The sequence below is a fragment of the Microtus oregoni genome, unplaced genomic scaffold (genome assembly GCF_018167655.1).
Source record: "Microtus oregoni isolate MIOR12 unplaced genomic scaffold, Mior012 000045F_ref0000178, whole genome shotgun sequence".
In the NCBI taxonomy this organism is placed as follows: Eukaryota; Metazoa; Chordata; class Mammalia; order Rodentia; family Cricetidae; genus Microtus; species Microtus oregoni.
The window spans coordinates 7,984,703-8,254,524 of NW_024543219.1; the positions used below are offsets into that span (position 1 = coordinate 7,984,703).

The window sequence follows — 269,822 nt, forward strand, 5'->3', positions numbered from 1 at the left end:
AACAGTTTGAGGGGTGTCTGCCATCCCTCTCTCTATACCTCCTTCCCCCCAGACCCAAGTGCCCTGAAACCAGAGCACTGGGACTCCAGAGTAGTGATGCAGCCAGCCCGTCTTCCCTGCACAGCAGCTTCTAGGCGGCTCCTGTCAGGCAACAAGAAACTGGAGACCTGAAGGACAAAATGGTCAGCACAGCCTCTCACCCCTTTGTGCCTCTGGCATCCGTGAGAAACAACAGCAGCATGGCGGTGCTCCAGGGCTCCGTGGTGGCACCCCAGTACTGGGGCATGCTGAGGAGCTCTGTCATCTCCAGAGGCACAGTTCCATTTACAGTCAATTAAAAGTGGGCTTAATTAATGTGTGTGTGTGTGTGTCTGGGTGTGGCTGTGTGTGTATGTGTCTCTCTGGGTGTGGCTGTGTGTATGTATGTGTGTGTCACACTAGGCTGTGGATTTTAGGGCCTAAGAACATTGTGCTGTTATCTTTATCTCTGAAAGCCTTCAGGATAGTATCACTTTACACAACTGTTCTATGGGTCTATTTACACATCTGTTCTATGGGTCAACAGACAAACCTCTTCTTCTCTAAGAGGGTTTCTATGGGGAAAAGGCTCTAGAAAGATCTGGACCAAGTGGCCACTCTTCTCTTCTCAAGGCCAATCCCTCCTAAGAGAACCCAGGAGGGCAGATCTTCTTTGATTTCAGAACCCGCTACGTTAATGTGAGTTTGAGCAGATTGCCTTCGCTTTCTGACCTGTGGGCAATTAGACTTTGAAAACTTCCCTGAAGACTGTTCTGTGGAACACTAATTCTGAGACATGCCCTAGAAGAGGTTTATACACAGGTAATTTTAGGGAAGGCTACCTCTTAGCCCCATCTCTTGCAGATTCACAAGCATGAAAGTATATTAACCCAAGAAGTCCTTGAGCAAACGCGGTTCAACAGAGTGTGCCAAATCTCCAACACTAAGGAACTCTCCCGTGTTCACCTCTAGCTAGTTTACCTCACTAGTTCACACGTCCCAGCATGGATGTTCCAGCTCTAGTTCAGCCCCCAATTCCCTAGGCCCAGAAGCGGAAGTGCTCAGAGTCTTATCTCCCAGGCTTGGGCTCTAGCTGCCTCTTGACTCCCTCTTTTCTTCAGCCACATCTCAGATTCCACACTGAGCAGAAAGGTGGACAAGGAGACAAGGCTTCTCTTCCTTTCCAGGGGAGAGCTGTCCTCTGCAGAACCACTCAACCATGAGAGAACAGGGGTGCTAGAAGGAGCTAGCCTTTGGCAAAAAGAAGATGGCACGACACTGATTGGGGTGTCCAGAGAGACAGGAGACATTAAACACTTAGCAGGGAAAGTTGCTTATCTTTCTGAGATGGCAGCAGCCAGAGCAGGAATGGGGCAGGGTACAGAGAGTGAGAACGTAAGATAGGACGGAGAGCAGCTGCAGGGGTCAGAGAAGGGGCTCTAGGGGGCAGGTCCAGGACCAGGTCACCAGACATACTCACTTTAGGAAGGGCAGAGATGACGTAGTTGGTGTCAGAATCAGAAAGGCACTGCTTTGCCAGAGACTAGAGGCTCCATAGAGCAGGGTCTGGCGCCCCTGTCTTCAGAACAAGGGGGCTATGGGTACAGAGCCCAAAGGGCACTCTTAAAGAGCTAGTTCTTTGAGATCATCTGTAGCCTTGGAGCCTCAGCCAATGAGATAAAGAGCTTATTTGCATATCTCATTGTCCTGGGGCAGAGATGCTGAGGACAGTGAAGGACAGGTACCACCAGTTCTCAAAAAAAAAGGAAAAGGGGCATCTGCCCCCAAGAAAGCTTCTTATTTGGTGGCCGCACATATATGTGGGTACCACCGTGCATATGACATAACCTCCGGTCAGTCAGCCTAGGACTGGTCAGAGTCCAGGCAAACTCCATCTTTTAGGACTCCGCACCTCCTGTCGACGTCTGTGGGACAGATACACCATCCCTGCCCATTCTCGGCTGGCTTGCTGGGTCCTGCTTCCTCTTTTCAAGCATCCTCTCATTCCAGCCCCCGCCCACCTTCAGCCTGGCTAACCTTATACCTCTTAGAGACACTGTATTAGAACGATAAGCAACTTTCTCCACGAAGAATCCCGCTCTGAACAACCCGACTCTAAGACGAGCTTGAAAGAAGGGACAGAAAAAAACAGGGCCGGACTCCTTGTCTTTTCTCAGGTCACCAAGAAGGGCTGAAATCTAATCACAACATGTTCATCAGGTATGCTTCTGTAACTAACGACCCTCAGGAGCCCTCTGCTTCCTCTCACCTTTTCCCTGTGTGGGTCTCAGTCCCCCCTCTCCTCCTTGCTCGCTCATTACGATTCCCAGACGGCTGGGATGTGACCTACATTTTCAGTCTAATCTCCTAACACCTCTTAGGGCTATCGCCCCCAGTGGGAGCTGGAGCAGGGATCCTAAGACTTAGCCAAGGAGATGTTTAAACCTGCCTGAAGCTGTTTAAATAGGGTCTGTACTAGAATAAACTCTAGATATTAAAGGGTATTCCCCCACATTCTGAGGACACCCAGAAAGTTAGTTAATAGATCTTCTTTCCCAGTGCAGAGTAAGGTCTTGGCTCTGTCAGTCCCAAGAGTCTTCATTTATAACAATTAACCTAGTCCCAGTCTTAGGTGTTACCAAAGAGCTAGGAGATGCAGATTACTTAAGACTGTGGCTCCCAAAGTGTGGTCCTCAGATCAGCAATAACAGCATCTCTTGGGGACTTGAAGAAACCAGTTCTCTGGCTTTACCTCAGACTCACAGAATCAGAAGCTCTGTAGTAGGATATAGACATCGGTGATTTAATAAGCCTTCCAGCAATTCTGACACACACTAACGTTTAAGAACCACTGGTCTACAGATGTCTACATTCAACCCATCTTCTCCCCACCCCCGTGTGTGTGTGTGTGTGTGTGTGTGTGTGTGTGTACCCGTACTACATCAGTTTTCCATCACTGCTTGGATATAAATACCCCCAAAGGCCCCTGTGTTGAAGGCTTGTTTCCAGAGAAGGGCACAACTGAGAAGCATTCAGATGAGGGTGTTAAACTTCTCAATGAGTTTATCAGTTGAGGAGTTCACACACAATCGGCTGGGAGGTGGGGCCTAGATGGAAGAAATATGCCTGTGAATGATATGAATGATATATCTTTTCCTTACTTCACTCGTGTATCTTCTCTCTCCCTCCCTCCCTCTTTCTCCTCACCCCCCCCCCATTGGCTTCACCAATATTCTCCATCATGATGTTATTAGATTTCTCCACCATGATGTTAGATTTTGGACCAAAGCAATAGTAACCATCCACTGAAACTGAAACCATTGGCCCACAGAAATTTCTCCTCCTTTCATTTTTCTTAGGCTTGTCACACACACAAAAAAAAAAAAAAACTAACAGACAGTTGCTCCAATAAATACCTAAAGTAATATACTTTAATTGGAAAGTGGTTTGTGCTGGGGTTGTGGGGGCACACGCCATTGATCCCAGTACTCTGGGGGAGGCAGAGGCAGGAGGATCTCTGTGAGTTGGAGGCCAGCCTGATCTACAGAGTGAGTTCCAGGACAGCAAGGACTGTTACACAAAGCAGGGGGGATTGTTTTGCTGACATAGAGATTCCAATCTGTGAGCACTTGGCCCCACTGTTTATTGTCTAGAGTGAGCATGACACACCTTAAAGCTACTCCTGCGAAAGAGGAAGGGGCTAGGGCCCTGTTTTCCTCACAGATATACCCCATGGCCAGAAGACTTCCCACGAGGCCCCACCACTTGAAATTTTCACCACCATCCAATAGTGACAAGTTTTGAACTCATGTGCCTTTGGAGGACTTTTGGGGGTTTGTTTGTTTTTAAAGATTGAGTTTCTCTGTGTTAACAGCCCTGACTGTCCTGGAACTTGCTTTGTGGACCAGGCTGGCCTTGATCTCACAGAGATCCACCTGCCTCTGCTTCCCAGTGCAGGGTATAAAGACACGTGTCACCAGGCCCAGCCTTGGAGGACATTGGAAATCCAAGTTTTCTCCACATAAACTAGAGACCCAGGTCATCTGTCATGACTTCCCCACGCTTGGGTCTCTATTATGTGCAGTCTGTTGTCATTGAGCAAGTAGGATTGCCACTCTTCACCTGGACCTGTTGCTTGTTTTCTCAGGAAAAAAACAGGAAGTTTACAGCCCAGAACCAACCACACAATGGGAATAGGGATGATGAAAGCAAGGAAGCCCACGTACATGCCCGTGGAATGTGGCTGTGCAGTGGACAGCCAAGAAAGAGCGCCTAAAATTTCCCTAAAGGAAAAGGGATTGGCAGCATCGAGTGCAGACCCTGTTCATGCCTGCCCTGAGCTAGCCAGACACTTGCTCCCACCAGGCAGCTGTCAGCTCTCTCCTGATCCTCTTGTTTACAGGAGGACTCAGAGAAGACGTAGGAGGGCTAAGCTGCTGAGGGGTGAAGGGAGTCAGGCCAAACAAGCTCAGGCAAACTGAGCCCCTCCAGCTTCAGACCCTCCCTGGGCAAAGGTGTTGGGATGTGATGGCCAGGCTCAGAGAAGCACCGTGCTCACTAGTGGAAACCTGGGAGGCAGAGAACAGCCCAAGCATACCAGGGAAGACTTGGAGGATAGGAAGTAGATAATGACCCTAAAAGACTCCTGGACATGTGAAGAAAGAGGACCAGGGATGAAGAAGACGGAGTTCTCTGTGCTCGGTGGTAGAGTGCATTCAATCCCCAACACTTACTACAGAAAAAAAAAATGGAGGCAAGTTAGGTTACACATGCCTGTAAACACAGAACTGGGGAAACCCAGACAGGAGCGTCGTGAGTTCAAGGCCAACTTGAGCTACAGTAGGCGAGGGGAGGAGAAGAGAAAGAACAAAAGAAAGAAAGGAAGGAAGAGAAAAAAGAGAAGGAAGGAAGGGAGGGAGGGAAGGAGGGAGGTAGGGAAGGAGGGAGGGAGGGAAGGAGGGAGGGAGGGAAGGAGGGAGGGAGGGAAGGAGGGAGGGAGGGAAGGAGGGAGGGAGGGAGGAAGGGAGGAAGGGATAACACAGAGACAACATTCTAGGATGTCACTCACCCCCGCCTCCTCTGCTCTGCACATTAATATTAGAATCCTGAAAGATCAGTTCTCACCCCTACTTTTGATTTTGACTTTGCTATGTAGCCCAGGCTTACTCAAGGTCACAGCCCTCTGCATCACCTTCTGGAGTGCTGGCGTTACAGGTATGCACACTGCCACTCCTGAGGTCACCTCTAGTTCTCTTCTCTTCTCTTCCCTTCCTCCTAATAAGCCCAAAGATCTCCCAGCATACCCCATACATATTTGACAGATATTTGCTAGACACCAGTTATTCTGCTAGGCATAACGGATACTCAGTGACCTAGGCTACTGCAGGCCTGCCCTTCATGGAGCCTAGAGACTGATGAAACTAAAATCACATCACTAACTTTATCCAGTGATTCTCAGCCTTCCTGATGCCACGACCCCTTTACTGTAGTTCCTCGTGAAGTGGTGACCCCCAGCCATAAAATTACCTTCGTTGTTACCTCATAACTATAATTTTTCTACTGTTATGAATCATAGTGTAAATATCTGTGTTTTCCAGGAGTATTAGGTGACCCTTGTGAAAGGGTTATTTGACCCCCAAAGAGGTCACAGCTCACAGGTTGAGAACCACTGCTTTAGTCCCAGGCAGGGGCAACTTCTGACCTGTATTCTCTGATTTGGAAGCTCCATCCTGGTCTTTCTAAGACTGAACCCACCCCATGGTGTAAAACATCCAACCTTTCTCTGGTTCCTCAGAATCACACTCCAGGTATCCATAAATTTCCTACCCAAAGAGTTCATTCCTGGTTCTAGAGTCACGTTGGCCTTTTTCCCGGGCTTACCCTTCCATGGCTGGACCCTGAGTCCAAAGGGTGACTTTCAGGAGGCTGTGGACAGAGATGGATATTTGTATGAACATAGTCCCTTACAGACCGAAATGGCGTCTGAAGTTGGAAGAGAGGCTGGTCCTCATGTGAAAACTGCCTTTCCCCACATCACCACATTCTGGACAGAGCCCTGAGGACTCGATGTAAACACCAAATCTGAACAAGTCTTTCTAGACTACTATGAAGTATATATATGTAAATGCAGAAAAATTAAGAACGTGTTTGATTTAATACTTATTTATATTCTTTTTTTTTGGTTTTTTGAGTCAGGGTTTCTCTGTGGTTTTGGAGCCTGTCCTGGAACTAGCTCTTGTAGACCAGGCTGGTCTCGAACTCACAGAGATCCGCCTGCCTCTGCCTCCCAAGTGCTGGGATTAAAGGCATGCGCCACCACCACCCGGCTGATTTAATACTTATTACCTTAAATTATTTATACTTCTTTCAATGGAAGTACTAGGGATTGGAGATTGAATCTAAGACCTTAGTGCATGACAGGGAAGTACTCTGCCCATGAATTCTTTTTGGGGTGGGGTGGGCAGTCTCACTAAACTGCCTGGACAAGCCTTAAACTTTGGATCCTTTTGTTTGACCCCTCAAGTAGCTGGGATTAAAGGCTCCTATCCCCTCAGACAGATGAATCATACATTTTACATATTTAAACACAAAACTTGCAGGCTACTATTTGTACTCTTGTCCCAGGCCAGAGATGCTTCTACATTAAAATACAGACAGGCTGGAGAGATGGCTCAGCAGTTAAGAACACTGGCTACTCTTCCAGAGGACCCAGGTTGGATTTCTAGAACCCACATGACCGCTCACAATCACCTGCAACTCCCATTGCAGTGATTTAACACCCCCTTCTGGCCTCTGAGGGAACTGCATACAAACATGCTGTCAAAAAAGATTTTTTTAAAAAAACATTCTCTTCCCACCCACAATTCATATCCGTTTGTTTATTTCCAATCATGGGTGCATTCCTGTCATATACAAGTTCTGGCTTTTCATACAGAATATCTATGCTCACTTGAAAACTTCCAAAAATTTAACTGTTTACAGCCTTAGAATTTATTTTTAAAATATGGTTGCTAGTGGAGAGACATCTCCAGGGACTCTGGCAATGCTTCACCTAAATGTTCCTTACTGACAGTGCCCTCTGCCCAAGCCCTGAGTGCAGGCTTAGCATCCTCTTGTCCCAGTGGGAATTTATTATGCAGAGCCATAAACTTCCCGTCTTGTTCCTATTGGCTAGGCCAGTAGGATGGGCGGCATCTCATTTGGTTCCTCAGATGCTGGCAGCTTTGTGTGGTGCCTCTTTACTGTTGCTGGAATTATTCTGGTTTTAACTCAATTCAGATCTGTGGGATCCTTCCTGCCTCCCAGAAAATAAAAACTAATGTTTTTTTTTTACATTGTTTCTAGAATTTAAAGTAGAAAATGATGATACAATCCAAAATTTTCTTATTTCAGAATGTGACAATAGATTGCTTTAACATAGATTCAAGATCAAACTATCTTAGTCGGGCGGTGGTGGTGCACGCCTTTAATCCCAGCACTCGGGAGGCAGAGGCAGAGGCAGGTGGATCTCTGTGAGTTTGAGGCCAGCCTGGTTTACAAAGGGAGTTCCAGGACAGGCTCCAAAGCTACAGAGAAACCCTGTCTCGAAAAAAAAAATCAAACTATCTTGCCCTCTAAGTTTAGATTGACTGTGACTCCGGGGGGTTTTGATCAATACCAGCAAAGCCTTTTCCACTAGGCATGCTCAGAACTTTGGAGCGTGCATTTGTGCACGAGCACGTGTGCTCCTGGGAGGGTGTGTGCATGCAAGTGTCCGTCAGCATCAGTTCCTGCCTGAGACAGAATTACATTCCTGGTTCTGTGTGAAGAGAAGGGTGGATAAAAGAACATAAAATAGCCCTCATTTTGTTTTAATTAAGATTAATGTTAATTGTTCTCAGAACTGGACTCTTTTTTTCCTCAAAATTAAAGATTTTTTTTCTTTAGGATTTAGTGTAGTATTGCTAGCGGAAGCCAGTTTGGCATGGTGAAAGATGTCAGACTTTTGAAAGGTGTGCAACCTAATTTAAAGCCAAACCCTGAACCCTTTTAAAGAACAATAAAACATTTTACATGCAAAAAAAAATGTGGGCCGGGCGGTGGTGGTGCATGCCTTTAATCCCAGCACTCGGGAGGCAGAGGCAGGTGGATCTCTGGGAGTTCGAGGCCAGCCTGGTCTACAAGAGCTAGTTCCGGGACAGGCTCCAAAGCCACAGAGAAACCCTGTCTGGAAAAAAAAAAATGTGGTTGCGAAAAAGTCAAACACCACTCTAGTATCTTAAAATGATTTGGCTCTGTATGTTCATTAACTTCATTCAAGACTCGTTCCATTTAGCTATGGAAAAATTTTTTGTTAATTCATGAAAATATGTACCAATCAAATACAGTTGTTTATCTGCTTAAACAAGCAAAAAATTCTCTCTCTCTCTCTCTCTCTCTCTCTCTCACACACACACACACACACACACACACACACACATTTTTTATTTTGAAACAGACAGATATCTGACTATATTACCTGGACTCACCTGGGACTTCTGTACATCAACCATCCTCACACATCAGCCTCCAAAGCAGCTGTGACTACAGGTGCAAACTAATCCTTTTAATTGAGATGAGTGTGCTAAAGAAGGGCAGGATGCTATGAGACTTTATTTCATAAAGATGTGATATTTATTTGTTCATTGATTTGCTTATTTGGAGAAAGAGAGTGGAGGTAAAAGAGCAAATTGCAGGCACCAGTCCTCTCCTGTTCTGTAGGTTCCAGCCGCTAAACCAAGGTGATAAGTCTTAGCAGCCAGATCCTTGGCTTGGTGGGCCATCTCTCTGGCGCCATGAAGATGTACTCTAATAGGAGCTGTGGCGGGAACCTTCCTGGAATAAGCATCCCAACACCAATATAGAAGAGAGCAGCTGTCACTGGTGGACCAAAGCTCTTGAAAGGCTTCGATACCAGATCTAGTTTGTATTCTCATTTTCTACTCGAAAACCACGAGGTGGGGTAGTCAACAAGCAAGATTTTGCAGGAGCGCACATGGCATTCAGCAGATGGCTCCAGGCAACGGCCCATGCTTTCAGCTGTTTCTCCAGGTCATTCTGTTCCCGGGAGCGAGTGAAGTCATGCACCAGGCTGTCCAAGCAGCGCTTTAAGCAAATCACTAAATGAATCAATAAATCATTGTCTCAGAATTGACCTTTTCTTTTTTTTTTTTTGTTTTTTTTGTTTTTTTTGGTTTTTCGAGACAGGGTTTCTCTGTGGTTTTGGAGCCTGTCCTGGAACTAGCTCTTGTAGACCAGGCTGGTCTCGAACTCACAGAGATCCGCCTGCCTCTGCCTCCCGAGTGCTGGGATTAAAGGCGTGCGCCACCACCGCCCGGCAGAATTGACCTTTTCTACCTTAGTCTGCTTCCAAGTAAGGGCCAGGCTGCCTAAGGAAGTCACATTAAACTAAGACTGATCAAATAATCAAACCTGAAAACATGAAGAGGGTGGAGATGCCAGGAGGCAGGGAGAACCTATGAAAGGCTCTGAGGTAGGAAGGAAGTAGACGGAATCGTCAAACCGAAGACTGACCAGCCAGAGGGAAGTGAAGAAGGGGAGCGAAAGGTGACAGGTAGGAAGGAACAAGGTAGAGCAGGGCCGGCCACTTCAAGGATAAGATGTAGGCTTTCTTTACGGGCAATGAGAAGCTGCTGCAGGTTTGTCCGTGGTGACAAGGCTGGGATCACATTTGTCCTTGAAAAGATCTATTCTGAACTTTTGTTTGTGCAAAAGCAGACTCAAAGGTGGAGCTGGAGCGCAGACACGTCTGAGCAGAGTTTGCAGATATTGAAAGCTGGTGCCGACACCAAAGTCCAGTGGTGTGTGGAGAGGCAGCTTCCGGTGGTGGACACTAATCCGGGACCATCCCGCCCTCTGCTGGATCACACTATGTCTGACTGCAAGGGACTCTGCATATAAACGGGTAGCCTCGAATCTACCTGTCCCCACTTGGATGGATACAAACGGCTTTGTGGGACAGACTTTCAGGGGGAGTGAGAGAAAGGGCTAGAGAGAGGGGAAAATGAATTATGTTGCCGTTGCAATCAATGTAATCCATAGGCGTAGGCGCTGAGGAGCTGCAACAGTCCTGTAAAGTTAGCTTGAACTGAGGCAAGGAGGTGAGCTTCTGTATTCTTTCAAGGACCAGTCACTAGACACATCGCCCCAGGAGGGGGCATTGCATTTGCCAGCACGGCCCCCTTTGGTCTCGGAGCATGTTTACGTATTCTCGGAGCATGTTTACGTATGTACAGCAGGTCCCTTTATCTTCAGCTCCCCTTCGCCACGGTGCTTAAGAGGCACAGCAGGACCTTTTTAGCCCGGTTCACCTGCCCTGATTTTAACTACCTGTGGCCAAACATGCTCCAAAATATTAAGTTTGTTTTAGGGATGGTTTGTGCAATTGTTTTTGAGGCAGAGTCTCACTCCGTACCCCAGGCTGACCTCCGAATTACGGTAATCTCTCCACCGCGGTTCCTGAGTACCAGGATTGCAGGTGTGAGCCATCCTCAGAAAATGCATAACTTTATAATGTATCGTTCACCTTTGAAGTGTTCCCCTGGGTCCATGTATTGACGGATAGGCTTTGAGGAATGATTGGATTCTGAAGGTTCTGATCTAATCAACAGATTGCTGTCTTTGACAGACTCTTAATCTGATAGCATTATTGGAAGGCTGTGAAAAGTGGGAGACGGAACGTCGTTGGAAGAAGTATGTCACTAGGGCTGTGTCCTCAGAGATCTATCTTGTCCTGATAGTGCCTGTCTTCTTGCTTTCTTACTCTCTGCTTCCTATGAGGTGAGCAGCTTTCCTTTCCTGTGCTCCCATCACCATGGCGACCTCTCTCTAAGGACCCAGAGACAACAGAGTTGGCCATGATTGACGAAAACCTCTGAGCCAATGAACTGTCCCACCCCCACCACCTTGTTTACTTCAGCTCTTTTACAGCCATAGGAAAAGTAGCTAACAAGAATGCCATTCTTGGTGCCATGATAAAATATCAGACCTTCTTGCCCTGTTCCACCCAGGAAATGAACCATCCCTGCTGCACAGCACCCTCCAGTGAAAAGTCAGTTGGAGTTGTCGTAGTTAGCGGATAGGCTGTGCTGGTATCATATTACTTGTGTTCATTCAGGCATTATTTTACTTACTAATTGCCACGAAGTTCAAGAGTCATGGCAATGGCAAACGATTTTCCTTCGGACATATCATCAGATCAATGGTAACCTAACCCTATGTCATATTTTCTCTCATCGGGTAGGCATTGGATCATCTCACGTCATAGAAAGAATGGTAAAATGAGGCTCTTAAGGCCAGGCATGGCCTTAATCCCAGCACTAGGAAGGCAGAGGCAGACGGATCTCTGTAAACTTGAGACCAGCCTTGTCTACATAGTGAGTTCCAGGCCAACCAGTGGTGCCTAGCAAGACCCTGACTCAAGAAAAAAGACTGTATATATGCACAACGTCCATCATAGTATGCTGTCATAATTAATCTCTTAGTATTCTATTTGTTTGTTTGTTTCTTTTTTTAATTAATTAATTTATTTATTTATTATGTATACAATGTTCTGTCTGTGTGTATTCCTGCAGGCCAGAAGAGGGCACCAGACCTCATTCAGTGGTTGTGAGCCACCATGTGGTTGCTGGGAATTGAACTCAGGACCTCTGGAAGAGCAGGCAATGCTCTTAACCGCTGAGCCATCTCTCCAGCCCCTGTTTGTTTGTTTGTTTCTTGAAACAGGATCTCTCTACATAGCCCTGGCTGTCCTGGAACTCACTCTGTAGATCAGCCTGACCTAGAAACGTGCAGCTACCAGCCTGCCTCTGCCTCTGCCTCCCAAGTGCTAGAAACTAAGGCACGCACCACTATGACTGGCTCGCTTTCATTATTTTTTAACCTGTTTATCTCTGTAGGCGTATGTAGTGTAAATATGCACATGCTCATGTGTGTACAGGTACATACCCACATATGTGCACACGTGGGGGTTAGAAGTCAATGTTAGATGTTTTGCTCTATTGTTTGCCTTATAGACAAGGTCTCTCACTGAACCTGGAACTCACAAATTCAGCTCGACTGACTGTACAATGAGCCCCAGAGAGCCTCTGTCTTTGTCTCTCCAGATCAGAGTCATGAACCACATAGACCAGCACTTTTTTAAACGTGTGTGTGTATGTGTGTGCGTGAGTGTGTGTGTGTGCGTGTGTGTGTGTGCACGTGTGTGTGTGCATGCACCCACGTGTTCACATGTGGAGTCCAGGGGTCAGCATAGGCATCTTCCTCTGTTGCTCTCCACCTTAATTTTTGAGAAAGGGTCTCTCACTGTACCTGGAGTTCATAAATTAGCAAGACTGACTGGTCAGTGGACCTGAGATCTTCCTCTCTCTGCCTCTCAGGACTGGATTGAAGATGTCTGCCACCAAACCCAGCTTTTTATCTGGGTCCTGGGGATCCAAATTCAGTTCCTCATGTTTGCTTGGAACTTTACCATCATCCCAGTCTCATCACTTTATTATCAATCACTAACTATGAGTATTTATAGATCAAATTTTATCATAGAAATGTATGTGTAAGAAAAATGAAGATGCCATGTGAAACTTGAGTATTAAGTCTGTTCTCTCTCTCTCTCTCTCTCTCTCTCTCTCTCGTTTAGTTTTACAAGACAGGTTTTCTCTGTGTAGTCCTGGCTGTCCTGGAACCCATTCTGTAGACCAGGCTGGCTTCGAACTCACAGAGATCTGCCTGCCTCTACGTACAGAGTGCTGGGGTTAAAGATATGTGCCACCATGCCCAGAGCCACTGTTGTTTTTTCAAGTATCTAACGTGGATTTGGGGTTAGTGTCTTTCTCAGATAAGTTGGAAGCGTTCTCAACACTAACCAATCTGTGAGACATCCAAGGGATAAATCAAGATTGTCCCCAACCTGTCAGAACGGCTAAAATAAAAAACACCAATGATAGCCTTTGCTGGAGAGGTTGTGGAGAAAGGGGTACACTCATCCATTGCTGGTGGGAATGCAAACTTGTACAACCACTTTGGAAAGCAGTGTGGCGGTTTCTCAGGAAATTCGGGATCAACCTACCCCTGGACCCAACAATACCACTCTTGGGAATATACCCAAGAGATGCCCTATCATGCAACAAAAGTATATGCTCAACTATGTTCATAGCAGCATTGTTGTAATAGCCAGAACCTGGAAACAACCAAGATGCCCTTCAATGGAAGACTGGATGAAGAAAGTGTGGAATATATACATATTAGAGTACTACTCAGCAGTAAAAACCAATGACTTCTTGAATTTTGCATACAAATGGACGGAAATAGAAAACACTATCCTGAGTGAGGTAAGCCAGACCCAAAAAGAGGAACATGGGATGTACTCACTCATATTTGGTTTCTAGCCATAAATAAAGGACATTGAGCCTATAATTCGTGATCCTAGAGAAGCTAAATAAGAAGGTGAACCCAAAGAAAAACATATAGGCATCCTCCTGAATATTAACCTTCATCAGGCGATGAAAGGAGACAGAGACAGAGACCCACATTGGAGCACTGGACTGAAATATCAAGGTCCAAATCAGGAGCAGATGGAGAGAGAACACGAGCAAGGAACTCAGAACCGTGAAGGGTGCACTCACACACTGAGACAATGGGGATGTTCTATAGGGAACTCACCAAGGCCAGCTGGCCCGGGTCTGAAAAAGCATGGGATAAAACCGGACTCGCTGAACATAGCAGACAATGAGGACTACTGAGAACTCAAGAACAATGGCAATGGGTTTTTGATCCTACTGCACGTACTGGCTTTGGGGGAACCTAGGCAGTTTGGATGCTCACCTTACTAGACCTGGTTGGAGGTGGGTGGTCCTTGGACTTCCCACAGGGCAGGGAACCCTGATTGCTCTTTGGGCTGATGAGGGAGAGGGACTTGATTGGGGGAGGGGGAGAGAAATGGGAGGCGGTGGTGGGAGGAGGCAGAAATCTTTAATTAATTAATTAATTAAAAAAAGAATATTGTCCCCAAGAAGGAGGAAAAAAACACACAGCGAGAGAACATGGCAAGGCTAGTCACGCCCTGCCCCCTGGTGGTGCTGTTTGGACAAAAGGCCGTCTAAGTGGAGCAGGCCAGGATTGGGGAGCAGCTGAAGAGTGAAACAAGCAACAGTAATGCAGGAAAATCCTCCAGCGTGCCTTTGTTTTGTCTCCCTGAAGCTGGTAAGGAAATGGTGGGAAAGAATTGAAGAAATGCAGGACTTGCTAGGCATAATGCTACATGCTTTTAATCCCAGCACTCAGGAGGCAAAGCTTACCTATTCTACACAACAAACCCAGACCAACCAGGGCCATGTAGTGGAAAACTGTCCCAAAAATAAAAAGCAACAAAGAATGAGGGAGCATCCATTCCTTCACTCAATCATCATTCTCCGAGTGATTTTTGTGAGAGGACAGTGGGAATGGACAGATAAAATCGAGACTAGGTTTATTTAGATTTGTCTCTCTACAAAGCAGAGAAAGGGCAGGCAAGAAGAGAGGTGAGGGTGATAACTAGAGACAGCCAGGGGCCAGACTAGGAATTTGAAGCCTATGCCTAGTCTAAGAGTCTTAGGAGTCCTCTTTTTCCCTCATTTGTTTTTTTTTTTTTTTTTTTTTTTTTTTTTGGTTTTTCGAGACAGGGTTTCTCTGTGGTTTTGGAGCCTGTCCTGGAACTAGCTCTTGTAGACCAGGCTGGTCTCGAACTCACAGAGATCCGCCTGCCTCTGCCTCCCGAGTGCTGGGATTAAAGGCGTGCGCCACCACCGCCCGGCTTGTTTTTTTTTTTTAATTCATGAATTTTATGTGTGTTGGTACTTTGTCTACTTGTACATCTGCTCACCAGAAGAAGGCATCAGACAGCTGTAAGCTGCCACATGGGTGCTGGAAATTGAACTCGGGACCTTCAGAAGAGCAGTGAGTGCCCTTAACCACTGAGCCATCTCTCCAACCCCCCACCATTTGATTTTTGAGATAGCTAACCATAAACTGAGGAAATAGTATATTATAGGATTGCATTGATGAAAAAAGCCTTGGTAATTAGAGTCAGAAAGACCTAGAGCCAAGTTCCATCTCTCCCGACAACCAGATGTGAGACCTTGAGCAACTGACTTAACCTTCAGTGTCTACATCTGCAAAGACAAAGTTATTGTGGGCTGAATGAGACTTGCACACAGAGCACAGAACCAACACCCACACCATCGATGTCAATTCTTTCTCTTAACTCTCCAAAGTGAAGCTATACACACAAAAGACACTCGGGCTGTTGAAAAGCACGGCACCAGGAAGTGCCTGGAAAGCTATCACATAAAGCCAGGTGAAAGGTAAACCCTACACTAAAGTGTGATAAAGTCAGATTTAAGAGCGAACTGGGTAGAACAATCCTGGTTCTGGTGTCTAATTAGCTATGGAAAATTAGGGGGGAAATGCTGTAGCCTGATTTTGGAGCTCTCTGGGGCAACTTGCTAGATGATGGTACCATTTGCTGAGACAGCGACCATGGGACCTGGAGGGATTGTGAACAAGATGATGACCTTCAGGAAGTCAACCAAACTAATGCCACTGTGAACACCTTGAAGCCTAAAATGCAGCCAAGGAGTAAACTGGTGGTGGCAGGTGAATATAAACAGGGTTTTGATGCAGGGACTATGGGGCGGGGCACAGGGGTGGGATGCTAGAAGTTTACGTACCTGAAATTAAGGCAAACTCAAGTCTGAATAGGAAGCACTGGGGACCAGCTAGAGACCACCATTAGAGGCCAGCTCTCCTTGGGCTACTACACTTCAGCACAAAACTCTGAAGAGTCAAAAAAATCAAGATTAATTTTATGGAAAGTGACAGAATCCACTTAAAATTAGCTTAAGTAAAAGAATAAATATATTCACTCTTGTCACAATAATATAGACTTTCTGCTCCACAGAGTTCCAGAAACAGCCACATCTCCTTGAAGGGCCAGCCTAATATCTGAGACTTGATAGCAAAGGTTAGAAAGAATGAATTTGACTGTACTGAGTGCTTAGTCAACAAGGCTGCCTTCAGCTCTAGCAGAGGGGATATTGTTGACATCAGTGACCCCTTCATTTACCTCAACTATGAGGTCTACATGTCCTAGTATACCCGTGGTACAGTACAGGATGAGAATGGGAAATTTGTCTTTAATCTTCAGGAAGTTAGATCCTGCCAACATCCAATAGGTTGATGCTGGTGCCAAGTATGTCATGGAGCCTTCACTACGATGAAGAAGAGTGTGGCCCACTTGAAGGATGGAGCCACAGTGGTTACCACCTCTGCTCTTTATGTTGATGCCTCCCTGTTTGGGATGGGTGTGAACCATGAGAGGTACAACAACTCAAGCTTGACAGCAAGGCCTCCTGTACCACACACCGCTCAGCAGCCCCCAGTCCCAAGCCAAGGGCACCCATGCAAACAGTTCAGCATCAGCAAGGGACTTATGACCACAGTTCATGCTACCACTGTAACCCAGAAGTCCTTGGTTGCCCCCCAGCCCCAGGAAACTGTGGTGTAATGACCATGGGGTTACCCAAAGCATCATTCCCACGTTCCTGATGCTTCTAAAGCTATGGGCAAAGATCACCCCAGAGCTAAACAGGAAGATCATCAACATGCCCTCTGTGTTCTTACTCCCCCATGCATCCTGGATCTCATGAGCTACCTGGATCTGAAAACTGCTGTTTTAGAGCACCAAGAAGATGGTGGAACACACCTTTAATCCTAGCACTTGGGAGGCAGAAGCAGGTGAATCTCTGTGCGTTCAAGGCCAGCTTGGTCTACATAGTGAGTTCCGGAATAGCTGGGACTATATAGAGAGATACTGTCTCAAAAATACATACATACATACATACATACATACATACATACATACACACACAAGAAGGTGTATTATGAAGCAGACATTGGAGGGCATTCTGGGCTTATCTGGGGACCAGGCTGTTTCCTGAGACTTTAACAGGAGCATCCATTCTACCTCTGATAGTGGGACCAGCATTGTTCTCAACAACCACTTTGTCAAGCTCATGTCTGGATATGACAAAGAATTTGGCTACAGCAACAGAGTGGTGGTCTTCATGGTCCACATGGCCTCCAAGGAGTAAGAAACCCTGGACTACCTTCCCCAGCAAGAACAGGATAAGAAGAGAAAAACCCTCAGCTGTTAAAGAAACCCTGGCCCAACTCAGTCCCCTACACACTGGGCATCTTCTCTAACAGTTTCCATCCCAGATCCCCAGAAGAAGGTGGGGGCTTAAGAAGCCTTGAGGGGGCCTAGAAAGATGGCTCAGCAGCTAAGAGCACTCACTGCTCTTCCAAAGGATCTGGGTTCAATTCCCAGCACCCACATGGCAGAGTTATTAGATAACTCTGGTTCCAGGGGTTTGGCATCCTCACACAGACATACATGCAGGCAAACTCAAATATAAATAATAAATAAATAATAAATCAGAAGAAGAAGAAGAAGAAGAAGAAGAAGAAGAAGAAGAAGAAGAAGAAGAAGAAGCCACCTCTAGGCTATCTCAATAGGGGTTAGGGGAAATCTATTGTCTTTATCTCTGGTCCCTGCTTCTGTCTCAGGCCGGTTCATGCTTTGCAGTACCAAGCTGACATCCAACAAAGACCAGTTTATAGTCTCCCAACTCAGCAATCCAGTTGAAAATGAGTTTATTTCCAAACTCTACAGAAAAGGTCTCAGACAGAGATCTCATTTCCCCATCTCTGAGCATCCTGATTGCTGTGGTCACAGTGTGGGCCGTACAAATTGACCCTAAGAGAAGCAAAGGCAGAGACCCACGTGGCCTTTTGGTTCTCCAAAGTTGAGTCAAAGTGCTGCAACTGGAAAGAGGATTCCGAGCAGATGCTCACCACAGATGGGTTGAGTTTGAACCGCTACAGCATTTGGATTGTAGATACCCTGTGTCCTCACGTTGGAACGACAAGTTGGGAAATTACCCAAGGTCTTCACGATAGTGACAAGATGATATGTCCCTTAGGATTAGAGGTGAGGCAGGGGGTGAGGGGTGAGTGGTTAGAGAACACAGTAAATGTCCCTAGTCCTGAAAGAGCTCACCAATTTCATGGTGTTAGAGAAAACTCCCTTGATAAGAAGCAAGACAAGGACAACAGTTATTTGCTTTCGTTTTTATTTGTGGACTAAGGAGACCTTGGAATTGGGACCCAGAAAAAGAAACGCCTAAAGCTAGGAGTGCCCTGAAAAGGAAAAGCCAGTCCCTGAGATTTTAGACATCGGGGCTCCCACTTCTGGTCTCATTCCTCATCCTTAGCTTGTCTGACATTCGGTGTCTCTTGGTTGCTATCTCTAAGGAGCAACAGCCTTCAAAGTTACATCAGTAGCCCTACAGCGTGGCGGGTCGTAGGGCGGAGCGTCGGAGTGGGCGGGACCCAAGGTGAACTCAAGTCTCCAATGGGGAGAGTAGTCTTGAGTGGTGACTGTGAGGCGGAGGCTTCACAGAGCTCACGGAGCTGATGCCTGGAGCCCCGGCCCGTGAGCCGGCCCACAGGCGAGAAAACCAGCTAGGTTCCGCCCCGGTGCCTGCCCGCCTCCTTTTTAAGCGCCTCCCGCCCAACCTCAGCTCCCTCTGGCTTTGCCACGCTCCTTCCTACCCCGCCTTCCTTGTCTCCCCCGACTGCTCTGGTTCCTGTGGCCGCCCCGCAGCGCCAGCCCAGGTGCCATGGCTGCTATGTACCTCCCCAGCCTGCGGTGAGTGACCCACAACCCTGGGCCCACTCCGTGCTCCACTAGCGGAGCTCCCTCCGCTTGTTTCCCATCCTAGGAAGAGACTGGCAGGGCGGCTGTTTACTAATCGGGGTCTCACGGTGGTGCCCCAGCCCCCATCCTCAGCCACGCGCTCTCCCAGCCTCTGTGCTCTCCTACCCCTCCCTGTCCGCTTGTGCTGTCTTCTATCTGCCACTCTCAACCTCCTCCCCCTTCTCCTTTGCCTTCCCGAGCCCTGTCTCTGCAAATCCTTTACTTACCAGATGTAATTCTTTCTGACTGGGGCTTCCAGTCCACCCCTCAGTGCTGTGCGGAGCCATAAGGCCCTGAGGCCAAAGGGCTTGAGCCTTTGGGAGCCCAAGCTCCGAGCTCCCTAAAGAAGGTAGAAGGTAAACATCATTCGCTGCCTCCCGAGAATGGAGCCTGGCATGAAGCCCAGAAGAGCCTCGGGGATCTGGGGACTAGGGAGGGAGGGAGGGAGGGAGGGAAGGAAGGAAGGAAGATGGGAGAAGGGAGACAAATTGCTTTCTTTTTAACTTGGCTGACATCTTCCCATAGCAGATCCTGGGTGCCAAGCTTGTCCTGGCAAGCCGCTCTGCCTACATGCAACCAGGTCTCTCCCGTGTGTCCCCTTCTCCAGGGTCTTTGACACTGAGTCTAAACTGACTCCTTATCTCTCCCACGCAGGTTTTATGTGGTCAGTTCATGTGTGCTATGAAAGATAGTGAGCCGTCCCTCCTAGAGGCATGCAGAAGGATGGGGGTGTTGGGGGAGCCAGATTCCAAGGGAGAGAAGCGTTCAAGACTGGGCCTTTAAAATTAATTCCTTGGGGAAACGTTCCAGGCAGGAAGCTGTATTGAAGCCCTGTTTTGCTGTGCGCCTAGGGCCACACTAAGTGTGCTGCCTTTTTTGTCTTCTGGAAAACAAACCACCCAGGCCCAAACCCCCACATCCAAGACCTTCGTTTTCTTCCTTCCCAGGCATCTAGCCTGTGATCTGAATTTCCTGTCCTCTAGTGTTCTGACCTACCACCAACCCCTAGAGTTCAGTAGGCAGTGGCTTCTAAGGCAAGCCAGGGAGTGCTTAGGCAGGCTCAAGCCATGTGGTCTGCTGTGAGTTTCTGGCAGGTGAGGCCTCGCCTGTGAGAAAGATTCTCTTGGCCTTTACTGTCTTGGGTCCAGACCAATCACAGCAGACCCTATTATCACCCAGGAGCCTAACAGAACAAACAATAAAGAGACACTGCTCTTCTGAGGATCTAGGTATGGACTCCTGGCAATGGCATTGGTTATTCTTAATCTGCCTTTCACTTAGTTAAAAAATACCTAACTAGCCAATCATTGTCGACCCAGGTGAACAAATGCACTGCCTGAACCCCCAGCATCCCTTGTCTTCATGTAAGAATCCTAATCTAAAACCCAGGCATTGGAAGAGGGCTCTACCATCGCACAAACTACGCCCTTTGGTGAGGCATCTACACCAAGGAAAAAGATAAAAATAACTGCCATTTTAACATAAAAATTGTGACTGAAAAGAACATTGGTGAGGTTTTTAAAAATAGCCTTATGAAGCTCTCATCTGGACAGTTCTTTGACTCTTGGGCCACAAGGCACCTGCTTTTTTCCTAATCCTACAGCGGACAAAGTAAAGCAGGGCACGAGCTACACTTGCAGTATTCGCATGCACACTCCCACAGCCAGATGTGTGCTTGAATGCTTACTTGGCCAGCTCCCCTTCCCTGACCAGGAGACACACACCTCATAAAGGCCACAAACGTAGCTAGTCTGAACTCCTTCCACATACCGGCCATAACCTGGTCTTCGTGGTGCCTGCTAACCAGATATGCCTTAGAACTTTCCCAAGGCACGAGCTTCCTGTCCTCCCTCCCCAGTAGCTATCTTCCATGATAGCCATCGGATGGTTGCCTCTCTATTTGGGCTCTTCTAGGCTTAGCTTGCATGGGCTGAGGCCCTGGCACTGGTCACCATGCCGTAACATCCAAACTCTGCGGGTACTCAGTGGAGACCTGGGCCAGCTGCCTGCTGGAGTCCGGGACTTCGTGGCACGCAGTGCCCGTCTGTGCCAACCAGAGAGCATTCACATTTGTGATGGGTCTGAGACTGAGAACGCTGCCACACTGGCCCTGCTGGAACAGCAGGGGCTTATCCGGAAGCTCCCCAAGTATGAGAACTGGTAAGTCTTGAAACCAACAGCCCCCCCAAAACAGGCAGCTGCTTAGACTGAAGTGTCTTGGGTTAACCAAGACAAAGATATTTCTGGACAATATCAGTAGAAGGAAACAGAATGGGAGCTTGAGGGGAAATCAACTAGGAAGTGATTGTTTTCACATTAAATAAAAAAGTTGATATGAATTTACGAATTGGAGCTCTTGCTTTTTCGGGGAGTGGGGGACTAACTGCCCCCCCCCCCATGAACCCATTTATGAGACATACTCTGTCAGGGGTAGAGGTTTCAAGACTGGGCCTTGCAGAAACCACCTCTTAATAAGACAAACCTAGAGGGGCTAAAATATAGTTGGATAAGAAAACAAAAGGCAAACAGACCTAGAGTCAAAGTTGGACTTAAAAAATGAGCCTGGCCAGGCTTAGTGGCGCACGCCTTTAATCCGAGCACTTAAAGGCAGAGGCAAGCGGATCTCTGTGAGTCTGAGGCCAGCCTGGTCTGCAGAGTTCCAGGACAGCTAGAGCTGTATGGTGAAACCGTCTTGAGAGAAACATAAGCAACAAAAGTGACTCTGAAGGTAAGTGAAGTCTACTAGCCACCATCTCCTGGCAATCCTCTCTCCCCAGCTGGCTGGCTCGCACAGACCCCAAGGATGTGGCGCGGGTAGAAAGCAAGACGGTGATTGTAACCCCTTCGCAGAGGGACACAGTGCCCCTCCTGGCTGATGGGGCCCGTGGGCAGCTGGGCAACTGGATGTCCCCAGATGAGTTCCAGCGAGCTGTGGATGAGAGATTTCCAGGATGCATGCAGGGTAACAAGTCAGGGGCACAGGAGCAGGGGCACTGAAGGTTTGACTGGGAATCATCATCCCAGTGACACCTTCCTCCACAGGCCGCACCATGTATGTGCTCCCGTTCAGCATGGGTCCCGTGGGCTCCCCACTGTCCCGCATTGGAGTGCAGCTCACTGACTCAGCTTATGTAGTGGCAAGCATGCGTATTATGACCCGCCTGGGAACACCTGTGCTTCAGGCCCTGGGAGATGGTGACTTCATCAAGTGTCTGCATTCAGTAGGCCAGCCCCTGACTGGGCATGGTGAGTACCTACCTTATCTAGAGTAGGACACTGAGACCTTCCTGTACTCAGAGGGAGCCCCAAATCTTACCCACCCACAGAGAAATTGTGGATGTGAATGATTACTCCCCAAAGCCCAGAGAAGCATTCTGAACTGGAGTAACACTGTTTCAAGAACAGTTTGCACAAGATTCAGAAGTCAGTCTCCATGTCTGACAGAGGCACAAGAGCTGATGGGTACTGGAAAAGGGGGCTTAGCGACCCCTGGGCACTGCCAATGTTTTCAAGTGTCTCTTGGGTCAATCCTTGATTCCACCAGTCCCTGACACCCTGGTTTCTGATGCCACTACCAGCAGCACTATGACCCCATTGTCTCCAGGGGATCCTGTGAGCCCGTGGCCATGCAATCCGGAAAAAACCCTGATTGGCCACGTGCCAGACCAGCGGGAGATCGTCTCCTTCGGCAGCGGCTATGGTGGTAACTCCTTGCTGGGCAAGAAGTGCTTTGCCCTGCGCATCGCCTCTCGCCTGGCCAGGGATGAGGGCTGGCTGGCAGAGCATATGCTGGTGAGGGCCTGGTGAGGAACTGAGCAGCTGTGGAGGAGGGGGTGGTTGGGGAAGCCTTGGCAATCTGCCTCAACCTTGCTCCTTCCTGCCAGGTGCCAGAATGGTGAGCCTGAAAGCCTGGCTGAACACTGCTACCCTTGCCCTGGTGGCAGGGCAGGACACTGGCTTAGTTAATATCCAATAGTCCATCCCCCGCTTCCTAGCCCATTACCACCAGCTAGCTGTCCTTATCCGTAGAGACTATGCCCTGACTTTGGGTGACTTCCTTCTGTTCCCTCTGTCTCCAACACAGATTTTGGGGATCACCAACCCTGCAGGGAAAAAGCGCTATGTGGCAGCTGCTTTCCCCAGTGCCTGTGGCAAAACCAATCTGGCTATGATGCAGCCTGCATTGCCAGGCTGGAAAGTAGAGTGTGTGGGGGATGACATCGCCTGGATGAGGTTTGACAGTGAAGGTAAGGGAGCCTTTTCCTAAACAGCTCATATGGTCCCCTGCCCCAGTTAGTCTAGCAGCCCCAGAAACAAAGCCTTTCTCGATCAGTCAGATCTAGAGCCCCTTCCCCCGCCCCCCCCCCCAAAAAAAAAGGGACAGAGAAGGCCCTCCTTTGGCCTCACATCTCAGCTTTTCCTAAGGCTCTTTCCTTGTTTCACTTCTGGCAGGTCAGCTCCGGGCCATCAACCCTGAGAATGGCTTCTTTGGGGTGGCCCCTGGTACATCTGCTACCACCAATCCCAATGCAATGGCCACAATCCAGAGTAACACTCTTTTCACCAATGTGGCCGAGACCAGTGACGGCGGTGTGTACTGGGAAGGCATTGACCAGCCTCTTCCACCTGGTGTCACTGTGACCTCCTGGCTGGGAAAGCCCTGGAAACCTGGTACGTGGGGTGAGGAGGTTGTGACGAAGGCCCCAGGGCTCAGCACTTTTTCTTTTTTCTTTTTTTTTTTTTTAATGTGAATGTGTGCTTTGCTGGCAAGTGTCTGCGTATCGTATGTATGCAGTGAACAGGGCATCAGATCCCCTGGAACTAGGATTACAGGAGGCCGTGAGCCACCATGTAGGCGTTGGGAATCGAACCTGTATCCTCTTGAAAAAGCAACCAGTCCCCAAACCATAGCAACTTTAGTGATGGAAAACCCTCTAAAACCTTAGCTTTTTGTAGTTTCCAGCACCAGGCAAGATCTCAGTTTACATCTCTGATGCCATTAATCATGGTTTGGGGATCTGAGTAATAACTTAACTTCCCTCAAGTTTTGCACAGTTTTTCCAACCAACTGAATGAGCTTTATCATAGTACTCACCTGTTAAGATTATGAGAGACTTAAATAACACCTAAAAGGAGCTTAACATACTGTCAAATACATAGCGCTTGTCAATAGAAAATATAAGCCAGAGTTGTGGGGGAAGAACTATTTGGAAAGTTATAAAAAGAATTGGGCTGGTAACATTTGACCTATTTGGAAAGAAGAAAGCCTGTCCTTTGACACTTGGCTCTGGCATTTCCCTGCTGATGCCAGTGTCTGAAGTTACCCTCCCCTTCCCATCCCTCACTATACTGCAATTCTTCGACGTGAACTCAGGTTAGCATGTTACGCTTTCTTGGAGGCTGATTTTCTTACCCTGTCATTTCCAGGGTGCCTTAGAGACCCATCCCTCCCCAAGCTTTGCACTCTAACAATTGGCCTTCTGAGGTCATGGGAAAAGAACACAGAAGAAGAAGGGCTTGTGGTCACTGAAGGCCGAACTTGAGTTTTCCAGACGGCCTAGCAGTTAACCTCCTTGTTTGATCAGCCTTTATTTTCTCTTAACACCATCATTAAGTCCCCCTCAGTCTCTCCGCCCAGCTGAGAAATCCACAGACGATAATCTTCCCTACAGGCTAGTTGCCCAACCCTTTCATCAACTCTGAATCCACTGATAGAACTAGACAGCCACATGCCCATCTTTAGTTCCTGTACCAGGGCCCTAGGCTGGGAGGTGACAGGGACAGTCTTGTTGGCCCATGGCTCCCTCACCCCTCCTTCCATTCTGGTCGTCATCTTCCAACGGAGAAGGTACTGTGCCTGTTCAGTCTCCCCAGTGGTGCTCACACATATGCCACTGACTTGTTCCAACTTCTCTCCAATACACCTGAAGGTGTCAAATGCTCTGGACTCCTCAGGTTATGTCCCTGACCGAGTTCATGCTCTAATCTACCACTGTCACGGTCTAGGCAGGCCAAGAGAAATAACCAGTTCCATCAATTACTAGGCTAGTGTGATGACTTGGCATGTTAAAGTGCCAGGTCTGATGACCTGAGATAGAGCCCCAGGACCCTCGTGGAGGAAGAAGACTGGACAAGTTGTCCTCTGATTTCCATAATGCATGCCATAGCAATCCCTAACCCCCATCACAATCAACAAATAAGTAAATGTGTAATAAAGGAATTCTTGTTTGCATTTTGATAGCTTTGGAAGATTTTCTTCCTTCATTTGTTAATGCAAAGCCAATTGCTTGAAATATTGACCTAACATTCTCAGCTTTTGCTTTAGGCTTAAAAAAATTAGTTTGGGAACTGATAATCCTTCAAATAAAGTTACTGGGAAGAAAATTATTTCTATAGTATTATTATTAAAGTTATTATTATGACGACATGCCAATATCTAACTATTCCCTTAAGTCTTGGTCAATGCCAAGTGCCCAAAGTGCCCTGTCATCAGATTTCCTCTCCACTATTGTTGAGCAGCACCATTATTGATTGATAATCAGCCTGATCTTTGTGGGAAGATGTCCTGGGCTCCTTCCCCCTCCTTCTTTACCACACAAGATTATAAGTAGGTGATGAAACCAAAAGAAATCTTGCAAGGGCTGGAGACGGAGCTCACTGATAGAGGAGTGGCCTAGCATGTATAAGACCCTGGGTTAAGCCTCAGCATCATGAAAATGTGTCATTGCTCATGTATGTATGAGTGTGTTAAGAGTGAACATGACCTTGGAAGATGGTCTTTGCGTTTCCTCTGCCAGGTGACAAGGAACCCTGTGCACATCCCAATTCACGTTTTTGTGTCCCGGCTCGCCAGTGTCCCATCATGGACCCAGCCTGGGAGGCACCAGAGGGTGTCCCCATTGATGCCATCATCTTTGGAGGCCGCAGGCCCAAAGGTAAGCAGCAGGTGGGCTCTGAGCCTTTGTAGTAGAAGGTGCAGCTCTGCAGTCAAGCTCCAGCCTTCCTGTATTTGAAACTACGGGACCTCTGGCTGCTGCTGTTCATCACCTTTTCCCATGGTGAATGCAAAATCCGTGGGAGGCATGGGTCTGAAAGTGGACAAGAAGGGTTGCCTCTAAGCCTGTTCATTGGTGTTTTAGGGGTACCTCTGGTGTATGAAGCCTTCAACTGGCGTCATGGGGTGTTTGTAGGCAGCTCCATGCGCTCAGAGTCCACTGCAGCTGCTGAACACAAAGGTGAGTTTACAACTTCCGTTGTCCCCTGTCACTGCTCCCACATAGGTCCCAGCTCTATCCTATCCCTTCCTCCTCCCTCCCGTTGTTTCTCTTCACTTTCCCTAAAGATATTTCAGAACTGTCAGATTTTACCCTGCCTCTGCCAGCAGGACACGGGGCTCCCTTCCCTTCCCTAGACAGGAAGAGGATTCCTTACCTACCCTCCTTCCTGTCCTAGGAAAGATCATTATGCATGATCCCTTTGCCATGCGGCCTTTTTTTGGCTATAACTTTGGACACTACCTCCAACACTGGCTGAGCATGGAGGGACACAAAGGAGCCCGGCTGCCTCGTATCTTCCACGTCAACTGGTTCCGGCGAGATGAAGCGGGCCGCTTCCTGTGGCCAGGTTTTGGGGAGAACGCTCGTGTGCTAGATTGGATCTGCAGACGGTTAGATGGGGAAGACAGTGCCCAAGAGACTCCCATCGGGCTGGTGCCAAAGGAAGGAGCCCTGAATCTCAGTGGCCTCAAAGCAATAGACAACATTCAGCTGTTCTCCATCCCCAAGGACTTCTGGGAACAGGAGGTTCGCGATATTAGGAGCTACCTGACCCAGCAAGTCAACCAGGATCTGCCTAAGGAGGTGTTGTCGGAGCTCGAGGCTCTGGAGGGGCGTGTGCGAAGAATGTGACCTGAGTCTCTAGGCTAGCAAGAGCACAACACCCCCATCTGGGTAGGGAATTCCCAGGCTCATAGAAAACATGGATGGTTTGATATTAAATGTGTGAGTGTTGGAAGGCCAGGCCACAGACCTTCTCCCTTGTCTGCTAAGATTCACAGTTATCTTATACGTCTGTGCTGTTTTCACTTCCCATTTGTCTCCGTAGGCTTCCTTCTACTGTCAGTCTCGATACTGGCTCACATAGTAAGAACTTGTAGAAGGAGGCAGATTCTTCTGAAGAATGTAGCCTGGTATGGTGATATACACCTTTAATCCTAGAGACAGCCCGACCTCGGGGAGTTTGAGACCAGTCTGCCTGGTCTACATAGCAAGTGCCCGGCCAGCTGGGGCTACATAGTAAAGATCAATTAAAGAAAAAAAGAAGAAGAAAAAGAAAGAAAAAGGGAGGCCACAGCAGGCTGCTCAGTGTCTAGCGTTAGGGTTCTTTGTCCCATGCAAACATGCATGTCTGCAGAAGTTTCATTCTGCAGTGACAGCTCCATTGATGGTTCTTCTGCTGGTTTCCCCCACCTGACTTGAACCAGGAACCATATTATCTTTTTTTTTTTTTTCACTTGGGACAAGGTCTCATGAAGCCCAGGCTGGATTCAAACTCACCGTTCAGCTAAAGATAACCCTGTCCTCCTGATCCTCCTCTCTCCCTCCTGGCAAGCGTGCCACCATCTGTATGCCAGGCGCTGTTCTAAGAGCCTTATGAAAGCCCCATTTTACAGCTCAAAAGCGAGAGTTGGATTGAGCAAAATGGCATGTCTTAAAATCCTGGCACTTGAAGGACCCTATCACCAAGGCAAGAGAATTGTGTACACAGTGACCCTGTCTACACAGAAAATCACAGACCAAAGATCATCCAGAGAATGGCCCCACACCTTTGTGCGTACGGGTGTTGAAGTTCAGAGGGGAACATGTTGGAAGGGGTGTGGGGAAAATTGGAAAGGGGAAGTGGACTTGATCAAAAGACATATACACATGAAATTCTCAAATAATAATAAATAATAAAATATGAGAAAAAACCTTCAAACAAAATGGGATTCCTGGAAAACCCCGCAGAAGAAATAACTAGATGAAGGAAGAAATAGTGAGTGTTCTCCAAGAAAAGGCCAGAACACTAGTCAAGGAAGAAAGGTCAGGGTGGCTACACAACAGAACGCAGCAGTGGAGTACACACAACACAAAAGCACAGCCGGGGAAGGCTGATCAGCTCCTGAGCTATAGCGGAAGGAAGGTCTAACATTCTGCTCCGCTGCACTTTAAGGAGGCTAAGGATAACAATACCAAAAAGGAGCTGAAGGGCCGGGTATGGTGGCACAGGCCTTTAATCCTACCGTACAGTGCTGGGTAACTGAGTCAGTGGAGGAAAGCACTTAATGAACAGTGACTATTGGCTGTCAGCTCCTCTCCACTCTGCAGTGATGAGAGCTGGCCCTAATTATGGAGCTGACTCTGCATTGAAGAGGAAAGAGGAGCTAGGCGGTGGTGGCGCACGCCTATAATCCCAGCAGAGGCAGGCAGAGCTCTGTGAGTTCGGGGCCAGTCTGGTCTACAAGAGCTAGTTCCAGGACAGCCAGGGCTGTTACACAGAGAAACCCTGTCTTGAAAAACCGAAAGAAAAAAAAAGCAGTGAAAAGAAAATTTAGGAGGAAAAGAAACCTTTCTATGTAGCCAAGAATAAGCTTGAATAGGAGGTCCTCCTGTCTCCTGCCTCCTATCTCTAGAGACAAGCACATACCACCAAACCAGGATGATGCGCTGGCAATAAATAGCACCCAAAGCCTTGTGTGATAGGCAAATGCTCTACCAACTTGGCTACATTCCCCCAGACGAAGGCCTTTCAAAAGAATAGTCAGTTAGTTAAAACAGCACACACAATGAATTTAAACACTGCACTAAATAAAGTATATTTACTAATGCTCATATCCTCCCACCTTCGCTTATAGAAACTTGGCTGAGTCATTTTAACAGGGTGCTGGCAGTCCCTGCCTATTTCTCTGCTGATAAGGATTGCTGTACAAACAACCTGTATATTTTATGCTCCAGCCCTGAAATCAACCAGCCCTCTAAGAAACTGGAGTCTTTCAGTAGGAAACAATATGAAAAACCTACAAGATCCCAAACATGGTAGCACACACTTGTAACCTCAGACAAGGACAATGGAGAGTTTGAGGCCAGCCTAACAATATAACCATGACATGGTGCCCAGGCTGACCTCAAATTTCCTGCATACTGGGATTACGGGAACTAGCCACCACACCCAACTTTGACTTGTCCCAGAAAACAGACAACAGGGCCGGCAAGACTGCTCGGTGGGTGAAGATGCCTGCTGCCAAGTCAGACGACCTGAGTTCAGTGTGAGAACCAACTCTCTTTTCCACATTCACAAGCTCACACACATCACAAACACACACACACACAGGTGCACATGAATAAAACTGGCAAAAATAGAAATAAAACATAACCTGTGCACTCTGTGTTTGTGAATCTGTCATTCTTTCTAGACCTTTCCAGTAATAAGAAGGATAAAACACCTGTGATAAAAACAATGACAAGGCAGCCTATACAAGAATTTATTTGGGCTTCCAGTTCCAGAAGGATAAGAGTCCATGATAGTGGGAGGGGGAGTCTGGAAAGATAGCTCAGAGAGCAAGTGTACTCGATGCTCTTGCAGAGGACCCAGATTCAAGTCCCATGGTTCACAATCATCCATAACTCAATTTCTCAAGATCCTATTGTCATTTGATCTCAGTGGACGTGAAGAATTACATGCTGTATATACATATATGCAGGCAAAATACTCAGACATAAAATTAAATACATACATTTTTTTTTTTTTGGTTTTTCGAGACAGGGTTTCTCTGTGGTTTTGGAGCCTGTCCTGGAACTAGCTCTTGTAGACCAGGCTGGTCTCGAACTCACAGAGATCCGCCTGCCTCTGCCTCCCGAGTGCTGGGATTAAAGGCGTGCGCCACCACCGCCCAGCTAATACATACATTTTTAGCCTGATGGTAGTAGTGGAGGCATTGGCGGTAGTGCATGTCTTTAATCGCAGCACTCAGGAGACAGCTGACAGATGGATCCCTAAATTCAAGGTCAACAAGGTCTACAGAGTGAATTACAGGACAGCCAGAGCTACATAATGAGACCGTCTTGAAAAAACAAAATAATTTTAAAAAAAAAGTCCATGTTGGTGGCATGGTAGTTGGAGCAAGAAGCTGAGAGTTCACATCTTGACTAGAAAGCAGGAAGCAGACCCTTAAGGAAATGTTCAACATCCTTAGTCATCAGAGAAATCAAATCAAAACAACACCTGTAAGAATGACCAAGATCAGAAACACTGAGGACAACTTATGCTGGAGAGGTTGTGGGGAAAAGGGAACACTTCTACATTGCTGGTGGGAGTGCAAGCTGGTACAACCCCTTTGGATGTCAGTGTGGCTATTTCTCAGGAAATTAGGAAACAACCTTCCTCAAGACCCAATAATACCACTTTTGGGTATATATCCAAAGGATGCTCAATTGTGCCATAAGGACATGTGCTCAACTATGTTCATAGCAGCATTGTTTGTCATAGCCAGAACCTGGAAACAACCTAAATGCCCCTTGATTGAAGAATGGATAAGGAAATGTGGTACATTTACACAATGGAGTACTACACAGCAGGAAAAAAAAATAACGACATCTTGAATTTTGCAGGAAAATGGATGGAACTAGAAAACATTATTTTGATTGAGGTAACCCAGACCCAGAAAGACAATTATCACAGGTGATTTTTAAACATAAAGAAAAGAAAGCCAGCCTAAAAACCACAATCCCAGAGAACTTAAACAACAATGAGGACACTAAGAGAGACTTACATAGATCTAATCTACGTGGGAAGTAAAAAGTAGAAAAAGACAAGATCTCCTGAGTAAATTGGGAGCAGGGGGACCTTAGGGGAGGGGGAGGGGAGAGCAGGGAGGTGAGCAGAGAAAAATGTAGAGCTCAATCAATAAAAAGAAAAAGAAACAGGACCAACACATCAACAATCAATGATGCTAATGGTTACTGCCATCAGTGTTGATAAGAGGGAGCTTGACTTAAAAGTATCTTACAGTACTCTGAGATCTACACTTTTGTTTACAGTGGACTTCACTGAGTTTCCATTTTGATGCTGTAGATGAACAGATCAGGTCTCAGAGAAACAGAGGAGTTAAATAGATTCAATTATTACCAAGTCAGCATCACTCTGACTCATGCAGTAACAGAACAACTATAGAGCTTTATGAAACCTATTACACAGTTTTGCATTTCAGCTTAATCCTTGTTTTATTGTTGTGCCAACATGACTTTCTACTCCTTAAGCTTTATGGCTAGTCAAGAATTAAGTCTGAATTAAATACAAAATTAATTTTAAAAAAAGACTTTCTACAGAAAAAAAAAAGAGAGAAAGCAGGAAGGAGAGACTGGGAATTAGGGACGGCACGAGCTTTGAAACCTCAAAATTTTGAAATCTCAGAACCAAGACCCAGTGACTCACCTCCTCCAACAAGGCTATATCTTCTAAATGTACCCAAACAGTTTCACCAAGTATTCACATAACAGAGACTACAGTGGGACATTTATCATTCAAACTACCACAACACTTCATAATTTTATATTACTGCTCAAAATCAGGGTTGCTAGCTCATCAGGTGGTGCACACCTGTAACTGAAGCACCTGGAAGGATGAGGATGGAGGGATGAAAGTACAGAGCCACCTTGGGCTATCCTCAATAAGACCTGGTCTCAAATTCAAAAGCAAAAAAAGAGAACTAGAGATGTAGTTGAGTTGTAGAACACTTACCTATGTTGGAGCCTAGAGTCCAATTCACCGAGGAGGAGTCACCCCAAGAGACCATCTCTCACACCACAGCTGATGTAAAGGCATGAGGATTTTATTTAATTCTGTCATGACTGGGTCTTTCAGCATTAGAGAGGCCAGAAAGACCCCGAATGGCTGGTATAGGCTAATTTTAAAGGAAAAAGCCACAGAAGGAAGGGGGGTGTCTGGGGGTTGTTCTTTAACTATTATGATTGGCTTATTCAAAAGGGCTATTACCAAAAATTGGCTGGAGAGCAACTGCAAGATCAGATGAGGTAAGGGAGAACATCTGAGGGTCAATTTGTCCCTTTCCCAGGGACTGAGTCAAAACATCAAGTAGTACGTGCATGTGTAGTTGTTAACTGAGTCAACACCTAAGGGTTATCTTGCCCCTAAGTACTCAGGGATATGATGGAAAGTTCCCAGGGGGGAGGGAAAAGCATTACTGCTAAGATTGAGGGGGCTCAGAATTGTCCTCAGAATTGTCTTAAAGTGCATGTGCAAAGCCCTGTGTTCAAACCCCAGAACCAGACACACATTAAAATGGCATTACAGGTTTTACTTCTATAAAACAAAACACAGAGAGAGAGATTTTTTTTTCTAGTTATATAGCTGGTCGGCCTACATACATATCTATGTATATATGTGTAATAACTGGAGTTACAGATGGTTGTGAGCTGCCATGTGGGTGCTAGGATCAAACTTGGGTCCTCTAAATGAACAGCCAGGGCTCTTAACTACTGAGCCAGCTTGGCTAGCCATTACCCCAAAAACTTAATTCTTAAGGACCTAAGATGACTGAGGATGTAACCCAATTAGTAGAATGCTTCCCTAGCATGCATGAAGCTCCAGGTTCAATCTAAATTCTATATAAAACTGGTTATGGCCAGGCAGTGGTGACTCATGCCTTTAATCCCAGCACTCAGCAGGCAGAGGCAAAATCCCAGCATTCTAGAGGCAGAGACAGGTGGATCTTTTTGAGTTCATGAGCAGCCTGGTCTACATAGTGAGTTCCAGGACAGGACTGTTTCACAGAGAAACACTGTCTCTGGGAGAAAAAAAGAAAAAGAGAGGGAGAGAGAGAGAGAGAGAGAGAGAGAGGAAAAAGAAAAAAAAACCTTTAAGCCAGTTAGCGGTGGCACTCGCCTTTAATCCCAGCACTCAGGAGGCAGAGGCAAACGGATCTCTGTGAGTTCGAGGCCAGCCTGGTTTCAGAATGAGTTCCAGGACAGGATCCAAAGCTACACAGAGAAACCCTGTCTCAAAAAGAAAAGAAAGAAAACAAAGGTTATAGTGGTACCCACTTATAGTTCCCAAGTTCCCAGGACTACAAGTGTGTCTACATGAGTCAGGGAGATTAATCAAGTTCAGAGTTATCCTCAGCTATATGACGAGTTCCAGATCAGCCTAGGCTACTTGACATCCTGTCTTTAAAAAAAAAAAAAAAAAAAGATCTAAGACATGAGAGTATTAGAATTCTATCCAATTACTCTCTAATAAACACATTTTAAAGTCCCTGGATAAAGTAGCCCATCTCCCCTTCTGAACTGGTCTCAGCCCAGACGTACTCATCCTGCAGGGCTCACTCTGAGACCAGAGAGGCAGCGCTTGTGGCCATCCCCAATGTGAAAACTTGCTGGCCTTTCCTCCACAGACCAGGTCGCCCTCTAGTGGGGCTGCTCAAGCACAAAAAGAAAAACCCAACAAAACAAACTGGCCAAACCTGGTGGAACGGGAAGTTAATCAACTGATATTTACTTAGTAATTAGTGGACTTGGTCTTAACCGGAAGAAGAAAACCTCTCTGTGGACTAAAGTGACTGAGCGTTGCTGGGGAAACCAGAAGCTGCTCAAATTCAAAGCACTTTACAAACTTACCATGCACTGCAAGGCCAAGAACATGTCAAAATGGCCCTTTTGTGTGGGGGTGTTACCACTCCCTGCCATATATAAATATGAATGAACATTTCCGTTTCTGGTTAGCTTTTGGTGCTTATGGCTCAGACCCTAATTTTTAGCCTTTTATTTTAAGTTTAAGCATTAACAAGATAAAACATAACATTAAACACTATGTAAAAATCTATCCCAATCCAAACTATCTTGGAGATTTGTTAGGCCCACTCCACATGGTCACCTGTAATCAAGATGGCGGTGAAATTATGTGGCATCATTTTTTTTTAATTGGTGACCTCTCTCATCTTCTTAGCACTTACAGATTTTGCTTAGACCTTGTCATAGTGCAACTCAGTCAATAAATTTTCAACAGGGGCACCTGAATTCAGATCCCCAGCACCCACCTAAAAAACCCAGCAATGCTCAGGTCCCAGGTCTGAAACCCTAGGGCTAAGGAAGCAGAAAGAAGAGCTCCTGTGGCGTGCTGGCCAGCAAACCAATCAGCCAGCTCCAGGTCAGTGATAGGTCCTGGCTCAAAAGGGAAGTTGGTTAAAAAAAATTTTTAGGCCTGGTGGTGGTGGTGGCACTCACCTTTAACTCAGCACTCGGGAGGGAGAGGCAGGTGGATGCCTGTAAGTTCAAGGCCAGCCTGGTCTACATTGTTAGTTCCAGGGCAGCTAGGGCTGTTACACAAAGAAACCCTGTCTTGAACGCCCCCCCCCCCAAAAAAAAACAAACAACAAAACCCTTTTAAAGACATAAAAGTAGAAATAAAAGTAGACAGGGGTGTGTAGGGGAATATCAGAGGGAGGGGGAGCAGTTCAAGTGACTGATCAACATACATTGCACACGTGTATGAATCTGTCACAAAAAAAAGATATTCTAAAATAAGTAAATTGGAAATTTTATGGAGGAAGACACCGGACATCCATTTCAGGCCTCTACACCAACTGGTACACATGTGCACATCCAGCAGAACACACCTGAACACACAAGCACACCACACCTACACCCACACTCATGCACACACACACACAGAAAGGCAGTAAGGAACTATTTTACAGACCCCATTTCTGGACCTTAGGCGCTATAGTCCTATTACTCATGCTTTGTTCATGTCTTACCTTGGTTACGATGTACAAGAGCCTGTCCATTTTACTATTTAAACACGTAGCTTCATTTTTTTTTTTTTATTTCTGGTGGGTGAGTAGGGAAGTAAACGTGGCATTCAGAGGACAATCAGTGGGAATCCATTCTCTCTCCTCCTACATGTGAGTTCCAGGGACTGAACTCAAGTCATAAGATTAGTAGCAAGCACCTTTACCTAGCAAGCTGAACCGTCTCACTGTCCCATACTTGGTTACTTTTATACTTTATTAAGAACTGCAGCAGGGCTGGTTTTGTTTTGTGTGTGTGTGTGTGTGTGTGTGTGCTGGCGATTGACCCCAGTGTACAGTCAATGCCAGGTAAGCACTCTCCCATAGACGTATTCTCAGCCCATTACAAAATTTATTTCAGGGGCTACCTGTATTTTCTTATCTGTACAATGCTGATCACAACTTATTTAATTAATCTTTTATTGTATATTTGAATTTCTTTTGTTTCCAGTGTTCCACTATTAGCAGAAACCGTTAAACAGAACGGAAAGCTTTCTGCAGGTCCCAGCCTGTTTACTGGCAGACAGTACTACTAGGCCAAAGTTTAGGGCTATCAGAGCCGGCTAGGACCGGTAAAGATAAAGCACCTCTCAGATAGGACCGTCTAGAAAGGTCCACAAGTAGAAAAAACACACACAGGCACATTTGCTTGGCAGGAAAAAAAAAATTAAACAAAGTTAGTAAAAGACAATCAGGCTTGAAAGTCTGTATTTGAAGTAATAAAAATTGGAAAAATCACTGATCAGCTCTTAAGAGCAAAAGACTGTTAAGAGGCTGTGAGCAGATCGACAAGTGGAAGAGGTTTGAAGTGGGGGAAATTTCGACTGTAAAAATAACCTCATACCGGGCGATGGTGGCGCACGCCTTTAATCCCAGCACTCGGGAGGCAGAGGCAGGCGGATCTCTGTGAGTTCAAGACCAGCCTGGTCTACAGAGCTAGTTCCAGGACAGGCTCCAAAGCCACAGAGAAACCCTGTCTCGAAAAACAAAAACTCAAACAAACAAACAAAAAAAAAAACCAAAAAAAATAATAATAACCTCAAGTAATGTAAAAATATCTACAGAACCTGCTAGGGTTTACGGAGTAATAAGGAAGGAAAAATACTTTTTTAAAATTATAGACTTTCCAGGCCGGATAACACAGATACTTGGAATCCTGAGAGCTCGATGTGTTAGAAATGTCCACATTAACTAATGAAAACCAGCCAAAGAACAAAATGCTGGACTCTTGGTTAAAGTTAAGAATTCTATGGCAGTGACAGCGGAATAGGAAACTAGGCGCAGTGAAACTAGGCACCAGTGTGGGTCCGGGAGAAAATGTTCGGGTCTCCGGCATAGAGGCCAGGGGGACACCCCCACAGGGCCGGCCACATGCTCGTCCAGGGAGCCGAGGTGTCCTCGCGGAGGCCTGGTTCTGGGCCAAGGCCGACTTCACCAGCACTCCGCCCTCGGCCTGGGGAACCGTCCAGAACAAGCAGGTAGGGCTCGGCCTTGGACGCGACCTTGTTACTCGCAAACCCGGAGGAGGCGGCGCCGCACGAGCAAAGCCTAGGGAAGGTCTGCAAAACTCAGCCGGAGGGGGCGCGTGCGCACTAACGCAACCGGAAAGGCTCCGGGGCAGGCTGCGGTACTTAGGGAGCGTCTGTAAAGACCGGGAAAGGAAGCTAGGGGTCGTCTGAGAAGAGCGCCGGGGGTAAGTGGGTACACAGCACGGGGAGGAGGCCTGGGTCCCCGCCGGTGAAGAAGCCTGCTTTCGGGCAGGCCTCTGGCGCTCCAGCCGCGGAAAAACGGTTGAGCTGGGGTTGCTGGGCACGGAGTGAAAAAAAGCGACTGGGCATGCAGTTAAAAAACTCGAGGCCAAGCGACCTTAAGGGGCCGCCTCACAGACGTTACGTCTCGTTTCGCCAACTCTAATGCACGCCACGGCCAATTCCCGTGCGCTACGAACGAACGCCCTTCTTGGGTCTCTCACTTTCTCCAGCCCACCTATCAATCAGCGGACTCAGCTGTCCAATCAGTGGGCAGAAGGGGGCGGAACTGCGAGGCGCGTCGAGTGACGTAAGCACCCGCGGGCCTGGCAGCCCGACGCCTGACCGGTGAGGCTCGCGACTTGAGCTGTTAGCGGGCAGCGCAGCGGTAATCGGTGTAAACAAGGGCCTCGCCCTTGCGGGTCCTGCGACGGCTCCTGGCTGGTGGGTGGTCTCGCGTGGGGCGGTAACCGCCGGCCGCCGGGGGAGGTGCTTCTCTGATTTCCCTCCCCCTGTTGGACACACCCCCAGCGCACCACGTGGGCGTGAAGCTAAACTGGAGGGGGCGGTGTTAGGCTGACTTCTAATTTCATTGGCTGTTGCTGCTGCCGGCACTTGCAAGAAATTGCTCTGATTGGTCAGCAGAGGGGCGTCGAGGTCTGAGTTCTAATGCTTCTGGTTGGTTGTCTGAGATAAGCTAGTGGGGTGCGTTCTTCCGCAGGGGGTTTTGATTGGTCGGCCGGAGAGGTTATTTGGGATTCGGCCACCCGGGGCCGGGGACTTTGATAGGTGAGTTTCGGTAGGAAAATGGGAAATTCCTCCTTTTGGACTCACACTAGTAAACTAGGGTCGCACCCTAGGTTTCATATGGCTTTCTTTGCTTCACAGGATTGAGGAAGGTTTATATTCCCGAAACCTCGGGAGCTGTCATAGCTAAAGAGAAGGAATTCTGTCTCCAGGAGGGGGCCACCCCTCTAAAGATAGCTACTGTCCCGTTTCTGGAAATCTAGTATTTCTAGAGCAGAAATTACTTTCACCAAACACAAGTTGGTGAGAGGAGGAGTCCCTGGACAGGACATAAGGATGCTGTAACCAGAAGATGGGATCGCGGAACAGCAGCAGCGCAGGATCCGGGTCTTTAGAGCCCTCCGAGGGCTTGTCCCGAAGAGCGGCTGGCTCGCGTCGGAGTGAGGAAGAAGAGGAAGAGGATGAAGATGTGGATCTGGCCCAGGTACTGGCCTATCTCCTCCGCAGGTAACTTACCCTCTGCTGTGACACTGCTAAGTTCATCTCAACTCCAGGCAGGAAAGGTGCAGAGGCTAGGGAATGATGTTAGCCCAGGACAACGGTCGTGTTTGAACAGGACCGGTTCCTGCTGGACACCCAGACTACCCAGCCCCATACCCGGGATGGTTCCACCTAGGGCAGATCACCGACACGCTCAGATCCTGTGTTTGATGGGCTTCTTAGGGCAGCCCCTTTGGCTATCACGACACAAATTTAGTCTGTTTTCTGAGAAAATAAAAGGAGGAGGATGTGGAGAAAAGGAGAGACGTGAGAAGCCAAGAGTTGGGAAGGGGGTGTTAAATCACTTGCCATTTGAGATGAAACCAGGTGGATTTACTTGAAGAACAAGTTTAAATCGACCTTATTAGCCCTGTTCTTAGGAAAAGAATATCCTGAAGGGGGGTGACCACCAGGAACTGATAAAAGGTGTGTACCTGGCTTTGTTTGCTTGCATTTGGTTCTTGGGAAAAGATAAGCCTGGTATTCCTGCGGAATGTTGTGTTCTACACTGTTTCCTACAGCAATGGCTGGGTTATCTTGTCACCTCGATGGGGTCGGGAATCACCCAGGAGACCGCACACCTCTGAGGGATTATTTAACCTCTCTGAGCAGGCCCAGGAGGGATTACAGTGATTAAGTTCATTGAAGCTGGGAGATCCAAACTAAACGTGGGTGGCACTGTTCCTAGGGTGTGGGTCTTAGACTGTAGGAAAGAAGCAAGCTAGCTAACCACGATCATTCATCCGCATCCACCTCTGCTTCCTGACTGCCAATGCTACTCAGCCACTGCTTCAGGGCCTTGACTTCCCTGCTTTGGACTCTACCCTGAACTGTGAGCTAACACAAACCTTTAACTCTTTAAAGTTGCTCTTGTCAGGGTGTTCCATCACAGCAGGAAAAGAGACTAAGAAGGGCAAGTGGATATGCTAAATTAGCTCTTGAACTAGCCATGTAGCTCAGTGGTAGAAGCTGGGGGTCATTCCACACCTGAGGGGAAATAATGTTTCTCTCTGCAAGAAATCAGTTTAGTGGGTCAGTCTTCATAAACTGTTAGAATTCTATGCTTTTATTTTTAAGAGTACAAATTAGGGCTGGATAGATGGCTCAGAGGTTAAGAGCACTGGCTGCTATTCCAGAGGTCCTGAGTTCAATTCCCAGCAACCACATGGTGGCTCACAACCATCTATATCCTCTTCTGGCATGCAGGGATATATACAGGCAAAACACCGTACACTAAATAAGTAAATAAATCTTTAAGAAGAAGAAGCTGGGTGGTGGCAGTGCACGCCTTTAATCCCAGCACTTGGGAGGCCGAGGTAAGCAATTGGATCTCTGCGAGTTCAAGGCCAGCCTCGTCTACAGTACTAGTTTCAGGACAGCTAGGGCTGTTACATAAAGAAACCCTGTCTCAAAAATAATAAAAGTACAAATTATATCTTTTTGGGGTTGGTTTGGTTTGTTTTTGTTTTTTTTTTTTTGTTTTTTTTTTTTGTCAAAACAGGGTTTCTCAACATCCTGGCTGCCCTGGAACTCACTAAGTTGATTAGGTTGGCCTTGAATTCACAGAGATCTACCGGTTTCTACCTCCCAAGTGCTGGAATTAAAGGCAAACACTACTATCACCTGACCCTATTGTGTCTTATAGGAGACTTAAAATAACAGCCAAAGTCTGGTCGTCCTCAGACTTCAAAATGAGAACCACATGTGCTAAGAGCTAGATAGCCATTGGCTGGATGGGACCCCACCCCCTTTATAATGGCGATCTCTCCACAGAGGCCAAGTGAGGCTGGTGCAAGGAGGAGGCGCAGCAAACTTACAACTCATCCAGGCCCTCTCAGACTCAGAGGAAGAGCATGACAGCGCCTGGGATGGTCGCCTCGGAGATCGATACAACCCACCTGGTAAGACCAAAGGCAATCTAATCTTTTTTGTTTTGTTTTGTTTTCTGTTTTTGAGCTAGGGTCTCTCTGTATCCCTGGCTGTTCTAGAACTCTCAGTGTAAGACAGGCTTCCCTCAAAATCAGAGATTGCCTACCTCTGCCTCCCGAGTGCTGGGATTAAAGGTGTGCATAACTGACAGTCTAATCTTAATGTTGGAAGATGTTCAGCAGACCCCTTTTACTTTTAAAAGTAATCAGTCTTCTAAAGCTTAATAGGTTAAATTGAAAAAAGGTAATTCAGGGAACGAAGGAGTCCTTGTTCCATATTGAATGGGTACAGTTCTGCTAGCTGTCTTCTGGGCTGGAAGACAAGAATGAAACTCCTCTTTTTGGTGCTCACAGTGGATGCAACCCCTGATACTGGGGAGCTGGAATACAATGAGATCAAGACGCAGGTGGAACTGGCCACAGGGCGGCTAGGCCTCAGGAGAACTGCTCAGGAGCACAGCTTCCCGCGAATGCTACACCAGGTAGGCTTTTCCATCTCTAGTCAGCTGGCAGCCGACCTGTTGAGGCCAGAAGCTCTACCAGCCCCAGACAAACAGAAGTGAACTTCCTAAGGAGACCTCAATTGTAGGGGCTGGTGTGTCTTAGCCAGCCTGCATCCTAGTGCTGCAAGGCATTGTTTCTGTAGCAAGAGAACTGTCCTTGGAGGCGGGGCTTGTGATTTCAGTGGCCCTCCTGTTCTGCTAGCAATATTCCCCCCAATCCCTTCCATTTAGAGAGAACGGGGCCTCTGCCACCGGGGAAGCTTCTCCCTTGGAGAACAGTCTCGAGTGATGTCTCAGTGAGTATGGGGCTTGGTGGAGAGACTCTGAGGGCCAGCAGACTTAGCTTCTACACTTGGAAGGGTTGAAGTTAAAGGATTCTCAGAAATATTAAGGCTAGGCTAAAGGGGGTTGAAGCTTTGCAAATAAACAAAATGGAAAAGTGTAAAAGCTGACAGAACGGATAAACAGGGAATGTGCTGCCATTCCGTTCTGCTAACTGGGTCTTCTCACTCAGGGCTTCCCTTATCCTCTCTCTAGCTTCTTGCCCAATGATCTAAGCTTCACTGATACCTACTCTCAGAAGGCATTCTGTGGCATCTACAGTAAAGATGGTCAAATCTTCATGTCTGCTTGCCAAGGTACTAGACCCCAGTCCTAGTAACTGCCTTAACCGAGGACAAAGAATAATCTCAACTGGACTAGGAAGCCTCAGACCCAGAGAACTCAAAACCTGGCTTAGAGATGCTTAGCCTAGAGCATGATTCCCCTTGGTAAAGCGAAACCAGGGGCTGCAGATATGGCTCCGAGGTTAAGAGCACTGGCTGCTCTTCCAGAGGTCCTGAGTTCAATTCCCAGCAACTACATAGTGGCTCACAGCCATCTGCAGTGGGATTGGATCCCATCTTCTGTTGTGCAGGCAGACATGCATATAGAGCACTCATATACATAAAATAAATAAATCTTTAAAAAGGGGGGGGGCACCATAGATACACCAAGAAAAAGAGATCTGATGAAGAAGGCTACAAGGAGAACAGTCCATAATTCTGCCTGAAATAAACTTTCCAGATCAGACAATCCGACTGTATGACTGTCGGTATGGCCGCTTCCATAAATTCAAAAGCATCAAGGCCCGGGACGTAGGCTGGAGTGTCTTGGACGTGGCCTTCACTCCTGACGGAAACCACTTTCTGTACTCCAGCTGGTCTGATTACAGTGAGTATGCACCAGGTTCCGCAGTGTCTCCAGCTTGGAACCTTAAGCTTCCAGGTCCACCCCTCAGAGAGGACGCCTTGCCTTGCCCTCGGGAAATCACTCCCAAAGTGCTCTGACATCCTTGCCATTTGCTCTTTCCCTTCTTAGTTTTACTTCTGTTCTCTTTCCCGCGATCCTAAGGAATTCTTGTTTCTCTTCTCTTAGTTCATATCTGCAATATCTATGGGGAAGGAGACACACACACTGCCCTGGACCTAAGGTATTGGCTTTTTCTTGTCAGACTTCTCAGAAGCTTCCCAAGGAAGGCTTTCAAGGAGCACCTCTCGATCAGGAGCTCCCTGCTAGATGGAAAAGTGCACTGGTTGCCAATTTCTCTGTGTGGCTTCCTGAGAGCATTGCCCATCCTGTGAGCCCTAGTTAAAGGACTGCTTCTGGGTTCTCTCAGGTGATCTGCATGCTGGCTTGAGTCGGCGGCCCTCCGTGTCCTCCTCTCTATAATTCTTGTATATTCTTTGTAGACTGACAAGAAGTGAAAGGACATCCCCTTAGTGTAGCTACTCCTTTGCTATCTCTAGGCCAGAAGAACGTCGTTTTGCTGTCTTCTCCATTGCTGTCTCCTCAGATGGACGAGAAGTACTAGGAGGGTAAGTGAGCCCTGTGGGAAATGTCTACCTTGTTAGTGAGGTGAGTGCTCTGCCAGAGAGGCAAGTTCTGCTGTTGCAGAAACTACACTAGCAGCTACGAAAACCCAACTGGCCTTCTCCAAGGTCAAGGTTTACAAATTGCTTCACTCCTGCTCATCATTTCCCTGTGTGAGGTGTCAGGTCTTGAGCCTCCTTAAAAACTAAGCTGCTGCTTCTCCCAGATGTGAACGAGCACACACAACCATAGTCTTGGCTCTAGGACCTCTTGTCTCATTTCTTACAGCGCCAATGATGGCTGCCTGTATGTCTTTGACCGAGAACAAAACCGGCGCACTCTTCAGGTATTGTTTGTGAGACAAGAACCTCCTCCTCTTGGTCTTTGACCTATTTTAAGACCAGAAAGAAATTCTAAGACCCTTAGCTTCCTCTAGATTGAGTCTCATGAGGACGACGTGAATGCAGTGGCGTTTGCTGACATAAGCTCCCAAATCCTGTTTTCTGGGGGAGATGATGCCATCTGCAAAGTGTGGGATCGACGCACCATGAGAGAGGATGATCCCAAGCCTGTGGGTGCCCTGGCTGGACACCAGGATGGCATCACCTTTATTGACAGCAAGGTGAGCAAGGAAACAAGACTGCATAAAGGTTCTGGTTGCCCAGGAGGGTGTGACAGTGGACTGGATTGGAAACTCATAAGTTCTATCTTAGGGTGTGCAGGAACTGGCATTTAGGAAAACTGTTTAAGCCAAGAAGCATGAGTTTCTTCTGTACTCATCAGCCTGTAAGGACTTTATAAGAAAAGTGCAAGGTGGGGCTAGAATGATGGCTTAGTGTTTAAGAGCAATGGCTATTCTTCCGAAAGACCCAGGTTCAGTTCCCAGCCCCCACACCACAGCTCACAACCATCTATAACTTCAGTTCCAGGAGATCTAACCCCCTCTTCTTACCTCCTGAGGCATCAGGCATGCTCATGGTACATAAGACATACATGCAGGCAAAACACCCATATATATAAAATAGATAAATCAAAAAAGGAAGTAGAAAACAGTTTAGTCCAAGTTAGAATGAGGGATGTAGCTAGTACTCTAGGAAAAAGAAAAAAAATCCTGGAGACAAGGAGACCTGAAGCAGGACATCAAAAGCAAGCTGATCTGGATGAGTCAAGACCAAAGCAGATTCAGCAGCTTAAGAGGTCTAGCCTCAGCAAGAGCAGAGGAACTGCACTGACAGGCACTAATCCTGGCAAGCTCTGATGCGTGTGTCCGTCTTTGGATTCATAGGGTGATGCCCGGTATCTCATTTCCAACTCCAAAGACCAGACCATTAAGCTTTGGGATATCAGACGCTTTTCCAGCCGAGAAGGCATGGAAGCATCACGCCAGGCTGCCACACAGCAAAACTGGGACTATCGGTGGCAGCAGGTACCCAAGAAAGGTGAGGGTGAGAGTGAAGGTCTGGGGATCGGATGTTGGGCAGGGGCTAGAATACTTAGCCTCTGGGGTGGTCTGGAATGGGACTGGTGTGGGTTTGTCTGTTGCCTGGGAACCCTGGAGCCCTTCCCTCAGTCTTTTCTTTTAGACTTTTTATTTGGGGGAGGGGTTAGTTCCCAGGCTTGAGGGAACACAGAACCAACCAATGTAAAAATATTTTAGTATCGTTAACATTGTCAAATCAGCAGGGCCGTGTTGGTGACTTCTGTCACATGGGGAAGGTCAGCAGTTTTGGTTGGGTAGCCAGTTGCCTTTGAGTGTTGATCGTTAAGAGCTGGTGGTACAGGACAGTTTAGTAGAAACTCCCTCATCCAAGGCCCACCTCCAAAACCGTGTATCCTTCCCCAGCCTGGAAGAAGCTGAAGCTCCCGGGAGACAGCTCCTTGATGACCTACCGAGGCCATGGAGTGCTGCACACTCTGATCCGCTGCCGGTTCTCCCCAGCCCACAGCACTGGCCAGCAGTTCATCTACAGTGGCTGCTCTACTGGGAAAGTAGTTGGTAAGGATTTTGTGAGAACAGGCTTTAAGAGGAGCAGGCGTGTTTCTCTGGCATTCTATCTACAACTACAGTGAGCACCGTAAAACCTCAGTAACAACCACAAGTGAATTTTGTTGGAGCATAAAAGGCTTAAATAAGGAGATAGGAAGCATTCATGAGCATTTTTAATTCTAGTCAATATAGATAACCAAAAACGTAATTCTGTTTTTTTCATCAAGTCAAGGAAAGGGGTCACAGAAAAGGTGGAAGGGTAACAGAGGCAAACAAATGACAAAAAGACAGCACTGAGTTGCTGAGCGTAGTAGTAGTAACTCATGCCTGTGATCCAGCACTTAGGAGTTCGAGGCCAGACTGAACTACATAGGGAACTCTGGGCCAGCTTGGACTATTAATCAAGACCCTGCCTCTCAGAATAAAAAACAGCATGGGTAATAACAGGACCGAAGCCGGGGGGGGGGGGGGGGGAAGGCACAGGAGAGAAGAGGGTAGAGAGGTCATGCAGGACCGAAACCAGGGGAATGCACAGGAGAGAAGCTGGGCTAGGGGGATGGTTCAGGCACTTGCTGTCCACACATGAGGGTCTGAGCTCAGGTCCCCAGAACCCATACATAATGCAACTATATCCTGAGCGCCTGAAGTTGGGGACAGAAACAGGAGGATCCAGGAACATGCAGACCAGCCACTCTAGTTGTCTTAGTGAAGACGCCCTGACCATGGCAACTCTTATCAAGAAAAGATTTTATTGGGGTGGCTCAGTCCATCATTGACATGGTGCTGGAGCTGACAGTGCTGCATCTTGTAAGCAACAGGAAGTCGACTGGGAGCCCCACTGAGGGAAGCTTGAGGAAAAGGGACCTCAAAGTCCACCCCCACAGTGACACGCTTCTTCCAAGTCTACATCTCCTATAGTGCCACTCCCTTTGGGGGCCATTTTCTTTCAAACCACCGCATTGGCCAAATCAGCATGCTCCCAGTTCGGTGAAAGATGCTTTTTCAAAAACTACAGTGGAAGCCGGGCAGTGGTGATGCACATCTTTAATCCCAACATTTGGGGCTCAGAGGCAGGTGCATCTCTATGAGTTTGAGCTCAGCCTGATCTACAGAGCAAGATCCAGAACAGCCAGGCTATGCAAAGAAACCCTGACTTGAAAAACCAAATCAAGTGGAGAATAGTTGAGAAAAGTAGCCATCATTGACCCCTGGCCTCTGCGTGCACATGCACTCACAGGTGGGTGTACCCCTCACAAACATGGAAGCACCTCCACCGTGCACACTGGCTAAAGTTTAAAAAGCATAGATATCAGACAAGGAGCAAGTGCACACATCAACTCAGCCTAGAATTCACTGGCAGTACCTTGTGTATCTTGCTAAAAGTTTTTGTTTAATTTTAAGAGACAGGGTTTCTCTGTGTAACCATCCTGGCTATCTTGGAAATCACTATGTAGATCAGGCTGGCCTCAATTTCACAGAGAACCACCTGCTTCTGCCTCCTGAGTGCTGGGGTAAAGACATGCACCACCATGCCCAGCATTGCTAAAAGTTTTTTGAGGCCAGTGCATTTCCAGTTTTCATTTTGTTTGAGACTGGGATGGTGTAATCCGGGCTAGCCTTGGAATTATATACCTAAGGCTAGCCTTGAGCTCCTGATTATCCTGCTTTAACTTCCCAAATGTTGAGATTACCACCGTAATCTCATTTTCCTCCCAGTAATCCTTAGAATTCTAGCTAAGGCCCAGAAATATTCACATTCTACTCTACCTTCAACCCAAGGTAGGGACAGGGGCCAGAGAAGGAAGCCGATAGAGCACCATCCTCTGAGGTGGGCTTTGCTTCCATAGGAAAGTGGGATGCTGCCTGAGAAGCAAGTCAGTGGTGCTGCTTGGGAGACTGAGGGGTGGTTTGAAGTCTACATCAGCCCTGTCTGGCTTTTCCTGGACAGTATATGACCTCCTAAGCGGCCACATTGTGAAGAAGCTGACCAACCACAAGGCATGTGTGCGTGATGTCAGTTGGCACCCCTTTGAGGAAAAGATTGTCAGCAGTTCGGTAAGACTCCAAGGGTTGGGAATGGGAGGACAGCTTGTCTAGAGCTTGGACCTGGGAGGGGGCATCTCCCTGACTACTTAATACTTTCTGCTCCACAGTGGGATGGGAATCTGCGTCTTTGGCAGTACCGCCAGGCTGAGTACTTCCAGGATGACATGCCAGAGTCTGAGAAAGGTTCCAGTGCTCCCACTCCGGTGTCCTGCCCTTCTGTGGCCTTTTCCTCCCCTCAGTAGATCTGACCTCCAGCTCTGTAGAGGGTGGATTCTCAACATATTCTCTGCCTGTTCCTCCCTTTCCCCTTCTTGGGAGTATGAGGAGGAGCTGATGACATTGGGTGGTGAGAAACAAGCCCAGGGTCTGGGCCCAAGCTGAGCCTGGTCTACCCCCACCCCCAGGCCAAGAGGTTTCCTCACGCCCTCACACCCAGTCTGCTTGGATTTCTATCTGTAGCCAGAGTGTGGCAGGACAGCCTTTATCTGGGGTGCAGCTTCTGCCAACAAGTCAATTGTCCTGAGTGTTTTGAATCATGTTCCAATGTTAGATATTGGCTCATAGTGTAGATCCCTGAGGTCTGAATAGACCCATCAGCAATGCCCTTTGCCCAGGTCTTCACACTGAGGATTAGATTGGCCAATCAGGGCTAAGTATACTGGCCTTTCTTCCTGAGATCTTTGAAGGAGGACAGGGTGGGTAGAGCTTGTTTCCTCGGCACCCTCTTGGGGTGAGTCTTTTCTCATAATTGGACTTTGGGATTAGGAGACTATGGTCCGAGAAGTAGGAGTCTCCAGAAGCTCTATATGGCCCTCCTTGCCATTGGATCCTATCATTGCTGGTGGCAGCAGCTTCAACAAGAGAGGTTAAAGCAGGACCTCTCACCTTTTCACTGGCTTTGGTTTTCCCAATAAACTGTCTGTGGGAAACTGACTCAGTGTGTCACTCTCTCCTTTTCCCATCTGAGCTCTGTTGTCATCTCACTTGAAGGAAACAGTTTTTAAAATGGGTGTGGCAACACATACTGTAATCTCAGTACTTGGAACTGAGGACAAAAGGATCAGAAGTTGAAGGTTATCTTTAGCCACATAATCAGCCTGAGTCTAGACTGCTACATGAGACCTGTCTCAGAAAACCAAAAGAAAAGTTTCTACAGAAAGTGTGCTACTCTCTAGAAGACACTTCTTGGATGACTCAAGTGACTGAAAATCTACAGCATTTATTAAGGCTTGTAAAAGTCTTTCCTCTCCAACACAGAAAGTTTGCATCATGTAGACCTGGAGGCAGCAGACGATACGCACATTTTCTGTTAAAGCTCAGGCATACTGTGTCACCTCTGCTCTGGAGCTGTTCCAGTATGCAGAGGGGGTAGGCTAAGTACCCGTGCAGAGAACCTGAGCAGCGCCAGCCAGCCCACTCACAACCCAAGTTCCTTAGGCTAGCGAGATGGCTTGCCCGGTGACAAGACTGAAAGCTCAGCTTCATGCCTGGATCCCATGTGCTGGGAGGGAACTGAGTTTCAGAAACTCCCCTCACTGAGCACCCACAGACACACACACAAAGAAGTGTAATAAAGGAACCCAAAATGGGGCCTGGAGTGATAATGGCTTAGCAGTTAAGAGCACTGGCTGCTCTTCCAAAGGACCAGCAACCACATGGCGGTTCACAACCATTTATTATGAGATCTGGTGCCCTCTTCTGGCCTGCAGGCATATGTACAAGCAGAACACTATACATAATAAATCTCTAAGAAAAAAAAAAGAACCACAAGTCTCAGAGCAGTCGGAGGAGATGGCATTCTTCACACACTGCAGTCTAGGTCTTTCCTCACGCATCTTGCTCTTTGAGGCAGCTTTTAAACTGGGTGTGCATCCGAAGAGGTGGTCGTCAGGGCCACAGAAGTGTTGGGCTGGTCTTGAATGCTTGTGCTCTCTCAGTCCTCTAGGTTGAGTAGCGAAGATGGCAGACACACACCACTACACCCGGCCCCCAAAGCAGCTTGCCTTTAAGTGACAACGCTAAACCTGTTGTTGATCTTAGTTCAATCCCTGAAACTCATGGGAGAGAGCCAACTCCTAAAGGTTGTCCTCTGACCAGCACACACACACACACACTGGTGTGTATGTGTCCACACAATAAATAAAAGTAAAATAATTGAAAACTATCCAGAGCTGAGAAGGCAGCCCTGGGTTACTTCCCATCACCAAATTTAACTGGGTTTGGGGGCATTTGCCTCTAATCTCAGTGCTTAAGAGGTGGAAGCAGAGGAGAAGGCTCACAGGTCAAGGTCTTTGCTACAGAGCACTTTGAAGGCAGCCTGGGCTTAACAAGACAAAACCATACCAAAAAACAAAACAACAACAACAAAAAAAAATGAACTTGTTTTATCTTGTCTGTCCTTTTGCTCCTTTGCCTACTGTATTTTTATTGTGCTCAACTTCTGACCAGGGGTCAGTGGTTAGGAGTGTAGGCTGTTCTTCCAGACTGTCTGGGCTCAATTCTCTAAGCACCCACACAAAGCTCACAATCACTTGTAACTCCAGTCCTAAGAGAGCAAACACCTTTTCCTGGCCTCCATGGGCACCAGGCACACAAGTGTTGCAGAAACATACATGAGGCAAAACATGCATAAAATAAATTAAAACAACACTAACAAAAAGTAGCTTGGGGGGGGGGGGAGAGTTACTTGGCTCACAGTCCAGGGAGCAGCCAGCCCACCACTGAAGAAGTAAGGCAGGAGCCACAGAGGGACGGAACTGGCTCGTTACCTGGTTTATGTAGCTGCCTTCCATAACTGGAGCACCTGTACAGGGAATGGTTGCCCCAAGTAAGCTGGGCCCTCCTGCTTTAATTATCAAGACAATCCCCCACAGTCATGTCCACAGGCAAGCTGATCTAGGTGATTTCTTGACTGAGGTTTTCCTCTGAGATGACTCTAGGCTATGTAAATTTGAAAACTCTAAATAGGATAAGCCCTTCTCTGTCATTTTACCCCTACGGTGAACCTATATTTCAGGGTTCCAAATCTAAAGAAAAAATTGTTAGTATTTTCAAAGACCCACAGAATATCATTCGAGACATTACCGTACAGTCTTGTTATTAACAAATATAAATAATACTATTAATAGTTACAGTATGGGATGGAGAGATAGCTCAGAGGTTAAGCGCACAGGCCATTCTTCCAGAGTCCTGAGTTCAATTCCCAACAACCACATAGTGGCTCACAACCATCTGCAATGAGATCTGGTGCCCTCTTGTGGCATAAAAGCACAGTGCAGGCCCAATACTATATATATAATTAATAATTTTTTTAAAAAAATAGAGTTACAAAAAAAATAGAGTTACAATACAGTACACATAAAGTAAAAATAAATAAATTATTTGTCAGGACAGGCTTTAAAACTACAGAGAAACCCTGTCTCAAAAAATAAAAAAAAACAATAATTATAACAGAAATTTAATTCCAGAAGGAAAAAATAGCTATCATCTTATGCTCTCTAGAAGTGTTTGTTGTTGGTTTTGATGTTTGGGGATCTTTTTTTTTTTTTTTCGAGACAGAGTTTCTCTGTGGTTTTGGAGCCTGTCCTGGAACTAGCTCTTGTAGACCAGGCTGGTCTCGAACTCACAGAGATCCGCCTGCCTCTGCCTCCCGAGTGCTGGGATTAAAGGCATGCGCCACCACCGCCCGGCCTTGGGGATCTTTTTGTTTGGGGGTTTTGCTGTTTTAGTGTTTTTGAGACAGCATCACTGTAGCCCAGGCTAGCCTGGAATTCACTAGGTATATCAGGCTGGAATGAACTTGAGTTGATCCTCCTGCTTTGAATTCCTGAGTGCTGTAATTACAAAAACATGACACCATGTCTGGTTTTTATTGTTATTATTTATGTATTTATTAGTTATTTGAGACAGAGTTTCTCTATGTAGGCCTGGCTGTCCTGAAAATCACTATATAGGCCAGGCTGGCCTCAAACTCAGAGATTGGCCTGCCTCTGCTTCCAGAGGGCTGGAACTAACGGAGTGCACCACCACACCCAGATTTAAATTTTTTAGCTAAATTAAAAAAATTTTTTTACAAAGATGTTATAAATGACCAACAAAAGACCTTCAAAGCTTAAAAGCATATTGGACTGGGTGTGGTGGTGCACTTGGGAGGCTAAAGTAGGAGAACTGTCACAATTTGAGGATAGCCAGGGCTAGGGATAAGATTCTAAGAAAGAAGAGAAACAGGAAGAAATAAAGGGGCTGGAGACATAGCCCAGTTTCTCTGGATCCCACCTCCAGTACTCCTTTAAACTGGGTATGGGGGATGGCCAAATGACCCAGTGAGCTAAAGGGCTTGCTGTGTGTTCCTGAAAACTTGAGTTTGATCCCCAGAACCCAATGGAAGGAGAGAACTGATTCCCAAAAGTTGTCCTCTGTATGCCCCCATCCTCACATCTATCTATCTATCTATCTCTATCTCTCTCTCTCTCTCTCTCTCTCTCTCTCACACACACACACACACACACACACACAGGAGCAATTAAAAAAATTTTTAATGTGCATAGTGATACATACTTGTTATCCAGCACTCAACCCTCAGGAAGGAGGAAGAATCAGGAGGATCAGAAGTTCAGGGTCTCTTTGGTTATGTAGAAAGTTTGAGGCCAGTCTGGGAAACATGAGACCCTGCCCCCATAAAAGGAGGAGGAGGAGGAGAGAAAAAGAAGGGAGGCTACTGGGGGTACAGTTCGGTGGTAGTGTACTTGACTAGAATACTGGGGGTACAGTTCGGTGGTAGTGTACTTGACTAGAATACTGGGGTACAGTTCAGTGGTAGTGCACTTGACTAGGAGGATACTGGGGTGCAGTTCAGTGGTAGTGTACTTGGCTAGGGGATACTGGGGTACAGTTCAGTGGTAGTGTACTTGACTAGAATACTGGGGTACAGTTCAGTGGTAGTGTACTTGACTAGGATACCTGAGGCACTGTGTTTGATCCCCAGTAGCATGAATAAGAAGAGGGGGGCTAGTGGGTTTTCCCCAACCACAGTGGGGCGCACAACCTGGGTGTCCTTGTTCACTCATTCCTCTCACTGCATTGTGGGCCTCCACTGCTCTGAAACCCCAGCTTTATGGAATAAGGAAAGAAAGTGACAAGCCACCTTGAAACAGCTACCCAGTAACAGGTACTTCATAGGTAGGTCCTGCCCAGGGCTCAGTCTGAGAGGCCAGGTTTGTGTCAACCATGGGACCCAGAGTAATTTACTAGAGAATTGACTTCAAGTTTTTTTGGGGGGTGGGGGTTCTTTTGTTGGTTTGTTCATTTGGTTGTTGTTGTTTAGAGACAGAGTTTCTCTGTATAACCCTGGTTGTCCTGGAACTCACTCTGTAGACCAGGCTGGCATCCATCTCACACAGATACACTTGCCTATGAATACTGGCATTAAAGGCGTGCACCACCACCACCCAGCCATATTTAAAGTTTGATGGAGCCGGGCGGTGGTGGCGCACGCCTTTAATCCCAGCACTCGGGAGGCAGAGGCAGGCGGATCTCCGTGAGTTCGAGACCAGCCTGGTCTACAAGAACTAGTTCCAGGACAGGCTCTAAAACCACAGAGAAACCCTGTCTCGAAAAAACCAAAAAAAAAAAAAAAAAAAGTTTGATGGATAGCCGGGCCGTGGTGGCGCACGCCTTTAATCCCAGCACTCAGGAGGCAGAGGCAGGCGGATCTCTGTGAGTTCGAGACCAGCCTGGTCTACAAAGCTAGTTCCAGGACAGGCTCCAAAGCCGCAGAGAAACCCTGTCTCGAAAAAAAAAAAAGTTTGATGGATAACAGATTGGGTAATTTTGTCTTAGGTTCTTTACCCATCACCTTGGAGGACTGGGATCACCCAGCCATGGCCACCATCTCCATACAAGTGCCCTTCTCAAGGCACCTGGATTTCACCCACTGATTCTTTTCATCATGAACACAAGCTGCAGCACATTAGATCATGCCCTGAGCACTGTATTCTGCCACCATCAATGTGCACAGCCATCCTGGGACAAACTGGCCTTTCAGAGATCTTCATCTGGGTGCGAGCAGGAGCCTAGCTAAGCTGCTAGGGCCACCATAACTATGACTACCCCAGTGAATCCACTTCCATGACCTGCCTATGACACCAAACTCTGTACACACCTCACTGCTCTCAGAGCCCAAGAGAAGGACCCACATTTAGGGGAAAGATAAAGTCTGCTGGTTTGTTTTAATGTCTTACAATGATGGCTAATCTTGGTTGTCTACTTGACTACATCTGGAATGAACTAAAACAGAAGCAGCTGGGCACACCTGTGAGGAATTTGTCTTGTTTGGCTAATTTGAGGCAAGATGATTCACCCCAAATCTGAATCTTTGGGGTTAGACGAACCACCAACCGTTTGGTGGCAGCCCAAGTTAAAGGACGTGGAAGAAGGAAGCTTTTGCCTTTCGCCGGCTTGCCGTCACTCTCCCTGGTGAGTGTATCTATCCTGATGATGCTGAGGCGTTCTTTCCCAGGTGTCAGAACCTACTTCTTGGGGACTCCCACAGACCAAAGACCAGACCAGCCACCCAGCCTCATGGCCTGAAGAACTGCCTGTCTGGTAGCCTTTCTGTAGGGAGATAGTTATTGTTGACATGAGGCAGACACAGCCTGGAAGCCACTCTAGTAAAACCCCCTTTTCATTCAGATGGATTCCATCTGCTCTGCTCCTCTAGAGAACCCTGCCTAACACTGGCATCCAAGGTTCCCTGTGGAAGGAAAAAGGTAGAGCTGAGATGAAGGTAGATGGGCTTCAGCTGGCCAAAATAAGACAAGCAGACCCCAGCTGAGTGTGGACCAGGACAGCCCTGAGCAGCAGGCCTTGTCCTGAGACATGAACTGGAATGTGGCTGGAACTGAGAACTCAAAGCTAACGGGAAAGGACAGAGGCTGTGTCAGGACACACTTCCACACACCCAAGGCCAGGACCATGCTGTCAGCCCTCCAACTGGCCCATTACTGCCCCCCTTCCCTGCCTGCCAGCTGCCAGCAGGGCTCTGCCCTGTGTCTTCCACACCTGTCACTGCCTATCCTTGTCCGAGGGGGACCAGTATTAGCCCCTCCTCAGCCTCCCAGCGGAGCAGGCAGTTAGTGGGGAGGGGAGGGAACATGGACCGGGGACCGATGGTGGGGGCAGGGCCGGGGGCCGGGACCCGAGTCCGAGCACTGCTCGGGTACCTGGTCAAGGCGCTGCTCTGGGTGGCCTCTGCCTTACTATATTTTGGAAGTGAACAAGCCGCGCGCCTCCTAGGCAGCCCCTGCTTACGGCGCCTCTATCACGCTTGGTTGGCAGCAGTGGTCATCTTTGGGCCCCTTCTGCAGTTTCATGTCAACTCCCGGACGATCTTCGCTAGCCACGGCAACTTCTTCAACATGTGAGTCCACTGGAGTCCAGGGAAGCTGGTTCCCTATACTCTCGGATCCCGGCTTCCTTCTCCAGGCCTCTCTGTTCTGTTGCCAGTCGGAACACTAAAAATAGGCTAGGAGGTTGAGAAGGTCGGGGGAGAAGAGGAGGGAGGAGAGGAACAGAGCCTGGGGGTGCAAGGGAAGTAAAGAACTGAGAGGAAATGTGGACCCTAGAATGCCCAGTGGTCCTCTAAGGAGCCGGGCAATGTGGAAATGGTGGGGGTTGGAAAGAGAACTAGTGATGGGGTGTGGAACACAGATCAAGGTAGGGAGATGGGACTGGGGCTCATCAGATGCTTTCCCTCTTTCTGCCCACAGAAAGTTTGTGAATTCAGCATGGGGCTGGACATGTACCTTCTTGGGGGGCTTTGTGTTGCTGGTGGTGTTCCTGGCTACACGACGCGTGGCAGTGACGGCCAGGCACCTGAGCCGACTGGTGGTGGGGGCAGCTGTCTGGCGGGGGGCCGGCCGGGCCTTTCTACTCATCGAGGACCTGACCGGTTCCTGCTTCGAGCCTCTGCCCCAGGGCCTACTGCTGCATGAGTTGCCTGACCGCAGGAGTTGCCTGGCAGCCGGCCACCAGTGGCGAGGCTACACTGTCTCCTCCCACACCTTCCTGCTCACCTTCTGCTGCCTCCTCATGGCTGAGGAAGCCGCTGTATTTGCCAAGTACCTGGCCCACGGGCTACCAGCTGGGGCCCCCCTGCGCCTTGTTTTCCTACTCAATGTGCTATTGCTGGGCCTCTGGAACTTCTTGCTGCTCTGCACCGTCATCTACTTCCATCAATACACCCACAAGGTGGTGGGTGCAGCAGTAGGCACATTTGCCTGGTACCTTACCTATGGTAGCTGGTACCACCAGCCCTGGTCTCCTGGGATCCCAGGCCATGGGCTCTTCCCCCGATCCCGCTCAATCCGCAAACATAACTGAAAGAAATAAAAGCATACCAGGCCTGGCTCTGGCTCTTCCTGTTCTTGTCAGGCCTAAGAGGGTGGGAGGGGTAAGAGAATAGTCTGATAGACGCTTGCTCGAGTCCCTCCTCATCATTCCCTGAATGTCGTTGACCTTGAATGTGTTTTCTTGAACTCGGCTTCCAGCTTTCTGGAGCTGTGATGTCAAGTCATGGTTCTACGGAGGCCAGTAATTGCCCTTAGGTGTGTTTATAAGCTTTCCACTGGCAGATGCTTTGTCTCCAACCTGGTTACTTCGTTTTTTTCCTGCCTCCGTCACAGACTCCTGATTTCCTTAGGAGCCTGCCTCTCTAGGCAGCTCATGCCAGGACCTTTCCTACCTCTGTCTCATAAGGATGGCACACATTCATTTCACAAAGGTGTGTTAAACCAGGCATAGTTCTGTGCCGTGTGAACAAGACAAACAAGGCTTCTGCTGCTCGGAAGCAGATCAGCTCTGGAGAAAGCAAAAGAGAAACACACAAGTAGCAAATGCTTGCTGGTGCTTGCACGTCAGGCACTGTTCTAAGAGTGTATATATTATTTATATAAATGAATACATTTAGAGGCTGGGGGGAATGGTTTGGCGGGTACGGTGCTTGCTGTGAGAGCCTAAGGACGAGCATTTGGTTATCCAGAGCCCAGATAAAAAGCTGGGCATGGGGGGCTGGAGAGATGGCTCAATGGTTAAGAGCATCACCTGATTTTCTAAAGGTCCTGAGTTCAATTCCCGGCCACCACATGGTGGCTCACAACCATCTCTAAAGAGGTCTGGTGCCCTCTTCTGGCCTACAGACATGCACACAGACAGAATATTGTATACATAATAAATAAATATTTAAAAAAAAACGCTGGGTATGGCAGGACGCATCTGTCATCCCAGTGCAACAGAGGCAGAAGCAGGAAAATTCCTGGAGCTTGCTAACCAGCTAGTGTAGCTTAGGGGTGAGCTTCAGGTTTGGTATGAGAGCCTTTTTTCAATAAGTGAGACGTGGGAGGGGCGAGGGAGACACACCATCCACCTCTGGCTTCCATGGACTCATGTGTGTGCATGCACTCTCATGTACATACGCACACAATTTTAACCCCCAAACATCCCAGGGAGATAAGTTCAGTAGTGTTCCTATTGTGATTTTTTTTTTATGTGCATAGGTGTTTTTACTGTATGTGTGTGTGAACATACCTTGGAGGTCAGAAAAGGCATTGGATCCTCGAGAACTGGAGTTACAGGCAATTGTGAGCTATCGTGTGACTGCCGAGGATTGATCAGAAGCACTCTGGAAGAGCAGCCAGTTCTCTTAACCACTGAGCCACCTCCCACCACACACCATTTTTTTTTTGTTGTTGTTTTTTGTTTTGTTTTGTTTTTTGAGACAGGGTGTCTCTGTGTAACCCTGGCTGTCCTAGGACTCGTTCTGTAGACCAGGCTGGCCTCCAACTTAGAGATTCACCTGCCTCTGCTTCCAGAATGCTGGGATCAAAGACCTGTGCCACCACCTCCTGGCTCCAAGCCTGGCTTTTTGTTCAACATTTAAAAAAAAAAAAGTTGGAAAAAAAGCGACGTGTGGAAATTACACGTAACTCAAAATCTCGGGTTCATAAGTTAAGTTTAATTGAAACGCACCCACACTAATTCATTTCATGGGCTGCTTGCCTCTTGCAGTACCAGAGTTGAGCGGCTACAGACATGGTAACACTTCCCAAACCTAAGTAGCCATCACCAACCCCTTACAGAAAAAGCTTGCCTGACCCTGTTCAAACCACTATATTATCGTCTCTCAAAAACAAAAACAAACAAAAATAGTTAATGTCAAAGTCGCGGGTGCTGCGGAGGTACTGAAACAGGACGGCTTGTAATAAACTGGGCAGGGAAGGTACTTTCTGAAAGATGACGGTGGAAAATTCTCTCTGAAAAACTGACATCCGAAATGAGTGAGGACATTGAGGGAAGAGTGTTGTAGATTTCCCAAGGGTTTAGCCTTTGACCTGGAATAAACACTACCTACATAGTATTTGCTTGTGTAATGAGTGAGTGTGGAAAGCAACAGACCGTCAACTTGAAGGGGACAGCTGATTGTGAAAGAAAGGGGTTTGGATTTTATCATAGAGACCTGACTCCCAGCTGTCGGGGGGGGGGGAGGGGGATGGTTCATAGGGTAATAGAGTGTGCCACAATGGTTTTGTGCGGATAAGGATAGTGCCAGTGTCTCAGCGTGGTCGTTTGGTGAGCAGGAGTATGCAGGTGAAATCGGGACCATTCCGGCAAGGCGAGAAGAGACCAGGTCTTGCTCCAAATCAGAGAAGATTTAAAACCCCCAAGTAAGGCTTTATTTCCCTGGCCCTAGCAGGAGTAGTAGGGGGCGACCGGAAATGGAAGGCGGGGGTGGGAAGGGGCAGAGGTTCTGGCGTTGGCAGGCGGGCTCTGGGAGGCGGGCCTGGGCGCAGAGGGGAGAGCCCGGTGTGCTGGGCGGAAGCAATACTCGGGCTGCAGGAGGAGCCCCCGCCCCTCAGTAGGCTGTCCCCGCCTCCTCCAGTCCCTCCGCTCCCCAAGCCAAGGAAGGCTGTGCAGGTTTCGAGCTCTGCTTTCGCTTTCCCTTCTCGCTGCCCACTCCAGACTCCTCGTGCGTCGCTTAGCCCCCCGCCCTCTCAGACCATGGCCACACTGAGGGTCCATCCTGAAGCCCAAGCCAAGGTAAGTGCTGCGGGTTCGAGTCTGGATGAGAGGCATTAGAGAGGCGTGGCTCGGAGCGGACCAGGGTTCCGGGGATCAGCCCCAAGCCCCCACATCTGGGTAGGGGGTCTGCTTACTAGCCTGCAGCCAGGCGCACCTGATCCCCTGGGAGTAGGTGAGGCGGCTGTGGTCCAGTGGGGTGAAATGAAGCCGAGAGCTAGTGTGAAGTCTCCTGGCTTGGGGCCCAGGCTACACGCAGAGCCCGTGAGAGGGACTTGCCCCAGCCACTTCGAGATCTTTGACTCAGTTCAGGAAGGACACAGCCTGCTCCCTGCCTCTGCCCACTGGCTTAGGGTTTTGTTTTGTTCGAGACAGGGTCTCTTTATTATGTAGCCCCGGAACTCTTTATGTAGATCAGGCTGGACTCGATCGAAATCAGAGACCCACCTGACTTTACCTCTCAAGTGCTGGTGTTTAAGGCGTGCATGGTGTACCACGCCCGGTCAGAGGGCTTTCTTATCTCTCCTTACACAACTCTGGTGACCCAAGCGATGTTCTCCCCAAATCCAGCCCCCACGGGGATCCACTGAACTCTCCCCAGATTGAGGTGTGCTGAAAACTGCCACGCCACCTCAGACCACCCTATACAGGGAGGGACCCATCTCTCTTCAGGAGTGGCCTTAGCTGGATCCACTCCTCTATTCCCAAAAGGGAACTGCCCTCAAATGAAGTGGCCCTAAAGCTAGGTTTCTGAAGGGTTGCCTGTACCCTACAGGTGGATGTGTTCCGCAAAGACCTGTGTAGCAAGGTAAGACCTACAGTCATCGGCAACCCTGTCCAGTGCTACTGCTACGCCCTTCCTTGTTGGGCGGTGTGAGCCCTTACTTCACTAGGAAAAGGCATTTGATTATGACCCCATCCTCCTCCACCACCTCATACAGACAGAAAACCTGCTTGGGAGCTATTTTCCCAAGAAGATCGCAGAGCTGGATGCATTCTTAAAGGTAGAGGGTCCTGCAAGGACTCAGGAGGGGCCTGGGATGGGGGTGTGATGTGATAAGAGGAACACCCTCATCTCCAGCTCTACCTCTAGGAGCCAGATCTCAATGAAGCCAACCTGAGCAGTCTGAAGGCTCCACTGGACATCCCCATACCTGATCCAGTCAAGGAGAAAGAGAAGGAGGAGCGGAAGAAACAACAGGAGGCAAGCTGGGAGACCCGGGAGGTGGGCCAACCATAGAGAAAACCCAGCCTCAGTTCTGTCTTCCTCCCCACAGAAGGAAGAGAAGGATGAGAAGAAGAAGGGGGAAGATGAAGAAAAAGGTACCTGAACCCAGGCAGAGACAGGCTTGTGTCTCCCAACTTCCAGCTTGCATTCTACACTCGGCTTTCTAGCCCTCGGAAGCTCGGTTATTAACTGACCCATTGCACTCTAGGTCCTCCCTGTGGCCCAGTCAACTGCAATGAGAAGATTGTGGTCCTCCTGCAGCGCCTAAAGCCTGAGATCAAGGATGTCACTGAGCAACTCAATCTGGTGAGTTCTGTTTCATCCGTGCTTCAGCATTGTCCTCTTGGTCCCAGCCAATTAGGACAATGGCACATCGGAAAGGGCAGAGCAAGTGAGCCAGCCTTGGGCTCAGCATGGACCTGGCACTCCTCCATCCACTATAGGCAGACAAGGGAAGAATAGAAACCTGGGGCTTGGGATGTGTATATGGAGGGGAAGGAAGGGAGGTGGTAATAAACCCGATACCTTCCTTTGCTCCAAGGTCACTACCTGGCTGCAACTACAGATACCTCGGATAGAGGATGGGAATAACTTTGGGGTGGCTGTCCAGGTAAGAGCCCTGCCCCTCAATCCTACACAGCCCTCCCAGGTAGCCCGTGCTTCCTTCTCACCCCTTTCTTTCCCAGGAGAAGGTGTTTGAGCTGATGACCAGCCTTCACACCAAGCTGGAGGGCTTCCACACTCAAATCTCTAAGTGAGTTGCCTGGCCACCACACCCCCAGCTCACTCTGCCTTTGGGGATAGGCCTGGGCTCCCTCCTTTCTTTCCTACTCCACGCACACTGCTTCCGCTTCCCACAGGTACTTCTCAGAGAGGGGTGACGCAGTGGCCAAAGCAGCCAAACAGCCCCACGTGGTAGGTGAGGCCCAGGTCAGGTTAAGCTGGGGAAGACATGTTGCAAGTCGGGACTAACGCTGGGTTTCTGCAGGGTGATTATCGGCAGCTGGTGCACGAGCTGGATGAGGCAGAGTACCAGGACATCCGGCTGATGGTCATGGAGATCCGTAATGCTTATGTGAGAAGGGGAGTGGAGGGCAGGGGTGGACAGAAGCACCTTTCTGGCCAAGCAGACTTGGGGTGGAGGATGACAAGATCAGCCTTTCCAAAGCTAGAACTAGGACACAGAGCCACTGGGGGCCGGTGGCTGACCTCCACCACTCCACCGTGATCCTATAGGCTGTGTTATACGACATCATCCTGAAGAACTTCGAGAAGCTCAAGAAGCCCCGTGGAGAAACAAAGGGAATGATCTATTGAGCCCCCTCTCTCATTCCGTGATGGGGTACAATAGAGACCTTCCTGCTCTTCACCGGGAATTATAGACTGTACCCAATCTTCTTCCTGCTGGGGTTTCCCCACTCTGCCTCCCAAACACAATAAATATATGGTTGCCCAACAGCCTATCTCTTTATTGTACTCTGACCCTCTGGTTCAGGCATTTCCACTGGTGGGACCGCTCCATTGGGTGATCTGAGTGTTAAGCTGCTGGTTGGTCCAGTCCTGCCGAATGTCATCAAGATGGCAGTCAAAGTCCACAAGGTGGCGGTGGGCCTGGCCCTCCAGCAGAGCTCCCACCATCTGTCTTGACTCTTCCCAGTCTCTCCACATCACTCTGAAATTAAAGCAAAGCAACCATGGAGGCCAAACAGTGGGGCCAGGCCCAGACTTAAAGGATTGTGTCTAAAGAAACCACAGGGCAGGACCAAGGACAAAGGGAGGCCTGAGGAGCCTTGGACTTCGCAGAAGCATAGAGGTAGTGGGACACTCACAAGTTCTTGTCCTTAGGCACCCATCGAAGACCTTGGTTCTCCAGGACAATGACTGGAGGGACACGAGGCCGAGTCACCAATTTCTTATTATCCAGCTGAGTGGATAAAGGGGTGAGAGTCTCAAGATGCTCTCCCTACTTCCTCCCCACCGGAAAGCCCAAGTCTCACCATAATAAGCACTGCACCAGGGAAGACTTCTGCAATTCGCCCTGCGATTTTCAAGGCCAGAATCCCGGGGCTGTGTAGGGGGAAGATCAGAGGAATGAGGAGCAAACTGAGGGCAGACCCAGGTCTCCTCCCAGGTCTCACAGATGTGCACAGCTGTAGCCTTTCCCTGCAGCTGTCCTGGGAATGTCGGGCCTGCTTGACGCACGACTGCTTGATGCTTGAATGCTGTGGGAAACATGCTCAGATTCTGCTGTTGAGAGTGGAAATCTAAAGTAGGCTTTGAGGAAGGCAATTTGCCTTAATCATTAAATTAAAACCAAGAGGGCTGGAGCAATGGCTCAGTGGTTAAGAGTACTAACTACTCTTCCAGAGGACTTAGGTTTGAATCTCAGCACCTACATGGCAGTTTACGGCCAGCCCCAGGGGATTCAGCGCCCTCTTCTGGCCTTTTGGGGCACTGCAAGCACGTGGTAAACAGCTATAACGTGATGTATACAGTAATTTCACACAGCTCTAACAACTTGTCAGACGATCCTACAGGACAAATCTACACCTAAAGATAGGTCAGTGTTGGGCAAGGCCACACCTTGCTCCTGCCTCCCTAGATATGCATATCCTTGTCCCTCTGTTTAAACTTTAATCTCTCTTCGTGACCCAGAAGTCAGTCTTGGGAAGAGTAGCAGTGTCTCCCTGGAGCTTTGTCCTCTTTCTAGTATGGCCATATTAAATTAATATTTTTTTCTTCTTTCCACTAAAAAACAAAAACAGAATACTATTTTTAGCTGGGCATAGTGGTGCACACCTTTAATCCCAGCACTCAGGAGGCAGAGGCAGGTGGATCGCTGAGTTTGAGGTCAGCCTGATCTACAGAGTTAGTTCCAAGATAGCCAGAGCTACACAAATATATATATATATATATATATATATATATATAGTTATATTTTAAATCTTTTTAAAGATAGGATGAGATAGACCTTGAGATGGAACACCAAAAGTATTATGTTCGGGGAGGGGAAAAGCAAATTACAGTAGATCTTAGTCCATATCAAAATCAAGTGTATTTGGTGTCTGTAGTATATGTATAAAGTGGTGAGCTTTTTTTTATTTAAAAAATTTTTTTTCGAGGCAAGGTTTTCTCTGTATCCCTGGCTGTCCTGAATCTCCCTCTGTAAACCAGGCCTGAACTCACAGAGATCTGCCTGTCTCTGCTCCCCAGAGTGCTGGGATTAAAGGCAAGCACCAACACATACCGGTTTAAAAATGGTGGGCTTTTTAAGTCGCTAGTCGCACTTCCTCAGTTCTTACAGAACCTGGGAAGCACCAGACGCCTGTCTGTCCCACCCCCACGGCAGGAACCTTCGACGGCCATATTCATCTCTGGTATTTTCTCACTCCAGTACTCAGTATAATGGCTGGTGAACAGCCCTGCTGCTAAACACTTGACTTAAAAAATAAATAAATAAGAGGAATGACGCTGGTCTGCCTATCTGAACCTCACCCGCACCTGCCACAATCATCTGCCTTCTCGTCCCAAGCTACCCAACTCACCTCTGGTCATCCAAAGCAGCATTGGCGTGGTAGTACCCAGCTACTACCAGACCGGCCTGTGCGCCCCACACATCCACCTGTCGTGAATAAATCAATGATTCAGGCTCTGTGGGTGCATACTGAGGACAAGGAGTCGAGCATGCATTTAGGCTGAGGGTCCTACAGAATGGGGGCTGGGGAGGGGCGGTGAGTAGGGATGAGGGCGGGCTCTCGAGGCCACACCTGATTGAGCGCAACCTCCAGCATGACTGACAGGGCCAAGTGGCTGTGGAAGAGGGGCACACAGTCGGTGAGGCAGAGGCATTCTCCCGACCGCGGCGCGGGAGCCAGCAACAACCCGTTGACAGCAGCGTAAGGGTACCGAGAGGCGTGCAAGCACATCTTCCCGTAGGCCCGGGCGGAAATCTCCACCTCCCCCATAGCGAACCGTGCACCACCAGTGTGGCTTCCCAACCACGGCAAACGAGTTGTGCCTCCTCGATTAGGTCTAAGTTGTCTCTAACACCAGGTAACCTCTCTCCGCAGCCTGCCCTCAACACGAACCAGAATTCGGTCCAGAAACAACCGGAGGAACCGAGACCCGCCTCCTCTAAACACTCCTGGGCAGGCGCACTTGCTCGCAGGCCTGCTCCGGGTCATCCCCCTTAAGAACCCCGCCTCCGTAGTGCTCTCTGATAGGACAAGACGTTCTAATTTCGTCCAATCAAAAATTTTAAAATTTGGCTTGTCTTGCCTTAGCCTAAAGCGAATTGGAAAGAACGCACAGGGCAAAAGCTTATTAGCTAACCTACCCGGTTTATACTTTGGATTTTGTTTCGTTCTAAGGAGGGAAGACAAAGTCTCGGCCTAGGCTGATCTCAAACTCACAGAGGCTTCTGCCTCCACATCTCAAGTGAAAGCCCTAGGTTTACAGACCCCGGCCATCACACCCAGTTCCAATTTGTGTGGGCTACTGCAGGCTGGTTTAGCCGGTTTACCAGCTCTTACTGTACCTAAAGGCTTTGGGCAAAGACAGCTAGGTTAGAGGGCTGGCCCCTCGCTGGGTGTTCTGGAGAAACTTGGGGACAAAACCATTCGTCTTAGCCAGGCAGTAGTGTCGCATGCCTTTAATCCCAGCACTTGGGAGGCAGAGGCAGGCGGATCTCTGTGAGTTCAAAGCCAGCTTGTTTTACAAAGTGAGTTCCAGGACAGGCTCCAAAGCTACACAAAGAAACCCTGTCTCGAAAAACTAAAAATAAAACAAAAACCCGTTCATCTTGCTCCAGCTATAGAAAGAGTGGGCCTGCACCATCGATAACCAGCAGCCTAGCCTTCCCAACTTCAAGCCTTTGGCTTCCTTAATGTAGTGCAGCACCTTTAAGGCAAAGTACAAGTCCATGACCCTTTAAGGATAAATTATGTGCACTTAATTCCAAACTGAAACTGATAAGAATGCAACACATTCTTTTGACATATTTTATATTTTAAATCTTTTTAAAAATAGGATGAGATAGACCTTGAGATGGAACATCAAAAGTATTAAGTTCGGGGAGGGGAAAAGCAAATTACAGTAGATCTTAGTCCATATCAAAATCAAGTGTATTTTGGACACAAGCTTGAATTTAAAAGTCCCTTGGAGTCTGTAACCGGCCACACAGCAGAGGAATCATTGTCTCCACTACCTCAGAAGTGAACCCTAAACTGCAATCCCATCACTCAGAGGGTGGAGACAGGGGGAACAAGGAGTTCAAGATAGCATTAGCTACACGGTGCATTTGAGGCCAACCTAGGCTATGAAAAAAACTTATCTAAAAACAAAACAAAAACAGTCTCAAAAACATGACTGGAGAGATAACTCAGCAGTCAAGGTACAACTTTACAACTTCTGTTTCTAGCACCCTACCATTTACAACTTCTGTTTCTAGCACCCTATCAGGTGGCTCACAAGCACCTGTTAACCACAGCTTCAGGGGATCCAGCACTATCCTCAGGTCTTTATGGGCACCAGCACACACGTGGAATACATTCACTCACACGCACGCACACACACACACACACACACATGCACAGTCACAATTTAAAAAAATACAAATACCCAAATCTCAACAGATGTAGAAACAGAAATTGATTGGGGGAGGGCAAAAGATAAAAAGGCAACTCCCCCACCCTGAATAATGCCCATGGCTGGTAATGTGTTCTTGTTTAATGCCTTTTTAAGACCTTCCTCTCTGCCAGCACTGAGAAATCTCAGGATCTCATTCACCTCCAAGCTTGTTTTCAACTCCACAACTGTTCTTAATTCCCACACCACAGCCATAAAGCTTCCCCGTCTATCCAAAGGCTAATTCCTCCTCCAACAGCTTTGCCCAATATAGTCTTTACCATGGTAATATCGGATGGACATACCTTTGTGACATTCCAAGCTACGGGTTTATGAGTTACCTGCATAGCTGACAAGGCATGCAAACTTCAACCCTGTTCCTTTTCAACTCATTGTGTAACCAGGGTGCCCTGAACTTGAGATCCACTTACCTCTGCTTCCCGAGTGCTGAGATTGAAGGCATACTCACCATGCCCTGTTCTACCCTGTTCTTTAGAAGGAACTGGTAAGAACACATCAACCTCATTTTCCTGGCACCCTCTCCCATTTTCTCTTGTAATTCTTTGTTTTTATTTCATGTGTAAAGGTGTTTGCTTGCATTTTTGCCTGTGCACTATGTGCATGTCTGGTGCTTGCAGAGGTCAAAGGAGGGTGTCAGATCCCTTGGAACTGGAGTTACAACAGTTACTTGTTACTGTGTGGGTCATAGGAATCTAGCCTGGGTCCTTTGGAAGAACAGCTAGTGCTCCTAAACACTGAGCCATCCCCCAACCAACCCTCCCCATTTTCACTTCCACAGTCACCTTTGTCTGAGGCTCTCAATAAATGATCTCTAAAAGAACAACAGAGGTAATAACATAAAGTATAAGTCATTTATTTTCCTTCTAATCCTTCACTCAGTACATAGATGGCTTTTCTTCACCCTTTGGGTTGACGATTTTCTCTAGGTTGCTGCTGATGATATGATAAAGCTCAGCCTGGAGGAAGACCAGAAGAACAGAGTTAGGTTCTTGGCTTCCCACCACCTTCCATCCACTTCCCTCAGGAGCTTACTCCACACTCACATAGAAGGCCCTCAGGTCCAGCACCATGGCCCTGAGTACCCCATAGGCTGCTTCATCTCGCTCATGCACCAAGGCGCGGTAATCCATCTGGGAAGTAGGAGACAAAACTGAGTCAGTGCCAGCAGAGATTGAGACATTAATTTTGTTTTCTTTCTTTTTTTAAAAATATTTTTTATGGTTTATTTAACTTTTATTTTATGTGCATTGGTGTGAAGGTGTCAGATCCCCTGCAACTGGATCTTCAGATAGTTGTGAGCTGCCATGTGGGTGCCTGGGAACCAAACCCAGGTCCTCTGGAAGAGCAGTCAGTGCTCTTAACCACTGAGCCATCTCTCCAGCCCCTAATTTTGTTTTCTTATACAAAGAAGAGATTAACTGGAAGATAAGCTCCAACAAACACAGAATTAAATAAGGAAAAGGGTCAAGGATGTTAGAGTCCTAATCAGTTTTGCTCTCTGGAATTTATTTTCCACATCGTGCAAGTCAAAAACAAAACAAAGAGGATCTCTTCTCCCCACCTCAATTCCACCCCTGGCCAGCCTCAGCTAAAATGCTGGACTATGCACTCACTACATGGGTCTCCTTGGAGGCTTTGGCTACAGCATCCCCACGTTCAGAGAAGTACCTGTAAATAAGGAGTGTGTGCGTTAAAGGAGATGTACAGCCACACACACCCCACCCCTCAGTCTGCTATCATTCCGACAGATCTGCCTTGCTTTGAGAATCCTACAGCAATGTCTCTGTAGGTCCCTGTGGTCTTGTTGCTGTTCTCACTTGGAAATGGTTGTCTGGAAGGCTTCTACTTTAGTCTTGACAGCATTCACTCTCTCCAGAACCTTCTCCTACAGAGATATAAGAAGCAAAGAAAATTCTTCATCTCCCCTTTTACTATTTCCTCTTCTTTCTACTTCCTAGTTTATGCCTTGCTCTCGTCCCTCACCCACAAGTCTCTTCCGACTCTGTCTTCAGTCACCGATTCTTACCTGAACTGCCACCCCAAAATCATTCCCATCCTCAATCTTGGGGATCAGGTGCTGGATCCATGTGATTACCTGTGTTAAAAAGAGCACTCACTCAACAATCCAACTAGAATCTCATCATGCCACTTCTCAAAACACTATTTATTTTTATTATTTTACTCTTTATGTGTATGGGTATTCTGGCTTCATGCCTATCTATGCACCACATGCATTCCTGATGCCCACATAAGGCCAAAAACAAAACAAAACAAAACAAAAAACCTGGAACTGGAGTTACAGATGGCTGTGAGCTGCCATGTAGGTGCTAGAAATCAAACTTGGGTCCTCTGGAAGAGCAACCAGTGCTTGCTTTCTTTCTTTCTTTCTTTTCTTTCTCCTTCCTTCCTTCTTTCCTTCCTTCGATTTTCAAGACATGGTTTCTCTGTGTAGCCCTGGCTGTCCTGGAACTCGTTCTGCAGACCAGACTGGCCCAGGACTCACTGAGATCACCTGCCTCTGCCTCCCGAGTGCTGGGATTAAAGGCACACACCACCATGCCCAGCTAGCAGTACTCTTAACCTCTGAGCCATCTCTCCTTTCCATAGCAAGATGAATAATTCTTCTGTTTGACTGTTTATTAAGACAGGGTTTCTCTATGTAGTCCTGAATGTCATGGCACTCCATATGTAGACCAGGCAGGCCTTGACCTCACAGGCTCCTTCTGCCTCTGCCTCCCTATCATGCCACTTCTTATTAACAGCCACATCTAACTGAGCACTTACTACGTGCTAGGTGTCATATTATAAATTAGTGATCTCATCTAATCACTGTCAATCTTCCAAAGCCTACAGTCTGACCGTACCATATAACACAAGAAACAAGTGAGTCACAGAATGTCTAAGGGAGCTCTATAAATGACAGAATCAGGATTTGATCTAGATTCTTTCTAGGGCTCAAGCTTTTAAACCAACTCACTGTATCATATCACCTACTCTGTGTACCTCAAATCATAGGTTGAGATTACAGAGGTAGCTACAGCACAGACTCTCGTTTTTAGAGCTACCATTATGAAACCACACAGATGTCAAATGAGAAAAACAAAGGATATCTAAACCCAAAGGGAGAGGACAGCAGGTAAGGTGTTTGCTGTGCACACACAAATATATGAGGACTTGCACTCCAATTCTTAGCATACACATAAAAGCAGGGCACAGTGGAGGACACTGTAACCCCAGTGTTGGAAGTGGTGGTGGTAAAATTGGCAGATCCTGGAGGCTCCCTGGTGACCTAGGTCGGCTAAAACAGCAAGCTCCAGGTGCAGTGAAACCATGCCTCAAAAAAAAAAAACCTTGGGCTGGAGAGATGGCTCAGCGGTTAAGAGCATTGCCTGCTCTTCCAAAGGTCCTGAGTTCAATTCCCAGCAACCACATGGTGGCTCACAACCATCTGGAATGAGGTCTGGTGTCCTCTTCTGGCCTGCAGGCATACAGGTAGAAAGAATATTGTATACATAATAAATAAATAAATAAATAAATACTTAAAAAAAAAAAAAAAAAAAAAAAAACATACAAAAAAAAAAAAAAAAAAAAAAAAACCTCCAAATGTTGATCTTTGGCCTTCAAACATATATGCAATTGAAAACACCTACACACGCCTGTGTGTGCATACACAATTTACACACACACACACAAATCCAAGACACAAAAGCAAGTTTCCTTACTCAATACTAGGTCTCTACATGAAAGTTCTGAATTGAACATAGCTTTTGCCTTGCTTTTCTTCCCATATCCTCCAGTTTCCTGGCTTACCAGAATGCATTTCTCTTTGAGAGTCCAGACTTCTGGCTTAATCAAAGCAAGCAGGGCCAAAAGCTTCTCATTCCCAGGGAGAAAGCCACACTTAGGGACTATGAAAAGGATGCAGACAGACTTTTTGGTTACTCCACATCAATGCACCAGTTTCCCTCCCAGTCACCCAGTTCTCCATTACCATCTTTCTTTTCCTGCTTGTCTGTTTCCATCTAAGGCAAAAGGAGAAAAGCAACTTTAGGGAACCCATGGAGGCTACAGCGGTGTCACTGGCTTACAGTCCACAGCACTGCGCACTGAATGCCTTACCTCATCGTCCTTGGGTGGGGGATCTGGGATGGGGATGTCCAGAGGAGCCCGGAGGGAGGAGAGGTCAGTCACATTGAGGAAATCCTCCTGCAGAATTTATTCTTAGGCACTGTCCAGCCTCCTCCCCTCGCCAGTCGGAGCCTCCCCTCCATTCCCTCCTCTCTCCCTCCCAGTCCAGGCTCACGCTTTACACCAGGCGAAGTTCCCAGCATGCTGACACTAGTTCTCAGAGCACAGGTGGTGGAAAGTCGCCGGGCGACGGAGTAGAGGAGTCTTAAACCACTCACCTGCAAGAGCTGACTCAGGGAGAGGATTTTCTGTGGCAAAAACGTGGTGAGGAAGTCATCAGCCTGTGAGTTACAAAAACAGTCATACAAGATGTCCGCGGAGAAGGATGAGAAGAAGGCCCTCAGAAATCACCGAATCACAAATGAGGAAACTGCAGAACTGGAACGTAAGGGACTTGCCCAATCTGATGAGTGGCAGAAGTAGGAGTGTGGGTGCTTTGGGCACCATCTTTCCCTCTCGGCAGAAGAGGGTGGGGTGGGGGAGTGGCAAACGCAGTTAAGAGTTCTAAGAGCGATCAGATTACGAGGAGTAGAAACCAATCAGTAGAGATCACCTTGAGTAAGCAGGAAGGTTAGGAAAGGCCAAAACTAGGATGAATTGGGGGGTTACTCCGAGGTTGTGGCCCTTAGATCACGGCGCTAAGGTCAAGTCGCTTGGATCCAGAGACTCACCTCCTGGAAAAGGTTTTGTCTGAAGACATCCACCTGCACAGACAGCAGTAGTCAGACGCGGGTTAGGGGGTCCGATTGTAAAGGATAAGAGCCCACCCTCTCCAACCGGGTGCCCTCCGACCGTAGCTCATGCCTGTCCCACAGTGCCAGTTTTCCCTGAACACCCTGCTCAGGGCACAGACTGGCTAAAGGGCAGGGCAGTGGTAGTCCCCGAGTAGAAGTGAAATTCCCTAAAGAAAAGAGTTCTCACGCTAGGCCCTGGTGCCCAGGAGCACCCAGCTTTAGCTCCATTAGGACTCCTCACCCCTTTCTGGCCTCCGGTTCCCATTTACCTGTTTACGGGCTTCTCCACTCAGCCGAACCCCACAAGGCTTGGCCATGCTTCCCTAGCTGGCTCTAGACTCTCGGGGCTAGTCGCCCCAGCTTTCGCTTTCACTCTCCAGGCCCAGACCCACCCCCTCAGCCACGCCCCCTTCCCTCTTTTTTTCCCCCCTCCTCCTGGCAAGCCACTAACAGTAAATAGTCTGTCAGCCATTCCCAACCAGATGCCACCAGGAAGGGCGGTGTTGGCTTCATCACCAGCCTGGGGGTTGTCCAGGGGAGGGACTAGGGGAGCGTGGGACAGTGGCGAAAGGAACAGCGGCTGCTTCTCGAGAAGGGCGGAGCTTCTACCTAGGGCCGCCCAGGGGAAGTGCTGACTGGGAGAGTAGGACCATAAAAAAAAAGGGAGGGTTTCAGGAGTGGGGCTCCCTGAGGTTAGACCTTAAGGAAGGGACCGAGTAGCATCCGAGAGAGTAGAATGGTAGGAAGAGGGAAAGCCTGGCAGGATGGAGGGAGCAGGGGGAGGGGAACTGCCTTGCCTTCAGGACAGACTGGAGGAAAGCGGGAGTCGCCTGAGCGGGCTAAGGGCGGCCAGAGTTGGGTCCCCGGAAAGGTGGGAACTTCCCCGCTAGGGACTGGAATTGAGCAACACCGTGGAAATAAAGATAGGAAAGCTTTGGGCAAAATAGACCAACCCCACGCGGGGGAGGGGGATCCCTCCGGAAGAGGCGGAGACAGCCCTAGACGGCGGAGAGCTTGACTAGGAGGAGAAGGGTCCTTCGCACTGTGGGAGGAGCCCGCGCAGCGGCTTCCTCATTGGCTGCAAACTCGCCTCCCTTCCGGATTACAGCCCTTCCGTCACCCTGAGCCCGCCCCTTCCTCTAACGCGGTCCGCAGTCCCGCCCTCTGTGCCAGTACTTCCTGTTCCCGGCACCCCCTGGCAGCTGCCGGGGCTGAGCGGGGCGGTGGCTTGAGTGACCCTGGCTGCAGCGGCGCCGCGCGCCCCCGCGCCTCGCGCCTGTCCCGGGTGGACAGTCAAGCTGAGCCTGTCTCCGGTCTCGGGATGCCGGGAGAGGAGGAGCGAGCCTTCCTGGCAGCCCGCGAGAAGCTGGCGAGCGCCTTGAGGCTGGATTCCGCGCAGGCATTTCCCGAGGAGCAGCTCAAGCCGTTTCTGGCCACCTCTCTGCCACCAGCCACCCGCTACCTGCAACTGGATGCCGGACGCCTGGTCCGCTGCAACGCTCATGGGGAGGTGAGGCTAAGCCCGCCCGGCGTGCCATGGAAGGGGCTCAGAGGCCAGATGGTCTAGCCTCATAATCTTGCTTTTCTGACTGTTCCTAGCCTCGAAACTACCTCAACACTCTATCCACGGCCCTGAACATCCTGGAAAAATATGGGCGCAACCTCCTCAGCCCACAGCGACCTCGGTACTGGCGCTCAGTGAAGTTTAATAACCCTGTCTTTCGCAGCACGGTGGATGCTGTGCAGGTGAAACCCTTGGGCCTTATCGGAGGGAATTAGACGTATCCTGGGGGTTGACCAGAAGGGACTTGGGGGGGTTCTGAGTGGGGAACCAGCTCTCTTGCCTAGGAGGCCTGCTGGCTAGTGACCTGGTCCTGAATGTGTGGCAGGGGGGCCGGGATGTGCTGCGGTTGTACGGCTATACCGAGGAGCGCTCAGATGGATTGAGTTTCCCTGAAGGGCAAAAGGAGCCGGATGAGTACCAGGTTGCCATAGTCACAGTAGAAGTGCTACTGCTTCGCACGGAGCTCAGCTTCTTGTTGCAGGTGAGATGGCCTTCTGATTCTAAGGTCTTTAAGGTGTAGACTGGGAACCCAGCCTAATTCTAGGCACTTTGAAAGCCCGCATACTGGTGAATTCTGTTTCTGCAGCACTCTGGAAGCTTCTGCTACCCTTTTTCCCTCCAAATGTTAGGGGATCGGGCTTACAAGGAGAACTTTGCTCAAGGTGGGAATTCTTTTAAATCTTGTTTGCAGAATAAGCATCCAAGACAGAACGCACTGGACGAGCTGCTAAGAGACAATGTTGAAGACGATGTAAGGAAGGCAGAAAGGGTGCTGTTAAATAAGGGACTAGGTTTATGGGATTCTGTCCCCCAAACACTTGTGCATTCTCTGCTTTCTTCCTCAGATGCTGCAGCTTTCAGAGTTTCACCCCCTTTTGAAAGAGATTGTTCCTGGCCCCCTCCCTTCTGCGCCAGGTATGACTGGCCCTGTATGAAAGTATTGGATTAGATTGATGTAAATTTAGGTCTTTTATCTTCTTGTATTTGTCTTTTATTTCAAAAGATTAAAGTCGCCCCCCCCCCCCCACCCTCTTGGGTCCAGATCTTGTAAAGAAGAGTTTTGTGACTTGCCTCAGCCCATAACAGATTTGAGTGTAGCCTGGTCTTATCTCCTTTGATTTTAATTTTTAGTGTTTTGGGGGGTGGGAGGGTAGTGTAGTGTGGTGTGTGGATATGTGCATGTGGGTGCAGATGCCCACAGAAGCCAGAGGCAACTGATCCCCTGGAGCTAGAGTTGCAAACGGTGCTGAGCTGCCCAACCTGAGTGCTGGAGGTTAAACTTGGCTCCTTTGCAAGAGCAGTGTTGCTCTTAACCTCTAAGCCATTTCCCCAGCTTTATAACTTTTTAAGAAAGTTACTCTGGGGACTGGAGAGATGGCTCAATGGTGCAGAGCGCCTGTTGCTCTTACAAAGGACCTGGCCTCAATTCCCAGCACTCTTCCTAACTTCACAGACTTTCCTAACTCTAGTTCCTAACATATCTTTGATCCCAGCATTCGGGAGGCAGAGGCAGGCAGATCTCTGTGCGGTTGAGACCAGCTTGGTCTATAGTGAGCTACAAGTCAGCCAGAGCTACATTTTGGTGTGGGGCTGGAAGTAAAGATGATATTTGTTTATGTCTGACTTGTTTTGCTCAATATGGTATCATCAAGTTTCATCCATTTTCCTATAAGTAACAAGATTTTGTTCCTTGTGACTAATACTCCAGTTTGTGTGTTACTATAAGCTACTTATTGTGTGCAACCTGTTTTCTTCATCTGTCGGTAGGTACACAGTGTGACTCATGTCTGGGCTGTAGTATATATGTTTACTTACTGGTATGTGAATGTAGTTTTGGGGGTTTTTTTTTTTGAAGTTACGCTTTTTTGATTTTATTTTTTCAGGCTCCTCCCCTGTTCCCTGCTTTCTCTGTGGTTCTGCCCCAGGCACACTGCACTGTCCAGCCTGTAATCAAACCTCATGCCCAGCTTGTGATCTTTTATTCCATGGACATCCATCCCGCGCTCATCACCTTCGCCACACCCTGCCTGGGGCTCACCAAACTATTAACCTTAACTCTAGGTGAGGGGCTCTCTTTTCTCGGTGATAGTGAAATTAAGAAAATTGAAGATGACTCAAGTGTCTGTTATATGCCAGGTTCTCTAGTAAAGACTGTTTCATAGAGAACAGTTAGTCTAGCCATCAAGGAAACTATGGACATAAACACTAAGCAAGTGGCAGTCGTGATAGACAGATTGTTATGATACACAGGTAGGTAGTAGGTGAACAGTCTTGTCTGAAGAGCGCCCCATTCAGTGTTAGAAACACCTAATGTGGGGAGATTAAGGTACTGTGTTAAGAGATGCTATCTGGAAAATGTTAGCTGTACTCTACCCTTTAAATAATTGAATCATCTGTGGGTGTGGGAGTATTCCAGACAGAACAGCAATCCCAGAAGCCAGAGCTATATGTCATAATCTAGGCAGTGTGAGATTCCCAGGGGTGAGGAGACACAGGTACTAACTTCCACCTCAGCTAGCCATGTCTTTTTTCTATTACAGTTTGCCTGCCTCGTCCCAGCCACAGCCCCACTCAGCCTCCCTGGCTCTAGGAGATAGCTCTTTTTCTTCCCCTGATACTGCAAATGCTTGTCTGCCCTGGCGCTGTCCTACCTGCATCACACAAAATGAGCCTTGGGCAGTGCTCTGTGCAGCCTGTAGTCAGCCCAGAGGCTGTAAGATGCTGGGAATAGAGGGGTCCCAAGGAACTGGGGGCCCAGAACCTGAGCCTGCACGGGATCAGTGGGCCTGCCAGAGTTGTACCTTTGAGAATGAGGCAGCAGCTGTCCTGTGTGCTATATGTGAGCGACCTCGACTGGCCCAGCCTCCCAGCTTGGTGATGGACTCCCATGATGCTGGTGTTTGCCACCAGTCCCTTAAGGTAACCCATCCTGGCCTTCCCGGCTCTTTATTTGCATCTGTTAACCTCAAGCTGTTCTCTCTATCATATCCCTTGTCTTTGGTTTCCCCAGTTCTCTGTATTTCTTTCATGAACCTAAGCCACACAGTCAGTAGGATAATTCTCTTTACCTTTCCATCAGGAGGATATTTTGCTCTCGTCTGCCCAGCCTCAAGTCTGGTACTGTGATCACTGTACCTTTTGCAACTTAGACACTGTCTGGGTATGCGCTATGTGCAACCGAACCCGCAACTCCATCGTAGTGCAGCATGCCCTTCGACCCTATACTAGATCTTTGGAAAAGGATCTCCCAAAGCCTGGGTCCCCAGAACACCTCAGTACTTCCCTGCCTGGTTCCTGTGGCGACCCAGAGAAGCACCGCCAGGATAAGATGCGGAAGGAAAGTCTCCAGCTAGTGAGCATGATCCAGGTAAGGGTGTGGATTGGGCCTGGGTTGAGATGGGCTGAGCTTTGGGGGAAGAAGATGCCAGTTTGTTAGTTAGCATTCTTTTATTGTTGTTTTTTATTTTTTGAGATAAAAGGCATGCACCACCATGCCTGGCCAGCATTTTTTTTTCCCCAAGACAGGGTTTCTCTGTGTGGTTTTGGCTATCTTATAACTCACTCTGTAGGGCTGGAGAGATGGCTCAGTGGTTAAGAGCACTGCCTGCTCTTCCAAAGGTCCTGAGTTCAATTCCCAGCAACCACATGGTGGCTCACAACCATCTGTAATGAGGTCTGGTGCCCTCTTCTGGCCTGCAGACATACACACAGACAGAATATTGTATACATAATAAATAAATAAAAAAGTATCATTTAAAAAAAAAATAACTCACTCTGTAGACCAGGCTGACCTCGAACTCACAGAGATCCACCTGCCTCTGCCTCCCGAGTGCTGGGATTAAAGGCGTGCGCCACCACCGCCCATCTCCAGCTAGCATTCTTATAAGACTTGTTACTGTTAGCTATAGCTGCTTTACTTTGAATGCTTCGCAGAAGTCAGTTTTCATTCTGTGCCCTGGCCACATAGTCAGTATGTCCCTGCTTAGCCACTGCTGACCAGGCTAAGGGTTGGTAGAGTTGTCTTCCTGATGTTCCTCTGCTGGTGTCTGGGTGTGACTGCTCTTTAGGAAGGGGAAGCTGCAGGTGCCAGTCCAGAAGAGATCTTCTCAGCTTTACAGTACTCAGGCACTGAGGTACCCCTGCAGTGGTTGCGTTCAGAGTTGTCCTACGTCCTGGAGATGGTGGCTGAGCTAGCTGGACAGCAGGATCCAGGACTGGGTGCCTTTTCCTGTCAGGAAGCCCGGAAAGCCTGGCTTGATCGTCATGGCAACCTTGATGAAGCTGTAGAGGAGTGTGTGCGAGCCAGGAGGAGGAAGGTACCATTATGCAGGAGGCGGGTTGGGGTGGAGAGCACCAGAGTTTGCTTGCTGTTCCCTCTTAACATCTCAGTGCTTTCGATTGTAGGTGAAGGAGCTCCAGTCCCTGGGCTTTGGACCTAAAGAAGGGTCTCTGCAGGCCTTGTTCCAGCACGGGGGTGATGTGGCTCGGGCCCTGACTGAATTACAGCGCCAGCGTCTGGAGCCCTTCCATCAGCGCCTGTGGGACAGAGGCCCTGAACCCACTCCCTGCTGGGATGGGCTGGATAGACAGGTGCTGAGAGTAGGCAAGACACCCAATATCCCACTTAAGGGAATAAGAGAAGATTGAGGGGGAAGATCCTTGGGGTCTGACAGCCACTGTCTCCTGAATCACATTGCAGAGCCTGGTCCGGCGGCTTCTGGCGGTCTATACTCTGCCCAGTTGGGGTCGGGCAGAGCTGGCCCTGTCACTGCTGCAGGAGACACCTAGAAACTATGAGCTGTTGGACGTGGTGGAGGCCGTGAGGCACAGCCATGACCGGGCCTTTCTTCGCCGATTGCTTGCCCAGGAATGTGCTGTGTGCGGGTGGGCCCTTCCCCGCAACCGGGTAAGTCCCTTCCTCCTATACCTGGACTCTGCTCCTGCTGGGCTGCCACCTCACCCTAGATGGCCTTGTCTTCTGCTTTTGTCCTTACACCACTGAAACCTTCTGATAAGGGAACAACAGGAACACCCCTTTTAAAAAATGTTGGAGCTTCCAACATTGTTTTAGCTTTCTTTTACTATAACAAATACTGAGGTAACCAACTTATGAAGAGAAAACATGTATTTTTTTTATACAGTTCTTGAGGTTTTAGTTTTTCATTTGTTGGTTCCATTGTTTTGGACCTTTGCTGGCACATCAGGTAGGAAAATGTGACACCAAAACCACTATGCTCTTGGCTAGGGAGCTAGAAAGTAAGAAACTAGGGCTCCATCATCCTCTTCCAGGACATTCCTAGTGTCCAGAAGACCTGGACGTACCTCCAGCATTCCGCTTTTGACAGCTGTATGGTGCACATCTTTAAGCCTAGATCGCAGGAGGCAGAGGCAAGCAAATCTCTGTTAATCTGAGTCCTTTCTCTTCTACATAGAGAGTTCCAAGCTACACAGGGTCACTAATGAGATTCTGTCTAAAAAAAAAAAAAGTTTAAAAAAATGAATAGATCTAAACTATAGCAAACATGCAATAGTATTAAAAATAAAAGTATACTAAGCTTCCCTGCTCCTCTCCCCTCAAAATCCTTCTCTGAATGCCTGATCTTTATCCATCTGTGTGTGCCAAGGGCTCTTTGGAAGCAGATCTCAAGTGTCATGGTCTTATCTATGAGTATTTCAGTATGACCAGACAGTGGTGGTGCCTTTAATCCCAGCACTCAGGAGGCAGAAGCAGGTAGATCTCTGTGAGTTCGAGGCCAGCCTGGTTTACAGAGCTAGTTCCAGGACAGGCACCAAAACTACACAAGGAAACCCTGTCTCAAAAAACCAAAGAAGGGGCTGGAGAGATGGCTCAGAGGTTAAGAGCACTGGCTGCTCTTCCAGAGGTCCTGAGTTCAATTCCCAGCAACCACATGGTGGCTCACAACCATCTGTACTGAGATCTGGCACCCTCTTCTGGCGTGCAGGCATACATCAAGGCAGAATGTTGTATACATAATAAATAAATAAATCTTAAAAAAAAAAACCAAAGAAAAAGTATTTCAGTAACTCTCTAAAAAGTAAATTCTATTTTAAAATACAACCACAATAGTCACACCAGCAGAAAGTAACAATAATTTTAAAATTTATTCTTTATCTATTGTGTATTTGTGTATATGTCACGTGTATGTGGGTGCCCATGGGGTCAAAAGGTTTTGGATCCCCTGGAACTGAAATACAGGTACGGGTGTGAGCCACCCATCATGGTTGCTGGGAACCAAACAAGTCCTCTGGAAGAACACCAAACACTATTGCTGGCTAAGCCATTTCTCCAGCCCAGCAATGATTCTTTTTAATCTGGGCAGGGGTCTCATGTATGCACTCACTATGTGGTTAGAGGAGATTGTAGGTGTGCTGAGCCTCCCTCCTCCACATTCCCAGTGCTAGAATTACAGGCATGTGCCATCACACCCAGGTTTAGGAAGCACTGGGGGCTAAACCCCCACCTTCATACAAGCTTTATAACCAGCACAGTAAGTTTGATATCATAATATCTAGGTGATAGAAGCAGGTCTCTGTTATGTTCTGAGATTCACTTGATCTAGGTCCAAGGTGGCAGTTCTTCAGGTGAATATAATCTTAGTCTGGCTCTGTGTTGTATTTGGTTTTATATATTTATATACATTACATATATAAAAAACTGTATATTGTAAATCATAGAAAGTTGCACAACTAATATGGGGAATTCTGTGGACTCTACCCACCCTCCCGTAGTGGTGACATGTAATTATTATGTATCATCAAGACTACAGTACACAGACAGCATTAGCTATAGTATGGTTCTTCTTGTTGTTTACTTGTTTGTATGTGGAAGAGTGTTTTCTTTTTATATAGCCAGGCTGGCCTCAGACTTACTATACACCCACGGGCAACCTTGACCTTCTGACCCTCCTCCTCACCTCCTGATCCTGAGACAAGGGATGTACCCTTAAGCCTGGTTTATGCAGTGCTAGGCCCTGAACACAGGGCTTTGTTTACCAGCTGAGCTACGTCCCCAGTTCATCTGTGTCAGATTTACAATTCTGTCTCAAATGTGTGATCACGATAGAGTATAGCCCTATGTGGTGGCATGTGCTCTTAATCCCAGTGTCCCACAAGATCGGAAGTGCTAGCATGCCTTTAGAGGTGTTTGCTTTACTTTGGCATCACCACTGTCTGCTGCCCTCCTTCCAGCTGTCTTCAGATGTGGGTTGCCTACCTAGGACCTCTGGGTGCTGAGCTTGCTGTTTGCCCATTTAGTTAGACTTCAGTTTTTTGGTGTATCCCAGGGCTGACAGCAGATCTCCCCTTTTCCTCTTCTCCCCTCCCACTGTAGATGCAGGCCCTCATCTCCTGTGAGTGCACTATATGTCCTGACTGCTTCCGCCAGCACTTCACCATCGCCCTGAAGGAAAAGCACATCACAGATATGGTGTGTCCTGCCTGTGGCCGCCCTGACCTTACTGATGACAACCAGTTACTCAGCTACTTCTCCACCCTTGACATCCAGGTACTACGGCTGCGATGGTTTAGGTGGACTAGGCTTTGAACAAGTTTCTACCCATCTACCACCTCTGCTTCTTGTCCTCAGCTCAGAGACAGCCTCGACCCAGATGCATATGCCCTATTTCATAAGAAGCTGACGGAGGGTGTGCTCATGCGAGACCCCAAGTTCTTGTGGTGTGCCCAGGTAAGTAGCCTGGCAAAAGGAACTTTCTGGAGGGGCAGGGTATGGTACCACGTCAGGTCTTGAACAGCTTTTGTTCTCTTGCTCTCACAGTGTTCCTTTGGCTTCATATATGAACGTGAACAACTGGAGGCAACATGTCCCCAGTGTCACCAGACCTTCTGTGTGCGCTGCAAGCGCCAGGTAAGTCACACTCTTCTCTTCAGAAGTCTTGACTAAGCTATTGCCGGGTTCTGTTAGACTCAGGGAGTACAACGGAAACAAAACAGTCCTGCTCTCTAAGCTTAAAGGGCTTGCTGGGTATCTAGGGAGATAATGCAGTTAGTGGGAGGACCTGAGTGCAGTCTTCAGGACCTGTGCAGGTGGCTCAGCAATTAAAAGTCCTAGCCTCCCTTCCATTGGACCTGGGTTCAGTTCTCAGCACCTACATGGCAGCTCACACCCTCTTCTGGTCTTCTTGGACACCAGCCACACACATGTTGAACAGACATTCATGCAGTCAGAACTCCCATACACATTAAATAAATAAAATATTTGGCTGGGCGGTGGTGGCACATGGCTTTAAACCCTTGGAAGGTAGAAGCAGATGGCTCTCTGTGAGTTTGACACCAGCCTGGTCTACAGAACTATTTCCAGGACAACCAAGACTATAAAACTCTGTCTTGAAAAAACAAAAACAAAAAAACAAACAAAAAAAGATTCCAAAGCTGGATTAGGGCCAGTTAAGGTCTCGTTACCAGACCCAACATCCTTAGTTCTAGCCCCAGGCCACACAGAGGTGAAGGAGAGGACACCTCTACTGGTTTTCCTCTGACTCCCACACGCACTAAATTAATTAATTTTTTTAAAGAAAAATGTAAAGCCAAGTCTGTTGATAGATACTTGTAATTCCTGCACTGGGATTGGGGAGGTTACTGTTGACAGGCGTATCCCTGGGGCCTGCTGGCTAGTCACCATATCCTGAGTTCCAGGCCAGTGAGATACTCTGTCTCAAAAAGAAGTGGTACAGGGCTTTATACTCTGGCCTCCACATATACACACATGTATAGAGAACGGAAGGCTCCCTAGGTAAGGACCAGGCTCAGGGAAAAGGAGAAGAAAGAAGGGGAAGGGGAGAGAGTGGGTGCAATTCTGTATAGGCCAAAGCTATGAATGGAACCTAAGCTGGGAAGAGCAGCCTTGTCTGCCTGAAGATGGAGATGCCAAACGGGCTCTTCCTTTTCCTTTAGTTTTGATTTCTTGAGAGACTTTGCTGTGTAGCCCAAACTGGCCTAAAACTTGGTGTCGTCCTGGCTAAGCCTCCTGAGGCCCAGCCATGTCTGTTCAGAATTGTTTAAGCACAGGCCTGGAAGTTAAGCCATCCATGCAGAAAGTATTTTGGGGCAAAAAGAACAATCTATAGAAAAGCCAAACTTGTGGGGGAAATGATGTATGGTGGAGCCCCGAGAGCAAGAGTGAGAATGGCAGGGTGGCAGCCAGCTGCCAGTGAAGGGCAGCCCTTGAGGCCAAGTAATACAGAGGTTTGGCTCTCATTTTGAGACTGTGCACGGAGTGACACTAGCATTTGTCTTTTAAAAGGTTGGTTTGCTATTGAGAACCTTGTGTCTGTCATTGAACATAACAAAATGAACCCCTGTACCCCCACCCCTCGGGGTCTGTGCTGCTGACACTAAGAGAGTTTCCCGACATCGACTTTGAAATAAAAAATGGGGTGGAGGGAGCAGAGCATAGTAACCCAAGCAAGCATTTGAAGCACGATTTGACAATTACCTGGAGTAAGGTGGTAGCAATAGGAACAAAGAGGTGAGGTTTGGATGGGAACAGCCAAGGTTTATGAACAGATGTGTAGTGGTTAGGGAAGTGAAAAACAGTGGCCTTTCAGTCAGTGTTCAGAGCTGAGTGAATGGTAGATAGCAGTAGTGTCCTAAGTTGGGACCACTGGGTGTGAGTGGTCGGGCCAATGGGACAGACAGACTAGGGCATGGGGTAGAGCATCCATGCACAGCCTTCTTTCCTCCTGGCAGTGGGAGGAGCAGCACAAAGGACGGAGCTGTGAGGAGTTCCAGAACTGGAAACGCACCAATGACCCAGAATACCAGGCTCAAGGCTTGGCGATGTATCTTCAGGAAAATGGCATTGGTAAGGCTACCTCACTTAGTCTGTCTGCACAGTCTTACCAGAAGAAGCCTCCACCTTGACCTGGGTTGCAGTGCTGCCCTCACCCTGAGCTGCTTCCCCTTGCAGACTGCCCCAAGTGCAAGTTCTCATACGCACTGGCTCGAGGTGGCTGCATGCATTTCCACTGCACCCAGTGTCGGCACCAGTTCTGCAGCGGCTGCTATAATGCCTTTTACGCCAAGAATGTGAGTTCAGAGAGTGAGGGAAGGAGAGAAAAGTGGGCGGCTGTTGGGCTTGAGGGGCGGGGCTAGGGGAAAAGGAATGGTCAATAGGACAGAAAGCATCTCTGCCCTCTTCTCCCTTTGCTTGCCCATACACCTTAATATCATGATCTTCTCTCACTCCCATACCCCCCACCCCACCCCCACACAGGGGTTCTTGAAAGTCCAGGACACCAACAGTTTCCAACTTCTTTCTCCTATTTGGGTTTTACCAGAAATGTCCAGACCCTAATTGCAGGGTGAAAAAGTCCCTGCATGGCCACCACCCTCGAGACTGCCTCTTCTACCTACGGGATTGGTCTGCTGTCCGGCTCCAGAAACTGTTGCAGGTCAGAGGTGGCCAGCCCAGCTGCGTGTGCAGATTACTAGCAGATGGGATGCCGGATGAGCACGAAGGGAAAAGACTGAATGCTAGGACATGGGCCAGTGGCTGAATCAAGGGAAACAATGCCCATATGTCTCTACTTCTCCCTAGGACAATAATGTCATGTTTAACACGGAGCCTCCAGCTGGGACCCGGGCAGTCCCTGGAGGTAAGTGTCCTACAAGCCTCTGTGGAGATGGTGCGGTGGGTTCCCATTGTGGGTAAAGAAAGGGAGGATCTGGACTCGTTTGTGTGCCCCTTGGCAACGTAGTTAACCTTCCCTTGTCTTGTTCCTAACTGGTGAGGATAATAGCCACCTAATGACTAAGCTGTTACAAGGAATTGTTAAAGCACATGGCCTTTTTTTTTTTTTTTTGGTTTTTCGAGACAGGGTTTCTCTGTGGTTTTGGTTCCTGTCCTGGAACTAGCTCTTGTAGACCAGGCTGGTCTCGAACTCACAGAGATCCGCCTGCCTCTGCCTCCCAAGTGCTGGGATTAAAGGCATGCGCCACCACCGCCCGGCTAAGCACATGGCCTTTAAGTCTCTTCTCATGTTCTCTAATGGTTAGGATCCGGTAATTAGCTGAGTGACTAATGACACCTGCCAGCTGTCTAGGTTTTAGGCTACTGTTTGGGGTTCTGTGTGGGGAACAAACGATGCTGAGTAAGGTTCTGACCTACCCTACTCAGCTTCTAGGCAGAGATAAGGCCTCCAGAGGGCTGGGCAGTGGTGGCATACGCCTTTAATCCCCACAGGAGGGTGGGGGGAGGCAGGCATATATGTTCAAAGCCAGTCCGGTCTACAGAGCGGGTTCCAGGACAGCCAGGGCACACACAGAGAAACCCTGTCTCAACAAACAAGCAAGCCCTCCAGAGAATAAGTTGGCTGTGTAGGAGCTAAGTAATAAGCAGGAGAGCAGTTTGAAGAACATCCGACAGGCCAGCCAATGCTCTGCAGTGAGATGCTGTCTCCTCCCCCTGCCAGAAAAAAGCGTGTGATTATGGGTCATAAGCCACTTCGGTGAGAAGTGGGGCGGCCAGGCCTCCACCTGTCACCAGGCCACTCTGCCTCTGAACCCTTCTCCAAAGTAACGACATAACTACTACTGACAAGCAGGGCTTTCTGAACCAGAGGTCCCCTCCCAACATGTTCCCCTTCCTTCCTTACTCTTAGGTGGCTGCCGAGTGATGGAACAAAAAGAGGTTCCCAGTGGGTTCAGGGATGAAGCCTGTGGCAAGGAAACTCCACCTGGCTATGCCGGCCTCTGTCAGTGAGTGCCTGCCAGAGCATGGAGCATGGCATTGGGATGAGGGCTAGGTTGCCCAGGCAGTAAGATGGGGTCTCTGGGGCCAGTTGGTCCTTCGGAGAGTAGGAGGGAGGGAAGGAGGGGCCCGCTGGTCAAGGGTGTGGATGGGTAGTGGCAGGCGGCACAGAGATTCTGGCTGACACTGCCTGCAAGGAGAGCAAGCAGAGGAGCTAATAGTCTTGTTCATGTAAGAATCTACTGTGTCCAGGACAGCCCAGGCTCTCCACAGAGAAGCCCAGTCTCAGAAAAAGAACAATCCCACTGTGGTCTGGTGAGACAACTATGTGGGGGTAAAGGTGCTTAGTGCCAAGCATGGGGAGCATAGTTCTACACCCCCCCCCCAAACCCACATGGTGAAAGGAGAGAACCAGCTCGCAAGTTGTTCTGTGACATGAGTGTGGGGTGGGCTCATATAGCATAACACAAAAAGGAAAAATCCAAACGCCCAACAAGATGTTAGGTCACACAGTTAATATTAAACAGCAGAGTAAATATTCTGCTCCCTCATCTCCCCAGGGCACACTACAAAGAATATCTTGTGAGCCTCATCAATGCCCATTCGTTGGACCCAGCAATGCTGTATGATGTGGAGGAGCTGGAGACAGCCACTGTACGCTACCTACATGTACATCCCCAGGCAGTGGAAGGAGAGGACCGTCCTGCCTACCAGGCCCGACTGTTACAGGTAATGCTGTCAGCACTCCACTGTACCTCCACCCCTACCTTCCAGAAGTCACCTGTCACGCCCATTTTTCTACTCCAGGTTTTCAGTATCATTATCTTCTCCTTTACAGAAGCTGACAGAAGAGGTTCCCTTGGGACAGAGCATCACCCGTAGAAGGAAGTAGCTGAGGGCAAGAGTCCTGATGAGGCTTCACCACCCTGCCCTCAGCAACAGCTCCGGCACCAATAAAGAGGCATCTTATGGCCTAGGCTTCTTGGTGGTCCTTCTTCCTGGCCTTACCATCTTGGGGCCTTAGGGAAAGGGAAGGGGTAGGCAAACAGAGTCTTGTTGAAAGTGCCCTCTGCAGCCTGCCATCCGACTTCCCTGGACTCCTGGCAGGAAGAAATGAAATGCCATGGATATATGGACAAAAGAGACCCTCCACATCTTTAACTACCTGGTGTGGGCATCTCTGCTTCCTTTTTCTCATTTAACCTGGCTGCTGTGTGAAATCACTTAAAATATAGCAAGCAGACACTTGGGGAGCACAAATAAGCCCCCAGGTCAGATGCAGAGACTAGCCTTCCTAAGAGGCAGCAGGGTCTCACAAGGGAATCCTCAAGGGAGGATGGAGGGGTCTGACCGGAGCCACTGGGCCCTGGTCTGCTCTGTTGTCAACACATTCTCAGATGCTGCTTCCCTCTGGTGGTAGCTGCCGGCCCTGCAACTCAGACCACGTGATTTCTGGGAAATCAACCTCCCTGGAGGAGAACTGAAACTTAGGGTGGGGCTGTAGAAAGGGGAGGAGAGATCAGAAACCTAGCCTAGAACAAGCCAAGCCTGGGACATCCTCGGTCGCTCAGGTAAGAGCAACTCTGAAGGGGAATCAGCTGGGAGGGCGGTGAGATGAGGGCTCCCAGGCTCCTGTGCTAGCCGAGGATCAGGCCAGGCTCTGGTCAGAAAATAGGTTTGACCAGAGTTAGACAGACAGGAGGAAGGCCCTTGCTCAGCCTCAGTTGACCTTTGTTTTCTTGCCTCTGGCCCTGCCTCCTGCTGCTTCAGCTCCACCCTTTCCCCCAGCTATCTGCCCCACCTACCCCTCCAGTGCAGGGAGCCGAGATGGGGGTAAAGGGGTAAGTAGACTGGGGAGCTGTCTATAAAGCAATGTTGCCTCTTTGTATGCTTGGGATCTACACAGTCTGTCACCAGGAGCAGGTCATTAAGGGAGTCCTCCCAAATAAGATTTCTGAAACACCTCAACATTAAGACCAAGGTTTCCTTCCAGGTGTAATAACTTGGAATATAGTTTTTACCTCAGAATGTTTCAAGAGAAAAGAACATGGAAGGGTCTTTGGGGAAGGGCTGTTGCAGGAAGCTGGCCCCAGTGATCAAAGTTTAGTAAACACTTCCAATTTGTCGGTTCCCCCTGGGCATGGCAGCACACACCTTTTCATCCCAGCACTTCAAAGGCAGGTGGATCTCTGTGTTTAAGTCCAGCCTAGTCTATATAGTTAGTCCCATAGCAGCCAGAATGACTTAGTGAGATCCTGTGTCAAATTTTAAAAAGTTCCATGTATCCTGCTTCTCTTCCTAGGATGGCCTCAGGCAAACCACGCTGCACCCGCAAACTGCGGAACTGGATAATAGAGCAGTTGGAGAGTGGGCAGTTCCTAGGGGTGTGCTGGGATGACACCGCTAAGACCATGTTCCGGATTCCCTGGAAGCACGCAGGCAAGCAAGACTTCCGAGAGGACCAGGATGCTGCCATATTCAAGGTGAGAGGGCCTGGAGCCAGCATCCCTCAAGTGAAGGACAGTGTCTGCACTGGCATGTTCACGACCAGGTGCTTCTGTCTGTCTGGGCTGTGGATAAAGTGAGTGCCGTCGTTTGCTGCGTTACGAAGGGTTTCATGCTGGCAAGAATGGAATCCAGACCCAGTGCGGGCTCGTCTAAGCTCAAGGCTTGTGCTCAGACCACACGCCTGTGCTATCAGCCATTTGGAGGGACATCTAGAGTATGTAATACTTTGTCTTTTCGTCACTTCATCTCTTACTAGGCGTGGGCACTGTTTAAGGAGAAGCACAAGGATGGGGACATAGGACACCCTGCTGTCTGGAAGACTCGCCTGCGCTGTGCCCTCAATAAGAGTTCTGAATTTGAAGAGGTTCCTGAGAGAGGCCGTATGGATGTTGCTGAACCCTACAAAGTATATCGGATCCTGCCACCAGGAACCCTCCCTGGTGAGTGATCCCTGCCCAGCTGCTCCTGGAATGAGCAGATTGACCAGGAAAGATGGAGATAAGCCCTCTGGGGACTGGCAGGCCTTCCTGGGCTCCCTCGTCCTGCCAAACAGTTGCTTTGGATCCTTCCTACTGTCTTCCCCTGGAAAAGGCTCTGACTCTCCTCCACCTGCCCCATTTCCACAGCCCAGCCGAGAAGCCAGAAATCACCATTAAAGCGATCCATCAGTTCTGTGTCACCAGAGAGGGAAGAGAGCAAGGTAAGGAAGGCACTCTCAAGAACTTGACAGTTACTCCCATCCTCAAGACTCCTTCGGAGTGTTGGGAAGGGGAATAGGTAGGCCAAAGAGCAGGGTGGTCCTCAAAAGAAGAGGTGTGCCATTAACAGATGTATCCGTAGGTGAAGGGGAGGGCCAGTGGGATTGTAAAGCACTCAGACAGCAGCGGTGGCAGCAACGGCAACAGCAGCAGTGGCTACAGCAGTAACAGCGGCGACAGCAGCCCCGAACCAGAGGAAGGTACTGTTTCTCCTGCCTTTATGCCCCTGTTGCACCTTCTGTGTCAGGCTCTTTGGTCTCACTCTGAGTGATCAGTGCCTTTGCCTCTCCAGATGCTAGCACAACAGAAGCTCCCGTTCAAGAGGACCCAGTATTCGTGGAGCATCTGCTTCCTCCAAACTCAGGTAGGTAACCTTTCTGACCCTTCTCTGTCCCCTTCCTCTCAGGTCTGCTTCCTCTGACCCTGCGTGCATTGTTATAACACTTGTCTGAACTGAGTATTCATGTGGCTGACCATACTCAGTAGAGCTTTTCTCACCCTTGGGGAAAAAAAAAAACTCCTTAAATTCTCTGTTCCTTGAATAGTCACATTGAGATTTTTTTTTTATTTATTAGCCCTGGCTGACCTCAAACTTGCTCTAGTGAGATGTTTATTTCTTTATTGTCCAGAAAAATCCAGTCTCTGAGACCTTGTTGTAAACGGCACGGTTGTGAGCATTAAGCTCTGCTGGGAGTGACTCCTGAATGACAGGAAACCTTTGCCACCAACCCTGTGTTGGGAGGAAGGCATGCACTTGGAGGAGGAGGCACTTCTCCTTCCTTCTTTATTTGTTTATTTATATTTCATGTTTGAGTTCTCTACAAGTATATCTGCAGGCCAGAAGAGAGCATCAGATCCTTCTAGATGGTTGTGAGCCACCATGTGGTTGCTAGGAATTGAACTCAGGACCTCTGGACTCCTAACTGCTGAGCAATCTCTCCAGCTCCTTTTTTTATTTTTGGTTGTGAGCCTTGCCTTTAATGGCTGAGTTATCCCCCCAGGCCTCCTTCTTTTTAAAGACAGTCTAATATTGTCCAGTCTGACCTCAGACTCACTATGTACCTAAAGTTCACCTGGATTACTGCTCCTCCTGTGGCTGGGCTTACAGATGTGTGCTACCATGCCAAGTCTAAGGGCTTATTGCTGTGCTGGGGCTTGAACCCAGGGCTTATGCGAATGGTAGGCAACCATTCCTTCACCTGAGCCACATTACCAAAGACATCTCTGACTCAGAAGGAGCTCCCTCAGCTCTGCAACCTTGTCTTCCCCAGCACTTGCTTGGATGCCTGTTCTGGGCTCAGTTTTCCCAGTAACAAAATGGGGACACTAGACCACATGGAATTTCATTTCATCACATGACCTTGTGATGGTCATGTGCACTGTGGGGCCAGGGCCTCTTCCCAGCCTGTAGGCTCCTCCTACACCTAGTACAGCTAGGCTTCTCTGCCTGCAGACTACTCGCTGCTGCTCACCTTCATCTACAGTGGCCGCGTGGTGCATGAGGTCCAGGTGCACAGCCTAGACTGTCGCCTGGTGGCTAAGCCCTCAGCATTGGAGAGCAACATACTCCCGGTGCTGTTCCCCAAACCTGATCCACCGGAGCCTATCCAGAGCCTGCTGAATCAGCTTGAGAGAGGCATCCTGGTGGCCAGCAATTCCAGAGGCCTCTTTGTTCAGCGCCTTTGTCCCAACCCCATCTCCTGGGATGCACCTGAGGCCCCATCTGGGTCTGGTCCACATCTGCTGCCCAGCAATAAGTGTGTGGAGCTCTTCAGTACCAGCTGCTTCTGTAGAGGTAAGGGTGTCCTAGCTGGGCATCATCGCCCATCCCTTTCTCCGTCTCCCCCGGGCCTGTCTAGAGCAGATCGTCACTGCAGCCTGTGCACGGCACCCCTGCACTTGTGTGGTGTACATTGTGTGTAGCTGTGTGCTCAGCTCCGGCAGCATTTCCCTAGCCAGAGTCATGGTAGATGAGGTTCAGCTGGAGTAGCACAAGTGCGATACAGTTTGGGGAAGCGTAGTAACATTGAAGCATGGTTATATGAATGTGTGCAAACAAATTAACACAGATTTAAACCTTGTGACCATCTCCGTACACACTGGAACACACAACTTGGTTTGTGGAAGAGCCAAGACCCTTAGACACACTTGTTCCCACCCCACCATCTCTACCACATTCTAGGCATCTCCTAAGATTGTCCCTTTCTTCTGTCCACTCTTAAAATTCTAGTTACAACCTCTGAATCTGGACATAGGAGGAGAGGGAAGAGCATAGAGGAGAGAGTTAGGTGTCCCTGGGTTCATGGTATCCTAGTGTTGGCAGAGGATAAGCAAACAAAGGGTTGGTAGCCAGGACTGCTGCTTCTAAGGACTCCAAGGTGCCTTTCCTACAACGTCAGGAAGACAGCTTAGTTCCTAGCATCTCTAAGCCCTGCCTTGGTGTCATGTCACCCCATTTCCAACTTCCTCTGCATCTGGCTTCCCAGACGGCTCCACTTTACTCATGGTCCTCTCTCTATAGTGTCTGTGTTTGTTTTTGAGACAAGTCCTTACACCATTCCAGGTGGCCTGGAACTCACTCAGTAGGCCAGGCTGCTGTAAACACATGGCAGCTCTCTTGGCCCAGCCTGAGTGCTGGGGTTACAGGCATACACCACCACGCTTGGCCATATGCCATGCCTGCCTTCCCTCTTTATTTATTTGTTTTTATTTTTATTTATTTATTTTTGATTTTTCGAGGCAGGGTTTCTCTGTAGCATTGGAGCCTGTCCTGGGACTAGCTCTGTAGACCAGGCTGGTCTCGAACTCACAGAGATCCATCTGCCTCTGCCTCCTGAGTGCTAGAATTAAAAGTGCTGGAATTAAAGGTGTGTGTCACCACTGCCCGGCCCCTGTTCTTTCTTCTAATCCTTGACCCTTTTTCTTTCAGACTTGGCCCAGTACTTCCAGGGCCAGCGTCCCCCACCCAAGTCCCAGGTAACACTGCATTTCTGGGACAAGAATCCTGGCTCTAGCCAGACCCAGGAGAATCTTATCACCGTGCAGGTGAGTTCTACTCCAGGACAAGAGAGGTGTTGGTTGAAGGGAAGGAGCAACAGGGTGGTGACTGTCCCCACGGTGCTGATCCTCGTTTCTTCTGGGACAGATGGAGCAGGCATTTGCCCGACACTTACTGAAGGAAATTCCAGAAGAGCAGAGAGCTGCTTTGTTTCTGGTACAGAACCCAGAATGCCCACCTGCTGCTTTACCACTCTGACCGCAGGTCTCCATGGAAACAGACTTGTTCTTCACACCGTTAGTCTGCCTCCTTTGTGCTGACTTTACCACTGGCGTATACAGCATGGCTGGTAGTGCAAGCATCTTTTTTATTCTTAGAACAATTATTTTGAAAAGCCAGGCTTGTTGGTGAATATTTCTAATCTCAGCACTTGGAAGACAGACTGAATGATTATGAGTTCAAAGACAACCTGAGAGAGACTTTTATGTACTTTTTTTTAATTAGCTGTGCCCTCTTTCATCTCTAAAGAACTGTAAAGTTCTGAATAGTGTGATCTCAGTGGGAATTTTGCTCTCTTTCCAACCCCTGTCTCTAAATCCAAGCACTTTATATTTCCTTCTTAGATCCTCACTGGAATTTAAAATAAAGATTAACTAGATAGGGTAGTTTGCATCCGTAACCCCACCACACAGGCAGGAAGAGTGTGGATTCAAGGCTAGCCTTGGTGACTATTGTGACCCTGTCTCCAAAACAATAAATAAAAGCTTTTTAAAAGAGAGATGAGTATGTGATATGTTGGGAGAAGGTAGCAAGAGTTACATGGGAATTGTAAAGATGGAAACTTGGATACCCACTGCCTGGGTTCTCATCTAGGTCCCTTTGCTTTCCTGGAATACTATCTGAGCTCTAGAGCCTAGTCTCAAACACATTGTGATTCTCCTGCCACAGCCTCCTAAGTGCTGGGGTTTCAGACATAGGCCACCATGCCTGGCTGTACTGCCATGCCTCCCTTCTCTCTCTTCCAATCCTTCACCCTTCTATTTTGTTTTTCAGACTTGGCCTAGTACTTCCAGGGCCTTGTGCCCCCATGCAAGTTTCAGGCAACCACACCGGGGAAAGGACTGGGAGTCAGTCACTGCAGCCACTGATAGTTTGAATGAGAATAGCCTCCATACACTCACACCTTGAAAACTCCCCGCACCCCACCCCTCTCTCTCACACACACACACACACACACACACACACACACACACACGTGGTTTCTCTGTGTAACCTTGGCTGTCCTCAAACTCACAGAGATCCCCGCCTGACTCTGCCTCCCAAGTGCTGGGATTAAAAGCGTGCACCACCACCGCCTGGCACATACTTTGAAAGGATCCTCAGAGTGACTGGGAATGGTTTAAGAGGTGTGGCCTTGTTGGACAAGTTGTGTCACTGGCAGTGGGCTTTGGGGTTTCAAAACACTCATGCTGGGTGGTGGCACACGCCTCAAATTCCAGCACTTGGGAGGCAGAGATAGCAGGCTAGTCTACAGACTTCTAGGACAGCCAGAGAGCTGTTACACAGGGAAATCCTGTCTAAAATAAAAATGTTCTAGCACCCTGTTCACTGAAACTTGAGTGCTTGCAATTAACTGACACTCTTCTCTTTTTGTTGTTGTTGTTTTTTCTTTATCAAGACAGGGTTTCTCTGTGTAACAGCCCTAGCTGTCCTGGAACTCAGATCCGTCAGGCGAATGACACTCTTATTCCATCACTGCCACCGAGTTGGTTCCATTGTCACCTGACTGCCACCACCTTCAGCATCCCCATTCCTGCACATGACACCATATTTATTCTTCTTTTTGCCATGGCTCAAGCCTCTAGATTCACTCACGTGATCAGGTCTAGATGTTGAAATCCTTATAGGACCTTTCCAGACATCTTTGTGCTTCCCTGCCTGCTTGAACCTTTTTTCTTCCCTTTAGTCTGTTCCTTGTCCCTCAGGGAAGCCAAGAGTAAACAAGGGGAGGTATTACTTTTGTGCCTTTAGTTTTCTGAAATCCCCCTTGAACCTTCTTTGTGTCTTCTCTAAAGTACATCTTTGTCTTCAATTTTTCTCTTGGACCCTACATCTAAGCCAAAATGACAATATCACTCTTCCTTCAAACAAGCCTTCGCGGGGATGGGCCTGGTGTCTCCCTTTACTCCCGGCACCCAGGAGGCAGAGGCAGGCAGATCTCTGAGCTCCAGACCATCCTGAGGTACATACATACAAAGTGAGATCCTGTTTCAAAAAAAAATTTTTTTTTTTTTGGTTTTTCAAGACAGGGTTTCTCTGTAGCTTCCTCGAACTCACAGAGATCCGCCTGCCTCTGCCTCTGCCTCCCGAGTGCTGGGATTAAAGGCATGCACCACCACTGCCCGGCTAAAAAATTTTTTCAAAGAGGTGGTGGTGGTGGTGAGATTGCTTAGTGGGTAAAAGCATCTGCTGCCAATCCTGAAGATTTGAGAGCTTAATCCCTGGTTCTACATGGTAGACTGAGAGAACCAACTGCTTGCTATGAGTCATCCTCAGACCTCCACATATGCACCCCTGCAACACTTACAAAATAAGTAAAAATATAAACTGTGTGTGTGTGTGGTCTGATTTCTGTGGAATATGCAACATGCTCACACATGTCTCAGTGAGAATGGAAACCAGGGTTAAAATGTCAGTCTGGAGCACTGAAGAGGATAAAGAAAAGGGCTGGAACTGGGTGTGAACTACCCAAGCTAAACAGGTAAGAGGAGGGAATGGGTTCTGGGCTAATGTCTGCAGTCCAACCGCTCCAACAAAACTATTGTGGATTATGTGTAAGGCACTTAGTACTCCTTCTATTGTTCTCAAAAACCCTGCTTCAGCTCCACCATCCGCACACATCTCCTCTTGGTTCTTCTCACATCGTCTCTGAGGCCCTCTGAACACAAATCTGGTCATTTCGCTCCTGTGCTCACAGCCTCCCCTGGTTCCCAAAGCCCTCAAGGTAAAAACCAGGGTCCTGAAAATGACCTCCAACCTCCAATGTCTAATTCATCCTTCACCCTTTCAGCTGCTTTGCTCCAGGCTCCTTGAACCCACTAAACATTGCTGCCTCAGAATTTAATTTGTTTATTCTTTTTTTCTAAAATACTGTTCCCTGCTGGCTGGTGGCACAGGCCTTTAATCTCAGCACTGGAGATAGAGGCAGGTGGTTCTCTGTTTAAGGCCAGCCTGGTCTACATAGTGAATTCCAGGTCAGCAAGGGGTACAAAGAGAGACTGTGTCTCAAAAATCCAAATAGTGATAACAATCTTCCTGCAGGCAGTCACATGACCTGTCCTTTCTTTTCAATCAAAATACCACCTCTTTAGAGCTCCCCTGGGTACCCCATGTAAGTTGTCCACATCTTCTGGTCCTCCAGTTCCCCACTTTTGCTTTTTAATTATTGTTAGTGTGTGTGTGTGTGTGTGAGACACATTTGCCGCGGTATTGACACCTGGAAATCTTTCCCTTCTTGAATAAATGTGACAGTATACAAGCACCCAACTCCAAGTCTCAAGGGTCTTCATTTCTAATTCATGTCAAGTACCCGGATTTGGGGAAACACATCGTCCCTCTACCATGAATACACTGACCACAGTAGTCAGTTCACCATCACCACAGAGCTGTTTTGAATATACACTGCTTCCAGAAGACAGGTATATTGAAAGCCTCCATCTACCATGGTAGAATTTTTTGGGAAGGATTAGGACTTGGGATCTTGCTCCTGGGGTGGATTGATGGGGATTTGCTGGAGGAAATTCCAGCACTTGGGAGGCAGAGGCAGGCAGATCTCTGTGAGTTCAAGGACAGCCTGGTCCAAGAGTTAGTTCCAGGACAGCTAGTTACACAGAGAAACCCTGTCTCAAAATAAAACAAACCAAAAAATTAAAGAAAGTCAGAAAAAGCATCAGATCCTCTCCAACTGGAGTTCAGATGGTGAGATGCCTTGTAGAAATCAAATCCAGATCTGCAAAGGAGTGAGTGCTCTTAACAACTGAGACATCTCTCTGCCCTTGTTTGGGGTTTTTGAGACAGGGTCTCACTATGTAGTTCTGGCTGTCACAGAACTCACTAAGTAGATCAGGTTGGCTGGCCTTAAACTCACAGAGACCCAGCTGAGCCATGCCTCTGCCTCCTGAGTCCTGGGATTAAAAGCTTGTGCCACCATCCCCCTTATTTGTTTATTTATTTATTTATTTTTGAGGCAGGGCTCAGCTAGCCAAGTTTACAGTATGATCCAGGCTGGTCTTGAACTCTGGCAGCCTTCCTGCCTTCACCTCCCTCCCCTCAATGCTGGGATGATGTATAAATCACTATACTCTACCTCTCAATCTCTTTCGGTTTTGAAACCGTTTTCAGAAAAAGGAAGGAAGGAAGGAAGGAAAGAAAAAAGAAAGAGCGAGCTAGGCAGTGGTGGCGCATGCCTATAATCCCAGCACTTGGGAGGCAGAGGCAGGCAGATCTCCGTGAGTTTGAGACCAGCCTGGTCGGTCTACCAGAGCTAGTTCCAGGACAGGCTCCAAAGCTACAGAGAAACCCTGTCTCGAAAAACCAAAAAACAGAAAAGAAAGAAAGAAAAGAAAGAGGGGGAGAGGGGGAGAGAGAGAGAGAGAGAGAGAGAAAGAAAGAAAGAAAAAGAAACCGTGTACGGTTTTTGAGCTAGGTCTCAAAATGACCCAGGCTGTGAGGTGAAAACTGTCCTTCAACTCTTGCTATCCCTCCCAAGAACTGGATACAGATATGCACACACCTTCATTTTTAGTTTTGCTGTTGTTTTTATTTGCTTGGTTTTGAGACTGAATCTCACTTGGCTAGCCTGGAAGTCACTGTGTAGAGCATCATGGCCTCAGACAGGGTTTGGCTGACTCTGCGTCCTGAGCGCTAGGATCAAGGGCTGTTTTCCTTCCTTTTCTGCAGTTCTGAGACTTGAGCCCAGGCCTTGTGGATGCAAGCAAGCTCTGTACTACTGAGCTACATCTCCAGCCCTCTTTTGCCTTTTTTTTTTTTTTTTTTTTTTTTTTTTTACAGAGAGTCTCACTATGGTGCTGTAACTGGCCTGTAGACCGAGGTGCTATTCTCAAACTCGTAAAGATCCTCCTGCTACTGAGATAAAAGTGTGCACTACCACTCCTGGACTCTGCTTTAGCTTTTTCAGAGATCCTGTCTAAATTCCAAGTGCCAGGTAAGATTTCAGAAGTTTGTAGTTACGGCCCTGGTGGCTGCCTTCTTTCTTGTTGACAAGTAGTGATTACAAGGCCGGCTCACAGTTTCTCGCACTTAGTTCAGCACAGACCCTTCCAGGACACAAAATCGGGTTGGTGGAATTTAGAACTGGGATCGTGCACAGGCCCTTGCATCTCTGTATTATAAGCAGCTCCGGGGCGTTTGCCCTTGACGTGACCCCATCTTCCACTCTAGTAGGTATCCTGCTGGCAAGTTGTCTCCAGGGTGAAACTGGGTTTCTCCCCGTTTATTGGTCAGATGAACCCCTGGGAGAAGTCCTTGTTACTACCTGAGAGAACGAGAGCCCATTGGCCAGGACACCTCACAATGCTACAGTAGTCCTCAGGATTCTCGTGATTGGCTGGCGACCCGTCTCCAAGAGCCTATGGCCGGGAACCACCGTGTTTTGCTGCCTGGCACCAGGAGTCAGAGCTCCCCCTCCGCTGCTCCCCATTGGCTGTCCTGGCGCAAAGCTTTGGAGAGCATGCTCCTGGTCCCGCTGGAGGGCGACTGAACCTAGAGCAAGTTCCAGAAGCTCGACGACAGCTGACGAACACTCAAGTCTTCCCTGAAGACCGGTTTTTGTTCGTTCGTTCGTTTTCTGGCCCTCTTCAGGCTTCCCCCTTGGAGCTCTGCATCTCTGGCCGGAACGTCAATTCTGAAGGTAAGTGCCATGTCTTCGAGTGATGTGCAGACCTCCTCAGGGATGGCAGAATAAGGGTACCCAGCACCTGCGTCTCCGTTTGGTTATCTCCCAAATTAAATTACCAGAAGTTGGTCGTCTTTTTTTTTTCTTTTGTTTTGGTTTTCAAGACGGGGTTTCTGTGTATCTTTGGTTGTCCTGGCACTCACTTTGTAAACCAGGCTGGCCTCGAACGCACAAAGATTCATTCGCCGGCCTCTGCCTCCTGAGTACTGGGATTAAAAGCATGCGACACCACGCCCAGCGTTGGTCGTCTTATTAATTGGGCTTTTTGCATCTACATGCACCATGCCCCCTGTCCAAATTCCCACTCCTTTTCAGTGGTGCTGGGAATCTTGCGTCCTGAAGAATTCAGATTGAGATCCAGACGGGATTGGTGCGGAGCCTGAACTGCGGAGATGTTCTACTATCCCAACGTGCTTCAGCGCCATACAGGCTGCTTCGCCACTATTTGGTGAGTGCAGGACTGACCGCTATGCGAGGAGCCAAGTAGTGGGAATTTCAATTTGATAGGCCATACCCGTCCCCACCCTTCCAGGCTAGCGGCAACCCGAGGCAGCCGGTTGGTGAAGCGGGAATATCTGAAAGTGAACGTAGTAAAGACCTGGTAAGGCCCGGAAAAGAGGGAGGAGTCTCTGGTTTGGGAGCTACGGCGAGTGCAGCGGTTGACCAGGGTCCGTTGTTCTCCCAGCGAGGAAATACTCAATTATGTGCTGGTACGCGTGCAACCTCCGATGCCCGGGCTGCCCCGGCCCCGCTTCTCTCTCTATCTCTCCGCCCAGCTTCAGATTGGTGTGATACGGGTCTACTCCCAACAGTGCCAGTACCTTGTGGGTAAGGCTGGGGACACCCGAGGAGGGCTAGAGCTGAATGGTCCATGGCTAACCTGGTTGTTTCATCCTCCTTGACCACAGAAGACATCCAGCATATCCTTGAGCATCTGCACCGGGCCCAGCTGCGGATTCGCATCGACATGGAGGATGCTGACCTGTGAGTCCTGGAGCTGCGGCCATCCAGACCTGCTTGGCCTCAGCCTCGTTTTGTTTGGTTTTTCAAGACAGGGTTTCTCTGTATAACTTTGGAGCCTGCCCTGGAACTAGCTCTGTAGCCCAGGTTTGCCTCAAACTCAAAGAGATCTACCTGCCTCTGCCTCCTGAGTGCTGGGATTAAAGGTGTGCGCCAGCTTTTTTTTTTAATAATGTGTGCGTGCGTGCGTGTGTGTATGCGTGTGTGAGAGAGAGACCATTCTATGCATGCGGAGGTCAGAGGGACTTTACCTGTTGAGCCATCTCACCCGCTCTCAGCCTTGTCCTTGACGTCCTTCATTCTCTCCCAGACCCAACTTGCTCCTTCCTAACTGCCTGGCCATGATGGAGATGCTGGAAGATGCTCCAGAACCTTTTTTTGGGACGATGTCTGTGGATCCCAGGCTTCCCAGCCCTTTTGATATTCCTCAGGTAGGGCTCCTTTCCCTAGACCCCCTCAGAAATCATGAAATGATAGTATAGAATGAAGAGTTAGCTGGTGTCCTTGTGCCAATCTGACACTGAGGTCTGGGCATGGAACCCATGAGAGGCCATAGAGCAAGGGGACTGGTGGATGCAAACAAGCAAGCAAAGCCCCAGATCTTGCTTACGTAGGGCCGACCTGATTCTCCCCTATCCCCACTGTTCCGAGCACTGAGACTAGATGTTGGTTGTTCTTCCCCATCATCCCCACAGCTTAGACATCACTCCATTCCCCATTTTCTCATTGAAGCAGTTGGTCCTGAACACATACAGTATCAGCATCAGGGATCTTGATTGAATTGAGTGGTACCCATCCCATTTTTTTATCTTCTCTAGGCAACCTTAGCTACCAAACACCAATATTTTTCCATGTCCCAAATGCCACATTTACTTCTTTGCTTGCAGAAATACATTTATTGCTCTTCATTCTCTGCTGGTCAGGGGGTCCCTTATTCTTACAGACTTAGTCTGATGACACCCTTGCCATGAAATTACTCCACTTGAAGCCAAAAGCAATTATGTTGGGATCTGAGCCCTTTACCAAGCCCGTTGTCTTCTTTTTGTTGACCCCACACACAAACCAGTCCCCGTTACCATCTACCCAAGCATCTTTCTTTTATTTATTTATTTATTTATTTATTTATTTATTATGTATACAATATTCTGTCTGTGTGTATGTCTGCAGGCCAGAAGAGGTCACCAGACCTCACTACAGATGGTTGTGAGCCACCATGTGGTTGCCGGGAATTGAACTCAGGACCTTTTTTGGAAGAGCAGGCAGTGCTCTTAACCACTGAGCCATCTCTCCAGCCCCCCCAAGCATCTTTCTATTCATCTCTGTCCACAACAACAGTTGCTATATGGATGTTGTGGCACTTATTGCACAAATGGATAAGGCTACTTTGAGGGTGAGGTTAGGACAGGGACGGGGACAGGGGGGAAACTAAGTTGGTGACTTCATAACATCGCTGTCAAATGGCACAAAGATTTGGTTTAGGGCTGGAGGTGTAGCCCTGTGATAGAGCATTTGTTTAACATGCACAAGGCTTTGATTCCCAGTTCTGGAAATGTGTGCGTGTCTGCATGTGGTGATGTAACTAATTTAAGAACCCTCAGGTTTCAAGGAGGAGGGCTATCGAAAGTTTAAGAGGGCAAAGTGCAGATGGGGCTGGAACCATGCCTAGGGGGCATGGGCGTGTTTGGGACAGGACTTCACTGCCAGCTTTCAACCACCTGTAACTCCAGCTCCAGGGATCCAACATCCAGTTCTATCTTCTGGCCTCCAAGGGTCCATGCGTGCACACGTAGACAAATAAAATCTGTCTCTAAAATAAATAAGAATAAAGCAAAAATTCTAAGATAAAAGTACAAAGAGAGACTGCCAGATTGGTGTCCAGCGTCTGCTGAAATGTTCTGAGTGAGGCCAGAGAGGACTGAAGCTGATATCTGTCTTTCATTCCCAATTTCTTCCCAAAGATTCGTCATCTTTTAGAGGCTGTGACCCCAGAGAAAATTGGTAAGGAGACCCCCTCCTGAAGTCACTGCTAAGCCCAGGGAGCCAAGTCAGCAGGGAGGGCCGTTCTGATCAAAGACTCAGGGACCCAAGAGCTGAATAAATAACTCCTGAGGAGTCAGACCCAGCCAGGCCTGGTGACAAGTCTGTAATCCCACTGAAAGTTAACACCTGCCCAGGTCAGATACTGAGTTCAAGGCCAGCCTAGACTGGTTAAGGAAAACAAAAACAAAGCGGGTGGACACCTGTAATCCCAGCAAACAGAAAGTAGAGGCAGGAAGACCAAGAGTTCAAAGCTAGGGGCTGCGAACTGACTCAGGCTGGGTGTGGTGACTGCACACCTTCAATCTGAGCAGTGGCAGAGGCAGGCGGGATCTCTCAGTTTGAAGCCAACCTAATCTACATAGTGAGAAAAAAAGATGCGCTTGGGAGTATTTGCTGGGGACTAGCCTGGCTCTTGGTCCCCAAAATGTTCCTGCCCCCAACAACTTGGAAAGAAGTAATAGGGCTGCTGGGCGATGGTGGCACACGCCTTTAATCCCAGCACTTGGGAGGCAGAGGCAGCGGATCTCTGTGAGTTCAAGGCCAACCTGGTCTACAAGAACTAGTTCCAGCCAGCCTGGTCTACAAGAGCTAGTTCCAGGACAGGAACCAAAAAGCTACGGAGAAACCCTGTCTCGAAAATCCGAAAGAAAAAAAAAAGAACTAGTTCCAGGACAGACTCCAAAACCACAGAAAAACCCTGTCTCGAAAAAAAAAAACCAAAACAAAAAACAAAACAAAACAAAAAGAATAGGGCTGCTTTGACTTTCTTACCCCTCCAGACAGGACCTTAGCCACTGCAAAGTCTCCTGAGACCATCACCCTCCAGGAGGCAGAGCCCATACGCATGTTGCAGATTGAGGTGAATTTTCCTTTAAACTCCAGTCCAGCCCCATCGCACCCCTGTCGTTCTGCCTTCTCTTTTCCATTTCCCCACACTCTGTCTCCTTAGTACCCACTGGGCCTCCTTGGGCTCAACCCAAAAAAAAAAAACACTGTTTTGCTCTCTCCATAGGGGGAGCAGGATCTCCCAGAGGTCAGTCGAGGAGATTTGGACCTGCTGATTGCAGAGGAAGATGATGCCATATTGCTGGAGGAACGTCGGCGACGCAGGCTTCTCCGGCAGCGGAGGGTTTCCCCAGCACTGGATGGTGAGGTCCCGCACAGCTAACCTGGGGATGGATGGACAGCACCCTCTTCTGTCTCCTAAGTGTTCTGATCCTTTTTCTGCAGAATCCAAGGAAGAACCCCGGGCCATGGAGGGTGATGGTGTGGTCCCCTCGATCTCACCTCCAGCTCCAGCACAGTAAGGACAGGAATCCTTGTACCAGGTAAGGGGTCATTGCGGGGAAGGGTTTCCTTATCTGCCTATTTCCCCTCAGGGTTGAAGGCATAAGAGAACCACTTCCAGGCCAGCTCTTCCCTCCTGAGGTACAGAAATTGACAGGCTGGGAGCCTGAGGCCATACTCACTGGTAAGTGTCCATCACTGGGTGCTTCCTTGGGAACATTTGCACACTTGTAGAGACAAAAGTCCTTACCCCCACTGTCTGAGGAAGACACTAGTAGCTTCAAGAATGAAGGGGCTAGCCAGTTGGCCATGGCACACACTTTTAATCCCAGCACTTGGGGAGCAGAAGCAGGAGGATCTGAGTTCTAGGCCAGCCTTGTCTACATAGTGAGTTCCAGGACATCAAGGGCTACACAAAGAAACCCTCTCTCCAAAATCAAAATACAAACAAAACAAGATTGTGGCAATAACACCTGTAGTCCAATCACTCCAGAAGGCTGGGGCAGGATCATCGTAAACCAGCATGAACTTGAATGCCAGACCTTGTCTTTAAAAAGGGCAAAAACAGCGAGGGGGCTTATGGGTGTTGTTGCAGAGGTGACCCCTCCTCAGGAGCTGCGCCTACCCACCCCACCGAGTGCAGAGGTGAGTAGGTTCTCCCCCAAGCTCATCCTCTTTACCTTCCCCCTCCTACATCTTTGTCCTTAAGCTCAGGGCCATGGTTAGCTTACAGTGAGGATTTTACTTCCATCAACAAACAATGTCCCTTCCCATACCTTCCTCGTGGTGTGGCCTCTTCCCAATAGGTACCTTTGAGTAAGCTATGAATTGCATAAGAACTTTACCCAAGCTTCTTCTGGGCAGAGTGTGGGGCCATCAGTAGTCCACTAGAAAGGGGAGGTGGGCAGCCTGACCCTTGCCTCCCCTTCCACTCCAGAAGAGGCCCCCGCCTCCTCCGAGCCCACCTGGCCGCCAACGCCGCCAGTTACTCATCTGGGACAAGGAAACTCAGATCTCCCGGAAGAAATTTGAGGAACAGCTGCAGACCAGGGCTCACTGCTGGGATTATGTGAGTGCAGCTCCGGTTCTCCCCAGGGAGTAGAGGCATGCTGGACTTCTGACCTCCCAAGGATCCCTGAGAATATATCAAAAGACCCTATTTCCTAGAATGTACGTGGGGGGGGGACTGTGTCTACATCACATATCCACCGACATCAGATCACCATCTACCCATTTAGCCCCTACAGGCCAGGTCATGAGCCCGAAAGCAGGCACAGGCTCTGGGAACAATGTACAAAAGAGGGGTAGTGACGAACGGTGCTCTCATAAACGGGCCACTGGCCTTGCACCCTCTTGCAGCCCGTGATCCAGCCTCCCCAAAGGATGATTACAAGCCCAGCACAGCTCTTCAGAACCCCGACTCTCTGTAAGGATGACGGTTGGGCAGGTGGGATCTTCAGAACCTGGAATCCTCTGTCCCATGATTTCAACCTTCCCCTTTGTCGTCAGCGGGCTGGCTGGCGCCAGAACTACTAGCTTTATGGACCCACTGTGCCCAGACACCCTCAAGAATGCTGAGACAAAGACCACGACAGGAGCCTGAAGAGGCAGCTGAGGAGAGGGAAGTGGCAGGCAAGGAGGGAAGACTGACTGAAGCTCTGAGCGAGATTGAGGTAACTGCCTCCACCGTGCCCTGTAAGCCTCAGCTCTGGCCAGCTCTCTCCTGACGCACACCAGCCTGCTTACCAGACCTAGACCTGACCCCAGTGCTCAGGTCTCAGTTCTTGCTCTCTCACCTGCAGGTCCTGAGGGAGGCCCAGGAGCCCAGTGGTCCCCTCATGCTCTCTTCAGGTAGGTGTTGGAGAGGGGCAGGTGGAGACCACTATCCTACCAGCCAGCAGGGAGGGGCATGCAGAACTCAACACAGGCCTGATGCTTAGTGTCCTCACTTTGCAAGAGGCCACAGGATATGGGGAGGGGAAGCTTCGTAGTCTTGGGCCCTGTGCATGCCAGGCGAATGCACTACATCCCCAGGATGACAAGGTCCCAGCTCCTTAGAGTCGAGCAGACTCCTCAGTGCTCTCTTCCTCGCAGAGCTCTCCCTGGAAGCAGCTGAAGAGGAAAAGTCACGGACTAGCCTCATCCCCCAAGAGGAACGGTGGTAAGCAGCCAGGGGCTCCAAGCTCAACCCCATAGTGGTCCTGCCTGTTGTCACAACTACCGGCCCTCTTCCCTGAGCTACTCCCTTGGTCTGCTAGGGCCTGGACTGAAGAGGGGCAGCCAGAGCCTCCTGCACTGCCCATGCTGCCTGAAATCCCGGAAGTGCCCATGGAGATGCCCCCAGGACCTGAGCTACTCTCTTCAGAGGCTGTATTTAGGTATCAGGAAGGGGTCCTTCAAGGGGTAGAGCTAGGCTGTTACCCTGGCTGATAGCCCTCAATCCCTGCAGAGCAGTAGCATTGGAGCTGCAAGCCAACAGGGAGCTTGACTTCAGCAGCCTGGTACCTCCTCTCAGCCCCCGGAAGTTGGCTTCTCGGGTCTTCTACCTGCTCCTGGGTGAGTATAGATACAAGAGAGATAGGGGCAGACAGGCCAGAAGCTTAACACACTCCTGCCTTGTCCTTTCCCTACCAGTGCTGTCCGCAGAGAAGATCCTTCTTGTGGAACAAGAGAAGCCATATGGGCGCCTCCTGATCCATCGGGGTCCCAGATTCCACTAAGCAAGTTCATTAAACCGTATCCTACCTCACTGGACTTTGTGGGTTTTTTTTTTTTTTCTTGATTTATTTTTAGTTTTAAATTGTGTGTTGGAACATGCAAGTGAGTGCAGTTGGGTTGGGAAGGCCTGAAGAGGGCATTAAACCCTGGAGCGGGAATTCAAGGCAGTTTTGAGCCATCTAGTGTGGGTTCTAGGAACTGAACTCCATTCTCTGCAGGAACAGAACGCCCTCTTCAGTGCTGGGACACCCAGCCCCGTGCCTGTCTCGTTTCTGAATGCACACCTCTAGTCTTCGCGCTCTCAGAGCTAGTGTCCAAGCAGAAAACAAGCTGCCTTTATTACAGTATGGTGTCACAGCTCTGCTTGTAATAGACCCAGCCCCAGAGACACCCCTGTTAAGACAGCAAGCAGGATTGACTTCCAATGATACAGTCTTTGGTGAGGTGAGCTGGGCCTAGGCTGACTGGTGGTCTTCAGGCCCTCTGGCCCAGCTGAAGCCTGGAGCCTAAGTGAGGCCCAGCATGGCCTGGAGTTCCTGAGCCTTATCAGCAGGCAGTGAGCCCAGGGCTGCATGGAAGCTGTCAGCATGCTCTTTGGCCAGGAACGTCAGGAGATGCAGTAGTGATGTCTTGGCGTCTGGGGAGGATGAAGAGAGAGGACCTAATGAAGGGCTGGGTTCTGACACCCTTCTTGCCCCATTTTCCCTTGTCCTTAGCTATAACTGTCCCCCTCACCTGGCACAATCTTGTCATCTGCCAGAATCAGGCTACAGATGCGTAAGAGCTCAGGAACCACATCTACAACCTATGGAAAAGGATTGGTCAGATCTGGCAGTAACAGCCTAGGGCCCCAGGGCTTAGAAGAGTTGGTTGGAACCAAGGGAAAAAAAGCCCATGAAATTGAGTTGACACCCAACCCAACTGTGAACTAGAGAAGGAATAAGGAAACATAGTAATCTCTTTTTGGAGGTAGCAAAGATATGTGACAAAAGATTAAAGTTATAGCTTCAAAACCAACGAAATCTAGCATCCAAATACTCACCCAACACACAGAGCAGACTTAAGACAGAAGGGACACAAGAGCATTGGGGCGTGTGTTCCCACGTGCTAGCTGGTATACACAGAATCGCTCTGGAAGCAGATTCTGGTGGATGGTGAAACTGTTTTCCTACCCCTGACCTAGGGAAGTTAGGGCTGCTGGCTTAGCCCAAGGGAAGTGGGAAAATGCTACCAGAAGCCCCTACTCTCATATCAGACTGTCTGCCAACTCTGCACACAGAGGAAAAAAGAAGCTGGGGATGTAGCTCAGCTGGTAGAAGTCTTTTCCCAGAATGCAAGAGGCCCTGCCTGGGCTTGGTCCCTAGCACTGCTATAATTAAATCTAACGCATACCTGTAATCCCAGCACTTGGGAGGTGGAGAATGGATGGGGAAGGTCTTAGGGATCAGGGCCGTCCTCAGCTATATAACAGGCTGGGGCCAATTGGGGATACAGGGAAGGAAAAGATGGCACACATCTTTAACCCCAGCACGCGGGAGGCAGAGGCAGGCAGCTTTGTGAGTTAGAGGCCAGCCTGGTCTACAGTTACAGCTGCCATCTCCTCTGCCCGCCCTTACACTGGAGCCTCACACTCTCCAGAGAGCTCCAGCAGCAGGGTACCTGGTCACGGCCGTGCAGGTTCAGGAAGCTGAAGAGGCAACCCATAGTGATCCACTCCTCCATGTCTTCCTTCAGTGGCAGGGCATGTAGCAGGGCAGCCAGCACCTGAACACACAGACGTCTCAGGCCCACGTGTCCTGTCCCCTCCACCATCCTTGGCCTCCACCCCTGCCTGATGCCCCTTCCCTCACCTGGGGATCTGGTTTCCTTACTGGACTGACCATCAGCACTCGGGCAAGAGCCCCACAGATGTTATCACGAACTCGATCATGTTGCTCCCTTGCCAGGAGGGGCAAGAGGAAGCCCAGTAGCTTAGGGAAGTGACTGGTGCACAGTTAAGGAATACACACACTGGCAGACTTCACCCTGCAGCAGCACCTCACCAATCCCTGGACTCACTTCCAACCCCATTTTCCCTCCTGCAAGCATAGGATACTCCTGAGCAGGCCTGCCCCCATGCTCTACAAGTACACCCAGCCCAAAGATAGCATTGCTCCGCACCTCAGGGTCTGCTTCCCGGGCAGAGTTTAACAGTATAGGGAATAGCCGAGACGCAAACTGGGCTGAGGCAATACCAAGACCCTGAATGGACTCTGCCAGGGTTCCCACTGCAAAGGACTTCTCTGCCACCGTACTGTTCTGTTTCTAGAGGGGAGGTTGAAGGAGTACAAATTGGCATGGAGGTGGGGCTGCAGGCACTGGGTGCACAGGTAGACTGGGATGTGAGGTCAGGGGACAGAGCACTCACCATCTTAGACAGCAACAATGGCAAGAAACTGGCAAAAAAAGGAGCGAAGGACTGTCCTCCAGCTGCAGCGACCAGGGCCGGGATAGCCTCTCCAGCATGCTCTAGTAACATGGCGTCATACTCGGCCTGCGGAGCCAGGGCAGGGGCTGGAGCACCGAGGCCAGCCCTGGGACTGTGCAGCTCCCAATCCTGCTCTGCACTGGCTGCAGGTGCTTCTGGGGCTGCCCTAATTTCACAGACCGATTCGCTTCCAGGATGGCTTTTCAAGAGCCCAGGCCCAGCACTGCCAATGCTGCCCCACGGCATGCCTCTCGCCTCTGAACACCTCACCACCTTTCTGGTAGTCACCAACTTCTCTCACCAGCCCTGGTTCCTCCAGGCTAAGCTGAGTGCACTGTTCACTGCTGGCCCTGACTAACTACATTACCTAGACCTCTTTCATCTGAAACTTTACCTGGTCATCATCGTCATCCTCTTCCTCCTCCTCAGAGTTCTGACAGGCTGTCTGTGGAAGACACAGTTCAGTGAGTGTGGGCTCTCCTGCCTTCTCCTTTCTGCGGTGATGGTGAGATGGGCAGAGCTGGACTTGAAGCCTCTGAAAATTCACTCTTCTGCGACCCGGTGCCTCCTCTCCCCACAGCCCCCCTTCCCCGCTCACCTTCTTCTGCAGCACAGTCTTGAGCACGATGCAGAGGTCATTGATGCGTCCAGGGGGCTGCACGGCGAGAGTCCCACAGGTGCGTAGCACCCCTGTCAGGGCCTCCAGCACTGCCATCACCACTGGGCGTTCCCTTTCTACTTTCACTGCCTGAATGTAAGATGGCATCACTCGAGCCAAGGAAAGCTGCAGAGCTGGAGACAGAATTGACCAGAGCCGTGGTCAGGCCCTGCCAGTTCCCAACGCTCCCAGCCTGCCGGCATCTCCTCACCAGTGCTGGCGGCTTGGCTTCTCTGAGAGGCCTTGTGTAGCGCACAGCAGAACTGCCCCAGGGCCTCATGCGCTGCCTTCCGCACATTCACGTGGGGACACTGGAACAAAGAGGGCAGGTGTGTGCCCGGCAGGTGCAAGGTGAGGACAACACTAACTGGAGCTTGAGGCTCCACTGACTCACCTCCAACAGTTTGAATACTTCATCAAAGACTCTATCCATGTATGGGAGGAAGGCCACACTACGGAAAGATACACAGCAGTGGGGAAAAGGGTCCTGGGAACGGTTCCCAGCAGCATGGAAGGGCTGATGCTCACCTGGTGTTCAGAGAGATCTCCCCCAAGGCAGTGCAGGTATCTTCTTTCTCATCGAAGAAGGCATTCTCCACACTGTACCTGGGGGCAGGTGGGGAGGCGGTGATGATGCTTGCAAGGAGAGCATCCAGCACTGGGCCCACATCCAGAACCAAAGTCTTTATTTCTCAAGACAGGGTTTTTGTGTATCCCTGGCTCTTCTTGAGTAGGCCAACTCAAGAGATCTGCCTGCCTCTGGCTCCCAAGTGCTAGGATTAAAAGTGTGTGCCACCATCGCCCAGCTCAAAGTCTTAAGTAGAAGAGCACCTCCTCCTACCCCGAGATCTCAGAGTCGTCGTCCTCTTCCATATCGTCATCCATGGGGTCCTCTTCTTCTTCTTCTTCACTCTCATCATCAAACAGAAGGAAGGAGTTGATCCCATCATACTGAGGCTAGATGAAGAAAGCCGAGCAGGGATCTTGGCTCAGGTGGGACAAGATAAATCCCCATCACAGGGCTAGCCTGGTCTATCCAGCCCAGTACACCCATCCTCTGCTCACCACAATGCCCTCGGTGGAACGCAGTGATAACAGCATAAGCGTGGTAATTTGAGGCAGGTAGGGTGCCAGGCCCTCTCCCATCAACCCTGATAAGGCTGCAAACAGGCTGTACCTGATGAAGGTAGAGAGAATCTGTATAGTGCTGCCTGCTATAGACAGACAAAACGGGAGAGCCCAGGAAAACTGGCTGTGGTTTGGTAGTTGGGATGAGGACTGTCAATCCCTGGTGGGTGGGCAGGAGGGGCAGGAACACCATGAAGGGTCACTCACGAGCAGCGCCGCAAGTCAGGGTCATCCACGTGGCTGCATAACCCCAGCCCCAGCTGGCAGCACTCATTAGCCATTGGCCTCATGGACTCTCCCATTGCTCGGGTCAGCACTCCCAGGGTCTCTGTGGGAACAAGGGCTCAGCCAGCACTGAGATGTGGAAATCAACTCCAGAACCAAGGGTGGAAGGCACTCAAAACTCTACCCTACTCTCAGGTACAACACGAAGAGTGCCTTTTCACCAAAGGAAGACAGCCGACTGCCCTGGGAGAGGTCCCTGGGGACAGCAGGTGGACCCCCGCCTGAATCAAGGTCCCTCCTCACCCAGGCTCTGGATCTGTACAAGCTGAAGGTCTTCGTGGCCTGTCAGCAGGAACTCTCGGAGAAGCTCCATGACGGTGGGGAAGTAGGGCAGCAGGGAGTCCTGGGCAGCTGTGGCTACAGGACACAAGAGGATAAGAGCAGGCAGGGAGTCGGGACGGTCGATGCAGACTTTCTCAGTCAACCCACACCACACCTTCACCTCCTTGCCCCTGTACTCACCAATGGCCCCTATGGCGCTCACGGCTAGCTCCTTGGTCCGGGCTTTGCTAGGGTTCCTCAGGGGCTGTAGCATACACTCCATAAGTTCCGGAAGGTAGGGCTGCACTTTGGGCCCTGTGGGAAAGTTCCTTTACCAACGAACCCAGGTCTCTTGATAGTCCGTGCAACCTTCCCACACCTCTTCCCACCCGGCAGCCCCCTTTAGCCAAATGTGTTCCTCCCCTCCCCTGTACTGCACACTCCCATCGCTACCTAGGTTCTCCACGAAGTTCTCCAGGGCATAGCAGGCCTTGGCCAGGTGTTGTGTGTTCCCTGTGGGCACTGACTTCAGGTAGGCGAGGAGCAGCGGCATCACTTCCTCAGAATAGTTGCTGATATGGGGCTGGGGAAGAAGCAGGTGGGACCGGTCAGGCTTACCTGAAGAGCAAACCTCTGGGGGTCAATGGCAGCAACAATGTTTAAAGAGATGAAACTTTAAGAGCCGGGGTCCCCAGCCTTGGGGTGGGGAGATCTCTCATGTGGTAGCCACCTGCATTTAGCTTTGCTGACCTGCAAGTTCTCTGAAAACTGGCCCAGAGCAAACAAGGCAGCGTTGCGAACAATCTGCGAGGAGTCACTCAGGCCCTTGCACACGGTCTGGAGCAGCGGGGACAGCATTCTGAATGGGGCAGAAGAACAAAATCTGAGGGGCAGCACACAAGAACCCTAGTCTCAACCGTTCTCTTCATTCCTCCTGAAAAGGACCAAGACTCTCCAGAACTGGCTGTAAAACCATCCTTTATCTCTGGAATGGTAAAGCTGTTTCTCTTCCAAAGCAGGACACTTTTGAAAGGCAGCAAATATCCCGACTGGCCCACGCCTTTAATTCCAGCACCTGGGAGGCAGAGGCAGAGGCAGAGGCAGAGGCAGAGGCAGAGGCAGGAGGATCTCTAAATTCAAGGCCAGCCTGGTTAACAAAACAGATTCCGGGACAGGCAGGACTACAGAGAAACCCTATATCAACAACAAAAGACTGAAAAACACCCCCCAAAAGACATTAAAAAATTAAGCGGGGCCAGGCATGGTCATACATATCTTTAATCCCAGTACTGGGGAGGCAGAGACAGGCAGGTCTCTCAAGTTCCAGGCCAGCCAAGGCTACATAGGGAGACGCTGTCTCAAACAAGCGAACAATAAATAGAACCAAGTAAGCTGAAACAGGGGTACTAGGACTGCCAGGGAGGATGTCAGAGCCATCCTTATATGTGACCCACCTCACCCTGGGACAGGGACTGAATGTAATACCTTTGCCTGATGTAGTCACCAGCACCATCAGAGAGGACAGCCAACATCAAGAACCCTGCTTTCCGCTGGTACAGGAAATCACTCCGTAAGGCTTCTTCCAGCATGGGCATCTATGGAGTACATGGCACATTCCAAAAGCCCAGCAAGATCACAAGAGCCCGATCACACACCCCCAGGGAGAATAAGAGCAGGAGAGTCACGCTTACCACAAGGGGACAGAGCTTCTCAGGGGGTAGATGTAGCGCCAGCATGTCCACAACCTGAGAAAGTTCAGGGAGATTGTAATTCCATCTCTAACCTCCTAGGGTCACTTAGCCCCTGTTCCATGATCCATTTGTGATGACGAGTTCCATGTCTGATACAAGATGCCTCGGACTGGCCTGAAGTTTACGATCCTACCTCGGCCTCCCTGGTTGTAATGACTGATTTTTTTTTTTTTTTCCCCGAGACAGGGTTTCTCTGTGTAACAGCCCTAGCTGCCTGGAACTCACAGAGGTTGGCCTGCCTGTCTGGGAGTGCTGGGATTAAAGGCGTGCGCCACCACTGCCCACCACGGCCTAGCTATGATGGTTCTCAGCTTCGTTAGCTTGAGAAATGTTTAGGAAACTGTGATGGTGTTTTAGGGTCAATTAGATCAGGAGGGCTCTCACCTAATGACGATCGATCACTTGATAGACACCAGGAGGAGCAAAATGTAGAAGGTAGGGCTTAGTTGGGGGTCACGTCCTTACAGGATCTATCTGGCCCTGGCTCCTAGTATTTCCCTTCTCTGCTTCCTGTCCATAACAAACTGTAGGCCCTATTTCTGTATGGTGTAGCAGCCAGGCATAAAAGCCATAGGCCCGGTCTGAGCTGATCGCATAGCTCTGCAGACAAGCTGTCTCCGCGTAACAATAGCAAGGATATACAGCTCCTTTCTTCTTTTGTTAGAAATGTAGATCTCCCGAGGAGAGGTGTTGGCTGAAACTGGTCAGGATGTTTGGTGCTTATTTCTTGGTAATTTGGAGGAAGTCTTATAGAGATGATAATTCATGGCCTACGGGACTGCCAGCATACAGGTAGATGCAGACGTGACTAAAAGCCCATTCACCTGGTTACCTAGGATACAGCGTAATGTGTTTTCCCGCTCATTTTATGGGATGATATATAAACTGTTTGGAGAATAAACGAGAGAGATCTTGCCCTTCCATGACGACCGTGTAAGTTCCTCACGACTCCGTTCCAGTTCAGTTAGAAAAAAGAATTATCTGTGTTGGACCCACACGGGCTTCAACACAAACCGCTCTGCTTTGCTTCCCAGTGGCCATGACTTGAACCACTCTGTTTGACCATTCTTTTCCCACCACAGTAAACAGACATCCTTCCTCCCCTTGAGTTGTTTCTCTTAGGATGGTCACACTGATTAAGAGACTAAGGTATACCTGTACAGCAAAGTGCTTGGGGGTCTCTCCCATCAGCCCAAGCTCCAAGTCATCATCATCAGAATCTTGGTCCTCAGGATCCAACTGGCCCATGGGTGGCTCAGCAGCCATAATTGGAAAAAGGTCTTGCAGCAAGGGAGGCAGGAGGCGGTTCTTCAGTAAGGCCTAAGAGGGGAGGAGACTGTCCCTGAGCATCTCCTACGGGCTCACAAGGAAAAAAATTCCACCCTGCCAACATAAGGAGTCCAGCAAGAGATTCCCAATCTCCTAGACAGGAATAGGAGAAGGCTGGAAAGGGCTTGAGCAGGACCCCAAGAACATGACTAAGAGTGGAGATACTGTGATGACACACCCAGAGGGTACTTACCTTACTTTTGACTTTAACCAAGAAACTGAGGCAGCAGAGAATACGTACACGAAGTGCATCGCTAAGGGCCACATTTTTAGCCACCTATACAGACACTAACAAAAATCAGGAACGAGCAAGAAAACTTCCAGCAAAATAAGTACCAGGGGCAGCCCCCACCCCAGGCTCACCTCCAGGCAGAACATGAGGACCTCAGAGAGGTGGGGAGTGATGATAGGCAGATCCGACTCCAGCAGCTCATCCAGGGCTTCCAAGGCCTCGCAGGCCTTTACCTGATGGAGAGGTAAGCCATAAAGTATCAGGCTACAGGTGCCTCCACCCCCCACCCCCCTCCACCCCCCCTGCAAAGGAGAACCCTCCCCATATGTCCTTACCTCATCTATGGGGATCAGAGTCCTCACTGCCATAATGAGTTTGGGCACCAACATCCGTGCGAGAGGCTGGAAGACACAGGATGAGTTTAATCCCAAAAAGCACATATGCAGCCTAATCCCAGAAACTAGCAGCTTCCTCATGGCATGCAATCCAAGGAGAAGGCTCCCGGCCAAGTCACCCACAGTATCCCCTCAACTGCTAGGAAGAATGGAAGGCAGAGTGAACGCCTAAAGCATCTTGGGCCAGAACTTCTAAAGGTAAGGACACAAAGACCAAGAGATACAGAGTCGACAGTGATGGAGGCTGAGCCGGTGTCTCACCACGTCATCAGGCCTGAGGTAAGGGGCCAAGGCAGTCAAAGTGCGCAGGGAGTAGAAGAGCACCCCAGGGGCGCCTACTTCACTCAGAGTTTCAACCAGAAGCTGGAGGAGCTCTCGTTGGTAGGGGAGGAATGCTTCCGGTTGGGAAGACACCACCACACTCAGCAGCAAAAGCCCCACCTGTCCAGAGGCAAAGGGTCAGAGGAGAAAAGCACCCAGGGTCCTCTGCCCAGCTTCTCAGCCCCACCCTGCCCGGCGGCGCGAGCGCACCTCTCTCTCAGGGCTGGTGGCGCTGTGCGTGCTCTGCTGAAGAAGGTGCGAGAACTGAGGCCAGGCTTCCAAGCCTTCCTTTCGAAAAATGGTGGCTGAGAGCTGGGCCAAGCTGACACTCACGTAATGCCTGCAAAGAGGGGCATCATCCATAACCTACCTCCCTTCCCTACCCTCATCGCCGTCCCCTGCGGACAATGCCCCATCGAGGAGCGCCCGCGAAGGGAAGCATCCAGGCTTGAGCACAGTCTTTCCCAAGTCAGACCCAGAAGGCAACAGCTGGGGGTGAAGAAAGGAAGGTAGCATTTAATCTGGCTCGTTCAGCACCTCTGGACTGGCTGACTTTCGCTCTGATTTTCTGGTTGGGCTTTGGCAGATCATTTTCACCCATTCTCAAAACCTTTAGTTTTCACAGGCTCCACCTTCAAGGACTGAATGACGTCTATGTTCCCTAATCCCAGCCTGGGGCTGAAAAAGATGGCTGAAGCCCAGAGAGGACCCGAGCCCCAAACCAGTTAGGACCCCCAAGAGGAGGCGCTAAGACTTACTCTGTCTCTTTCTGTAGGGCTGTCAGGACCAGGTTCTTGAGGCTGGAAGACAGGTGGCAAAGGCTTGGTACCCAGCCTGTTAAAGGGTCGACGAGGCCTGGCCCTTCCCATCCCAAACCTAGCCCACCTCTCGCGTTGCTCAGGTGCCAAGCGTCGCCAGCGGGTGCTCAGCCTTCTACGGGTAAGGACCGCTGCAAACTGGCGGATCTAGGGCGAGGGGAGGTAGCCAAATCAGAATGGCAGGCAGCAGGGTGATGAACAGACCGCAGGGGGTGGAGGCTGGGGCGGGATTACGGGCACACTGAGGAATTTCAGAATTTCAGCGAGGAGGAGCAGGTTACTCGCCTGTGGGTCTGTCGCAGAGGCCAACAGGTCGCAAAGCGCAGGCAAGGCAGCAGGGTCCCGAAGGGCAGCCTGGAGCTGCTCCGTGGCCTGGTGGGAGGCTGGGGGTCAAGACCGGGCTTTTCCCACAGCCTCCCCCTCCCCCTGGCCCGGCTGGGCCTGCCCATACCCGGCGGATGCGTTCGGTGTCCGGCAGCAGCAGCTCCTTTAGGATCTTCTCCAGCTCCGCAGGCTCCATGGCAGCAGCTGAGCCGCCGCTACAGGGCTGAGTGGGGAGGGCGGGGGTGGGGTGAGGGGGAGGAACGGCACGTGGAGACTCGGACACCAACTTCCGGCGGAAAGGGCGTTACTCTGCGTCTCTTCTGTCGCCTGTGTCACTAATGCATCTTGCTTCCCTTAAAAAATTCCTGTAGGAGACTGGCGTCAGGCTGGGCTTCCGTCAGGCTGAGCACCGGGTAAACCACAGAAACAGAGCCCCGGAAAAGTGGGTTCCCCGCGCCGACAGTTCCCAAGGGTCCAGGGTTTGTGCGACAGTAGCGGACTCCGTTTTCAAAGGGACCAAGCATTGACAACAGGCCTCGGGTTTCTTTTTTTTTGTTTTTTGTTTGTTTGTTTGTTTTTTCGAGACAGGGTTTCTCTGTGGCTTTGGAGCCTGTCCTGGAACTAGCTCTGTAGACCAGGCTGGTTTCGAACTCACAGAGATCCGCCTGCCTCTGCCTCCCGAGTGCTGGGATTAAAGGCGTGCGCCACCACCGCCCAGTTTAGGCCTCGGGTTTCTGTAACTAGACCAAAACCTCCAACTACAGGATCTGTTTTCTTAATAAATTTTATTTTAATTTGTAAAAAGAAAAAAAAATCAGGACTAAAACGTAAGGCAACTTAAAAAGTTCAAATATATATTTCTTATATCATAGAGATTTTTAATTTCCCGGTCCTCTCTAAGAAGGGAGGCCCAAGGGGCAAAGGGGAAGGAAGGCGACAATGCCATCACACAATTCAGTCGGAAGCTGTCAAGTGGAATCAACGGGGCATGATGAAAGCACAGGGAGAGCAATAGTTCTGTCCCTCAGAACTCAGTCCATCTTGAGGTTAACATAGATATAACGGATGAACTTTAAGGAAGAGAAAAAGGAGATGGTGCCCAGCATGAGGAAGAACACATAACCAGTCAGTAAAGAGTAGCCAAAGAACTCTACTGTCTGCACTGCCCCTGACATGTTGGAGCGCCGGGCATAGTAGAACACGGAGTAGAGGAAGATGAAAAGTCCGGTGGAGCCGACACTCAGCACTGACCGCCACCACCAGCGGTAATCTTCCCCCGACAGCTGGAAGTAGGTGAGCGCAATGGAGATGCAAGCCCCCACACTCAGCAGGATGGCGAACACAAAGAAGAGGATGCCATACAGAGTGTACTGCTCTCGACCCCAGACGGTGGCAAAGATGTAGTACAGCTCCACAGAGATGGCGCTGTGGAGAGAAGAGGGACACAGCATTAAAGCGCTGTGCGCAGCCACACCTTCCGGGACTGCAGTCACCAAGGAAATCAAGGCTACCTGGGGATTCCTACGCCCACTTCCACCCCCACACGGTTTCTTCGTAGTTTTGGGGCCTGTCCTGGAACTAGCTCCAGGCTAGTCTTGAACTCAGAGAAATCCGTCTGCCTCTGCCTCCCAAGTGCTGGGATCAAAGGCCTGTGCCACCACCACCTGGCGTACCTGGGAATTCTTTTGCCTTTGATTAGTTCTCTTAGTTCATGAACATCTTCCCTGACAGGCATATGTCTACACTACTGCTATTTGGGAGGCTAAGGCAGGAGAATTGCCAAGTTCGAAGCTAGTCTGGGCTACAGAGCAAGTTCAAGGCCAGACTGGAAAACTTTGAGATTTGAGATTGTCTCAAAATGAAAAATAACTGTCTCAAAAAAACCAAAAAAAAAAAAATGAAAAATAAGAAAGGGCTAGGAGGGGCTGGAGAGATGGCTCAGCAGTTAAGAAAGAGCGCTGGATGTTCTTCCAGAAGACCCAGGCTCAAATCCCAGCACCCACATGGCAGCTCACAACTGTAACTCCAGTTCCAGGGGATCTGATACCTTCACACCAATGCACATAAAATAAAGTTAAATAAATTAAAAAAAAGGGGGGGGGCTAAGATATCACTCAGTGGTAGAGTGCTTGCCAAATAATGCATGAGGCCTTAAGTACACTCCAATAGTACAAAAAGGGAGTAAGAGAAAGGAAACAAAAGCAGCTACTGTGTTCTCTTTATTTTCTGCTGTGTTGCTGAAAAGGTGCATAGTCAACTGAATGAATAAGGGGCTAAGCTCTACACACCTGCAAACACTAGTCCTACAGGCACTGATCAGGGCTTAAAGTCCATCTGCTTGCTGTTTGCTGAGGAGGGGAGCTTCAGAAGTGAAACACATCTGAATTAGCTGAAGCTCACTCCTGCTAGATGGCACCATTTTATGAGCTCTCACTGAACTGGGGATTGTTACTGGGTTATGGTATTGAGGTGGCAGAAGGAAAAGCTGAATCAAAACCCGACAATGGCAAGGCGTGGTAACGCACATCTATAATCCAAGCACCCAAGGCACAATTGTGTATTTTAACCCAGCCTCATAAGACTGTCTCAAAACAAACAAACAAACACCCTCTAGTGTCCAAAACCAAACCAAACTAAAACCCTCCCGAGTGACGGGCATGGTGTGATGTGTAGGTACCTGAAAGGTAAGAAGCCACCAACAGTCATGTGGATGACAGTAGACTTGTACCAGGGTTGGGGTGGGATCTCCCGGGCGATGTTCTTAGTGCGACAAGGTGCATCAAAAGGACTAGCGTTGTTCTTCCCGAAGATGCCTCCAATGACAGTAAGAGGAAAGCCTACCAGTAGCCAGACCGTCAGAAGCAGCAGGATGGTTGTGGCTGGTAGAGCCTGTGTCGAACCATTGGCCCAATGCACTGAGTTCACCACACTCCACGTCAGGAAGAAAGGCACTGCAGGAAGGAGGGTCAGCAGTAGGAGCAACACCCCTGTGACACCCCACTCAGACTGGACCTAAAGGGGAGAGGGATGAAGTAGCCTGCCACTTACAGGGCCCAACTATGCTCCCAGATGTCCAGAGCTGAAGGAATTCACCTTGACCCTTTCATAGCTCACTGTTCTTTGTTCTTTATTTTCTGAACACCCTCTTCCTCCCACCCAGCCCCATCAAGAATCAAGACAGTTGCTTCATCGTGGTCTGAGAGTGATAAGAATCACTACAGGAACCTTGTCTTGCCATGCCTTGATAATTCCTGGCATGAAACAGTCATTTGGGTTAAGTTTAGGATCTTTTCTCAGAAAGCCATGCTTAAAATACAAATATGATAGGGTATAAATCAAATACACCAAATTGGAAGCAGCAAGGTTTAGAAGGTAGACTACTACTGTCTCTGGAAAGGCGATCTGGCTGGGCAGTGGTGGCGCACGCCTTTAATCCCAGCACTCGGGAGGCAGAGGCAGGCGGATCTCTGTGAGTTCGAGACCAGCCTGGTCTACAAGAGCTAGTTCCAGGACAGGCTCCAAAACCACAGAGAAACCCTGTCTCGAAAAACCAAAAAAAAAAAAAAAAAGAAAGGCGATCTGAGCAGGGCGGTGGCGGCACACACCTTTACTCCCAGCACTCAAAGGCAGAGGCCAGCTGGTCTACAAAGCAAGTTCCAGAACAGTCAGGACTATTACACTGAGAAACACTAACTGGGGGTCAGCAATCTGGTTTGAAGGCTAGAATGAACCTACCTCTGAAATAAAAACAGTATCAAAAAATAAATTTAAGGATGCTATTTAAGGGGGTTGAAGAAATGGTTCAATTGGTAAAGCCCTTTCCCCCAAAGCATGAGGACCCAAGTTGGATCTCCAGCATCCATATTTAAAACAAACAAAATCAAGTCAGATGGAGTAGCCAGGGCTCTTGATTACTGTACAAGGGAGGCAAAGACAGGAGGATGCTTAGGGCTCGATGGTCGTCCACACCAGTGAGCTCCGACTTCAGTGAAACCCTGGCTCCAAAAACAAGGTGAGTTCCTGAGAAGGATACCTGATGTTGACATCTGCCTTCCCCATGTACACAAGTTCCCAGCACCCACACAAGTAGACACACCACATTATTTAAGCATAATGTCTGAGAAACTGATGGTTCAGTTTGTAAAGTGCTGTTCATGAAGGCCTAGGTTCAGTCCCCAGATCCCCATATGAACAAAAGCTAGGCATAGTTGCTCATGCTGTTTTGTTGGTCTTTGGGTTTTTTTGTTTTTTGTTTTTTTTTTGGATTTTCAAGACAGGGTTTCTCTGTAGTTTTTGGTGCCTGTCCTGGAACTAGCTCTTGTAGACCAAGCTGGCCTCGAACTCATAGAGATCCACCTGCCTCTGCCTCCCGAGTGCTGGGATTAAAGGCGTGCGTCACCACCGCCCGGCTCCAGGTCTTTGGTTTTTTTATTGTTGTTATTTTAGACAAAAGTCTATTCAGCCCTGACTGTCTTGGAACTGGTTCTGTAGACCAGGCTGGACTTGAAGTCAGAGATCTGCGTGCTTTGGCCTCTGAGTGATAAGATTAAAGGCGTGTACCACGACACCTAAGAGATTCTTTTTGATAGATTTTTCTTATGAAATTACTGCCCCACCCAGTTGCTAGAAAGACTGCTTTGTGGTTAATAGCACTTCCTGCTCTTAGAGGACTTGGGTTTGATTCCCAGCACCCACATGGTAGCTCACAGCCTTCTGTCACTCCAGTTCCAGGGGATCAGACACCTTCTTGTGGCCTCATGACTATGTTGCACATGCATACATGCAGGCAAAACACTCATACACATAAACAAATATTTTTAAAAGTCCTCCCTATGGGCTGGAAAGATGGCTCAGCAGTTAAGAGCACTGGCTGCTCTTCCTAGAGGTCCTGAGTTCAGTTTCCTGCATCTACACGGTGGCTCACAGCCATCCCTAACGAGATCTGGTGCCCTCTTCTGGCTGCAGGCATACATGCAGACAGAACACTATACATAATAATTAAATAAATCTTTTTTTTTTGAAAGTCTAGATCTGTTATTGCTCTAGGTGCTAAGTCTTTACTCTGTTTATGTGTACATCCACTCTAATGTATGCAGGGCATTGAGAACAGCACTCTTTGCCTTCCTCCCTCCTTCTCTCTCTACCCCTGACAGTTCCCAGCAAGGCCATCCCATAAAAAAAAAAAAAAAAAAATCCTCCTATATTCCCTGCACTGACTCAATCCCAGGGCCCATGATGTGCTCCTACTCCCTAAATCTAGACAGACCCACCATGAAAGGGGACGTTCTCACCAGAGAAAAGACTGGTCGTAAGAATGATGTTCCACACCCAGCGCTCGCCTCCGATCTGCCGGTAGAAGTGGCTGGACACATAGCCAGAGATGCAGCAGGTCAGGGCATACAACAAGATGGCTGCCGAGTTAATGGCTCCATGACGGTGCACATTGAACATGCCCAGCAACGCCATGACAATGATGCCTACAGGGTAGCAGTGGAGAATTCGTTAGGCCTCATCTACATCTCTTCTCCATGTCAGATAAAGGGCCTCATTTGATTACATTTCCCTGGTTCTACTGTCAGGAAAACCCATATACAGCCTCACTAGAGCTACGGTCTCCCCTCGGTTTTGTTCTCATCTTGAAGAGAAGATCCACTGAACTTTTATAATAAACTATCTGCTACTCTTTGAGAGCAATTCATATCACCTCACCAGTGCCAAGAGCCAGGAACTGGGCGCCCACACCAAGCACAGCACAGAGCAGCCCGCGGTACGGAGGGAAGCGGAAGACATCTGTGTGGATAATTTTCCAACCATTGTCACCCTGGTCAAAGTCATCACTAGAGCCTCCAGAGCTGGTCTCTTCATCTAGGTTGTACCGAGCCAGGTCATTTCGGAGCACACGCATTAGAATGACAGCCACGAAACCCACCAGTAAAAACACAAGCACCATGGAGTTGATGATGGACAACCAGTGGATTTCCAGCGTTCGAGGAAAGAAACCACCATCATCACCACGGCGCCTATCACTCCGACGCTCCACTGAAGTCTCAGACCAGTGCACACTGTAAGTGTGAGTAAGGCCTAGGAATTCATCAGATCGTAAACCATCCAAGCTGTGGGGCTTGACATCCCGAACTGAAACATTGGCAAATATGATTCGATCTCCATGGAATTCTAGGTGGAAGTCCAAATGTGTCCAGAGACCTATCTTGTGGCTATGTGGCAGGAAGCCGCTCTCTTCCATGTAGCCCACAAAACCACGGATTGGCAAGTCATCTACCACAAATTCAAAGTAATACAATTCCTCAATGGCCTGGCGCAGCTGCTCCACCTATAGAGAACAAGCCAGGGGTCAGTATACAAAGCCTCTAGGGTTAACGCTGTGTTTCTCAACTTGGCAGTACTCATAGTTTGGGCTGGATGATTCTGTGCTGTAGGGAGATGCTGTGCACTGCAGAATTCAGCATCCTTGATCTCTACTCACTACACACCAACAGTACCGCTGAATCGTGACAATCAGCATCTCCAAAGCCAGGCATGGAATAAAACATCCCTGTTAGCCCAGCACTTAAAAGGTTCGTCTTGGGTTTGAGGCCAGCCTGGGCTACAGAGTATGACCTTATCTCAACAAACACACACACACAAAAAAAAACCCAAATCAAACAAACAAAATGTCTCTTAACATTGCCAAAGTTCCTAAAGGACCAAAACTGTCTCCCATTGAGACTCATTGATTGATTCTGGTATACTGGTCCCCGAAAAGAGCAAGAATGACTTTGATGGGATAAAGTCTCAAAAAAATAAGTGGGACAAAGTGTAAAAAAAGACTGGAATCTATTAAGAAGTGCGTGGATTTGTTAAGGAAAAAAAAAGTAACGGGGAAAGTTAGAAAGTAAAGGAGCTGAGAAAGAACCAAAGGAATGTATGAAAGGAAAGAATTACACAGGAGTCTTAAGTAGGGCATTTTGTCAGTTCTGCATCTCAGTACCCATGTAATCCTGAAAAGTCAGTTCTTGAACAAGTACTGGGTTGTGGGTAGAGTCCAGACAGATAGTTTCCATAAAAGCACCACAACTGCAAGGCACTGCTAGCCTCTGGCGGGGGGGAGGGGGCGCTAAGTGATAACGAATGTGGAGAGCTGACCTGTGCAGAACTGAGCTGCATGTGGCACAGAATTCTCTTCTCCACGTTCTCCCGAAAGCGGATCTCGTACAAAGATTCGGCCATTCGGTCCCCATCCAGAACTTCACCCAAACTAAGACTTTTGTGACGGATCTTCTCAGGACAGCAGACTGGAAGCTGATAGTAGTGGTAAGTTTCCTGGGGGTTATGGTAGGGTCCCACTTTGTTGACATATAGAATGACAGGGTCGCCGGGCTTGTAGTGTGTCACACCTTCTACCCCTGGCCCATGGCCTGTGCCCAGCAACAGTATCAGGACTGGCAAACACTGGCAGCTCCAACTTCGAGGGTGCCCTAGGACTGTCATCTTTAAGGCAGCAGAACCTGTTGGGGGGAATCCCGTGGTTACAGAAACTAGGTATCAAATCGTGACGCCCCGGGTCTGGTCTCTCAAATGCCCATTGGCTCCTCTTCCTCCCATTGGCCTCCCGATCCCCGCACCGCACGACTTCTACCCCACAAAGATGGGGCTCGGCGCGCGCTCGACAGTACTCCCAACCCGGGGTTCACGCCTCTCCTCGGCCTCCCCCACCCCGGGGCTTCTGCTGCGCGCGCCAACCCGTTTCTATGGCAACGCCCGGAGGGCTCGCTGCTCCGGCAGAGGCACCGGCCGCAGTTTCGGGCTCCTCACTGGGAGGTACCGGCTGGCCAAAGAGGCGCCAGGGCCTCGCAGGCCCCCGTAGCTGCCCTTGGGCTTCTGCCCGGGTTCCCAGATAGCGGCGCCGGAGAGGTAGGCTTGACGAGGACCTGACGACGGACCTCGTCGGGGTTGTCCGCCTCTGTGCCTGATCGCCGCGACTGCGACTACGCCGCCGGCGTCCACTCTCGGCTCACCCAAATGCTCCCCAAACAGCTCTGGCTCGTCCGTGGTTGGGCCCCGCTACAGAGCCCCTCAAGCTCGCTCCTCGAGTCTGCGGGCGATGCAAGTGTTCTTCCCGGCGAGCAGCACCGCAGCCCGGCCACGTCAGCCTTACCACTTCCGCCCTCGCCGGCAGGGACCTCAGCTCCGGGAAGGCTCGTCTCCGGAGGTAAGAGCTCCGTGATGCTCGCGCGCGTGTTGCGGGCCGCTTCCCACGGGGGCTCGCGCAGACCGGGCTGCCCGCCCTAGGCTGGAGAGAGACGGTCGGGGAGTGCGAGTGCGAGCGCGGGCGGTCGAAGGCTGGAGCTGTCCCCGGCTGCTGAGGCTGGCCCTGACGCCGAGGGGTGCCCCTACCTGGGCGGGGCGAGTTTTTACGCGGCGTTCCCACGTCCCGTGGCCTCAAACACCTGGGTGAAAGTGTCCTTCCGAGACTTTCGGGCCGTACAGAGGAGTTTGTGGGGCCTGGGAGCAGTTTTCCAAACCAAACAGGGCTGGTTTGTTTTACTTTTTCTTCCCCCCCCCCCCCCCGAAACAAGGTTTCTTTGTGTAGCTAACTTTGTCCAGGAACTGCCTCTTCTGGCCTTGAACTCGGAGATCTGCCTGCCTCCGCCGCCCGAGTGCTGGGACTTAAAGGCGTGCTCCACCATTGCCGGGCTGACAGGGTTGTTCATAACCGGAGGTAGTGCCTTAGTTTTTTTGAAGCAAGAGCCCCAGCTGATCTCGAACTCGGGGGTTTTCCGAGTTTCCAGGTACGCACCGCCATACCTAACTTCCATCATTTTGTTCTGTGTATGTCTGTGTGGCGCGTTTGGCCTTCTCCTTAATCTTTTTTTTTTAAATATTTATTTATTTATTATGTATACAATATTCTGTCTGTGTCTGTCTGCAGCCCAGAAGAGGGCACCAGACCTCATTACAGGTGGTTGTCGGGAACTGAACTCAGGACCTTTGGAAGAGCAGGCAATGCTCTTAACCACTGAGCCATCTCTCCAGCCCCTTCTCCCTAATCTTGCAGGTTGTTTTGAAAATGTTTCCTTCTGTCTGGCTGTGCCATTGTTAAGGGGCTCTTCCCTGGGGGATTCCCTCTGAGCTGTGACCCACTTGGCACTTGGGAGCAAAATGGGAGGAAGCTGACAAAGTTGTCTGCCCCAGGGGAAGCAAGTACTGAAGAAAATCACAAGCGGCCCAGCCTCACGCCACCCGTGGTCCTGAGGCAGTGAGATTCTAGGAAGCTGGGATTGAGTCTATCACAGTGGCTTTTCTTTTGTCTGTTTTGCTCCATCCCCCCCCACCCCCCACACAGGTTATAAAAGACTCTGGGGCATTTCAGCATTACTGCCCCCTACCTGCCGGGGCGCCCAGAGATCTTGCATCCATACCAGGTTGGCGATTCAGTGTATGTTCAGAGACATCGTTCCCAAAGCCTCAAAGCTTACTGGAAGGGATCCTACACCGTACTCCTTATGACACCCACCGCCCTCAAGGTGGACGGTATTGCAGCCTGGATCCATGCGTCTCACGTTAACCTGGCACCTCCGCAGGACAACCCAGGGCCCTCCCAATGGAAGCTTCAGCACACCCAAAATCCTCTAAAGCTAAGACTCGTCAGATCAGCTTGATCCTGCCAGTTTTGCTGGCCTTTACCCTGATGCCCCTGCCCACCTATAGTAACCCCCAGGTACCCCAAAAACTGACTTGGCAGGTTTCCTCACAAACTGGGGAAATCATTTGGGCCACCTCCAAACTAGCCCCTCCAGGTACATGGTGGCCTACCCTCTCCCCTGATTTCTGTCGATTAGCGGCTGGATTAGCCTCCTGGGATATCCCAGACTCACAGCCCCAACAGTTGTCTATAGATGCTGGCAAAAGATTTTCTCCTGGGAGCCGGGCGGTGGTGGCGCACGCCTTTAATCCCAGCACTCAGGAGGCAGAGGCAGGCGGATCTCTTGAGTTCGAGACCAGCCTGGTCTACAAGAGCTAGTTCCAGGACAGGCTCCAAAGCCACAGAGAAACCCTGTCTCGAAAAAACAAAAAAAAAAAAAGGGCTGGAGAGATGGCTCAGTGGTTAAAAGCATTGCTTACACTTCCAAAGGTCCTGAGTTCAATTCCCAGCAACCACATGGTGGCTCACAACCATATGTAGTGAGGTCTGGTTGCCTCTTCTGGCCTTCAGGCATACATATAGACAGAATATTGTATACATAATAAATAAATAAATAAAGTAAAGCACAAAATATTATTTAAAAAAAAACAAAAAAAAAAGATTTTCTCCTGGGGGAAAATTTGGATGCGGGAGTCCAGAGGCAAGATGCTTTTTAGGAAAACTAGATTTCTACTTCTGTCCCAAAGATGGCAGGGATCGGAGTATCGCTGGACGTTGTGGAGGGTTAGAAAGCCTGTACTGCTGTGCCTGGGGATGTGAGACCACTGGAGATGCTTAATGGAGACCCAGTTCTTTTTGGGACTGGATCACTGTTGACAAGAATTACAATTCCCCAGAACAGTGTTCCAGTACGAGTACAGGACCCTATAGCACCAGCCCCTTAAATATTTCCATTACTTCCCAGGGACGAGCGGGAGGGCTGTCAGGATGGATACAGGGAAGGACTTGGGGCATCCGATGGTATTTTCCAAATAGAATGATCAAAAAGGATTTGGGTGCTACCTTCACAATAAAATTAAAAATAGAAAGTCCCCCAGGCCAGCCAGTGGGGCCCGATCAGGTACTACCTGACCAGGGACCTCCTGACCCCGTACCTCCTAAAGAGACCTATAATTCCCCAAGGCCTATGTCTGGGGACCCCAAACCCCTGATATCAACATCTATGCAACCAAACTCTCCCTAGTCCCAGGACGGCAGGAAATAGGTATCTGGTACCCTTCTCTATTGGTCTATGGTGGGCCTGCAACACTGATCTGACTCTTTGTGTCTCTACCTCTGTCTTTAGTGATGCCACTGATTTCTGTGTGCTGATTCAACTAGTCTCCAAATTTACTATCATAATGCTTCCAGTTTTGAGGATGAGTTTGACCTACGCCCCAGACACCGAAAAAGTGAACTGGCCACCATCATCTAGTTAGGTCTGGGACTGGGGTCTACAGCTTTAGTTAGGGGAGATGACTACTACTCCCAATTAAGAGCAGCTATGGATGAAGACTTAAGGGCCCTAGAACGGTCCATCTCCGAGCTTGAAGAATCGATGACCTCACTCTCTGAAGTGGTGTTACAAAATAGGCGCGGGTGCCGGCCTCAGGCTTTGTGCTTGGTTGATTGGCGGTTTTGTCGGAGACGGGATCTCTGCAACCTCTTCTGGCCTCAAACCTTCAGTGAGCCCTTGCCACTGTAGGGACTGTAAGGCTGCACCACTGTGCTTCATTTGTTTGTTTTTCATAAAAACTGTGTGTGTGTGTGTGTTCACGCACGCGCTCAAGGAGGCCAGAAAAGGATATTGGTTCCCCTGTAGCTCAGCCAGCAGGGTTACACTTCCAGTGGGTAGGACTTGATAAGTCACCTATAGACCCTGTCTCAAAACAAAAGTTGATGATTTGAATGAAATGCCCCACATTGTCCCACTTGGTGGCAGTGTCTGGGGAGGTTGGGGAAGTGTGGTCCCTGTTGGAGAATGGCGCTGGGGCAGGCACTGGGAGGCTGCTGGGTTCTTGCTTGCAGCTCAAGTCATGACCCCCCGGAACTATAAATGCAAATAAACTTTATAACCTGACTTGGTCATGGTGTTTTATCACAGCAATAAAAAATAATCCAAAGGTAGAAGTTACCCACTTCCTTCTCTGAATGCCACATGCATGTGAACCTTCAGCACACGGCACACACAAAGAAAAAAATTACAGTCCTCTTGCCTTTGCCTCCTGAGTGCTCAGATTGTAAACCATTCCCAAGCCTACCCCACAGAATCTTCTGAGAAACTCTGAACACACCCTCCTGCCTGTGCTGGCCAGTTTTACATAAGCGACACAACCTAGAGCCGTGTGGAAAGAACCACAGCTGAGAGAATGCCCCTGCCAGATTGGCCTATGAGCAAACCTATGGTGCATTTTCTTGATTGATGTGGGGAGGCCCACTCACTTGGCACTGTGGGTGCTGGGCTGATGGTCTTGGGTGCTAGAAGAAAAGTTAAACAAGCCATGGGGAGCAAACATCTATAGCCTCCAAAGCAGTCCCTGCTTCTAGGTTCCTCCCTTGAGTTTTGCCCTGAGTTCTCTGGATTATGAGCTACAAGCTGTAAAATGAAATAAAGTCTTCCCCGAGTTCCCTGCTGTGGTGTTCTGTACATCAATAGAAGCCATGAGACACTGCCCCTCTCACTTTGTCATTCCCCTGAATTTGTCCTTCCTTTCAGCTGAGACTCATAACTCATCTCCCAGTCTCGTTGGTTTTGTTTCTGGCTTTCTTTATATAATTTAGAGTCCACATTCCATCATTTCAGTCACATTCTTTTTGTTTGTTTTTGTTATTTGAGACAGTTTCTGTGTAGCCTTGGTGGTCCTGGAATTAGCTTGGTGGACCAGGCTGGCCTTGAACTCAGAAATCCGCCTGCCTATGCCACCTGGGTGCTAGGATTAAAGGTGTGTGTCACCACTTACCTGAGTTCGTTCTTTTATTATTATTTTTTAAAGGATTGCATTTATTTATGTGCATTGATGTTTTGCCTGCATGTGTGTCTGTGTGAGGGTGTCAGATCTTGGAGTTACAGTTATAAGCTGCCATGTGGGTGCTGGGAATTGAACCGGGTTCTCTGGAAGAATGGTGAGTGCTCTTAACTGCTGAAAGATAATTCCAGCCCCCCTTCTTTTATTAATGTATATGGATGTTTTGTGTCTGTGCACTATGTATGCCTGATAGCCATCAAGGCCAGGAGAGTATGGGTCCTATGGGACTGGAGTTACAAGCAGGCAGTTCTCTAAGCCACCAACCCATCTCTCCAGCCCTACCTTGAGTTCTTAATTCTTTGTGTTTGTTTTGTTTTTCAAGACGGGGTTTCTCTGTGTAGCCCTGGAACTCACTCTGTAGAGTAGAGAGGCCTTGAACTCAAGAGATGTGCCTACCTCTGCCTCCCCAGTGCTGGGGCTAAAGGTGTCCACCTCCACTCCCTGACATAAGTTCTTGATTCTTTGTTTTGAATCATTTAAATTTATCTCAGGTGCATTGGTGTGAGGGTGTCAGATCCCCTAGCACTGGAGTTCCCCAGTTGTGAGCTGCCAGTTGAACCCAAGTCCTCTGGAAGAGCAGCTAGTTCTTTTAGCTGTTGAGTCATCTCTCCAGCCCTGAGTTCTTGATGATTTTATTGAAGCTGCCAAGCAAAACTATAACTTTGGATTAAATCAGTGTTCAAGATGCTAAAAGAATCTCAACACTATTTCTGTAAACTGTCAGGCTCTCAGTCCTGCCCTGTCAATTTACTCATTGCCCAAACCTCCTATCCCTTCTCTACAACCCGTTGTTCTCAGACATTGGACGTGAATGTACGGATGTGTACAGGTATATGGAGGTCAGAGGTTAACTACGCTGTCTCACTGGAACTGGCCAGTGAGTCCAGGGTTTTCCCTGTTTGTGTTTCCTTAGCCATGAGGTCACAAGTGCACGTTAACACCCTGCTTACATGGATGCTAGGAATCGAATCCAGGGCTTGACACCTGTGCAGTAAGTACTCTACTGACTAGGGATTCTTCAGCTCCATCTTCTCAAACATCTTTCATCACTCAACTGTTCTGTGTAGGAGGTGATGTAAGATACACAATCATGGCCTGTTGTAGTAGTGTGTGCATATAATCCCAGTACTTTGGAGGCTAAATCAGTAGGATGATGGGATTGAGTCCAGCCAACAGCCAAGACTAAAGGGAGACATTCAAAATAAAGAAATCCTAAATTCTGAAAGAAAAGCAGGAAGTTGCCAGAAAGAGAGAGAAAGAAAGAACAAAAGGAAGGAAGAAAGAAAGAAGGCAAGACAGAAGAAAAGAAAGGAAGGAGAAGGCCGGGCGGTGGTGGCGCATGCCTTTAATCCCAGCACTTTGGGAGGCAGAGGCAGGCGGATCTCTGTGAGTTTGAGGCCAGCCTGGTCTACAAGAGCTAGTTCCAGGACAGGAACCAAAAGCTACAGAGAAACCCTGTCTCGAAAAATCCAGAAAAAAAAAAAAAAGAAGAAGAAAAGAAAGGAAGGAGAAGGCCGGGTGGTGGTGGCGCACGCCTTTAATCCCAGCACTTGGGAGGCAGAGGCAGGCGGATCTCTGTGAGTTCGAGACCAGCCTGGTCTACAAGAGTTAGTTCCAGGACAGGCTCCAAAACCACAGAGAAACGCTGTCTCGGGAAAAAAAAAAAAAAAGGAGGGAAGGGAAGGAAGGAAGGAGAAAGAAAATGGAGTAGTATTTCTCTTTGCCTAGAGCATTGTGTGTGGATGTGTGCTAAAATGGCCTGGTATTGGACCTGGTGGCACAGACCTGGAGTCCTCACTGCTACAAAGGCCAAGACAATTCTCTTATTGCAAGTTTGGTGCCTGCCTGGTGAACTTAGTGAAACTGCCAAAAAAGAATAAGAGAAAAGATGCTGATATATAGTTCATAGTTTCATTTATTTCTCTGGCATGTGAGAGGCTATAGATTCAACCCATTGCATTCAGGTACTCACTGAGGCAGAAACTGAAATTTAGAATTCAAAGCCAGCCTGGGATACATAGTAATACCGTTTCTGGGGGAAAAGAGAGAGAGAGAGAGAGAGAGAGAGAGAGAGAGAGAGAGAAATCCAAACAAAAGACAATGGATCTGGAACTGGCTTACAGACAATTGTGAGCCACCATGTGGATGCTGAGCACCACTACGATGAGTATGAGGTGGAGAGATGGGGAGAGAGGCACAACGGCTTGGGCTCTAGGAAAAGGGGCAGACCTGGAGGCCGGAGGTGTGAGAAACAGCCTGATATGTATGGAATGCCTGCACTCCCATATCCACGGTGACATCTGGGCCTGTGTTGCCGCTGAGGGCCATGTCTGAGTCCGTGGCCCTGCTGCAGCCTGTGTTGATGTTGATGTAACAAGGCCTATGTTACCATCCCAGGGCCTTGCTGAGCTGGCCCTGCCTCTCGCCTGGGAAGTGAGGAAGACCTGGCACCAGTAGCATGGGTCCAGGAGGGCTAGGGGGCAACCAGCTCATCTACCCCCCCAGGCTTTGAGTTGGCCTACCCCAATATCTATTCCATCTTTGAGCTGCTGGAACTGGTGTAGGGGCTGGACCTCTGGATCTCCTTGACTCTAGGCAACAGCAGAATAACTAAGAGGAGTCTTGGTGAGGGTCCAGTATTGATGGTGTAGCAGAAGCCACAGACCTTGAACCAGACCAACAACTCATTGCAATGAACATTTGTAACTAAAGATGTTTGGGCTGAAGGGTATCCTGGGTGACACCGCAGCATCCAAGGCCACTACAAGCACCATAACTAACTAATATGTGATGGAAAAATGAGAGGCAGAGGAGCACAGTGGTACCCGGCAGAGCTAGAGAGCGACAGCAGCCATGTGAGAGAGGCTGTGGCTGCTGGGGGCGCAGGGTGTGTCCAGAGGGGTCGGAGAGATGCTTTTTTTTTTAATTTTTATTTTCCTTGGGGGGATTTACAAGGGAGGAGGGCGGATATGGAAAGACTGGGAAATAAGTGGAATTGGGGTCCATGATGTGAAATTCTCAAAGAATCAATAATAAAAAAATTCTTTTAAAAAAAGCATATAACTATAACTCAGAATTCGAGAAGTAGGAGGATTTCAATTTTGAGGCCAGCCTAGGATATATATTGAAACCCTAGGCCCCATATTAAAAGAGCAAAAAAAGGGGGCTGGAGAGATGCCTCTGTGGTTAAAAGCACTGGCTGCTCTTCCAGAGGTCCTGAGTTCAATTCCCAGCAACCACCTGGTGGCTCACAACCATCTGTAATGAGATCTGGCGCCCTCCTCTGGTGTGCGGGCATACATGGAGACAGAATGTTGTATACATAATCAATAAATCTTTTTTTTTTAAATGTCTTAAATAGAAATAAAAGTCAGAGCCAAGCAGTGGAGACAAATGCCATTCATCCCAGCACCCAGGAGCCAGAAGCAGGCAGATCTATGAGTTTGAGGCCAGCCTGGTCTACAAAGTGAGTTCCAGGACAGCCAGGGCTACACAGAGAAACCCTGTTTGTTTTAATCAGATGCATGAAGACCTGAGTTCAAAACACCAGTAGCTATGCAAAAAGCAAAAAGCACGGCTGCATAAGCTTTCTAACCCCAGACGTGGTGATAGAGATAAGTGGGTCCTCTGGCCTCAGCATGCATGGGCACAGGTGTCCATACATGAATGCTTCAACTAGAGGGGATCAACAGGCTTGCAAGAGACTGGTTAATAGAGGGTTAATGCTAAGCAGGAATGGCAGTGGGTAACTTGGTGTACAGGAATGTGCACCTGTATTCATATGGAGACCAAAGGAAGACACCGGATGTCTATCACTCTCTGCATTTTTCCTTTGAGGCAGGATCTTACTGAATCTGAAGTTTGCCTTTCTGGAGTAGGCTGGAAGTCAGCAGTGATCCTCTTGTGCCCACCTTATTCAGTGCTGGAACTGATCCTAGCTTTGTTTATTTGTTTGATTTTTTTTTTCAAGACAGGGTTTCTCTGTGTAGCTCTGGCTGTCCTGTAACTTGCGCTGTAGACCAGGCTGGCCTTGAACTCACAGAGATCCATCTAGTGCCTGGCTTTTTTGTAGGTGCTGAATGAATTCCAGTCTTCATGTTTGCACATCTCTCTAGACCCTTCAAGTGCATTAAGAATGAGATATTGGGCCGGGCAGTGGTGGCGCATGCCTTTAATCCCAGCACTTGGGAGGCAGAGGCAGGCGGATCTCTGTGAGTTCGAGGCCAGCCTGGTCTACAAGAGCTAGTTCCAGGACAGGAACCAAAAGCTACAGAGAAACCCTGTCTCAAAAACCAAAAAAAAAAAAAATGAGATATTGGGGGGCTGGAGAGATGGCTCAGTGGTTAAGAGCACTGCCTGCTCTTCCAAAGGTCCTGAGTTCAATTCCCAGCAACCACATGGTGGTTCACAGCCATCTGTAGTGAGATCTGGTGCCCTCTTCTGGCCTGTAGGCACACATGTGGACAGAATACTGAGCATACTATATAATAAATAAATAAATAAATAAATAAATAATAAAAAAGAATGAGATATTGGGGTGGAAGAGACAGAACGTAGACACCAAGGCAGACATTTGATGTCTACCTTCAGGACAACATGGAAGTCTGACAGAAGGAAGTAAGTCAGTGTTGGATATGAGTTTGTGTGGGCCCATATTTCATACACAACATTTGCAGGCAGGCTCTCTGGCCATGCTTAATTTCCAAGGCAGCTGCAATCCTGCCAAACAAGCTAGCCACCTGACAAAGGCCAGGATGTATGGCTCCTTCTCCTTTGTTAAAATGTAGATCACCTGGGGAGAGGTGTTGTTTCCAAGGCTGGTGATTTTCTGTAGTCCCTCGTTGTCCCCCAGAAAGAGAATATTAATGAGTATCCACCTTGGTTTACCTGGGGGATAAAAGGTGTTTTGTATAATAAACACAGGTAGATCTTCAGGAATGGATGAAGCCTGAGATACCCTTCCATTATGACTGTGTCTCATTATTTCTTGCGCCTCCATACCGGTCCAGTTAGGGAAAAAGTTTCTACGTTGGGGCGTATGGACCCTCACAAGTTTGAGGTACAGAGAGGAGACGTGTTCCTGTGATATTTAGTGAGCAAACAGACACGATCTTGAACTCCAATATGTGTCTGGGGTGGAGCTGACACAAGGAGCTGTAAGCGTAGGTGTGCAACTGGAGCCCTGGGAGTGTGAGAGCCATAGAGAACATGTGAAGGTCTGAGAGAATCAGGCTTGTAACAGAATTTTGGGGATGCGATTACGGATGAATAGGTGGAGGGGTTGGGGAATGTGGGTTGGTGGTAGAGTGCTGGCCTCGCATACAAAAGGCCCTGGGTTTAATCAGCAGTGAAAACAAAACTGAAAGGTGGGACATGCTGAAGCTCCAGTGGAAGAGCGACTAAAAGGATGGGACGAAAATAAGAATATTTCAGAGTGTGGAAAGCAAGAGTGCAGTTCAGGATCTTAGAATATGCATCAGTACCGTGCAGTCCTGTGTACACACGTTTCTCATGCTGGGCTGCAAAGTCTAGAAGCGTAGGTACTCTACTGGCCTTGTTCATTAGTTTACCCTGGTTTCTTCTGCATATTATCCAGCACCTGGTGGATAGTAAAGGATACATAAGGGAAAATAGGGGGTATATAGAGAGGAGGCGAGCAGGCCTGCTTTTCATCCCGCCCGGCTCCCATATGGCTAGCTTAGCCCCGGAAATAACAACAAACTGTATTCATTTAAACACTGCCTGACCCATTAACTCTAGCCTCTTACTGGCTAACTCTCACATCTTGATTAACCCATTTCTATCAATGTGTGTAGCACCACAAGGTGGTGGCCTACCGGGAAGATTCTAACCTACATCCATCTTGGGCCGGAGCTTCATTGCGACTGCCTCACTGCCTTCTATCCAGCATCCTGTTTGTTTACTCCACCCACCTAATTTTCTGCCCTATCAAAAGGCCAAGTCAGTCTCTTTATTAACCAATGAAAGTAACACATAGACAGATGACCCTCCTATATCAGGAGTACTCACCAGACTGGGTAAAGTGCTCTTTCTAATGCATGTGTTCTAAACTGCACTTCATTTCAAGCTTTGTGACCAATGATGAATAAAAGGGGTTTGGAACTTGGGACCTTGGAAGTTCTGTAACTAAGACATGGAAGTAACAACAGCTAGTCAAGACAAAAAGAATGTTCCTTTCTTTCCCCTTCCAAGTTCTTAGTGAAGGGCCAAGCCCAGGATCCCAGACTTGTGTGACTAGGTAAACATTAAGGAGACTACCTTCACTTGGGTACCCTCCCTTTGGTGGCTCAAGGTGGCTTCTCAGTAGCAAAGCTCCCCACTTGCGCAAGTCTAGCATCATGGGGAAGGGAGACACCTCAGAAATAACATCAGTTACCCCAGCCTATCGCTCTATCATGGAAGAGTATGGTTATGAGGTGGGCAAGGTCATTGGCCATGGCTCCTATGGAACAGTCTATGAGGCTTACTACACAAAGCAGAAGGTCATGGTGGCTGTCAAGATCATCTCAAAGAAGAAGGCCTCTGATGACTATCTTAACAAGTTCCTACCGCGTGAGATACAGGTCAGAAAGGGAGCTGAAAGAGGGAACTGGGGCTCATTCATAAGCTACTTGAGGTATCTTAGGGGTATAACTATAGAAAAGGGGTGGAACCGAAAGTCTGAGGTAGGGGAATCCTGTAACGTATATACACATACATATGCTCTTCCTTATGTACAAACATCAGCCCACTATCCATCCCCCCCCCAAGTTAAAATGCAAAGTGGAATTTACCTGGACACCAGCTGATTCTGTTGCAAAGTTGTAAGTAGCAATGGGAGAGTAGAGGAAGGCCAGCACAGCCAGATTTGCCAGGTTTGACGGTTCCCTCTTTTGGGATCAGGTAATGAAAGTCCTACGGCACAAGTACCTCATCAACTTCTATCAGGCCATTGAGACCACATCCCGAGTATACATCATTTTAGAGCTGGCTCAGGGTGGTGATGTCCTCGAATGGATCCAACGATATGGGGCCTGCTCTGAGACCCTTGCTGGCAAGTGGTTCTCCCAGATGGCCTTGGGCATCGCTTACCTGCACAGCAAGGGCATCGTGCACCGGTGAGCATAGTCACTGGCCTGGGCTTGGGCTCTCAAGAGGGTTTTATGCATATTGCAGATTTTCTGTCCTTTTCTCTTGACTTCTCTCCATATCTAGGTCCATACGGTCACCCTATTGTAATCCTCTGGTCGAGGACACTTGTATCCACTGTGTGAGAACACTTTATACACAGTGGTGAACTAGTGGTCCTCAGGTACCATGGTACCATCCTCTCTCCCTTTTGGGCTCTGTTCACAGTTCACAACTCCATGGCTCTGCAGCCTTTTTTTTTTTTTTTTTTTTGAGATGGGATTTCTTTGTGTAGCCCTTGCTGTCCTGGAACTCACTCTGTAGACCAGGCTGGTCTCAAACTCAGAGATCCGCCTGCCTCTGCCTCCTGAATGCTGGGATTAAAGGCATGCATCACTACTGCCTGGCCCCTCTTTACTTCTCATAAACATCCCTCTCCCACTTCTCCTGTCCTCATCTCTATCTAGTCTCTGGCCCCTTTCCTTTCAGCTCCCGGTCTAACACTCAGCCCTCTCCCCAGCCTGACCCCCAGCCTTTCTGCTGCTGGTAGGGACTTAAAGTTGGAGAACCTGTTGCTGGACAAGAGGGAGAATGTGAAGATATCGGACTTTGGCTTCGCCAAGATGGTGCCTTCTAGCCAGCCTGTGCGTAGTAGCCCTTCTTACCGCCAAATGAACGGCCTTGCCCACCTCAGCCAGACCTACTGCGGCAGTTTTGCTTATGCCTGCCCGGAGATCTTGCTGGGCTTGCCCTATAACCCTTTTCTGTCCGACACCTGGAGCATGGGCGTCATCCTCTACACTCTAGTGGTTGCACGTCTGCCCTTTGATGACACCAATCTCAAGAAGCTGCTGAGAGAGACCCAGAAGGAGGTCACATTCCCATCTAACATCAACATCTCCCAGGAGTGCAAGGTGCTGGCTCCCCCAGGAGGGCTGAGGCCTTAAGGATGGTCCATGGGGAGGGGAAGTAAATACCAAGTTTAGACTTCCCAACTCCCCCTACCCTGGGGTGGCAGGGGAGGGGCGCTTTTCTCATGCTAGAGCTATCTCTAGTTCCTGCTAAAAATGGTGGGGAGGACTTAAGAGGGCCAACCACTGAACTTCAAACCTTAAATACGCTTGATAAGGGGGCTGGAGAGATGGCTCAGAGGTTAAGAGCACTGGCTGCCCTTCCAGAGGTCCTGAGTTCAATTCCCAGCAACCACATGGTGGCTCACAACCATCTGTACTGAGGTCTGGCGCCCTTCTCTGGCATGCGGGCATACATCAAGGCGTATGTTGTATACATAATAAATAAATCTTTAAAAAAATACGCTTGATAAGTAGGTTTCAGTGTTGATCGCTATAGGGCAGAAGAGATGCAAGGAGTGCTTCTCTTTTCTTGCAGGGCTCCAGCATAAAACAAGGGCCCCAGCTCCTTTTACCAGGGTAGGGTGATGGGCTGTCCTGCTTCTTTCTTAGGTCCAGCGGCTCACTGCCTGTCTGGCCCAAAGTGGGGCACACTCAGTCAAGCTCTCTCTCTCCCCTGCCCTAGAACCTGATCTTCCAGATGCTACGCCAAGCTACCAAGCGTGCCACCATCCTGGATGTCCTCAAGGACCCCTGGATGCTCAAGTTCCAGTCTGAGCAACCCACGAATGAGATCAAGCTGCTCGAGGCAATGTCTCAGCACGTCAGCAACACTAATCGCCACCAATCCTTGGAAATCACAGCTTGAAAAGGGCTGAGGTGGGAGCTGAGGAGAAAAGCTGGAGGGTCTTGGGGGGAAATCTTTTATATAAAAAATAAATCTAATTAGTTTCATCATGTAGGGTCAAAGGCATTCCTTCCTCAACAGTCTTAGTGGAGGACATACCAAGGGTGAATTTCTGCCCAAAGCCTGGAACCCGTGCCCTTGACACATGGAAAATGAATGGAACTGACTTGGGGAAACTTTGAGATGTCAGCTAAGCTTCTGGCTCTAGTTTCACATTTTTGTTCTCTAATGTTCCAGCAGCAGATGGGACAAGGAGGGAAAAGCCTTTATTGCTCTGTTTGACTCTGGCTCTGCCCATTTACAACCAAAAGCTATAGCACTGTTCTTTCGGGTTTGTGTTTGCTCCCAACTTGGGTGAAAGTTTCAATTGCAGAGAAGCTAACAAGGAAAGGACAGGCCTGTTTCTAGATGCTCGTGCTGCCTGCTGACGTGCCCCAGAAAAACATCAGGGCTTACTTAGTGTCTCGGCGCCCTCTTCCTCTGGGATCACTTTATCAAGTACGGAGAGAAGGCCAGGGACCCAGGGCTCCCAGACACTGAAGTCACAGAGGCCAAGCCTCGTGGACTGTGAATTCTGGACAAAGGAAAGCCACTCGCCCCTGCAGAAGACAGTGGCGTATGACTGAGCCAAGGCAATGGGAAAGACTCAGACTGGCTCCTCATAATCTCATTTCCTCTCTTCTCTCCCCTCCTCCGCTTCTTTCCTCCTTCAAGTATCCTAGAACTCCCTCTGTAGCTCAGACTAGCCACAGCCTAGTGCTGTGGATTACAGGCTTGTCCCACCGTGTCTGGCTATCAACATGTTTCTAAGATAATTTCCCCCTCTTCCCAGTTATTGATTGATTGATTGATTGATTGATACACAGGGCATACCCTGGCTATGCAGCCCTGGCTGGTCTGAACTCAGATCTGTCTGCCATTGCCTGCTTGGGTGCTGAGGTTAAAAGCATGGGCCCCACACCTGGTGTTGATGGCAATTTCATAACCTTAGGCAACTCCATGATAAACAAATTGAAAGATAAAATTGCCCGGAACATAGTCTGAAATACTGGAAATGGCCATTTGTTTCCCCAGCTTCCCTTCATTCCTTATTGTGTTTTACTACTTAAAACAAGGCTCGGAGCCGGGCGGTGGTGGCGCACGCCTTTAATCCCAGCACTCGGGAGGCAGAGGCAGGCGGATCTCTGTGAGTTCGAGACCAGCCTAGTCTACAAGAGCTAGTTCCAAGACAGGCTCCAAAACCACAGAGAAACCCTGTCTCGAAAAACCAAAAAAAAAAAACAAGGAGGAAGAACCTCAAGAGTAGACAAGACATACAGACACTAGGTATCCACCTATCCAGTTTTGCTGGAGACAAAAATCAGTCTAACCAAAAAGAAGGGAGTTCAGGGGTTCTTCCTGCAGCAAGATCCTTCTTCAAAGTTCAGCCAAAGAAGGGAGAACAATGGGCCCTTCTCAGACAGCCACACTTCCTCTGCAGCAGGGAATTCCAAAGCTATGCTCCCTTAGCTCTCAGAGTTTGCACAGCAACAGAAGACAGAGTCTTAGGATGTCCAGCCTGCCAACTGCTTCAGTGCTTCTTTGTCTTCATTTTTTCTGGAAGGTTTGGGGGGGGGTACCCAGAAAAGAGAAGTATTAAAGCCTTAAAACCTCCAGCCATGGCCAGGCGGTGGTGATACATGCCTTTAATCCCAGCACTTGGGAGGCAGAGGCAGGCGGATCTCAGTGAGTTCGAGGCCAGCCTGGTCTGCAAAGTGAGTTCTAGAATAGCCAGGACTGTTACACAGAGAAATCCTGTCTCAAAAAACAAACAAACGAAAACCCCTCCAGCCAACTCCTGCTCTGACACCTACATAGAGTCTGCTGAATTGTCTCTCTCCAGCAAACGGACAGATGAACCCCCAAACCTAAAGATGTGCTCCTTATGCCTGATGATGCTCATTCCCACAGTACCCCAGTACCAAGGGGGAAAACAAACAACAGGTCTATCACTTGCATTTGCACCCGTAAATGAGGATGCACAACTTGCTGAGGGGTGCACAGGCTGGATTGTGGGCTTCCATCCCCACTCCCTTTCAGTCAGATGCTGTAATGCAGTCAGCAGTCTGTATAACTTGGCAGCAGCTTGACGAAGCAGATAATACAGACAGTAATGATAATGCAGTAACCTTACCTCTCCTATCTTTCACCCTCTCAAGTCTTTAACAAAGAGTTCTGGGTAACTGGCCCTGCAAGCAGATGTGTGTAAGGTACACCAGACAATCTGATCGGGGGTTCTTCCTCCTTGTTGCCCACAGTTAACAACTTCTGAGTTAATTCCTCTTGCTCCAGTTCCTCCAAATCTTGAAGCAATTCATCCCGGACACAGGATGACAAGATTGGTCAAGACCAAGAAAACAACCAGTCCCCAAAGACTCACTTTTGAGTGTCCCTCCTAAAGCTGTTCCAAGAGTCTCTCTTGAGTTTCCTTCTAAGCAGTCCAGTGCTTTTTCCGATATTCTCTGACCCCTCACCCTGGTCACCTCATCCACACCATCTCCAAAACCCTAGGGCGAGGAATGGCATCTGATACCTGCTGGGCCAGCTCCTGTTGTTCTGTGATGTCAGCCAGCAGTTCCTCTACCCTGTCAGTGTCACTAAGAACAAGACACACTGCCAAGGAATCAGGGAGGCACCCTCCCTCCAAGTTGCCCCAAGCCCCTAGCCACCATTGGCTTTCTCGTCTCACACAAATGAAGGTTTTCCATCATATGGCTCACACTGGATTTTATGAAGCTTTAAAAAGGATCGAGTTTTTCTTGCCCAGAATGCCCTGGCCAGCGTGAAGAAAGCAAGGAGGTAGTCTAATCATCATGATGCATGTTCTGTCTGAGAAGCTTTAGAAATCCAAAGTGAGGGCTGGAGAGAAGGCTCGGTTAAGAGGACACAAGCTTGATTCCCAGCACCCACATGAGGCTGCTTACAACTGTCTGTTGACTCCAGCTCCAAGGGTCCGATACCTTCTCTGGTTTCTGTGGACACCCACCCCCCCACTTCATAAACACACACAAACATACACATAGACACAAATAAATATTAAAAAAAAGCCAAAACTCTCAGAGGTGAGGACCGGCTTTGACAAAATCACCCCTTACCAGGGTAGCAGCATGGGAATTTTAGAAATATAAGTAAAGACTATGAAGATGCATAAAAATAAGACAGAAACCATAGAACAGTACAGGGAGGGTATTCCAGTGATTACTAAAATCCGGAAATCACCCATGTTTATTTTCACAATTTTTATACCAAACGTAAACGGGGTAGGGGAGGGGGTAGAAGGAAACACAAGACTTTATTAACATGATACAGAGGATAACTCACACAGTCAGTCGCTTTATCACTCTGAGACATCAAATCATCAGCATTTTGTTGTCTAGGTAGCTAAACTGCTCCAGATCACTACGCTGAAGGCTGCCCATCCCCAGGTGATCTCATAGTTACCAAAGGAGCAGAAAGAAGTATGTTTGTACCTCCTGATCGTCTGTCAGGATTGAATGGAACTATGTTAATGTCAAGAGAATCAAGCAGTCACATCCTGAGTTGGGACGTGCAGCTATGCTTGTCAACCATTTTTAGCGACCTCCAAACTCTCTGACCATCAGACAAGGTGGAAACTAGGCTCACATCTTGGGCCTCTACACCTCAGAAGACAGAGAGGCAGGCAGAGGCAGATCTATGTCAGTATGCGGTGGGACTGGGCTACATAGGAAGTTCTAGGACAGCCAGGGCTACACAGTCCTTGTCTCAACAAACAAACAAACAAAACAGGCGGGCGATGGTGGCGCATGCCTTTAATCCCAGCACTCGGGTGGCAGAGGCAGGTGGATCTCTGTGAGTTCGAGACCAGCCTGGTCTACAGAGCTAGTTCCAGGACAGGCTCCAAAACCACAGAGAAACCCTGTCTCGCAAAACCAAAAAAAAAAAAAAAAAAAAACCCAAAAAACAACTCCCCCTCCACAAAACAAAACCAAAAAGAAAAGAAAGTCTTGCAAAGGACTCAGTGCTTCCCAGCACCCACGTCTGGAAACTCGCACCCACCTGTCACTCAGCTCCAGGGGCCCCGATACCCTCTCCTGGTCTCCGTGGGCACCTGTCACTCAGCTCCAGGGGCCCCGATACCCTCTCCTGGTCTCTGTGGGCACCTGTCACTCAGCTTCAGGGGGCCCGATGCCCTCTCCTGGTCTCCGTGGGCACCTGCCACTCAGCTCCAGGGGACCCGATGCCCTCTCCTGGTCTCCGTGGGCACCTGTCACTCAGCTCCAGGGGACCCGATGCCCTCTCCTGGTCTCTGTGGGCACCTGTCACTCAGCTCCAGGGGGCCCGATGCCCTCTCCTGGTCTCCGTGGGCACCTGTCACTCAGCTCCAGGGGGCCCGATACCCTCTCCTGGTCTCTGTGGGCACCTGCCACTCAGCTCCAGGGGACCCGATACCCTCTTCTGGTCTCCGTGGGCACCTGTCACTAAGCTCCAGGGGGCCCGATGCCCTCTCCTGGTCTCCGTGGGCACCTGCCACTCAGCTCCAGGGGACCCGATACCCTCTTCTGGTCTCCGTGGGCACCTGCCACTCAGCTCCAGGGGACCCGATACCCTCTCCTGGTCTCTGTGGGCACCTGCCACTCAGCTCCAGGGGGCCCGATACCCTCTCCTGGTCTCTGTGGGCACCTGTCACTCAGCTCCAGGGGACCCGATACCCTCTTCTGGTCTCCGTGGGCACCTGTCACTCAGCTCCAGGGGGCCCGATACCCTCTCCTGGTCTCCGTGGGCACCTGCCACTCAGCTCCAGGGGACCCGATACCCTCTCCTGGTCTCCGTGGGCACCTGCCACTCAGCTCCAGGGGGCCCGATACCCTCTCCTGGTCTCTGTGGGCACCTGTCACTCAGCTCCAGGGGACCCGATACCCTCTTCTGGTCTCCGTGGGCACCTGTCACTCAGTTCCAGGGGGCCCGATACCCTCTCCTGGTCTCTGTGGGCACCTGTCACTCAGCTCCAGGGGACCCGATACCCTCTTCTGGTCTCCGTGGGCACCTGTCACTCAGCTCCAGGGGGCCCGATGCCCTCTCCTGGTCTCTGTGGGCACCTGCCACTCAGCTCCAGGGGACCCGATACCCTCTTCTGGTCTCCGTGGGCACCTGCCACTCAGCTCCAGGGGACCCGATGCTCTCTTCTGGTCTCCGTGGGCACCTGTCACTCATGTGCACATACCGCCCCCCCCATCCTAAAAATAAGTTCAAAGTATTGACCCAAGCCACCCTTCCCAGTGCCTGGGGCCCTTATGCTTCTTCCCCATCCCCACACTTCCCGGCAGGCTTTCTTCATGCCTTGGGCAGCAGGATCCATGGTACAAAGCACTCCTGCCTTGGTGGTGGCATGCTCAATGGCCACTGGCTGGACCTCCAGGATGAATACTGTCCCGTGAGTTTGTGCCAGCTTCCCTTCTAACCTTTTCTTTCTCCACAGAGCCTGCATGGTGACTGATCCAGGCCACACCCTGAACACCGGGGTCAGAAGCGCCTGCTTACCCCTGGGATCCTCCCCAACCGTCCCTTTTCCCCTTACTTTGCTTACTCTTGGTCCCATCCATACATTTTGGCTATGTGTAGCTCCTGTTGAACTTCTGCTTCAGAAATTCCTGTTTGATCAGAATTTCTACTGTCTGAGTTAGATTCCTCTCCTCCCTCGGGAGTCCAGTGGTGCGGAGCCATATTGTGTGAAGGAAAAGTATTAGCTACCAGACAGTGAGGAACGCAGGCATTACCGTAACTGCTCAGCTGTAAATGACTCTCTACAATGAATGTATCAGTATCACTCGACAAATAAGAAAAGTAGCACAACCCGAGACCGGCCTTGGCCAGTCTGTCCAGGGCATAGCCGTGACTTCCAACAGGCGCAACCAAGACGCAGCAGGACAGAGGCAAGCGCTCGGGTACTCCTCTTCAAGCAGCCGCATTACTCTCTACTGCCAAAAAAGGGCCGGCCCCAACCTTATTCCCAAATAGTAACAGCTTCTACTCCCTACAAGGCTGCGCACAGCGCTATGGCACCCTCCTCCCGTGAAGCAGCAGGAGACGTTGGAAGGGGACTCGGGATGGGTTCCAACACGAGGGAACAACATGATGCAACAACCTGATGCAGGCTCATCTTTCACAGTCTCGTCCCAACACTTCAGCACCTTCAAACCCAGTTTCCACGTTAGAAAAATGGAAAGAACCACCCTGTGTGTAAACCCACGGCTGTCACACACAGACACTTTAATACATTGCAAATGCACCTAACAAGGCTTTTTTGATTTCGGTTTTACACCTCAGATGAGGCTTAGCCCCTGGGGTTGGACGTCAGGATCTAGCCTGGGCCTTTGCGAATGTCTCTAATCCTTGAGTTAGTGTTTGCAAACTCATTCCATTCTGGATGTGAACGCAGGTAACACCTAGAACAAAAAGAAGTCACATTTTACCAGCTTTCAAGCCTCCTCGTTATAGTTCTCACCTGCCATCCATGATCCACCCCACACTTACTTTCCTAGGTCCTCCTAAGAACCCCTTCCTCACCCCCCAGTGACTCAGTACCCAGTTTGCCCACATCTATGATATTCCGCTTCTCGTCATCAAAGAAGACCATCTGGGAGAAAGGAACTCCAGTCTTATGGTGCAACCTGTAAAAGACAGAGCAGGGGCAACGCGCCTGGTAAGCTGGCTCACCTGACCTCCTCTCAGGTCCGCCTCCTGCTCCCACCGTTAGCCGTCTGCCTACCTCTCAAAGTGTGTGACTTTGCTACCTGGATAGATTTCCCGGTGAACAAAATATTTGATGAGGTCAAAGAGCTCCAGGAGTTGGTTGGCCCCTTCGGTCTCACCTGTCCTGGAAAAAACAAAAACAAGCAAACACCAATGAGTGGCATTAGGAGAGTGCTGTCATGCCCAAATCCATGGGGACCCCACAAAAGCCAACAAAGGAGACCGAGTCCCATGTGTAAAAGCAAAGAGCCTTTATTTTAATCAAGTTTGCACACTCGGTCTCTCCGCACGTCCAACGTATTGGAATATCCAGAGAGCCCCGAGCTCAATTAGAATTGGGTTTTTATAGTGGTAAAGGTGGGGGTGACGGGTCTCCAAGGTTCAGGACTCCTGATTGGCTGACATTTGATTAGGGGTGTCCTGGTGAAGTGCTGGCAGGTGTTTTTATCTACAGTGCTTGGAATGCCAGGAATTTTCTTTGAATGGTCTGCTCTTGGGTGGGGGTCGGGTAATCTCGGCCTGCCAGGCTTCGTCTCAGGATAAACTGTTGAGACTACAGACTCCATTTAAATTTATTGATGGCCAGAGTTCCAGGTGATAATGGTTGGAGGTAAAGAAACTTCCTTTGGATGACCTGCCCAGACTTAGCTTAACGTGGCTGGCTCTCACAAGTGCCAGGGATGCAGGTAAAATTAGATATATGGGGGTAGGGGGACCGATTTGCTCACTGTTATTCAATACCAGAGATTGTGAAATAGCTGGCTCTGAGCCAATGTTTAATCATTTAAAAGAACAGAAAGCAGGCTGGAGAGATGGCTCAGCAGTTAAGAGCACTGGTTGCTCTTCCAGAGGACCCAGGTTCAATTCCCATCACCCACATGGCAGCTCACAACTCTCTTTAACTACAGTTCCAGGGGACTTGACACACTCACCAATGCACATACAATAAAAATTTAAAAACAAAAAATCTTTTTGCCAGGCAGTAGTGGCGCACGTCTTTAATTCCAGCACTCGGGAGGCAGAGGGAGGAGGATCTCTGTGAGTTCGAGGTCTGACTGGTCTACAAGAGCTAGTTCCACGAGGCCAGCCTGGTCTACAAGAGCTAGTTCCAGGACAGGAACCAAAAGCTACGGAGAAACTCTGTCTCGAAAAATAAAAAAAAAAAAAAAAGAGCTAGTTCCAGGACAGGCTCCAAAGCTACAGTGAAACCCTGTCTTGAAAAAAACCAAAAACCAACACAACAACAAAACTAAAAAAACCAGAAAGCATAGGATAGAAAAACAACCAAATATTTGTACGTTTGTACCGCCTAACTTTTGGTTCTCCACGCAATTTCCTCATGAGTCTCCACTCAGCAGGACTGCCTCTTTTCTTACCGTGAAGCAGCGGCCACTGGCACTCCAAGGCTCTGCAACCTTTCCAAGACTTCCGGTACCTCCGGGTATAGTCTGATGTTCTGGCCCCGCCTATCTCGTACGGTTCCATCGCTGGAGAGGGCGACACACGCTCAGCTCCCGCGAAGTCCCTCCTAGCCCCTTACCTCCCTCTCGTCTCACCTGCTCTTGTGGAACGGGGGGTCTACGTGTGTATCAACCCAGAAAGGCCAGAGCGTGTAATCTGCGAGAGGAAGGAGGGAGAAGGATCAACCTAGAGGAGCGCAGACACTTAGCCAACGCCAGGAGTGGGCAAGGGAAGGGCCGTACGAAACTCTCCCTGCTGTTCCTCACCCAGATCAAAAACCGCAAGCTTTGGCAGCGGCGTCATGATCCACCCGCAAAGCCAAACTCAGCACCGAGAGCAACCCAACTCTATGGTGGCCAAGTAGGCTGTGGGCGCGCCACAGGGAACCGGCAACGCTCGGGTGACTAGAGTGTCGCCGTCCGACAGCTCAAGAGCGCCTTCGGAGGCTCTGCGGGGAGATTACCTGCAGCGGGTGACGTCTCCCCGCAAGGCACTGGCCACTAGTATTTGGTGTCTTGTCTACACCACCCAACTCACCACTTTTCACTAGAGAAGTCACGGAAACCTTTTCGCACTTTTATCTTGGAATTGAGGCCTTATCAGTTTATTATTTTGTGCTCATCTTGTCTTCCCATCAGAATCTTAACTGTGTAAAAACCAGTCTTCAGCAACAGCGAAAGCATAAAGAATATAGTGTCTGCACCCCGTGATGTGTGCCTGAACCTCAGCTGTACACGGAAGGCCTAAGGGAGTTACTTGTACCTAGGAATTGAGCTCGGCAGGGCGATGAGGGGTGGAGGGTGTAAAACCCGAGAGGGTGGTCTCCAAGCCAGCAGAGCAGGGCTGCTGAGCGAGAGCGTTTCTTCCCTAGGTTTCTAGCATCTTCATCAACAGTAGTAGGCTGCTATTCCCTTCAACACTGTGAAGAAAATGAAGCCTTGGGTTTTTGTCTTTAAAAGGCTTCTAAAAAACAAAACATGGTTTTATGTGATACTTTTTGCTGTTGAGCTCAGGGCTAGCCTTGAACTCCTGTCCCTACATCCTAAATGATGGGATTATAGGTACACGTCATAACACCAGGCTTTCATGTGACACTTCATATTATCACAGCACATGTTCACTTCAGTAAGCAGACACACGTGTCCCACAATATGTACAATGTGTAGATGTTCCATGATGGCCTCATTTTTCGAGATAGGGTTCTTCTCTGTAGCCCTCGTGGGTTCTGGAACTTGCTCTAGGCCAGGCTGGCCTTGAACTCACAAATCCACCCACCTCTGCCTCCCAAGTGCTGAGATTAAACCACGACTCAGCTTGCTCTGGAATTCTCGATTCTCATGCCTCAGCCTCCCAGGTGCTGGAATTACAGGCCTCAACCACCACACCTAGCTATTCGGAGGCAACACTTGGCACTCATGAGCTAGTTAAGAGTTGACTACAACAGAACACCGGGCAGGCTTTCCTAGTCTAATCCTCCTTCTAAGGACGAGGGCCAAGCACTACGTGGGCTTGTTTCTCAGGTGGAGTGCAAAAGCAGGCTAAACTGGCGTTTAGAACTTTGAAGAATTAATTCCTCTGGGTTCAGTGTGTCCATCTATACACAGAGAGATGACAACACCCCTATCCGGATCCTTTGGGATAATGGGGTAGAATATTTTCCAGTTGAAAGGCTATGCTGAAGCCAACTGATGGGCATGCCTGGGATATGGTTCAGAATAAAGAATGTGCCAGACTGATGGCATATGCCTTTAATCCTAACACTCCGAAGGCAGATGGGGATCCATGTGAGTTTGAGGCCAGCAAGTGCTAGGCCCTAGCTGGGGATACAGTTAGGTCCCCCACCCCTATTCTCAACACACCACCCTTTCACTGTCCTGCCTACCACTGTGTCCATTTCTATTTCAGTCACGTGTGTCGAGAAGAAAGAATCCAGGAGGCCAGGAAATATTTTATTGACAACCAAGGTTATAGTCATAAGAGAGGGAAGCACACAGGACTGCAAACTAAAACCCAACAGCCAGTAATGGTCATTTGGGCCAGGAGCACTGCACCCTGGTGTCCTCACATTCTCCCACCAGTAGACACACAAGACTGGGCATCCAAGGGAGGGGGCAGAAGTTCTGGTGTCCCAGAGCGTGAGAGGATATGTGATGCTTCATTATGAGCGACAGGGCAAGGAGGTAAAATGGAACTGAGGTTCATCACTGCCCAAGACCACCTCCTCCTCTAAGAGCCAACACTAGGTGGAGGACTGAACCACCTAGGATCTTATAATCAGCTGCTGTCTTCTCATCATTCCTAGAGGAAAGAAAAAGCATCAGAAATGCCATCTAGAACAGGCATCTGTAACCTGGGCTTGGGGATCTCTTTGGGAGGCCTGTGAAATTGGGTGAGAAAAATATTCCTTTATTTTTATTAGTTCCTAGCTATAATTAGTATTTAATTTGAACAAAGACAAAGAGACCCATGGTGTTAACAATATGGTAACTTACACAACAGAAATTAAATACTTCTAAATTACATTATAACTGTAGGTATCTTGAAAAATTAAAAAAAAAGCAACTATCAGACCCATTATTAGACCTCACAATAAGATATTAATAAAGAGGGCTGGAAAGATAGCTCAGCAGTTAAAAGTTCAAACTGTTCTTGCAGAAGACCCACGTTCAGATTTCAGTACCCACTTCAAGAGGCTCACAATCTTGTGTAACTACAACTCTAGGGGGATCTGATAGCCATAGGCACCTGCACTCACATGCAGACCTATAAATACACACATAACTATACACAATAAATTTTAAAAATACATTAACAAAGCACATATATTACTATTCTACAAATTTGCTTTAGTAGTTTGATAACTGTTTCAACATTAGTTTATAATTCAATATATGCTATTCTATGACTTCTCTTATTCTGGGAAGATTCCATAGGCTCCACCAAACTGTCAAAGAGATAAAAGCAGGGACACACTGAAGTAGTGGCAGGCCTCTGCACCTCTAGCCTTGCCACCTGTCTTCACACAGGGCTGCTACACCCCACTGCACCCAGACTTACATTTGTTTGCCACTGTAGATGAGCCTCTGCTGTTGTGGGGGGATGCCCTCTTTCTCTTCCACACGTTCCTTGATTCGCTCCACCTTTAGAGGAAAAGAGGTCAGGGGCTACTTAGAATTATAGAAATAGTAAGAACAAGGCTGTGTGGACAACATGAGAACAAAAGACCCAAGGTCATAGGCACACACAAAGACATAAAGAAAGGAGGGCGACATGCTGAGCATACATCACCTTGTCTGTGGGTTCAATGTCGATCTCAATCTCCTTTCCAGTCAGCGTCTAAAACAGACAAAGATGCCATAAACCCCACGGCCCCAGATCAACTGTCTTCTGTGGTGGAATGAGATGGCCCAGGCTCATGTGTGACGAGTTGGTCCAGAGTTAATGGGAAGGACTAGGAGGGGTGGCCTTGTTGGAGGAGGTGGGCTTTGAAGTTTTCAAAAGCTCAAGCCACTTCTAGTTAGTGCGCTCTCTCTCTCTCTCTCTCTCTCTCTCACACACACACACACACACACACACACACTTGTGGACTAAGGTGAACTCTCAGCTTCTGTTACAGAATGCCTGACTATCTGATGCCATGCTTCTTGCCATAATGGTCATAGGCTCACCCTGTGAAACTGTAAGCTCAGATTAAATGCTATCCTTTACAAGTTGTATTGGTGTGGTTGTTTGAATTGCCCCCATAAGATAATAGAGAGTGGCACTATTAGAAAGTGTGGTCTTGTTGGAGGAAGTGTGTCACTGTAGAGGTGGGTTTTGAGGGCTCATGTATGCTCAACCCATGCCCAGTATCTCAGATCACTTCCTGTTGCCTGTAGATAAAAAGATGTGTTAACTCTCAGCTCCTTCTCCAGCACCATGTCTGCCTGCATGCTACCATGTCCCACCATGATGATTCAATTAGATGTTTTACTTAATGAGAGTTGCTGTGGTCATGTGTCTCTTCACAGAAACCAAAACCCTAAAACAGTTGGTCATGCACACACCTATTATCCAAGCACTCCAGAGTATGGAAGCTAATAAATTTGAGGCCAGTCTGGGACACACACTAGATGCTATCTCAGAAACACAGAATTTGTGCTGGAGATGTAGCTTGGTTGGTAGAGTGCTCGCCTATGATGCCTGGGCTGAGGCACGTAAACTGTAGAAACTGGACGCAGTAGTGTACAACCTATAATCCAAGCACCTGGGAAGTAGTGACAGGAAGGTAAAGGAGCTCAAGATCCTGGCTACATATAATCTAGCCTGAGATAAATGAGATCCCATCTTAATAAGATAAAGAAATTAAATACAATAATCCCACACATGACAAAGTGAGGTTTGTAATTCTGTGTTGTCCATAAATCATTTTGTTTTATTTAGTTTAATACTTCAAATGCAAAGACTTTTCAACTACAGAATTCATTTCTAGGTCATTAACTTAGAGAAATCTGGCCTTTTCCCCACACCTTTAATTCTAGCGCTTGGGAGACATATGCAGGCAGATCTCTGTTGGAGGGCAGCCTGGTCTACAGAGTGAGTTCAAAGACAGCCAGGGCTACACAGAGAAACATTGTCTTGACCCCCCCCCCAAAGGAAAACCTTAGAAAAAACTACCATAAGAGCTAGAGACAGCTCAGTAGTTAACAGTGCTCACCATACAAGCCTAGTGGCCTGACTCTAATCCCTGAAACCCATGTAAAGGTGAGAAGAGAGATCCAATTCAACAAAATCATCCTTTGACCTCCACATACCTCTGTGGCATAATGCAGCCACACTTAACCCCCCCCCCACACACCTCAAAAATAAAAAAATAAAAAATACTGAGAGATGGCTCAGTAGTTAAGAGCATTAACTGTTTTCCCAGAGGACCTGGGTTCAATTCATTCCCAACACCCACCTGGCAGCTCACAACTGTCTGCAACTCCAGTTCCAGGGGACCCAACACCAATGGCAAAACACAATATACACATAAAATAAAAGTAAATAAAAATTTTAAAAAGTAAAATATAGAATATTTTATGAGCCAGGTGGTGATGCATGCCTTTAATCCTAGTACTTGGGAGGCAGAGGCAGGTGGATCTCTATGAGTTTGAGAATAGCCTGGTCTACAGAACAAGTTCCAGGACAGCCAGGGCTGTTACAGAGAAACCCTGTCTTGAAAAACAAAACAAAACAAAACCAACAGGCAAACAAAAAGAAGTGCTCCAGATGCCTGGCTGATTGACAGGGTTAACATGTGCTCAAGTAATGGGAAAATGACTTATGATAGAGGAGGATGCATTTGATTTTAGGACCATGGAAATCAGGTAACAGATTTCACTCAGAAATGATCTAGCTAGCATACACAATGCCCTATCCTAGCTCAAACAAACAAAAGCAGGAAGGACTTAATTGAGAAGGAGAAAGGAGTACATAAAGTTAGACAAGACAGCAATATAGAGAAACAGCTGAAAAATGAGTAATCTACAAAGAACCTAGTTAAAAACTCTACGTTCTACAGAAGTGGTTAAATATTTCATATACTTAATATATAAAGAAAGAGCAAACAAAGAGATGGAGGACAGAGGGATTAATATTAGACAGAAGGGCTAAAGAGATGGCTCAATGGTCAAGAGTACTTTTTTAGGGCACCTGGATTCGGTTCCCAGAGCCCATATGGTAGCTCACAGCCACTTGCAACTTCAGTTCCAGGGAATCCAGTGCCTTCTTCTGGCCTCCTTGGCATCAGGCACACAATTGGTGAACAAACACAGAGGCAGGCAAAGCACCCATATACATAGACATAATAAAAAATAAACAAAAACATAGGCAGATGTTGCAAACAAGGAGAATGGTAAATACTGAGTAAAACTGAGGATGGTGATGCACGCCTATAACCCTAGCCCTCGGAGGTTGAGGTAGGAGGAACTGAATTGGGGGTCAGCCTGGGTGGGGTTACCAACACTGTCTCAGCCAGCATTAGGAGGCTGAGCCTGGAGGATCTTCACAAGTTTGAGCCCAGTTGAGGCTACAGCAGCAGGTTCAAAAACCAAAGTGATAAAACACACCCCCACTGCCAGTGCAGTTCTCTTGAGCAAGGGCTATGATTTTAGCAATGCCCTTAGGTAATTCTTTCTGTCCAATAAGTCTGAGAAGTCTACCTGGAACACAGTATTTTAAACTGTAGACCTCACCCCAAAAACAGTTAACAAAAACAACTTAAAATGGTTTGCTAACATCAGAGCATGTCAAATAGCAAGCTCCATGGGTAAAATCTCTCAGTATAGGGCTTTTTTTTTTTTTTTTTTTTTTGATTTTTGAGACAGGGTTTCTCTGTAGCTTTTTAGTTCCTGTCCTGGCACTAGCTCTTGTAGACCAGGCTGGCCTCGAACTCACAGAGATCCGCCTGCCTCTGCCTCCCGAGTGCTGGGATTAAAGGCGTGCGCCACCACCGCCCGGCGGCTTTTTTAATTTTTAAAAAAGATTTATCTTTATTTTATGTGTATTGATGCTTTGCTTGCATATGTCTGTGCAGGATGCGCATGCAATGCCTGTGGAGGCCAGAGGAGGGCATGGGATCCCCTGGAGCTGGAGCTACAGTTGTCAGCTGCAGTGTGAGGGCTGGGAATCAAAGCCGGGTCCTAAGGAAGAGCAGTCTTAACTACTGAGACATCTTTCCAGGCCTAAACTGTTTTAAATTGTTTAGAAAAAAACAAAACATAGCATAAGTAGAAGAATAGCCTCCCCTTTGGAGCATGAGTGATGAAGAAGCAAAGCCTTCTCCTTCCACAGCTGCCACACTAAGGATGCACACAACGGGGCAGAAGAGGTGGCGCAACAGTGAAGAGCACTTACTGCTCTTGCAAAGGACACGGTTCCATTCCCAGCACCCACATGGCAGCTCACAATCATCTGTAACTCCAGTTCTAGGGGACCCAGCACCCTCTTCTGGATTCTCGGGGCACTAAACACACATAATACACTGACAAACATTCAGGCAAAACACCCTTACAGATAAAACAAAGGTCCCCTCCCCCCAAATCCACATGCACTACTATCACACATCTAACAAAAATGAAAACAAGATTCACAAAACAATACCTTTACCCAACAGTAAATCCACTTTCATTTTGCAAAACATAAACATATATATTTCCTGGGCTGGAGAGATGGCTCAGTGGTTAAGAGCATTGCCTGCTCTTCCAAAGGTCCTGAGTTCAATTCCCAGCAACCACATGGTGGCTCACAACCATCTGTAAAGAGGTCTGGCGCCCTCTTCTGGCCTTCAGGCATACAGACAAAATATTGTATACATAATAAATAAATTTAAAAAAAAACATATTTTCCGGGGGCTGGAGAGATGGCTCAGTGGTTAAGAGCATTGCCTGCTCTTCCAAAGGTCCTGAGTTCAATTCCCAGCAACCACATGGTGGCTCACAACCATCTGGAATGAGGTCTGGTGCCCTCTTCTGGCCTGCAGACATACACACAGACAGAATATTGTATACATAATAAATAAATAACTATTTTTTTAAATATTTATTTATTATGTATACAATATTCTGTGTGTATGCCTGCAGGCCAGAAGAAGGCACCAGACCCCATTATAGATGGTTGTAAGCCACCATGTGGTTGCTGGGAATTGAACTCAGGACCTTTGGAAGAGCAGGCAATGCTCTTAACCTCTGAGCCATCTCTCCAGCCCAATAAATAACTATTTAAAAAAAAAAAAAAACATATTTTCCTAATTTTAGTCAATTTCTACACTTTGGTGTTGAGAATCAAGTGAAAGGCCTCGCGTGTGCTAGTCAAGCAGTCTAGCACTCAGATCCCGGCCTTCTCTCCCATCTGTTCTTTTCTTTCCTTCCCAGTTTTTGTTTGAGACAGGGTCTCTAGATATAGCCACATACTCCAGCCTGAACCTCCTCATTACTGGAACTTCAGACAACAACCATCATTAACATTTCTCTTGTTGATGTTTGTTTTTTAAAACGCGGTTTCTCTGGATAGTCCTGGCTATCCAGGAGCTCACTCTGTAGACCAGGTTGAACTCAGAGATCCGCCTGCCTCTGCCTCCCAAGCGCCAGAATTAAAGGTGTGCACCACCTGGCTAATAATTTCTATTTTTTTAAATTTTATTGATTTTTATTGAGCTCTACATTTTTCTCTGCTCCCCTCCCAACCTCTCCCCTACCCTCCAACTCTCTCCCAAGGTCCCCATGCTCCCGATTTACTCAGGAGATCTTGTCTTTTTCTACTTCCCATAATTTCTATTTTGAAACTGGTTGCAGGAGGGGCTCTTTGAGAGGAGAAAGGTATGGTCCATGGGAGATAAAAGAAGGTAATGACACATGACGAATATGAGCAAAGCACCAGGATACCAGGAAAAAAACCCTCACAATGAGACCTATCATTGTATACACTAAAAACAACCAAAATAAAAAGCTTAAGACTCAAAGACCTAGTAACGCATAGATGACCAATCAACTTTTGAAAAATAGCACACATCAACCTGCTCTCTGGCTTTAATCCTTTTTTTTTTTTTTTAAAGAGAGGGTTTTTCTGTCTAATAATCCTAGCTGTCCTGGAACTCGCTTTGTAGTCCAGGCTGGCCTCAAATTCATAGAGATCCACCTGCCTCTGCCTCCCAAGAGCTGGAATTACAGCGTGAGCCTCCGGGCTGGCTTCAACCCTTAATTTAAAACGTTAATGGAGGGACTGGAGAGAACCAAGTTAACAACAGCTGACATATACAGGACTGAAGACAGGCTTACAAAACTATTAACAGCTCAAACTAATGTCAGGCTGCATCAGCTGCCAGTCTTGTGTCTGTCTAAACGTACAAAGGTAAAAACAGCAGAAAAGAGCTGGGCGGTGGTGGCGCACGCCTTTAATCCCAGCACTCGGGAGGCAGAGGCAGGCGGATCTCTGTGAGTTTGAGACCAGCCTGGTCTACAAGAGCTAGTTCCAGGACAGGCTCCAAAACCACAGAGAAACCCTGTCTCGAAAAACCAAAAAAAAAAAAAAAAAACCCAGCAGAAAAGGCTGGAAGGGTTTAAAGCTGATGAACTAAGGGAGCTGAAGGAGACACAGTTGGAAGAACCAATGCGCCGAAAAGTAACCTGATGCAATCAAAGAAGTGAGGCTGGTTCTCATTGTTCAGCTCGGACAAGGGGGTGCCAAGTGGTCACCTCCTAGCGCAGTTACTGAAAGACAGGTGAGACACTAACCTTGGCAACCACCAGAAAAGGCTCATAGTTGCTAAGAGGCCCTCACTGTCCCCGGACTAATGCTTTAGTGCTGCTGTGTTTTGGAGGCAGCCTATTTTAGGGCCCGGGGGAAGCATGCAACCTAGGTATGAAGAACGGGGGACAAAGCTTTTCTCAAAAATTCAGGAGTGAGGAGCCAAACTGCTCCCAGGCCTTCTCTGACTACAAGGGTTAGAATACAGTGAGACCAGGACAAACGCAGCCTCCTTTTTAGGTTACAGCATAGACCTGGGAAGGATGTAGGGAAGGCAAACACCCGAGGTCTTCAGGCGGGACGGGCCTCCAGTGCTCAAAGCCTCCCGGGGTCCCCCCAGTTCCCATCACGCCTCGCGCACGGCCCCGAGGGTGTCAACCCTCCAAGTTCAGGAAAGGCATGGTTTTCCTTCCCCGCCTCTCCCCTAAGGCGCAGCGGCCAGCCCAGCACCACAGAGTCTTGGCAAGCCTGGTAATGCCCCCACCTTCACTTTAATTAGCATCTTCCTCCCAGGTTGGGGCTGCAGGCGGCTGTAGTGCTGCTTCTCCCGCTGTGGTCACCGCTGCCGCTTCCCAGCACTCCACAGCTAGGGACACTTCTGCTTCCGGGTCACTCTCCGGATCCACCCTCTCCTCTTTCCACCCGGCTTCCAAAAGGCTCAGGAATGCCCTCGTGTTTCGAGTCAGTGGCGTTGTAGAGAAGAAGGGCAAGCCGGCTTAGGAAAAGCACAGACGACGCCCTGAGACGCCACGCGGGCCCAGCTCGCTGGGGTTAGCGGCGAGCTGAAGCAGAACAAACTACTCTTCCCATCATGCCAGGAGGCAGCTCTGACCTTTGCATCCTAGGAGTTGTAGTCCTCCCGCCGCTCGCACCCAACGGCAACCTGAGTGTGTGGACTCTGTTACCCAGAAGGCATTGCACAGCTCCCGAAGCAGGAATTCCTTGGGTAGTCGGACTTGCAATTAGCGGAACTTGTTGGTGTTGCCCTGAAGGCTCATCTGGGCTGCACGCGGCTAGTTGCTAAGCAAAAGAATCTTTGGTCAACTGCCACCTGAGTCAAAGCAACAGGAAGTGAGTACCCCTGTGCCGGAAGCTGATTGAAATCTCTTTTCTCCTTCCCGACTAAGTCAGTTTCTTACTCTAAATTGCCCTTTGCTGGGGCGTGAAAAAGATTAGCCGGGTAAGGACTGCACATTCAGAGATCGTGATCTCTTTCCTGTTCTTCCTAACAATACCTGGGATTGAAGCATTTGGGTAATCCAGACACTGGATGGTCCTAGTAAGACTTCAAGGACCACACCCTAACCTTTTACACAGTTTAAGCATGAGCGGTGGCCCTTGTCCTAGCGTCATCAAGATAATTAAGGCCCATGAGGGACTTGGTTCCGTTTCTTACTTGTAACTTCCTAGGCTTACAGCCCTCAAACTTCTATCTAACTGCAGCCTTGCATCATGCCTCATATTGACAATGATGTGAAACTGGACTTTAAAGATGTCCTGTTGAGGCCCAAACGCAGCACCCTGAAGTCTCGAAGTGAGGTGAGCCAGCTATACTCTTGCTTTTTTAACCTCAGACTTGTGGGGGACCAGGACCAAGAAAACTGTCTGGTTCTAATGTGATACATAAATTTTATGGATGAATGAAATGCTTAATGTCCTGTTGATGTCTATAGGTAGATCTCACAAGGTCCTTCTCATTCCGCAACTCAAAGCAGACATACAATGGCATCCCCATTATTGCTGCCAATATGGATACCGTGGGGACTTTTGAAATGGCAAAGGTTCTTTGTAAGGTGAGACCAATCTTATGTACCATACCCAATGTTACCCCAATAGACTGCAGAAGCATTGCTTTTCTACTCCCATTCTCTGACAACTGACTGAATCCTTGGGCTCACCAATTTTTCCCATTACTAAGGACCCTTTATCACTTCAAAGATCCATTTGAATTAGTGAGGTTCAGAATTTGATTTTGTTCCATTTTTTTGCTTGTTTTTGTTTTTCGAGACAGGGTTTCTGTGTAGCTTTATGAGGCAGCCCTGGAACTCGCTTTGTAGACCAGGCTGGCTTTGAACCCACAAAGATCCACCTGCTCCTGCCTCCCAAGTGCTGGGATTAAAGGTGTGCACCACAACTGCCCGGCCCATTTTCTGATTTATAATCCCCCCAATAAGTTATATACCTTATCAAATTCTTCCAGCACCCACCCAAGTCAACCTAGTCACACACATCTCTTGTCTGCCATTGTTCTGAACATTGAGTGTTCATTGTTTAGTCCAGAAACAAAATACTGTTTATATGTATAATGTCCCAGAGAAAATGGTCTTATTAGTGTTCTTGTATGCCTATTATTCTTTTAATTTTCCCCTGCTTTAAGTCCTAGGTTCCTGGGAGTTTCTGAGATGTACCCCAAATGGATGTTTTTTCTTAAATACAGGTTGTTCCCTTTGAGAGTGGAAGACACTGCTCCTGTCAGTAATGTTGCTTGATTCTGTGCATGTAGCTGAGAAGGTAGATAGTTGCCTGGGCACTTTTGAGAACATAATGTGCTTTGCTAGTAACCCATGTAGCCCTAGTTGATGGGTTGTTTAGCCTGAAGGACTTTCTGATTTTTCTGTCTTTGTAGAATATTTGTTGTGTTTTCTCTTGAGACTGATAATTATGGTGTTTTATTATTTTATCTGTTTATTCCATTTACTGTTAGGAATCCTGCTGTTGTCTATTGTCTGCCTTCTCTGACAGGTAGATTTGGGGGATGGTAAGTCTGTCAAAAGACATGCTGCAAATATGACTCTTACTGGGGACTGGATTTCAATACTGATGAGAAGTGCCACAGAAACAAAAGTTTAGTCAGGCAAAGGTGCCACACACCTTTAATCCCAGCACTCAGGAATTGTTTCTCTGTGACTTGAAAGCCAGCCTGGTCTACAAATCAAGTTCCAGGACTTACAGAGAAACAGAGAAACCCTGTCTTGAAAAACCAAAATTAAACAAACAAAAAATCAAATTCTAGAAAAATAGCCAAGTCTCAGTAATAATAAAAAGTTAGATACTAGCCAACTTTTTCTCAGGGTTGGTATGTGTTGGGTGTTTATTAGGCCAAATATCTCCAAGATCTGCTGACCACCTAGAGCTTTTGTTTGCCAACATGTTGACAGTTGAGTGTTACTGAGAAAGAATACCAGCTTTTAAGCATGTTGCTGGCTGATACATAACCACTTTGGGTTTCTCTGCACTTGCAAGATTTGTGCTCTTCAACCAACTCCTGACTCTTGTCTGGTTTCATGTTTGTGCTTTCAGAAAGCATAAACACCAGCATCCTGTGTCTTCCAAATGCCTTTCTTAGGGGATATTTGCAGTTTTATGAGCCAGAGGTTTTGAGCCTGCTGAGTCAGATTTTTGGTGGTGGTGGTTTTTTGCTGTTTTTATGAGACAGGATTTCTCTGTAGCCCTGGTTGGTGAACTCCAAAGATCTACCTGCCTCTGCCTGAGAGCTGGGATTAAAGGCATGTGACACCACCACTCTGGGAGTCATTATATTATTTTAATTTACCAAGATAGATGAAATTGAACTTTGCATGTTTCTGTTCCTAACATGAAAATCTGCCTTATCTGCAGAGAAGATAAAGTATGGAATAGTATTTTGTTTGCTCTACTGTCTTAAGCCTTTAGCTTTGTGTATGTCTAGAGTCGGAGTACTGCTAGCAAGTAAACCAGGAGAGAGAATTACAGAACTTTTAGTACTGGATCGCCTTAGTGCTAAGTGTAGACAAACACTAGCTCCATCTAGCCTCTTTGTAGTTCTTCCATGTCTGCTACTTGTCCTGCTGTAGCATGTCCCTGTCAGTTTTTTAGGTCACAAGCAATGTCTGTGCTGACAAGTTCAATCCAACCCAGATCACAGTACTTTGATAGGAATGCTTGACAAGTACTAGTTTAGGGCGAAAAGCTAGCCATGCTGGGGTTTGTAGGAAGAACAGTGGTTCAGTCAGCTCAGTGGGGAACTCCTTCACATTCTCTCAAATGCATCATTTCCTCTCCAGACAATATAGATATGTCTAGAAATAGTCTAGTCAAGCTTTTGCCCTTCTGATGGTTCTTTCTCTTCCCCAGTTCTCCCTTTTCACTGCTGTCCATAAGCACTACAGCGTCCACCAGTGGCAAGAGTTTGCTGGCCAGAACCCTGACTGTCTTGAGGTAACACAGGGCCTGCCCTGCTCCCTCACCAGTTTCCTAGGAACCCTCTTTTGACTCTTTAGGAATAACCCCCACTGTTAGTCCCTCCTGACACAGTGCCACAGGCTGATCTAATGTTTTCTCCACAGCATCTAGCCGCCAGCTCTGGCACAGCCGCTGCTGACTTTGAACAGCTGGAACAGATCCTAGACGCTATTCCCCAAGTGAAATACATATGCTTGGATGTGGCTAATGGCTACTCTGAACACTTTGTTCAATTTGTAAAGGATGTACGGAGGCGCTTCCCCCAACACACCATCATGGTATGTGTGTCCCGTCCCCCCCCCCCCCCCCCACACACAAGGTTTCTCTATGTAGCCTTGGCTGCCCTGGAACTCACTCTGTAGACCGGGCTGGCCTCACACTCAGCAATCTGCCTGCCTTCCGAGTGCTGGGATTAAAAGCATGTGCCACCACACTCAGCTAGGTATGTTTATAGTCTCCTCCTCTTTTGACATTCCAACTTGTCCTATCAATATTTGTCCTCTGGGGCACCATGTTTCTGGTCTACATGGTATTGTCATGGTTCAAAGGTTTAGTTGTGTCTTAATCAGTACAGCATCTCTGACCCAGTGACTGACTTCACTTAAACATGATGGAAGTGGGCATGGTGGTACACACCTTTGAAGGCAAAGGCAGGTAGATCTGAGTTGAGGTCAGCCTGGACTACAGAGTGAGTTCCAGGATAGTCAGGGATACAGAGAAACCCTGTCTCGAAAAACCCAACAAAACATGATGGAAGGGGGCTGGAGAGGTGGCTCAGAGGTTAAGATCATTGCCTGCTCTTCCAGAGGTCCTGAGTTCAATTCCCAGCAACCACATGGTGGCTCACAACCATCTGTAATAAGATCTGATGTCCTCTTCTGGCCTGCAGGTTTACATGCAGGCAGAACACTGTACACATAATAAATAATAAAAAAAATTAAAAAAACAACAAAAAAACCATGATGGAACATTTTACACATTGCACATACCTGTGGTACATGTATGTCTCCCTACTGAAATGGACACGTGCTGCAATAATATAAAGTATCATATGAAAGCCTGGTATTGCAACACATAGCCTATAATCCTAGTATTTGGGAGGTAGAGACAGGAATTTTAAGCCCTGAGGTCCCGTCTCAAATTAACAAAAAGTAGCGTATAAAACCATGTTTTATTCCTTTGGAGGCCTGTTAGAAACAACCTACGGCTTCGTTTTCTTCACAGCATTGAAGGGAATGCCCACACTGTCCAAGCAGTTAGGCAGATGGAGGTTTAGCCCACATTTCATTGTCTTGTCTTTTCCTCTGAAGGCAGGGAGCTTCAGGACTGGGAAGTAGTGACCTGGTAGTGAAAGAGGACCACTGTCAGATCTGAGTGGTATTTCTCTGCCATTTTGTCTTCCTGCTGGTTGAACTTACTGCCCTAAAGGTTCTTCTGGACTGTTCTGCCCTAGTTCAATGACACTGGCCAGTTCCCACTATCCTCTACACCAAGTGAAAACAGGATTGTGGAGAGAAAGGCGAGTGGGATCCAGGTCCTCTCACGTTGGGAGGTGCTGTGGAGGGCTCTGGATGCCCTTTATTTGTGAGAGGATGGTTGCAGTCAAGGCATGCCGTATGAGCGCACAGAGCTGCTCTCCACCGCTGACCTTAAGGATGCTCTCTTTCTCTTGTGTCTTAGGCAGGAAATGTGGTAACAGGAGAGATGGTAGAAGAGCTAATCCTCTCTGGGGCTGACATCATCAAAGTGGGAATTGGTCCTGGTAAGCTGGTTCCCTGGGGCCGCTGCCCTATCTACCCCTTTGGTAGTAACCACAGAACGGTTTTCTCACCTGTCACATCCTTCCCAGGCTCTGTTTGTACAACTCGGAAGAAAACTGGAGTGGGGTATCCACAGCTCAGCGCAGTGATGGAGTGTGCAGATGCTGCTCATGGCCTCAGAGGCCATATCATTTCAGTAAGACCCAAGGGCTGGCTGCCTAGCAGCTATGTTTTCTGTGGTGTCGGACCCCAGTAAAGTCCCCGTGAGGAGCTAATTCATGTTCATTTTGATATGGGCAGTTGTGAAGCCTTGAGAAGTCCATGCTCTCTCACAGTGTTTGTTACTTTGTAGGACGGAGGCTGCAGCTGTCCTGGGGATGTGGCAAAGGCTTTTGGTAAGGAGACTGGGAAAGCATAGGAAGAGGATCCTGTAAGTCATCTGAGGGTCTAGAGTCAGGCTAGCAGCAGCTCGGGAGCCCATTCAGTTTCATAATATGAACTAGTGATCCTGAGACCTAAAGTGTCACTTGTGACAAGCTGGCAGAGGAAATCCTGAGATTTTTGGACAATGCAGGTATCTGAGCCCTATACTCAACCTACAAAATCACCTGAGGAAAAAAACCTGCAAATCTCCATCTTTCTGTTTCCCAGGTGATCCTTAAAATTGGAGAGCTATCTTCTTGGGACTAGAGTCACACTCAGCTGGGGAGCAATAAAATGAAATCACCAGAAGATAGGAATGCAGAAACAAACCAGCCAGGGAACATCCAGGTCTTTAAAAATCTCGAGGAAGTTAGTCCTAATGGGTAGCAGAGGCAAGGGCAGAGCAGTCCCAAGGCACTATGGATCAGCTGTGCAAACAGACCCAAGATGTTGGTTCACAGAACTGACTGACACAGCTGCTTTTGAAGGTGGCTATATGGGTACTTTGGCCTTTTTTCCAACTCCTTGACTTTGGCAGGGGCAGGGGCTGACTTTGTGATGCTGGGTGGCATGCTGGCTGGGCACAGTGAATCAGGTGGTGAACTCATTGAAAGGGACGGCAACAAGTACAAGCTCTTCTATGGAATGAGTTCTGAAATGGCCATGAAGAAATATTCGGGAGGTGTGGCTGAGTACAGGTATGTATGAAGGCTAGTGTGCGTGTTGGTGAATATGGCTAAGGAAGATCGTGTCATGCCTCCTGGGAAATTTAGGGTACCATTCTTGGGAGAAAAATGGTAAAGGGGTTATAAATGTTAGAGACAAATGAGTCACTGGGCTTAAGAAATTCTGGACAAATAGGTAATAAAAGTTTTTCTTTTTCAAGGGCCTCAGAGGGAAGGACAGTAGAAGTTCCTTTTAAAGGGGATGTGGAACATACTATTCGCGACATCCTAGGAGGCATCCGGTCTACATGCACATATGTAGGCGCTGCTAAACTGAAGGAGTTGAGTCGGAGAACTACCTTTATCCGAGTCACCCAGCAAGTGAATCCAATCTTCAGTGATTCTCGATAACCTGACAAGTCTACTTTCCCAAGGCCAACACTCTGCCACTGGGGCCTTAAGGATTTCTCTCTCATTCCAGCTACCGTGGCTTAATTCAGCTCCTGTCACCTCACTCCTGAGTGCTCCTGTAGTCACTGCGTTTCCTGCACACACAGAATGCTAAGGGAACTCACTGGGGAGGAGGCAAAAAAGAAGACATGAGATCAACAAATGGGAATCCAGGGACAGCATTCTGAAGACTAGGAGGAAAAGATGCTGGCTGATACATAAATGGCAAGCCTTGGTCTGGAAAAAGAAGGCTTTTGGAATCATGTTAATTGGCTTCATTAAATGAGATCATCAAATAAACAGCTTAGAAGTACTTTAATAAAGAGATGCTGGGCTATTGGCACAGCTGGTATCTAAACACCCTCCTAGGTGGAGTATGGGATCAATATCAGTGAGTGTTATTCTCATGAAGCACCCACACGCTAGTGTCACCTGTCCCAAATAACTTGGTAGCATGAACATTTGCAGAACAAATTCTGCCATTAGAGAATGTTAACAGAACAAGCACTCATAATTTATTTCTAGGCTCTCAACCCTGGTAACCCATCCAGATAAATCAGAACAACCCTTTCAAAGCAAGGAAATATGGGAAGGGCTTCAACCAGCTCTAGGGAAGCCAGTTATGTTCCTGAGGAATGACCTACATAGAAGGATGTCTTAATTCCCCTTCAAGACATTGTAACACATTCAAATTTTAATTTTCAAGCATTACAAAGCTTCAGCAATGTAGCCAGGCAGCTCGGCTCTGGGCTTCCTTTTCATTCCCACTAGACTGCACACAGAGCTGCAGAGGTTGATGGGCAGAGTGCGAGGGGCCTTCCAGAACCATTACCGGACCCTAGAATTGGCTATCTTGTCAGGAACGAAAAGGCAGGACTCAGGCATGTATTCACAAAACATGGGGATAAAGGTGCCATACTTTGTCTTCTGATAGTTTTTCAGAGACTCCTATAGAGAAGGAAGCACAGTTCCTAGAACCGGAACCCCTAAAGTGGACGTTTGTCTTGCTCTGCCCACCCTCAGCCTTCTGTTTCTTCCTACTCACCTTTCTTTCCCTCTGGTTATTTTCTTCCTCATCAGAGTCCAAAACCCTGTCCCCTATGGTAATAACAGAGTCACACAGAGACGGAGACTGCACTGCCACTGCAGGAGAGAAACCAAATTAAAACCAAAACCATTTACTTGCTCTGGAGACCAAGCTGGTCTCAAACCCACAGAGCTCCACCTGTCTCCACCTCCCACATGCTGGGATTAAAGGCGTGTGCCACCACTGCCCAGCCCAAAACCATTCTTTTAGGTGAATACAGGCCCTGAAAATTCCCAAGAAAAGGCTGTCCACTCGAATCTTGAGTCAGCCCACTAACCTGGTTTCTTGGGTCTAGGAGGTGATAATGACAGTCTCAGAGGATCCATGTAGCAATTCACAGAGTTCCTGAGGTGGGAACAAGGGAAAGGTAGGTGAAGAAGGAAAGTAGGCAAAGAATGGGTTCCTAAGTAAGAAGAAGCAAGCCTTACTCCATTTGGTCTGCAGCAGGTATGTCAGGGAGGCTCTCTTCTGGAGCCCTTTTCCCCGTGGTCTGAGATGCAGTCTTGGATTTCCCAGTGGAGACTGTTTTTGTACCCACAGAACCCACTGTGTCCACTCCATGCTCTTCCCTGCTTTTCCAGTTAGATGTATTTTGGGCTGTTAAGTCCATATTCCTAAAGGGGAACAGCATGACTGTAGGCCGCTCTTTATGACATCCCTTTGCAGATGTCCACTGTGATCGCAATTTTCGCTTCCCTAGAGGGGCCAGGTTAAAGCGGCTGCCAGCTAAATGTTCTGGGTGCTCCCGTGAAGCTGGCTGGTGAAGGCCAGGCTTAGCTTTAGGCAGAGGACTGTGGAGTGCTGGTTCTGCTTGCTGATGAGGACTCTGTTCCACGGGTTCTGTCATATTCACTGAGCCAGAAGCAGAGCTCTCTGAAAGATAAAATAAGATGCCTTATAAAATCAGAAATAGGTTAATTAACTCAGTCAGGTTTGTGTCTCAGCTCCACATAACTTCTAATCAGCTGACTCAGGTTTGGTCAAGGTAAACACTAACCCCCTAGTTATCTCCATGGTTCCCTTACCTGGAAATGGCCATCCCATATCCACACCATACTGGCGCAAAGCAACAGAAGAGGCGACAAAACAGTCAGGCTGAAGCCAACTTAGGGCATCCTGAAGCTGTGGGCAAAGTGACAGATATGAGGGCCACGGCTCTCAGAAAGGCTACCCCACACTCTGCCCTCATGGGGTTTTGTCTCAACAACCTCTTGTGCCTTGACTGTAGGCAGTGCTTTTTCTAGCTGACACAAGTATTCAAACAACAGCTTTTCCAAGGCAACCAGAAAGGGTTCCCCATAGTCTTGTTTGAGTTCCTATATGTGGGAAAGAGAAACAGATTATATGAGTTTTAGAGAAAACAGGAATCACATAAAATCCTCCAAGCCAGCCATTCTCACCGGCAGGCTCGAGGCCAGATCCCCAGCCTTTGACAGCTGCTTCACTTGCAGGAGAAAGTTCTCCCGGGCTTCCAAAATTTTCCTATCGTGCCTTTTCTGTTGAGGAGAGGGAAAACAGAAAAATTAGGAGGAGAGGGTGTCACCAGGACCCAGGGGCTATGGTTGCATCACGCCTCGTGAGTATGGCCTATCGAGGGATTACTCACAGTTGCAGGGTCCAGTGGTTCTGCTCTGAACTTTGGGAAGTGATGATCCAGGGCCTTCAGGACCTGGACCCAGGGTTGCTCCTGCAGGATCAACTCCACCACCACCTGTACACGGTACTGGGCTCAGAATTCCTACCCTTCTTCAACCGATCTTTATCCCAACCAGTCGGCCTTCCTCAGGTCCTCGCATCCCGCCCCTCTAGGTTCTACTCTAGTACCTTGGCTTTTAGGCCTATACACAGCCGTTCGTGGTGTCGGTAGCAAACCAAGCCGGGAGCGGCTGCGCGCAGGAACTGCAGAAACTCTACCACTCTGGGGAAGTGCTCCACGCGACGTTGGCGGACGACCTGCCAGCTGGCGGCGGCAGCAAACCGCAGAGACGCGGGACCCACCCCCGGAGGTGGCGCCATGGCCCGCGGGCGCCCTTTCCTCCGCGCCCCTCTCGCCCCGCCCAGGCTTCCCGGCCTCTCCCGCTGGCCGAGCTTCGGTTCTCTCGTCGGCAGCGGAGGCTCGGCGGACTGGCTTGGATCCCTGCAGCAAAGCACCGAAATTCTGGCGTCCCCCTCTCGGGCGGTAATTAAGTGTCCGACCCAGCCCAGACCGCTAAGCTCAAAACGCGGGTACTTTGCGGAACTCGCGGGTGCGTCACTTCCGCCTGAGCGCTCAGCTTTCCCGCCTCGGAAGAGGCCACGCGGGGATCTGTGACGTCAGTGAGGGCGCCTGGCCTGGAAACGACGGCTCTCTCGCCCCTCTCTTCCTCTTCTCACTAGGAAGCGGGGTTCCTGTGACCCCCAACCGCCCGAACCGGCGCCCGGGAAGCCTTTCCTGGGTCGCAGGGATCTCCCAGAGAGAACTCGGCCGTTCCCTTCGCGGAACAGAAGAGGGTGCTCGCGTTTAAGAAAACCAAATACAGGACTGGAGCCGGGCTCCGCCGCCGAGTGCTCGCCCTTCCGCGGTGACTCGCCAGCCCCCCAATGGGTCCGACGCAGCGGGAAATGCCACACTGCTAGCCAGGGTCTCCCTGGGCGGCAGGATTACAGCCGCTTTGTTCTTCTCTGTGCCAGATCATTGCTGTCTAGTGTAGCTTCGAATATTTAAAGTTTCCTTTTCCAAGTTTCTTTGGGCGCTAACTTGATTGAGCCCTTTAGTGAATTGACTGTTGTACTTGTCCAACTCCTTGTCATAGTTCCTGGTGCCTCTTTTTTTGTTTGTTTTGTTTTTCGAGACAGGATTTCTCTGTATACTGTACTGGCTGTCCTGAAACTTGCCCTGTAACCAGACTGGCCTCGAACTCTCTGAAATCTGCCTGCCTCTGCCTCCCAAATGCTGGGATTAAAGGCGTGCGCCACCACCGCCTGACTCCTAGTGCCTCTTACTGCCATCCTCAAAGACAGGAACGGGCACACTGTACACTCTTACTTTGTTGATTGAATTCATTACCTGCCTTGCCCACCTTACAGGCTTTTCAGGTAACCTGCCCAGACTCAAGGCTCACACGTTGCGTCTGTCCATTCTCCAGTTGTGTTCTGAGCTTAGCCAGACCTAGTACCAACGTACACATTGGGTGTTAAAGTTGGCGTTCATTTTTTTTCATCCTTTTTCTCTCATTTTTATGCAAATCTGAATTTCTACCTATATAATTTTCATATTTTTATTAAGAATTTTCCTCATAGGGTATGATGTTGCACACCCGTAGATCCCAGCGTGAGGGAGATGAGGGCAGGCACCTTGTGAGGAGTTCAGAGGCCAACTGTGCTACATGTAAGACAACTTGTGTCTATAACTGCTACAAGTTGCAAGACGTTCCCAGCCTTCAAAAAAAAAAAAAATCTAACATCTTGCAGGCAGCTCTGCTGGTGACACATTTCCTTGATTATTGTTTGAGAAAGTATTTCACTTTGGAAGAGAATTTCTCTGAATACAGTTACAGATTGGTGGGCTTTCCCCCTACTTTTTAGTACCGTAACTGTTTCCCTCCCTATTGCGGGCACGGTTCTGAGTGGAAGTCCATTCTAGCTATCCATTCTCTTTAAATCTAAGAAACTGATTTCCTTTTTAAAATTAGTGTATATTAATTTCATTCTTTTGAGATTTTTTTAAATCTATTTTTATTTAATGTGTGCCAGTGTTTGGCCTGACTGTGTGTCTGTGTACTATGTGTATGCAGTGCCCACAAGGGCAGACAAGGATATTAGTTAGGTCCCCTGGGACCAGAGGTACAGATGGTTGTGAGCCACCATGTGGGTGCTTGAAACTGAACCTCTGTCCTCTGCCAGACCAGTCAGTGCTCTTAACTGCTGAGCTGTTCCTCCAGCCCCTTGATTTAATTCTCTTTTTAAATTATTTATTCATTTTTATTTCGTGTGATTGGTGTTTTGCCTACATGTATGTCTGTGTGAGGGTGGATCCTCTGGAACTGGCATTACAGATAGTTGTGAGCTGCCATGTTGATGCTGGGAATTGAACCTGGGTCCTCTGGAAGAGCAGCCAGGGCTCTTAATTGCTGAGCTTTCTCTCCAGCTCCCTTTAATTTCTTTTTTTAAAAATTTATTTATTTCTATTTTATGTATGAGTTAATTTAATTCTTTTTGTTTGTTTGTTTCTCTGTGTAACAGTCCTGGCTGTTCTGGAATTTGCTCTGTAGACCAGGCTGACTTCAAATTTACAGAGATCCGCTTGCCTCTGCCTCCCAAGTGCTGGGATAAAAGACGTGCACCATCACTGCCTGGCCAAGTTAATTTAATTCTTAACATTGATGGTCAATAGACAATATTCCCTGGCCCACTTTTATCCTCTATTTCCTGCTTGTTTCAGTATTTTTTTCTTTGTATGTGTGTGTGCAGTTTGAGCATCATTTAGCTCTGTTTGCATTTAGCTCTGCTTTCTCTTTGGAGTTCTGGATCTGTGTTTATATCCATCACTCTTTTGGGGCACTTCTCAGTCATTGCTTCAAACACCTCATTCTCTGTTCTCTGTGAATATGTGCTGCATGAATTTTTCCTGGGGAGATGAAACATCATCTCTTTATCCCAAATAGGACAGCAATGACAGACCAAAGTAATAATTCTATCCAAGTCTAGTTTGGCGAATTGGTGGGTTTTTACTCACAGGAATGACACCCAAACAGCACGTCACCAAAAAGACTCTTCCTGGCATGAAGGACAACTCTTCCACAGCTATGTAGAGGGAGTCTCTTTTCAGTTAACCTCCTATGTTCTATACTGTCATCTCCAAAGACCACACTCAGCTGTGGCAGAATTCGCACAGCTAAGAGGGAGGCACAGGAGAGCGTGGCCAGACTCTCAGGTGAGAACAAAGGCACTCAGGACTCTTCCCACCCCTCCATTCCCTGGAGGAATGCGAACAGCCAACCTATGGCTCTTATGGCAAGCCACTCTAGTTAAAATGGCGATGGCTGTTCTCAGAGGACAGCATTTCACACTCGTATGCTATACCTTTGTAGTCCGACACTTCTTGGGTAGTACATCTTTTTCACTTTTGTTTATTGTTTGCATTCATTTTGGAAACATATTAGCTTATTAGCTTTTTAGACAAGTTCTTTTTTTTTTTTTTTCCTTTTTGGAGATAGGGTTTCTTTGAATATCAGCCCTAGGTATCCTGAAACTAACTCTGTAAACCAGGCTGACCTCAAACTCACAGAGAACCACCTGCCTCTGCCTCCCAAGTGCTGTGATTAAAGGTGTGCACCACCATCACCAGGCTTAGCCAGTTCATTCATATATATATATATATATATATATGAATATATATATATATATATATATATATAGCCTCAAACTTGCTATGAGCCAAGGATGTCCTTGAACTTTACCTCCTGCCCTTACCTTCCAAGTGCTGAGATTACAATATTCACCAGCACTCTTGACGTTGGTGGTGCTGGTGGTTTATGCATGCTGGGTAAGTGCTCATCCACCTGAGCTACATCCCAAGCCCTAGTTTTGGATATTTCCATTGACAGCTGTTTTTTTCACACTCAGTGGTGGTCCAGTCAGTTGAGGAGACTAGGCACTCTCTGTTCCTGTAACAGTGCTGTTTCCTTTGGTTATTTCTTAGAATTTCCTCTCTCTGTTCATATTCCTTGTCCACATTTCCTGTTAGAGGTCAGAGTACACTGGCCACAGTTTTAGTTTTGAGTATAATAATTCCACTATGTCTCCCGCATCTGAGACTGGTTCTGATGCTTTGTCTGCCAAGTCAAACATTGTGTGTGTGTTTCGCTTTTCTCTTAGTGTTCCAGATAATTTTCTGTGGAACTTAAGATGTGTGAATTAAACAAACTGAGGAAATCAGTCTTTAGTGTAAGGTTTTTGTGTTTATTTGGCCAGAGGTTAGGCTCTGTTTACTGTCCACTGTAGCTGTAGATGTTACAGACTAAAATTCCTCTAGTACCTTTTTAAAAATATTTATTTATTTTTCTTATGTATATGAGTACTCTCTGTGCATGTATGCCTTGATGCAAGAAGAAGGCATCAGATCTAACTCAGGACCTCTGGAAGAGCAGCCTAGGGCTCCTCTAGTACCTTTTAATTATTGGCACATCTCTTGTCTGATGGCTCAGGGTGACGTTTACCCTGGACTCTCAGACGTCTCTACCTCTGGTTACGCTGTCCTTCATATCTACAAAAAAGTTTTTCCCAGCACTTGGGAGGCAGAGGCAGGCGGATCTCTGTGAGTTCGAGACCAGCCTGGTCTACAAGAGCTAGTTCCAGGACAGGCTCCAAAACCACAGGGAAACCTTGTCTTGAAAAATCAAAAAAAAAAAAAAAAAGTTTTTCCAGCCGGGCTGTGGTGGCGCACTCCTTTAATCTCAGCACTCCGGAGCCAGAGGCAGAGGATCTCTGTGAGTTTGAGGCCAGACTGATCTACAGAGCAAGTTCCAGGACAGGCTCCAAAACTACAGAGAAACCTTGTCTCAAACCCCGCCCCCCCTCCCAAAGCTTTTCCTCCACCATACCTAGAAAGAGTCATGTCCGCCTTTTTTATTTCTTTTCCTCCACTTGAAACAATATGAAAAGGGTGATGCTATGAATACATAACATTCAGTGAAAGATACATGGGGCCGGGGAGATGTCCCAGTGGTTGACAGCCCTTGCTGCTTTAGCAGAGGGCCAACGGTCAGTTCCCAGGCCCACTTGGATATTCACAGCCAGACTCAACTCCAGCCCTAGGACATCTGATGATCTCTTCTGACCTTCATAGGCACCAGGCACACACATGTTACACATATATACATGCAGAAAACACATACACATACATAAAGCTAAGAGAAAAAGTTTAAGACATTATTAACGCCAGATTCGTGAGTTTTTTTGTAGGGGGAGGGAACTCGCTCTGTAGACCAAACTGGCCTTGAACTCACAGAGGTCCATCTGCCTCTGCCTCCTGAGTGCTAGAATTAAAGGTGTGTGCCACCACCACTTGGCAATACGTGAGCTTTTAATATAGCACTTGTGAATCTGGGGCAGGATAATTGCATGTTTGAGGTTTGGACTATGATGGGCAGATTGGGAAAAGAGAATTTGCTAACAAGCCAGTCATACAGAGAATTAGATATATACAGAGAGAAAGCACTAAGGGGCTAAAGAGTGTAGGTGTTGTAATTTTAAAATGGGTAGTAAGGGGGGGTACCACCAAGATGGAGACAGTTAAGCAAGACTAAAAAGAGATGAACAAGCCACTGAGGTATTTGGGATGACGTCACACAGAGTCCTTGAAACAGAAAGCACAACCAAGAAAGCCACAAGGTGAAGGTCAGACGAGGACTGAGATCAGAGGAGAGAAAGGTGCTGGTCAAAGTGACAAGTCATTAGAGCGGGGCTCTGGGCAAAGCTAGGTTTTGAGCCAAGGGTCGATGTGATCATACACTACATTCTGGTGGTGGCCGAGTGATAGGGAAAGAGCGGCAAGTGGGGAGATCACCAGGAAAGTCGATGCAATGATCCAGGGCAAGGATGAAGGATCTGTGGTGGGTGTAGCTGCAGAGGCAGCGAGACAGCCAGCTTCTGGGAGGACATGTGTGTTTGCCCACGGATGGGTTGTGGGAGATAGGAGAATAGAATCAAGAGCAACCTCCAGACTTCCAGCAGAGCTGTCCTTCACCAAGCTAGCTATGGCTGCTGCGGAGGATATAACAGAGGGAGCCACATCTCGTGCCCATCAGACGTCTGGCGGAGGTGTAAGACGGCAGGAGACAAGCAAGTTTGAGAGCTGGTGGTCCTTAAAATCAGAGCATGGCTAAGATCATGTAGGAAGGTACAGCTGGAGGAGAATGGCACCTCAGGGGAGCCCCAAGTCACTTATCCAGCGACCCATGGCTGAGCCGAGAGGAGGCTGCAGCCACTCGGATTCAGGAGAACCTGGAAGTGGCTTGGAAACAAGGCTATTGTACCTTTTTTTTTTTTTTGGTTCGGTTTTCCTGTTTGTTTTTGAGACAAGGTTTCACCATGTATCTCTCGCTGTTCTGCAACTTACTATGTAGACCAGGCAGGCCTCAGTAATCTGTCTCTGTCTCCTGAATACTGGGATTAAAGGCATGTGGCATCATGCCCTGCTGCTTTCTTGCTTTTTTGAGGTAGGGTCTTGATGTGCAGCCCAAGCTCATGATTCTTCTGCCTTTACCTTCTATTTATTTATTTATTTATTTATTTATTTATTTATTATGTATACAATATTCTGTCTGTATGCCTGAAGGCCAGAAGAGGGCGCCAGACCTCTTTACAGAAGGTTGTGAGCCACCATGTGGTTGCTGGGAATTGAACTCAGGACCTTTGGAAGAGCAGGCAATGCTCTTAACCACTGAACCATCTCTCCAGCCCTGCCATTACCTTCTGAATGCTGCCATGTGGTGCATATGTGGAGGGCAGAGAGCAGCTTGTGGGAGCTGGAACGGGCTCCCTCCTTCTACCGTGTGGGTTCTGGGATGAAACTTTGGTCATCAGTCTTGGTGACAGCACCTTCACCTATGGGCTCACCTTGCGGATCCTATTATTTCTGCTAACTTTCAACAATGAGCATAATTAATTACTTCTATAAAAGTTCTTTGAGTTTTTTCTAGTACAAGGGCTTTAAGCATACCAGGCAAACACTGTGCTCAGATTCCTGGGCCCAGTGCTCTTTTCAGATTTTGAGACAGGTCCTCCCTAAGTTACCTAGGCTGACCTTGAACTCATGCTGTAACTCAAGCAGGTCTTAAACTTTAGATCCTCCAAATTCCCAAGCAGCTGGGATCACAGGCCTGTGCTATCAGGGCCAATTTATTCAAGAATATTTCAAAACACAGTTTGGGCTAGGTGTGATGGCCAGGAAACGAAGCAGGCTTTCTCAGGAGTGGCTGAGATGACACTGTTACTCCCCAGCCACAATTCTCAGAACCATGGGTCCCAAAAATTGCCAAATAAATCTCTGGTACAGTGTGATTCCATACCTCTTGGCCTAGATTGACAGGTGTACTAAATAGCATCTTCATTAAAAAAAAAGAAACAATAGTTTATTATCATCACTGATAATGATAGTGAAGGTCGACTGCCTCCCCAGGTGCCCCAGCCTTCCTGCCTGAGCCTGGGGAGCTACTTTGTGGTGGTCCCCCATGTTGGGGTAATGTCCTTGTTCATCTGATTCCAGTTCCATGGCTCCTGGCCCAGGGCTAAGCTCCACCTCGAGATGCCATCGGTATGCTCTCCTCTAGGCGACTGTCACCTCCAGCATCTGAGAAACCACCGCCTCCAGAGGCTGGGGCCACGTCTACTTGGATAACACCATGAACTTGGGAGAGCTGTGGGCTGTCCAGACTGGCAATGAGCTGGCGGGGGCCTGGCCGCACAGGCACGAATGTCTGGCGTAGTGTGACTGTCTCATTGCCCCCGATATCCCTGTAGACAGAGACAGCATCATGAGCCTTGAGTAACTAAGGGTAAAGTCAACAGCAAACATTGGTCCGGAGTGGCCAGGAAGGAAAGAGCAAGAGGTGGGGCCATCCAGGCATTTCTGAGTTCAGCTGGAATCTACACCCACAGCCCGGACAGAGCCTCCACCCCAGGCCACCTCCACACCTCCACACCCAGCTGTCTCCCCAGCACCTGGCCTCCTCCACTCCTGTTCCCACTGAACAGAGACTACTTAATCTGCAGCAGGTAGCAGCCTCGACTGCTTTCATTCCCGCTGCCCCTGCTGTAAAACCACACCTCCTCACAAGGATTTCAAGACCAAGGGAACTTTAGTGCAAGACCTGGAGGCCCAGCCAGGATCTCAAATGCTGGCAGTTTTGTCAGAATAGCAAGCTAAAGAAATGGGACACAGCTGTCCTCATGAGGCACAGCTTCATGTACTAAATTAACAGAAGGATGTTATCCGTGGAAAAGGTGGTCCCGATTTTTTTGTTTTTTTGTTTTGTTTGTTTTTCAAGACAGGGTCTCTGTGTAACAGTCCTAACTGTCCTGGAACTAGCTTTTGTAGACCAGGCTGGCCTTGAACTCATGGAGATCTGTGTGCCACCACTGCCTGGCAGACAATTGACATTTTTAAAATGACACACTCTCGCCAGGCAGTGGTGGCGCACGCCTTTAATCCCAGCACTTGGGAGGCAGAGGCAGGCGGATCTCTGTGAGTTTGAGACCAGCCTGGTCTACAAGAGCTAGTTCCAGGACAGGCTCCAAAACCACAGAGAAACCCTGTCTCGAAAAACCAAAAAAAAAAAAAAAAAAAAAAAAGACACACTCTCATATCTGTGTGTGTGTTATGTGTGTGACCCTAACACCAGTGTCATCCTCTCCTCAGGGAGCTCTGAAAATATATTCCCAGAACCCCTCTCGGGATCAGGATTCACTGGACTCACTGGCCATCTTACCTTTCCTCCAGTCTGCTAATCCCTGGGAAGTGAACTAAATCCCTCAAGGGTTGGGCTTCCTTGGCACTTCTGAAAGAGAAGTCAACTCCCTAACCTGCCATACAGGCTCATTCTGACTCAGCTCCCACCTGCTGCATCACCCCACCATTCTTCCTCTGGACCAGCCCTATGGGGTATCTCTCCTTGCCCAGAGTCACCTCCACCATGTTCTGCAGTGTTGATGGTGTCTGCCCTGAGCTCCGAGTTCTGCCAACTTCATCCCTACTCTTTCTCCAAGTCCTGGCCAACTTCATCCCTACTCTTTCTCCAAGTCCTGGCTCACAGCACTGCCTCACAAGGGCGCCCTGAGTGCCTTCCGTCCCCAAGAAAATGAATCTCTTTTTTCTAGGCTCTTCCTTCAGTCTACATACTTAATTATTTTATTTACAGGATCTTTAGAAAGGGTCTCACGAAGCCCAGACTAGTCTCAAATTTACCGTGTGATGGATACTGGCCTTGCGTTTTCAGCCCTTGGGTCTCGGCCTCTCCAGTATGATGATTACAGGTATTTATCATCTCCCCTGACACAGTGCATGTTAAATCAGAGCATGGTTCATTTATGTGGAGTCATTTCATGACTGTTAGATTACCTCCTGATTCTTCATAAACTTGTACTTCCTATTCCCAGTCCAACCCAAGCTTGCCTTGGGGTCCCCCTTTTGGGCACTAAACCCCACACAGTAGTCTGCCAGCAGAATGAGCCAGCATCTCTTAATTCTGAAGATTAGGGTTCTTTGGAATGAAGCACTTAGCTTGGAGGCTATTTCTGAGGTTTCTCTGGACCAGTGTTTAGGACAAGTTACTTCTTTGGTCCTCACTTGCTGGTTCATAAGACAGAATGAGTGCAAAGTGAGATGATGTGGCTGGGTGGGTGTCACGACAGGAAGTAAAAAATTAAGTCTATAGTTCGACAGGTTATGCTTTGACTGGCTAAATATTTGTGTCTTACTTTTCCTCATTTCTCTATAGATGGAAGGTTAAAGGTTGCTTAGTTATACAGTAACCTTCAAAAGTCTACTATAATTGAGTTGTGACATTTCAGAAGCTAACTTAGATTACAACCACTAACATCATTCCCACCTCCTCTAAACAAAACCCTGCTATCCACCTTCCAGGTAGGAACGTCAGAATCTTCCCTAGCCCAGAAAAGTTCTTACAGCCCAGGTGAGGCCCTTGCCACACCCCTGTTTTTGAGTTTGAGCTGAGAGCAAGTCAGTTGCAAAAGCTGGGATGTCCCTTAACATCCCAGCTGGTTGGTAATAAAACTCTCCTTGGCTGCAGCCATCCCAGATCTCTGTTTCTTCCTCCTTCCCCTCCATCCTTCACAGGCAGGTGCATGCACCCATGTCCCCTTTGTGGTATGCATAATTTCTAAATGATACAGACATTATTGTCTACTTCTTTGTTTTCCTTGGTAATTAATCTTAACTCTAAGTTGCTTCAGCCTTTTCCTTAAAGCTAAACATTCTCTTAGCAAATGGACAGCCATCACTAAAGTTGCCAGAGTGTGATTCCAGTTCTGGGGGAATTCCCAAGAACTTCCAGCCTCCCTGGTGACACAGCCAACCGGAGGAGTGAGTCCTGGAATGTTTATTAAGTGGCCAGTCACCAGGCTGGGGTGGCACACCTTGTGGTATAATTGGGTTCCATACCACAGCCTTTGATGTGTAAATGAGAGGCAAAGTAACACCCATCTTGGAATCTTATATATCCCCTTGAGGCTACCAAGTGTCTTGGAGGCTCTCTGCTCCAGGATCTCAGCGACTAAGAAGCAGCAGAGTGTTCAGGAAGACTGCCAGCTCAGGCATCACCCAGCTCCTGCAGTGGAGACCTTGATTGAGAGGGTGACGCCAGGATACCATGCAAGCCCTGCACACAAGACAGAGGCCAGCTCTCCTAGCACCTAACACAGTGGCCCTGTCCTTCTAGGGGGAGCATCCAGAGAGTCAGAGGCCTCATGAGCCTGGCCAAGGTGTATGCCTCTAGGGAGCCGAAGAAGAGACTCCTTCCTTTGTGGTGTGAGTGCAGCTGACTGATATCCCTGGACACATCTTACCCCTGCCATCTGAGCTGCTAGGGACCCTTGTAGGGTCTACTTGGTGCTACTTTGTTATATCAAAGCCTCTGAGTCCCAGGCTAGGCCAAAGAACAAGACCATAAACTCACCTTTGGCCTGATAATAAAAGTCATGGCTACCAGCATAATACCTTATGAGGGGAAAGGCAGGCTAGGGAAAGGCCCTCTCACAACCCCTCTCTTAGAACAGGTCACCCACTCCTATCAGAAGAAAGCTGTTTTAGACGATCTGCCCTCTCCTTTCTGCCATGCTTCTCCTGGGAGGGATGAGCAACAAGCGTCTGTGCCAGGTGACAGCAACAGGCACAGAACATGAGTGTTATGTGCCCTCACTGGGCCCAGAGCCACACCAGCAGAGATCAGATCCAAGCTGGCTGAGGGTCAGGAGGCAGGGCTCACTTCTCCTCTGTTCTCATGGCACCGACCACTGAGCAAGCCAAGTGTCTGGTGGTTTGTGCTCCTCCTGAAGGGGAAAGAGAGCCTGCCTGCCCTCATGAGCTGTGTAATGAGGCTTAGCCATTCACAAGGTGGGGCAGTGAGGGCTACAGTGAAAAAGTAACTAGTAACGGAGACTGACTATACCACACGCTGGACTCACTAGCCCAGAGGCTTTGTTATCATCCCTGGGCTTAGACAAATAGAGGCACCTGGCCAGGGAGACCTAGTCAGGAGCATGCAGCAGGGCTCGAACCTAAGCCTTTAGAGTTCGCAGTTCTCCGTTTAATTATATGACGGTCTCTAATGTACTTTAAAAGGCCTGCATGATCTCCAAACGAGATAATATTCCTGAAAGTGCACGGTCAACATATCCATATTTGCCAAATGTTAGGGATGGGCTACTAATGATTCCCATGTGAGCTTCAGCTCCCTAATTAGAGGGCGAGGCAGGGCAGGGACACAGTGCAACACGAGGCACTCAGCAGGTCTTGGGCTGAATTGACCTGAGCTACCAGAGACTGCTAGCTGGCCCCAAGCTTCTCTGTGGGGTCCTGACCAAAAAGAGAAGCAAATCTGAGGCTTAGGGCAGCCTGGGAGGGAAGGAGGGTAGCAGCAGCGTTAGAGAAGTCAGACTCACCCAACGTTGAGGACCTTGGGTCTCTGTAACCCAGAACCTTCAAGCCGGAAAACGACATTGGTGAGGGTGGTGGGCAGGGGGTTCTTGAACACGATCTGTACTTCACATTCCTGGCCAACTACTGCTGCTCCCAGTAACTGAGGGAAACAGAGACCTTATCAGAGACGCTGACCAAACATGTAGGGCCCATACTTTGCACCCAAAGGATAAACATGTTAGAATTGAAATCTCGCCAAGTCCCACATTTCTGTCCCTGAAAGAAACCATTTCAAATACCAGGGAGGAAACTCATATCCACTCTACACCTCGAGGCTGCCACGGACTCAGACCTGAGAACCTGTTTTACCAATGAGGAGACCAAGGTCAGGTCTGGTCCCTAACCTCCTAGGGCTTATCAGGGCAACTTGCTTCAGGCTTGCCCATCATTTCCCATAGCCCCAGGCTCCTGTTCTCTATTCACCCCTTGGGTACCAGAAAGTCACACTCACCGTAAGAGAGAGGTCTGGGGTGCGCAAACGGAAGGTGTGCTGCTTAGCTAATACCTGTCCACTTTCCTTGACGTGACCTGAGACATTGAGCAACATTGCCCCCTGGTCCACGAGGTGGGCCCTGTATTCCTTGTAGCTCACAGGCATGGTCACAGAGTCCGCTGGGAAGAAAATGCATAGCAATCACAGGCCTTTCCCCCCAAATCCAGCCTCCCAGAAGTGCTCTCTGTTGCTATAGGGCCTCCATGTCCAAAGCGAAGGTGCTTGGACACCCAGAGGCGGGGCTGGGGAGGGAGCACTATCTAGGGACAGGGTTAGGGGGAGAGTACAATCTAGGGGCATGGCCAGGGAGGGAGAATCTTCTAGGAGAAGGACTGAAGAGGAAGCACTCTCTAGGAGATAGAGATAGGAAAGTATCATCTGGGGCAGGGCTGGGGAGGGAGCACCATCTAGGGACAGGGTTGGGTAGTGAGCACCATCTAGGGGCAGGGCTTGGAAGGGAGCACCATCTGGAGCAGGGATGGGGAGAGAGCATTATCTGGGTCAGGACTGGGGAGGGAGCACCATTCAGGGACAGGGCTGGGGAGAAAGCACTCTCCAGGAGATAGAGTTGGGAAAGTACAATCTGGGGCAGGACTGGGGAGGGAGCACCATCTAGGGATAGGGCAGGGAGAGAGCATCATCTAAGGGCAGGGCTGGGGAGGGAGTATCATCTAGGGGCAGGGCTGGGGAAGGAGTACCATCTAGGGGCAGGGCTGGGGAGGGAGCACTATCTAAAGGCAGAGATGGGGAAGGAGTACCACCTAGGGGCAGGGCTGGGGAGGGAGCACGATCTAGGGGCAGGGCTGGGGAAGGAGCACTTACAGGCTCCTGGGGCTAGTGCCACTTCCTTCTTGGTCTCCTTGAAGGTAGGCCCAGTGACACCAGTGTAGTAGGTAACAGAGAGGTAGAGGTGCAGCTTTACGGTGCGGCGGCTACTGCCACGATTGGTCAGCACCACGGAGACTGCCAGATCCTGTCCCATCACAGCGTCCTGTGCCTCCACCTGCATTGCCACGTCCTCAGCAGAGTCCCGGGTGGCATACACATTGGGCTTGCTGCCATGGGCGGCAGCCTTCTCCACAGCCCTCCGCTCTGCTTCTGAGCCTGAGGGTTGAAGTCAGCGGTGAGTTCAAGCCATTGCTGGGGTAGGCCAATGCTCTTGAGGAGCCCTCAGCCAGGAGCTGGCTGGCTGGGCAGGAAGAATGTTACCTTCTGGGTGCTTATAGATGTGTGTGATGTCCTCCCGCATATTGGAGCTGATTGCCTTTGTGACAATGAGCGTGCCAATGGCTTTTTCCTCCACATACACAATCTTGAAGCTGCCATCATCCTGTCGCTGCCAGTACACCTTATCACTGTTAACCTGTGGGAGAGCAGAGAAAAGCAGGACTATAGTGGGCCAGGAAAACAGGCCTGACCCCCAGAGCCTTCTTCCCTCAGCCCCAGGAGCTGCAGGCAACTGAACCAGCCACAGTCAAGGAGCAGCGAGGAAGCTGGCCTAGGAGGCTCCTTGTAGCCCATTTTGGCATTAATAACAGTTTTCCCTTATGGTTATTCGCTGGCTTTACAACTTATGAAGCAGCCCCATATCCATTATCTCTTTTGATCCTGAGTACAGGAAGCAAGGCAGCCATTATTATCTCCTTTTACAGCCGAGGAAACTAAGATTCCGGAGTGAGTGACTTGCCCAAGGTTACACAGCTAGCCAGTCAGCGGTGAAGCCAGGGCTCTGGCTGCTTCAGACCGCTGAGGAGGCACCTGGAGCCCAGCCCTCACCTCGGCGAAAATGAAGGGTGTGTCATACTTCATGTAGACTAAGCCATTCTTGATGGACTCCACGGAGCAGGGGCCACAGCAGAAGATGCCTGGGAAGTGAGGCAGGTGATGGGGCTAAGGAGGCCCAGAGGCATGGAAGGAGCGGGAGGGGTCAGGGACAGCCCGGCTAACAGCTGGACAGACAGCCTAAGAGCCAGGCTGTCAGCACGCCCTCTGCACTGGCTGGCTGCTCTGTCCACCGTCCGCAAAGCTCAGGACCCCCTCCCCCAATCTTTCCTCGCAGTCAGTTCAGGGCCCACATTGGTTCTGGTTGGCTGAGAGAGCAGTACGCCACCATCACTATTTCAGAAACACCTTCGCTGTGCAGCACACTCTGACCTCTGTACCGGGAAGCGAGAAGGGTGATGGGAAAGAAGAGACTGTCCTTATTGTACTCAGGAGGGCTTCTGAGAGAGGGTGAACTGGCTGCAATAGGTTGGCTGGGACAGAAAGTGCAAACAGGAAGTGAGGGCTATCCAACAGGAAAGGATCCTAACACCGAATGCTCTGGCCTCCTCTTTCAGATGGGGAAACAGGCTCAGCCAGTGAGGAGGCTGCCCTGTCTTAAAAGGCAGCTGGAGACAGCTTCTATTTGCCCAGTGGCTCTACTGTTGTAGGCATGCTGCTAGTCCTCTTTGAGACACGGTGCCCATCCATCCACACCATATGGTGTATACACACAGCAGTCTATTCAAGAACATGGCACACAAAGATGCTTCCTTGCCAATATCACTTGTCCAAGAAGTAACCATGGTAGACTTAGGTCCTGGCCATTCTGCCCAGAGCCCCTGCCTGACATCTACCTCGTTATTTCTTAGAGCTGAACCAGAGGTCAAGTTTCCCAGCACACTGCAAGCATTGCTGGGTTATGCATCCCAGGACCCCTTTTACATAGATGATTGACAGGGAGTGGTCTGGGAAGGGACCAGAAGAAGAATGCAAGTTAGGCCAAGGCTATGTACTCGAGGAAACGGGAGGCGAGAAGAAGCAGCTGGAGGGACAGGCCATGTTACCTGCAGGTAGACTGAAAGCCAGAGCGGACGTCAGGTATCACCTCTCTATGGAGAGTAATAAGAGACAAGCAGCTGACAGGTCATGGCACCCCAGGTCATGTCAGGGCTATAGAGTTATTTCCTTTTAACCTGTCTGAGCCCTGCTTTCTGTATACTGTACATGTATGCAGTGCACAGGGGAACAAAAGGGAGACCAGGGTTCATTCTCCTGGAGGAGACCCAGATAAAGTTATAATACCTACAAGAGCCACCTTTTACCAGTGTCCCACTGGCTTAGGATGGGTTCCAAACATGGGGGACCTTAAGAATCACCAAGGGAATTTTTGAAACAGAGAGTGAAAAACAAGGGTGCAGCCCAGGAGTAAAGACTTTCTGAGCATGCTCAAGGCCCCAGGTCCAAAACCAGGACTGGGAAGAAATAGATACACCCATTCTTGGAAATTCTGATGGATAAGTTTTGAAGATCAGGTTTTAGGGTGGGAACCCCCCCCCCAGAATAGAAATTTACTTTATAAACACCTAATAGCGTGTGTCCTTTAATTAACTATATCTGGAATATGTAAGTTAAAAAGCAAGTAAGAATAATTGGTTTTTTTAGGGGAAGGAAACGTCTTACTGAATATTCTTGATTCTTCTCTAACTCTGGAACTATCTGAGTATATTAATCATTATAAATTATAAACTAAAATGAAGTCAAGTAGCTGTATGAAGAGAAGAAAATAAACTAATGGCTGCATGGTGGTTCAATTATAAGCTCACATGGGGAACTGTGGGGTCAAAGGGCTTGGCTCTCCAACCAAGACTAGAGGGGGCGTGAGGACAGGGTCGGGGCAAGGCCTGCCTTACCACTGCTGGTCTCCTGGGGTGTGGCATCCACAACCTGCCACCCATCAAAGCCTGAGGGCAGATCTGGCCTCTTCATCCAGCAGTCATTCCACACATGGAAGTTCCTAGAGGGGCACGCAGTTCCCATTCAGGTCCTCCCCAGTTCCCATTCCGACCACAGCTCAGCATCCCAGCCTCAGACCATCTTCATCTTTAGGACAAGTGGCAGGGCCATCCCTCGCCCTGTGCTCACCAAACAGAATCGTGGTTCAGATGCTCAAGAGGCTTCATGTTCTCATCAAAGTAGATGTCCATGGTGAGGGACGTGTCTGTGTCGTGTGCAGAGTTGAAGTTGGTGACAGTACGGGTAGCAAGACCCAGGCATCGCAGCACTGTGGAGGAGCCAGGGTTAAGGGCAGGAGCAGAGGCTGGTTGTAGGTGTGGCATCAGCAAGAGGGAAAGGGCAGCTGAGTCTGCCAGGCTTGGAGGGACCACCAGAGTTAGGGGTCAGAAGACCCAAGTATCTTTGGGTTGCAAAGCAGTTTGGGTTACAAAGCCACCTGCTTGACTCAAGCCCTGACTATTGCTTCTTCTTTCTCTCCCTTAGGCCTCTCTCAGTTGTTAACACTAATTAATGATAATTAAGGTCATTCTATCATCCACCCTTAGTGGCACCCTATCCTGTAGCCACAGTTGGGCTGGACAGAAGTGGAACCCTTCCCTCCTTACAGAGACCAGGCTATTCCTGACCCGTTCCCTCTACTACCTGTGGTGGTAACACCAGCAAAGACCCAGCACTGGCCATAGGGGACAGAATAGCCGGTGCGTAGGTAGCTAAGCAGGATCTCCACGCTGCCCACCCACGCTGAGGGGTTGGTGCCTCGAGAGTAATCGCCAGTCCAATTCCCAATCAGGACTCCGTTGTCATCCAGGGAGTTCACCTGCCCGGGAAAAGACAGGGTGTGGCTGGGTTTGGGGAGGTGCTCGGGATCTTCTGGATTCCCCAGCCCCTAACCCTGCAACCTCAAGAACTAGACACCAGCCTAAACTCCACCCACTTCCCCCCAACACACCTGCCCCCCACGCCCCTTGCTGTAACGCCGGAATGTGAATACTGGGTGTGCCAGGTTTGGGGCTTGGCCCCACATTCCAAAGGAGCTGGTACAGAAAGCATGAAAGGTGTGGTGGGGTACAGGCAGGGAAGGGAAAAAGAGGAATGAACCCATTTCCCTCACTCTCCATACTCTCTTTGGGGGGGGTGGAATCCATAAAGGGCAGGGCAGGAAGACACAGAAAGGGCTTATGGATATAAGAGTGCTCACCATGGCAGAGATGACCCGGCAGACACTGACTGGGTCCCCACGACCTCCATATGGCATTCCCCTCCGATCCAGGATGTACAGACAGGCATCCAGCACCCCATGATCAAACTGGAAGCAAGGAGGGGAGAGGTGACCACAGCCCCTCAAAGCAATGCTCAGACCACAGGCTAGCATCCTGCCCAGTCCACCACGTCCCTCCCTTCCATCTCCCTCGAGTGCACAAGGCCCAGCCCAGCCATACCTGGCCATAATTCCAGGTTCGTTCGCCAATCTGTGCTTCTGTCCCATAGTAGATTCTTCCAGACTCATTAAGCACATATTCTTGCCGCCAGTCCTCATGGTCCACGTACACCAAGTCCTCTGTATCCCCAAAAGCACATAGCAAATTCTATCCATTTTCTTCCTGGGCCCTACCTTCTCCTTAGCCAGGTCTACAGAATTCATAGCCACAGAAGAAGGTGGGGGTGGGGATTCTTTTAGCCTGACAGGACTGCTCGCTCTAAGGAAGGATGGTGAGAAAGAAGGTTGGCTGTGGCCAGGGTCCTTCATCGGAATAAGTCAGGTGGGCGTCTCTTTTCTACAGTGGGCCTCTATCTCCTCTCCTGGACAATGAGAGTGGGTGTCTTTCCTTATGACCAGATGTTCAGGCATCTGGATCCCAGGAAAGGAGGCCTGACCTACTTGCCCTCTGCTCTTGACCCCAGCTGGTTTACCTGGGCACCAGGGGTTGAAGAGGATGTAGATCTCATTGCGGGGGTCAAAGGGCAACTGGAACTCTCCAGCTTCAGAGCGTGTGCGGACAGTGAGTTGAAATTTGCCGATGATGGCGTTAGGGGAGGTATGGACGCGCAGGTTTACGTTGTGTCCACTGGTCTTGGTCACTTGGGCCTTCCAGCCATCACTGCCCCCTCTGCCCACCGGGATGATCACGTGGGTACCCTTGCCCACCTCAGGACTGTTTCCTAGGATAATAAGGTCAGCATTTAGGTAGTGAGAGAGCTGCTGGAAGTGGGAGAGACACTAAGAGTTTGTTCAGCCCCACCCAAGAGGTCTGTGAGCCAATTTGTATGTCCCTAAGTAGGGTTACCACACCAGCCTGTGACAATCTCCTCAGAGCAGCATGGTGGCCGCCCCATGCTCTTCTGCGTGTCAGGGCAGAGCCCCAGTCCAACATCCCAAACCTGTTCCCCCGACAATGAACTCAAGTAGGGAGAGGACACTGGGGCCACTGTCACCCTCTGGCTCCCGCCCTGTCCCACTGAACTGAAGGAAAATTAAGTTGGGTCGATTTGCCCCATAAGAAAGAACACTCCGGATACCAGAGGTCACTGTGGCCTGTTCCCTGGGGTCATGGCTTCTAGAGCCCAGAGCATTTCTGGAGGTGGTAGGGGGACTTGGGAAATTAGAGGCTGGGGTGCACATGGCTGGGCTCTAATCAGAGGGTAAGAAGAGTCACCCGCCCCCAGCAGCTGTATAATCACCAGCCTGGGCAGTCAACGGTCACTAAGCAACATGATGAGGGAGGCACCTGCCTTGGGCCATGGCCTGGACTGGCAGAGAGACGGGCACACCGGGGCTAGGCGAATGAGCGAGCAAGACCCAGAAAGAAGGACACACCGAGCCAACAATGCCGAAAGACAAAGAGGCCAGCCCGAAGAGGAAGTGCTGTGTGGTAGCTGCCCCTGGAGGCTTGAGGAAAGCCAGCATGGGCAAGCTGCAGCACCAAAGCCTCTCAGAGAGCACCACTAGGGGAACACGAAGAATCTTGCACCTGATTCTCTCAGCAGAGATGAGGAGTGACAGGGAGGAGCTTAAAGACCTCTTTAACCTAACACTAGCCTTCCCTCCAACAAGCCCTGGGCCTTTCCCCTTCTCATTCCAGGCCCCACTCACCGATGAGAAGTTCAAGGGCAATGCGATCAGAGGACTCATATTCTCGGTTCAGAATGAGGATCATGTGGAAGGGCTGCCCACGGCGCACAATCAGCTCATCATACTCAAACTCATCCGTGTGGTGCTCACGGCGGTTCTGGTCCGAGCGTGAACACAGTAGATCCACACCCGTCACAACCAGCATTCCCTCTGTAAGGCCACATTCCTGGGTCAGTGAAGAGTCCACAAGGAGCCCAGACCCCCGCACCCCCCAGAAGTCTTTCAGCCCCACTGGAGATGCCAGGCTAAATTTTAGGCCCTCATCAAGGCGGATAGCCTCACCTCGGATGGTGCCATCTCCAGCTGCATTTACAGCACTGCCCCGAGATTCAGGTCTCCGGCCGCCCCGGGAGCTGGACCCTCTGCTTCTGGAGCCAGAAGGTTCAGGCCCCCAGTCATCATCAGCTCTGTTCCCGCAGGAGCAGCAGCCACAGCAGCGAGCCCAGAAGGAGCGGCCTCCTTCTCGGCGGGAACGTGAGCGTCTGTCTGGCTCTGGCTCCGGTTCCGGCGACGGGGTGGTAGGGGGCTGCCAGGGGTTCCAACCCCAGCGGCCCGTGTCTGAGCGAGGACCTTCCATTGTGCCTGTGAAGAAAAGGCAGGGGATGCTCTAACCCACTCAGCTCTCCTGTACCCAGGATGTCCATCCCAGAAACTCTTCAGATAAATTGGTTCAGTACCAGCTAGGTGACTGAGATAATTTTATTCTAACCCAGAGATGCCTCAAAGACCCCATTTGGTCACCCAGAAAAAGCACCCCATACTGCAGAGAAAAACCTCTTCACCTTGCTATAGACACTCTCAAATCTCATCCCAAAACAATGTCCAGTGGAGAAACCCTTGAGGATCCACCTGAGGAAATGCACTGTTCCCTAAGTGGACACCTGTCACAGCCCCAAACCCCAAACCCCGTACTGGTCCCTCCACCTGCTGGCTTCTCAGTTTAGAGGTCCAACCTCTAGGACCATTTAACAGAGTTCTTCCCATAAAGACAGGTAGGTGGATTGGGGCGGGAGGCAAGGTCCCCCACATTCCTCACGTCAGGGCAAACTTCAGGCAGAGTTGTGGAGAGGGCACAGCAGGCTTAAGCAGAGCGGCCCCACGAAAACCGGGTCTCAACCACAGCAGGTGCGCACTGACGAGCGTTCCTTTCTGAGTTTGGGCTGTGTGTCCCACCAAACGACGACTTACTGTGGCTCAGCACCGAGATAGACGCCCGAGCCTCTCACCTGGCAGCGGTGTTGGGATGGCACCACTGGGTCCCGAGCCCGGGTGGAGCAGGTCAGGGCGTATGGGACGGGACCAACAGGCTGGACGCAGCCACGCGAGTGGAAGGTGTAGGGCGGGCCGGGTAAGTGGTTTATGAGGGGAGGGTGGGCGGGGCTGAGCTTCTGGGAAAAGGGGTAGGATGGTTGCTTCATCCCCTGTCGGTCAAGAGGCCTGTCTCTGGGGGTTGTCCCCAAGTAGGGGCGGGACTTTCTCCTTTCTAGGAACTGAGATCCTGATAAAGAGGGGGGTCGGGTCAAGTCCTGTCAGACCTGGGGCTGAGGTGAAAACGGAAGGTTTTCGGCGATGAACCCCACACCAACCTGACTCGTGCCACATTGCACGTTCAGAGCGCACAGAGAAGGGCTCCTCTTCCACTCTCAGCCCTGTAGGGCAGATTTATTTCGAAGCTGGAGACGCTCGCTTACTTGTGGTACCCAGCAGGCTTGGCCTTGTGGAAATGGGTCTCTGGGCCTGGAACTCGTTTTTGCCAGGAAGATCCCAGTACCCCAGGCTGCAGACAGATGACATCAGCAACCAGGCCTTCAAACTGGCTCCACCTGCCAGTCCCTGACCAGCCAGCTCTACCAGATCTTCTCACATCCCTCAGTTACTGCACTCCCGTCTCTCTCCTTCCAGCCACTCCACAGCCTCCGGGATGAGTGGAGCCGTCCCACACTTCCTTCTGTCTCCTAAGTCTGAGATTAAGGTGGTCATAAAAGGAACAATCTTGCTTCCCCCTCCCATCTTGGAAGTTTAGGTCTGGGCGAACAGGGGCCTCCTCTCCAGGCTACCTGGTATTCCCATCTTTCACTGCGTGTGTCTTGGCAGCTGGAGGCGAACATTCCCCCTCATTTCTAAGATTCTTCTTGGGAATCCAGACCAATCAGCTCCAGGAACCTACCTTCTGTACTTCCTAACTCTAGCTCTGGGAGGAACATCAGAGATGTCATTAAGAGCCCCTAGGCAGAGAGGAGCTAGGCATCTTTAGGGAGGCTCTCCTTGGGTCTCGTCCTTGGCACCAGCAGCCAGAACCTCTTACTCTATCACACTGGTGTTCCAGCTCTACCAACAGGTCACCAATCAGAGGACAGTGAAATCAGGATTGGCAAAAAAGACCCAGAAGCAAATGTGGCAACAATGTTTGGACATGTATCCTGTGCAGAGGTATCTTGGGGAGCAGGAACAGAAGCTCCAAATCTCTACCCACACTAACTTTTTGGTTTGTTTTGAAATGGTTTCCCATATAGCCCACAGGCAGATCTTGAACTCACAGCAATCCTCCTGCCTTAGCCTCCCAAGTGCAGGGATTACAGAAGAGGGGGCCCACAGACCAAGCATCGTGTGGGTTTTTCCCTGTTGAGCTAGCGAGTCCTGGAACTTAGCAGAGGTTTTGTGTCACTTTCAACATCCTCAGTTTAAACCAAGGGAAATCGAAATTCAAGGACGGAATGTGGCAGGTCAGCCAAAGGGCTTCACCGTGAGATTGTTTTGCTTATCACTGTGGATACGAGAAGAGGTAGAGCTTCAAGGGGCGGGGCATGTGAGCCCACATGCGCCCAAGCAGGTCCCAGAGAACCAGGAAAATGCCTGGTTTGCCAAACTCTTCTTGTAATCAGTCATCCTCTCTCCCCGCTAAGCCAAGTTTGACTCAGTGCCCTAACCCTTGAGCCACTCCCTGGAAGCCTTGCACCCTGTAGCTTTCAAAGCTCAAACACAGTGCAGAGCAGTGTGGGCGCACCTCAGGAGTAGACTCCCCTCTTAATACCTCAGGGCCAGGCAGAGCTCTGTTTAATCATTTCCTATTAATACGGAAATAGGAAAAGAAGCTAAGTCACTAAAGCAAGGTGTTTAGTATCCAGCTTCAGCACGCAGCTCAGCAGCCTTCTTCATCAGTAGCAGTTTCTTCATCAATTCTAAGTTCTAATCTCGCATCCCCGAGAGTGTATGAGGATCTAATGGGATTGGGTATTCCCAAGGACCTTTCGACCATAGAATGTAATTCTCAGGGACCAAGGTTGTTTCAATACGGTGGAGCAAGGTGCCCTGACGCAGTCTTCCAGAAACTGAGGCCCCGAGCAAGCCTCCTCAGTTGTAATAAAGTGAGAGTGGAGGTAGAGTCTGAAGGCCACTGGGGTCACGGGAGTTTTCACGACCTCTTCCAGCTGGAGTCAGCTGTTCTGAAGCTCAGCCCAAGCCAGAACCTGATCCCAACTCCTATCCTAGCCTCAAGTTTGGTCCCAATGGCAGCCCCAAACCTGGAGCTGGACTCAAATCCAGTTCTGGTCCTGACTTCAGCTGTAAACATGAGGTTCTGGCCCTCCACAACAGGGAGGGCAAAGCCGAGAGTATTACTGCAGAGGAGACCCACATCCCAAGGCCCTTTTCTCAAAATGCACGGTGGTGGTAACGGAGGCAGTGGCCTAATGGCGGCAGTAATGGTAGCCTGGCAGCCTAGGGGGCCTCTCCATTCTTTATTCAGTCCCAATAAGTTAAAGGGTAAGGGTGAGGGCAGGGCCTCCTAGGTGAGGATACTGCTGACGGAAGGCAGCATTGCAGCCAAACGCTCCGAGATGCCCTGTTCTTGGCACAGTGAGTTGCCCTGCAGGTCGAGGAGGACTAGCCTGGGGCAAGAGGCAAGAGGCTGGAGAGTTGCAGACTGATGGAGGCCTTGGGCAGGAGAGTCAAGGAAAGCTCAGTAGTTCTACCCCACCCCAATGTCTGCTACAGACACCCCAAAACTAAACGCTGCTGCTTGGAAGCACGTTGGGTGGTCTCTTATCCACGTCCCTGGAGAAAAAAAGCTCTTAGCAGAGCTTGGAAATTCCGGCTAAGGAAGGGGTTGTGGGGTCATCAGGTGTGGAAGGCTGGTGAGTGGCGCTTACTATCCACAAGGGCTCTATCGTCCCATTTTCAAGAGGAATCAGAGTTTTTGATTTTTAAAAAATTTGGAACGTCCTGATATCTAGACTACTGTGTGGTTCCTAAGAATCTTACAGGTTGCCTATCTCTGCACCCTGGCTTAAGGAAGTTACACTTCACAGAACTCCAGAGTAAGAGCTAATAACAGCCCCAGACAGCACCAGGCTATCATCTCCCCTAGGTTTACCCTGCCCAAGCCCTGTTTCCTGCCCTGCCTTGAGATGACCCTGTCTGGGTCTGCTGTTTGTCTCTCTGTGGCCTGCTCCTCACCCTATGAGCTGTCTGCAAACCCGACAGAAGGATACGGTTATTGCATAGTACCAGCTCCTGCAGCCGCGGAAGGTTAGCCACACCATCCAAGGACTCTAGGGCATTATCATTGGCCTGCAGCACCTGAAGAGCAGGGAATTGGGGAGACACAAGGTCAAACAGGCAGCCTGAGACAGGTACAAGCCATGGAGGAGCCCAGAGTGACCAGCTTAGGTATGTCAAAAAGCTCAAAGGGCCAGACTGGTCGGTAGAGTAGGCTGGGAAAGAAGTTACCTTCAGGAGCCATGAGGTCCTGGACATTGCTGTGACATAGGCAATTTTCTGAGTGGAAAAAGAGGAAAAGAGCCACCCCAGACAGCAAGGGAGGATGACCATTTACCTCAAGACAGCGCAGAGCACCCAGGGCTGGGGGTAGGGCTCGGAGACGATTATGTGACAGGTCAAGATGAGTGACCAAGAGTAGCTGCTCCAGGTGGCAGAGCACTGTCAGATCCTAGGAGTGGGAGAAGGGGTGGAAAACTCAGCAAGAGCTAGGAGATCTTTAGCCACCTGTCCTGTGTCCCACATGGACCTCAGAAGACTCTTGCTAGAGGCTAGCAGAACGTAAGAAGCACACAGAGCAATGCATAAGAGCATAGACCGTGTCAGGGAAGGGACAGACAAATGGTTATGGTGGGATGGCTAGTGGGGGTGGACAGGGAGAGGAACCCCAAGTGTGGAAGGGACAGAGGACAGCGGTATGTCCTCCAGCACACAGGAAAGGGAGCAGTGGGCCTGAGGGGGCTGCAGTGAGGAGGCACAACTGATCTGTTAAGATGTCTAGGAAGGCCTGGCGGTGGTGCGCACGCCTTTAATCCCAGACTCAGGAGGCAGAGGCAGGAGGATCGTGGTCAGTGAGTCTGAGGCCAGCCTGGTCTACATAGAGAGTTCCAGGACAGCCAGGGCTACAGAGAGAAACCCTGTCGCAGACTAGGAAGGACGAGAAACAGAAAATCTCTGCAAACTGTTTAGGTTCCAGGCTTGGGGGCCCTGATCCAGGGTGAGAAGCATGGGGAGGCACAGCATGGTAGTGAAGGGCCTTCTTACGTTTTTTGTTTTTCAGTAGTAGGAATCAAACCCAGGGCCTTCTATACATTGGGCAAGTGATCTACCAATGAGCTATATCCCTAGTACAGCTTTGATGACTCAGGATTCAGAACCAGGGAATATACAGGATGCTGAACTGACTGACTGACAAATAAAAATTTAAAAGAAAAAAAAAAAAAGCAAGACCTAGCAAAGGAGAAGGCCAAAAGAAAGGTGATGGGTTCATCCTGGTGGGGAGGAAATGTCTAGGAAGGCACCGCAATCAAGGCAGAGGTGCGACATGGTGACGACAGCAGGCAGAGGCCTCGAGAAGGACATGTGCTGAGCGCATACCTTGTTAGCCAGGTGCAGCACGCGCACCTCGGCATACTCCATCCTGAGGACGCTGTTCTCCAGCAGGAACTTGCTGCGCAGGTCATCCAAGTACGCTGCTCTCATTGGGTCCACAGCCTGGTGGGGACGAAGCAGATAGCTACGTGGGTCAGCTCTCTTCTACTCGCCCACCTGGCCTCCCCTGGCCCGTTCCCCCAGGCCTAACTTGCTTTGAGGGTGCGGAAGTATTGTAGCGTCTCTTTCTCATAGAGGAGGGGGTCCAGGGCCCGCATCAGCAGGATGATGGTCAGCAGGCACCCTGGGGAGAGAGCAGAGGAATCTTTACAGTCTCTTGAGACCCCGTCCTCAAGGAAGTTCCCTGGGCAGGTTTTCTCAGTGTGGTTCTTGGGCGCTGGCTCAGGGGCCATCCTCACATTTATTCTCAGGCTCCAGCTCCTGCAGCTCCTTACAGGATTCAAGCTCAGACTGCAGCACTGTGGACTTTTCCACCGACAGCTCACACCTGAGAGTGGGCAGGTTAGGGGCGTGTGCAGCCCACAGTTCTCAGGTCTAAGCCATCCCGCTCCCCCAGGCCCAGGCCTCCTGTCCCAGCTGCCCGGTGTCTAGAGCCCCTCTCTGGCCATGGGCTCCTTCATCACCTGAATAGCTGCTCATCAGTGGCTGAGTCCCGGCACCAGCACTCCTGGCGGCCTAAGGGAAAGGGGACAGCGTGAGGAGAGGAGCGAGAAGGCCGAGGAATCGTGTGGAGCTTTAGGCAGTATCACCTTTAAAGAGCACACACTCCTTCTGGGCATCACTTGCTGTCCAGATGACACGGAACGTGTGCTGGGGCAGCTGGTCATTGAGAGAGGCGGCGGGCAGGTCACACAGCTAGGAGCATCGAGTCAAGGAAATGTGCTGCCTCACTGCCCTTCTGACTGTCCCACCCTAGCTCTGTCCCAAGCCCTCATTTCTGCCCCACCAATTCTGGGATACCCAGACATGGCTGGCCCGGTTCCTGCCATCTGGAGTCCTCCACTCCACACTCAGAGGCGCCTCATCAACCATGAGTAGTAAAGTCCCCATCCTGGAGCCCACCTGCTCAGGAGACAAAGAGAGACTCGTTAGCGCTAACAGCCTCAGCCTCAGAGTCCCGTGATGCTTTTAGTAAAGCCACTTGACTCACTATTAGGGGACGAGAAAAGCAGACTGACAGACAGGCCTCATCCCGGCTCACGTGCAGGCAGCGCAGAACGTCCTGTGGCTCCGCTGGGGAGACAGACAGCCTGGTTCGTCTTAAATCTTCTTCCTTTCCTTCTTAGGCTCAAACACCCTACCCTCTCCCCACGGCTTACCCCGGCCGAGGAGCCAGCGGTGATAGAACCAGGCACTCTGATCGTTGGGGTCAGTAAAAAAGGCATTTTGCACCAACTCCAGCTCTGTGGGGCCAGGGAGGCGTGAGGTTTGTGAGCATGCGTGTAGGATCCTAGCGCCATCCCAACAGCTCTCCAGCCCCAGGCTCCACTTGTACCCCGGCCTTACACAGGCATCATAAGTGTCAGTGTTATTTTTACCATCGGATCCTGAGCTCCTTGAAGCCAGGAACTGAGAGGTATGCACACCCCAAAGACCAGGAAGAAGCTCAGTAAGGCAGGCTCAGAACAGGGTTGGACAGACACCAGGACTGGGGTGGAGCTGCAGAATCCTTACCAGGATCCCCTAGGCCAGTGGTTGGTTCTCACCCTTCCTGAGGCTGTGACCCTTTAATACAGTGCTCCCCTCCAACAACCATAAAACTATTTCCATAGCCACTTCATTACTGTAATTCTGCTACTGTTATGAATGGCAATGTGAGGATCTGTGTTTTCCGATGGTCTTAGGAGACCCCTGTGAAGGGGTCATTCGACTCTCCCAGGGGTTGGGACCATTACTTTAGGCCCACTTACCTTTCAGCAGTACGTTTTCAGGGAGGCGTCCCTGTGGGCCCGAGTCTGGCTGGGGGTGCAGCTGGGGCAAGAGGCAGGAGCGGTAATGCCAGGAGGAATAGTTGGAGAAGTTCCGGGTGATGAGGCTATCAGTGAAGGCTAGCTCCTCTGCAGGCGCTACAGCAGCCTGCGCAGCGACAAACCGCCGATAGTCCCAGCAATGAACTAGGGGTGTTGAGGGGGAGAACCTATCTCAGGAGCAGGACAGAGGGGAGCCACCCCACTGAGAGCCCCAGCATTCCCTCAGCGAGCCAACCACACAGGCTCCATCTGGATCCGCCATTCACTACCATAGTGGACGTTGGTGCTGGGTCCTGCACATCCCTCCCCACCACTTAGTGAAGACCCAGTATCAGGATGTAGGGCATGTGAGAATGTGGGGACAGGGCTGTGAACCCTTACAGTTCCGCTCATCAACTTCAAGGAAGCGAGCACACAGTTCCAGCTCTCGGGCCCAGTTGGGCTCAGGCAGGCGGCCTAGAAGCCAGCAGCGATGATGCCAGGTGCCATAGGACTTGGGGTTCACGCGCAGACAGCTCTCTAGGAAGCCTAGCTCTGCTTTCACAAGAGCATCCAACTCCTCAGGGGACCTGCACCACAAGAGAAAAGGAGGCTAGAGCCTTTCAACACCCAATTGCATCTTCTCCCTCCCTTCCTCTACCTGGTCCCCCACCATCCTATCTCTGTGCCCCTGGTTACCCCATTCCTCCTCCAGTTCTGCACCCAGGCAGGACCAGGGCAGGGACTTGAACCACTACATACTTCTGGGTTTCTAGCTGCTGGAGCACTTCTCGGCGACAGTTCCAGAGGGTGGCAAAATCAGGGTTGGCTCCCAGAATCTGGCTTGTCAGTTCTAGCACTGACTCGTCCAGCTCACCAGCCTGCCGCTAAGGAGACAGGTTACGGGGTCAGCAACCACAGTATTTTCCCAGCTCTAGGCTAAACATTATAAACTCGGAACCACCCAAGAGTGGCACTATGCAACAGGTACTATGCAGATCCTTATACAGCCTCACAGGGATTTTCTCTTTTAATCTTTAAGTCTTATGCAGCATGTACAATTATTAGCTCCATTTTACAGCTGAACAAACTAAAGACAGTAAGAGTCTCAGTGACTCGCCCAAGGCAACAACACAGCAACAACAGACAGAATTCAGATTTGGATTCCTATAGTTTGACTCTAGGGTCAAGCTTTTGGCCTCTGTGTTTTACTTGGAGGTTGGGGCTACCTCTGAGGGCCCCCACCTTCTGGAAGACAGCTTGTGTGGCTGACTGGTAGAGCTTCAGCTTCTGCTCCCGTTCTAGCCTTTTAGCTTCTGCCTGCTCTTCGGACGTCTTCACCTTCAGGCGCCCATGCTACAGGGATGGGGAGGGGGTAAGAATACAGGTAGCAAGGGCAGGTTTGCAGAGGCCCAAGAGACAGCCACGCGGGGTGAGGGCGTGGGCATGCAGGGGCAAGGGTCGGGAATCAGCGGTCTCACCATGGTGTCGGCTCAGCGTAGGGGGACAGGGGAGGGGTCCAGAGGTAGCCCGTTCAGTCTGCGAAGAAAGATGTCAATCACGGAACCCCGCCCCCACAGCCCCGCCTCCAGTTGGTTCCCAGAAGCTTCCAGCTGGCCTGAGCGAAGGATTCCCGGGTGTAAAGAGGTCCTCCGGCTCGTGAGAGGTCGGGAGGAGGCGCTCACCACAACCGGAGCCCCGGTAGGCCGGGGCCGAGCCGAGGCACACACCGCGCCCGGAGAGAGCAGTGCCCGCTCGCCTGTCCCGCGGATTCCAGCGCCCCCTCCCCCGCGGGCGAACCCACCTGCTCCGGGAAGAGGTGTCGGGAAGTGCAGCCCGGCGCCGCCACCGAGTCCCAGCCTGGCTAGAGGGGCTCCGGGCGGTGTGAGGGCGAGGCGCTGCGCCCCCTGCAGGCTCGGAGAGGGAGTTGCGTGCCTGTCAGCAAGTTCTGTTAGCACTCAGGAGTGTGTGAGCGAATGTGTGAATGACATTGAAAGGCTCTTCCTGTTAGCGACTTAAACTGCAACCTAGTTGAAGAAGTTTCCCCAACAGCCTGACACCAGCCAATTCTGGCTGTTAAAAAATTCTCAGGTTCCTTCCTGTTCTATTAATTTCATCCACGTTAATGGCTACTATCGGGAAGGTGATGGCACTCGAATCTCTAGCCCAGATGTTCACAAGCTTAATGATAATAATAATAATAATAATTATTATTATTATTATATATTAGTATACGTGTAAGTTGACATATTCAAAAACCTATTGGAAAAATCCAGGGGCAGTGGTGGTGCTTGTAATGTTAGCTTCTCAGGAGGTCGGTGCAGGAGGGTCTCGACCTTCCTAACACCTTAATACAGTTCTCCATGTGGTGATTCCCAGCCATAAATTGTTTCATTGCTACCACATAACTAATTTTTATACTGTTATGAGTCGTAATACAAATATCTGATATGCAGAATAGTTAACGTGCGACCCCCAAAAAGGGTTTGTGACCTACAGGCTGAAAACCACTTAAACTCTAGAATCTATAGAGTCTAAGGCCAGTTTAGGGAATTGTGAGATTTCTAATTTTAAAAAAAGTTCAGTATAACCTGTATGTTCTAGAGATATAATAAACTATAAAAGCAAAAGGTACTGTCTTGTCTGTCTCTCCTGAATGCTGGCTTTCTTTTCGTGTTGTACCACGGCACAATTCTCCCTCTGCTTTTTAGTTTACCTGTTAATATCCTCTCCATTCCAGTCGCCACTAAAGTGGTTGAAATGGTCTTCATCCCAGCCATGTCCCCTCTACTATCAATTCATCTTTTTGTTTTGTTTTTTTTTTTTTTTGAGGCAGAGTTTCTCTGTGAAACAGCCCTAGCTGACCTGGAACTAGCTCTTGTAGACCAGGCTGGCCTCAAACTCACAGAGATCTGCCTGTTTCTGCTTCCCCAGTGCTGGGATTAAAGGCTTGCGCTACCAAGCTATCAATTCATGTTTTGTGCCCTGGAAATGTACTTAAAATACCCACTATGTACCCAGTCTTTTTCTAGGTCCTATAACATACTTTAGAGGAAAAGAGATGTTTTTCCTAGTCTTGTGTACTGAAGTCCCAGTGCGGAAAGAAAGCGTTCTTAAGTTATCATTGCTTCTGGCATTGTGATGGGAGCTCTGTATATATGGGAGACATGTGAACACACACACACACACGACCACAGGCAGAGGCAGAAGCAGAGAGATTAAAAATATGATACATCCTAACATGGTGGCTCACGCTTGTAATCGCAGCACTTGGGAGGTTGAGGCAGGAGGGTCCTGAGTTTGAAGCCAGCCTGTGCTATGTAGTAAGATGCTGTTTCAAAATGAAAGAAAATAAAAAAACTGGACATCTTGGAGAACTCCTGTAACCTTGGTACTTGTGAGGAGGAAAGAATCTCAAGGTTGAGGCCAGCCTGGGTTGGAAAAGGAGTTCTAGGCTAATTTCAGCCACATAGTCTCAAAAAACCCAGTTACAGAAGAAAAATTTTATCTAGATGCTTGAGTTGACATGAAGATTAAATAAACCATGTGAGGTTCTTTGAATAACGACTGTATTGAATAAATAATAATAGTGTTATTATTTTTAATTTCCCCGACAAATATGCATGAAACTGATGTCCAAGAAGATTAATAGCTTCCTGAGGGCCACCCACGTAGTAAGTAGGAAGATAAGACTCGATGTGATTCTGGTCTAGTCTAAGTCACCTCATTATCCATTCTTCTGCTGTTGCTGTCTGTTTTGCTACTTCCGGATCTTAAAGGTGCTCAGCCATTCAACCAGATACCAGGAACACCAATGGCAACTGGCGAAGGTTTGCCAAATACAGTGTTACATCATAGTCACTGAGGGAGGAGGGGAGGGGGGGTGAAGGTTGAGGTAAGCATGAAAGACTATTTAATAATTAGCGATCTTGAAACTGGCAAAGCTGAGTCAGGCAGGGCTGAGAGGAAGTGAGTCTTGGGAAAGACATCTGCACTCCAAAAGGTGGGGCCTGTGTTTTGGAAAGAGAAGGCAGGAAGGGCATTTCAGACATGTGTGACATGAAGATGGGGGTGAGGAAACCAAACAGACTAAGCTGGCTGGCAGAGAGAAGCTAAAAACCAGGTGCCCTCACAGATAAGGACAATAGAATTGATGACACACCACTTAATGGCAAGAGGAGCTGTCATGAGTTATATTTGGCCTTCTCTGTGAGGTAGTGGGACGCAGGCAGCTGTTTGAGGGCTGTGCTCTGATATCTGCTCGTTGTGAAAGCCGTGGTGTGTGTCAGTAGAGACGAGTCTGCATGCTTAGAGCTCCGAGGACAAGAGTAGGTGTCATCCATATCACAGAGTGAGCAAAGGGGTGGGGTGGGGAGCAGCTGTGCACACAGGACGTCCAGGACCCTGAGCCGTCAGAGACCGAATATGGTTCGGAAGGAAGGAAGGGACAATGAGCCACAGTCAAAGCTGGGCTTGCAGCCATGCTCCAGAGGTAGGCGGAGTAAGGAAGAGGCAGGTACTGAAGCTGGGGTCCCCCGCCACATGAGACGGGTGTGTATTCATCAGTGCTAGGCTGTCACAGAGTCCTAGGCTCCAGGGACTAGCACTAGACTCCCCCCAAAAATCTACCTTCTTGGAGGTTGTAATAATAGAACTCTCTGTGGCAGGGCAGTGGTGATGCACACCTTTAATTCCAGCACTCGGGAAACAGAGGCAGGTAGATTTTTGTGAGTTTGAGGCCTGCTTTGCATAGTGAGTTCCAGGCCAGCCAAAGCTACATAGTGGGACCCTGTCTCAGAAAAAGGGGGAGGGGGTTCACTAAACCAGGAGGTTGCCGCTTCAGCTAGCTGTCCCTGGGATCTCCCTGTCACTATCTCCCCCCCCTCCCCAACTCCCTACTGCTGAGGTTAAGATGCATCTAGGCTTTTATGTGGGTGCTAGAGGTCTGAACTCAGGTTTTCACGCTTTTTTTTTTTTTTGATTTGCTTTGTTTTGTTTTTGGATTTTCGAGACAGGGTTTCTCTGTAGCTTTTGGTTCCTGTCCTGAGACTAGCTCTTGTAGACCACGCTGGCCTCGAACTCACAGAGATCCACCTGCCTCTGCCTCCCGAGTGTTGGGATTAAAGGTGTGCGCCACCACCGCCCGGAGTTTTCACGCTTTTTTAAAAAAAGATTTGTTTGTTGTTTATTATGTTACAGTGTTCTGCCTGCAGGCCAGAAGAGGGAGCCAGATCTCATTACAGATGGTTGTGAGCCACCATGTGGTTGCTGGGAATTGAACTCAGGACCTTTGGAAGGTCAGTCAGTGCTTTTAACTGCTCTCTCCAGCCCAAGTTTTCACACTTGTATAGCAAACATTTTACCTACTGATTCATCTCCCGAGCCTCAGTTCCCCCTCCCCCACTCCTTTTTTTTTAGCACTGGAGATCCAAGAGCCTTGTTGATATTAAACAAAGAGCAGGATGAACCCCCACATCCTTTACTTTAACTTTCTAGACCATGAAAAATATTTCCTGTCTGCATGATACAGTACAGCAGTCCCACACTAGACTGTGAGGAATGCGGTTGAGGAATTGATTTGTTATTTTCTGTCTTTGTTTTGTTTTGTTTTGAGGTTCTTTGAATAGTGACTGTATTAAATAAATAATAATAGCATTATTATTTTTAATTTCCCCGACAAACCCAATCAAGATGTTGAGATGGTAACAGGTGTTCTCTGAGAACAGGGAAGGGTAGCTGCTTCTGAGGAAAAACAAGCAGGATTGGGAGCAGATGGGGTCAAACTACTCCAACAATGACACAGTAGATCAGCAGATTATAAAAGAGAGACTTAAGAATTTGTAGTTTCTGGGCAGGCGGTGGTGGTGCATGCCTTTAATCCCAGCACTCAGGGAGGCAGAGACAGGTGGATCTCTGTGAGTTTGAGGCCAGCCTGGTCTACAAAGTGAGTTCCAGGACAGCTGGAGATATACAGAGAAACCCTGTCTCGAAAAACAAACAAACAAAAAATCAAATTTGTATATTGTTTATACAAAATGTTTTTGTGGTTTCTGTCGCCACTTTGGTAGTGATGGTGCATGTCTTTAATTCCAGCACTTGGGAGGCAGACACAGGCAGATCTCTGAGTTTAAGGCCAAAGCCTGGTCCAGGATGGCCAGGGCTACAAAGAGAAACCCTGTCTCAAAAACCCTATAACAATGATGATGATGATGATGATGTCTGGTTTCCACAGAGCTTTTGGAATGTGGCAGGGAGAGGGAGGGAAGGTGATGTGAGAGGAGAAAGGGCCACTTCTGCTCTCTTGGGGATGTCCTGAGGCAGCAACAAACAGCTGTCTGGAGAGAGAGGTTGAGAGGCCAGAGCAGAGGAGGACAGCGTGGGTGTCAGGCATGTGTACGTTGTAATTACACGGTGGCAGGGAATGCGCCATTCAGGGAGAGGGAAGATGAGGAAACCCACAAACAGGCTTTGGTAGAGTCATGGTTAGGGCAGGGCTGGGAGTACTGGACGGAGCAACCTCAGTGGGGAAGCAGAGGGAAATGAACACTGGAAAGAGAAAGAATGGCCTGTGTTCCCAAAGCCGTTATTCATGGCCACAGTCATAACTGGGCACTGTGTTCCCAAAGCCGTATTCATGGCCACGGTCATAACTGGGCACTGTGTTCCCAAAGCCGTATTCATGGCCACGGTCATAACTGGGCACTGTGTTCCCAAAGCCGTATTCATGGCCACGGTCATAACTGGGCACTGTAGATCCTGTGTGGCCAGAAGATGGACTCTGCTCAGGGAGTGAGCCTGGTGTCCAGGCTGTCAGATTCCAGAAGGCTCCCCTCCCTCACATTCTCTCCATATTACACTCTACTAAGCAGACGGCAGCAGGAAATGTGGGAGGAAGTCCCAAGGATGTGTTGCAGGTTTCTGGGAAGCTGAGGTGGGCACGCTGGAGAGTCGCTTCCTACCCACTGTGGGGAAGGAGCAAGAAGGGGGACCCTGGCCTGACGTAGCTCTCAGCAGATCTCAAGTGATGGGTACTTAGAAATTTGTTTCAGGTGGCAACTGGGGACTTGAGGAGAAATCGAGCACTGGGAAGTGTGGGGCTCAGACCAAGTCACAGGAGAGGAAAGGAAAGGGGGAGGTCTGAGTAGGCCACCTGTAGCTGTGAGGGAAGAGCTAGAGCAGTCTCAAGGTACTGGGGTGAAGTGCCCTGTTGGTGTCCTCGGTGACCTTGAAGATACTAACTCCCCTGCTGTGCTTCGGGATTCTTTCTTTCTAACCCTGACCTCTCCTGAACAGGACGTCAAAGCCAGCGGGCCCAATGAGTCCCCAGCAGCCCAGAGATACTCGGTGAAGAAAGCTGCACAACCCATGTGCTCGAGGTGGGGGCTAGGGTCAGAGCCAGGTTTCTTGAATTTCAGCTTTTTTGTAGCCATCCGAAACATTGCCAGCATACATTAACCTCAAAATGGCATCATAGGTAGTAAATATAGCTACAGCTGGTGGGTATCAGGCCCTGGATAGCGGTAACTAGCGTCTTTGTCAGCTTTGTGGCAGGCCCTTTATGGTGGCATTTTTTTTTTCAATGATGGAGAAATAATGGGTCATGGGATGGCCAGTTTGTTGGGATGGATTTTATAGACTGAATAATTTCAAAATCAGGTTCTTTGGTCGTCAAGTAGTGGTCTGCATAAGAACGGTGGGATGTGGAATGACAACAGCGTGAGAGGGGATTCTGGCTGGCTCAGAGGGTAAGAGCAGATGCATTTTGAGGTTAATGTATGCTGGCAATGTTTCGGATGGCTACAAAAAAGCTGAAATTCAAGAAACCTGGCTCTGACCCTAGCCCCCACCTCGAGCACATGGGTTGTGCAGCTTTCTTCACTGAGTATCTCTGGGCTTTTCTTCACTGAGTATCTCTGCATTGCTTAGCAGAAGCACAGGTTCCAGTGGTCCCTTTAAAGAGACACTGAGGTCAGGAGGGAGACATGAGGATGGCGTGGACAAGCACACGGGGCTTGAACTGAAAGACAAGACTCAGGAGGCAGAAAATAATAGTCTTCAAAATCCTGGAATAGAAGCTGTACTGACCCCCCCCATCCTTTCCTCCCTCCTTCCGTCCTTCTGTCCTTCCTTCCCTCCCTGCCTCCCCCCCCACCGTGTTGAATGCCAGAGGTGTGTTGGATCTACTGGAGTTCCAGGTAGCTGTGAGCTGCCCGAAGTGGATGCTGGGAACTGAATTCTGGTCCTCTGCAAGAGGAACTTGCATTCTTAACTGCTGAGCCATCTTTCCAGCTAAATCCTGTATCTCTTGAGCAAAACGAACAAAGACCAGTGAGTACACAGACTCCTTATGAAGGGCTTTCTAGTCATCAGAGCTGGCCAAAGGTGGAATGGGCCTCAGGGAACACCGGTAAATGCACTGTTACATGAGGTCATAAAGCACCTGCTACTCAACCACTTTGAAAAAAGGTAATAGAGTCTGGCATGGACAGTGGTGGCGGCATACACCTTAAATTCCACCACTTGGGAGACAGAGGCAGGCAGATCTCTTGAGTTTGAGGCTAGCCTGGACTACAGAGCAAGTTTCAGGACAGTCAGGACTACCCAAAGAAACACTATCTGGAAAAACAAAAACAGATGCCGGGCGGTGGTGGTGCACACCTTTAATCCCAGCACTCGGGAGGCAGAGGCAGGCAGATCTCTGTGAGTTCGAGACCAGCCTGGTCTACAAGAGCTAGTCCCAGGACAGGAACCAAAACCACAGAGAAACCCTGTCTTGAAAAACCAAAAAAGAGAGAGAGAGAGAGAGAGAGAAGGAATTTGAGGGCAAGTGTTTGCCCCTCCTGAACATTCCAAAGTTCTGATTGCTGAGGTGGACAAGGGGAACAAGTGACTCAGAGCTCAAGAATGACCTTACTCTCCTCATTCCATCAGAGTCAGGAGGTTCCTTGAGTACATGGGTTCTCTCTCGCTTCCTGACGCCCAGTTCCTTCTGAGTCATCCTAGTGAGGTCTCCTGATGGCCAGTGGTATTACTCTGTGGACACCACATACTTCCTGGCTAGGGAAGGAGAGGGAACGGGTTGGCCAGTGAGTGGAAGGGCACAGCCCAAGGGCAGGGCCTCAAATACAAAATCAGGGAAAGTCCCTGTGGCAGAGAATCCTATTTCACCTAGGAAGTGGTAGGTGCTGACTCAGGCTGATGTCTTTGAGGAAGAGATCAAGGAAAACAACCAGGAAATAAGACTGAAAAGCTCCAAAATCTCTTGGAGCCAGAACCTGAGCCTGTGTTATGGGAGCTAGGCACTGCATCATGGTTGGTGAAACTGGTGACTTTAAATTTCACTGGTAGGGTTGGGAATATGGCCAAGATGCCAGCTACCTGGTAGCCTAGAAAAGCCATTGAAAAGCTCCAGGGCGGCACTATTGAGTTTACTTTAGGGCAGACCCCAAAAGTTCTGTGCCAGGTGAGCTATGGGCCAAGGATAGGATGAAAGGTTATAGGTGCTTGGGAAAGTGTGAGATGCTTTGACTGACAGGTGAGCTCAGAGGATAAGTGCTTACTCTTCCCTGGCCCATTATTCTTTGTGTAGTAGTAACCTAGTGTCTCTGTGCTGGACCTGCTTGCACAGGGAATATGACCATGAGACAAATGGATCCCTTTCCTTCTGATTGATGGAGGAGGGTCATGTGTTTATGTGTTACTTTCATTGGTTAATAAAGAAACTGCCTTGTCCCTTTGATAGGACAGAAAAATGGGTAGGCAGGAAAGACAGAACAGAATTCTGGGAGAAAGAAAGCTGAGTCAGGTAGATGCTATAGCTCTCCTCTCCAAGATGGACGCAGGTTAAGATCCTCCCTGGTAAGCCACCACCTCGTGGTGCTACACAGATTATTAGAAATGGGTTACTCAAGATGTGAGAATTAGCCAGTAAGAGGCTAGAGCTAATGGGCCAAGCAGTGTTTAAAAGAATACAGTTTATGTGTTGTTATTTCGGGGCATATGCTAGCCAGGTGGCTGGGAGCTGGGAGGGAATGCAGCTCCTTCTACATCTGATCATGTGGACCTTCTGATCATATGGCTGTCTAGTTGAACCTTCTGGATGATGGAAATAATCACATGAGCAGACGTATGTGGTGCTGGTGTACACCAAGTTGGGGACAGTACTGCCTAGGAAGAAAGTAGACTTCTTGTAAGGAGAGAGCCCAGAGGTGGGCTGGCCTTGGGCCTTGCTTGCACACCTTCTCTGTGCCTCTCGGCACCAGGTCCTATGGTGCTGTTACTACTTTCTACTTCATGTGGGGTGCAGCACCCTGCTTCCGCTTCTAGTCAAAGAGATTCAGTTGCCTGTATTTTCCTTCAACCACCAGGGTCCCTTTACCATAGCAGTTACTCGGTAAACAGTTCAGCTAGTCATTCATCAGCCACAATGACTGGTTACTAGGACAATTCCACAAAGTGATCCAAGATAGATAAGATTCCTTCTCTCATAGATCTACATTCCAGTTGGGGAAACAGAGCTTGTGGAAGGAAATGTATGCAGCAGGTAATTTCAAAGCATCATAAATACCCGAGGAAATCAAACCCTGGACTGAAACATAGCTAGCTAGGCTCTGTAACTCCACAGAGCACTGGGAGTCTTGGGACAGAATGGAAAGCTAGTTCAGTGGTTAAGAGCACTTGCTATTCTTCCAGATGACCTTGGTTCAGTTCCAAGCACCCAGGTTGGGTGGTTCACAACTGCCTGTAACTCTAGCTCCAGAGAATCCAAGGCTCTCAGCGTTTGTGGGAATTGCACATTTGGGACACATACTTGCACAAACACAGATGCATAAATAAAACAAGTCTTTATTAAAAAAAAGAAAGATAAATGCTACTAAGCATGTCTGAAAAGGCCACAGGGAGACCTATTATTTTAGAAGCTTACTTAAAAATATATAAGGGTTTGGAGAAATGGTTCAGCAGTTAAGAGTACTGGCTGCTCTTCCAATGGACCCAAGTTCAATTCTCAGGAGCCACATGGTTCAAACCATCTGAAACTCCACTCTCAGGGCATCTGACTCCCTTTCTGGTTTCCAGGCTCCCTGCATGCATATGATAAACATACATCCAGGCAAAACAGCCATTTGTATAAAAATAGAAGAAAATATAATTGCATATATATGCGTTACATATATACAAATCGTGTTCACACATACGTATATATACATTTATGTATGAATGTATATATGTATATAATTTCAAATGGAGTTGTATTGCACAGGGTGAGAATGTGCCCCACAAGAGCCATACGCTAACAGAAACTTCAGTGTCAGGTATGGAAAATATCCCTTTGAGTTATTCATCAGGGAGGCCCAAGAGACTCCCAGAACAATATAGGCCATTGCCATTGCCTCTGGCTGCCTCTCAGAGCTCAAAGGTAAGACTTTGTTGAGAGACCCGGAGGACCAGATGTGGACGTCTTCTCCCCGAGGACCAGCTTCCATAGTGTCTGAAGGCACTACGCAAGCTGCCAACAGGGAAAAGTAATCCATTGTCCTTCTGAGCTCTTAACCCTATGAACAACAACAATGGCCGGCCAACGGGTTATCCCCAGTGGTGCAAAGTGACACTTTAACCCTGGGGGTAACTACCCATTGTCTAACTGCACTTAGGGCCTGCTCTCATTCCTGGTAATGTAAAGCCAACCAATACCACAAATTGGAGGCTCATAGACCTAGAAGGGAACTTATTACTGCCATTTCCCCTAAACAAACACAATTTCTAGCCGCATTCTAAATACTTATCCCTATAACCACAGGGGAGTTGTAGCTCTTCCCCCTCATCAGAGAAGCTTCATTTTATTTCAGTGAACAGAGGGTCCTATAGAGATCCACAACTGGTCACAGGCAGAGAATTATGACCGCCGCTTCATTTACAGCGCACAGCCCCCACACCTCAGCCCCCACACCTCAGCCCCCACACCTCAGGCTCAGGGGACAGCACGGAAGAGAGAGCCAGAGGATCAGGGCACCCTCTGTGAGATGGTGTCTCTAGACACGACAGGGAAGCTGCACCTACAACATCTCAGCGGTAGGATTACCTACCAAGACCTGCGTGATAACACCAGTCAACATGCCAGTGCCAACAGGGGAAATGGTACAAGGTCTCACCTAGGTGAAGAGATACAGGGACTCACTGGTTGCTGAGGGGGCGAGGATTAGTCTTCTTCAGAGATGAGCCCCCCGTTAGGTTATCCAGGCTCAAGTGGTCGTCCCTAAATGTATACATCCCTTATGTATACGTAAGAGCAACATTAAGTGGGTTGAGCAGGTATTTTATATACATTTTATTTATATATACACATATATAAAACAATAATGATTAAAGAAGATAGGGAGTTGAATTTGAGAGGGAGTTGGGGGCATAGGAGGAATTGGAAGGAGAGGGAGTGGGGAAAATGATTAAATATGGCACTCATGTATGAAGTTCTCCAAAAAAAAAATTAAAACTCCAAGGAAACCTTAAAAAAAGAAAAAGGAATTTATACCTGATGAGCCACAGCAGTGAGAGCGAGACAGGCTGTACCTCACTGGGCTGGTAAGGGATTAGGAGGGAAGTTGGGCACATCGGAAGAGATAACAGGAAGCATGGGCCAGGTGAGTCAGGCAGGGTGGGTGCACTCCAGTTCTCACAGGAGCACGGAGAGGAAGCAAACAGGGAGTGGTGCGAAAGCTTAGCACTCCAGTAAAGAAGGAGCACGCTCAGAATTGCTGACAGGAGCAAGGCCGTGTTTCCCCTGTATGCAATGACTCAGGCTTGAGCTTTGACCCAGAGACTGGGGAGAGGGGAAGGACCCCAAGAGACACTCATGTCTCCCACAGCTAATAGCGCTATCGACTGGGGAGTAGTCACCCAATCCCCAGGTCCCCGAGCAGACAAGGATTGATGGATTCCTGGAGGCAGGAGTTCTCAGAAGGCTAGTACCTGGGAGTGGCTATCATCTGCCTCCCGGAGAGAGAAGGGGCTCTCATCAGTGGGTCTCCCTGGCCCTGTGAATTTAGCCACACTCTGGGTGGCTTGGCACTCTTCAGTTCTGTGCTTCAGGATGTATACTTCTGTGTGTGTGTAAGATGGCAACAGGGGAAATAGGGACAAGAATCCCAAAACTCAGCGATGGCTTGGGTAGTATTTCTCAGTTTCACGTAGGAAATGAATAAGGACATCTATGTCTCTCATACTAGTCAAGACCCAAGTGAATGCCACAGGAAAACGTTCCCTAGAAAAAGACAAAAGCAAAGTCAGAAAAAACCACAAGCTTCTAGAAGGCTGAGATGGACTTTATGGGATGAATTCTGGCAGGCAGAAATGGGTCTGGGATCTGGGCTGGGATCCTGGGGGGGGGGGTGGGGAGCTGAGGGCTTGGGGGTAGGGATCCTGGGGGCTGGAGGAACTGGGGGGCTGGGGACTGGGAGTGAGAGGTACTGCAGAGACCAGACTTGCTCAAGCAAAGGTCTAGGGGAAGAAAGTGTCGAGGAACTTAGAGAAAGTCAAGACTGAATTTGACCTGAAAGTTCAGCGGGCTACCAACCTCAACACACCCTCTGCAGGAAACGGAAAAGTTCTCCAGAGCCCAAGCCAAACAGGAAGCTAAACAGCAGGGCAGTCGGTGCAGGGGAAAGAACTTCCATTCCAGGATCACACATTTTGGTTGTATCTGGACTCTTCTCTTGCAAAGAACTGCAAGTTTTGGCCCAGTCACTAACTTTTCTAAGCGGTGGCTTCTTTTACTGCAAAGCAATACTTGCTTCACGGGGCAGGTGAGAAGCTGGGGTGAGATCTAGGTAGTCACTGCAAGTGCCTAATAAACCATGGCTGTTTCTTTGTGCTGAAGTGATGGTAAAATCCAGGCTGAGTCCCCTGTGCACTCTCGGCCGTAAACCCCTTGAGGGGTGCTCAGGCCATGTCTGTTTCTGCTTGCTTGTTTCTTCCGGAACTATGTCTCCATCAGGAGGAATGCCAAGACCCTCTCACTTGTTGATGGAGATTACGTGAAGTTGCCCCATTTCTTCCCTCTGCCTCTTTCCTGGCATTCCTTTCAGGTCCAAGGAAAGTCTTCTGATTTCTCTGTTATCAAGTGAAGCGCAGGTGGTTTCCAGTTCCTCTCCACTCCTGACAGTGCAGGCAGACCTGTGACTTCTCTGCGTAGTTCTAAGCTGAGCCTATAGCTCAACCCTGGCTGGGGAAACCTGCTCATCTCCCATACCGGGTCCTTGCGAAGTCCCTGGGATGAGGGCAGTAGACAGCAGCAGTCCACGGAGAACTGCAGGCCTTTTGGCACAAAAGAACTCCATCTCTCCTAGTTTGCTTTCTGCTGCTGTGATAAACACCGTGACCAAAAGCACCTTGAGGAGGAAAGGGTTTATTTGAGCATACACTTCTATCTCCTGCTCATCATTCAGGGAACCTGAGGCAGGAACTTGGAGACGGAAACTGAAGCAGAGATTGATAAGGGAGAAGACTGATTACTGCTTGCTTTATTTAATATTTATTTTTATTTCAAGACAGAATTTCTCTGTGTAACAGTCATGTCTGTCCTGGAACTAACTTTGGAGACCAGGCTGGCCTCAGACTCACAGAGATCCGCCTCTCTCTGCCTCCCGAGTGCTGGGCTTTACTGTTTGTTTTTCATGACTTGCTCAGCTTGCTTATTGTACAACCCAGCACCACCTGCCCAGGAGTGGCACTGTCCACTGTGGTATGGGCATTCCCACATCAGACATAGATCAAGAAAACGGCCCATGACAGGCTCATAAGCCAAAGTGATGGAGGTACCATCTCAGTTAAGGTTCCCTCTTTTCAGTCTGTGTCAAGTTGATAAAACTAACCAGCAGACTGTTCAAATCCCTTCACTAAGACACTTAACCGAAGTCTAGCATAGTGGCTGTATACATATACATAGCATCTCCCTAAGGTGGCCCCCACCACCCTTGAAGTGCCTTCTTGAGAAATCTCAGTGCTGCTTGGAAGCTTGCTTTGTGTTCCAGCCTGTACTGATAACAGCCCTGGACCTCTCCTTAGGCCACTCACTACAAAGGGCTAGCAGCTAGAAGGATGTGTCTCGTCTAAGCAGGAGCGTGTCTCAAGGACCTGAGAATCCTTCGAGAGGACCACGTATCCCACATGATACATTAAAGGTGGTATCAAGGTCTTTAGTATCTAGGATGGGCAGGATCCAGGATAAGAAAGGGGGAAAGGCAGTTTTGGGCTCGGCCACGTTGCCTGATCAGGCTCCTGTGAGGTTTTCATGACCGTCTTGCTTCATGTCCAAGACCTCACCCCCACCACTAACATTACTTCATCACTTCCCTTAGCTACCAGGGATCTCCATTCTTTCTCCTGGGCCCAAGGAGGCCTTCAGCAGTTGATGGAACTGGGTGACCAATGACATGTCCCCCAAATTGGACTCTCAGGCTCAGGTTCATAATGTGCTTGCTATGTAAGCATGAGTACCTGTGCTCAATCCGTAGCACCAAAGTAAAGAGCCGGGAGTGGCTGTACTCACAACCCTGGTGCTGCAGAGATGAGATGGGGTGGGGGTGGGAGTGGGTGTCTCTAGAGCTAGCCAACAGCATCACTTAATAAGTGAGATCCAGATCCTAGCAGGAGACCCTGACTCAGGAAACAAGGTGGATGGCTTCTGAGCAACACCAGAGGATTTCCTCTGGCTTCCACATGCACACACATAACATATGTCCTCAGACATAATGGCATATACCACACCCTTCAAATCTTAAAAAAACAAACAAGAGAAAAATAAAAATAAAAGCTATCAGATTCTTTAGCCCAGCCTTTGGGATGGGGCTATTGGTTAGAGCTTGCAACAAAACCCCTTGACATTCCTTGTTATTTTTAGGTTTATTTTTATGTGGCTGTATGAATGTTTGGATGTATGCCACAAAGATACCTGCTGCCTGAGGAGTTTGGAAGAGGGCACCAGATCCCCTAGAACTGGAGCTATGGATGACTGTGAGCCTCCATGTGGGTGCTGGGAACTGAACCCAGGTTCTCCGCAAGAGTAGGAAGTGCTCATAATGGCTGAACCATCTTGAGTACTTCATTGCCAGTGTTTGAGACCCCTAATTTATGGCTATCAGCTGTAGCTGTGACACACATCCATGTGAGCTGACTGGTCAGGAGACCAGGACAAGGCCTGGCAGATCTCTTTAGGTTGTCACAGAACCCCATTGCTCTTTCTTTAAGTCTTCATGTTCTTCCACATCCTGCTGGTGACAGCCTAAATACCCAGAAGGAATGGAGGGGTGGGGTCTGAGTCTAGGGCTGGTACCTAGCGACCTGGACTGGGCACAGGGCATTTATGGGACAGGGTTAGACTTTCCACTGTACGTTCTTCAAAAGCTTTTGTATTCTGGGCCATGAATATTGCCTGACAATCAAGTCTCCCTCCAATCCTCTTTGGGCTCCATCGTCTATCTTTAGTAAGGGTAGTCTGAATCTCAACTAGCCCCTTGGTGACCTGCCAGGGCTAACCTCAGACAAGATGGCTTCTCAAAAAAATTCTTCCTCTGTGCCTGCTGCTGGTGCATTGTCCCCCATGCCAGGGAGACACACAGTGGCAGTCTTGTTCTGACTCAGGTCCCGTCTGTGGACACTGCCTCCTCTAAGCTCTCAGCCCTCACCTGTATTATCGTCAGATTCCTGGTGAGACTGATGCTGGGCCAGCATCTTTTGCTTACAACCTCTTCTTCCTCTGCCCACACCTCAGCTCCAGTGAGCCCCTCTCTACTGCACGTCTGATCATGCCAATTTTCCTGGAGCTGACAGTGCCAGTGTTTGCCCGCATGCACTGGGCGCTCTTCTGTCTCCGGCCTGATACCCTCTTCAGCGTGCTTTCACTACTGACGCCTGTCATTCTCCGAGAACTGCCCTTGGCCTCCTGGGAAAGCTTTGCTCTGGGAGGCGGGCCTGATCGGTTCTGCAGAAGGCGACTCATTCTGCTGACACAGTCTCAAGAGGAAGGGTGAGTGTGCTAACACCTGATAGTGCTTCTGTCTCTTACCTGGAATCAGGAAGCACCTTCTCTTCCAGGCCCAGGAAGTTAAAGGCAGCAAGAGGTCTGCCTGTGCTGGGCAGAGACAGCCCAGTAGAAAGCAGCAGCTATTGGTGGAAAGATGCTGAAAACAGAGGCCAAGTTGTTCTGCTTGGGGAGAGACCCTGCCCCTAGCATGAGAAAAGACAGGAGCAGTTCTGAAGGAAAGAGGGGGCTGGAGCCCTTTTAGTACCTATACGTTTGATTTTTATTTTCTGAGACAGGATCTCACTGTGTAACCCTGGCAGGCCTGGAACTCTCTACATAGAAAGACTGGCTTCAAAACTGAGATTCGCCCATCTCTGCCTCTTGAGTGCTAGGATTAAAGTGTGTGCCATGCACCATGCCTGACCCTACTTTTAAATTTTTTATTTTTTGAGACAGAACTTCATTGTGTAGCCCTAGCTGTCATTGAACTCACTCTGAAGACCAGACTGGCTGGAATTCAGGGATCCTCCTGGTTGTTTTCCCAGTGCTGGGATTAAAGGACCTGTTGTATTTATACATGTGCATATGAATTTGGGTACATGCTCCATGTGTTGGTCAATCCTGGCTACTGGTGCTCACCTTCTACCTTGTTTAGGCAAGGTCTTTAGCTGTTCGCCATTGTGAACACCAGGCTAGGCAGCTGGAGAGCATCCAGGATTCTTCCACCTGGGTCTCCTATTCCATACAGGCAGGCTGCCACTGCATCCAGTTTTAAACGGTTCTGGGATTTGAACTCTGGTCTTCATGCTTGCTCAGCAAGAGCTGTGTCTACTGAATCATCTCAGCCTGAGAAGCTACACATTTTTACATCATTAACTCTTTCTCTCAAATATCTACCACTTTGTTTTAACACAGAATCAGAGCTCACAAACACACTGAAGGGGAGATAAGACCTTTTTTTTTTTTTTTTTTTTTTTTTTTTTTTTTGGTTTTTCGAGACAGGGTTTCTCTGTGGTTTTGGAGCCTGTCCTGGAACTAGCTATTGTAGACCAGGCTGGTCTCGAACTCACAGAGATCCGACTGCCTCTGCCTCCCGAGTGCTGGGATTAAAGGCGTGCGCCACCACCGCCCGGCAGATAAGACCTTTATTAGCTTCTGTTTATAAGGACTTTTCAGTACTGTAGGGACAGGGAAGACGAAGGCACAAAGAGCCTACTGGAGCCCCCAGAACTCACTAGGTGCCCGGCATCTGTCCTCTCTCTCAGGAGGACACGGGTGTGTGAGAGGACTGCCTCGTTCCACTGAGACAGCCCCAACACCTGAGCCTCGGTGACAAGAGGACCTGGTTGGCTGGGACAGCAGGCCAGGAGCTTAGAATTTGCTGGTGTAGAGGGTGACAATCCACTTGGGCACACGGAGGAAGCCAGGCAGGTAGGAGGTCAGCCATCCCAGGCTGGAGACATGCGAGAGGATGTAGCCCAAAGAAAAATAGTCTTTGACAGGGCGGCCTGGGATCAACAGAAAGACAATTAGACCTTATTTCCTACTCCTGAGACACCGCAGTGCCAGCTGACAACTTGAGGGCAAGGGGTAATGGTCCGGTTCATCAGGTAAGGCTGGCCCAGAGTGACTGCTTACCATCTACATCCCGAAGGCCATAGCGCCGGGCAAGGTCACAGGATGGCAGCACCTTCCCGCTCAAGTCCAGGATATGGGGGTCTGTGGGCACACATACACTTAGGAATGGTGGGCGCTGGGAGGTGGGCAGTGACAGAGTTTGGCTGAATGGGATAAGGCTCAGGCAAAGGCTCTCGGCCACGCCTCCCTGCAGCTAGTTCAGAGACCTCACACCTCATACCAGGAATCCTGACAAGAGCATCCAATCACCTCCCAAACCAAAATAAGGAGCTGGCTGTCAGCGCCCTGTGGACGAACTTTGTCACCCCAATGTCGTCACCTGTTGCCAAGGCCACCACGCACTTGCCACTCATTTCTGTGCTTTCTGCCGATGAGAAATCTGATTTGGCCTAAAAAATGGGTTGAGAAGTTAGGGGTTAATTTCCAAGAGCGCTGCCTGTGCCTTCTCCATTTTCACCTTCTGTCCCAGAAGGACACAATCCTAAGCAGGATTTGCAAGGTCATGTCTTAAACGACACTGGAGCCACCTTTCCCATGTTCATGTGAGCCCTGGACCCTGGACCCAGGACCACTGCCCCTACTAATGGAAGGATAAGATCATTACAACTAAGTGCTGGACCTTCTAAGGTAGATGAGGGCAAGGCCAAGTATGCGGGCTTTGGCATCAGACAGTCTTTCCTGTGGCGATGCGTACTACGGAGCATGTTTCTTTCCTTCCTTCCTTCATTACTCATTGCCAGGAGCTGAGCCTGTTTCTAAGAAATCGCTCTACCACTGGGCTACATTTCCAGCCCAGCATCAGGTTTCTTAACGTCTGTCTATAAAATGGAGTTACTATCTGCCTTACAAGATTAGAAGAAATAATGTGTGCACAAGCTCAGCCTGTGTCTGCCCTAGTAAGCACCTGATGAGTGGGAACATTTATTCTTTCTCTTTTTAGCTAGAGTCTCACTGTGTGGCTCTGGCTGGCCTAGAACTCAGTCAGGCTGGCCTTGAAGTTGCACAGATTCCTTTGCCTCTGCCTCCTGAGTGCTGGAATTACAGAAAGCCTGCCACCATGGGGCATGCTTATACTTGGTACTGTCTGGAGAGACTGCCTTTTCTTTTCTTTTTTCTTTTTGTCTTTCTGAATCAGGGTTTCTCTGTAGCTTTGGAGCCTGCTGTGGAAGCGGAACTAACTCTGTAGTCAGGCTGGCCTTAAACTCACAGAGATCCGCCTGCCTCTACCTCCCGAGTTCTGGGATTAAAGGCATGCACTACCACTGCTTAGCCCATGCCAACCTTCTTAAACACAGGATCCTCTGGTTCTTCCTGTTTTTCTATAAACTCCTTCACCAGTTCTGTTTGCACAAACCCTGGCCACAGAGAAACATAGCTGACTCCATGACGCCGTAGCTCGTGAGCACAATCAGCAGCCAATTTGTCACACTGTGGAGGGAGAGAAGGCAGAATAAGAACCTGGATACCTGCCTAACTCACCCTCCTTTTCTGCTCTCCCTCAGTCCACGAGGATATCCCCGGCCCCCATCCTTCTTGAGAGCCCTGATGTTTCTGGTACTCCTCTTCCCACATCTGAAACCTACTCTGGCAAATGGAGGGAGGCCCAGGCAAAGGGACTATCAGTGGGTAGGGCAGAGAGAGAGGTGAAGGTCACCGGTCTTACTATTCTGATCAGTGGGGACCAGATCAACTATCAACCCTGTTGTCTGTTTCCCTGGCTCTTATGCAATGGTCCTTACCGCAGCTTTGCCCACACCATAAGGGACATTGAACATATGCTGCAGCCCCCCGGGGGAGGAGACAACCACGATGAGTCCTTTGCCAGCTGGTACCATCAGCCGTGCCGCATACACAGAACACAAGTAGTGGCCTCTAGAAGAGGGGCAGAGAAGAAGGAATGAATTGTGTGGATGCTGGTTCAGTTGCTTCCTGAGTCCTCAGTAGCTACTGTCAGCACCATAGAAGACTGTGTAGTAGCTGGTGAGGACCTGGGGAATTAGGAATAGGCCATTCCAAGGAGAAAACTGATACAATTAATGGCAGATGAGAAAGGGTGATCTACACATGACAAACATAATGAATGGAAGGGGATCTTGCACTATAAACATAAAATAGTTCAGCTGGGTTAATGGGACAAACCTATAATCTCAGCACTCTGGAGGCGAAGGCAGGAGAATGGGGAATTCAAGGACATCTTGGTTACACAGTGAATTTCATGCCAGCCTTGGGCAGATGAGACCTTGTTACAAAACAGCAACAACCAACACACAAAAACCAAATCAACCAGCCAGTAAATGAGCAAATGGCCTGAGCAGAAAGTTCTCAAGAGAAGAAATTCAAATTGCAAAATAAATACCAGAGAAATGTTAAATAACTACAGCCATTGGAGGACGTAAATTAAAACTGCTTTGTGATTCCATCTCATCCTAGGCAAGTGGCTATCACCAAGAAAATAGTTCACAAGTGCTGGTGATGACGTAGGCAGAGAGGAACCCTTACACACTGCTGGTGATGACGTGGACAGAGGGGAACCCTTACACACTGCTGGTGATGACGTAGGCAGAGAGGAACCCTTACACACTGCTGGTGATGACGTGGACAGAGGGGAACCCTTACACACTGCTGGTGATGACGTGGGCAGAGGGGAACCCTTACACACTGCTGGTGATGACGTGGGCAGAGAGGAACCCTTACACACTGCTGGTGAGAATGTGCCTGTGCTGTGACTGTGGAAGCCAGTGAGGGGGGACTTCTCACAAAAGGAAAATAGACTGTGGCCCAGCTATCCCACATGTGGGTAGGAGTCTAGGCCAACAAACCACAGAGATATTTGCATTTCTAGAGCTGACTTATTCACAATAGTCTGGAAATGGAACCAACACAGACATCCATCAACTAATGAGTGGATAAAAAATGTGGTACATATACGGAATTGAATTTTGTACAGCTGCAAAGAAAAATGAAACTATGACATTTGCAGGAAAATGTATACAAGTGGAAAACATAATTATTATTATTGTCACTAATTAGCCATGGGGGTCCTGATATTCATAGGAGATTAGGCTGGCCTCAAACTCACAGATCTGCCTGTCTTTGCCTCCCGAATGCTGAGATTAAAGGTGTGCGCCACCACTTCGTGCACTGGAAACCATTATATTAAACAAAACAAGCCAGACTCAGAAACACAGATACCATGTTATCTCTCATATTTGGGTTCTAGGTCTAAAATTACATGTGTGTATATATGAGTCCACACATGTGTATACATGTGTATTTATAGGTATAAGGAGAACTGTAGAGGGAAGAAGAGGCCTGAGGAGGTGCCAAATAGAGAGGGAAACAGGAAACAGTAGGACTAACTGGGGAAGAGAGAGAACCGACTGGAGAGGGCATCGGGGATGAGAGGAATGAGGACCAAGCACAATATACATATGCCCGAAGAGATAAGACCTGACATGCACATATACACCCCACACTGTAGCACTATGAAAAGCCGTTATGTCCGGTTTAAAGCAAAAGAGTGAAGCCTTTGTGTCTGGCTTGGAGTGAAATGTTTCAGCCAAGCTTTGCTATGTTTGGGTTGATCAGTATAGGTTGAGAAATTGTTTTTAGACTGTTTAAACCTTGAAGAGTTGTTTCTCTGGAGCCTGTACTTGGTGCTATGTAAGAGCTTGACCTCGTTCTGAACGGAGTACTGGCAGACTTGGAATTCTTACTTTTGATTATGGCTTGCCACAGTCAAAAGGGACTGAGATTTGTGTGGGCTGTCTGCTCTCATGGGCAGCAAGAACGAGATGACTTTGATAGTTGGAACCTTTCCCAGCTCCAATTAACCTTGTATATGTTTGAATAAAGTAACTGGAACAAACTAGGTGGGTGTCATCCTTTTCCAAGAAGGCTATACCCCCTCTGTTCCTTTGGAAAATGAAGGCTTAGCATCTCAGTAAGCTTCTCTCTCTACTGCGGCACCTACGACTTAACATCAAACAATACTGTATTAACTAGTCCATCCATTTAGTCAATTTGAACCTTTTAACTATTTCTAAAACCATAGCCTACGGAATACGCACAACACTGAGAGGATACTCCCTTCTGGAACTTGTACTTGGGTGGGCAAAGACTGAGGGAGGAGCAAGGGTGAGATCTTGTTTGAAAACTGAATTGGGTGGTGGTGGTCCATGCCTTTAATCCCAGAACTTGGGAGGCAGAGGCAGTCACAGCACTTTGAGGTCAGGGCCAGACAGGTCTACAAAGTGAGTTTCGGGACAGCCAGAACTATTACACAGGGAAAACCTGTCTCTAAAAAACAAAACAAAACCAACCAACCAAACAAACAAATAAACAAAGACCCTGGGTCTGGGGCAACCTAAAGGGGAAGAACCTTGGTTCTGGGAGTGAAGCACACACCTGAGTCCAACATTGTTTATATCATCCCAGAGGGAGGCAGGTGCTTCCCAGAACTGCTTGTTGAGGGTGTTCAGGATAGCCTAGAAGAAAGACAGGAAGATAGGGAGGGTGACTCTCGGCCATCTGAAGGCAGGAAGTTACAAAGGGCTGGATAGTGGGACAACAAATGGAGGTGAAGACTCAGGATGGGTTTGGGGGTCTGGGGTGTTGAGTTGTTTCAGGTTCCAAAGATACCTGGACACCAGCATAGGCATTATTGACCAGCACATCTAGCCGCCCCTCCTGCTCCCGATCGACTTGCTCGAACAGGCTTTTCACTTCACTCTCCTGGCTTGAATCACACACCACCGGCACACACTGGCCCCCGAGGGACTGTGCCTGGAGAGGAACAGGGAGTATGAGCTCTGAGCAGTGTCATTTCCCTAACTGAAGTGAGTTTAGGAACTGAGAAGGTAAACACAGCACTCGGCCAACAGCTGGGAAAACGTGGCGTGCAATGGCTCCCCCTAGTGTCCATTTTAAAAATTTCTCCACAGTAGGACCTCCTGCAAAAGAGCCAGGTAGATGGGACCTTTGATTTCATATGCAGGACCTTGGTAAATCCTCTGCCACTCCAGGGTAAGACAAGGTATGACACCCACTCTCAGAAACAAGTAACTATTCTCTTTTTTCCTTTCTAATACTCATGCCCCTCTTTTTACTACTCCCTCGGAATTCTTACCCAGCCAATGCTCTGACTTGGTAACTGAAAATCAAAGCTATCAGGCATAAACTATTATTTTTAAATATTTATTTATTTATTAGGTATACAATGTTCTCAGTATTCTGTCTGCATGTATGCCTGCAGGCCAGAAGAGAGCACCAGATCTCATTATAGATGGTTGTGAGCCACTATGTGGTTGCTGGAATTGAACTCTGGACCTTTGGAAGAGCAGCCAGTGCTCTTAACCACTGAGCCATCTCTCCAGCCCCAGGCATAAACTATTGCTACTTCCTGTTCTACCTAACCTTCCAAAAGTGTGCCCCCACCAACTTTAGAGGCCAAAGAGCACCTGCTCTCCAAAGCAAGCTCAGGGTCCTGCCCTACCACTTCTTTGCTCAAACTGCAGCAAGTCTTAATGCTCCTTTGACCTCCAGTCTTTCTTCCTTAAGTCAATCCCTCACAATCCAGTCAGTATGAACTAACTAAAGCACACGCATTTAAAAAATCTTCTAGTAGCCGGGCAGTGGTGGTGCACGCCTTTAATCCCAGCACTCGGGAGGCAGAGGCAGGCGGATCTCTGTGAGTTCGAGACCAGCCTGGTCTACAAGAGCTAGTTCCAGGACAGGCTCCAAAGCCACAGAGAAACCCTGTCTCGAAAAACCAAAAAAAAAAAAAAAAAAAAAAAAAGAGCACTGGCTGCTCTTCCAGAGGTCTTGAGTTCAATTCCCAGAACCCACATGGTGACTCACAACCATCTATAAAGGGATCTGATGCCCTCTTCTGGCCTGCAGGCATGCAAACAGACAGAGCACTCATAAATAAGTTAAATAAATAAATAAATAAATAAAATTTAAAAAATTGCGTTTGATCACTTGGTAACTCTGGTTACCGAGTTATCAAGTTATCTGATTATCACTTGGTCACTTGAGTATTGTTTTTATTGAAATCCAGTTAAGAAGTAAACTCTCATGGCGGGGGGTGGGGGGGGGGTGGGGGGGGGTGGCACTGGCCTTTAATCCTAGAATTCAGGAGGCAGAGGTAAGCGGATCTCTGTGAGTTCGAGGCCAGCTTGGATCTACCCAGTGAGTTCTAGGGCAGCCAGTGCTATGTAGAGGTGTAGAGAGACTGTCTCAAAAATAAACAAACAAAAAGAAATGAAACAGGTTTGGTTCAGCAAGTCTTGCCTAAATTACAGGAAGTCACTGTAATTCTTCGCAAAACCTGAAACTCTCAAACCAAGACTTTTCTTCTGCTTAAACCCACTTGGCAGAAAAATTCAACTCTATATTGTTTACTGTATGTACTCTGTAAATATTAGTAATTTTTTTGGGGAGATATCATGATCAAGCAAGTGATGAGTAATAATCACAATGAGAAATTCAGGTGGTCACTCACCTCCTGGGCAGTAGCTTTAAGGGTGTCCAGATGGCGCCCGGTGATGTACACTGTGGCCCCTGCTTTGCAGAGCTGTAAGGCAATGCCACGGCCAATACCCCTGGAGGCACCAGTTACCACACACACTTGGCCCTTCATAGGCGCTACCATGTCTCACGTCAAACGGGGATATCTGTGGAGTTAAGAGTCGCTTTGAAGGAATCCTGCAGATTGTCTGCAGAGACAGGTCGTTGCTAAGCTTGCAGTATTTTGATGGGAGAGAAATATCCTCAGGTGGATAGCTGAGGGCAGGTCCCAGGCCAGGCTGTTGTCTTCACCCAGGCACAGGGCTGGGTGGAGCCTCTCCCGGGCTACACATACGCGACCCTCAGAGTGGGGCTAACTTGGTGGGGAATCTGGCGAGTCTGTCCAATAAGTTATGTCCATGAAGAGTCCTGGGCCCTCCCTCTGGAGTTCTGGCTACCGGTGCAGTTCCACAGGGAACCGCGAAGCCCTGACCTGTAAGTGGACAGAGCCTGTGAGCCTTACCTGCCGCAGACGCTGCCTCTGGGGTTCTGTCTGTCTAGTTCGCCCGACCTGTATGTAGCTCGAGAATTTTTATCGTTCCAGGGGGTGGAGCGGGACGTATAGTTCGAGAACCTTGATTCTGGCCACGTCAGGGTGAGAGTGCGTGCCTGGGGCAGAAATTGGTGCGGGTGCGGATGAGCTAGAACTAGGCGAAGCGAGTGGAGCCCGGGAGATCGCGGGTTGGGCCCAGCGATTTGGAATCGGCAAACGCAAACCCTCACCCCGTAGACACGCCCACCTTGCTCGCCCGTGTCGTCGCAGAACTATGACGTTTCCGTGCGTCAGCAGTGCGACGCCGGCGGCTGTGGGAGCTGCTGCCCGGAAGCGTGGAGGAGGCGAGGTCCCGGAGCACGCATGGGGCTGGGTCCGCGCTCTGTTCACAAGGCGCGACGCCAGTTCCCGGGTGCCGGCCGACGGGGGCGCGGGGCCCCGGGTTCCGGGCGTCCCCCTCCGGGCCGCGATGGGTGTTCCCGGCCGCCGGCGGCTGCCGCGCGCGGGGAACAGGCCCCTGAGGCTCTCCCGCACCTGAGTCCCGATGCGCTCGGGTATTTCCGACGGGCGCTGTCAGCGCTGAAAGAGGCTCCCGACGCCGCGGAAGAACGAGGTAGGAGCAGCTACGCCGTGGAGTAACTGTAAAACCCAACCCACGCAGGGAACTTTCAGAGGGAATCCCAGGGAGTTCTTGGCTAAGTGATGGTTAAGCCATATTCTCTCCGTTTCTCTAACGGTCTGTTTCCTCGTGTTTTCAGACGTGATGGTGCGCAATATTTTGAAGGAAGTGGAGGCTCAGGCTCTAGCCTTGGCCACGAACAGGACTGGTAGCGAAATGCTGCAGGAACTTTTGGGGTTCAGTCCTTTGAAACCTCTCTGTCGAGTGTGGGCTGCTCTGCGCCCCAAGTTGCGCTTCGTGGCTTGTCATCGGTGTGGGGTCCACGTTTTGCAAAGTGCTTTGCTGCAGTTGCCTCGGTTGCTAAGGAGTCCTGCAGAAGCGGAGGAGGAGGAGGAGGAGGAGGAGGAGGAGGAGGAGGAGGAGGAGGAAGAGGATGGGAAGCATGGTCCCTTGCAGACCCCGGAGGAGCTAGTCCTGGGACTAGCCGCTGAAGTGTCTGACGATTTTCTTTTCTTCTGTGGAGACACGCATGGAAGCTTCGTTGTCAGAACTCTGCTGCAAGTGTTAGGAGGTACTCTCCTGGAGTCCGAGAGGACCAGGTCTCGTGCTTCCCAGTCATCTGGTAAGTAGTATTTTACGAAAAGGAAGTGGGCCTGGTGAACAGGAGAGTTTCGGGAGTTCAGAAGCCAGTAAACAGAAGAGTTAATCTTCATGGTGGAGTTTGGCCGTGAAGAATTAGCGGAACAGTGGGACAGAGCCTAGAAGGCCAAAGAACAGTGTGTCTAGACAGCTAGACGAAAGGGTGTGCCTATACTTAGAGAGCAGCTACTCGCATAGGGACAGGGCGAGGAGATAATTCACTTAAAGCAATGGGTTTCCCATTTTTATTTCCACAACTCTCAGTAAGAAATTTATTTTTTTTTTTAATTTTTAAAATATGTATATGCGCGTGTACACACTAAATTATGTGCCTTCTGCACATACATGTGCTTCTGGAGGGGAGAAGACAACTTGGGGAAGTCGGTTGTCCTTCCACCGTTCAGGTTCTGTATATTGAACTCAGGTTGTCAGGCTTAGCCGCAATCTCCCTTACCACAACCTTCCTGGTCCCGACACTTTATTTTGAGACAGAGTCTCCCGTATAACCTAGGCTGGTTTTTGACTTGGGAATGTAGCAGAGGCTGGCCTTCAACACTTCTTCCTCCTGCTTGCTTCTGCCTTTCGAGTGCTGGGGTTACAGACCTGTGCTTCCATGCCTGCCTATTTGCTGTTCGGTTTTGATTTTTTTGTTGTTGTTGTTTTGTTTTTTTTTCCCCTTTGGACAAGGTCTGGAACTCACTGCTTCAGCCTCTCAAATACTGGAATCAGGGATGCATACCTTTACACTGCCTAGGAGATTGACTTTTAACCCTTATTTATTTATTTATTTATTTATTTATTTATTTTTTTCTTTTTTGAAATAGAGTTTCCCTGTGTTGCCCTGGCTATCCTGGAACTCTCTTTGCCAACCAGGCTGGCCTCAATCTCACAGAGGTCCCCTTGCCTTTGTCTCCTGAGTGCTGGGGTTAAAGGCATGGGTCACCACTGCCCGACTCCAGGAACTAGCTCTTGTACACCAGGGTGGCCTTGAACTCACAGAGATCTGTCTGCCACTGCCTCCCAAGTGCTGGGCTTAAAGGCGTGCACCACCATGGCCTGGCTTCCCAGATGTGTTTTCAGTCTGTGTGTGTGTTGAATTCAAACAAAAGTTCAGGAAAAGATACCTTTTCTGTTTTTCTGATATTTTCTTTCCTTTTAAATTTTATTCTCTATTTTATTAAAAAAATGCTGACTGAGACCACTAACTTTGTCTCATGGTACAGTCATAGGATATGACCTACATTTTAGGATTCTGGAAAATAAGGTTAGAGTATAAATGAGGTCTGAATTTGGATTACTTTAAATACCTGACTGAGAAATATGATCCCTAGACCATAGGGAAGGAAGTTGAAGATCCTTAGAAAAATTAAAACAATTTTTTACTCATCCACAAGAAACATTGAGTTGTATTACCTCTGTCCTGCATCTCTAAATTGAGCCATTATTATTCTGTGGAGTTCTTCCTATTTGTAATTTCACTATTGTTCATGCTCTTGATCTTTCTCTAGAAACACAAAGGACCTCAGCTCGGGAATGTAAGCGCACTGATTTTGAGGTTCCTAAAACCTTCTTGAATCACCTTCAGGACCTGAGTGCCTGCTTTCTGAAGGACATTGCAGGTAAAAAGATTATTAGTTAATTTACAAGTTCCTGAGACAAATACCTGACCAAAATAGCCATTGTTATCATGGCTGTAGCTAGCTGTACTGTAGCCACAGTCAGGAAGCAGAGGTAGATAAATTCTTTGCTCAGCTGTGTTTTCTTTTTTATTTGGTCTAGGACCCCAGCCACAGCTAGTGCTACCCACATACTGGGCGGTTGTTGTCCCACTCTCTGCCCCCTCCCACCCCCCCCCCAATTAACATACTCTAGAAACTCACAGACATGCCCAGAGGTAGTTTTTGTAATGATTCTAAATCCCTTCAAGTGATCAGTCAGGGTTAACCGTCACCACAGAAGGAAAGTAGGAAGAGACTCTAATCTTCTCTGAGGATTTCCCCCAGGCAGGACCCTCACGGCAGATCCTTCCTCTTTTAACGCCTGTCTGCTTCAATGCTAGAAGGCATTCTGTATGGACATTTTTGTGTCTATAGCCCTCCTTGTTACTTGTGTTTTGGGAATCGTACAGGTAATCTGGGCTTGGGACAAGCTATTAAATTATTTCTGCCTCTTCTTAACAGTGTTTATCACCGACAAGATCTCCAGTTTTTGTCTTCAAGTGGCCTTACAGATCTTACACCACAAATTACCTCAGCATTGTGCTCATCTCTGTGATGCTATAATTGATTACCTGAGTTCTCGTAATTCTTCAGCAGATGGCAGGTATGGTCAGTCGTCAGGAGTAACTGCAGCTGGGGAGATGAATGGAGTTAGTGGAGCTGTGTGAATAAAGTTTAGACTCTTAGATCTTTTTAACAATAGTTACTGCTGGGCAGTGGTGCATGACTTTAATCCCAGCACCCGGGAGGCACAGACTCACTGTATAATCCTGCTGGCCTCAAACTCACAGAGATCCTCCTGCCTCTGCTTCCCAGGTACTGGTATTAAAAACTTACATTCCCCATGCCTGACTTAGTTTTTTTTTTTTTTTAAATAATATTCTCCAATAGGCCCCCAAATTTCAACGCTAGGGTTGGTTTTTTTTTATATTTATTTATTTATTATATATACAATATTCTGTCCGTGTGTATGTCTGCAGGCCAGAAGAGGGCACCAGACCTCATTACAGATGGTTGTGAGCCACCATGTGGTTGCTGGGAATTGAACTCAGGACCTTTGGAAGAGCAGGCAATGCTCTTAACCACTGAGCCATCTCTCCAGCCCCTGACTTAGTTTTATTTTAAGATATATTTTTTATTTTGGCCAGGCGGTGGTGGTACACACCTTTCATCCCAGCACTTGGAAGGCAGAGGCAGGCGGATCTCTGATTCGAGGCCAGTCTGGTCTACAGAGTGAGTTCCAGGACAGGCTCCAAAGCTACACAGAGATTTCTTTTTATTTTATATTTATGAAGTTGTGCCTATATATGTATATATGTGCACCACATGCGTGCAGTGCCCTTGGAGACTGAAAAAGTATGTCAGAGCTCCTTGAACTGGAGTTGTAGATAGTTAGAAAGCTGCCTTGTGGGTGCTGGGAACTGAACTTCTTGGGTCCTCTGCAAGAGCAGAACGTGCTCTTAACCACTGAGCCCCAATCTATTCTTCGTCTATGTGTGACAAGATCTCTCTATGTAGCACCAGCTCACCTGGACCCCAGTTTATAGACCAGGCTGGCCTTGAGCTCACCTGCTTCTGTCTCTTGAATGTTGAGATTGAAGCTGTCCACCACCAAACCAGCTTTTTTTTTAAAAATTATTTATTTGTATTTCATTTGTCTTAGTGTTTTGCCTGTGTATATGTATGCACACCACATTTGTGCAGGGGCCAGTGGAGGGCAGAAGAGGGCCCCTGGACCCAGGCCCTCTGCAGGCACAGTAGTAGTCTTAACCAACAGCCATCGCTCCAGCCCCGTCTCACTCTTCTTCCCGTTAGCCCTCTACTCCTGTTTCTCCGCGATCAGACGAGCTCCAGACTCTTGGAGCAGGTGCTGCTGGTATTAGAACCAGCGAGGCTCCAGCGCCTCTTTGAGGATCACTTCCAGGGTCAGCTGCATTCCTTGGCTGCACATCCCATTGCTAACTTCCCCTTGCAGCGCTTACTGAATGCAATCACTTCACCTGAGTTGGTGAGTTGGAAATGCGACCTGGTCTCTTTCTGTTGTTCTTAATCATTGGGCCTTATTTACTTATTATTTATTTGTTTATTTACTTGTTTGTTTGTTTGGGATAGGGTTTCTCTGTATGCAGCCCTGGCTGCCCTAGAACTCACTCTGTAGATCAGGCTGGCCTTAAACTCACAGAACTCTGCCTGTCTCTGTCTCCCGAGTGTGGGAATTAAAGGCGTGCATCACTTTGGGGCCTTATTTTATTGTGTGCTTGTCTCTGCCTTTCTGACAATTTATTGCCCATTGCCCATGGGAAGTTATTGGAGAGTTTTCCAGAAATTAGGGTCATGGCACCCTTCTCCTTGAGATTTGTTTTAGCTTCTCGGGTCTGACCACCTGTCCTCTTAGTTCCAGTTTGCAGCTAGAAGTTCTGTGGCTGCTTGTCTTTAAATCCTCAGGGGCACTGAAGCCATTGCTATAGCTTCCCCCTTTCTTTGTTGCTCCCCACAGGAAGGAGAGTAGGGGTGTCCTGTGGTCCCTTGGGTTGACACATAGAGTAGAAGGCAGGTTTAATTTTAGACTTGCCTGCCCTTGGTTCTCCCTGACTTGTACAGAAGGGACATTTAGATTCTCCCCTCTAGGGTGACTCCTCTTCTGAGTCTTACACAGCACAGTGTAAATTCTGATGTTGGCGATGTCTTATCTAGCTTTTTTTTTTAAGTAGGAAGATTTTTCTGATTAACTTTTTCGTTAACCATCATTGACTGACAACGATTCTTCAATCCATGTTTCCTCTCAGCTGTCACTTGTGTTTGAGGAGCTGAGTCCTGCCTTGGAAGCTGTGTTGGCCCAGGGCCACCCAGGGGTAGTTGTGGCTCTGGTGGAAGCCTGCCGCAGGGTTGGGACTCACCAAGCCCAGGTCTTGCAGCTGTTATTGGAGGTGAGTGGGTGCTACGTGTGAGCCATCCATGCCGGTCCTCGATCTAATTCTGCTACTTAGGATTTGTCTGATTTGCATGTGAGAGGTTTGATGTGGAGGGACTTATAGATACAGAGACAGGTGAGTCCAAGAACAGCCCTGAAATGAAATCGATCCTCCAGAAGTTAGAGAACTCTGAGAGATAAATGTGGGTTCAATCCCTACAAGTGCAGAGGCTGGGAGATAGAACAAGGTAAATGAGATTCTGCCCTCACAGAGCGTCTTTTGCTGTTGAGTTAGGCCTCTCCTTTCCAGAGAGTCATTGTGTTAGGGATGGGACGGTTCTTAAGCATCGTTGTGCTTTGTCTTGCTATCCAGGCATTCCACTGTGCAGAGCCCTCATCCCGGCAAGTAGCCTGTGCGCCTCTCTTTGCCTCTCTGTTGGCTTATGAGGTTTACTATGAACTGACGGAGGAGGAGGGGGCAGTGCCTGCAGAGCATCAGGTAAGGTAGGGGAGGGGCCAAGCCAATGACTATTTGGGGGTCAGGCATCTTAGTGTTTGAGGTGTTGAGATTTCTAACCTTTTTGGAGAGACGGCAACAGTGCTCTCGGGATGAACTCATCCATCTGGTCTGATCACTGCCTCCTAATTCCGTCTTATTGTACTCCCAGGAAGAAATGGCCGCAGCCAGAGCTCTGAGGGAAGTGACCGTACTTGGGTCTCTGCTGCTCCAGCATTTGTTGTATTTCTCCAACCCTGGACTTGTACTTCGGAGTCTGAGCGCCTTGACAGGACCACAGCTCCTGGCTCTGGCCCAAAGCCCTGCTGGTTCTCATGTATTTGATGCCATCCTGACTAGTCCCTCTGTGACGCAGAAGCAGCGTCGCCGTGTGCTGAAGACCCTAAAGGTTAGACTTCTGCGCCAGTCCCTGCATTATAGCTTTAGAGAAAATGCGCTTCGTTCAGGACAACCTGAGAGCTGGAGGCAGGGTACATATATAGTTCCTGTGCTGTTTTAACTGTGCCTCTCGAGTCTTCTGGAGTTAGTCCCCCACTCCCAAAACACATTTGTGTCCTTCCCTTGAGGGACTTTACCCTGCTTGTCTCAATGCAGGGGCAGTATGTGGCTCTTGCCTGTAGCCGCCATGGCAGCCGAGTGTTAGATGCCATCTGGAGTGGAGCAGCTTTAGGGGCCCGGAAGGAAATCGCTGCTGAACTGGGTGAGTTCCACTGCCACTGGGTGATGTCTCCAAACCGCCTTCTCCTGCGCCTGGTAGCTGATGTCAGGAGGATGGGCTGGCTCTGAGTCTCGCTCTGCTTTTTCTTTCTCTTTGCAGACTCTGCACTTTACCCCTCCCCCTTTATCTGGCTTTTAATGGGTGAGGTGTTTTGTAGCTAGAGTTTTCTTTGGGCCACCAGTTCACAAATAATGACACAGAGACTTACTAATTATGAGAGCTTGGCCTTAGCTTAGGCTTGTTTGTAACTAGTGCTTGTAACTTAAATTAACCCATTTTTATGAATCTTCGTACTGCAGGAGAGCAGAACCAGCAGTTGATTCAAGATGCTTTTGGCCACCATGTGGCCCGGAATGTGGCCCTGACTACCTTCTTGAAGCGGCGAGCGACTTGGGAACAGGAGCAGAGTGCTGTGGCCAAGAGGAGACAGGCATTGAACTCTATACTTGGAGACTGAGGCCTAGAGGCCTGGGGATAGGTGTTGATGGGAGGGTGAGGGGACATAACTGTCCTTCCTGCTCTAAATCAGAGTCACAAGTCTTACAGGAGAAGATGTAGTAACACACACACACCTGTAAACCTACACTACTCAGAAGGTTGAAACAAGAACATAAAGACTTCACTGGGATTAAAGGTATGCCAACAAGACTGAAAAACAAAAACAAAAAAAAAACCCAAGCCAAGAATTCAATGCTAGCCTGGTCTGTGGTAGCCAGATCCTGTTCATCCCTTTGTTTGTCTTTGTCCATCTGTTCCCCCTGTTCCAGGCATACTGATAAACATTTTTGTATTTTTTCTTGGGAATATTTTTATTTTTTAGGGGAACAGTATCTCAAGGCAAAGCTGGGGACAGTGGTCATTGGTATGTAGATCTTTGGGATAGGATCAGTAAGAACCTAGGTGTAGCAGCAGTTATGGTGGGTCAGGATGCCAGGGGACAGGGTTGTGTGTCTGCGGGGTAAGTAGAAGACAGGAGATGTAGGTCAGGGGCAGCATCCTTCGGGAAATGTGCAGGCTGGAGGACCAAGGCAGTGTGCTGACCACTTCTGATATGATGGTGTCTTATAGCTCTCGGGTGTCTCGTGGAACCAGTCTCAGGGCACAGGCTCAAAGCATTTTTCATTATTAATGGAGGTGACTCTGCTTGTGCCACTGCCACCGCTCAGCCCCCTCCACCACGTGGCGAAGGGTAGATGAGATGCCCAGCAGGACATGGCCCAGGCCTTGCAGCAGGGAGGAAGTCCAACGGAGGAGCTCCCTGAAGGGCAGGGTGAGAGGAAACCACGTGATTAGGGAAAGCTGAGAGGAGGCCTTGAGTCTGTAAGCTTGGGGTGGGGGTACGGGGTGGGTACAAGAGATGGAACTTGAAGGACTACCCATCTGTAGGGTTGTATGACGTGTTCTCTGACCTGAGGACTTTTTTGGGTCCAACTCCTTGAAAATCACAGCTCATGGAGTAGAGTCCGTAGAATGTAGCTTTGACATTGAGGCTGCCGAAGAGGTCTCGAGGATTTTCCTTGTAGACATCAAAGGTGATGCGGGCAATGTCTTTGCTGTGTTTGGGCTTCTCCCGTCCTAGGCCGTGTAACAACATCCCACTCTGTGGGACACAGAGGTCCATTACTGAAGTGGGCCCTCCTTCATACACTGACATAGTTCTGTCAGTGCTGGGTCAGACCCCTTTTGCCTCCCCAGTATTGTCCCAATGCCCCCAGTGCCTCTGCCCCCAGAATCAGTGATAGGCTAGGGAAGAAGATGGGGAGAACCAGAAAGGATTGATGACCTAAGCAGCCCACGATGGGCCTCTCACCCTGGGGCTCCAGCTCTGTCCCTGCTCTAGCACCATCAAGCACGTGTCATCTTCGAGCAGCTGGAAGAATTCCTCACTTTCCACAGCGGTCCCGTCCTCCTCCAGCACCAGGGATAGCACTCCACTGAGCAGCAGGGTCTCCAGTACCTGTTGGTGACAAAGGACAAGTCTTATCACATGCCCCCCCCCCCATTTAGATGGCCCTCGGTTAGGCACTGGTATCTACTCTGCTTCCTGGTTTGCCATCTTCCCTGTGTTGTTTTTTGAAACCGAGTATTTGTGTAGTTCAGCCTGCTCCCAAACTCAGCAAGCAATTCTGTTAGCTTTCTGGGTCCTGGGATTGTAGACATGAATACTTCATCTCATTCTTTGTAAACATGGTGATTCTTTTTGTTTGGGTTTTTTGCCTCTCACCAGAGGCAGACCTTTTTTTTTCATTTTGCTCCTGTTCATCTACTCTTGCTCCCTTCTAAGCCACTCCCACTCGTGTTAATTGACAATCAGTCATAGTCAGGTGTGGTAAAACACGTACAGTCCTAGTTGCTTAGGGGGCAGAGGCAGAGGGACCACTGGAGCCCAGAAGTTTAAGACCAGACTTTAACAGTTTTGGACTCTGACTCCAAATATGAATAAAATAAAAACAAAACAAAATGTAAACAGGTAAAACCTATGTTCTCTTATCTGCAGTGTCCTCCCATGTCTTCCTTCCTGTTTTCATAACTATTTTCAGTGTTAGCACTGTTTAACCATTCTGAGGCCTTACTCTGTGCCAAATGAGAACTTGGGAGTGTTGAAAGACATGTCAGGGTTGAATTAGGTTAGGAATAATAGCGGTGGGAAATAAAAGGGCTTCAGCTGGCAGGTGACCAGGAAGGGCAAGGCTATGACCGGCTTCTGTGAGGCCCTCTTGAAGGACATATAGGCGCTGTTACCCTTTGACTCACTCTAATGCATCTGATTGCAGCAGACTCGGTTCTAAGGATAGCTTCTGAATAACCCACCTATCCTAGGGACCAGACTACCCCAGACCACCCTGTCGAGAAGGAGCTGGACAGCTCCAGCTGCATCTTAGTGGTACATCTTTTGGTTTTTTTTTTTTTTTTTTTTTGGCTTTTCGAGACAGGGTTTCTCTGTGACTTTGGAGCCTGTCCTGGAACTAGCTCTGTAGACTCACAGAGATCCTCCTGCCTCTGCCTCCCGAGTGCTGGGATTAAAGGCGTGCGCCACCATCGCCCGGCTTAGTGGTGCATCTTGATAGGACTCTGGTTAAACATCCTTGAAGCTGCCCTGAGGTTGTTGCCCTACATCAGGAATGAAGGCCCCAGGGTTTCCACCAGGATGTGGAACTCACAAAGGGTCTGAATCTCTTTTTCGAGGCAGGGTTTCTCTGTATCTTTGGCTCTCCTGGAGCTTCCTCTAGACCAGGCTGGCCTCAAAACTCACAGAGATCTGCCTGTCTCTGCCTGTCAAGTGCTGGGATTAAGTGTGCCCCCACTGCCCGGCAGGTCTGAGTCTTCTAAAGACGACCTCATACCACTCAGCTTATGGATTGACACACCTTCCTTAAACAAGCCATTTTTATATATTTTTTAGATAGTGTGTGAGGGTGAGTGGGTATGTGCATTTTAGTGTGTAGAGATCAGAAGAAGGCATTGACTCTGGAGCTGGAGTTACACTGGTCGTGAGCCACCAGCTGGAGACTGGGAACTCAGCCCTGGTCCTCTGCAAAAGCATTACATGCTCTTATCTACTGAGCCATCTCTCCAGTTCTGCACCCTCTCCCCTTTGTGGGGACTACAGGAGAAAATTCTCTAAAAGGAAAATCCAGTCCACCATGATTGGGGAAAGAAAGTCTCCTAACCTCAAGAGTACTACCCAGCGCAACTCAGCCCATAGGCTGCTCCCTCGGTGGGCAGCCCACTTCAGTCTCTGGGGTAGTCTAACTAGCCTTACTAACTAGATTGGGGTTTGCTAAATAAAGGCCTGCTCAAATTGTCTCTTGACTGAATTTGTTCCTTCAAGGTTAGAGCCAAGAGGCATCCCCTCTCCAATATCTGCTAAAATATCTATAAGGACCTTTTCATTTATTCCTTTCAAAACCCTCAAAGGTGGTTTGTTTTTCTTTTTTTTAAATTTATTTATTAAGGATTTCTGCCTCCTCCCCGCAACCGCTTCCCATTTCCCTCCCCCTCCCCCGATCAAGTCCCCCTCCCTCATCTGCTTGAAGAGCAATCAGGGTTCCCTGACCTGTGGGAAGCCCAAGGACCGCCCACCTCTATCCAGCTCTCGTAAGGTGAGCATCCAAACTGCCTAGGCTCCCACAAAGCCAGTACTGAGAAGATGAAGAAACTGAAGGCTTGCGGAGAGATTTAGAAGTGAATGGTTTGCCTAGTATGCAAGGACCTCAGTTTGATGCCCACCATTGAAAACATTTTCAGGTTAGGTTTTGTGGCATGTGTCTGTAATTTCAGTATTTGGAAACCTGAAGCAGGAGGATTAAGTGCAAGGTCAGCCTGGGCTAAAAAGTAAAAGCCTGGGGGCTGGAGAGATGGCTCAGTGGTTAAGAGCATTGCCTGCTCTTCCAAAGGTCCTGAGTTCAATTCCCGGCAACCACATGGTGGCTCACAACCATCTGTAATGAGGTCTGGTGCCCTCTTCTGGCCTGCAGACATACACACAGACAGAATATTGTATACATAATAAATAAATAAATATTTTAAAAAAAAAGTAAAAGCCTGTTTCAAAAGAAAGGCAAACATTCAAAAAACAGGTTTTGATAGATTGAACGACTTCCCAAAGGTTGACTGCTAGGAAGTAGCAAAATCAGAATTTGAAGCTAGCTTTTCATAAAAATCAAGGGTCAGGAGCTTAAATGGGCAGCAGAGCCCTTGCCTAGAGCTATGATTCCCAGCATCACAAGAAAACATGCAAATCAGAATTACTTCTGAGCCCATTTGTCCAGCCCTTATTTGACTGTTCCCTGACTGCCAAAGAAAGCTCACTACTCAGAAAATAAATAATTTCCCCAAATGCAACATGGGCCACCGGGCCTAGTGTTTCTCAGCCACCTGGGGGTGGTAACTTGGTAACCTGCACACTTTTTGCTCTGCCGTCCTACTGTTTTTGAGTCCCTTGGCTTCTCTACTCCAGGAGCCTGACCGCTTACCTTATCTAGCAGTTCCTCACGGGTGGCCGCTGTCAGACCTTTCCGGACTCTCCTCTTGTGATCGCAGACACGGAAGGGTCGTTGAGGTGGAGCTGAGTTCCAGACCCTACGGCCAAGCTCAGAGCCCATACTGGATACCGACCTGATAGTTGGGAAGAAAACACCGGAAGGGGCAAGGGGGGGGGTTGGTAAATTTAGTGATAACGATGGGGGTGGGGTGGCTAAGAGGTTCTAGGTTTACAGAGCCAGAGGAGAGACTATGGAGAGAGAACAAGAGTAGTTTACGAGTTGGATAAATCTATAGAGGCAGGGAAGTAAGTCTTCTAGGAACTAATGTTAGCCTTGTCCGCCTGTGGAGGCAGGAAAGTAAGTCTTCTAGGAACTAATGTTAACCTTGCCTGCCAGTATCTCCAGTACTGGAATATAAAGGAAAGGGTTAGAAATCACCTCAGCAATCCATTGGGGTTCAAGGCTGAGAGGTACTCCATGGTACCCCTGAGGGTTTGGGGCTGTGCGCTTCTCTGTTGTTCCGAGGCTGACGTATATTTCTGAATAAAGCTGAGATCTTAGCCCTGGTGAAGTAAGAGATGTGTCAAGCCTGGACTCTGTCCCCCCTTGCCTGGTGAGTAAAAGGGACAAAGTCTAAGAGGAGGAGGAGCCTGTGTGTAGTGATGGAAGTACTTTGTGCCTTCTTTAGAGATGTGTTGTGAAGGGTGAAATTTGATATTTGACTCTCCCCTCCCCCTTACCCAAATACACTTTTACTTTCTAGCCTAGTTTGGCCACCTTGAACCCCCAATCTTCATATCTTAGCTCCTAAATGCACCCCTTTAACATGGTTTCTGAGTACTGAGCTCAGGTCCTCATGTCTGTAGGGCAAGGACTTTGCCGACTGAGCCTCTCCCCAGCCTGGGGACTTCAGTTTTGATGCTCTGGGTTTCATCTGACTTTAGTTGTAGCTATGATGGACAGATGCACAGAAACTGAGGTTCACTGTTAGCCCTTAAATCATCACAGTCCCCATTTTCTCGCCTCTCTTCGTCTCCCAGCTTCCTGTGTCCTGGCCAGCTTTGTGGCTGGACCAGCTTCATTTCTCATGCAGGCTGGAGCCCCAGCCAGGCCCCAATAAAGGGCAAATATAGGGGCACGAGTGCCCCTGGGACAATCCTCAGCCATAAAACGTTCCCCAGTCTTCTACCCTGGGCATTCTGTATACCTCGGGGTTCTGCTGGAGTGCAATGAAAATGCACGGAATGGCTGGCCTCTCCCTGACCTTAGCATGCGCCCTCACTCCTGTATGCTGCGGATTCCCCCCAAACAGGTTGCAAGCTCCTTGTACCTACACGTTTAGACTATTCCCCTGGGACTGAACATCACGTCTCACACGGAAAAGTTGTCCCTGACCGCTCAGTAACAGCTGGAGAGTGGAGGGACTCTGACAGGCTCACAAGCAGATTGAAGCGGAAGAAAAGGAAGCTTGACAGGGACAGGAGGCTGAGACCCGCAAAGAGAGAGCAGCTGGGGAAGTGGGTTGCTTGGCTCTCCTTTGTTCACGGCAAACCAAGGAGCCTAGAGAACATAACCATCGCAGAAGGTGGGCTCAAAGGGCAGGGGCCAAAGGTGGGCAGCTGTGCCAGCAGCCTTTAGCAGAGAACTCCTACTCTTCTAAAATGGCCCAAGTGCCTTCCTGCACCTCTTCAGCCTTATTCTATTTCCCAGGGAGGCTGGCCTACGTGCCCGGGCCTGTCAGTGATGGGAAGGAGTAGGGTGAAGGAGGGCCCAGGAAGGCTGGGGATGAGCACCATCTTGTCCCTCTTCATTCTTGCCTCACCCTCTGCCACTGCGACAGGCATGAGGCAGAGTTAGGTATCTCATTCACTGTGGCTTCACCTGTCATCCTTCCTAAACTTGACACCCAACGCTGTTCTCTCCCAGCTGGGTAAGTAGATCTGTTCATTCTCCTTCACTCCCTACCAGCCACCTTTGCCCTGAAGTATTAAGAATGGGATTGGATAAAGAGGGGGGCTACGCCAGAAGGCCAAATGTGGAGATAGTGGCTGTCTGCAGGGAGGACTGGGAACACCAGTGCTTCGGTACCAGCAGCCTCTGGGATCATGCTAAGACCTGGGGAGTTCAGCTGACTGGGAACAGGGACCATAGGTTCTAAGGAAATGTTTGAATTGGTTTCCTGGAAAGAAGACACAGGCAAGCTGCAGAGAAGCTGGGGGTGGTGGTGGGGTGGGCACAGTGCCTTCTCATCTAGTATTAGAGATAGTGTGGGCCTTTGCTCTAATCTTGAATGCTCCACCCGGTGGATTTTTGCAGCCCCCTTTTAGGAGGATGTCAGTCTGCTACCGTCCGCCTGGAAATGAGACGCTGCTGAGCTGGAAGGCCTCTCGGGCCACCGGCACCGCCTTCCTACTGCTGGCGGCATTGCTGGGACTGCCGGGCAACGGCTTCGTAGTGTGGAGTTTGGCGGGGTGGCGACCCACTGCGGGGCGGCCGCTGGCGGCCACACTTGTGCTGCACTTGGCGCTAGCCGACGGCGCGGTCCTTCTGCTCACCCCGCTCTTTGTGGCCTTCCTGAGCGGGCAGGCCTGGCCCCTGGGCCAGGTGGGCTGCAAGGCGGTGTACTACGTGTGCGCTCTCAGCATGTACGCCAGCGTGCTGCTCACTGGACTGCTCAGCCTGCAGCGCTGCCTAGCTGTCACTCGACCCTTTCTGGCTCCCCGACTACGTAGCCCGGCTCTGGCCCGCCGCCTCTTGCTGGGGGTCTGGCTGGCCGCCCTGGTGCTCGCCGTTCCGGCCGCCGTCTACCGCCACCTCTGGGGCGATCGCGTGTGTCAACTGTGCCACCCATCGGCAGTGCACGCCGCTGCTCATCTGAGCCTGGAGACCCTGACTGCCTTCGTCCTGCCTTTTGCAACAGTACTCAGCTGCTATGGCGTGACGCTGACGCGTTTGCGGGGCGCGCGCTGGGGCTCTGGGCGACACGGCACACGGGTGGGTCGTCTGGTGAGCGCCATCGTGCTGGCCTTTGCCTTGCTCTGGACCCCCTACCACGCGGTCAATCTCTTGCAGGCAGTGGCTGCCCTCGCTCCACCGGAAGGGCTCCTGGCCAGGCTTGGCGGGGCGGGCCAGGCGGCGCGCGCTGGAACTACAGCCTTGGCATTTTTCAGTTCCAGCGTCAACCCGGTGCTCTACGTCTTCACTGCGGGGGATCTGCTGCCCCGGGCGGGGCCCCGGTTCCTCACTCGGCTCTTTGAGGGCTCTGGGGAGACCAGAGGGGGCAGCCGCTCTAGGGAGGGTACCATGGAGCTCCGAACTACACCGAGGCTGAAAGTAGTGGGGCAGGGCAGGGGCAATGGAGACCCTGGAGGCGGAGGCAGGATGGAGAAGGACAATCAGGAATGGTAGCCAAGACCTCAATCTCGAGACTTCCTTACCGCTTTCTATTGTTCCTGGAGCTCTAGGGTAGTTGGGGGGATCCTTCTCTGATTGCAGTTTGGGTTTGGCTGGACAGGTTTACTCCACAGACCCAGATTACTCCAAACCATGGGATTGTGTGGGTGACTGTGGCCTATGTTCAAAACTGGTGCTTGCAGTACAGCCTGGATTCAAGTTCCAGAAATGCTTACCTGTTGCCAGCAACTATTCTTGTGAAATAGACTGGGAAGCCATCAACTAATGGCTTAAATGTGTTCCTGTTAGTGGTTAGTCTTGCCTGTGTTGTACTGAAGCCACCTGCTCTCGGCTGGGAAAGGCCAGGACTAGACAGTGCCAGTCTTCAGTGGCTTTCTGTCCTGTCTCCCCATCCAGGGTACCCGATTTCCCAGGCCCGTCTCTAGAAGCACTGTGAAGTTTGGATAGGGATGTATAAAATCCATTCTTAGAGGCACGTAGGAGGAGGAAACCGCCCTGCCAGGGGGAAGTAAATCTGTGCAGTATAAAAGGGAAGGGTTCTGCTTGTCTTACAGTCAGTGCAGGGAGAGGGAGGCACACGGCTGAAGGGTAGTGCAGGAGCCTGGGGCTGCAAGACTGAACCTCTCCCTCTATCCCCCTGCTCACCCCTACACCCCTCCAAAAGCCACCAGGCCTGTGGGGAGCCTCAGGAGCCAGCACACTTTGCTAGAGGAAGCATGAGGGTTGATGAGGAGGAGGTGTGGAGAATGACTGGAAGATATGGAAAACTGAAACAATCATTCGGGAAGGTGGCACCTTTCCTTCCTCTGTCTTTTCTCTCTGCTGCCTTCCCTCTTCCCAGGATGCTAGCTGTTCCTAGCCTGTCCCCATTGCTTCCCAGCCTCCACCTCTGGAATCTCCCTATTATCAGATCTAGAACCTGAATGACACTTTTGATTTGGGTGACAGTAGAAGGCAATTTTTTTTTCTTTAGGGGACAATGCGGACACACATATGACCGGTCCGTCTAGTTGTCTCAGAACATTCTTATTAGCCCTGAATTTCTTATTCCTAGACCCTTCGGTCCTCAGCCAACTGAGGTGGCTGACCTCTCAAGTGGTTACTCCGGGCTCTTCTTCAATGGCTTTTCTCACCCTTCAAGCAGAGGCCAAGAGAAAAAAAAAAAGAAAGCCAGTCTCCAGGGTCATGCTAAAAACACTGGAATTCGTAATAAAGTGACCTCTGACCTAGGGAGGAAGTGTGTTTAGAGAGCCTGGTCTCTGGGGAGACTGCTCCCAAAGGAAGATGGAGCAGGCTGAGTGAGGGAAAGTGCAGCCCACCATCTGCTCAAAATGGTTCTGGATGGCCCTGGAGCTCTGACCCAGAAGCTTCTGTCCACGAACACAGAATTCTTCCTAGCCTGGCATTCTGGAGCAGAGGTTCCTGAACTTCCTGTTTTAAGTGTTTCACCTTACACAGCTGGTGTGGTCAGAGAGCTCTTCCTCAACTCCACCTTCAGTTCGCATTGTGGTTTCAGCCTCTTTACATCATATCCTCTGCTTGACAGTTACTGGGTCAGCGCTGATCTGGCTTTCCTCAGTGTACAGCAAGTGAGGGCACTGGAAAACATAAGGGACCTTGATGGTCACCAGTAAGCTTCTTATCTTTCCTGGCAAGTGGCAAGTTAAAAGGCAAACAGCAAGGCTGTAAGGATGTAGGGAGGAAGTGGTACTAATCCTTGCCTAGCACCCGCTGAGAAAGTCCATCAGGGTTACTATGTGGTAAAGTGGGCAGGGAAAAGGGGAGAAAGCCATATTCTTCTCTCAAAAAGAATGGAGAGTTGGCTAACTTGTAATGGGAGGTGCTGGAGATGGCTTTGTCCCTACATCCTCACCAAGATCATGGTCTGACCTGAAGGCAAGAATAGGCTGCTTCCCCCTTCATCCACTTTTTGCGTATTCTCATTGACGACCCCCCCCCCCCCGTGTGTGTTGATCTAGCGCTCTCTCTAGCTCATATAGCCTAGGGTGGCATTGACACCAATATGCTGTTTTTATATCATGATATCACCTAACCCACAACAATACATAGACCAATACATATGATTCCCGTGAATCTAAAAACTGTACCATGTCCACATTTTTAACATGAAGTGCAAAGATATTATTTTTTTAAACCAGCAGTCTCATTCTGAGCCTATGTCCTTGCTTCCTTCGCCTGTGATATAATCCCTAACTCTGTTCACCTCTCCAGTCTAGACCTGCATTTTTAGACCACACCCCAGCCAGCTCACTCCTGGCACCCCTCTGTTCTAGTTCACCAGCCTTTCCTGGGTACTTCTCAGTTAGCTCCACCCCAGGAGCAGTCCTCCCTCTGGGCTGCTCTGGAACACAGACTGTCCCTCCTTAACGGTGAAGGAGGGTGTGGGGCTTTTGTTCAGCCCTCACCCTCAGAGATGCATCTTCCCCCTCCTCTGCTCTGTGGTACTTCCTCTCTGGCAGATTTAGAAGCAGGACCAAGACCTAGCACTAGGACAGATTCAGGAATTCTCTGTCCGACCACTTTGCCCTGACCCTAGACGTGGCACTGACTTCTGATCAACATCTGGAAAACCTTGTAAGTATCCTAGGAATCGGATGGTGTGTGTGTCTGTCAGTGTGTTGTATATGAATGTTTGAGTGTGAATATGAGTGTGACAGTGTGTTGTGTGTGAGTTTGTGTATGTGAGTGTGTCCGTGTGGTGTGTGTGTGTGGCAGGTGTAGCTGGGGAGACGCTGGGAAAGAATCTCCAAAGAAAGTCTGACCTGTGTAAAAGGACTTGTTCTTAGGGCCTGTCCACTAACCCCGCCCTGTCCCAATCCTCTCTGGTGCACGCTGGTCAGCTCTTGAGAGAGTGGGTAAGTGATCGGAGAAAGTCACCAGTGCTCTGCGGATAGCGGCCTCTCAGGAGATTAAAGAGCTGGTCTCTCATGGGATTCAGCCGTGGGGAGGAAAGTCGCCCAGTCTGGTGCTGGGTTCCCGGGTCCCTTAAGGGAAAGAGGGTGAAATGCGGCTGTTGCTGTTTATTTTGCAACAGGGCTTGTGGCGAAGAAGGGGCCCCACAGGCCAGTTAGGAAATTAGTCTTCCTATTCAACCAGGTCTTTTGAAGACAACGGGGTTGACAGTGAGGGTGTGGTATATATTTGGAGGCAATTTTGGAAATCAGAGTATTCATATTCATGTGATGAGGTGTCAAGAATTCTTTTGACTTTCTCCTCATGGGTGTGCCCACTTCCTACTCTCTAGGTTCTTTTGATGGCTCCAAACACTACATCTCCTGCAGCACCTTCCTCTCCTGGTGGCATGTCTCTGTCTCTGCCTATTGCCCTGCTGTCTGTGGCCCTGGCTGTGGGGCTTCCTGGCAACGGCTTTGTGGTGTGGAGCATCCTGAAGAGGATGCAGAAAAGATCCGTCACCGCCCTGCTGGTGCTGAACTTAGCTCTGGCCGACTTGGCTGTGTTGCTCACTGCTCCCTTTTTTCTACACTTCCTGGCTCGACGCACGTGGAATTTTGGAGTGACCGGTTGCCGCCTGTGCCACTATGTTTGTGGAGTAAGCATGTATGCCAGCGTCCTGCTTATCACCATCATGAGTCTGGACCGCTCATTGGCAGTGGCCAAGCCCTTTGTGTCCCAGAAGGTGCGCACTAAGACGATTGCCAGATGGGTGCTGGCAAGCATCTGGGTGTTGTCTTTTCTGCTGGCTACACCGGTCATTGTGTACCGTTCCGTAGAACGGCTCAACAGGACTCTGATCTGCCGGCCGTATTATCCCAGCGACGGGCATATGGCCTTTCATCTGCTTTTTGAAACCATCACTGGCTTCCTTCTGCCCTTTCTGGCGGTGGTGGCCAGCTACTCTGACATCGGACGCAGGCTGCAGGCTCGGCGCTTCCGTCGCAGTCGCCGCACCGGCCGCCTGGTGGTCCTTATCATCCTGGCCTTCGCCGCCTTCTGGCTGCCTTACCACCTGGTGAACCTGGTGGAAGCCGGTCGTGCGCTGGTGGGCTGGGACAAGGCCGACTCTGTGGGGAGGCATCTGAAGATGGCCCGCAACGTGCTCATCGCGCTGGCCTTCCTGAGCAGCAGCGTGAACCCGGTGCTGTATGCGTGCGCGGGTGGCGGCTTGCTCCGCTCAGCAGGCGTGGGTTTCGTAGTCAAGCTGCTGGAGGCCACTGGCTCCGAGGTGTACAGTACCCGCCGCGGGGGCACCCTGTGCCAGTCCCAGAAGGCCACACCGGCCTGCCCTGAGCAAGGTCCCACCGAAGCCTCCATGACCTCCTCTACCCCCTCCTGAGTGAGGTGAACTGTAGTAGGTTGGTCTGACCCACTTCTGTATCTGGAGAACAGGTTGGGGACTGGACGCAAGAGGAAAAGAGGGAAGGGTGGGGGGAGTCAGGGCAAAGAGACTGTATGCTTTGGTCTGGCTTCTGCAGGCAGCTTTACGATTAAAACTAAAGTCTGAAATAAGCTTAAGCCTGTGAATGAGGTGTACATTATGGGGCACTGGGGGATGTTCATTGGTTTCCAGAAGGGACCACTCCGGTGGGGTCCCTCTCAACAGTTCCCCGTGGTTTGCAGTTTTGGAAGGAACACATGGGCAGATAGAGCTCTCTACCTTCCTAATTCGGAAATAGGTGACCTGCAGATCCCACTTAGAAAAGCACACTACTGACTCCTAAAGGAGATATTAAAGGGGTTCGTTGTGTGGCCCTAGAGTCATGACTCAAGGCACCTTCTAAGAAAATCAGTTCTTGTGAAATGTCTTCCCAGAAGTTGGTGGTACATATCCTTGATGATATAAACCTAACATCCTCTCAGGAGAGTCCTGGGAGAAGGTTTTCCATCTCTTCATCTCCCAAAGAAGTCTGGGGACTCAGGCATCAAATCCCATCTTCTAGAATTCTGTGCATCAGTACCTGCCATCTCTCAGAAGCCATGCCCAACCCCGTAAACAAGATGTCCCAGAAAGAGAGGCCTAGGAAGACAACTTGGGAAGAAACTGTGCCACTGAGGAGCAAGGAGGCGATTTCCAGCTACCTCAGCAGCTTCTGATCCATGGACTGATTCAGATGCCCAGTAAACGTTTTATTGAAGATCTTAGAGGAGGGGTTGCTGAGGTGCCTAGGGTGCTGAGGGAGATCCAGTTCTTGTCAGGTCTGTGTTCAGGAAGTACGTACAGAGTTGCCCTTTGCCTTTGACCTTGATGACACCCCGGCTGTAGCATATATACCCCAGGGATTGCAGGGCCCTAGCTGTCTCCTCAGTCACCTGCAATTGGAAGAGGGGTAAGGGAGCGTAGCCTTTCCGTGCTCCCTCCCCCACCCCTACGTCATAGTTCTCTCACTTGGATCTTGCCAAGGACTCCTGTGCTCTCCATGCGGCTGGCCACATTCACTGTGTTCCCCCAGATGTCGTATTGTGGCTTCTGCGCCCCAATCACTCCTGCTACTACTGGACCATGGTTCAACCCTGATAAGAAATGTGGTAAGGAGGGACTTTGATGGGGGCGAACTTTGAAGAAGGAGATTAAAGGAGGTGGTTTAGTAAGAGTCTTTTTTTTTTTTTTTTTGGTTTTTCGAGACAGGGTTTCTCTGTGGCTTTTGAGCCTGTCCTGGAACTAGCTCTGTAGACCAGACTGGTCTCAAACTCACAGAGATCCGCCTGCCTCTGCCTCCTGAGTGCTGGGATTAAAGGCGTGCGCCACGCCGCCTGGCTTTAGTAAGAGTCTTAGAGGTTGGTGGAGAGAGGATTGAGGAAGGAAAGGGAAGGGAAGGGTGAATCTCTTAGCTCTCAGATAGTGGCCTTAAGCTTCAGGCTGGAGAGCAAGTATGGAGGGAGGGTGTTCAGGGATGAGCTGGAGAGCAGCTAAGGAAGGTCTTAGGGAAGGGAGGGGAGGTACCACCTTGCCCCAGCAAAGGAGGCCCCTCACCCACACGAAGGCGGAAGTTATTGAATGAGTGCTTGTTGATGATATCCAGCTTAGACCCCAGGGCCACTGCGAATTCCACCATGGTGCCCAGATGGCTGCAACTTCGATCGGCGTCCTGGTAAATGGGTCCACCCACCGTGATGGGCAGAGAAATAAGTCCGGCTCATGAAAACGCCCACCAGTGGAAGCCCCCCAGGAGGGTTGACCGGAAGGGGTTGCTGTACCTGCTGTGTATCCTGTCCAGACGTGGCGTTTAAGCCTGTGGCTGCCATGTAGGTGCTGCCAATAGTTTTGATCTTCTCTACTCCACTGAACTTTGGCTTGGAGAGCAGCTGTAGAGAAAGAGGCTGTGTCCCCCTCTCTCTTGCTTTCACCACTCCTTCTCCAAAAGCCTGCCCAGGCCACTGGAGGCTAAAGGACCATGTAGGGCTGGAGATGGTGGTGGGAAGGAGGTAGTTGGCAGCGTGCAATGAAGGGGTAAAGCTCAGAGGACGGGGAGGGTTGGAGAGGTTGGGGAGTAGAAGTGGCCGAATGGTCAGGAGAGGAAAATGTGAGCAAGAGCTGGTGGGGGGATCCAGAATTTGGAACATAGGGTCTTGTATTGCACCTCATCAAAATCAGCAATTATCTCATTGAGCAGCCGCAGACACTCCAGGCCCTCATGGTTGATGTTTGATTCAGAGTAGAATTCCTTAAAGTCGGGGACCGATGCGAAGAGGACACAAACACATTCATACGACTGGTGGTAGAGATCCTGCGAACAAGAGGAGGGGGAGGTGCTTAGCCCCTTGGGCCAGCAGCTTCAGTCCTCACCCAAGGGAATAAGTCTGAAGAGGGGTGAGCCAGAGAGCAGCTACTGCATGACTCAGGGTGTGAAGAGTAGGTAGAAAAGTGGCCCCATTTGCAAATTTGGAGTTAAGCTTTTTGAATTAAATAAGTTTATTGGTTTTGTGTATGTATGCGTGTGCGTGTGTGTGTGTGTGTGTGTGTGTACACGCTGAAGCATGTATGTAGCGCTCAGAGGAGAACTTTCGGGAGTTAGTTCTCTCCTTCCACTTTTAGTGTGTTCCAGGCTATGAAGTATTCTTTACCCCCTGCGCCCTAGAGAACTGGATTTTTATTTTAATTAATTAAAATTTGCTTGAATGGACATATATGGCTAACAGCTACCACATAGGGTGTTGTAGAGCTACAGGGATGGGTGGCGTGCTCTTCAGACCATTCCCACCACTGTTTGATTCGGGCTTCCAAAAGGTGTGACATGGCCATGACTTGGAAAGATGCTTGCCTTCCCCTCACTCCCACCCTCTGGCCATGGGCCTCCTGCATGGTAGGCAAGCTCTACCAGTGAGATATAAGCCCAGAAGTTGTTCTTTCTAAACAAAAACTGGAAGCACAGATTTTGTGGCCACCAAGGACAAGGCCCAAGACTGTGCTCTGACAAGGCAGGGGCGTGGGTGACCACTAATCCACTGTCTGGGGACCCCAGAAAGGATGGGAGAAGACCCAAGATTCTCATCCAAGCTCAGTTGCATCTGGGCCTCTGGAGTATGGGGTTGGGAGTCACCTCATTGCGCCGGTTCTGGCCGATGAACTGAGGGGCCACGTGTGCCGGGAGTACATTCTCCAGGAGGAGCCGGGTCAGGTTCTCCATTGTCTCAGTCTCCTCTCGCTCCCGCCTCAGCTTCTTCTTCCACAGGAAGTCCAGGCGGCAGTAATACTCATTCTAGGGTGACAGAGCAGTGTCCCCAAGACCCCCAGGCAGCTTAGAGTTAAGGTTTAAGGTACAACTGTCCTGGAGGGAGGTGGCTTTTAAGATCTATTTCAAATTAGGTTATGCAGAACGAGCAACAGACATTGTTCATAGCCATGATTTTTCTTAGATTTGGGGACAGGAGAGGGGGGTGCTGGTGAGAACCTGAGGGGTTTAGAGAGGGAAGAAGTAAGAGTCGGAACACTCCCTTGTAAGTTTCAAATGGACATACTACTGGGGCTCAGCCCTGAAGATGAGACAGAAAAGTTACCAATATGAGAACCCAGCCTCAGCCATTCACACGGAGGCCCCAGAGGACCGAGCTGAGAGATATACCTGCCGAGCCAGGACAAGGAGCGTGAAGAAGAAGATGAAGAAGTAGATAGCTCCCATCAGTTTGGGTTCCTTCAGCACCCCTGGCCTGAGAGATCAGAATCAAGATTGTTGTTCCTTGCTCTGCCCCTTCCTGATGGCCTCCTTCCTGCTCCCAGTACCCAAAGAGCCCTCAGCACCCCTCCCTTTTGCCTTGTGGGTGATTCAAGTCTGTGAGGCAAGGACAGCTCTGTGTCCTGTCTTACTCACTCTCCCGAGGGCTTGTGCAGATGTGCCCTGTGAGTGTGCTTACCTGGAGTCCAAAGGGCTTTGATAAAGCTGGGCGATGAGGCAGTCGGACAACCAGGCGTAGGAGTGCAGAAATAGGGAAGAAGATGCCACCAGCCACAGCAGAAGTAGTAGCAGTTTCAGTTCAAAGCTCATGTGCAGAAAAACGGAGCAGGAGAGGAAACCCAGCACGCAGCAATGCATAGAGTACTGTGGGCCGGGCAACACAGTCAGAAGCATCCTCTAGAGACCACTGGGAGAGTGCCCACAGCTCCTGTTCTCCCAGGGCACAGGGCATACCAGGCAAATCGGGATATCATTCATGAAAACAGACACTGGCTATGCCTACTGTCCTGGAAGAAGTGTTCTTTAGCTTATGAGTTGGCAGACTGACAAGGAAGGGTATGGGGAGAGAGACTCAGGGCCGTACAGAAACACTCACTGGGATGCTGATGAGGGGCAGGGATCCTGGCAGTTCCCAGGAAGCATTGGAAGCCATGGAAGATGCATTGGAAGCCAGGAAAATGCAGTCTGATGGCACTGGCAAGAAGAACTGCAGAAGGAGATGGGTGGAGGGCAGGTGAACTCCTTGGGCTGTGACTGAGCAAGGAATGGCTTAGAACCAAACTCCTATAAAGAGGCATATTCTACTCCTTCTGACGGATGAGAGAGCTTCCGATGGGTCCTTACTGGGAGGAGGGGCTGTGAGAGATGTCACGGATACTAGTATGTCATCAAACCGGTGTCAGTTTTTGTCAACTACTTAACCCTGTAGACTGCCTTTCTTCCTTCCCTCTCTCTTTCTTTTTAATTTGTCAGGGGGATAACTCCTATTGAGTTCTAGGAACAATTATAAATTCTGTAACCTTCAGCCAAATAAGCTAAAAATGATGAGTGCCTACAGAGGAAAACGAAAGAACATTCAACGAAGTGTTAACAATGAGTATGCCTGGAGGGTAGGATACACACACACACACACACACACACACACACACACACACCTCCCAGCATCTTTTGGTCTTTTTTCAGCTGTCATTTTAGATCCAGGGATTCCCTTTCAACCCCACAGGTCCAGTATATCCTGATGGTGGTAGATAGAACCCCCCCCTTTGTCCTCACCAGGCTGGCGATGGCCATGGTGAACACCAGGAGGATGGTGGCAGTGCCCAGCACTACTCGAAGTCCTGGCCGTGTGGCCACCAGGACAGACAGTGCAGGCAGCCAGTGCAACATTTTGGGACCTTTCTGGACACACTTCTGTGGAAGAACAGGTGTCATAACTACAGGGCTGGGGCTCCTTCTTCAGGCCAGGTCATGGCTAGGGCTCCAGCTTGTCACTCCCCCTTTTCCCAGACCTCCTTACCGTCAGGTGCTCAGAGAAGCAGACGAAGAGGAGGAGAAGGAAGAGGAGGAAGGTGATGCTATAGGTGATGGCCAGAGCTGGGGGCCTAAGAGAAGACAAGAGGGGGGCTTTGAAGTGCCAGAATGAGCTCTGGGGAGGGGGCTGTGCTTGCCATCTGGTTGGGAGGTGGGGTTGGGGAAGGGAAGTAGTCTCAGGGATGCAGAGTAGCTGCTGAGGAAGGGCGTAATGTTCTGGTGTTCTGGGAACTAACTTAAGTCCAGAGCAGAGTTTCAGCAGAACAGGAACTGATAAAGTTGGAACAACATTGGAGGGAGCAGAGGATTCACAACCGTGGCCATGGCTGAATCAGCCTCTGGGCTGAAACTCTTTGACCTCTGAATGTTGAGTGAGACCTTATTCTTCCAAGCAGCGGCCTAGGTTTGAGAGTCTATATTATAACTCAGTCATTTGCTGTGAGAGTTGGGCTTGTTGATGAGAACGCAATGCCCTTCGTGGGGATGTTGCTATTGTTCAAAGATATAGGTAATTGAAAGTGGTCTTGTATGTACAATGTTTTCCCAGTAGCGAGGACTGAACCTAAGGCCTCATTAAATGGATGCCTCTCTCTGCCACTCAGTTACCCCCCTAGCCCCAGGATGTACATAAAGATGAGGACTGTGATTACCTCCAGAGGATGTGGGTGAGTGTCTGAAACTCGGGGGAAGGTGCCAACAGAAGAAAGTGTAGGTCATGGGTCAGGAAGGGCAAAGGGTTCCATATGGGAGAGCTGTTCCAGTGCTGTTGTTGCCTGGCGCCATCTCACCTGTTTGTCACCAGCATTTGGATAGTGAAGTTGCATAGAAACACCAGGAAGGTGCAGGCTGTGTAGTACTTGAAGGCAGGGAGTGCAGAGAGCCGATACTGGAAGCAAAGGGATTGATGGAGACAAGGTATTGGTGTTGTCCATGGCTGGGGAGGAAGCAAGCCTGGACAAGAGGTGGGTCTCTAGCCTCACCCTCCACCCCTCGGTTCATCTATGTAGCCCCCATGCATTCTTCAAGGAGATGTCCCCACTCTTTTTATTGCCTACCCAAATACCTCAGCCTACAGATGACATTTTTTTTTTTTGTCATAATCTGGGTTGGCCTCAGGCACACTGTGTAGCCCAGGATGACCTTGAACTTGGGATCCTTCTGCCTTCACTTCCTAAATGCTAGGGTTATGAGCAGGTACCATGACCCCTGGCATGACTTTCCTAAGAGAGGCACAATCCCCTCATCCTAGGGTTCAAAACTATGCAGACCTGGGAAAGACAGGTAGGGAGAGAAGTCCTAAGCCTTCCCGGGGCCAAGGGCCAAGTCTGGGAAATCTTTTGTTGCTCTGTTCTCCGTCCCACCTGCTTCTCCATCTCCGGATCTCTGAAGTACAGGGTCAGGAGGTTGAAGTCCTTTGACTGCTTCCACTGTCTGGTGTGAGGCGGGAGGTGGCGAGCACCACAGAGGATGGGGGAGGCCGGGGCAGAACAGGTGGAGGTGGTCGTGAGGGTCTTTCTCTAGGAAAGCTCCCCACTTCTCGCCAGCAACCCCAGCCCTCTGTTTTCCGTACTTCTGAGAATTGAGCTGCTCGATGACCTGGAAGAACTTGGCGTCCCCGGTGTCCAGTTCATCATCTAGTCCCCGAGGGGCGCGACTCCTGCACAGTGGCAGCCAAGCCAGTTACCACACAGATCCTCAAAAGTGCCCAGATGAAGCAGTCCCCAAGGAGGATTCACCCAGTGAGCCCCACTGTCAAAGGTGAGGTTTCCTCACCGGTCCAGGCTCCGCTGGGTGCTGAAGGCCTTTTCCTGTTGAAAGAACACATGATGGGGCTGTGGTGAATAATCCCCTTTCACGAAGACAGGCTGTAAACCTGACTGAATTTTCTACCTCTGTCCTTGACCATGTGTGCCTGGCCTGGCTGCTTCTGCCGCTGCTAATGGCCCGCTTCCTACTCTGTACCAAATCCTACTGACCCAGGAAGGATCATTTCAAATTCTATTTCCTCCTAACTCCATAGACTTCCAGGGTCCTTAAAGTCTTTGCTGGCTCTTGGAGATCATCTATTTTTTTGTTTTTGTTTTTTGTTTTTCAAGACAGGGTTTCTCTGTAGCTTTTGAGCCTGTCCTGGAACAAGCTCTTGTAGACCAGGCTGGCCTCAAAATCACAGAGATCCGCCTGCCTCTGCCTCCCGAAGTGCTGAGATTAAAGGCGTGTGCCACCACCGTCCGGCTGGAGATCATCTTTTAACTGGGCAATCCTTCATCCTATATTTGGGTGTCTGTTAGTTGTGTCTCCTTAAAGACTGCATATTCTAGGGCTGGGGAGATGGCTCAGTTGCTCTTCCAAAGGTTCTGAGTTCAAGTCTCAGTAACTATGTGGTGGCTCACAACCATCTAGTGGGATCTGATGCCCTCTACTGGCATAAAGTCATATATGCAGATAGAGCGGGCGTATACGTAAAATAAATAAATAAATAAATCTAAAAAGACGGCATATTCTAAAGGTAGGGACTTTCCCATGCACTCTTTTTTTTTTTTAAAATATTTATTTATTTACTTATTTATTATGTATACAATATTCTGTCTGTGTGTATGCCTGCAGACCAGAAGAGGGCACCAGACCCCATTACAGATGGTTGTGAGCCACCATGTGGTTGCTGGGAATTGAACTCTGGACCTTTGGAAGAGCAGGCAATGCTCTTAACCTCTGAGCCATCTCTCCAGCCCTCCCATGCACTCTTGAATGTTAACAAATCCATTGACTTGAATTGAAGCGACTATGCAGAAAATATTGATCCCTCCCTGACTCTTTGTTTGGTCAGCTATGCTGAGCTGAGAGTTGGCCAAGGTAGTTAAGAAAGTACAGAGAAGAAAGAAAAGGAAGGGGATTCATCTTGATTATAGTCATACAGTCATTCTCTTCTTCACCAAAAGGCACACACAATATAGGTGAAGTTATAAAAATGGCCAGGTGTAAAAGAGCAATTACTGAGGGAGAAAGGGAATTTCTGTGCCCCCCAGACCGGTACAAGAAGTCTGTTGTCTTCTTTCCTACCCTCCTTGGTTCATTTGATGGTAACAGGATTACAAACAAACCCGGTGTACAGGAGAAGCAGAAGGGGAGAATAAGATACTCAGGCCAGGAGGATGGTAGAGCCTCGATATGAGCCCAGGGCTGCATATATGCCCAGGCCTAGCTTTTGTCAACCGACTCCCTTCTGCCTTACGGTACATGAAAGTAGGGGGGGAAATCTACTTGTTTCTGTCTTTTCAAGAATTTTCCTAGTGACTGACACAGAAGCATTCAAAAAACATGAGGGCTAGGTAGGTGTGGCAGCATGTGATTCCAGCACCCAGAAGGCCTGAGGCAGGAGGATGGCTTCCAGCTGGGCTATACAGTGAGGTCTTGTCTCAAGCAACAAAACAGTGCTAAGATCAATGTATGGGTAGAATTTTTCAGCACAGTGCTGCTCTACCACCCCAAAACCTCACAATGTTAAGAAGTAAGCAGATGCGGGCCTGGAGAGATGGCTCAGAGGTTAAGAGCACTGGCTGCTCTTCTAGAGGTCTTGAGCAACCACACGGTGACTCACAACCATATGTAATGAGATCTGGTGCCCTCTTCTGGCGTGCAGACATACACACAGGTGGAACACTGTATATAATAAATGAATAAATCTTTAAAAAAGAAAGAAAGAACGAGTAAGCAGATGTTTGCCTAGAATACATGCAGCATTGGGTTTGATCCCCAGGGTGTAGTGGACCACATCTGTAATCTCCACTTGGGAGGTGGAGATCACAAACTCCAAGGACACCTTGGCTACGTAGTGAGTTCAAAACCAGATTAGGACCCGTGAGACTGGGAGGGAGAGGGGAAGGAAGGGAGGGAGGGTGAGAGGGAGGGAGTAGATTCATTTTGGGAATCATTAATATTTGACTGAGTACCTGGGTCTTCAGGGGTCAATTTCTAGGCTGATGAGGCCCTGCTCCAATCAAGAGATACCCTCAAGCAAGCTGTGCCTGTCCTGCCCTCCTCACACTGAGCCTTCATAGTAGCCCTCCGGTGAGTCTTTCTATTGCGAGAATTGCACCCAAGCTTGTCTCGTGATCTCTGAGCTTGTGACAGACTCCACACAACATTCCTTCTGCATCACGGAGACCTCATTTTGCAATAGGGTGTGGGCTCTTGGAGTCTTACTTTCTCTTCCTCCTGCTCATTTAACCACGCCCCCTTTTAAAAACCCATTTGACCTCTTCCTGCACTAGAATGACTTTTGGAATCCTTCCTAGAGCTACTGCTGCCAATGTCCCCCTCATGCCCACTGCTTACTGAAATCTAGAACTGTTTCTGCTGGATTGAAAAGGAAGGAGAGAGGATGGAATCCGGAAGTCTCTGAAGACACCTCAGAAATCCAGCCAGGCAGAACTAACACTGCTCTGGGGGGGTGGGTGTCAGAACGGCGGCTGCAGTATGAGAAAGTGGGAGCAGATATGAGAAAGATAGGGTGATGGGAGAGTAGGCTGAAATGCAAGCCTAGGCGCGAGAGATTTAAGAGCCTTCGCCACAGGTGGGTCACAGGTTAGCTCTAAGTCTTACATACAGGCCCTGTTCTAGCTTCACCCAGACAAGCTGTAAGCCCACTTCTTCCCCTCTGCCACCGCTTTGCCTGCTTGCGACGTCTTTCTTCTCAAGGCCATGAGCAAATTCCCTGCCACTTCGTTTAATAGTGTCTGAGCGCTGAGGAGTAGAGGCAACACCTGGCTTGCTCACAACTTAACTTTGGGAAGGATGAAAGTACGGAATTGTAGTAACGGATCTTGACAGAGGCATTTGCTGGCGGGATGGGTGTGCCGAGTCTGGAGGAAGTGGGGTTACCTATTTCCTTTGGGTGGCAGGGGAAGGGAAGATTGAGGTGCATTGGGCATGGTGACGGGATCTTTCATTATCTCTGAGGTGAGCTGGGAGGGCAAGAAGAGATCTGAACCACTGACCGGGGCAACCAGGCAGTTCAATGCTGTCACACATTACCAAGTGATTCATTGGGGGGCGGGGAGCCTGGGAGTGGAGCCTCGTGACAGTGGAGGAGGCCGTTTTTCCTCAGGCACAGGGGTTTATAACGGAAGTGTACATACCGGAAGTGGAGTGGAGGTGGATAGAGGGCTGTCAACATGGCTTAGGTGGGCGAAAGGCTTGGCTGCACCCCAAGACTCCAGATAACGAGTCATCAGCAGTGACGGGCGCATCTTGTGTCCCTCCAAAGAAGACAGTAATCCTTTTGCAGTGACCTTCTCATCTTCCTCCTCAGCCTGGGACATGTGAAGTCTGAGAGTAAAAATGAGGTATTTCCCTACTCTCCCACGTTGCTTATAGGCTTGTCCCATGGCAACTCAATTTCTGGCATAGAAGGAAAGGCTGGTCTTGCTGACTAGGTGGTTTGCTTGGTCCACTCTGCGGGGTCCAAGCTGGGCTTTTACCCGAGGATCGATGACCAGGTATGTAGGTTCGCCTAGCTCCCGAAGGTATGGGTCTCGGTGTTCCGTGTCTGCATTCTCCACAGCATACGCCCCTGCCAGCAGAGCCAGGGTAGCCCCTGTGATATGCACCCGTCTGGAAGGAAGAAGCAGTGACAGTCAGGAGGGACAGCCTCGAAACCTTCAATTTCTCTCAGAAACCATTCCCAGACCTGTGCCTTCAAGAAGGGCCCCATGTTACAGGAAGTGCCTCCCAACAACCCCCAATCTCCCCAAACTTGTCTTAGAGACTGTAAACAGAGGAGTAGCAAGTGGAAGAGTCAATTGACCTTTTGTTGTAGCTGCTCCAAGCTCCACGTCTTACCCTGGCACGCCGCCAGCTTCCATGTGATTGGCCAATGTGACGTCATGGGACCAGACATCATACTGCCACTTCTGTAGCCCGATGACTCCACAGAGCACACTGCCCGAGTGCACGCCCACACGCATGTTGATGTCCACACCAGTGGCTACCCGTATTTTCCTGAGCCGGGTGTAGGACAAGCTTAGTCCTGCCCGGCTCCTCCTTTTCTCAAGGAGTACTGTGTCATCCTGCCTCCCACAATCCCTCCAACAGCCGTGTCTCGCACCCCCAAACTGACCTGATGGCCCGGCACATGTCCAGTCCCATGCGCACGCAGTTGATGGCGTGGTCTGGCAGCGAGAGTGGCAGCCCGGAGACACAGTAGTAACAGTCTCCCAGGATCTTGATCCGCATGCATTCGTGCTCCTGGGAGTATGTGTGTGGGTGTGTGGAGGAACCTGGTTAGAGGCCAGAGGGGTAGGAGGGAGTTGGGAAAGGTGGGGAGTAACTGAGGTATTCCTGAAGAACTTCTGGGATTGGAAGTGTCTGGGTCAGATCTATGGCCTCCCTTGGAATGGGACTGACTGAGGTCCCCTGTACAAGGTCTTTAGCAGAAGGAATAATCAAAGGCTGGAGGGTCTATGGTTCTCCCCAGTTTGGGTATATGTAGGGTACATTCATATCGGTCTATGATAATAGTGTCAGGATTGGGGGACATAGAGGCAAGACCCCAAGCTAGGATGTCTGATTAGGTGCTAAACTGAGTTGTCCAAAGCAGAAATTTCTCCCAGAAGGGCCGCCCAAGATCAGAATGCCTGAAAATCTTGGTGCATATCCAGAGGCTTTATGCTAGGGATGTCTAAAGTCATGGAGAGGTCTCTCGGGAATGGTGACAATTTCCTGAGTGGGATCCTACTTCTACTGCAGTATCTGGGAGCTTGGCCTGTGCTGTAAGACTTCTTAGAAGACGGGGTGCTTTCCTTGCAAGAGGGTCCCAGCTGGTGGTATTTGAGGGCCCCTGGGTGGGGAGGGAAACCCCTCTGACCTTGGCAATTTGGTCGAACTTGCCGAAGAGCTCGTTCAGCATAAGCACCAGCTCTTTAGGGGAGCACTCGCTGGCTAGCCGCGTGAAGCCCACGATGTCGGCATACAGCACGCTGCATAGGGCGAAGTGTGTTAATGGGGCCAGGGCTGCAGCTCAGGGTCCCCCCACCCCAATGGGGCCAGGGCTGCAGCTCAGGGTCCCTCCCCTAACGGGGCCAGGCAGCGGCCCAGGGTTCCTCCCGGCTTCCTTTCTCCTACCTGACTCCTCGGTGCCTCTTGACATACAGGCTGTGGAAGTTGTTCTCCGGCCGTGACACTTGCACTGTCTGCAGCCGGGCCATGATCTCGGCTTTCATCTCTTGGGCCAGGTAGGCAGGAAGGATGGACAAGAGGAGGTGCTCCTGGAGAAAGTCCCTACGATGACACCCCTTCTACTGTCCTGTGCCCTGTAACCAAGAGCCTCAGCCCTTCCAATTTCTCAGGCTCCCACACATTGCATCTACCCACTGGTATGTGTGAGCCCCAACATTTCCAGTCCATCTGGCACAACTCCTGGATCCCAAACTGTCTTGGTCGCTTAGGGACTGAACTCAGTATCAACATCTAAACTTGAAATCTTCCTTTAATAACTTTTATCATCATCATTATCCTTATTTGTTATTATTATTTTGAGACGGTATCTTACTATGCAGCGCTGTCTGGCCTGGAACTCACTATCTAAACCAGAGTGGCCTCAGACTCACAGATATAGGTCTGCCTTAGCCTCCCAAGAGCAGGGATGAAAGGTGTGTGCCACCAGCCACCAAACCTGGCTAAAATTTAATTTTACTATCATTGCATGATGCGTGTGTATGTGGGCGCATGGGCCACAGTGTATGGGTGGAGGTCAGAAGACAGCTTAGTGGAGACAGTTGTCTCCAGCTACCTTTATGCAGGCTCCAGGAATTGAACTCATGCCTTGAGGCTTGTGCAGCAAGTGTCTTACCTCTCAGCTGTCTCACTGGGCTTCAGTTTCAACCTAGCAATGCTCTTCCAGGGGTGAGTGATAGTCACATTTCATACAAAAGAGGAAATACTTGAGAAAGGCAAACAAATAACCCAAACCCATTCCCTAGGAAGGTGCTAGAAAACTGTTCTCTCTGAGCTGCGTCCTTTTCCCTCCCTTAGGTCCTCCTGACCTGATGCTTTTTCTCCGTGTCCAACCTCCGGCGTGAGTGCAGGGAGCTGAGAGCCTCCCGAAATGTGGCCCGCAGTGCTCGCTCCATCAGGGCCTTGTGGTATGCTCCCACCACGTTCCCACACAGGAACAATACGGCGTTTGCTGCCAACTGTGGGTAAAGGCCAGACTTGGAGAGTACACCACCCAGTGAGGCTGGGAAGTTTATCTGTATCGTTCAAGTGAGTTCCAAGAACAGGACGAAAAGAGCCCGGCTCTGCAGTGAGGGACCTAAGTATCTCGGGGACGATTGGTCCCGCACTATGACATCCATGGGGTTGAGCGGGTGCCTTTCCTCCTCTATGCGCTCTGCTGTAGACACTTGGCTGCTGGGCTAACCTGGTCACTTGGGTCTAGATGTCTTGCATGTATATTTCCTCTCTGAGAATATTATTCTATCACGTTCACCTCCTGAGCCCATTCCACCTGCAAGACACTACTCAAGTTAGGATCGCATGCTCCACTTTTCCCTTCAGTACCTGTGGGAGAATCATGACTGATTTCCCCATGACTATAGCGCCCTCTTCTGGTAAAGGCGGGCATGGTGCACCCATCTACCAGCTCCAAGAGGTCCCTATAGGAGGTTTATCTGTGTGGGATTCTGCACTCAAAGTTGAGCCCTGCCGTGGAGTTCCAGCTCAGCAAATGCTCAGAGGATTTTTATCAGGGGTTGAGCCGGCTGTAGGCTATTACCTGCACTCTTGCTTTTTTGTTTCTTTTTTTCGAGACAGGGTTTTTCTACGTAAAAATTCTGGCTATCCTGGAACTCGCTTTGTGAATCAGGCCGCCTCTGCCCAGTGCCGGGATTAAAGGCGTAGGTCACCACCCAGTGACTGTTGCATTTTTACCTGTGGTAGCAGAGCCCTCTGTGAGTCAGGCTGCCACCCAAGGTACAGTCCAAGGACCAGCAGATGTGAGAGTGATGAGGTGAGGCCCGCAACAGCCGCATCCCGCATGCCCAAGGGCAACATGGCATACACGGTGAAGATGAGGAAGAGGAAAAACGACACCTGGAGAAGGGTGTGGGAAGCCGAAGGCCTGGGTTTCACAGCACAGGGCCTGAGTTTGGGGTCCCTATTCCCCTGCTTCTTAACTGTGATTCTCCTCACCTGGTCCCAGGCGCTCACCACACCCCCAGTGAACAGGAATCCATGGCCTAGCGCGAGCAGCGCAGCCCATATGAGGCCGGAAAGAGGTCGTGTCCAGCGCTGCAGTTGCTGCTCCCGGGAAGCCAGCCCCAAGAGCAGAGAGAAGCCGCCCAAACCACACAGCACGGTTGTCAGGAAGCTTGGGTCTGAGGTCAGCTCCTGTGGATGAAGGATGCATGAAGCAAGACTGGGGAAGGATGGCTTTGGAATTGTCACAAGGTGAGACGGAGCAAGTTAGACGCCATTCAGATCTGCTCTGTAAAGTGTCTTCAACACATGCACAAAGAGAAAACAGGGCTGCTGGGACGGCACTGTGGGGAAGGGGGTTTGCCACCAAGCCTGATGATCTAGTTCAATTCTCAGAATCCATGAGGTGAGAGAAGAGAATTCACGCCTTCGAGTTCTCCTTTGACCTCCACATGTGTGTATTCATGTCCACACACGAATACCCCCCGCCCCCGCACACACACAACACCCACATACAGCTGAATAAATGAAAAAAAAAAACAGGACCAGACTGCTTGTGTTTTCATATTTGATTGAACCATAAGAAATTGCTGAAACCCTACTGGTTTTACCCACGAAGCCCAGCAGTCTCACGTGGTAATGGCTCCTGCCCTCTTTCTAAATCTCAGTTTTGTTGTTGTTGTTGTTTTTTTTTTAATCTTTTTTTAATTGTTTGCTCTTTCAGGTTTGAGGCAGGATCTCAAGGAGCTTGGACTGGCCTCCAACTCTCTGTGTTGTGATTCCAGACTTGCCTGGCTATTCCCACAGTTCTTACCGCTTAAAGGGGAAACTGTAGCAGGTGCTTGGCATTCGGAGTGAATATCACCCAAATGGCTAATTTGCTCAGGAGGATCCTCCTTCCTCAAGCCATGTGCTAACTTCACAAATATTTACCTAGGCAGCCCAAGTTTCCGCAATTCCTTGCCACCCTGAGTTCCGAGATCTGAATACCTGCTTACCCACTAACCCAGAAGCCCCATCACGGTCCCTACCCTTTATTCCCACCTTTTTCTGAACTTGGGGTAACAAGGATTAGCAATACTCAGTCCTTTTCCCCATGTTGGCTACGAAGAGTGAAAGGAAAACCCGGAACAGAATATTTCAAATTTGGGATTGAAAACCCCCTTCCTGCCCAATATGAAAGTGGAAAAAAGATTTTTGGTGGAAGGAGGAGGGTAACTAAGCCACATCGATGAAAATTGCCTCTTGGAAGTCTGTGGGTACAGCTAACAGCCCCACATTCCCAAACCTGGAGAGAAAAAGTCAGGAAATGAATTCCCCTAGGGATGTGAGTAGAGTTTCCTCTCTGGAAAACTGGAAAATCCGGTGTTGGATTTACCATAGAACCAGTAGAACAGTGAGATGCATCCGGGACACATTTACCTCCCAGGATAGACCTAGGGAACAAACCTAGAGGGAGGAGGGTTTGGTCACATGTGCCCAGAGTCACAACAATTCATGACGGGTCAATGCTTCTTTTCCGGTTCTCAGCAAAGGCGTTATTAACTAAAAGACCCCGCAAATCCCAGTCCTTCAAATAGTCCCAGCCCGAGGCCAGCTCCCCCCCACCCCCGCCCCTAGAGCAGGCTCCCGCACCTAGCCCGTCTCTCTCACCCTGCCGCTGGCCCAGGCGACGGCTGGCAGTGCCACCAGCGTGCAGAGCACGATGACCAGAAGCAATAGTAGCAGTGGGTACTGTTGGCTCAGGCTGTAGTAGGTCTCGTAGAAGAGATCTTCGCTGGGAGGCGGCCGGGGACTGAAGAGGCGGGCCATGGTCTCCCCCGCCCTAGCCCGGAGCCCCTGCTCTGGGAACCGAGTTAATAAACCCCACTGCGCTTTTCTTCCTCCCCCGGAGCCACTCTGAACCCAGCCCCTTTTCGAAGCAATAGGATTTCCTGCCAGGTCTCCCTCAAAGGGCTCCAGCTGAATGTGACAGGGCTTCTTGATCCTTCCCACAAATCAGACCGTGGTAGTGTCCTAGCAAAAATCTCACTGGAGGGACAGGAGTTGAACCTAACGAGAAGGTGCCCCAGAATCTCCCTCAACCCATTAACTCACTGCTCTGTGTCAAGCTCCTGAAGTTCTCTCAGCAAAACTAGGCCCCCCGGAGGGAGCTTAGGTGGGTGGGCTGGCTGCAGCTCACTAGTGTGAGCCGGCTTGCTAGTGGCTCAGGGCCTAGGGCGACTGGCACTTCCCTCTTGGCGCCAAGGCCCCCTCCCACTTCCCCACGATACAGTCCGGCCCCTTCCCGTGCGGAGCGGACTCCCCTGGCTGCCTCCTATGCTCAGATTGTGTTTTCTAACAACCACCTCCCCTCTTTCTTCATGTGGTCTGTGGGAGACACACGAGGTAATGGAGAGGATTAAGAGGGATGTGTCAAGATACAGTATTTGGAAACTGGGAGGCTGGAAAGGCTGGAAGTCATGCTTGGGAGAACGTGGGAGGAGTGCTGTCCTGGTACCAGCTGGGGCTGGGGTGCGGGTGAGGTCAGAAAGAGCATTTCCTTTCCACTTTTGATCCCTCAGGTGTGTCGAAGTGTGAACTCTCCAAACTCCAGCCTTCTCTATAGCTCCTTGGGTTGGTGCTTCTCTTCGTTGGACATAGTTATCAATCCTTGGACTCAGAGAATCAGAAATGCTCCCATGCCTAAAAAGCAAGGTGCGTGAAGTCTGTGCAGTGGGAGTCTGGACGGTCTAGAGAGCCTGGGGCACCTTTGAATTTCCAAAGACCCTCCTTCACCAGGGCCCCAAGCCCGGTGCTCAAAATCCAGGAGAAAGGGGGAGTGGCGACTGTTATCCCGTCAGTTCAGCCTTAGGGTGGCGCCAGTACTGAGCTCTGGAGGAAGAGCTCCACCCTGATACTGGCGCACCAGAGAGCCAAGGCTCTGCAATTCCTTCCTGCCACCGGCTGGGCCCTGACCTTATATGCCAAGAGGTTGCCTTTAACTAGTCCCCAGAGCCCCCCTTCCTGCTTCGGCCAGGCGGCAGCACCATCTCCTCTTCCCTCCCCCACCTCAGACTCACTCATAGTTAACATATTGTGTTTATTGACTTTTGGGAAATAGGTCAAAAATCGGTTTGGGTGTAGGTCTAAATGCTCTCAAAGAATATTGAGGAGCACAGAAAGTGGCAATGATCGTCTAAGTCGTTCTGGGATCCTTACAATGTGATTTAATTCCCTCTATACTGGCTTCAGGCTCCTGCGGGTATTCTCCGAAATCTATTCATGGAGGGGCTGCCAGCCCCTGCCCCTGCCCCTGCCGCGCTGTGCTGGGCTCTTCTTGGGTAAAGTAGTTCTTGGTAGCGCTGGTAAGCAGCTGCCTGCCATGTAGTTGTTGTTTCCAATCTGCACTCCACAACAGTTCTTGAAGGTAACAGACTGTGACCCTTTGAAAGAAAAGGAGGTGGTAATGGGAAGATTCAGTGGTTAGAAAGAAGCGTTTAACAAGCACTTTGGGGAGAGGGGCAGCAGCGACACCTTGTGTTCGCCCTGGGGAGTGCAAATGCAGGGTCTTAGCCTGCTAGTGAGCTGGGCCTCTCCAGAGTTAGAAGCTGAAGAGGAATAGCGCCTGCTGTTTGGGTGTCTTTGATGGAAGACCCTCTGGATTGCCTTAGCAATAAAGGAACTGTGAAGGCGCATGGATCTTGTGCTGGGAAGAGACAGCAGACTCCAGGGCAAAACCAGGTTATGTGTGACTTCAGTGGGATCTTCACCTAATGGATATCAGGTTCCTCATGTCAGGTTCCCCAGCCTTGGGCTGGGACTATTTGAAGGACTGGGATTTGCGGGGTCTTTTAGTTAATAATAACCCAACCAATGAGAAGGGTTGGGTTAGATGATCTCTAGTCCTTTCTTTCCCCCTCTGAGGTATCTCGACTCTATCTATAGGTGTTGAAGAAGGTCATGGGAAAGTAAAGCAGGCGGAGAGCAAGAGAGGTTGAAGAATGGGTACCTGCTGTTGGATTTGGCCCTGGAGCCCAGGAGGTATCTTGTCTTTCATTTCCCTGCAAACAGCACAGAGTTCTCAGGCTTTCTATTCAAGAGGCTAGTTCCATCACTGTGGACCTCTCAACCCCAGCTTTTCCCTGGTAAGGGGGCATACTCTAGTCTTGCCAATGTCTCACCTGATTCCTTTGGGGGTGAGGACCGGGAGCCTCAGGGAAGTTTGGGCTGGGTTTTGGGCCTCTGGAGGGTAGAGTGTGTGGCATTTGGGGAGTTCCAACCCCTGTATCCGAAGATGTCGCTGCTGTTGTGGCACGCCCAATTGGTTCTTGCTGTTCTCTTCTTTCTGTAAGTCTTATGCCTTCTTCAGGAACTGGTCTGGAGCCCCTGTCCAGACGCAGGTTGTCCAGCATGTCAGAAACTGAGCTTTCCCCAGGGTCATTCATTTCTGTACCTCTCTGGCCTGACAACTTTCTGCTGTTGTTTCTGTGCTGAGACAGATACTGTTTCACCTGCACAGACAAGAGTTGGGGAGCCAGAGTAAGTACCAGGGATTATCTGCTGAGTCTGTTACCTGGAGACTCAGGGGTAGGTTGGGGTGGGTGGGGATGATGGTCAAGGATTAAAGAATGGTGACCGGCCAAGATACATCGGAAAGTCAAAGGGATCCCATGTGCTGTACCTGACTAGCTCCTGGGTGGGAAGGCGGTTTTGGAAACATACCTCGGAGACAGCAGCGTCTACCTTGTCCTGTACCAGGCGGTAGGTTTCATTTGTTTTCGGTTGGCAATCTGAAAGACATCAGAGTGAGTGGCATGCAAGCAGGACAAGCTTCCTGATCCTAGTTGCTAGAGAAACCCCCAACTTACCCTGGAAGGTTGGCCTGTCCTTGGGCTCAGAACTCCAGCAGCGCATCAGTAACTCCTTCAGCTCTTCCAAGCCAGGAGTCTCAGGGCTGGGGGGAGGCAGCTCTGACAATGGGGGTCGAATCTGCCTTTCACAAACTGCGTCACGAACTAGTGATGTTTGGTCTACCACTGGAGTGGGGAGTGATAACAATAAAGGATCCATGATATGAGGTCACAGCCCATGGACAGAAGCCGGGAGTGTCAGCCCAGGGAGAGGTGGGGTGAGAAGAGGGCAGCTGAGTAGGAAAAAAGGTGAGAGGCAGGGCTCGGGGCTTTAGGTGCTTCTGGCACCTGGGGCGAGAGTCTCAGAGTCTCTCTAGAGTCTTACAGTCAGCTTCTCTTCCAGCCAGCACAGCCCACGCAAGGATCCCAAAGCTGCACAGAAACAAAATGGAGGCTTAGCTGGCCCCTGGAAAGACCGCTTTCCCAGGCCATATCCTTTAGAAGGGCCCAAATAGTATAGAAATTTGGGATGTTTTGGACTGGATAGCTTACCTGTAGATGTCACTGGCTGGGGAAGCAGGCCGGTTGACATTAACCAATAGCTCTGGGGCCAAATAAGCTAGGGTACCCCCTGAATCCCTGGACCTGGACCCTGACCCTGACTGTGACCCTCCCTGAAATGTGGACAGGCCAAAATCTGCTAGCTGCAAGGGAAAGGAAGAGGGAGGTATTAGATGAAGGGGCCAGACGTTCTGCAGAATGTCCCCCCTCTCTCCTCCAGAAGATGCAGCCTCAGCTTTTTGAAGGTGGTCTTGGAGGACCAGAGGGAAAGGTGGAGTCAGTGAGACTCAAGGAGGAGATCTAAAATGCTGATGGAAAGGCCTGGCTCTAGGTGTGTCAGAATTTCTGGGATAAGTCAACCTGGGTCCATGGGGGTGGGAGGCTTTGTGGAATAGGCTTATGGAACTGACCCAGGTGGGTAAGGAGGGCCCCTGTCACCTGGTATGACTGACTAGAGATAAAATTCTTAGTTGACCTGGGCAGTCTTGTATTCAGAGGGACAGGCTGAGGGTATTCAACATGTTCCAAGCTTGCAGTAGGGTGTAGATGGGCTGACCTTGGCGTGGAGCTCTGGGTCCAGCAGGACATTGGAAGGCTTGAGGTCCCGGTGCAGGAGCACTGGGTTCAAGCTGTGCAGGTAACACATCCCTAGCACCACTTCATGCAGCAGGCGACAGAGGAGCGGCCAGGGTCGAGGACACGCGCTCTGTAGCAGCCCTGAGAGGGAGCCGTTCTCCATGAAGACTGTCACCAGAGCCGGTCCAGATATGTAATCCCACTCGAGGTCCTCGGTGACCCCAAGCAGGAGCAGCACGTACTGGCTACGCAGATTCGCCATAGCTTTCACCTCCCTGGATATTGCCTTCCTAAGCTCCGAAAGGGAGTCACAGTCACAGTTGGGTAGGACCCTGGAAGGATACCTCTCCCCCCCCCCCCCGCCCCCCCCCCCCGCCCGCCTTGCCCCTTGACCAGATCCTGCCTACATCTGGGGCCACTCACGAGTTCACGATCTTGACTGCCACATCATGGCCCCAAGTTCTGTGTTGTGCCCGGAACACTGTACCAAATCCGCCATAGCCCACAAACTTTGGGTTCATCAGTTCATCACAGGGTACAAGAGAGGCCGAGGCACCATAGTTCCTGAGGGAAGGTTCTCACCCAGTAGGGGAGCCCGTCAGCACATTCTCCCTCTCCCAAGTTCCGCGGCTGAGCCTGAGCAGCGTGTCACCCTCCCCCTGCGGCCCACCCAGCCCCCAGCTTTGTCCCCTGCCTCAGCAAAGGCGCCCTCTGGGTGTGCTCCCCCGGTATCCTGTGTGGCTGTGCGGGAGACTGAGGATCCATGGCACTCACCATAACTTGGCAGAAGACATCAGGAGTTAGCGGCTTTCAGGAGTTATGTGCACAGAAAGCAGGAACGACGGTGACAGCTGGGGGTCTGGGTTGAGAGGAAGACAGCGCCTGCAAAGGGAGTGATCTATTGGTCCAGGCACGGAGGTCCAGGCCCCGAATTCCACTTCCCAGGACGTTCACCCAACCCTACTTTGAATGAGTGATCGAATAACTTCCTTCTTAAAGGAGGTCCCGCCCCCTGGGGTGGAGCAAACGAAAACTTGAGGCTGTTCTTTTCTGTGCACCTGCCTCGAACTGTTTCCACAGGAGTAATTGGGCATTGGGTGTGTCACAAAAAAGAAAGAAAGAAAGAAAGGAAGGAAGGAAGGAAGAAAGAATTCTCACCACCCAGGAACGCACAATTGGCTCTCCACAACAGCCCAGTCTCTCTTGGAACTAACTCTGTGTTCCCAGCTCCATCACCTGCCGAATTGGATTGAAGGGAGAATGAAAACTTTATGGTCTTAGACTCAGCTCTTCTAAGATCATGGGTAATGCTTCTAATAAGGCTTGCCTTGGGTCAGGTACACATAACGTCTTCCTTAATCTCGGATCAGCCTTATTTACCTTTCTATAGACCAGGAAACACAAGCACTTACAGTTTAAGTACCTTGGTCAAGTAAGTATGGAAATAGCTTAGAACCTGGCTCTTCTTCACCAAGCTAGCCCATATTTATTTATTTAAAAATTTTTTTGAGACAGGTTCTCTCTACGGTCTAGAATTTGCTAGATAGACCGGGCAGACCTCAGTCTTACAGAGGGCCATCTGCCTCTGCCTCTAGAGTAAGTTCTGGGGTTAAAGGTGTATGCCACCATGTTTGGCTTATTTATTTTTAAAATTTATTTCTGTGTGTGCACATCCATGTATGTGGGGGTGGGATGCATGTAATGGTGTGTGTACGGAGGCCAGAGGACAGCCTGTGGTGTCTGAGATGTTCTCTGCTGTGTGGAGCAACGCTAGCCAGCCTGTGGAGGTTCCGGGATTCTCCTGTCTCTGCCTTTCATCTTACTGTAGGAATACTGGGATGTCAGTCATGGACTACTGTCCCCAGTTTCACTTGGGGTGTAGGGATTTGAATTCAGGTCCTCATGCGTGCATGACAAGAGCTTTACCCACTAAGCTGTCCCTTCCCCCAAGCTCAAGCTAGCTTATTTTTTGCAGATGCCACAGGCGATATAAGTCTGCCTGTGGTGCAGGTGACTGAAGAAGGTGTGACGCTTGTAGCGATGCACTGGAGGGGCCCCTCCCTCAATTCCTGCTCAAGTCATTATTAATTGCTCTTCTTGCTGATGGAAGCCCTTGGCACTGGTCGGGACTTGTCTGCTCTGTGAACTGCTCTGTGGAGCTGGAGGGCTCAAGATCCATCCCAGGGCATTGCAATCAGGCTAAGTGTGCTAGCCCTGCCATAGACTACTGCCATTGCGGTGTCCATTGTGCAGATATGACCGATTTGGGGCTTCCCACTCTTTCCCGTGCATGGCCCCTCCTGCATGCAAATACTCTGATTCGTGTTCCTGATAAGCATAAACTCTGGATGAAGGCTTTTCAAGACTCCGGAGTGCCAGAGCACTGGGTAACAGGAATGGTGGTGCACAGTTTTAATCCCAGTATTTAGGAGGCAGAAGCAGGTAGACCTCTAGGGCCAGCCTGGTCTACATAAGGAGTTCCAGGCTAGCTAAGGCTTCATAGCAACATCTTGTCTCAAAATAAATAAGTCAAAAAGAATTTTAGGTAGGGGCTGGAGGACGGCTCATCAGTTGAGAGTAGCGGGTGCTCTTCCAGAGAATCCAGGCTTGATTCTCAGTGTCGACATGGTGGCGCACAACTGTATTTAACTGCAGTTGCAGGGGATCTTACATCCTCTTCTGTCCTCTGCAGGCACCAGCATGCTTGTGGTCACAGACATGTATGCAGACAAAAGGCTTATACACATAAGAATAAATCTAAAAAAAGAACTGAAAGTAGACAAATAAGCCTGTATTTTATCACTCCATGGCAGTGTGGCTGGAGGCTGAAAAACTGAACAGTGAGCCCTACCGTTCAGCCTTTTACAGGAAAATCTAATCCCAAGCCAGCACCTTGGAACAACTTCACAGTTACCCCCCATTCCTTCCTCCCAGCCCCCATAAACCGCTGCAGTTCTCTCTTCCTGTAAATCCAAACACTTCAGGTACCTCATAAAAGAGGAACAATGTGCCGTTGATCCTTGCATGACTGTGTTACCTCATTCAGCACAGTATCTCCAAGGTTCATTATCTTATGGGATGTTTCTGAATTTTATTAAGGTTAAATATCGGTAAAGGTTGGAAATATTCCGGCATGCTGTATACTGCAGCTTTCTACCTGTTTGCCCGTTCTGAGCATTTGGGCAGTTTTCTCTTCCGGACCCCGAGGATGATGGCACTGTGTAGGTTGTCATGCAATAGCTGTCTGAACGCTGCTAGGCTTATTTCAGACACAGGGCTACAAGTGGAAGTGCTCTCGGCAGATTCTGCTTGGCGTGAGACAGCCGTCCTTCTCGCCAACATGGGTTTGGGAAGATGCTCACTGCCTTGGCTTGAATGCACTGGAGAAGTTCCTCTTATTGCTACATCTCAGAATTTCTGAAATCTTAGTTTACGTCTGTTAGGAATTTCTTTTTTTTTCCCTTTTCCTTTTCTTCTTCCTTTAAAATATCTATTTATTATGTATACAATATTCTGTGTCTATGTCTGTAGGCCAAAAGAGGGCACCAGACCTCATCACAGATGGTTGTGAGCCACCATGTGGTTGCTGGGAATTGAACTCAGGACCTTTGGAAGAGCGGGCAATGCTCTTAACCGCTGAGCCATCTCTCCAGCCCTGTTAGGAATTTCTTAGTCTGTTGGAGATGAAGTTTGTTTTCACTATTTTCCAAACGTCATCTTTTCACTCCTTGAAAAAAAAAATAGTTTCGGTGGATATATGATTCCCTTTTTCCATTTTTTTCATTTCTAGCGTGATTCCAAGTTTATGTATGCTAAACCTCCTTGCTCCTTACACTAGACTTTCCTATACCCTTGCCCATCTTTGCTGCATTGAAAGGAGACCTTTTTCAGGGGACCAATTTATTATTCAGCTGGGTCTCTGTTTAAGCCAGCTTTGCAATTTTAGTAGTTACACAATTTTTTGGTTGATGCCTTCCTAATCTATCTGGAAATTAAAGAAATGTTTTCTTGCTTTTTTAAATTTTTTAAATATCCTCTAGAGATGAATGGTAATAATAGCAACAATGGGAATGTACTTAGTGCATATTTTTTAATTTTTTTAAGGTTTGTTTATTTATTTATTTATTTATACAGTATCCTGCCTGTAGGCCAGAAGAGGGCACCAGATCTCATTACAGATGGTTATGAGCCACCGTGTGGTTGCTGGGAATTGAACTCAGGACCTTTGGAAGAGCAGTCAGTGCTCTTAACCGCTGAGCCATCTCTCCAGCCCCCTTAGTGCATATTTTAAATGCTTAAAATGACAACTTTTATGCTACACATATTTTACAAGTAAAAAGGATCCAGTAAAGATAAAATTTCTTGTATCAGAGAGGAGATTCAGGGACTGGGGAATGTAGCTTGATTGGTGGAGGGCTGGCCTATTGTGCTGTAGATCCTGAGTTGGATTCCCAGTATGTGTATAAACCAGGAGTGGGTGCACACCTGTAATCCCATAATCACTGCACTCTAGAGATGGTGGAAGGAGGCTCAGAAGTTCAAGGTTATCTTTAATTACATAGTGAATTTAAGGGCAACCTGGCAACATGAGACTTTCCCTCAAAATAAAAACAAAAAGAGAAGGGTATATGAAGATATATTAATAAATATTTAACTATTTATATTAATAAGCATTTAGCTGTGTGTAGATGTTAAATTTTACTGGGACTTTATTTATTTATTTATTTGATTTTTCGAGACAGGGTTTCTCCGTAGCTTTTGGTTCCTGTCCTGGAACTAGCTCTTGTAGACCAGGCTGGCCTCGAACTCTCAGAGATCAGCCTGCCTCTGCCTCCCGAGTGCTGGGATTAAAGGCGGGCGCCACCACCGCCCGGCTTACTGGGACTTTAAAGGCATGGTTGTGCCTTTAATCCCAGCACTCAGGAGGCATAGGCAAGAGGATCTCTGTGAGTTTGAGGCCAGCCTGGTCTGCAGAGTGAGTTCCAGAACAGCCAGAGTTATGTAAGGAGATTCTGTCTCAAATAAAAAAAAGAAAGGAAGGAAAGAAGGAAGGAAGGAAGAAAAGAAAGAATGAAAGAAGGATGGAAAGGAAGAAAGAGGAAAAGAAAGACAGGAGAGAAAAGAAAAGAAAGCCGGGTGGGTAGTGGTGGTGCACACCTTTAATGCCAGCACTAGGGAGGCAGAGGTAGGCGGATCTCTGTGAGTTCAAGGCCAGCCTGGCCTACAAAATGAGTTCTAGGTCAGCCAGGACTGTTAGACAGAGAAACCTTGTCTCGAAAAACAAAACTAAAAATTCCTTTTAACTGAAGAAAAAAGAAACAGTATAAAATTGGGATTGGTAGCATGTGCTTGTGGTGACACCATTGTGAAGGTCCAGGCAGGAAGATGAGGAATCCAGGGTCGTCTTCTGATAACTCCCAAATTTGAAGCCAGCCTGAGCTACAGAGTGAGAGAGTTTGTCTCAAAAAATAGAGCATAAAAGAAAAGAAATAATAGAAGAAAAGAAGTACGTATAAACCTATTTAGAAAAATACCTGCATGAGAAATAGATATGTTTACCTGTAAGAAGGAACCAAACTAAGTGATTTTAAACAAAACATCCATCTTGAATAGGGGGTCAAATAAAGTTTAAGTTCTCAAGACCTCCCCAGAACTCCCTGGGTAACACTGATATCCTGGTTGGCGGAACAATGTTCCTAGCGAAGCCTCTATCCTTGAATCCTGACTGGTGGAAAATGGAACTGTAACTTGTCTCAGGTGTTTGTGGGGTTTCTGTTTAAATACTTGCTGAGATGAACATTCGGGTACACAGTCAGTTCTGACTCTGACCTGCTGTCCCTGGGTGGTCAGTTTTTGCTGGTCTTTTGATAAACATCTCTCTTTGCATGGGCCCTTTTGTGTTTGGGTCATTTTGGATCTTTTTGGACCCTTCAACAGGCCTACCACTAGAGAGGCTGAGGATGGTGAAGTTGAGGCTAGCCTGGAGCATGTAATGCGATTGTGTCTCATTCAAATAGAAATATGCTCAAAGGAGCCGGGTGATGGTGGCGCACACCTTTAATCCCAGCACCCGGGAGGCAGAGGCAGGCGGATCTCTGTGAGTTCGAGACCAGCCTGGTCTACAGAGCTAGTTCCAGGACAGGCTCCAAAGCCACAGAGAAACCCTGTCTCGAAAAAACCAAAAAAAAAAAAAAAAAAAAGAAAAAAAGAAATAGGCTCAAAGGAGCCATTCGTGGGTAGGGGGTACATAGGTTACATAGGTGGCTCACAGATGATTTTAATTTTCTTGTATTTCATGGTTTGTTATTTGTTTATTTTTTGAGAGAGGGTTTCTCTGCCTACCTCTGACTGTCCTGGAACGCTAGACCAGGCTGGTCTTGAACTCAGAGATCCACCTGCCTCTGCCTCTCAAGTTCTAGAATTAAAGCCACCTCCTCCCAACTTTGTCTTTCTTTCTTTCTTTCTTTCTTTCTTTCTTTCTTTCTTTCTTTCTAGGATTTGTTTAGAAGAGGCAGAAGGAGGTGTCTAATCCCCTGGAATTAAAGTTACAGACTGGTGTGAGCCCCCCAACTTCGTTGTTGGGAACCAGACTCTGGTCCTCTGGAAGAGCAGCAAGTACTCTTAGCTACTGAGTCATTGATGTGGGGTTTCCCTCTGTATGCTGTGATTATCATTAATGAATAAAGAACTGCTTTGAGCCCATGGCAGGGAAGAACAGAGCTAGGTGGGGAAAACTAAAGTGAATGCTGGGAGAAAGGAGGCAGAGACAGAGAGATGCCATGTAGCCCCACTGGAGACAGATGCCGGAACTTTAGCTGATAAGCTGCAGGCACGTGGCGATATGCAGGTTCATAGAAATGGGTTAAATTAATATGTAAGAGCCAATAAGAAGTTAGAGCTAATGGGCCAAGCAGTGATTTAATTAATGCAGTTTCTGTGTCATTATTTGGGGGCTAAACGGCCAGGAACCAACAAGCAGCCCTCCTTGCAACAAGTCATCTCCCCAGGCCCCTACAATCTTATTTAAATCTTCATTTTCTAATTTTTCTGAGAGGAGTCCATGGAATGACCCTGAATTGCAGCCTCCTGGTTTACCCTGGGACACGTCTGGCGAGGAAGCAGCTTCCCTCTCCTCCCTGCACAACTCTTAGGGAGCCTTTGCTGTTCAGACGTGGACCTAACTGAAATGAGCAGGGGAGTTTGCCTATGCTAAAAGTCTGATAGGGACACACTTGGCAGTCTATGGGTGTGCGTGGGTGTGATTCCAGGCCAGGAGGATGTTGTGAGCCAACAAGGAAGACCCACACAGTCAACTTACTTTCTGTTTTCTTTCTGCCCAGGCAGCCATGACCTCATTGTCATCAACAGTGGAAGTGCTGTGTGTTTCATAGTTGACAGCTCAAAAAGTCCCGTCACAGCCAGTCGCTACAGATGTGAAGTTGGACATGCTGCAGATGAGGAAATAGGAAACCTCCTGACTTTTTTCTTTCGTTTGCATGTAAACAGAGTGCTAAGGAGCCTTTTTTTATGGTTGCAGGGCAGGTCCTTCTGTCTGGCCAAAGATCGCTTCAGCTCAGGGTTCCCTCCTCACTACTTTAACTGCCGGAAACAAGCCCTCAACAGAAAGGGAGAAATATCCACAAGGGGAAAAAAAAACCCAAAACAACCATGACAAAAAACTGCCACTTTAGGGAACTGGGCTGCATTTGGAGAAGTCCCAAAGCAAACCCAGAGTCTGGATAGAAAAAAATGCTGGAGTGAGTTTCTGCCTGGAAAGAAACCTCACCCACTATTGCTGTGCTTTCCCTTTCCCTTGGGCTGCTTTCTTGTAGAAGCCCCTCCAGGGCTGAAGGTAAGGCCTTCTGTACATGACAGCCCCCTCTTGTTTTTCTGTGTCGTGTGCCAGCTGTGCTTCCTGTCTCAGTAAAGTAGAACCCTCGCATCTCGCCTGTTTACTCATGGAAAGGCGTGTGGCTTGTGTCCTAATGAATTCTACTCACAAAACCCAAGTCTTTTATCTGAATGGACCCTTAAGTCAAGGGTACTGGGAAAGGGAACTTACTTCAATTCTTTATTAGTGTGGGGAGGCTGAAAGCATTTTTGGGTGAGTGCTGGAGAGATAGCTAAGTAGTTAGGAGCATGGGCTGCATTTGCAGAGGACCCGAGTTTGAGTCACAGCACCCAGGGGGAAGCTTACAACTGCCTCTGATTTCAGTTCCAGGATCTGACACCTTCCACTAGCCACATGTGGGCACTGCATGTACCCACCTGGTACACATGTGTACACACAGCTAAGCACTTGTTCATCTGAAGTAAAAATAAAGCAAAACAAAACATCTTAAAACACTGCGAGCAGCTATAACTGCTGTGTCTGTAGGAGTACTGTGAGCAGCTATAACTGTGTGTATAGGAGTACTTGTGAGCAGCTATAACTGCTGTGTCTGTAGGAGTACTGTGAGCAGCTATAACTGTGTGTATAGGAGTACTATGAGCAGCTATAACTGCTGTGTCTGTATGAGTACTTGTGAGCAGCTATCACCTCTGTGTCTGTAGGAGTACTGTGAGCAGCTATAACTGTGTGTATAGGAGTACTTGTGAGCAGCTATCACCTCTGTGTCTGTAGGAGTACTGTGAGCAGCTACAACTGTGTGTATAGGAGTACTATGAGCAGCTATAACTGCTATGTCTATGTATACTGTGATGCACCTAGTACTTAGAGCCCTTCTGTTCGCTGTGCCCAGTTGTTGACAAAGGTCTGGTTTCTGTGCTTTCTTAGCCTCTCATCCCAGCTGCTTCTCATGGACTTCCTTTCCTGCATTCTTTCTTTTCTTTTTCCTTTCTTTTCTTCCCTCCCTCCCTTTTTCCTTCCTTCTTTCATTGTTTTCTTTCTGTTTTTGGTTTGTTTTGAGAAAGGGTTTCTCTGTGCTGAAACTAGCTCTATACCAACTTGGTCTCAAACTCAGAGATCCACCTTCTGCCTCCTAAGTGCAGGGGTTAAGGGCTTACATTATTTCTTAAAGGGAATGAGCCTAGGATATTTGTGAAGGATTCATGTAAGATACAAGGGTGGGAAAAAGAAGCTTTGGAGAACGCATTTACTCATCTTTGGGCAGAGTCTTATATAGGCCTGGCTGGCCTGGAACTCACTATGTAGATCAGGCTGGCGACAGTGCACTTTAAAACACACACACACACACACACACACACACACACACACCTGTTCTGAGGGAGTTACTAAGGAAGTTAGTGTTCTAGGACTTGTCCTCTTAGTTGAGAGGAGGGTGCGGTCTCTGCTGAAAGTCACTTGATGTCTGCACGTCTGGTACAAGAGTACTCATCTTGGTTAAAACTTGTTGTGTTGCTGACCTGAGCATGGGCTCTGTATCCAAGGCAGCCACTCACGGGCGTGGTGGGCCTTTTGCTGATCCTGTCAATGCCTCCCATAAGAGGCCCGTCTCTGCATCTCTCCAGTGCCAACAGTGTTTGGAAAAGAGCAGAGACTGGACTCTCTGAGGATGGCCCTCAGCTTCCTGTTCCTCCCGAGGCTCGTGGGACGGACTTCAGATGGCCTCTGGTGGGACTGAGTCCTGACCAGTAGCAAATAATGCCTGTGTTTTAGCGTCCTCTCTTCCTCCTGAAATGGGACACCTCCCCTCAAAGGCTGCAATCTAGATTTTACGTCCTGTTTCCAGAGGAATATAATGCAAGAGCCACCTTCTCCTCTGTCTCCTCATTGTTTTCCCATGAATGTCACTGTGACCAGGGATGCTATCTGCAAGGAAAAAGAAAAAGAGAAAAAAAAAAAAAGAAAGTAAACAGCACCAAATCCAACCACCTCAGAGCTGGGACCCGATGTTATCTGGAACCTGGGATGGGCTAGAGACTCTCATCCGTCATTACATGAACTCCTGAGGCAGGAGAGTATTCGCCCCATTTAAATTTTTTTTATGTGCAAGGGTGTTTTGTCTGTAAACACAGGTGTCTGGGAGAACGGAGAGGATATCTGGAGAGTGGGTCATGAAGGGTGGACCTAAGGTCTAGATTGGAGCCTTTGAGGGGAGGTGCCCCATTTCAGGAGGAAGAGGTCTGTGCACCATGTGTGGGAGAGGGCTTGGGATTCCTGGGGACAAACAGTTGCAAGCTACTCTATGGGTGCTGGGAACTGAACCATACTCTCTGGGAGAGCGGCAGAGGAGCTCTTAGTGCTGGGTCATGTCTCTAGCCCACGGTAGCCCCATTTTCAGGAAGCTGAGCATGACATTGCACACCTCTGTAAAGCCAGGGCTGGAGAGGTTGTGACAAGCGGATCACTGTGAGTGAGTCAGCTTGAGCTACACGGTGAATTCCAGACCAGCCTGGTCTACATCGGAAGATCTTGTCAGCGAGTGAGTGTCAGTGCATGAGAGAGAGCGTGGGTTGTGAGGTTAATAAGTAACCGGCCAAAGACTACACAAGGACTGTGGCAGATAAGGACTTTAAACCCGACTCCCATGCTCTGTCCTTTTTGGGTGAGTTTCTTTGAGGAAACCTGAAGCAGGACCTTTCCTTAAGTGTAGCTCTTATTTCTCAAGACGGCTCAGCTTTGTGGAACCGGAACGTCTATAATTTGATCGGAGTTTCATTTCTATTAACATCAGCACTACAGCAAGCATATCCATCACCCTAGCGTCTCCTCATGTCCCTTCCAGCCCGTTCTGTCCTTCAGTGTTGCTTCTTTCCTAAAGACGCCCATCTGCTGACTGGAGATTTGTTTGCAGTTTCTATTTCTTTTTTTTTTATAATTTATTTATTTATTATGTATACAATATTCTGTCTGTATGCCTGAAGGCCAGAAGAGGGCGCCAGACCTCTTTACAGATGGTTTTGAGCCACCATGTGGTTGCTGGGAATTGAACTCAGGACCTCTGGAAGAGCAGGCAATGCTCTTAACCACTGAGCCATCTCTCCAGCACCTGCAGTTTCTATTTCATGTAAATGGAACCACACAGCACATGTCCTTTTGGTCTTGATCTCTTTCTCTCAGTGTGATTACTTTTCTTCCGCGTTATGTGTACCTGCAGATCACAGGTCTGATTGGCAAGCGCATTCTTTCTCCCAGCTGTTCTGTGTTGTAGCAGATGACACGTTTTACTGGTAAGTAGTATCCTACCGCACAGGTACAAGATGCCTCTGTTTCTTTTTATGCGTATGATTTTCCCCTGTGATGCTGAGGAATAAGATTGGAACTTAATGTGGGCTGGGTGAGAGCTTTACCACTGGGCCATAGCTCCAATGTGGCCTACACTCTCAGCTGTGAATGACATCCAGGAACACGATGGCTCAGCCATATGGTAGGTATATCTGAGTCTTCGCAAGGGTGTCAAATGTCAGGAGGGTTGTAAATTGTAAACTGGCCTGGATTATATAGCAAACAAGAAAAAAACGATAAATTGGGTATGATGGTTGCGCCTTTGATCCCAGAGCTTTGGAGACAGAGAGATAGGATTTCTGTGAGTTTAAGGTCAGTCTGATCTACATACAAACTTCAGGACAGCCAGCACTTCATAGAGAGACCTAGTTACAATAAACAAACAAACAAACAAAATGTGCATATAAATTTTTTTGTGGGGGATTAGGTTTTACTATGTAGCCTCATCTGACCTAGAGTTCACTATGTAATGCAGGCTGGCCCCAAACTCACTGAGATTGGCCAGCCCCTGCTTCCTGAGTGCTGGGGTTAAAGGTGTGCGCCACCACAGAGGACTGCTTGTATTTATTCGATTGTTTGCCATGTTAGTATGAAGACTTTTGTTTGTTTGCTTGCTTGCTTCTCTGGTTTCAGAACAGAACTGGGAAAGAACCCAGGCACTGAGCACAATAGGCAAGCAAGCACTCTACTGCTGAGCTACACACTCGGCACTGCTCTGCTGTGTGTGTGCCTGTGCGTACCTGTGTGTGTATGAAAGGAAATTTCATTATTAAGTTTTAAAAGTCATTTATATAATCTAGATTCAAGCCTTTTAAATATGTCAGTTGAAATACTTTCTTCTACTAGGTGTAGGAGGCGCAGGCATAGAGTTCCAGAACAAGGTCACACAGAGAAACCTGTCTTGAAAAACAAACAAATAACAGCAACAAAACTCCACGAAAAATGAACAAACACACAAAAAAGCGAGAATTTTCTTCCTATGACTTTCTTCCCTCCCTCCCTCCCTCCTTCCCTCCCCCTGTGTACCCCAGGCTGGCCTGAAAAGCGCAGTCCTTCTCAGCCTCTTCAGTGCTATGATTACTAGAAGTACCAAAATGTCTTCTCTTCAAGGGAAAGTTTTTTGTTTTTTAGACAGGTCTCTCTACATAGCCATGGCTCTCTTGGAACTCCATGTAGACCAGGCTGGCCTCAGACTCACAGAAATCCACCTGCCTCTGCCTCCCAAGATTAAAGGTGTGCGTCACTATGCCCAGTGTGACAGGCAAAATTTTACTTTTGATAAAATCCAATCCAACTTTCCAACTTGCCTGTTTCTTTTCTTTTTTGGTAATGGATCTCACTTTTGGTGTGTACTTCATGGACTTTCTTTAAAACTTTCATTTAGTGTTTAAGGACGTCCACTTTGAAAGTGACAAGTTGAGTGATTTTTTTTTTTAACATAAAAACTGTGAAAAGGAAATTGATGTACTTCGGGCCAGGCTTTGTGGAAGAGGATGCCCTACTCCGAGCCATAACCACTGCTCTGAAGTGGAGAAATAGCACACACAGGCACCAAGGGTACTTCAGTGTCCACTGCTTTAGCCTGGAGTTGCACCTTCCAGAGTTCTCTGTCATAGACTTGAAGGGTTTTGCCTTTCTTTCTTTCTTTCTTTCTTTCTTTCTTTCTTCTTTCTTTCTCTTCCCCCCCCCCCTCTCTCTCTCTCTCTCTCTCTCTCTCTTAATATCCGAAACTGGAAAGTCTTAGATCTGTGTTACAGGTCACACCAAGGCAGTGGCTGCTTGCAGTGTGCATTGAAATAGAGATGGTGCTGCAGGGTAGTCTTTTTGTACACTGTGAAGATGGGTCTTTACCCAGGCGCCTTCTGATTGGTTTAATGAGGAGCTGAACAACCAATAGTTAGGCAGGAGGAGGTTAGGCAGCATTTCCAGGGAGAGAGAAGGTCTCAGGATGAATCTAGGCGAGTGAGAGATACCAGTGAGACACTAAAGAAGTTGGACATAGGTCCAGAGGCGCGGTAACTGAGCCATGTGCAGAACACAGATTAGTAAAAACGGGTTAATTTAAGAGTAGTTGGAAGCCTGAACGAAACAAAAAAAGATTCACTTTCTCAAACGAGAAGGGTTGATGTCTACCTGGCAGCCTTTGAGCGTTATCTGTCCCTTGAAGAGTCTGTAGTTGTCAGCATCCATGATCATGTCAGCCAGGTCCCTGTAACACACCTCTATCGGTTCTGTGTTTCTGATATCCCCAAGTGGTACAGACCTGGAGCAGAAGGTGATAGCCAAGGCTCAGGCTTCAGACAGCGGGCCGGCAATGCAAGGCCAGTCTGAGCTGGAGCGGAACCCAGAAGTGGCTGCTTACAGTAGGGGAATCTGTTAGAGATGATAAGACAGGTAGTAAAGAAGAAGAAACAGAATTCTTTCCCTTTTCCTCTTTTAAGGAGGACTGTCTTACCTTGAGTCTGTGAAGAAGCTGGAGTGGAAGTAGAAAGAAGCATCATGGGAAGGGAAGGAATGAGGGAAGGGAAGGAATACCTACCAAGTAGTAGGTGAGGATGGTGTGATGGCTGGTGTTGCCAATCTGACAAAGTCTAGAACCATCTGGAAGACGGACTGATGTGGATCCCCGTCAGGGATTATCTGGATTATGTTCTTTGAGGTGGGAAGACCCACCCACTGTGTGTGGCCATTCCTAAAGTCGGGGATCCTGGATTAGTTTAAGAGTGGACTGAGCTCCCAAGGTCCCAAAGAGGAGCAGAAGGAGGGAGAACATGAGCAAAGAAGTCGGGACCACGAGGGGTGCACCCACCCACTGAGACAGTGGAGCTGATCTATTGGGAGCTCACCAAGGCCAGCTGGACTGTGACTGAAAAAGCATGGGATAAAACTGGACTCTTTGAGCATGGCGAACAACGAGGGCTGATGAGAAGCCAAGGACAATGGCACGGGGTTTTGATCCTACGTAATGTGCTGGCTTTGTGGGAGCCTAGCCAGTTTGGATGTTCACCTTCCTAGAAATGGACGGAGAGGGGAGGACCTAGGACTTACCACAGGGCAGGGAACCCTGACTGCTCTTTGGACTGGAGAGGGAGAGGAGTGGGGGGAGGGGGAGAAGGGTGGGAGGAGGGGGAGAAGGGTGTGAGGAAGGGGAGGGAAATGGAAGTCAAAAAATTTTATAAAAATTATATAAAAAAAATAAAAAAGAGAGAAAAAAAATGAAAAAAAAGAGTGGAGGAAGAGGGGCTGGAGAGATGGCTCGGGGCTGGAGAGATGGCTCAGTGGTTAAGAGCATTGCCTGCTCTTCCAAAGGTCCTGAGTTCAATTCCCAGCAACCACATGGTGGCTCACAACCATCTGTAATGGGGTCTGGTGCCCTCTTCTGGTCTGCAGGCATACACACAGACAGAATATTGTATATATAATAAATAAATAAATATAAAAAAAGAATGATATCTTTAAAAAAAAAAGAGTGGAGGAAGAGAGGTGATTCCTAGCAAGCCTGAACTGCTCTCTTCTTCTGCCAGAGACACAATAGGACCTGCTGCTTCAGGCTCCCCCCACTGTGCTTCCTGGTCATGACGGACTGTAACCTGAACCCATGAGCTAAATGAACTCTCTCCTTGAACTTACTTTTTGTCAGGATAATTTATCACAAAAAAACTGGAAAAGAAACGAGGACAGATGGGTTTTATAGGCATAGGAAAATTAATTAGCCCGTGTTGAGGTCATGCGAACGATATTACAATAAAAAAATTAAATTAAACAATTTTCTTGGTAACACACTCCCCCCCCCCCCCCCGCTCCCCTCATTGTTAGTTTTTGGAGACAAGGTTTCTCTGTGTAATAGCCTTAGGCTGTCCTGAAACTTGCTTTGTAGACCAGGCTGGTCTTGAACTCACAGAGATCCACCTACCTCTGCCTCCCGAGTGCTGGGATTAAAGGCGTGCACCACAGCCACCTGGTTGGTAGTGCATGCCTTTAATCCCATCATCCAGGAGGTCAAAACAGATTGAATTCTATAAATTTGAAACCAATCTGGTCTACATAGTGAGTTTCAGTTCAGCCTGGGATATACAGCAAGACCTTGCTAGGATTAAAAAAAAAATAGTTTTATCAACTGGAGTGAGGCAGAGAAATAAATCTGCCTATATTGTCTGTTGAAACTACATATGTGGGGCTAGCTAGAAACTCAGCTGGTGATGGTACTCATTGTGTAAAACTGGTGACCCGAGTTACATCTCTCAAACTCTCTTGATGGTAGGAGAGAACTGACTTCCACAAATTGTCCCCTAACCGCCACATGAGTGCTGTGTTATGCACACAAAATAAATCAAAATGTATTTTTTTAAAGCAAAAAAAAAAGGTGTGGGAAGATAATTTTGACAGTTGCTGATAAATTCCAAAAAAGGCTAAGACTCAATATATAAATTGCAAATTTTATTTATTCCTATGGTAGAGT

At 49.0% G+C, this 269,822-nt stretch overlaps 27 protein-coding genes across 50 annotated transcripts in view; 12 read left to right on the forward strand and 15 right to left on the reverse strand.

Moving 5' to 3' along the window:
• Positions 1-101, reverse strand: part of Nrl (neural retina leucine zipper) — a 2,859-nt gene extending 2,758 nt beyond the window's left edge. The window contains exon 1 of the mRNA XM_041634174.1: positions 1-101. This exon is cut by the window's left edge and continues 431 nt beyond it. The gene's annotated coding sequence lies outside the window, so the exon portion shown is untranslated.
• An 18,495-nt stretch (positions 102-18,596) lies between these two features.
• Pck2 (phosphoenolpyruvate carboxykinase 2, mitochondrial) lies at positions 18,597-28,349 on the forward strand. The gene is made up of 10 exons (XM_041634060.1): positions 18,597-18,799; positions 20,762-21,007; positions 21,625-21,809; positions 21,890-22,093; positions 22,452-22,639; positions 22,932-23,094; positions 23,300-23,518; positions 25,645-25,782; positions 25,987-26,082; positions 26,300-28,349. The coding sequence occupies exons 1-10, from the start codon at positions 18,771-18,773 to the stop codon at positions 26,752-26,754; spliced, it is 1,923 nt and encodes a 640-aa protein (XP_041489994.1). The 5' UTR covers positions 18,597-18,770; the 3' UTR covers positions 26,755-28,349.
• Positions 28,350-36,236: 7,887 nt separating this feature from the next.
• Dcaf11 (DDB1 and CUL4 associated factor 11) lies at positions 36,237-46,971 on the forward strand. Of its 6 annotated transcripts, XM_041634165.1 has the most exons (17): positions 36,241-36,381; positions 36,670-36,784; positions 37,158-37,225; positions 37,325-37,690; positions 39,497-39,624; positions 40,006-40,133; positions 40,386-40,450; positions 40,692-40,792; positions 41,220-41,366; positions 41,571-41,625; positions 41,942-42,010; positions 42,294-42,351; positions 42,442-42,627; positions 43,291-43,444; positions 43,849-44,001; positions 45,941-46,047; positions 46,146-46,971. In XM_041634165.1, exons 4-17 carry the CDS (start codon positions 37,536-37,538, stop codon positions 46,278-46,280), a joined length of 1,641 nt encoding a protein of 546 aa, XP_041490099.1. In that variant the 5' UTR covers positions 36,241-36,381; positions 36,670-36,784; positions 37,158-37,225; positions 37,325-37,535; the 3' UTR covers positions 46,281-46,971. The 6 variants fall into 6 exon arrangements, with proteins under 6 accessions (XP_041490098.1, XP_041490099.1, XP_041490100.1 ...); XM_041634166.1 differs by lacking the exon at positions 37,158-37,225; XM_041634167.1 differs by lacking the exon at positions 36,670-36,784 and having other exon boundaries at positions 36,363-36,381.
• Positions 46,972-53,189: 6,218 nt separating this feature from the next.
• Fitm1 (fat storage inducing transmembrane protein 1) lies at positions 53,190-54,436 on the forward strand. The gene is made up of 2 exons (XM_041634199.1): positions 53,190-53,455; positions 53,805-54,436. Exons 1-2 carry the CDS (start codon positions 53,190-53,192, stop codon positions 54,415-54,417), a joined length of 879 nt encoding a protein of 292 aa, XP_041490133.1. The 3' UTR covers positions 54,418-54,436.
• Positions 54,437-56,951: 2,515 nt separating this feature from the next.
• Positions 56,952-59,794, forward strand: Psme1 (proteasome activator subunit 1). The gene is made up of 11 exons (XM_041634200.1): positions 56,952-57,129; positions 57,884-57,916; positions 58,050-58,112; positions 58,202-58,312; positions 58,386-58,431; positions 58,545-58,642; positions 58,878-58,946; positions 59,023-59,090; positions 59,197-59,251; positions 59,325-59,411; positions 59,573-59,794. Exons 1-11 carry the CDS (start codon positions 57,091-57,093, stop codon positions 59,651-59,653), a joined length of 750 nt encoding a protein of 249 aa, XP_041490134.1. The 5' UTR covers positions 56,952-57,090; the 3' UTR covers positions 59,654-59,794.
• Positions 59,785-62,495, reverse strand: Emc9 (ER membrane protein complex subunit 9). The gene is made up of 5 exons (XM_041634201.1): positions 62,104-62,495; positions 61,882-61,958; positions 60,334-60,403; positions 60,166-60,260; positions 59,785-60,008 (listed from the first exon to the last, which is right to left on the reverse strand). Exons 1-5 carry the CDS (start codon positions 62,299-62,301, stop codon positions 59,828-59,830), a joined length of 621 nt encoding a protein of 206 aa, XP_041490135.1. The 5' UTR covers positions 62,302-62,495; the 3' UTR covers positions 59,785-59,827.
• A 2,324-nt stretch (positions 62,496-64,819) lies between these two features.
• On the reverse strand, positions 64,820-69,301 carry Psme2 (proteasome activator subunit 2). The gene is made up of 11 exons (XM_041633943.1): positions 69,174-69,301; positions 68,842-68,874; positions 68,389-68,451; positions 68,102-68,188; positions 67,974-68,004; positions 67,793-67,890; positions 66,009-66,077; positions 65,800-65,867; positions 65,596-65,650; positions 65,026-65,112; positions 64,820-64,938 (listed from the first exon to the last, which is right to left on the reverse strand). The coding sequence occupies exons 1-11, from the start codon at positions 69,219-69,221 to the stop codon at positions 64,858-64,860; spliced, it is 720 nt and encodes a 239-aa protein (XP_041489877.1). The 5' UTR covers positions 69,222-69,301; the 3' UTR covers positions 64,820-64,857.
• A 572-nt stretch (positions 69,302-69,873) lies between these two features.
• On the forward strand, positions 69,874-83,173 carry Rnf31 (ring finger protein 31). Its single transcript, XM_041633940.1, has 21 exons — positions 69,874-70,414; positions 70,504-70,650; positions 70,794-70,949; positions 71,160-71,219; positions 71,314-71,383; positions 72,352-72,529; positions 73,009-73,387; positions 73,548-73,835; positions 74,536-74,784; positions 74,873-75,058; positions 75,168-75,374; positions 77,820-77,993; positions 78,075-78,173; positions 78,264-78,353; positions 80,195-80,309; positions 80,415-80,533; positions 80,785-80,898; positions 81,045-81,102; positions 82,108-82,204; positions 82,757-82,925; positions 83,035-83,173. Exons 1-21 carry the CDS (start codon positions 70,226-70,228, stop codon positions 83,086-83,088), a joined length of 3,198 nt encoding a protein of 1,065 aa, XP_041489874.1. The 5' UTR covers positions 69,874-70,225; the 3' UTR covers positions 83,089-83,173.
• Positions 83,174-83,299: 126 nt separating this feature from the next.
• Irf9 (interferon regulatory factor 9) lies at positions 83,300-89,238 on the forward strand. Of its 2 annotated transcripts, none has more exons than XM_041633942.1 (9): positions 83,300-83,767; positions 84,499-84,679; positions 84,961-85,144; positions 85,331-85,404; positions 85,545-85,662; positions 85,755-85,826; positions 86,916-87,257; positions 88,392-88,507; positions 88,608-89,238. In XM_041633942.1, the coding sequence occupies exons 2-9, from the start codon at positions 84,500-84,502 to the stop codon at positions 88,716-88,718; spliced, it is 1,197 nt and encodes a 398-aa protein (XP_041489876.1). In that variant the 5' UTR covers positions 83,300-83,767; position 84,499; the 3' UTR covers positions 88,719-89,238. The 2 variants fall into 2 exon arrangements, with proteins under 2 accessions (XP_041489876.1, XP_041489875.1); XM_041633941.1 differs by lacking the exon at positions 83,300-83,767 and adding an exon at positions 83,953-84,037.
• A 5,588-nt stretch (positions 89,239-94,826) lies between these two features.
• Positions 94,827-101,501, forward strand: Rec8 (REC8 meiotic recombination protein). The gene is given in 20 exon segments (XM_041634231.1): positions 94,827-94,882; positions 94,967-95,035; positions 95,120-95,262; positions 95,343-95,418; positions 95,765-95,885; positions 97,413-97,448; positions 97,450-97,498; positions 98,274-98,353; positions 98,507-98,586; positions 98,765-98,797; positions 98,874-98,965; positions 99,377-99,426; positions 99,719-99,850; positions 100,141-100,207; positions 100,291-100,454; positions 100,584-100,632; positions 100,876-100,942; positions 101,040-101,159; positions 101,231-101,337; positions 101,416-101,501. Coding segments are annotated over 20 exon segments (1,677 nt in total).
• A 1-nt stretch (position 101,502) lies between these two features.
• Ipo4 (importin 4) lies at positions 101,503-111,743 on the reverse strand. The gene is made up of 30 exons (XM_041634224.1): positions 111,596-111,743; positions 111,430-111,516; positions 111,212-111,291; positions 111,085-111,126; positions 110,537-110,666; positions 110,267-110,446; positions 109,946-110,011; positions 109,742-109,843; positions 109,572-109,655; positions 109,205-109,369; positions 107,990-108,043; positions 107,784-107,893; positions 107,049-107,157; positions 106,752-106,881; positions 106,500-106,613; positions 106,281-106,394; positions 105,960-106,080; positions 105,690-105,801; positions 105,466-105,581; positions 105,153-105,230; positions 105,019-105,076; positions 104,836-104,935; positions 104,565-104,758; positions 104,361-104,411; positions 103,907-104,032; positions 103,595-103,803; positions 103,350-103,482; positions 103,159-103,263; positions 102,235-102,304; positions 101,503-102,136 (listed from the first exon to the last, which is right to left on the reverse strand). Exons 1-30 carry the CDS (start codon positions 111,662-111,664, stop codon positions 102,006-102,008), a joined length of 3,240 nt encoding a protein of 1,079 aa, XP_041490158.1. The 5' UTR covers positions 111,665-111,743; the 3' UTR covers positions 101,503-102,005.
• Positions 111,744-112,296: 553 nt separating this feature from the next.
• Tm9sf1 (transmembrane 9 superfamily member 1) lies at positions 112,297-119,955 on the reverse strand. Of its 5 annotated transcripts, none has more exons than XM_041634227.1 (6): positions 119,624-119,955; positions 118,612-118,973; positions 117,178-117,799; positions 116,760-116,945; positions 114,146-114,419; positions 112,297-112,893 (listed from the first exon to the last, which is right to left on the reverse strand). In XM_041634227.1, exons 2-6 carry the CDS (start codon positions 118,954-118,956, stop codon positions 112,500-112,502), a joined length of 1,821 nt encoding a protein of 606 aa, XP_041490161.1. In that variant the 5' UTR covers positions 118,957-118,973; positions 119,624-119,955; the 3' UTR covers positions 112,297-112,499. The 5 variants fall into 5 exon arrangements, with proteins under 5 accessions (XP_041490161.1, XP_041490160.1, XP_041490164.1 ...); XM_041634226.1 differs by lacking the exon at positions 119,624-119,955 and adding an exon at positions 119,409-119,543; XM_041634230.1 differs by lacking the exon at positions 119,624-119,955 and adding an exon at positions 119,484-119,502.
• A 10,580-nt stretch (positions 119,956-130,535) lies between these two features.
• Positions 130,536-133,100, forward strand: Tssk4 (testis specific serine kinase 4). Of its 2 annotated transcripts, none has more exons than XM_041634232.1 (4): positions 130,536-130,760; positions 131,080-131,294; positions 131,825-132,218; positions 132,841-133,100. In XM_041634232.1, exons 1-4 carry the CDS (start codon positions 130,536-130,538, stop codon positions 133,021-133,023), a joined length of 1,017 nt encoding a protein of 338 aa, XP_041490166.1. In that variant the 3' UTR covers positions 133,024-133,100. The 2 variants fall into 2 exon arrangements, with proteins under 2 accessions (XP_041490166.1, XP_041490167.1); XM_041634233.1 differs by having other exon boundaries at positions 131,855-132,218.
• Positions 133,101-135,255: 2,155 nt separating this feature from the next.
• Chmp4a (charged multivesicular body protein 4A) lies at positions 135,256-138,854 on the reverse strand. Its single transcript, XM_041633904.1, is given in 6 exon segments — positions 135,256-135,421; positions 135,586-135,610; positions 135,613-135,698; positions 138,396-138,573; positions 138,659-138,777; positions 138,832-138,854. Coding segments are annotated over 6 exon segments (597 nt in total).
• Positions 138,855-139,321: 467 nt separating this feature from the next.
• On the reverse strand, positions 139,322-141,703 carry LOC121434935 (magnesium-dependent phosphatase 1). 2 transcript variants are annotated; one of them, XM_041633921.1, is made up of 6 exons: positions 141,561-141,703; positions 141,390-141,450; positions 141,210-141,320; positions 139,850-139,957; positions 139,679-139,751; positions 139,322-139,526 (listed from the first exon to the last, which is right to left on the reverse strand). In XM_041633921.1, the coding sequence occupies exons 1-6, from the start codon at positions 141,595-141,597 to the stop codon at positions 139,494-139,496; spliced, it is 423 nt and encodes a 140-aa protein (XP_041489855.1). In that variant the 5' UTR covers positions 141,598-141,703; the 3' UTR covers positions 139,322-139,493. The 2 variants fall into 2 exon arrangements, with proteins under 2 accessions (XP_041489855.1, XP_041489854.1); XM_041633920.1 differs by having other exon boundaries at positions 139,666-139,751.
• A 1,527-nt stretch (positions 141,704-143,230) lies between these two features.
• On the reverse strand, positions 143,231-151,325 carry Nedd8 (NEDD8 ubiquitin like modifier). The gene is made up of 4 exons (XM_041633922.1): positions 151,043-151,325; positions 144,583-144,630; positions 144,352-144,434; positions 143,231-143,592 (listed from the first exon to the last, which is right to left on the reverse strand). The coding sequence occupies exons 1-4, from the start codon at positions 151,058-151,060 to the stop codon at positions 143,496-143,498; spliced, it is 246 nt and encodes an 81-aa protein (XP_041489856.1). The 5' UTR covers positions 151,061-151,325; the 3' UTR covers positions 143,231-143,495.
• Positions 151,326-151,467: 142 nt separating this feature from the next.
• On the forward strand, positions 151,468-158,377 carry Gmpr2 (guanosine monophosphate reductase 2). 2 transcript variants are annotated; one of them, XM_041633918.1, is made up of 11 exons: positions 151,468-151,629; positions 152,002-152,097; positions 152,232-152,351; positions 154,672-154,755; positions 154,884-155,057; positions 156,460-156,541; positions 156,629-156,735; positions 156,892-156,934; positions 157,501-157,660; positions 157,849-158,008; positions 158,109-158,377. In XM_041633918.1, the coding sequence occupies exons 2-11, from the start codon at positions 152,011-152,013 to the stop codon at positions 158,190-158,192; spliced, it is 1,101 nt and encodes a 366-aa protein (XP_041489852.1). In that variant the 5' UTR covers positions 151,468-151,629; positions 152,002-152,010; the 3' UTR covers positions 158,193-158,377. The 2 variants fall into 2 exon arrangements, with proteins under 2 accessions (XP_041489852.1, XP_041489853.1); XM_041633919.1 differs by having other exon boundaries at positions 157,849-158,377.
• Tinf2 (TERF1 interacting nuclear factor 2) lies at positions 155,925-161,403 on the reverse strand. Of its 3 annotated transcripts, XR_005972525.1 has the most exons (10): positions 160,989-161,403; positions 160,771-160,875; positions 160,565-160,660; positions 160,373-160,480; positions 160,190-160,286; positions 159,593-160,037; positions 159,442-159,509; positions 159,123-159,220; positions 156,611-156,943; positions 155,925-156,120 (listed from the first exon to the last, which is right to left on the reverse strand). XR_005972525.1 is itself a non-coding variant. In XM_041633916.1 (9 exons), exons 1-9 carry the CDS (start codon positions 161,178-161,180, stop codon positions 156,100-156,102), a joined length of 1,230 nt encoding a protein of 409 aa, XP_041489850.1. In that variant the 5' UTR covers positions 161,181-161,403; the 3' UTR covers positions 155,927-156,099. The 3 variants fall into 3 exon arrangements, 2 of the variants coding, with proteins under 2 accessions (XP_041489850.1, XP_041489849.1); XM_041633916.1 differs by lacking the exon at positions 156,611-156,943 and having other exon boundaries at positions 155,927-156,120; XM_041633915.1 differs by lacking the exons at positions 155,925-156,120; positions 156,611-156,943 and adding an exon at positions 158,421-159,025.
• A 6,433-nt stretch (positions 161,404-167,836) lies between these two features.
• Tgm1 (transglutaminase 1) lies at positions 167,837-181,572 on the reverse strand. Its single transcript, XM_041634063.1, has 15 exons — positions 181,487-181,572; positions 180,543-180,842; positions 180,222-180,410; positions 179,042-179,290; positions 178,570-178,688; positions 178,329-178,436; positions 177,773-177,947; positions 177,260-177,398; positions 177,028-177,131; positions 175,130-175,218; positions 174,563-174,716; positions 174,176-174,457; positions 173,312-173,472; positions 172,824-172,960; positions 167,837-168,659 (listed from the first exon to the last, which is right to left on the reverse strand). Exons 2-15 carry the CDS (start codon positions 180,835-180,837, stop codon positions 168,434-168,436), a joined length of 2,427 nt encoding a protein of 808 aa, XP_041489997.1. The 5' UTR covers positions 180,838-180,842; positions 181,487-181,572; the 3' UTR covers positions 167,837-168,433.
• Positions 181,573-183,983: 2,411 nt separating this feature from the next.
• On the reverse strand, positions 183,984-189,945 carry Rabggta (Rab geranylgeranyltransferase subunit alpha). Of its 2 annotated transcripts, none has more exons than XM_041634049.1 (17): positions 189,903-189,945; positions 189,580-189,637; positions 189,344-189,454; positions 188,861-188,985; positions 188,501-188,688; positions 188,060-188,263; positions 187,469-187,552; positions 187,300-187,382; positions 187,110-187,211; positions 186,899-187,004; positions 186,773-186,824; positions 186,548-186,636; positions 186,344-186,432; positions 186,135-186,251; positions 185,095-185,208; positions 184,751-184,838; positions 183,984-184,193 (listed from the first exon to the last, which is right to left on the reverse strand). In XM_041634049.1, the coding sequence occupies exons 2-17, from the start codon at positions 189,580-189,582 to the stop codon at positions 184,045-184,047; spliced, it is 1,704 nt and encodes a 567-aa protein (XP_041489983.1). In that variant the 5' UTR covers positions 189,583-189,637; positions 189,903-189,945; the 3' UTR covers positions 183,984-184,044. The 2 variants fall into 2 exon arrangements, with proteins under 2 accessions (XP_041489983.1, XP_041489982.1); XM_041634048.1 differs by having other exon boundaries at positions 189,580-189,716; positions 189,903-189,944.
• Positions 189,946-206,049: 16,104 nt separating this feature from the next.
• Positions 206,050-214,066, reverse strand: Dhrs1 (dehydrogenase/reductase 1). 3 transcript variants are annotated; one of them, XR_005972535.1, is made up of 10 exons: positions 213,784-214,066; positions 213,256-213,427; positions 211,392-211,535; positions 211,158-211,237; positions 208,490-208,622; positions 208,032-208,178; positions 207,070-207,139; positions 206,751-206,831; positions 206,256-206,620; positions 206,050-206,065 (listed from the first exon to the last, which is right to left on the reverse strand). XR_005972535.1 is itself a non-coding variant. In XM_041634008.1 (9 exons), the coding sequence occupies exons 2-9, from the start codon at positions 213,403-213,405 to the stop codon at positions 206,484-206,486; spliced, it is 942 nt and encodes a 313-aa protein (XP_041489942.1). In that variant the 5' UTR covers positions 213,406-213,427; positions 213,784-214,066; the 3' UTR covers positions 206,193-206,483. The 3 variants fall into 3 exon arrangements, 2 of the variants coding, with proteins under 2 accessions (XP_041489942.1, XP_041489943.1); XM_041634008.1 differs by lacking the exon at positions 206,050-206,065 and having other exon boundaries at positions 206,193-206,620; XM_041634009.1 differs by lacking the exon at positions 206,050-206,065 and having other exon boundaries at positions 206,478-206,620; positions 207,048-207,139.
• Positions 214,067-214,123: 57 nt separating this feature from the next.
• On the forward strand, positions 214,124-221,730 carry Nop9 (NOP9 nucleolar protein). Its single transcript, XM_041634131.1, has 10 exons — positions 214,124-214,426; positions 214,572-215,054; positions 216,580-216,690; positions 217,252-217,393; positions 218,605-218,797; positions 219,576-219,716; positions 220,074-220,199; positions 220,369-220,605; positions 220,812-220,917; positions 221,235-221,730. Exons 1-10 carry the CDS (start codon positions 214,177-214,179, stop codon positions 221,390-221,392), a joined length of 1,947 nt encoding a protein of 648 aa, XP_041490065.1. The 5' UTR covers positions 214,124-214,176; the 3' UTR covers positions 221,393-221,730.
• Cideb (cell death inducing DFFA like effector b) lies at positions 221,724-226,515 on the reverse strand. The gene is made up of 5 exons (XM_041634132.1): positions 226,359-226,515; positions 225,912-226,053; positions 222,746-222,892; positions 222,345-222,535; positions 221,724-222,193 (listed from the first exon to the last, which is right to left on the reverse strand). The coding sequence occupies exons 1-5, from the start codon at positions 226,397-226,399 to the stop codon at positions 222,061-222,063; spliced, it is 654 nt and encodes a 217-aa protein (XP_041490066.1). The 5' UTR covers positions 226,400-226,515; the 3' UTR covers positions 221,724-222,060.
• A 1,736-nt stretch (positions 226,516-228,251) lies between these two features.
• Positions 228,252-229,328, forward strand: Ltb4r2 (leukotriene B4 receptor 2). Its single transcript, XM_041633800.1, has one exon. The coding sequence runs from the start codon at positions 228,252-228,254 to the stop codon at positions 229,326-229,328; it is 1,077 nt and encodes a 358-aa protein (XP_041489734.1).
• Positions 229,329-232,608: 3,280 nt separating this feature from the next.
• Ltb4r (leukotriene B4 receptor) lies at positions 232,609-233,649 on the forward strand. Its single transcript, XM_041633906.1, has one exon. It carries the CDS (start codon positions 232,609-232,611, stop codon positions 233,647-233,649), a length of 1,041 nt encoding a protein of 346 aa, XP_041489840.1.
• A 786-nt stretch (positions 233,650-234,435) lies between these two features.
• On the reverse strand, positions 234,436-250,337 carry Adcy4 (adenylate cyclase 4). Of its 2 annotated transcripts, XM_041634019.1 has the most exons (26): positions 250,304-250,337; positions 249,860-250,045; positions 248,201-248,398; positions 247,940-248,101; positions 247,054-247,203; positions 246,134-246,276; positions 245,877-245,988; positions 245,130-245,257; positions 244,853-245,011; positions 244,492-244,624; positions 244,150-244,323; positions 240,788-240,822; positions 240,585-240,671; positions 240,376-240,445; positions 239,803-239,900; positions 239,001-239,085; positions 238,757-238,894; positions 238,080-238,190; positions 237,663-237,847; positions 237,374-237,458; positions 236,852-237,010; positions 235,892-236,038; positions 235,509-235,616; positions 235,285-235,399; positions 234,700-234,824; positions 234,436-234,623 (listed from the first exon to the last, which is right to left on the reverse strand). In XM_041634019.1, the coding sequence occupies exons 2-26, from the start codon at positions 250,016-250,018 to the stop codon at positions 234,477-234,479; spliced, it is 3,213 nt and encodes a 1,070-aa protein (XP_041489953.1). In that variant the 5' UTR covers positions 250,019-250,045; positions 250,304-250,337; the 3' UTR covers positions 234,436-234,476. The 2 variants fall into 2 exon arrangements, with proteins under 2 accessions (XP_041489953.1, XP_041489952.1); XM_041634018.1 differs by lacking the exon at positions 250,304-250,337 and having other exon boundaries at positions 249,860-250,163.
• A 952-nt stretch (positions 250,338-251,289) lies between these two features.
• Ripk3 (receptor interacting serine/threonine kinase 3) lies at positions 251,290-255,120 on the reverse strand. Of its 5 annotated transcripts, none has more exons than XM_041634106.1 (10): positions 254,950-255,120; positions 254,599-254,656; positions 254,156-254,465; positions 253,591-253,742; positions 253,424-253,470; positions 253,057-253,224; positions 252,911-252,978; positions 252,370-252,699; positions 252,198-252,249; positions 251,290-251,631 (listed from the first exon to the last, which is right to left on the reverse strand). In XM_041634106.1, exons 3-10 carry the CDS (start codon positions 254,435-254,437, stop codon positions 251,465-251,467), a joined length of 1,266 nt encoding a protein of 421 aa, XP_041490040.1. In that variant the 5' UTR covers positions 254,438-254,465; positions 254,599-254,656; positions 254,950-255,120; the 3' UTR covers positions 251,290-251,464. The 5 variants fall into 5 exon arrangements, with proteins under 5 accessions (XP_041490040.1, XP_041490038.1, XP_041490036.1 ...); XM_041634104.1 differs by having other exon boundaries at positions 254,599-254,684; XM_041634102.1 differs by having other exon boundaries at positions 254,599-254,739.
• Positions 255,121-269,822: the final 14,702 nt, after the last annotated feature.

Coding starts and splice junctions, on each gene's coding strand:
- Ltb4r2 (XM_041633800.1), top strand. CDS start 228,252: ATGTCAGTCTGCTACCGTCCGCCTGGAAATGAGACGCTGCTGAGCTGG.
- Gmpr2 (XM_041633918.1), top strand. CDS start 152,011: ATGCCTCATATTGACAATGATGTGAAACTGGACTTTAAAGATGTCCTG. Junction 154,756..154,883: donor AGAACCCTGACTGTCTTGAG/GTAACACAGGGC, acceptor TTTTCTCCACAG/CATCTAGCCGCCAGCTCTGG. Junction 156,542..156,628: donor CAAAGTGGGAATTGGTCCTG/GTAAGCTGGTTC, acceptor CATCCTTCCCAG/GCTCTGTTTGTACAACTCGG.
- Psme1 (XM_041634200.1), top strand. CDS start 57,091: ATGGCCACACTGAGGGTCCATCCTGAAGCCCAAGCCAAG. Junction 57,917..58,049: donor GCAAAGACCTGTGTAGCAAG/GTAAGACCTACA, acceptor CACCTCATACAG/ACAGAAAACCTGCTTGGGAG. Junction 58,643..58,877: donor TCACTGAGCAACTCAATCTG/GTGAGTTCTGTT, acceptor CTTTGCTCCAAG/GTCACTACCTGGCTGCAACT.
- Ltb4r (XM_041633906.1), top strand. CDS start 232,609: ATGGCTCCAAACACTACATCTCCTGCAGCACCTTCCTCTCCTGGTGGC.
- Fitm1 (XM_041634199.1), top strand. CDS start 53,190: ATGGACCGGGGACCGATGGTGGGGGCAGGGCCGGGGGCCGGGACCCGA. Junction 53,456..53,804: donor CACGGCAACTTCTTCAACAT/GTGAGTCCACTG, acceptor TTCTGCCCACAG/AAAGTTTGTGAATTCAGCAT.
- Tinf2 (XM_041633915.1), bottom strand. CDS start 161,180: ATGGCGCCACCTCCGGGGGTGGGTCCCGCGTCTCTGCGGTTTGCTGCC. Junction 160,038..160,189: donor TATGGGATGGCCATTTCCAG/GTAAGGGAACCA, acceptor TTTATCTTTCAG/AGAGCTCTGCTTCTGGCTCA. Junction 159,026..159,122: donor ATAACCAGAGGGAAAGAAAG/GTGAGTAGGAAG, acceptor CCTTCTCTATAG/GAGTCTCTGAAAAACTATCA.
- Tgm1 (XM_041634063.1), bottom strand. CDS start 180,837: ATGGAAGGTCCTCGCTCAGACACGGGCCGCTGGGGTTGGAACCCCTGG. Junction 175,219..177,027: donor ACCCCAGGAGACCAGCAGTG/GTAAGGCAGGCC, acceptor CTCACTTCCCAG/GCATCTTCTGCTGTGGCCCC. Junction 172,961..173,311: donor CCCCAGACCTCTCTCTTACG/GTGAGTGTGACT, acceptor TGTTTCCCTCAG/TTACTGGGAGCAGCAGTAGT.
- Nedd8 (XM_041633922.1), bottom strand. Junction 144,435..144,582: donor ACATTGAACCCACAGACAAG/GTGATGTATGCT, acceptor TTTCCTCTAAAG/GTGGAGCGAATCAAGGAACG. Junction 143,593..144,351: donor ATCTACAGTGGCAAACAAAT/GTAAGTCTGGGT, acceptor TCTTTCCTCTAG/GAATGATGAGAAGACAGCAG.
- LOC121434935 (XM_041633920.1), bottom strand. CDS start 141,597: ATGACGCCGCTGCCAAAGCTTGCGGTTTTTGATCTGG. Junction 141,451..141,560: donor GCTTGCGGTTTTTGATCTGG/GTGAGGAACAGC, acceptor TTCCTCTCGCAG/ATTACACGCTCTGGCCTTTC. Junction 139,527..139,665: donor CATAGATGTGGGCAAACTGG/GTACTGAGTCAC, acceptor TTTTTGTTCTAG/GTGTTACCTGCGTTCACATC.
- Dcaf11 (XM_041634164.1), top strand. CDS start 37,536: ATGGGATCGCGGAACAGCAGCAGCGCAGGATCCGGGTCTTTAGAGCCC. Junction 40,793..41,219: donor CTTCATGTCTGCTTGCCAAG/GTACTAGACCCC, acceptor TAAACTTTCCAG/ATCAGACAATCCGACTGTAT. Junction 42,011..42,293: donor GGACGAGAAGTACTAGGAGG/GTAAGTGAGCCC, acceptor CATTTCTTACAG/CGCCAATGATGGCTGCCTGT.
- Rnf31 (XM_041633940.1), top strand. CDS start 70,226: ATGCCGGGAGAGGAGGAGCGAGCCTTCCTGGCAGCCCGCGAGAAGCTG. Junction 74,785..74,872: donor TGCGAGCCAGGAGGAGGAAG/GTACCATTATGC, acceptor TTTCGATTGTAG/GTGAAGGAGCTCCAGTCCCT. Junction 78,174..78,263: donor AGTTCTTGTGGTGTGCCCAG/GTAAGTAGCCTG, acceptor TTGCTCTCACAG/TGTTCCTTTGGCTTCATATA.
- Psme2 (XM_041633943.1), bottom strand. CDS start 69,221: ATGGCCAAGCCTTGTGGGGTTCGGCTGAGTGGAGAAGCCCGTAAACAG. Junction 68,189..68,388: donor CCCTGAGTCAGCTCTTGCAG/GTGAGTGGTTTA, acceptor TAAATTCTGCAG/GAGGATTTCCTCAATGTGAC. Junction 65,113..65,595: donor CCTCCAAGGAGACCCATGTA/GTGAGTGCATAG, acceptor CCTACTTCCCAG/ATGGATTACCGCGCCTTGGT.
- Dhrs1 (XM_041634008.1), bottom strand. CDS start 213,405: ATGGTAGCGCCTATGAAGGGCCAAGTGTGTGTGGTAACTGGTGCCTCC. Junction 208,623..211,157: donor ATAAACAATGTTGGACTCAG/GTGTGTGCTTCA, acceptor CCCCTCTTCTAG/AGGCCACTACTTGTGTTCTG. Junction 207,140..208,031: donor AGGATCCTGTGTTTAAGAAG/GTTGGCATGGGC, acceptor CCCATTTTTTAG/GCCAAATCAGATTTCTCATC.
- Cideb (XM_041634132.1), bottom strand. CDS start 226,399: ATGGAGTACCTCTCAGCCTTGAACCCCAATGGATTGCTGAG. Junction 226,054..226,358: donor AACCCCAATGGATTGCTGAG/GTGATTTCTAAC, acceptor CCCAACTATCAG/GTCGGTATCCAGTATGGGCT. Junction 222,536..222,745: donor GACAGAGCTGGAGCCCCAGG/GTGAGAGGCCCA, acceptor TGTGTCCCACAG/AGTGGGATGTTGTTACACGG.
- Tssk4 (XM_041634232.1), top strand. CDS start 130,536: ATGGGGAAGGGAGACACCTCAGAAATAACATCAGTTACCCCAGCCTAT. Junction 131,295..131,824: donor AGCAAGGGCATCGTGCACCG/GTGAGCATAGTC, acceptor CCCTCTCCCCAG/CCTGACCCCCAGCCTTTCTG. Junction 132,219..132,840: donor ACATCTCCCAGGAGTGCAAG/GTGCTGGCTCCC, acceptor CCCCTGCCCTAG/AACCTGATCTTCCAGATGCT.
- Adcy4 (XM_041634019.1), bottom strand. CDS start 250,018: ATGGCCCGCCTCTTCAGTCCCCGGCCGCCTCCCAGCGAAGATCTCTTC. Junction 247,204..247,939: donor AGAGGGCTCTGCTACCACAG/GTAAAAATGCAA, acceptor CTTTACCCACAG/TTGGCAGCAAACGCCGTATT. Junction 244,324..244,491: donor ACCTGGTCATCGATCCTCGG/GTAAAAGCCCAG, acceptor CACATGTCCCAG/GCTGAGGAGGAAGATGAGAA.
- Rabggta (XM_041634049.1), bottom strand. Junction 186,825..186,898: donor GGAGTGTGTGCTCTTTAAAG/GTGATACTGCCT, acceptor CCTTTCCCTTAG/GCCGCCAGGAGTGCTGGTGC. Junction 186,433..186,547: donor GCTGGAGCCTGAGAATAAAT/GTGAGGATGGCC, acceptor CTCTCTCCCCAG/GGTGCCTGCTGACCATCATC.
- Irf9 (XM_041633941.1), top strand. Junction 85,145..85,330: donor GCCACCAGGAACCCTCCCTG/GTGAGTGATCCC, acceptor CCATTTCCACAG/CCCAGCCGAGAAGCCAGAAA. Junction 85,405..85,544: donor CAGAGAGGGAAGAGAGCAAG/GTAAGGAAGGCA, acceptor ATGTATCCGTAG/GTGAAGGGGAGGGCCAGTGG.
- Nop9 (XM_041634131.1), top strand. CDS start 214,177: ATGGGGCTGGGTCCGCGCTCTGTTCACAAGGCGCGACGCCAGTTCCCG. Junction 218,798..219,575: donor CAATCACTTCACCTGAGTTG/GTGAGTTGGAAA, acceptor GTTTCCTCTCAG/CTGTCACTTGTGTTTGAGGA. Junction 220,200..220,368: donor CAGTGCCTGCAGAGCATCAG/GTAAGGTAGGGG, acceptor TTGTACTCCCAG/GAAGAAATGGCCGCAGCCAG.
- Pck2 (XM_041634060.1), top strand. CDS start 18,771: ATGGCTGCTATGTACCTCCCCAGCCTGCG. Junction 21,008..21,624: donor CTCCCCAAGTATGAGAACTG/GTAAGTCTTGAA, acceptor CTCTCTCCCCAG/CTGGCTGGCTCGCACAGACC. Junction 22,640..22,931: donor GGCTGGCAGAGCATATGCTG/GTGAGGGCCTGG, acceptor TCTCCAACACAG/ATTTTGGGGATCACCAACCC.
- Ipo4 (XM_041634224.1), bottom strand. CDS start 111,664: ATGGAGCCTGCGGAGCTGGAGAAGATCCTAAAGGAGCTGCTGCTGCCG. Junction 109,370..109,571: donor TGGTTAAAGTCAAAAGTAAG/GTAAGTACCCTC, acceptor CTCCCCTCTTAG/GCCTTACTGAAGAACCGCCT. Junction 103,264..103,349: donor TAAGGAAACCAGATCCCCAG/GTGAGGGAAGGG, acceptor CTGTGTGTTCAG/GTGCTGGCTGCCCTGCTACA.
- Emc9 (XM_041634201.1), bottom strand. CDS start 62,301: ATGGGGGAGGTGGAGATTTCCGCCCGGGCCTACGGGAAGATGTGCTTG. Junction 61,959..62,103: donor TGGAGGTTGCGCTCAATCAG/GTGTGGCCTCGA, acceptor TATTCACGACAG/GTGGATGTGTGGGGCGCACA. Junction 60,404..61,881: donor GCTGCTTTGGATGACCAGAG/GTGAGTTGGGTA, acceptor CCCCCTACACAG/CCCCGGGATTCTGGCCTTGA.
- Tm9sf1 (XM_041634227.1), bottom strand. CDS start 118,956: ATGACAGTCCTAGGGCACCCTCGAAGTTGGAGCTGCCAGTGTTTGCCA. Junction 116,946..117,177: donor GTTCCTGGCTCTTGGCACTG/GTGAGGTGATAT, acceptor GCTACCCTGTAG/GCATCATTGTCATGGCGTTG. Junction 114,420..116,759: donor TACGACCAGTCTTTTCTCTG/GTGAGAACGTCC, acceptor TCCTTCCTGCAG/TGCCTTTCTTCCTGACGTGG.
- Ripk3 (XM_041634102.1), bottom strand. CDS start 254,969: ATGTCTTCTGCCAAGTTATG. Junction 254,740..254,949: donor ATGTCTTCTGCCAAGTTATG/GTGAGTGCCATG, acceptor ACCTTCCCTCAG/GAACTATGGTGCCTCGGCCT. Junction 253,225..253,423: donor GGCTGGAAGAGAAGCTGACT/GTAAGACTCTAG, acceptor TCCCCACTCCAG/TGGTAGACCAAACATCACTA.